This window comes from Grampus griseus, assembly GCF_964374135.1.
Source record: "Grampus griseus genome assembly, chromosome: 20".
Classification (NCBI taxonomy): Eukaryota; Metazoa; Chordata; class Mammalia; order Artiodactyla; family Delphinidae; genus Grampus; species Grampus griseus.
In genome coordinates this window covers 50965728-51238486 of record NC_139014.1, presented here as the reverse complement: position 1 = coordinate 51238486, position 272759 = coordinate 50965728, and the positions used below count along the sequence as shown (strand labels likewise).

The window sequence follows — 272759 nt, the reverse complement described above, 5'->3', positions numbered from 1 at the left end:
ATGTCTTTAGAAATGGTGTCTGGTGTCCACAGAACCGATTTCAACTGGCCAGTCCTGGCAGGGACAAAATTCTTGCCTGCACTCTTTTTTTTTTTTTTTTTTTTTTTTGACCTTCAATGCCCAGAAAATGCTAAGCGAGATTATCTTGGGACAGGCAGACGTAACAGGGAAGCCAGAAGTTCACCAGCTATTCGGATTACTTCACAGTTGCCTTTCAAAGATGATTCCCAAGGCCAGCGGAATCCCTGTAATCAGCTGAAAAGTACCTGCCTGGCTCTTCCAATCCCCTCTGGGGATATCGATACAGAGAATGCTGGGCGATAAGAGTGATACAGAGGAAAAGCTGTGTACATTCTTTGTCCCCTAAGAATGTTTATCACTTAATCTGAGAGCTCTGGTGGCCTCTGCTCAGCAACAAATAGAATTTGCATAATCGCTGGTGCGATCCTGCTTGGGGTAATTCTTCAACACGTGAGAAATTAAGAACAGCTTCTCAACATAACTTCCCTTTACTTCTGGGGCCATGAAAAGCATTTACTAAGTAGGCTGCAACTTTCAGGAGCACCAGGTGAAGTGGTGGAGAGAAACTCCAGCTTCTGCTTGGTTGCTTTGTGCTGATGGAAAAGGAAGGCCCTTCTCAAGCAGAGGGGAAGCGCACCACCTGCTAAAGAGACCGCATTCCACGGAATTCTTCACTAAAGTCCTGAGATTGGCCTGGGGCAGCCGCGGAAGCGCTTTAGCAGGCAAATGGAAAAATGGCCAGTGTTGTGTAAAGAAAACATGAGTGCACACACAGAGACACCCCCCTCCCCCAGCCTCATACCCACTCCCTGCTGCAGCCCTGGCACTGCTCTCAACGGATCCCAAGTGTCGGCCCCTCGGCTGGCTGGCTTGCTCAGTCGTCAGAGAAGGGCGCTAATGGGCCTTATGGTCCCCGTGGATTAAGCCCTTGGCCAGAGTTGCAGCCCAGCTACTGTCTGGCATGCAAATAATACCTGATTGTGAGCAGGCCCGAGAGATCCAGGCCATTCCATGCTATTGGGTGGGGAGGGAACTGAGTATTTACTGCCTCCTGGATAGTTAAGAGACCTCATTGGATCAAAACCCCTGTTAAGTGGGTAGGATTTTATGGATGTGGACCTGGAAGCCTGGGGGGCAAATGATGTGCCCAAGGCTATATAGCTCGTGTGTGGTAGAGCCAGGATTGGTGTCATCCATGCTCTTTGCACTTCACAAGTGGTTTTCAAATTTATGAGACCCAACTTTACATGGGACTCTCACTCTACGAATAGATAAAAGTATTTTATTAATACATTTTGTGAGTTCAAGTATCTTTCAAAGCAAGTCAGTGAGAACACTGAAACTGTTTCAGTTAAATAGAAAGCATTGCAAAGCTAAGGTTATGGGTGGCAGTCGATATGTACCAATGCCAGCATCCAGTTTATTTCTGTGTTTTGCTTTGCTTGCATAGAATAGAGAAATCTTGACTTAATCCAGCTAAGAATTTGCAAACAGCATCAGTTTTGTTTTAAACAAGCCCTCCTCCCAATCCCAGATACTCTTTGGTTACCCAGATGTGACAAGGACTCTTTATCCTGAGGTCTACGTGGACAGAACAGCCCTGACAGTGCAGGTTAACACACCAAGGATCTGTAAAATCTTGTATTTGCACCAATAACACATTCGCATGTTATGTTATTACTTTCGAATGTTCAGTTTTTAGAATGAGCTTAAAGTATGCATCCTTAAAGGGAGGTTAGAATCAAAGCCTTGTGGAGCTCCTTTGCCCCCTAAAACATCTCAAGAATTCCAGGTTCCCCAGAAGCCAGTTTGGAAGCTGCTGTCCTCATCAGCGGCTGCTGCTCGAGGGGCGGGGGTGTCTGGCGGTGTCACCTTTGTACAGGAGACAGCAGCTTTTCATCTGAGGTCCACATCCCTGAACTGTCACCCAAATCCTGTCCGAGTCACGCTGGAGGCCACCTTCTGGGTTGAGCCTTGCCGCCTTTAGAAAGAGGACATCAGAGGGCAAGGACCACCGCCGACCCCCCGACCCTGTGCGAGGCAGCTCTTTTCTAAGAACAAAACTGTGCAACCGGAACTGGGGGAGGGGGCTTGGGCAACATTTGCAAGGAAGCCCATCCTTCTCTCAAAATCCTGACAAGCCCCAAATCTTAACGCCTGAGGCCTCACACGTCTGTCTGTGTACATGCAAAGCTTCCCAACCTTTTCAGGACTTGAAGCATAGAAATGATGACCTTTGTGCTCCCTTGGCATCACACTGGGGCAAACCAGTTGAAGAGGCTGCCGGGGCCATATTCATGGGCCTGGGGACTGTGGCTGCTTCAGGGGACCGCACCCACCCCCGGCCAACCGGGCTGAGGGGATCCACGTGGGCATTTGCTGTGCACTCCGGCCACGACCCAGCTCTGTAGTTGGGAAGCTCTGAATTGGAGCATCAGCGTTGGGTGGTATGTGGGTTTATTTGTTTTTAGAGCTTTGTTCAAACTTCCTCATTTATCGTTGGGAAACTGAGACCTCGAGAGTTCCAGTCGTGAACTTGCCCTTCACTGTGGAGAGGACTGGCAAAGTCCAAGCCACCTCTGTGTATCCCACTTGCCACTCACCGCTCCACCCTCCCTGGCTGGCCTTCCCTGGAGTCCCACCCCTCCCTTCCTGCCCCCTCCTCCACTCCCACCAAGTTTCTCAGAGCTCGTCCCCTTTTCCGTTCTGCCTGAAGAAGTGAACCAGGGCTTCCATGCTTTCTTTGATCTCCCACCACCCTCCCAGGCCCCCGTGCTACTTCTCTTGTGGCCTTCGTTACCATTTCCAACAAAAGGTTACGGCCATCACGTCCAGCCCCTAAGTGCATTCCCTCTTGTTCAGCATCCATCTCAACTACCTTCCAGAAACTTCTCTGGAAGGATGGGCTTCTTGCCACACTTTCATCCTCTTTGCACTCTCCATGGATTTGGTGAGTCCTCCCTGCCCCTGGGAATTCTCCCTTCACTCCCTCGATGCCTTGCTTTCCTGCTTCCTTAACGTCTTGGTCTCTGTCACTGATGCTCTTTTCCTTTTGAACCTTGACTCTGGTCAAGCCCCAAGGTTTTAGGCCTCCTGTGGTTTTCACTCCAGACTCTTTCAGAGGACTTTTCTGCCCATCACAAGTATAAACACCAGCTATGCCTTCTGAGGTTTCTCAGATTTTTAGCCCTTGTCCGTCCCCTTCAGCTGACCCCAGTCCGCTTGCAGGTCCCATCATCGACTTGGGTGGAGCATCTCCAGGTACACTCGGCTCCCTTCCTGAAATTCCCCGTCTCTAAAGGGCACCACCTTCCTTTGCCTAGTTCCTCAGTCTCAAGGCCTTAGAGTAAGGCACCCTTGCCAACTCTCTTTGTCAACCAATATGGTTAGTTAATCGTAAAACATTTTCTTAATGATTGTACAAACACCAGTCACAGAAACCAAGAGAAAAATCTAAGTTGCCCCAGCAAATCAAGGCTCTCAGTCCCGGTCAGGCCTGGCAGGTGGGGTTTCCTCGTGGGGTAGCCCTTCTCCGTGGTTTCCCAGCCGGGCCCACGGCGTTCCTCTCTGCTCTGAGGGCTTCTGCGAAGAAGCTGGCGTAAGGCTCGCTCCACTGACCTCCTCTCATGACTGCTAACCCCAATGATTGTGTTTCTGCACTGCTGTTTCCATTTTCTTCACCTTATAAAATATTGCAATAATAATACTCATTTTTAAAGTACACAGTATTCATGTTAATAAGTTTAAACAATATAGAAATATATCAGAAGTGCTACACTCCTCTTCCAGACATTCTGTCTTACACTGTGGGGGGAGGGCGCTTTGCAAACAAAATTCATATTAAGCATATCTGCATATTTTTCTACAGCTAAACAAGAAATTTTGGATCTCTTTTCCCTCAGCATACACAGAGCCACTCATTCTTTTTAAGGCTACACGGTGTTTTATAGTTGAGATAGACCACTGTTTACTTAGCCAGTCTCCTCTCAGTATACAAATAGGTTTCTGTTTTTTGGCAGTGAGAAACACATCGCCAGTGAAAACCTTTCTGTAAATATCTTTGCTTACTTGTGCCCACCTTTTTGTAGGCTACTCTCCTAAAATCGTTCAATTCCCATTTTAAAAGGTTAAAGGGCACGCACATTTGAAATGTTGCTAGTTCTCGCCAAAGTGTCCTCTGCAGAGGTTATGCTGCACACTGCCATCGACCGTGTGTACGTGTGTACGCTCTCCTCCACATCCTCACTTGCCCTATATGTTCTTTCCTGCTTCTTGACTGAGAGGATGTAGTTGCAGCTCTATCTGTAGAAACCCAGTAAGCAGAAGTTCCCCCTTTGGCTTTCACTGCACAAAACCAAATGTGACCCAACCAGCGCTGTGTCTTGCTGCAAGAAAACTTTCTGAGCAAAAGCCCCGTGGCTTCCCTCATGGTCAGGGCTCCTAGAGGACATGCTTTGTTGGTTCGCTCATGAAAGCAGCGGTCGTCCTTTGTATTTGTAGAGTTTGATATTCAGTTGAGCATCCCTTCTGTTCTTTATCTCTGCCCTTTCCCCAGACTCCATCAGCAGACCGGGCTCCCTATCATGCACTGTCTTCTGGCAGTGATGCTATGGAGATAACAGCTTAACTTCTTAGTTTCTGAACTCCTGTAGAGACTTTGTGATTCTATAGTAGAGAAGAAAGCCTTGAAAGCCGCGAGAGTTACAAGAATTGTTGGAATGGCGTTTTGCTTTGTTTTTGTCCTTTATTCTAAAAGTTACCCTTTACATTTTAAGAGCCAAAATGCTGGAGGACTTTGCACACAGCCAGCACGATCAGCAGAGGGACAGTGCATCTTGACATAAACATTTTTTTCCATAGAAAAAAGAGGTGGCGGGGGAGGGGGAATTTTGACCAGCAGGTATCAATAGAAGAGGAAGAACTAGAGGGGATATGACTTGGTTTTGAGGCTGGAAGGTCATGGAGAAGAAATCCAGAACCCTACCGCACTGGGCTGAGCCCCAGTATAAGCGAAACCCCCATAAGTTTGAGGGAAACCCTGATCTAGAAACCATTGCCTGGCTTCCAGCAATTAACCTGGGAGACTGCAGTCCCCGTAGAGAAGTGAGGTGTTCAACAAGGCACCTGAGGAGGAGAGAGAGTGTCTGAGAGTGTTGTCCGGCCAGGTGGGCCCAAGGGCGGGCATACCTCAGAGTCCCTCACACCCCATCATGGGGAGGTGATGGCTTCCAAGCTCCCTGAGCTCCCAGAAGTAATGAAAGGGCCAGCTCATTGGAAGGGACTTCAGGCTGGGACAACTAGGGTACAGATCAAGTGGCATATGGACATGAAAAGCAGAGGGTGGGTCTTCCCTGGTGGCGCAGTGGTTAAGAATCTGCCTGCCAATGCAGGGGACACAGGTTCGAGCCGTGGTCCTGGAGGATCCCACCTGCCACGGAACAACTAAGCCTGTGAGCCACAACTACTGAGCCTGCGCTCTAGACCCCGTGCTCCGCAACGGAAGAAGCCACCGCAATGAGAAGCCCGCGCACCGCAACGAGGAGTGGACCCCCGGTCACCGCAACTATAGAAAGCCCGTGCGCAGCAACCAAGACCCAATGCAGCCAAAAATAAATAAAAAAGCAAAACAGAACAAAAAACTACGTTGTAGAGGCACAAATGCCAACCAGTGCCATTAAAAAAAAAAAAAAAAGCAGAGGGTGGCATTCCTTGGCCAAGCAGAGCAAATTTCTCCTCTGTAGAGGCCGGAGAGATAGGAAGACGACCACGGACCAGGCACTCACCACCAGCCACCCCATCCTTGCTGCCGTGATGTTACGGAAGCCTCCCCAGATGCCACCCAGGCGAAAGGGAAGGATGAGAGTAGTATTTACCCAAGAGCCACTAGTCATTTTCCAGAAGAACTATACTGTGAGCAGGACACTTCCAGTCTAGAGAGAAACGGGGGGTTTACGAGCTAAACTGAGCTCAGTTTAAAAAAATAAAAAGAGAATTAACCTTTTGGATGCCAGAGTACAGTCACAAAACAATACCCGTGACAAGTGCAAAAGGAAAAGTAACAGATTGCTCCAGTGTCCTCGCCATGGCATTTCCAGGAGCACAGCTGGACTAAACCAGCCACCCTAACTCTTGCTTCCCTCTGTCACCAGTGCAACATCTTTGCAGGATGCACGTCCGGGAATGGAGCTAATTGACTCCAGAGGCAATGAACTTGGGGCACTTGTCAAGTCTGCAATGCTCTCCGCTCAGTGAATCTAAGCCAGGGGAGAAGGATGACCAGATCTTCAGAGACCTCATGGCAGAGCTTTGGCCATCATCTCCTCCTCCCTTCTTTGCTGCCTGTTCCTTATTTGCTGCTTTAGTATCAGCACAGGTGTCACTCCCTCCGGAAATCTTCCCCCAATCTTCACCTCCCTCTCTCCACCAGGCTGGTGAGGCTCTCTTTGTGCTCTCACACTCTGTCTCGCACAAAGTAGGCCCTTGGTAGGTGCTGATTGAATGAATGGGTCTAGCAGGAGAGCACACACGAACCCCAAAATCTCTCACCCAGAGCAGAGCAGAGCTCTCAGCCTTGGGAGTAGAGGTGAAATGGATTCTGGGGAACAAGAACAGGGTATCTGCTGATAAACAGTCTTTCAAGAGGAACACAAAGCCCAGATTCCTTAATGTCCATGTGTGATGGAAGGCCCGGGCTGCACTCGTATTAACTGCTCTTTTTATTACAAGCGTGGAGAATAGGTAGGCATTGTGCCCTGTCTTGGGGTTTGTAAGATGATGATATCTGACATTCTAGAAGCTTCTGCTTCCAACACAGCCTGCTAACAGCAGAAGGTCCTTTCTCAGATGGCAGACAGCCTTGATGCTAAAAAAGGCATCCCTGGAAATAGCAGAGTCTACCTTTCAGTCTTTGAAAAGCAAGGTGTTGAGATGGGAGTTGGGTGATATTTGATGGGTGTCTGATGGGGCAGGGGGCCCAGCTGGGACTGAAGTCGAGTATCCCTGTCATTCTCAGGTCCAGACGTGCTCTTTGCACGCAGGACCTGGAAGCCTCTTAGAGAAATCCCAAGAGAACGGCCCAGAAGGGTAAGCCTGGCTCAGGGGAGAGGGATTTGGAATTCAAAGGGGTTTTTTGCTTGCTTGTTTTATTATTTGTCTCTTGGCCCAGCCCTGCACGGTTCAAGGTGAATCCTAGGGTGGGAAGCAGGCATAAAGGAAGCCACACTGCATCAGGACCACCCTGTAAACGCAACCAGAAGGGGCGAGAGGCACTTAGCTGCGGACCACAGCACAGCTCCGGCACCTCCAAGCTACGTGGCCCTCCCCCCGCACCAGCACCGGCAACGGCACCCGGGGCTTTGGTACCCACAGCGGTGGCGTGGCTGCAGCCCCTCTCTAAGTGCCTGGTGGAGCTGGTGGTGGTCTCTGCAAGGGCAGCCTGTTGGAGGGCCGCCGTGTGGTTCACTGTCACCCAACTTAGCAGAACCAAAGGCTGGGGCAGTGGGTGCAGGAAAAGGAAATTAATGGCAGGCATCCTCTGCATATAACCAGATTTATTTATGAGCATATGAGAGGCAGAGACTTCCAGAAATACTTGTCATTGGTTGGGGTCATCCTGCAGAAGTACAAGGCAAGAGTCAATAAAATTCCAGTTAACCCCCAGCTGATGCGACCTGGGAAAACATGAGACTCATGGAATTTTTCATTGGTACCTCTTCTCTCACCTCAAGTTCCTACCCCACCCCTGGCTAATTTTCCTCAAAACTGAAAAACATTTCTTCAAAGGCATGTAAATGTCTTCGGCAAGTCTCAGGAGCTCCCAACAGTACATAGCTGCAAACCACAGCCGCCTCCCGCTGCGGGGTATTCTGCTTTGAATTTGAGGGAGGAGAGGAATGCACTTAGGGACACCGGCTCCAGGAGGACAGCAGAGCCAATTGGCCGCCCCCAGGCTCCCACTCTCCACCCTTTCCCACGCAGCCTACAGACCGAAATCCCCCGAGGGTCCTGGAGGCTGCCTTTGGAGAGGGCTGTGCAGACTGGCCAACTGTTGCCTGCACACCCTTCTATCACGCCCTTCAACCAAGGAGCCAAGGGTCTTAACTTCAGTTGCTCAACTAAGGGCTATTTTTCTGGGCTGCAAGTCCTTGTCTGGTGTGAATACGCAGAACGGAGCCAGGAGTGCAAGTGTATTGATGTCATTCCAACGAGGCCGTGAGCCCCAGCTCTTTGCAAAATCCCATCTGGGTTTTATTTTGCAGATGCCACGGCCCTTTTTCTGTGTAACTAGGGAGCATTTGGGAGAACAGCTCTCAGCTTACACATAGGAGGCCCCAAGGGTGGAGCCTGTATTTGGGGTCCTCAGGTTCCCCACACAGGGGTCACTGGCCTGACTCCACCCCAAGCTTCATTCGGTGTCTGGGTGAGCGTCGCCACTGAGGCTGGGCCAGATCCCACCTCTCCACCTGACCTGGTGGTCTCCCAGGTGAGAGGTCAGAAGAGGAGCCTGGGTGCTTCCCTGGTGGTGCAGTGGTTAAGAATCTGCCTGCCAGTGCATGGGACAGGGGTTCAAGCCCTGGTCCAGGAAGATCCCACATGCCGCAGAGCAACTAAGCCCATGCGCCACGACTACTGAGCCTGCGCTCTAGAGCCTGCAAGCCACAACTACTGAGCCCGTGTGCCACAACTACTGAAGCCTGCGTGCCTAGAGTCCGTGCTCCGCAACAAGAGAAGCCACTGCAATGAGAAGCCCGTGCACCACAACTGAGAGTAGCCCCTGCTCACTGCAACTAGAAAAAGCCCGCGCACAGCAACAAAGACCCAACCCAGCCAAAAATAAATAAATAAATTTTACAAATAAATAAATATTTTTTTAAAAAAAAGAAAGAAAGAAAAGGAGCCTGTTCCCTCAGGCCCATTTTGCTCTGAAATGGCCAGCCTTTGGTGTCCCTGGCCTCTGGTTCAGGCTACCTTTGTGAGTCCCGGGAGCACAGAGGTATGAACCAAGCTCACCAACTCATGTGTGCACAGACTCCTGTGGGCTGGGCCGTGTCAGTACATCTTTTTTTTTTTTTTTCTGCAGTACACGGGCCTCTCACTGTTGTGGCCTCTCCCGTTGCGCTCCGGACGCGCAGGCTCAGCGGCCATGGCTCACGGGCCCAGCCGCTCCGCGGCATGTGGGATCCTCCCGGACCGGGGCACGAACCCGTGTCGCCTGCATCGGCAGGCGGACTCTGAACCACTGCGCCACCAGGGAAGCCCCAGTACATCTTTTTAATGCAGTTTCTTTCTTTATCGAATATGGCAGTTCCCTTTCCATGCTCTTTGAAACCAATAACCTTAATCTTAAGACACATAAGGAAACAAAGTCCTATTTTTTTAAGCATTTTGGTTGACATGGGTGTATATGAACGCAAGGGGGGACCTGGTTTAATACTAAGGCCAAGCCACTGCCTCGTGGTTCCCGGAGCCCGGAGACCCAGGGGGCTGAGACCGCAAGGTACCTGGGGCCCTGGGCCCACGCCAGCGCGCTGGAGCCCACAGTGCTTTTAATCCGCTGTCTGGCTGGGTTTACTGAAAACAAGCTACTCCAAAAACAATACGTAGCCGCGCTGTGGGGGGTCCCGCCCTGCTCTTGACTGACTCAACTCCTGTTTGGGCATCAGCTTAATTTAGTGGAGAAAAAGGGAAAATGCAGGATTGGCATTCATTGTGACGCAGCTTTGTTCCTCAGACCCTGCTGGGAGAGGCCTCAGGGCCAGAAGCCAAGTCCTATGAGGACACCAGTCTCTGTGATCCAGGCAGGGGATGATGGCCGCTTGGAAAGGACCGCTTTGAGGAGAGGCCACTCTTTCGGCAGGGTCCGTGGTCTCGTTTTTGTGCAACTCACCCCTGGTTTCTAGGTGCAACCCAGATGCTCCTCAAAAGAAGGCCTGTCTTCGAAGCCAGACCAGGAGGGGGTCAAGTGGAATCCGTTGTCTTTCCCAAGCCTTGGTTAGAGTTTTTTGTTTTTTTTTTTTTAAGAAACGTCCTTTGGAAAACAATCTGGCAGAAGATGTAGGACAATGATGAGCCCAGGGCATGGGGCTCTTCCCAAGGACTATAGCAGATATGCATTGCGGACTCACGGCTCAGGGCTGACGAAACACAGCTGTCTTCCAGGGTCTGTGCCGCATGGCTCCCATGAGGTTACAAAGGAAGTCCCTCTGCTCTCCCACCCAGGGGCACTCATGGGCAGGCTGAAGTCAGATGGTTCCTGTTGTAAGAACCCCTCTGCTCATCTCCAGCAGGACTGCCACGAGTTCATGGAGATGCAAGTGCAGGCAGGACACCTGGGCCTGGCTGGGCATGCCCTGCACGTTCTCCTCTGAACCCGAGCAGCTTCCAGTCAGCTCCAGCTTATCTCTGAGCTCTTTGAAGACAGTCTGGACAGGAGAGGACAAACCTGGGGTCCCAGGTGTCTGCTGATTGGCTCAGCAGGGTTCTGGGAACCATGGAGGGGAAGACTTCGATGCAGCTTCTCCGTCAGCGTCAGGTCCCCGGGCTGAATTCCTCTTCAGGCCCCTCCAGTTTCCTTTGTGTGTATCAGCGCTGGCCTCCTCTGTAAGGAAGGAGGCCAGGGTATGCAATCATTTCACGCTTTGGGAGCTCCTTGGCAATTGTCCTGAGGCCTGAGGATGTCCTGATCTCTATTAAAGCCAAGATGTTCTTCTGGGTTGGGGAGAGGTTATGTTGGGGATCAGACAGAACTGTCATAGGCTGGAGCTCAGGACATAGATGCTTCCTGGGTACAGTTTGATGGCTGAGATGCCCACGTGAAGTCCTGGGCCACCTGCTTGATGACCCCAGTGCCAAGGAGGAAGGGGTGCCTCGAAGGTGTCCCCTTGATCTGCCTGGACCCTCCGAAGCTGGCAGCTTCACACTCCCTTGCTCTCTTCGGCGGCTGTGATGTCTCTGTGGATCTCTGTGAGAATGTGAGTAATCTAAGCCCTTCAGAATTCCCCTGAGAAGGTGGCAATTCAGGGCTCCCCCTAGATTCCATGTTTTAGCGGGTCCAGGGGGCGATCCCTCCCAAGACAGTCCACAACGATCCAGTCTTTGGTGGAGACAGTGGCTGCACTGGCCTAGCATGATGACCTTCCTCAGCCTCATCCTCCTCTTCCAGACTGATGACCTTGGAAGAGGGAGCAATTGCCACCTTCCTGGACACCTTTTCCCAGCTGGCCAAGCCGGGAAAGAGTTCTCAGGATCTACATGGGAATGCTGGTGGGCAAACTCCCTCTAGGGCGCCGAGTCCTGCCACGGCCAGCAGACCGCCTTTCCACACCCCCAGGAAGCTCTTAGATTCCTCCCGTGATGCCCCGGGTTGGGGTGTGCAGGTGGTGAGGTCAACAGGGGTAGGGAATTGTAGCCACACAGTTGGCCCAATCTCTAAGACCCACTGCTTACAGTACTTCCTTGCAGGAACCATCGATCCAGGACTGTGCACGCTTGATTTTATAATCTGTTCCCACAGGTCCTGAATGAATGACCTCCAGCACACAGGCACGTACCCGTTTTATTCTCTATGGAGGGGATGATCCTGGGCTTTCTGGTCACAGCAAGCTGCGTTGTACCAGCTGTGTGACTTGGGGCAAGTCAAATTCCTTCTCCGTTTCCTTACCTAAAAGTGATGAGTGAGGAGGGTAGGAGGGCTGAACTTTCCCAGCAAATCTCGAACATCTACCTGCTCGAAATTTGGACATCACCAGGTCCCAAGCAGGACAAGGATCCTTTGTTTTCTCAAGGACACAGACTGGCCCGCTATGGTGGGGCGTGCAGCACGCCCACCTCTCATCTAGCCAGGGAAGTCCCTAGTCCACGGCACTGCTCCTCTCCAGAGCTGGCACCTGTGGGCTAGGTCTGGGCAAGCTCCAGCTTGAGGCCCTAGTTGGGCACCCATCAGAAACCCCCAGGGTACAGTGGCTGGTGGGAGGTGGGGACTTCCTATACTTACTGATAATCAGGGAGGTCTCTGTTAGAAACAGTACTCGAACTTTCTAGTACTTTTAGATTTGAGAACAGCCCAGTTCTACAGCTTGCAGCTACTGCAACAAGTTCCCACTCAGATAGGGCTTCTCTGTCTAAAGAGGAAGAAGTCCCCCGTCTGAAAAGCTGTGACCCCCACCAGGGAGCCCCTGGCACTTCAGACAGCCGGTGGGCAGCCTGCTGAGCCCGTCCATCTGGTTCGAGGTCCAGTCCACGCAGAATTTTCCTGCCATGTGTGGCCACGGCCTGTTCTGCTGAGCACCCAGGCCAGGGGGTGATGCGCTCCTCCCAGCTCCGCCCCCACCCCCCAGCCCCTGAGCCCCCTGAGGAGAAACGGAGTAGGCGCTCTTTTCCTCCGGGGCAGAAATGAGAGCCAAACACAAACTAAGAGCCCGCCCGGCTGAGCCAAGAGGCGGCTGGAACCATACGAAGCACATTAACTATTAATAATTTCCAGTTGTTTGCTCGCTGGGTTCAGCCGGCTCCCCCGGCCTCTCCGGGCCCGGGCTCTACGCTGCCTCCCGCGCGACGCCAGGGCTCGAGATATGAGCGCCTGCCGGCCTGGCTGGGCCAGAGCGAGGGGACAAGGCGCCCTCGGGCCCGGCGCGAGAGGGGTACAGGGTCGGCTTGCTGCGGGGCGGGTGGCCGAGCGGAGCGGGGGCCCGGGCCGGCGCCCCCCGTTCCTGTGATCGGCCGCTCGGAGCTGGCTGAGCGGCCGGGCGGAGCGCAGCGTGGGCTGCGCGCGGCGGGAGCGCAGCGGCCCCTGGCGCCCGGCCTGGCGGCTCCGCCACTGCGGGCGGGCGGGGCGGGCGGGGCGGGCCCCGGGCGGGGCGGGGCAGGGGGCGGGCCCGGGAGCGCGGAGACCGGCGGACCCGGACGGCGCGCGGGCGGCGGGCAGGGAGGGCGGCCGGCGGGCAGCGGCCCCGGCCCCGCCGCGCGCACCGCCATGGTGGGCCGGCTGAGCCTGCAGGATGTGCCCGAGCTCGTGGACGCGAAGAAGAAGGGCGACGGCGTCCTGGACAGTCCGGACTCGGGGCTGCCCCCTAGCCCGAGCCCCAGCCACTGGGCGCTCGCGGCGGCCGGGGGCGGCGGTGGCGGGGAGCGGGCGCCGGCCCCCGGGGCGCTGGAGCCCGACGCGGCGGCCACCCCCGCGGCCCCGGTGAGTGACCCCGCCTCGGCCCCTCCCCCCATCCTCTGTATTCCCCCGCGCCCGGGCACCGGAGACCCCCAGGCGGTCGTGTCGGCCCTACCGGGGCACGCTGTCCCCGCCGCCGCCCGCCCGTCGGCCAGCGCTGGGAGCCCGCCCGTGGCCAGCGCTGGGAGCCCGGGGCGGGAGGCGCGGCGAAAGCCCGGCCAGCTGGAGCCGGTGGCTGGAAAATTGTCATCGCCTGGGAGGCCCGGGAGCCCCGGGAAAGGCGACCACCGCCTCCTCCCTTCGGGGTGATGGCCCCCGGGGCTGCCAGGCTGCGGCTCGTCCACATTCCTGACCCTGCCGGGCTGGAGGGGTCCGGGAACACCGAGAGCAAACTTCCCCCAGGCACCTCCGGGCTTTGCCCTCGCCCCCGGTGGCTCCAACGGGCCTGCTTCCCCTCCCGGTGGGTGTTGGGGAGAGGGGTGTACTCGGGCTCCCCGATTCAGAGAGCAAAGGGGGCCAGCTTTGGGGGACTGTTAGTGGCCTTGGAGGGGACCTTTTCAGATCCGTGGCCCCTCTTGTCCCGTCACCTAACCCGTGTCTGGCCCATGATGGGTGGGAGGCCTTTAGGTGGACAGGAGAATCTGCCTTGTTGTATATATCATCCCCACCAACAGCAGTCGCTGGGTTAACACTCTCCCCCATTCTATTGGGCACCTTTTTCAGAAAGAGGAAACAGGCTTGGAAGTTAAGTAACTTGGAAACTTTCAAAAATGAGTCCTTTTACTTTAATTTAAAATTTTTATTTAAAGAAAAAACACCAGGTCCCTTTTACCTTAGAAATGGCTCACATGGTGGTGTTTATTGCCTTTAACTAGAGCCCAGGGGACCCACATCCTGCCTACAGTCAAGCTAAAAGTGGGACTCTGAGGCCACCCCTCCCCCTTGGGGATGGGTGTTTGCAGCCTTCTCCCCTGGGTGAAGTAGTCAGTGGCAGCTGCTGCTCCTCGGGGACCCACCCACTTTGATGGTACGTGGAATTCTTGACCAATGATCCTGTCTCTCGGTGGACATCAGTGCATCCTCTCATTTCCATTTAGAAGGCAGCACTTGCTTCATCTTGGCCTTCAGAACCCTCGCCACCTGGCCCTTTTTAGCCTCATCTTCCACATCCCCTGACCACAGGCAGATACACACATCGGTGCCTCTGATGCTACTCGTCCCCCGGTGTGCCTTTTCCCTCCCAGCCATCCCCTTCTACCTCTCCCAGCACCCAGCTGGCTTTTCCACCTGTCAAACCCTTGCCAGCCCTGCAGTGCCCAACTTGTCACCTCCTCTGGGAAGTCTTCCTGGATGCTTCCCAGAGCCATGCCAAAGACTGTGACTTCGTCCCCTTTCCCTGGTAAGCCCCTTGTTCATGCGTAGAACCCCTGCTGCCCCGCCCCACTCCCAGCCTGCCCTGGAGCAGGCTGGGTGCTCAGGGAGCTTGGGTGGCAGGGATGAGGGAGCAGAGGAAGCAGGAGCAAGAGAACCGAGTGCTTGTCTGGATACCTGTGAGTGCTGGGTGGCGCCTACCTCCTCTTGGTGGCTGCATTGTCCTGCAGCCCCCAGGACTCCCGGAAGGCACCCCCAGGTTGGGGAGTGCCCAGCAGCTAGAGAGCTTGGGGCAGCGCAGGGCCCCCTGTCACTGCTGGGGGCTGTTTCCTAAAGCTCTGCAGTAGCTGGTGCCCGCACCTTACCCCCTCCCCCAGCTGGGTTCTCAAGCCCCAGTGGGGGCTTATTAAGCTCTCCCCCCACCAAGTTCAGGGCTGGACCCTGGGGTCCCCCTGCCTCTCCCTGACCTACCTGGTCCCCTTTGGCTTTTGCATGTCCACCCTATGCCCCCACTTGACACCTTGTCCTGGTAACATAAGAGTCTTAGAGTCAACCTTCTAGAAACGTCTGCTTCCTGGAAGACATGGGGGTGGGGCTGCCACCGCCATACCCTGGCCCAAGTGTAGGTTCTTCTCTCAAATCAGGCAAAGAAAATGACAGCCCCCAGTTAGCCCAGGAACCCAAAGGGCTGCTCTCTGTTGCTCGCTTAACACAGAAGCCCTGATTCCAGTCAGGTCAGGTGAAAACCCAGCAGCTGTGTGGAGGATGGTCCCATCTCTTACTCAGGCTGCTTGCTGAATCAGAAAGCCCCATGCTCTGACCAGGCTGGAAGGCGGTGAACCCCTGGGATGCTGTGCTCTGGCTCTTTGAGTTTTCTGGATAGTGGAAGATGACATAGACAACTTTGTGGTGTTCATCTTCCCAGTGAGTTTGCAGATTCCTCCATCTTGGCTGGGTATTGATCTGGTGGCCTCAGAGGCAGAGGACATGGGGGAAGTTGGACTGAATCTTCAGTGTAAAAAAAAAAAAATCCCTTGTAGCATTTCTCTTTGTTGGTTTTGGCCTTTTCTGAAGAGTTGCTGAGACAATGCCAGGGTTGGGGGCACATAATTGAAGGTTCTGGTTAGTGAAGTCCCAGTTCGTGTCGGTTTTCTCACCGCCTTGCTGCGGGATGATGCAGCAGCCCCGGGGTCTGGCCGCGGTCACGACGCTGAGCTGTAATTTGTTTCCTCTTTTCCTCCTTCCACAAAACCTCATCGATGGAAAGGGACACCCCCTGGGTGTGCAAATAAGGTCACAGGGCATATGCTGTGACTCTGCTGAGAGCACACGTTCATGATAGGCCTGGGATTCGAGCAGACCTCTTGGCATCCTCTGTGCCCTGTCCGGTGGTCTTCCCGTGCTGTGGGTCAGCCCTTCGCTGGCATTATTCCCTGGAGGGTGACACAAATCTCAGTTGGGCCCATCAGCTGGAGGCTAGAGCCAGGACCTTCTGCGGGGAACGCATCGGATGGGGCTGTGAACTAACTGCGTTTTCTGTTGTTGCAGAATCCAGCTTCTCTCCCCAACGCCCTGGGCTCCGGCTGCTCGCCAAGGTTATGCCCCCTGTCGTTCGGTGAAGGAGTGGAGTTTGACCCCTTACCACCAACTGAAGTAAGGTAAATATAGCAGTCCCTGATTTCGTTTTATTTCTATTTTCAATTTTTTGTTCCAGTAATTAACGCTTGTTATTAAAAAAAAAAAAAGTCAATGACAAAAGTGTGCCAAAGACTCGTATAGTTTGGTGGGTACTCTTTCGGATGTTTTTTCTGTGCTCTAACCATTTGAATATAGATACACTTATTAAAATAAAAACGAGATCGTGTTATACATAAAGTCCTGCAACTTGCTTTTTGCACTTCACTTATCATGGCCATCAGATGTTTAAAAATTTGTAATAAAGTAAGTCCCCTTTCCAGAAGCTTCTTTCCACATCTCCCCACCCCCACCCCAGTGTCAAGGTGCTGTGACCTTGCCTCAGGTTCTGATTTCACTGGGCAAGTACCGTTCTTCTTCCTCGGGGAATTTATCATCCAGGCTCATCTGGGGGCAGAGATCCATTGAGAGGCTCCATTAAAGGTATGTCTTTTTAGAGAACGGAATTTTACTTTTGGTAGCTGGTGGCTTTAGAGATGGAGTTCCGTTGCACGAATACAAAGGGCCCTTTGACACAGAACAAAGGAGGCTCACCAGTTTGGAGGTGAGCAGTTCAGCCTTTTATTCCTGAGGAGCTTGCATTTTGAACAGAATGGGGACATGACTTCATGACATGAGCTTCCCAGCCTTTTAACCTACTTGCCCAAGGCGAAGAGATGTTTCCACTGGACTCATTTTAAAAAAAGAGTGCCGGTTCTTACTCCCTGACCAGTGGGTAGGGGCTGGCGAGGGCAGTGCTGTTCAGTTTGTCTGTGTGTGATGCTTGTGCATACTTTTTATTTTATTTTTTATTTTTAAAATTTCTTGGCCACGCCTCGCAGCATGCGGGATCTTAGTTCCCTGACCAGGGATCGAACCCTCACCCCCTGCAGCAGAATCGTCGCGTCCTAACCACTGGACTGCCAGGGAGGTCCCGCTTGTGCATATTTTAGTATCTATGAAGATGCCATAATTAGGAAGTAATATGAATTCATGCTTTGCTTCCAAAAAAAAAAAAAAGAAATTCCCAAATTGCCCAAGATGGACTTTAAAAAAATTATAAAGTAGCTGCTGAGGAACGTGGATGTTAATTTATTTTATGGAAAACAAGACTGTAATTGGCTGTGATGGATAAGGTCAGATCTCGGTTCCCTGGGTTTGAGGGAGTCTCCAAGCCAAAGGCAGAGGTGGCCCCAGTACTAGGATTTGGTATCACCAAGCTTTCAGAACCAGCATTCAGGATGTCTGGGTTCCCTTCTCCTCTCATTAAAGAGCTGATTGTTCACTTCAGGGGATAGAGAAACCACTCATCCCCCGTGGACAGGAGAATCTGCCTTGTTGTATATATCATCCCCACCAACAGCAGTCGCTGGGTTAACACTCTCCCCCATTCTATTGGGCACCTTTTTCAGAAAGAGGAAACAGGCTTGGAAGTTAAGTAACTTGGCCAAAGTCTCAAAGCTTAAGTCAGTGGGAGCCGACTCCAGGGGCTGCCGCCTGCAGTGAGGAACAGTGAGTGCGGGTTGAACTTGGGAATCCTGCATTTCTGCACTGAAACCCCAGCTCTACCGCTCCCTCCCACTGTGACCTTAACCTCTGCACCCCGATTTCTTCTCCCAGGGTTGTTGGGAAGATTAAATTACATCCTGGAAGTAAAGCGCTAGGACAGGAGCACACAGTGAGCACGTTATAAACTCCGTGCGGCTTCTCCCTAGAGTCTCAAGGTTCAAGGTCACGGTAGGGATCCCCGCGCCCCCAGCTCAGAGGAGCGGCTTCACGCTGCCTTATGTCTCCCGCTCAGGTACACATCCTCCATCAAGTACGACTCAGAGCGACACTTCATCGACGACGTCCACCTGCCCCTGGGCCTGGCGGTGGCCTCCTGCAGCCAGACCATCACCTGCATCCCCAGTTGCACGTGGCGCAACTACAAGGCTGAGGTGCGCTTTGAGCCACGCCACAAGCCCGCCCGCTTTCTCAGCACCACCATCGTCTACCCCAAGTACCCCAAGACCGTCTACACCACCACTCTGGATTACAACTGCCGCAAGACACTGAGGAGGTTCCTGTCCAGCGTGGAGCTCGAAGCCATTGAGCTCGTGGGCGGTGATTACCTGTCGGAGGAGAGCTGACTGCAGCAGGCTGGGGGCCTGGCCCGGCTCTCCTGCCCAGGTTGGGTTGGGCCAGGCTGCCCTTGTGTGTCATTCCAGCCCCAGAAGAGTCTAACCCAGAGATACCTCTAAGCCCAGCCTGGGGAATAAAAAAAAAAAAAAGTCACAACATCTTCTAATTATTGAAAGAATTTGATTTTTTACAATTTTTTCCAATTGTTTTGAAAAGGAGTGTGTTTTCCTAGTTTGCTGCTACATAGCTTCCCCGAAGTCTCGATTTGATGAGAAAATAAAAGGATGGCTAGAGCAAAAGGAAAATGGCCACACTTTGAAATAGGGAAGAGGGGAGCGCCCTTCCTCCAGCGGTCAGTTTGTCTGAGGAGGAGCGTGGAAAAAGTCTCTGAGATGGAAAAAGTGAGTTGGAAGAACTTTCTGCCCCGGTGTCTTCACTGCTACAAAAGTGGTGCTAATTCAGTGAGCTGTGACACCCATATGGGTTCAATCTGTGGAGAGTTGAGTTCCATTCTGGTTTTTTAAATTTCCATTTGTATTTCCTGTTAACCAAAACTCTTGGAATTCTCTAAATCTTTTTTTGTGATATCAAAAAACCCCAAACCACAATATAAGATGCCTTTCAAAAAAAAAGCAAGAGAGGAAGGGAAAGGCAGGCAGGAAGGAAGGCGTTCACCCTGTTCTTGCCTCTAGAGTGGGGTCAGATCAACTGGTGGCTGAGTCCGGGGGCAACGGCTTGGTTCTGGTTCCTTCCACGGGTGGGTTCCAAGCTCGGGCTCTGGCGAAGCGCCTGGAACCCCTGGCATCTGGTAATGTCTCCACAGGCTTGTGTAACTCTCCTGATATGTATTTTGGGGTTTCCAAATACTTTCCTAGTTTTTTCATAAGGTGAAACATAGCAGAGGGTCCTTTGGAGAGAAATGGCGTCTTGAAAGAATGCTTAGGGAAAGCACTTTTGGCGGAGTCCACAGGGGGCGTTTCACTCACAGTGGGAGCCGACACTCACACCTAGGACTTGATACCCCCAGGGAGGAGGTGGACACAGATGTTTCTGGTGATCTGGTTCATCAGGGTGGGCGTCCTTTCCAGTGACTTTGGGTCAACACCGCGGAGGAATTCTGCTGGTGCCCGAGGTCTAAGCGAAAAAGCAAGGAAATCCACCTCCCTACCTCCAGCCAAGGGAAGCAAAGGAGAATTGAGCATAGGGAATGATGCCACATGTCAGGCTCCCAAACCTGGGCGCTGGGGTGACCGTACACGTCTAAGCGTTCGTTTTAGTGTGACAATCATGGCGTTGCATGTGAATGGAAGAAACTGTGTGAATTCAGCTGAACGGGCCACAGAAGCGGGGACACAGGCTGGGCCAGGTCAGGAGGGCGTGGAGGCCAGGCTGCCTCTGGCCTTCAGCCTCCTGCCCGCCCTGCCTCACCCGGCCCGTACTTCTTTCTCCAGCCGATCCCTGTGGATTTTGAGTAAAGAAAGTGGCAGAGGACTTTTGCTCTTCTGATATCGGAGAGAACAAAACCGTGGGTATTTCCTTTCAATGCATCCAAGTTATGTCAAGTTCTTGGGGCTTGCAGAGTCCTGGAAGCTCGGACTCCCGCTGTATCTCCGGGTTTGTGCTGATGGCTTGCAGCTGTCCTGAAAGCAGAATTGAGAGTTCTCTGGGTACCCTGGAGCCACAGCAGGGACTTTTGTACTGAGGAGAGCAGGTGTGATGATAATCACTGTCATTTAAAGTCATCAGAGGCCTAGAGGGCCAAATGGTCTGCTGTCCTCTTCAGGTTGAATAGTGTTTAGTCTGTCGTGCACCTGGTTGGAAGCATCCCTTCCGTGGAGCCTGCGATCAGCTCCATGGTCCCGAGTTTGCCAGCGTGAAGCTCAGCAGGGACCCCTCGAGGGGTCACTCCAAGACCCCGTAGTCTCCTGTCTTCATGCAGAGCAGCCTCCTGCGTTTGGAAGAGTAAATCACACAGCATTTATTGATTAAAAATGGGTTTTTCTCTCTGATTTCATGATCTTGTCATTTAAGACAAGTGGTAAGTGTGATTTTTAAACTATGGTAAGAGAATTCCCAAGGTTTTGCTCTGGCCCAATGGAGACACTTGACGAGCCCAGGACAATGCCATGGGCAGCTCGGCCAGAGAGACGAGGGGTAGAGAACGCGGCCTCTAAACAGCCCCGTGCTGAGATGCATGTATGAGATTTTTTGATATGAAATATATCAGTAAAGTAAGTAGAAGTGAGCGACTGTACGTGTGTCATGTGAGTGGAAAAGCAGATTTTGTTTTAAGTTATTCACTAGGGACCAAACTAGTTCTCTCAAATCCTTTCTTTTTCTCCAAATCTGCGTTGCTGAAAGTTGCAGAAGAGGAAGCATGTGAAGACGTAAGGGGACACATCAGGGTGGATAGCATGTTGTCGATCCATGGTGGATTCATGTTCGTTTGCAAGGTGGAAGCGATGATCTTTAAAACCCACTGATTAAAAACAAGCATTCCTAAGGGAGTCTGGGAAATACCATTTACTTATGAGTTAAAAAGTCTTTTTTCTCAGACTCTTAAATGATGTCTTTTATGTAATAAAGATGATTTGTATTTTCAGAGAAAAGTTTTCTTTTGAAATCACAGACCTTTGAAAAAGAGTAAGTACCTTTTCATCTGATGCATTTCCTGTTTCTCACTTTAGGAATAGTATTTGATGAAAACGACTTTGTAAATTTATCTTCGACATCTGTCTCACTTCATTTTGTTTTATGACTTCTTCATTTCATAATAAATTATCCTTTAAAAACACTTGGAGATGTTTCCTTTTTTTAAAAGAAACTCATAATGCCTGGTTAAGAAAAGTGAGACAAACGGTTCCTCCTCTTAAAAAATTTTAAGACGTGATTATGAAGTAATAGAAGTAATAGTACAATACTTCTGACTGGGGTGTGCGTTCTCCTGGGGGTATAAGAAGATTTTCCAAGGGGTTCCTGGGCACAGGAATTTTAAGGAATTTGTTCCCAGATTTGATGTGTACTCTTTCCCAAAGCCAATCTGCTCTGAGATGCACCTGTGAATGATGTTGTCAGGCCAGCCCCTTCCCACCTTCCCTTTCAAATCGCCTTCCTCCCACTTTGCAGAAGAAATACACACCTTAGTCCACCGAGCCTGAATATTATTGTGGTATTTTGCTCTGGGCTGGAAAAACCTGTAGGCAGGACAAAGGGACAGATAGAAACATGGTGTCTGGGCACCAGGATCCACTGTAGGTTTTGTGCATGCCTGCAGCAAGCGTCCTGCACAGAAATCGTCATGGTGGTGGAAGCAAGGCGGGCCCGCGTTGGGAGTTCTCATTTGCAACGTCTCGTACAGTTGAGGCAGTCAGAATGATGACACTCCTTATGACCACCCGTATCTCTTCAATCTCAGACTATTGTCTTCCCTGAGGAAAAGTCCCTTTGGGCAAAGCAAAAGAGAGGGTCGGTAAGAGCTACTGAAAGTGAAGGCATCTTATTTCACTCCAGCCTCAAATTCATGGCGAGGCTCTGTGCCTCATCCATTAGCCTTTGAGTTGCGACTCAGAAATAAACATGTCCCAGGAATACATATTACCATTCTTACAAATACATTTTCAAAGCCAGTCTCTTTTTAATAGACATTAAGTCTAACTTGGCCGATTGGGACGACAATGAGGGCTAATTTTGCCTTTTAGGTTATACGGTGTAAATTTTCCATAAAATGAATGAGCTAATCAGCAGTTCCAAGGTTTTGATAGAAAAATATTTAAAGCCTGTAGGATTAAAGCTATAATTTGTGTGTGTGTGTGCGTGTGTGCATGCGTGTGTGGCAAGAGAGAGAGAGAGGCGAAAGTGTGTTGAAGCTAATAATGTTTCAAATGTTCAGCCTTTTGAAGTGTATCAGACTAAGCTGGTGCCCTGGAGAAGCAGCAGTAGGTGGAATTAATAGTAACGTGATAACTCTCAGAAAGCCCTTTTGGTATACTTCCCAGAAATTGAAGAAATGAATAACCCTATTGATCAGGCAATGACTCCTATTGTGTGGGACGCCTCTTGTCAAAATTAAATTCTCATAATTTTATTTTGGCATATAATCATTATCAAGTGGTTTGTATATGTCACTATTTCCTAGAGTGCTTTCTGTGGAGTAAAATAAGGTTCTGTGATCAAATAAGTTCGGGGAAATGAAAAGTTGAACAATGCTAAACATGCTTATCGAAGGCTTCTCGGAACCCGTGTATTAATCAGCTCTTGCTGTATAATACCGCCCACAGAATCACAGTGATACGATAGGGCGTTTCTGCCCAAGGCTAGGTGTCGAGTTCAAGTTTGTTCCCCTTGTCTCTGGAGTAGGCTGGGAAGGTTGCATTCTTCTCATGGAAGAGGTCAAAAGCTCCCAGAGGAGCAAGTAGAAACATACAATACCTCTTAAGGTCTACACTAGGAACCGGCACCCTGGTACTTCCACCCGCTTTCTACCGGCCAAAGCAAGGTGCATGGCCAAAGCTCACATCAGTGGGTCAGGGAACCATACTTCCACCATGGATGTGAGAAGGAGTGAGGTTTTGCTGTAGAATAATCTACCTTAGCCTTTAATGTGGTAACATGCATTGATAATCTTCAAAAGGCAAGGTCTAGTATGTAACATTTTCCGAACTCATTAGATCAAAGAGCCTACGTGCATTTCATAGGACTAGTGTTCTTTGGAATGCACTTTAAGAAATGCTAGTTCGTATGTATAACAGTCAGAGTCCAGTCTGGAAAACTAAACCCATACAAGATATTTCCAACAAAGGGGATTTCATACAGAGAGTTGACCACACAGATGTTGGAAGGCTAAAAGAATAAGGGGACGTAATCCCAATTGTTAGTAACTGTAGGAAGCAGCTCCCACCCCTAACGCCCCCTTCTGGCAATTTCTGCCTTAAGACGCTAGAAAAAGATGAGCAAATTAAACCCAAAGTCAGAGGAAGAAAGGAAATAATAAAGATTCTTACTGATGAAATAGAAATGGACAAACAATTGTGAAAATTTTAAAAACGAAAATTTGAGTCTTTGAAAACATTGATAAATCTCACCTAGATTGATTAAGAAATAGAAAGCATAAATTACCGATATCATGACTGAATAGAGATCCTACAGGCACCAAGAGCGTAATAAGATAATATTAGGAACAACTGTAGGCCAACAAATTTGACAACATAGGCAAAAAGGAAAAATTCCTTTAAAAAACTTTATCTGACCCAACTGACATGAGATGAAATAGAAAATCTGAAAAGAAAAGTAAACTGTTTATTTAATTAATTAATTAATTTATTTATTTCTGTCTTCAAAGACTCCGTTAAGAAAATATTGAATAAAAAATAGGCCATGCAGTGAAAAAACAATTCACATCTGACAAAGGACTTATATCCAGACTATATAAAGAGCTCTTACAAGTCAACATAAGAATGACAACCCTGTTAAAAATGGAAAAGAGACTTGAACAAATACTTCATAAAGGAAGATATATAGATGGAAAATAAGCACATGAAAAAGTGTTCCACATCATTAGCTAGCAGTGAAATGCAAATTAAAATCACAATGAAATGCCATTAGATACTTACCCAAGAGAAATGAATGCAGGTCCATAAAATATATAATGTTCACGACAGTTTTGTTCACAACAGTCATATGTTGAAGGAACTGAAATGTCCATCCATCAGTAAGAGAACTGATCCACCTTGGTGTATATTCCTACAATGCAATACCAGTTAGCAGTAAAAGGACTACGTTACTACTACATGAAACATTATGGATGAATCTCATAGACATAATGCTGACAGGCACCAAAGAATATATACTGTATGATTTCATATACAGGACATTCTAGAACAGGCAAAACTAAGTTGTAAAAAATAATAGTGATTGCCTAGGTGTATGTGGTTTGGATGACTGGGAAGAGAAGTGAGGGAACTTTCTTTAGGAATGGAAATGTTTTATACCATGATGGGAGTACGTTGCATGGGTATATACTTTGTCAAGATTATACAATTTAGATCTATGCATTCTAATGTAATTTTTTACCCAAAGAAAAGAGAACCATAAAAGGTGAGAGGGGTGGGGAATGGATGGGGATATAGATGAAACAAGAATGGTAGAAGATGAAAATTCTAGAAACTGGGTGATGGGTACATGGGGTTTCATTATGCTATGTCTGCTTTGTTTATATTTGAAATTTTCCATACTAAAATACTGGGAAAAGTATATCTTAAATAATGTTTCTACGACACAACTGATAAGTGATCGTTTTTTAAAATTGGAAAATACATATTAGAGAAAATAAAAATCACTCCTATTTCCCTGATAAACCATTACTGATTCTGGAGAACCGTAGCTTTTGATGGTGGTTTGAATGGACCAATCTAAGAGACAACATTGCTTTTAGTCATCAGAGCATAAAGGGGTTTGTTTGTTTGTTTTGCCTCACTGTGCGGCATACAGGATCTTAGCTCCCCAACCAGCGATCCAGCCCAGTCCCCCAGCAGTGAAAGTGTGGAGTCCTAACCGCTGGACTGCCAGGCAATTCCCAGGAGGTTTCTATTCTTTACGTTTGCTGGTTTCTTTTTCAGAATGAGAATGCAGGAGAAGGCAGGGGTCTTGGGTGTGTCAAACCAATTGCTGGTAATTACAAATTACTGCTTTTCTCCAAAAGCACTGGGGCTTAGGGCAGGTAATTAAGCTGGCGAGCACAAATAACAGGATGTTCTGAATGCCAGCGCCACTGTTTCCAACCTGGAGAAGTTCTTACAAAGCAATAAGGGTCCAAAAAGTTAGTTGAAATGAGTTCTTTTTTTTTTTTTTTTTTTTTTGCGGTACGCGGGGCTCTCACTGTTGTGGTCTCTCCCGTTGCGGAGCACAGGCTCCGGACGCGCAGGCTCAGCGGCCATGGCTCACGGGCCCAGCCGCTCCGCGGCACGTGGGATCTTCCCGGACCGGGGCACGAACCCGTGTCCCCTGCATCGGCAGGCGGACTCTCAACCACTGCGCCACCAGGGAAGCCCCGATGTTAATATTTTTTACGTGCACGGGGTTGTCACAGAAGTGAAAAGCCAAAGAAATTAGACTCAGGAGCTTATATACCATTTTAACAAAGGGTCATAAATTGAGAAGTCATTAGAAAAAGGAAAGGGAGTTTGGGCCTAGGGCCAATAAACTGTGGGAAAGTGACTAGGAAATAATTGGGGAAATTAATGGAAGATAAGAGTTATTTAACAAGACCTGTTTATGCAGATTCATCTCGGTGCCTCTCTGTCTCTGGTGACAAGAGTTACTGTCCTCATCATGGTATAGGAGGTGCAGGAGCAATCTATCCCAGCTTCACAAAGGGAAATTGGTGCCCTGCTTTTAGGCAGACAAGGGGAAAGCAAAGAACTTTTCCTACATCTGTTGATTCTTAATTGCCTTCAGCTCAAAATAATCTTTATGCCAAAGTGGCATATTTTGGAGTGGCATATTCTAGACCTCTTCACCAGACCACCTGGATTCAAATCCCAGCTCCATCGTTTATTAGCTGTGTGACCTTAGCAAGTCCCTTAAGCTTTCTGTAAAATGAGGATAAGAAGGGTCTTTCCTCACAGACAGCTTGTGAAGATTAAATGAGTTCATACATGCAGAGTGCTTAGAACAGTACCTGCCATGAGTTAAAAGCCATACAAGTGTTTCTTGTTTTAATTCTCTTTTGGCTTGTAATTTCACTTCCAAGAATGTACCCAAAGCACTGGACAATTGCACTAAAATGTGCCTGTAAGGATGTTCTTTGCAAAATTGTTCAGAATCGCCAAAAAGTAGGAAACCAAGTAAATGTCCACAAAGAGGGATTGAATAAATAGTCTATACAATAAAATACCAGGCCAGCTTTACAAAGGCCGATGTGGATGTCAATTTAGTGACTTGGAAAGATGTTCATGCTATATTTTTAAGAGGATCATTAGAAGACAACACATGTATTATTAACCCATTAATTTTGTTTTCCTGTATGTAGATGCTTGAATAGAAAAAGGCTGGAAGGATGGATACGAAACAGATGAGGCTCAGTTTCTCTGAATGGTGAGACTATTGGGTGTTTTTAAAACATTTTTTTGCTTATGTGTAATTTCTAATTTGTCTGTAATGTATATGCATTTCCTGTGTAATTGGAGAAGTAAAACCCGCGTGTAGAACATGGTACAGCTTTGTGATCTGAGTGAAGAGAAACCAGAGAGTTAAATGGTCAGTGTGTTAAGAACTGTGTAGGGCCTTAGCTTTTACACTATTTGCAAGCTAACACATTAGCCTCCACGCTTTCATGGATGTTGGCTAAAGACATGAGACTCTTGGGTCAGAGACAAAGGATGATTTATGAGTCACAGCAATAGCTAGAGGGTCAGCATTTGTTTGTTGGTTTCCAGAGCCTCAGTTCCCACGGAATGATGCAGAGGGGGCCAGGTGGCACTGGGATATAAAGGGTGTTTGACGGGAGAGGGACTCTGAGCTTAGGAACTGGAATCGAGACCCTGTCTATCTTCCAAGGCCGTTGGTCACCCCAACATCCTTCAAAGAGCAAAGGCAAAAAAAAAGAAAAAGAAAAGGGACTTTTCTGGCGGTCCAGTGGTTAAGACTCTGTGCTTCCACTGTAGGGGGTGCAGGTTGGATCCCTGGTCTGGGAACTAAGATCCGCATACTGCGCGGTGCAGCCCAAAAAAAAAAGGAAAAACAAAAGGCAGTCGGAGACTCCTTACAAGATGCGCAACACGTGAGAGATCTGGGGAAACTGTCTCCCAAGCAGCAGAGCTGCTCAAACATCAACGTGCTCAAGTCACCTGGGGAGCTTGTTGAACTATAGGCTCTGATTCGGGAAGTCTGGCCTGGGGCCGGAGAGTTTCTAACAAGCTCCAGGCCCTGTGGGTGCTGCTGGTCCCAGGCCCCTGTTTTGACAGTGAGGCCTTGGCACCATCCTCAACGCCAAGGCGTGGCCGGTAAGTGGCCCCAGGTGGGCATGAGGGCCTGGGTGAGGTGGGAGAGAGGATGCTTCCTAAGCCCTTCCCAGTGATGATCAGAAGGGAGTGTGTCAGGAGTTTCAAAGGCCAGATTTGACCATGAACAAGTACACAGCATGTCCACGAGGCCCCAGAGAGTGTTTTCCCATCACCCTGGGGCCCTCTGGAGCCCTGTGGGTGTGGATTTCTACCTCCCCAGGCCTCTTCTTCCCAGCAAGCTGCCCTGCCAGCCACAGTTCCCGGGAAGGACTCCCTCCTTTCAACTACACCCCAGCCGGCTTCAGCCACCGGCCCTGCCGACGAGCCCCCATTCTGTCTTCCTCTGCCTCTTTCCATGGCGGTCGAACTCCAGGAGGGAGTGTAGCTTGGCTCCCCGCTGCTTTGGGAGCCCATCTGAGGCACCACAGCACAGTGATTAAGAGCTGGACCTTTGGAACGAACCAGACTTGGGTGTGACATCCCAGCTCCTCCCCTCCTCATGTAGGCAGGTCACTTTCCTTTTCTGCGCCCATTTCCTCGTGTGTGATTGGGATCACAACACCTCGCATCTCAGAGATGGTTGTGGAGATGGAATCGTGTTATGTTGGGTATGTGATGCCTACACCGCTCCTGGGCACCGCTCCTGGGCACCACCGCTCCTGGGCACCGCTCCTGGGCACCACCGCTCCTGGGCAGGGAGGAGCCTGATCCATGAGATGGTTATTCCCAGTATCCTGGCAGCAATTAGCAGAGAACTGCAGACTGAGTAGTGACTTGATAAACATTTTCTAAAAGACCATTGGAGACCTTGGAGCCCATCTCTTACAAGTTGTGTGACTTGAGCAATTCACCTCTTCTCTTTAAGCCTAAACTGTACCGTGGAGATAATAGTTCCCACCACTCAGAGGACATCTTGACTGAGGAACAAATGAGATAGAAGAACCTATAAACTAGAAAGTGACCTAAGATATTATAATTACAAGGTGCGGGGCAGGATGCAAAACACAGACCACAAAAATATAAATAGCTGTCGACAGCTCCAGGTGTGAGCGTAACGGGTGGAAGCCATTCAGTCTTACCTATCCCTTAACTCACCCAGCAGCCCCCCTCAACCCTGCAGGGCACAGCATTGCTTCTGGGTATAAACTTAGGCCTCCTCGGAGCACCAGCGGTGGGAGTCCGTGGTGCCCGATAATACGTGGCTTTTAGGAGAAGGTTGGGTTTCGGGTTTTCCACCCTCAGGTCGAGGGGGACGCAGCTTGCTGAGAAGCACAGCTGACGGTGAGGGAAGAAGCCAACTGCATTCGTAACAAAATCAGCCCCAGATTGAGTGGCTTCAAACAACTTTATTATCTCGCAGTCTCTGTGGTGTCGCTCAGCTGGATGCCTCTGGTTTCCAGTCTCACAGGCTGTAATCCACCGAGTCACTCAGGGCGTGGTCACCTCAAGGCTTAACGGGGGTAGAACCTGCTTCTGAGCTCACACGTGGGGCTGTGGGCTGTTAGCTGGGGGCGTGGATTCCTTGCCACGTGAACCTCCCCCCGACCCCCGCCAGTTTCCCCAATTGTTAACGTCTTGCATGAGTTCGTACGTTTGTTATAATTGATGAGCCCACATTGATACATTATTATTAACTAAAGTCCATAGTTTAGGAGTCCGTCTTGGTGTTATACTTTCTATGGGTTTGGACAAATGTGTAATGACATGTGTCCACCACTGCAGTTTCCTATAGAATAGTTTCACAGCCCTGTTCATGCTTCCCTCCTTCCTGCAAACACATTCTCTTTTTGTTAACCTCATCTCGGAAGAGACATTCCATCACTTTTGCCGTATCTACCACGCCAAGCCGCACCGCAGTCGTAACCTCCCTGGAATTTTCCTGCAGCGTCCACAGTGGATGTTCACGGGGCTCAAACTGTAGCGCTTTGTTCCCGAGTCTCCAACCACTACTAGTGTGGAGACCCAGGGGCTACTTAGGGTGGGAGTGTCTTAGAGTGAGCTGGTCATGTAGGCACATTCTAGCTACCTGACCTTAAGGCTAGCTTCTAGCCTTAAATGTTGAAATCCACCCCCTAGGCACCACCAAAACCAGGTGCAAATCATAAACCCAATTATTACCAAACTGTGCTGACCGGCTGATAACATTCTGCTCCAAAACAGCTCAGGGACCCATGGTTACACAGTCTTGTTCATCTTTAGTTAATAGATTCCCTAGTGTTGGGCAAGGGTCAGTAGTTCTGGAGATGAGTGTGCAGCCAATCTGGGTCCTTGAGATTAACTCACGCTATGCAATCCACCCCCATGACCCTTCCTCAAGTTCTTTTAAAAATGAATCATTCGGGCTTCCCTGGTGGCGCAGTGGTTGAGAGTCCGCCTGCCAATGCAGGGGATATGGGTTTGTGCCGCGGAGCGGCTGGGCCCGCGAGCCATGGCCGCTGGGCCTGCACGTCCAGAGCCTGTGCTCTGTGGCGGGAGAGGCCGCAACAGTGAGAGGCCCGTGTACCGCAAAAAAAAAAAAAAAAGAATCATTCTCCACCTGGAGGGTAATGGACAAATCTACTTGGCATCTCTCTAGGGAGTCAGTCTGTATTCTATGTAGGTTTTATATAAATTCTATGACAATCTGTTCAGTACATGTGTCCAGTGGGGTTGACTGCCTCCGCCACGTCCCCACCGTACACTAGGTCTCTGCAGCAAATACTCCATTTCCTTGACCACTGTGATTAGTCCATTGATGGGCATATGACCTGTGCCAGGCCAGAGATCTTCTCTGGGGTTGATATGAATACAGGAGTGACTCTCTTTTCTTCGATGAACTATAAGGCTGTCAGTGGCCATTTTTGCAATCCTGTTATGAGAACCTGCCTGAATGTGAAGCTAATCAGGGAGGCAGAGGCAAGATGTGGAGAAAGAGACAAATTCTGATGACACAGTATGACCTCCTGGATCCAGCCATGCCTGAAGCCATATCCAACCCTGGACTGTTGGCCTTATAAATCAGTCTCTCTGTTTTGTCAGTAAGCCGGTTTTCATTGGGTAGAGTCCTCACTGAAACAGGCTGGATATGAGAAAGATACTTAAAACTTCTAACCCAGCGTGGTTTGAGTTGGAGCCTCTTCTGTGCTTGTGGAAGAGTTAATCCCCACCTGCTTCTTCTGTTCAGATCTTGAGCACAGACTCCCCTTTAGTTCCAGGCTACAAGTAGGCACGTTCTTGTTTGGCTCAAAGCCCCCTCCCCAGAACACTGGACTTTGAGACCCTCGGTTCATTCCTCCTACATTCCTCTTGCTCCAGACCCCTGTAATTTGTTTGGCGGTTTGTTTGAATTCTATCAGCCAGTCGCTGAAGCCACGTTTCTTTGTGAAGCTCACCCTTTGATGAGGTGGCTGTGTAGCCACCCCACCTAAAACATCATTGCTCAAAGCTCCTACAATAGATTGAGCGCTTCCTAGGGGCCAGGCGCTATGCTAAATGCTTTATGTAATTACTGCATTTGATTCTCACAACACTGAGATGGGTATTTGCATCCCCGTTTCCAGATGTGGTAACTAAGGCTCAGAGAGGTTAAGCAATTTGTCTGAGGTCACACAGCTAGCACGTGGTGGGAAAGAGAAAAATGCAGCTCTGAGGTCAAAGTGCGTCATTTTCACCATTATCCCAGAATATCTCATGGCAGAAAGGCGGCCACAGGCCACCCCCATCCCCACCCCCCATGGAAGACGATACCAGGAGACCAAGGTACTCTGAGGCAGGTGTGCCCTCAGACTCATACGTGCACCGCACCCCCAGCCACCATGGTAGAGCCAGAGGGCACAGGAAGTGCCAACTGAACTGCCCCACCCTCTGCTATCTTTACCTTAAACCCAGATCATTGGCTGAGGTCTGAGTATTAGTATATTTCCCATCTCCTCCTCCCCACGGAGCTGTGCCTGAGCCCTCAGTGCCCTTTGCTCGATTCCATGGGCGCGTCCCAACCTGGCAGCAGGGGACAGGCCTAGCCTCGGCACAGGGAGAGCCCCTGCCAGGCCCGGCTGCTAACCTCCTCTCCAGGGGAGGAGAGGGCTCTTCTGAAAGCCCCTCAGTATATCTTGCCAGGGTGTGGTGGCCGATGTGAAACCTGTCACGGTCCTTTTAAGGAAGGGGTAGGGGGCTGCTCTGTCAGCTGGGGGCTAGCGGAGACCAAGAGGACCACTTTCGCTTGACTTTCAAATAGGCATTCTGTGATGTTTTGTGTTGGCTTTCAACTTCTCCTGTGTACACTGTACGTCTTTACCTCCTTGGAAGGCAGGAACCTCATCCTAAGTGTCCACTCTGTCCCCCTCGGGGCCTGCACTGTGCTGGACACAGGTGTCCGATGCTACCCAGAGACCGCCTCTATCTCTTGGAACTTTCAGGCTGCTGCTTTGTGCCTGAGGGCGATTTCCTCCCCCACCCCCCACCCGAGCTGAGGTTGCTCTCTGGTCTGGGTGTGGCAGGCTTGAAATGCCAGGAACCCAACCCCCCCAGGACCCATCAGCCAATGCCTCTGGGGAGTGTAACACCCCAGCTCCCTCCCCATCTGCGGGGATAATCCTGACAGTGTTTCCTTGTGGGATTGAGGCCCTGTTGCCCAGTATGGAAGCTGTTTTCATAGTGTCCCTGGGTTGGCCCTCTCCCCTTCCCTGCATCCTCTCCATTGAGATAATCTACTTGCAGTGCAGTCTTCCTCTGCTTCTGGAAGAACCTAAACTAAGGCAGTACATGGCCCTCACTCAATATTTGTGGAAAGGAAGAATATTAACTTAGACCAAGTAGTGTTGTGGGGCCCTTTTAATGCTCCAGAACTTGGCTTGAAATGCTGTCTTGGGGGATTAGAGGAGGCCCGTATTGATGTGAGAAGCAATGTTCCTTTTGAGACTTTCCGTGATAACCTCCCAAAGATGATGTTCTGGAACTCACTTATTTTGAAGGCCACATAGGGCAGGGAGTATATTTAATTTTTTAAAAAAAAAGGCTTTAGGGAATTCGGGGCATTTTCCTTGGGCTTCTGAAAGCATGCTGTGTGAGGATTTTTACCCATGAAATTAATTTAAAATTAGAATTGATATAATCTACACACTTTCTCTTTTTTTGTGGGCGGGGGGATGATACATATCTAACTGTGATGGGAAATTAAATAACAAAGAGATGCCAGATTATTTGGGAAAAAAGGATATTCGGAAAAGAATTTTATTCATTGACTTGCTTACTCTCTTAAGGAAGGAGCTGTGGCTTCCGGGGCCTCGAGCGGCGTTTTGGTGGAAGGTGAGTTGAGCTCATCGACACACCAGACACGTGCTTCCTTCAGAGGTAGGTCTGATTTCCTTTTATTTTTATTCTTTTTTTTTTTTTAACACATAAATGTGTGGTAAGGATAAACGATAAGCTTGTCCGTGTCGCAGGTGGGCTTTCACTCAGATGGAGCTGCTACTCTGGGATAAGGTTTCCTTTAAAGCAGTGATTGGGGCTGTCGGTTGTCAGCAAGGGCTGCTGGCCGCCGCTGCCGCCGTCTGCTCAGAGAGGTAGGCTGGGTTCTCTGGGGCCTCCCCGTCACTGGGGCCAGAGTGGAAGCCCCTCAGGGCCCAAACCTGGTACCGCTTCCTCCGGTTCTGCTTGTAAATGCGAATCCTTTCCTTTTCTGCCTCTGGGTCGGCGAGAACGCCATCCCAACGCAGACTTTCGTTGATCTGGTTGGAAAGGGTCTCTTCTATTTTGGCAAAGCAGGGGAGACATACGGCAGAGGAGTAAGAGGGGGTGAGCTTGCTTTCATCCCTGTCCTGTCTGTACTCTGGCCCCGGGCCATGATCTTTGCTGGGACTTAAGATGTCATGGAAGGATGGAGACAGCTCCTGAGTCTTCAGGCCTCCACTCTGATGTTTATCTGCTGAGCACATGGGTGGTGTTAGTGTTTGTGATGCCTGCCCTCAGCCTGCTTGGGGGTGATGCCCAAACCACTAAAGATGTGAGGGGGGACCTGGAGGCCCCTCCTCACATGGGGCCTCAGGTGGCCAAGCCCACCAGCCCCGTACACATCCACTGCCTACATGCTTTGGGCTGTCATTTTGGGGAAGGAGGAACCATTTATTGAGCATGTACTATGAGCCAGGTCCTCTGGGTAAAGGCTGTCAGCCTTTACCAGGTGAGGAAACAGACTCCCAGGTGAGGAAACAGACTCCCAAAGTTTCAGTCGGTTGCCGATGTCACAAAGCAGGTGGCAGAGCCGGGATTTGAACACACACCCGATTGCCAGGGCCCTGTCCTTTCCACACTGCCCCCCACCTCACCTACCCACGTGCTCACCAAGGTACTGCCCAGTTCTGGGAGCCTGTGACTTACCCCTATTCTAGACACTTTATGATGGAAGAAATGAAGAACAGCAGAAAAGCTTCCTAAATCTGACTGTGGAAAGCATTCTGCCAAGCCAGGAAATACTTTTTCTGTGTGGCTTATACTGATTTTTAAAAATATTAACAGCCCTTCTGAATTATATAACATGCATATACAGTACTACAACATGCGATTCTTTAAACAGCTCATCCTATTTCTTTGGGATAGAGGAATCTCCCTCCCCCCACCAAAAAAAAAAGAGAGAGAGAGAAGAAAATAAGAAAAAAATCCTCTCTTGGCATTCCTATACCTTCCTACTCCCTGAGAATTATTTGGTGTCCCCTGCTGACAGTATGAGGTCCGTGCCACTGTAATCTCTAGAGGCAGAAGCTAAGCTAAAAAGATAATAAATTTCCTCATCTGGTTTGGCAGATACACGTGGAGTTTATTGACCTAAACTCCAGAATTGCTTTCTTGCCTCTTTCTTACGATCCCAACTGGAGAAGTAATTATCATCTGCCCGTCGCGCCTTCTGCCTTCAGCTTGTCAGGGGAGCTCGTTCTGCATAAAGAGGGCTGGGACCCAGAAACGTGAACCCAGGACTAGTGGTGCTGGAGGTCAGGGCAGCTGTGCCAGGGTCGGCGAGAGCCACCTCCCTGACAGACAAGAGCCACCATGAACCACACAAGGACGGTGGAGACTCACAGCACCCCTGGACAGGTGCGCTCGACGTCACTGTTGCACTCTCTCCACCAATGGGTGCTCAGGGGCTTTGTCGAGCTCCCGGGGTGTTCTATGAGAACGGAGGGCTCTGTGCTTTTGTGGCAGCTGTTAGTGGGTGTACGTCTGTGAAGTGTCCGCAGGAGGGCCTGGAGTGAGAACCCCACGTGTATGGTCATACGTGTACTGGAGAGGTCTAGGCATGTGAGTATGTAGCGGAGTGTGTGCTTGTGCGTGCAGACTGTGAATGCGCGTGCCTGCTGGGGTATCTGTACTTTAGCTTTATTTGGCGATTATATTGATAGAAGGGGGTGTTGTTGAGGGTGTCCGGGATTATAAGAGTGTGTAGCAGTGACTGGTGTGATGGTGTTTGTGTGCAGTCGAAGGGTGGCCTCCGTAGATGAGGGAAAAGGAAGGGCGGTCTGTACAGGGAGCATACTTTATATGAATGTCCTGGGTGTCTACACAGAGGCAACCAGAGGCAGGTGCCCCGAACAAATGAGGGTGAAAGGAGGGTGTCCAGGCGGAAGGCAGGAGCCTGTGATTCTGTGTATGAGTGAGAGCATCTGTCACTAGTGCCTTAGTGGCTGTGCATGGGGACAGTCTCTGTGTGAGGATGGGGGCATCTCTGTAGGAGGGCTTGAGATTTCTGTGGGGAAGGAATAGATGTTCAGGATTTTAAGCTTGGACTGAGGGAGGAGGAAGATGAGTGAGTGTCTGTGTAAAGCTAGGAGTCACAGTGTGGGGCTGGGAGGCTCTGTGGCGTGTCTCTGTGTGGGGCTGAAGGTCTCCATTGATGCTGAGAATTCTCGACGCAGGATTTGGGGTCTCTGCGGACATGGATGGTCTTTGTGCGGAGGGCTGGATCATCATCGTGCGGAGAGAGGGAGGACCTCTGATTGGGGCTGGCGAGTTTCTGTTTCTGGGCTTAACTTCCCCAAGTAGGTGGGGGTCTCTGAGGGGTGGGGTGGGTGTCCTCGGAGAAGAGTCTCAGGTATGGGAGCGAGGCGGACGCGTTAGCTGCTCCTCTTACCGTGCCCCTTCCCAGACCCCTTGGTCTTTCTCTTCTTTTTCTTCTTCACCTTCCGTTTGGTCAGTTCTGAGGCGCAGCCCGAGATGCGGGGCAGTCTGGACCCCTGCGAGGCCGCCATGCAGCCCTCTCTCTCCTCCTCCTCCGACACCCCATCCCCACCGCCGCAGTCCATTCGCCCGCGGGGCCGCCCCCCGCGCCTGGGGCAGCAGAGACCCGCTGCGGCTGAGCCGGAGGCTCCGGCGGCGAGGGCCAGGCTAGGGCCAGGCTAGGGCCACGCGTCTCCACGGCGACCGCCGCACACTGCGCGCGCGCAATCCGCAGGCTGCTGCCTAGGAGCCGCTGGCGGAGGAGATGTGCGCATGCGCATTTCATCCTGTGCGCTTGCTTGGTCGGCGGTGATAAGAGGAAGAGTGGGTACCGTGATTGTGAATGCTTGGGTTGACACTCATTTTCCACTCCTGTGCCCTTTTATTATTTATTTATTTTTAAAGCATTTATTTATCTGTCTATATTTATTTATTTATTTAGGCTGCCTCCCGTCTTAGTTGTGGCAAGCAGGGGCTTCGTTGAGGCATGCGGGCTCTTCATTGCGGCACGAGGGCTTCTCTCTAGTTGTAGCGCGCGGGTTCCAGAGCGTGTGGGCCCTGTAGTTTGCAGCACGTAGGCTCTCTAGTTGAGGCACGCGAGCTCAATAGTTGTGGCCCGTGGGCTTAGTTGCATCCCCGTGGCATGTGGGATCTTAGTTCCCTGACCAGGGATCGAACCCGCGTCACCTGAATTGTAAGGTGGATTCTTTACCCCTGGACCACCAGGGAAGTCCCCTGTGCCCTTTTAAATGCTGTGTGTTCTCTCCTAAATTTTTATCTCCTGAGTTCCAATCTCATATGTCTATCCTGGCCTTTTAAGCCCACTGTGTCCAAACTCATTTCTCTATTATTCTTCATCTCTGTGAACAAAAACAGCTGGTCAGTCCAGAGCCCTGGCAGTCTTCCTTACCCCCACTCTCTCCCTGTACCCTCACCTAGGCTGGGGCTGACCACCGTGTCTGGGACGTGAGCTTCTGCACTCCCTTCCTAAATGGTCTCTGCTTCCAAATCCACATAGCTGCTAGGAGGAACTTTTCTTTTTTAATAATTTTATTTATTTATTTTTGGCTGCATTGGGTCTTTGTTGCTGCATGCGGGCTTTCTCTAGTTGCGATGAGCAGGGGCTACTCTTTGTTGCGGTGCACGGGCTTCTCATTGCGGTGTCTTCTCTTGTTGCGGAGCACGAGCTCTAGGGCGCGCGGGCTTCGGTAGTTGTGGCTCGCGGGCTTTGTTGCTTGGCGGCATGTGGGATCTTCCCAGGCCAGGGCTCGAACCCGTGTCCCCGGCATTGGCAGATGGATTCTTAACCACTGCACCACCAGGGAAGCCCAGAACTTTTTAAGATGATGAACAATTTCACTCTCTTGCTTAAAACCCTCCGGGGGGGTGGTGGGGAGTGGGCCATCACACGACTGAACTTTAGTGTGGCTTACAAGGCCTGGTATGATCTGTCAGCTTTTCTTTCCAGGTTAATCCGCCACAGATTGTATTTTCCCAAAATGGCTGCAGTAACAACTTTTATTCCCCAGGCTCTTCTAGAATCTTGCCACTCCCACATCAAGAGACACAGTCTAACTCCTCCCCTTCAATCGGGGTGGCTCGGTGGGGCCACATGTAGCCAGTAGAATATGGTGAAAGTGACACCGTGTGACTTCTTAGGCCAGGTCATAAAAGGTACGGCACATCCACCTTGTTAGGCGAAGACTTGCTCCTGGAGACCTGAGCCTCCTGCTAAGACATCTGATGTCTGGGTACCCTGAGGCCACCATGCTGTGAGGAAGCCCAAGCTAGACCACATGGAGAGACCCCCAGACTATGTAAAAGGAGAGAGAGAGAGATGCCCCAGCTGCTCCAGCCCCCACTTTTCCACCTCCAGCCATAGTCCGACTATAACAGCGGGAGAGACTCCCAAGCCAGCCCCACCAAGCCAAGCCCTTCCTGAATCCCCGACTCAAAGAAACTGAGAAATAATAAAATGATTGTAACTGTTTAAGTTACTAAGTTTTGGGGTGATAAGTTATGGAGCAATAGATAGCTGAAACATCAGTCTTTGATGTTAGCCATTCTAGTGTGTATGAAGTATTTCCCTGTGGTTTTAAGTGCCGTGTCCCTGATGACTAATGACGTTGAGCACTTGTTAAACTACTTATTGGCCATTTGTGTAACATAGTTTGTAAAGTGTCTGTTCAAGTCTTCTCCCATTTTGTCATTGGGATATTTATATTTTTATTGTTGATTTGTAAAAGCTCTTTACATGTCTTGGATATAAATCCTTTGTCACATATATTGCTGCAGAGATTTTTTTTTTCCAGGTCTGTAGCTTGTCAATTCATTTTCTTAGTGGTGTCTTATGGTAAGCAGAATTTTTCTATTCTGATGAAGCCATTTTATACGTTTTTTTCTTTTTGTATACTGACCAAGGAATCTTTCCCTACTCTGAGATCACAAAAGTACTCTTCTGTTTTCTTCAAGAAGCTTTATGGTTCTGGGTTAGGTCCACCATCCATCTCAAACTCATCTTGTGAATAAAGTCTGATAGGGATCGAGATTCATTTTTTTTCCAAATGGATTTCCAGTTGTTCTAGAAATTTTCATTGAAAAGACATTTGTCGTGGTCCGAATGCAGGTTGGAAAAGAATTTCCAGGCACAAGGCAGAATGTAAAGAAGATAGAATTTATTAGAGGGAAGGGTCGCTGCCACAACAATGGGCCGACTTCCTAGTAGTCTGGTAGCGTCAAGCCTGAACATGTGCTATTGATCAGTTTTTATAGCCAGAAAATGAAAGAACGGTCCGAGGTGAAAATTTTGTTTACTGATTGGTCGAGGCACATATACCTTTCTTCTATAGGGTGGGAGTGAGACAGTCCAGATGCCTTTCCTTATTTAGGACAGGTCCCATTGCCCAGGTGGGCGTCACCCAGGTGGGCTCAGGAATTTCGTAACCATCGCAACATGGTGGGGAGGGCGAGTAAGAGTCCGGTAGGGGGTGTAACACCGCCGACACTTTTTCAGGCAGGGTCGTCCTTTGTCGCTGGAGCACCACAACGTTCCTTTCCCACTGACTTGACTTGGCACTTTGGTAGAAAATCAGCTAATTGTTCATGTGTGACTACTTCTGGGCTCTGTTCTGTTCCGTTGATCTATTTGTCTTTCCTTACAGCAGTACTACAGCGCCCTGGTGATTGCAGCTTTATAGTAAGTCTTGATATTAAATAATGTTAAATCCTCCAACTTCGTTCTTTCTGAAGATTGTTTTGACTCCTCTAGAGCCTTTGCTTTTCCATATACATTTTCAAATCATCTTGTCTGTCTCTTCAAAATAGCCGGCCGGGATTTTGCTGGGAATGGCATCAGGTCTATGCATTTCGGCACTCCTAGTACTCAGCGAGGATCGTCATCAGTACTGATCCACACACAGGCGTGAGCGAACACATTGCTCCGTAGAAGACTTTTCTGTTCTTCTATTTTCCTCCGTCTCTCACTTGCTGTCCAGCTCCCTGAAGCATCCCCTACAGCTCTGCACACAGCGAGTGCTTGTGATCTGCCCCTTGACCGTCTGCTTTTGTCCCCAGGAGCTGAGTGAGATGTAAATCACAGAGGTCCTTTGTGCAGGTGACCACCTGCTAATCGAGATGTCTGGGGTTGGCTTGCCAGATACCCTGCCCTGCTGACCCTGGTGCTCGCAGACGGGTGCTTACAAAGACCGGCTGCCCTCCTTTTCCGAGAAAGGCTGGCCTGTCTTCCCTCTCAGCTGGTCCTCTTTGCCTCGATGCTTATCTGGTAGGAGGCAGCTAGGCCACTTCTCTTCCCGATTTTTGTGAAGGTTGCATCGAGGTTATGTTGAACCAGCCAATCAGCTCGAGAGACAAAATTCACATCCAGCAAAGGAATACATTTTTTGGAATAATCACAAAAATCCCTTGCAAGTAGGGAGAGAGAGGGCGAGTATATACCTGTTTGATAGATGAGGAAACAGAGAGATGCAGAGTGACTTGCTCACCTCTCAGTGCTAATGAGCCTCCCAGCTGGGCCTGGAGTCCACCTTCCCAGTTTTTTTTGTTTTTGTTTTAAATTTTTTTTTTATTTTTTGCGGTACGCGGGCCTCTCACTGTTGCGGCCTCTCCCGTTGCGGAGCACAGGCTCCGGACGCGCAGGCCCAGCGGCCATGGCTCACGGGCCCAGCCGCTCCGCGGCACGTGGGATCCTCCCAGACCGGGGCACGAACCTGTGTCCCCTGCACCGACAGGCGGACTCTCAACCACTGCGCCACCAGGGAAGCCCTACCTTCCCAGTTTTACACATTAGCATCTTGCAGGAAAACAGTTGACTTTACAAAGGTGTTCACTGCCCAACAGGAGAGATGATAGTGTTTTCATTGTTTGTTTCAGCTTCCTTGTTTGTACTTCTCTTTGTGGTTTCAGTGGCTGTGATAGTTATGAGCCGGTAGGAGCTGAGGTTTCCTTCTCTGCAAGGCTCAGGTTGTCCCCTTTGGCCAGTGCTGACGTAGGCATGCTTGGGTGGGGCTTGCGGCTTTGTCCCTCCCTGAGGCCTGCTCAGCCTTGGTCCCAGCTGGCTGGGCTGCTGGTTCCAGCTCTTTGCTCTTTCCGGCCTACTTTCTCCATGCTGTCAGCTCCTTCCCCAAGGTAGACAGGCAGTGTCCACTCTTTAGCAGCACCAGCCTTAGACTTGGGCAAGTGGGGTCCCTACCCTGGGCCTTGCGCTTCACAGGACACTGCTCTGACTCTCCCCCCACGACTATCCTTCCCTAAGGGACAGGAAGTCTGTGGCATCAAGGGATCCTTCCCACCCAGCACCTCACATTCCTCCTCCAACTTGTGGCCCACAGTCTGAGTACCTGGCACCTTGGACTTTCTTGCCCAAATGACCCCTGCCTGCTTGTAGGGTGTATCTGGGCCTCACTCCTGAGTCCATCCTCCTGAGTAGCCCTAGGCCAAGGGCAGCATAGGTGGAAACTCAATAGGCAGGCTGAGGTGTCCAGACCTGTGTATTCAAGGGCCTTCTCAGTGCAGGATGGAGCTGGGTGTCGGAAGAGAAGGGGGCAGGCCGTGGGCTGCGTGCAGAGCCCCAAAGAGCCAGAAATTCTAAATTTAAATCTGGCCTTCCAGACCGGTATGAAGGTCTAGTTGTCAAGGTAGAAAGATAGTATTTATTTTATTTAACAGTATGTCAATTTATTTTACCACTTTTAATATTTAGACATATGGTATGTGGGCCTCCATCTACTTTTGCCCCAACAGGGCTTTGCAACTGTTGAGAGCAGGCTTGCTCTTTATTTTTCCTCCTTTCATAAGCCACTCCAACTGCTTCCTGATTTTCGCTTCGTACCTCATGGTACCTTAAAAAAAAAGGAAAAGAAAAATCCTACAACCTATTAAGTAAATCGCATTATAGCCATATGGCAGCCTACTTGGGAGTTTCTAAAACAGAATGAGGCAGGCTGGTTTAGGCTGATTTGGGACAAAGGCAAAGAGAGTGTCCTTGGAGAAGAAGTAGAGCAGTGTGAAGGGGTTGCTAACACCTGCTACCCTCTCCTCACTCCCCTCCAGCCACACTGACCCACTGACCGCCTAGCTGTTTCTCCTACATGTCCACGTCTCAGCCCAGGTCTCTGACTTCCTGTTCCCTCCCCCTGAGCACTCTTGCTCTAGATGTCCCGCCTCCATCCTGAAGGGTAGAAGGATATGTCACCCCCAAATATGCCTCTTTACACAGGGTCTGGGTGCTTTTCAGATGTGATGGTCTGTTCCTCACGTCTGGGCTGCTCTGCCTGCCTCTTCATATGACAAACCCCAGGGAGCTGGGACCTACACAGGCAGTTCTGTTTGTACAGCCCCTTCCCCACGCCGTCTGTAGTTAAGCGCTACGCTGATGAGGATGCTGGAGCCTCTCTTGGGGCTTTAGTTTCCTTCAGAACGTTCGTTGATTGTTCTACATCTTGGCACCCAGTCTGTTTCCGGAACTCAAAGATCTCAATCGCTGCCCCCATGTTTGCCTTTGTGGGCTGCTGTTTAACTCCGAGTCCTGGACGCCTGTTGGTTCCGAGGTGATGAGGGAGCCCCAAGGCTCCGACTCACCAGGAACATTTCTAGAAAGTGTTAAAGGAAAACAAAGCTGGATAATAGTTAATGGCGGTAAAGACAGATTTTATTCGGTACTACTGCAGCGGGGGAAAGAGACTTCTTTAGAATAGAACCGAGTTTGGTTCCGATCTATGTAGAAGGCACTTGGCCTTTAAAGGGAGAGTAAGGGAGTAGGGAAGGGGAGTGAGTGAGGCATCAAGCATAGTCAAGACAGTGAAAAATTACAAAAAGCAAGTAAGTGGTCAGTGTCAGTATGATTAGGCCATCTTAGTCTGGCCTAATCACTCAACCAAGATACCTGCCTAAAGAGATTGAGACACAGGGGCCCCGTCGTCCCTCATGGTTATATTTCAGAGGAATAGCTCCCAGGTCCACGAGAAAGACACTCCTGGGTTCCAGGAGGTATACATACATCTCAAAGGCACAGAGAAAGGATTTACAACAATAAGTTTCCAAAATAAATGCTCTAAGGAAATGGAGGCCAGGAGCCTGTCAGCAGGCGTCGGCTGGAACAAATGGTAAATTCCCTTGGCAGTCGAGGTTTCTCAGACAGAAACTCAAGAGGGAGGGAGGGACTGGGTCACTGCAGGGACACCGTGGCCTTAGACTGCTAGAAGCCAGGCTAGATTTTTTTTTTTTTTTCAAGTCTCTGTGTGTGGGAGCGTGGACAAAATCATTTGTGTTGGGAGTTGCAGTTCTCACAGGCCAAGGCTGAGGCCTAGTTGAGAAGTGGGCTCAGAGGTACCTGATGGAAGTTTGGTCAAGGAAAGAGCCTTTGTCAAATGGAAGGTGGAAGTCAATGACGTCATCCCTGTAGTTTGGGAAGCCAAGAGTGAGGGTTTCCGGGTCTTCCACCGGATTAGGTGGCCAGAGGGTGCCAGCCAATGTGGTCCTGGATCACTACAGACACCCAGAACCCCTCGGGCTCTGGCACCCACTTCGTTGCGATGCACAGGCTTCTCATTGCAGGCGTGTCCTGCCACCTAACATGTCCACACTGCCTGCTCCCCGTCCCCAATCTTCTGAAAGTGTCATCGGAGACATACAGAAGGGCTGTGGTTTACGGGACCAAAAGAACACCACATGCCTTGAAGTAAGAGGAGAGTTTGAGATTTAATCACTAATTTGTGCCAGTGTGTCTCTGGGCACATAAATGAGCACGTCTATAACCTGAGGACATGAATGCCTATGCCACAGATTATTACATCAATCAGTGGCACTTGGAAATATATAAAACTCTATAATGAGGATGTATTTTATTCATAAAGTCTTCCATTAGCAAGCAGTCCCATCTGTGGGAGTGAATCTGTGTAAGCCAATATCTATTTACCTTTGTCTCTTAGACTCAATAGAAAAGAGGCATGTCTTCTTTACACACACACACAGATAGATTGCTGATTCTCTGTACTTCTTGATGGTGCCTCAGAATTCAAGGATATGAGGCTGGAAATGATTGGCCAGCTGTAATCCACATCCTTGGCCAGGGGCCCGGGACCCTTCTCCCACTGGTCCCCACCTACCACTCTGGGCTCATTTTCTGCTCTCCCTCACTATTCACCACTCCCAACCTTTCAACATCCCCTTTCTTGCCTTCTCTGTGCCTTTGCACCTGCTGTTCCTTCTACCTGCAATGTCCTTCCCTATCTGGCCCACCTGGCAAACTCCTAATCCTTTGGGAGGCTGAACAAGGGTTTCCTCTGAAAAGCCGGACCTGAGCCCTGCCACACTGTAGTTCACTCCTCTGTGTTTCTTTTGTGTCTTATGTAGCCACAGGGGTAAGCTGGCATAATGGCCCTGCTACTACCTGCTGTATGACCTTGGGAACATTCCTTAAGGTGTTTATGTCTCAACTATCATAGCAGTAAAATGGAGATAAACAATGTCCTACTTCCATGGCACCTGTCTACCATGAGATCAGCACACAATAGGCAGCATGTTACAGCCTGCACGCCATTGTCCAGAGATGATTTTTTTAAAATTTATTTATTTATTTTTGGCTGCGTTGGGTCTTCACTGCTGCGCACAGGCTTTCTCTAGTTGCAGCGAGTGGGGGCTACTCTTCGTTGTGGTGCACAGGCTTCTCACTGCAGTGGCTTCTCTTGTTGTGGAGCACGGGCTCTAGGCGTGCAGGCTTCAGTAGTTGCGGCACGCAGGCTCAGTAGTTGTGGCTCGCGGGCTGCAGAGCACAGGCTCAGTAGTTGTGCTGCACGGGCTTAGTTGCTCTGCGGCATGTGGGATCTCCCTGGACCAGGGCTCAAACCCGTGTCCCCTGCATTGGCAGGCAGATTCTTAACCACTGCGCCACCAGGGAAGTCCCAGAGATGATTTCTTTATGTTTCTGTTTTCCCAATTGAACTATGAGGTTCTTGAAGACCCAGTATTTTACCCATCTTCCTCACGTAGCAGATTTCAATGCTCCTCCAAGTCACACACCTGCTGTGGTTGCAGGAACACTGGGCCCTTTTGGCAGCACAGGGGCGGGGGCGGAATTTGCCAAAGCAACCAAAGAAAATTTGGGAAAGAACTCTTAATAACTAGGATGTCAGCTGGGGCTCCTCCAAGCCTGCTTTGAAATCAAAGCAGGACCCATCCCTGATGTGAAGCACTTACTCTCTTAAGGCTCCCTGCCTTGGGCCCTGTCCTTGCTGTTGTGCAAGGACACTTTCTTTAAAAATCTCAACACTTTCCTTGAGTTGTTCACCAAAATCAACTCACACAAAAATGTCAGCAAGTTAAGTAGACTTCACTGAGGGTTTTGTAGGGGAGCGACCCATCTTTTCTTCTGCAATGTCTAATCTGCCATTAATCCTATTCAGTGTATTTTTCATCTCAGACATTGTAGTTTTCACGTCCAGAAGTTCAATTTGGGTCTTTTTTTTTTAAAAAAAAAAAACCTTCCATATCTGTACCTAATATATTCAAGCCTTCCTCTAGCTTCTGGAACATATAACTGTTTCGGTGCCTTTGCCTACTGATTCTATCATCTGTGTCATGTCTGAGTCAGTTTCAATTAATTGAGTTTGTTCCTCTGTATGAGTTGTGATTTCCTTCTTTCTTGTGTTCTGGTAACTTTTTGTTGGATGCCAGACACTGTGAATTTTACCTTGTTATATTTCTGAATTCCTGTAAACATTCTTGAACTTGATTGTGGCAGTTAAGTTACTTGGAAAGAGTTTTATCCTTTCCAATCTTGAATGTAAGCTTTCTTAAGTGGGACCAGAACTGGATTTCTGGATTTAGTCTAAGGTTAATTTTTCTCTAGCCTCAAAGCAAGACCTTTCTTAGTATTCTAACTCGTGGCCCCTGAGATGTTTTCCACTTTGGCTCTTGGGAACAGGCCTTATTCCAGCTTTGTGTGAGCACCAGGCACTGTTCCCACTAATCCTTTCGGGTGGTTCATCCCCCAGCCTCGCATAATTTTCTCACACACATGTGCTGAGCGGTACTCATTGAATACTTGAGGGGGAACTTGTGCAGATCTCTAGATTTCTCTCTCTCTGTGTATCTCTCTCCTCTCTAGTCCTCTGGCCTGAGAATTCGAACTGGTTTCATTTCCCCAGAATCCAGCTCTGTCTCTCCCGTTCAGGTAGATTTCTCCTTCTCTGAACCATGGTCTGGAAACTCTCCAGGCAGTACGTTGAGCAGTGCAGCCTTTACCTTGCTGTTTCCTCTCTCCCAGAGATCACTTCGCTTTGTTGCCTGATGTCCAATGTCTTGAGTATTGTTGTTTCATATGTTTTGTCTGACATTTTAGTGGTTTCAGGCCTGAAGCTAACTCTGGTCCCTGTTACTCCATCTTGAACGAAGCAGAAGTTTGGGTAAAAATATTCTTATTTGATCGTGTAACGAATTTGTTGAACAAATTCAACTTGATGATGTCAATCCAGGAAATAGCCTTGTTTTTCTCAAGGGAGGAAGGAGGAGAGCTCTCTTCTCTCCCTGTCTTTTTCCTGCTTTGATCTCCTCCGGATTAGGGCGTTTGAGGGTTTCTCCAGGAGCCCCTATGTGATGCACTCTCTTGCTCCCCTCTAAGCACCTGCCTCCCAAGCAACATCCTGCAGCCCCCGACAGCTACGGTTCCCTTGTCCCACCAGCCACTTTCTCGGACAGGAACGTCTTCAAGACCAAACACAGCTCTCTTCCACAGTTTCCTCTTGGCCTCTCCCCTGGCCTAATAGTGGAAATGCAGGCCTACGTACCCTATCCTGTTTGTCCCACTACTGCAAACACAGAGCAGTTTCCTGCCCTCCCCTCCATAATTCTCGAGGCTAAAAAGATACACTAGGCTCTGGGTCAGTGGTTCTCAATGATGGGGGGGTGGAAGATACGAGGGTGGACCCCCCCACCCGGGGATAACTGACAAGGTCTGGAGGCATTTTTGTTTGTCATGACCTGGGAGTGGGTGGCTAAGGAGGCACAGGACAGCACCCCCGGCCAACAGCATAGGATTAACTGGCCCAAATGTCAATAGAGCTATGGTTGAGAGACCCTCTTCTAGGTTCATGTCGGCCCCCAAAGTCCAGGAGGCAGAGTCAACTCCCCTAAACTTCTTCTCTCACCATTCTCTGCTCCTGGAGCTACAGAGTCACCAGCTCAGCCAGCATCCTTCTGGGGAGCGAGATGCCCCTCTCATAGGCACCCTTGATTTCTTGAAGGGGTTTTCTGTTTCTGTTGTTCCGTCATCCCGTAAATCCACCTGAAGAAAGAGGAGACGTGAGCTTATTTGGACCAAGTCGCAAAAAGAGAGGAGAGGAGGCCACTCTGAATCTGGCTGCGGAGGTGGTGCAGGTAGGGTGCTCTTCCCCAAGCTGTGGGGAGAGGAGTTGGTCAAAAGAAAGGGCCTCAGCAGCAGACTCCAGCCATGACATTGGAGTGAGAGGCTGTGCAGCAGCTCGTGACTGCTTGAGGGCGGTAGGTACCTGTGTGTGTTGGCGTGTGCGCATGTGTGGAAGCGTGTGTCCCTCTGCAGTGAGCATGACGGACCCAACACCAGGAGGAGGAGGAGGTTATGGTGGAGGGCGTCGGGGGAGGAATGGGCAGGAATGGGCCGGGACCAGTGTACTGCCTCGCGCGGGGCCAAGGGAATAAACACTGGGCCAGGAGAGCAGGAAATGGCTTTTTAAGCGAGCTGGGAGGCTGTGTCTGCTCCCCCCTGTGAGTCATCCCCGGGGCATGGGGCAGGGCCAGACAAATGCTGTTTTGTTACTGTCACTGGGACAATGTGGTGAGGCCTGGGGAAATGAGTGCGAATCCCGTCTAGTCAGAGCCTCCACAGAGCAGAGGACAAGCAGTGCTTTGCTGAAAGCTTTGATACTGAAGGGATGAAGACTAGCGGGGTTCACTTTTTCTGAGCCCCAAAGAGCTACAACTTCAGCCAGGAAGAGGTGCTACAGGGAGGCCACTTCAGGACAGTGTAGAAATCTTTCTCCCATGGTCAGCAGTCCAAAGAGAGGCTAGGTCCCCCCAGAGGTGGTGAGCGCTGCGTCACGGGCTGTGCAAGCGGCGATGTGAGCGGCTCCTGCCTGCAGGGGCGGCTGTGGGGCAGGTAGGCGGCCTAGAGCCTGCAGAATCCCTACAGCCTTGAGGTTTCAGGCTGAGTGAGGTGATGATGGTGGTGAAGATGATGTAATGACCCGACTGAGCCCCTCCAGTGAGCCAGGCCTAGAATCGGGGGCTTCTCCTACCTGATCTCATTCAGTCCTCCCAGCGGGACTATCACGTCCCTTTTGCACATAAAGAAACTGAGGCTTAGCCACTAGCTACACTGGCGAAGGAAAATTTAAACGAAGTAAAATTAAATCTAAAAGTTCATCCCACGTGACCGGTGGCCAGGGGACAGCATGGCAGTATGACATTTCCATAATGGCAGGAAGTTTACTGGACAGTGGCAGCTTAGAGAGATGTGCTCACTTACCCAAGGTCATCTCTCCCATGGGCAAGATCCAGAACCCAAACGGAGGTCTGACCCAGGTACCGGTGGAGGCTGCTGTGTGAGTCTGGAGACCAGGACTTCCAGATGTGGTCATCACTCAGCACCTGATCCTGGAGTTATCTCAGGAAATCAGTTCATAAACAGGTTTGGGGTCGAATCGTTTTCCTGATAGAGAACGGAGGGTAACAGGGCTCTAGCACTGCCCCTCCAAGCTTCGCGCTCCCACCCCACCTGCATACCAAGCCAGGCACCGCGGCTCCGAGTGGGTGGAAGTGGAGAACGTGGCAGACGTTCTTGAAACGGGGGAGCCAAGACACAGGGCTGATGGGTCTTTTTTGTGGCCGTTTCCTTTAGTGACTGAGCCAAGTTGCCACAGCTTGTCCGGTGTCTGTCAGTGGAGCGTTCATTCATTCAACAAATACACGTTGAGCTGCAGGAGGTGCCAGGTGCTGTTTCAGGCCCCAGAAGTCATACCTGCCCTGCTTTTGTACCTTGGGCGGTTAGAATGGCTCATTTGGGGGGTTGGGGACTTGGAGCTGCTTAGGGAACAGACAGTGATGTTCGTTACCCAGAAACAAGAAGGGGCCGTTGAGACTGGTTTGGCGGCGAGGACAGTCACCCAGAGGGGCCCTGGCCTACAGGGTGACCTCAGGCCGGTCCTCCGCCAGAGGCCTCAGGTCCTGGGCCGGGCGTGGTGGGGCAGGGCGGGTCGAGCGCCGGGTTCCCGCGGCCGCCGCCAGAGGGCAGCCAGGGAGCGTGCCGGAGGCCAGCCGGACCCCGGGTGAGTCTGGCGCCCCGGGGGCGGCCCCCCTTTCGGGGCCCGGTCTGCGAGCGCCGGGCCGTGCGTTCGGCTCGGTGGCAGGGACCGCGGGGGCGCGTGGGGCGGCCCTGGAGCGGCGGGTGGGTCCGGGGAGCTGTTGCGCGCGGAGTGGGGACGAGCCTGGGGGCTGCGGGCCGCGCGCAGGGCCCGAGCCGCGTTCCCTCCCGCCGTGCCCGCTGCCCGCCTGGCCTGGAGTCCGGGGCTGGTCTCGAGAGGCTCGGGGCAGCGCCTGGGCCCGGCCCCCGGAGCGCTTGGTGCTCAGCGTCCGGCCCTTAGCCTGTCTGGGGCCCTCGGGGGGTGGGGGGCGTCGTGCGCCCGCGTTGGGGGGCCGCGGGGAGCGAGTGGGCGGCCGAGAGCGGCGGCGGACTGCGGGCGGCGCTGGGGAGAGCGCTCCGGGCGAGCGCGTCAACAAGCGCAGTGTTTACCCACCACCCGCGGGGCGCGCAGGTGCGCGGGAGGGGCCCCGCGAGGACGGCGCGCCCCCCCTCTCCGCGCTCGGCCTGGCCTTCGGTGAGGATCCCACGCTCCAGATGGTGGGCCTGGGCCCTGGCCGTCGGGGCTTTCGCCCCCAGTTAGGTGGTCAGGAGTGGGAATCGAATAGCACTTGGTGCCAGGGAGGGTGTGAGGAGGGCGGGATGGAGGTAGCTCTCACTGGCCAGGCAGGATTCCTCACCCTGAGCACCTCTTTTCAGCCTGAGAATCCTGCCCCGGGTTTGTTTTCCAGTCTTCCCAAAACCCTGCTCCCAGCAGTCGGGCCAAGCTCTGTTTTCCTCAGCCGCGGGTTTGGAGGAAGTGTAGAAATCATCCAGGGGGGCTCCGTGCATTCAGGATGAAGACTCTGGGCTCACGGTGGTGCCTGTGACACCTGCGCTGTGGGTGTGGAAGCCCCCTTGCTCGGGCTGCAGCGAGGGCTCTGCTGGGAAGTCTGGGAATTTTGACCCCTGCTTGGGGCTCGGAAGGCTGAGGACCTGATTTTCCTACCTGCGTGGTCTGTGACATGCCCACCGCTGGAGGTGGCCCTGGGGAGAGGTGTGATGTGGGGGGTGGGCACCCATCCTCCGTGAGTTTAGGGCTGGGGGTGGGGGGTGATGAGGCTCCATCTGTGCAGCCGCGTGAGAACCTTTGATCCCCCAGCATTTGGAGGTCTGGGGGAGTCAGAGTGTCCTGGGACACCCTGGTAAGAGCATTGGCCGAGCCGGGGCTGCAGTCTAGTTTCTGCCCCCCCACACACACACACCTTGAGCGATTGTGCCCGTCTCCGGGTGCCCCTCCATCCTCCTTCCTCTGATGTTCACTTGGCCTCCCATCTCTTGGGGGGAGAAATCCATGCACTGGAGCAGCAAGCTTCGTTTCCTCTTTTCTCACTGCCACATTTTCCCGGCAAGGGCTCTGCACCTGCCGCCTGCCTCCTGGCTGCACGCCTCCCCTCTTACTCCTGCGCAGCCTGGGCTGCTGTCCCCACCACGTTGCGAAACTGCTTCCCTGAAAGTCAGCTTGTTTCCAAACACCGATTTTTTTTTTGTCGGCCTCATCCTGCTGCCAAGTCCTTCTGCCCAGGAAGCAGGCCCCTCTTTGCAGCCTTCTCTGCTGCGATTTCTCTCCTCATTTTGTTCTTGTTTCTCCATCATTCCTTCTCCTCTTCTGATGCCCCTTCCCTCTTTTCTGGGATGTTGTGTGAGGCCCCGTGTTTATCTTCTCAGAGAACTTGCTTCAGGATCCCTCAGGGAACTCCCCCCCCCCCGCCATTCTAGCTCTAGTCCTGGCTCCTTGGATGCCCAGTGACACCCCAAACTCACCATGTCCTCCTTACTCCCCAGCAGTGGGTTTCCTTCCCTTCTGTCACACTGACTTTTCCCTGAAGCGTCTCGCCTCTCCCTGTCCCTTTGTGACCAGGCTGCTGTTCCAGGCCTTGAATGTCTCAGGCAGGAGGTCAGAGGCCCCTTCGCTGGCCTGATGCCAGAATCCCTTCCAGCTCCCACAGTCCAGCTGGCATGTCGCCTCTAGACCAACTGTCTCTGGATGACAACTGCTTTTACCCTGTTGCTGAGCCCTCTCGCCTAGGAAGTCTTCAGAGGCTCCTGGTCTCCTCCCACACAAAGCTCAGCTCTGCCACCTCCTGTAGCCCCTCAGTCGTGTGGCCTCACCCTCCAGAGCCACTTTCCAGTCCCGAGATTTCTTCCCTCCCTACCATGGTCAACCCTCTTGGCCTTAGTCTTAGAGACCCAGCCCAGAGCTGTCTCCCTGGGAAAGCTTTGCTTCTCCCAGCTGCCCTGGGGGCCTCTTTCCTGGCCTTCCCACTCCACCGTGCCCTCAGGACCACGGCTGTCTGTCTGCTGATCGCAGCCCCTTTGTGTCCTCTTCCTTTCCTCCCAGATCTCCAGGACTGGGTATCCTGTTGGCTCTCGATAAAGGAATTCCTCCCCTTACCCTCCAAGAACACCTCTGGCCATCCTTCAGAGTCTGGTTCAAATCCCACCTCCCTCCTGGACTGTTCCAGTCCCAGATTCCCAGTGGCCTGCACTTCTGGGCTCATGGATGGATTCATTACCGTTTGTGCCACCCAACTTAATACTTTGTTCTCTGCTATTAGCCTCCAGTTGTATCATGGGTATGAGAGATGCTTTTCCGGTTCTTAATCATAGCAGCTGTTTATTGAGTGGTCGGTATGTGCTGGGTGTGTGCTGATCTCTCCGAGCAATCCCTCGTGTGTGTTATTCGCACAGCCCCCAGAGGGGTAGGAGCTAGGAGTCTTGTTTCATTCTCCCCATGAGGACATAAACCCCGTGAGGTCCAAGGACCTGCCTAAACCACACAGCTTGTAGGTGGGCGGAACAGAGGTTGCAACTCAAGTCTGTCTGACTCCTGAGACTGTTTATTGATAGTAGGGGTTGCCGTTTGTCCAGGAAAGCGTACGCTTCAGTCCAGGGAGTGTGTTACAGGTCCTCTTAGCACCTGGCCCAGATGTGCAGGATGTCCTGGTGGTGTGGTCATCTGGTTGCTTGGGACCCCACTGGACTCCAGGAAAGGACTTTGTAACAGAACAGATGCTTAATGGTGGGACCAGTGACGGGGAGGCTGTGACAGCTGCCCCAGAGGCCTTCGAAAACAGGCCGTGCATATGTGTGCAAATGTGTGTATGTGTGTCTTAAGTAAGAGTTGTGGAACAGAGAACCCCGAGGAGCCCTCAGGTCATTTCTGTCCCTTAGGATACTTTTTTTTTTTTTTAGTAAGTGCTTTTAATTTATTTTATTTTTGGTTGCACCGAGTCTTTTTTTTAAATAAATTTATTTATTTTTATTTATTTTATCTTTGGCTGTGTTGGGTCTTCGTTGCTGTGTGCGGGCTTTCTCTAGTTTTGGCGAGCGGGGGCTACTCTTCGTTGCGGTGCATGGGCTTCTCATCGTGGTGGCTTCTCTTGTTGTGGAGCACAGGCTCTAGGCACGCGGACTTCAGTAGTTGTGGCACGCGGGCTTCAGTAGTTGTGGCTCGCGGGGTCTAGAGCCCAGGCTCAGTAGTTGTGGTGCACGGGCTTAGTTGTTCCGCAGCATATGGGATCTTCCCAGGCCAGGGCTCGAACCCGTGTCCCCTACATTGGCAGATGGATTCTTAACCACTGCGCCACCAGGGAAGCCCCTGTACCGGGTCTTAGTTGTGGCAGGCGGGCTCCTTAGTTGCGGTTCACTGGCTCCTTAGTTGTGGCATGCAAACTCTCAGTAGAGGCATGCAAGTAAGATCTAGTTTCCTGACCAGGGATCGAACCCACGTCCGCTGCATTGGAAGGCGGATTCTTAACCACTGTGCTACCAGGGAAGTCCCCCTTAAGGCACTTTTAAAGGCTTTTTTTTGTAAACAAAATCAACGCTATCCCCAAACAGTACCACCTTCAACTAAGTTTCCTTAGGAGCTATACTCCCCTTCCCTCCACAGGTCACTATCATATGAAAATGAGTTCCTGATGTGAAATTCAGTTGCCACGGCAACCACTAATGCGAGGCCTGGAGTCTTGCTCCTAGGTCTCTGCACCGTGTGCTTCTAGGGGCTTTTTCCATCTTTGTCGCCTAAAAAAACGAGATACTCCATTTGACTCTCCTTTTGCCGGGACATTTAAAACATTTGTTTTTTTCAGGCAGCAATTTCTAGGCACTGTTAACACCCCAGCAGCTTGTCACCATTAATAATGACCCCGAATGGTGCCTCTGGTTTAGGTCACATTTCGAATGAAATCCAGTGCCCTGTGGGTAAAAGGACAGTAGCTGCAGCCTCCACGCAGCCTTGATGGCTAGAAAGACAGAGGGAAAGAGCATGGTCTGGTGTAACAGAGAACCCCGAGAACAGAGAACGGAAAAAAAAAAAGGCATTTTAGAACAGTTGTGTTGTTTTTTTTGTTTGTTTGTTTGTTTTAATTTATTTATTTTTGGCTGTGTTGGGTCTTCGTTTCTGCGCAAGGGCTTTCTCTAGTTGTGGCAAGCGGGGGCCACTCTTCATCGCGGTGCGCGGGCCTCTCACTGTCGCGGCCTCTCTTGTTGCGGAGCACAGGCTCCAGACGCGCAGGCTCAGTAGTTGTGGCTCACAGGCCTAGTTGCTCTGCGTCATGTGGGATCTTCCCAGACCAGGGCTCGAACCCGTGTCCCCTGCATTGGCAGGCAGATTCTCAGCCACTGCGCCTCCAGGGAAGCCCCATGTTGTTTTCTTTTTTGGCTGCACCACGCGGCATGTGGGATCTTAGTTCCTCGACCAGGGATCGAACCTGTGCCCCCTGCAGTGGAAGCGTGGAGTCCTAACCACTGCACCGCCAGGGAGTTATGGAGGGCTTTTTGGTACAGCTTCGTTCCAGTTGGAGGCGGTGAAATTGTTTGTCTTTAGTTGCTGTCTCCTCCTGTGTGAGACCCTTGCTCAGCTATCCTGGCAGAGGCCACCCAGAACAGGGTGCCTCAAGGGTGAGAGAGACGGGGTACCTCTGGCCATAATCAGAGCTACTAACTTTGATGGGTGCTGATTTTGCGCAGCCCTTATTCCTTTATTTAATCCTCAACCAAATGAAGGTAGAAATACTATTGTTTTCCCAATTTTACAGGTAAGGAAAATGATGCGCAGAGAGGTTAAGTGCTTGCCCGAGGGCACAGAACAAGTAGGTGGTAGAGTTGGGCTTTAGTACTAGGAAGTCTGACTCCTGTGGCCAACGCTCTTTACTTGGTACCACGTGGATAGTGGAAAGACTGCGTTTAAAGAATGAGAGGGTGAATTGGAGAGATAGAGCAAGTTGGCTTTCTCAAGATTTGATTTAAAGCAGTCGTTTTCAACTTTTTATATCTTATGAGAGGCAAAAGGCTGCCGTGAAAAGGCATGTACGAGAGCGTTCACGGCAGCACTGTTTTTAATAGCCACAAAACTGAAAATCACCCAGCATCCTTTGGCAGTAGCATGGACAGATACAGTGGAGTGAATACATACAATAGAACGCTCTGCCACAGAAGAGTCCGCAGCCACATGGAACATCATGGAGGAATCACACAGACACTGTTGAGCAAAGGAGCCAGACGGAAAAGAGCATGTACCGTAGGATTCCATTTATATAACGTGCAAAACAGGCAGAATGAATATAAGGTGTTAGAAGTCAGAGTAGTAGTTCCCAGAGGCACAAGGAAGGCTTCTGGGAGGCTGGTAATGTGCGATTTTTCTATCTGGGTGTTGGTCACATACGTGTGCTCATATTTTCAAAATTCACCAGTTTTAGTGTGTGCACTTGTGTGTGTGTGATACTTCAATAAAATTTACTGAAACAGAGCAAAAGGCAGCAGTGACCCTCAACCCAGGACATGAATACTGATGCTCCACTCCCTCATAGGGGCCACACACTTGGCACTATACTCGGAATCTTAGATTTCTTGTGAGAGGTGGGAGGTGACATGAGGGTAGGCACCCAGGTTCTGGGGCAGACGGCTCTGGGGATGTGGGAGCAGGGCCAGGGCCAGCTCTGGTTTTCTCCCGTCCCCATCTACTCTGTGGGACTTGGGGAGAGCTTGCTAATAAGCTCAGAGGCGGCTGGTGGGGTTCTGCCCATGAAGCAGCCCTTTTCTCCCCGCCCTGAGGCCTGGGGGTAAGGAGGTGACGTGGACCGCCTGCTGCTGGTCGGCGGGGTGTCAACTTGGCCTGGAGAAACTGCGGAATATGGATGGTGCCGCCGCCCTCTGCACAGACATCCTCACCCCTCCAACAGCAGGACTGCGCCCGCCTGGAAAGTGAGCGGCATTCGTTGGGAGATCAGCTCCTCCTTCCACGTGGCAGTTGTGTGCTGCTAAAAATACTGGCGCACCTTCTGTAAGACCACAGTTCCGTAGTTAGCACCTTGTGTATAAGCACTTAGCGTTACCGCAGACAATTAATCGGTCAGGCGTTTCGGTGACCCCGGTGGGCATCATCACAGAGTTGGCGGTTGGCTTGCCCGGTGAGGAGGGTGAACGGTCGTCAGTATCCAGGCCTGCCTGACTCACTCGGCTGCGCTCACACCTAATTTACGTGTTGATGCTTTTTTTTTTTTTTCCCCAATGTGTTGATTGCATTTTCCTCTTTAGGCCCAGCCTGTCCAAGCAGTTGAGTTGATGCCGGGGTTTGTACAGTTTCTTCTTGCTCAGCCCTCATCCCCTTCTCATTTACTGGTAGAGCATCTTCTGATTCACAGAAGCTTAGAAGGGCCTCCTCCCCATTCAAGAGGTCCCCTCCGTGAGTGGCCGGGAGGGTGGCCATTGGCTTGAGTGCCGCCAGTGACCAGGGCAGCCCATCTCATGGTTGGACGATGATTTGAATAGTTATGGAGAGCAATGGAACAAAGCCGAGGTGCAGGATGTGCCAGGTAGGTTGAAACGCTGAGCTGAAACTGACAAGAAGACATTTCACAGGGATCAGGTTTTTAAAGCCGTGGGATCTGAGGCTAGGACAGCAGTTTGGCAGGACCTGTCAAATTAAAAAGCACCTGCCCTACATCACGAGGATTCTACTTCCCAGGGTCTGCCCTAAAGGAAACGTGGCATGTGTGCACAGGTGGAAAGTCCTGGGACAGCCTTTGTGGCAGTTTGCCGTCCACGGTGAAGAACTCTACACAGTTTGAACGTCTGCTGGTGGTGGAATAGGACCCGCTACATCAGCTCACATTTTCACACCTGGGAGTCCTGTGCAGCTTTGAGAAAGAATTAGTTGGATCTCTCTATAACAATAATGATGAATCTCTCAGATTATAAGGTGAAGAAAAGCAAGTTTCCAAGTGATGAATACATTATGATGCCTTTCACAGAAACGTTTTCACATAGTCCTTCATACTTTATATGAATACAAATATAAGTGACACATACCTACATGTAAAAGAATATAAACAGGTCTAGATAAAGGCATTCCAAACTTATAATAGCTGTTATCTCCAGGGCCTCAGGGCATCAGGATTGTGTGTGTGTGGGAGGGGGATCAAAGAGAAATTTAGCCTTCTCTGTGATATTTAAACTTTTAAAAATAATTTCATTGATGTGTTTAAAATTTTTAAAAGGAAAAGTAATTACATAATTAAAAATTAATGTCTAATTTAACCCCCTTCCTCATACAAGAAGCCTTCTTCCATCAATGCCTGAGTCATGGAGGGACCGTGACGTGAAGCTCACTGTATGGTGTTTTGCATTCAGGGGCAGCTCAGAGAGGTAGAAATTATTCCCTCTTTTGAGCTGAGATCTTGAGATCTGTCTCTTTGTCACTTTGCTTCTGGGTCTGTCCCTTTCAAGCCATCTCAAATAAGTCTGTTTTCCACGGGGCAGGATTTTCGCTGGGGCAAGATCCCCATCATGCCCGCCTCTTCCAGGGAGAAGGACTTGCCTCTTTCAGGGGCTCCTGGTAGAGTCTATAGGGAGATATGGAGCACACTCCAGGCCGTGCTGGGCACCTGGCCCATCAAACATCCTCCTAAAGTTTTGCAGAACTGGACCCTATGGCCGCGATGTTGCTTGAACATAACACTTTTAAAAAATAATGGTAATTTTTTTGAATCTTAAAAGTAATTCATATCCATTATGGAAAATTTAGAAAATACACAAAAACACAAAGGAGAAAGTAAACATCTGTGATTCTCAGCCTCCAGAGATAACCATGTTTAATGTTTAAAAATTGAGATCATTCTATATGAATGATTTTATTTATTTATTTTTTTAAAGTAAAAATTTATTGAATTTGTTACAATACTGCTTCTGTTTTATGTTTTGGGGTTTTTTTTGTTTTTTTTTTTTTGGTTACAAGGCATGTGGGATCTTAGCTCTCTGACCAGGGATCGAACCTGCACCCCCTGCACTGGAAGGTGAAGTCTTAACTACTGGACTGCCAGGGAAGTCCCTGAATGATTTTTTTTTTTTTTTTGCGGTACGTGGGCCTCTCACTGTTGTGGTCTCTCCCATTGCAGAGCACAGGCTCCGGACGCGCAGGCTCAGCGGCCATGGCTCACGGGCCCAGCCGCTCCGCGGCATGTGTGATCTTCCCGGACCGGGGCACGAACCCGTGTCCCCTGCATCGGCAGGCGGACTCTCAACCACTGCACCACCAGGGAAGCCCCCTGAATGATTTTATAACCTATATTTTATTTAACATTTATTTATCCATAAGAATAGTGACTGACATATATGTAATACATTTTTTCTCAGATCAGTGTTTTTCTATTATTTTTAAACATAGAGAAGTTTCTAATGTTTATGTGGTGTTGTGGACTGAATGTTTGTGTTCTCCTGAATGCATGTGTTGAAGCCCTAATTCCAAGAGTTGGATAATATTTGGAGGTGGAATGTTTGGGAGGTATTTAGGGTTAGATGAGGCCCTGAGGGTGGGGCCCGCATGATGGGATTCGTGCCCTTATAAGAAGAGATGGCCGAGAGCTCTCTCTCTCTCTTTCTCTTTCCGTCCTCACACATGCACTGAGGAAAGGCCATGTGGACACACAGCAAGAAGGCTGCTGTCTACAAGCCAGGAAGAGAGCCCTCACCAGGAACTGAATTGACTGATACCTTGATCTTGAACTTCCAGCTTCCAGAACTGAGAGGAATAAATTTCTGTTTTTTAAGCCTCCTAGTCTATGGTATTTTGTTTTCGCAGCCCCAGCAGACTGATCCATGTGGTTAAGTCTATCAGTCCTTTCATTTTGTGATTTCTTCCTTTTCTTTTGGGTTTGAAAGGTCTTCCCCCCCAAGTTCAGATAAATATTCACCTATATTTTCTTCTCGTTCTTTATTTGGTGTCAGCTTTTCCACTCAGCTCTCTCTTTTACATTCAACTCTCATCCTATCAAAATTTATTTTAGTTTATGGTATAAGATTAGAGCCTGATTTTATTTCTTCTCAGATTGTCCGCCAGTTCTTTTAGTTCAATTTCTTTTCCTACCAACTACATTTGAAATTGAAATTTAATTTTTTTGGACTATTCAGTTGACCCTTGAACAACACGGGTTTGAACTCTGTGGGTCTACTTATACATGGATTTTTTTCACTAAATAAGTACTACAGGTCTACACAATCTGTTGTTAGTTGAATCTGAGGATGTGGAACCACGGATATGGAGGGCTGACTGTAAAGTTATACGGGAATTTTCAATTACGAGGGGGTTGATGCCCTTGACTCTCCCCCACCGTGTTTAGGGTCAACTGTACATTACAACCATGTTGCTCAAAATTCAAAAAGGCAAAACATGAGAGTCTCCCTCCCCCCCTCCCTTAGCCTCCCAGGTCCAGTAACCTGTGTTACTAGGTTAATAGATTTTGGTCTTGGACTAGATTTCCTTCCCCCTTCCCCCGACTGACTCTAAATGTTAGCTTTATTATCGTGCACAAACATATGAGCTTCCAGGTTTTCTCTTTTTTCATTAACTGATCTCTTTTTCTTCCACTATCACATGTTTTAAATTATGACTTTATAAATTTAACCCCTGGCCATGCAGATTCTTTCTCAGCTTTTCTTTGGTTATGCTTGCCTATTTAGTCATTCTTCTCTATGATATTTATGGTTATTTTATAGCTCTTCTGCACTTATCATTAGAATCTAATTTGGAATGACAATAAATTTCTAAAATAATAACAATATTGAGTTTTCCTCTCTAGAAATGTGGTCTATCCCTTACTGATTCGTGTCTTCCTTCCCGTCATTCTCTTTTTTTATAGCACCCACTTAAGTTTCATAGATTTCTTTATGGGGGTTGTGAACATTTCTTGTTTGTTCCTAGGTGTTTTATGTTTTTTGTTGCTAGGGAATAGGATAATTTCCCCCCAGTCTTATCTTTAACTGGATATTGTTGGAATATAAGAAAGTATTTGATTAAAAAATTATTGTGAAATAGATATATATGCATATAAAACAAATATGTACAGTTTAAAGAAGAGTAATAAAGTAGACATATGCCCAGCCAAATGAAGAAACAGTATCAAAAGCCCTTTAGAAATTGTTTTTATGCCTCTCCTTAGGTGGGTTTTCCTCTCTCCTCATCCCCAGGGGATACGCTAAGCTGAATTCTGTTATCATTATTAGCCTGCTCTTCTCTATAACTTTACCATGTAGGTTTATGTCTTTAAACAATCTGTTTTAAAATTTTGTATACTTTTGAACTTTTATAAATGGAGTCACACTGTATTCCATTTTTTAATAGATCCATTTGTGTTTGTGGGGTTTTTTTTGGCTGCGTTGGGTCTTAGTTGTGGCACACGAGATCTTTGTTGTGGTGTGTGGGCTTCTCTCTAGTTGTGGCACGTGGGCTCCAGAGCGCGTGGGCTCTGTAGTTAGCGACACTCGGGCTCTCTAGTTGAGGCCGGAGGGCTTAGTTGCCCCGCAGCACGTGGGATGTTAGTTCCCCTACGAACCAGCGTCCCCTGCATTGGCAGGTGGATTCTTAACCACTGCCCCACCAGCAAAGTCCCATTCCCCCTAACTTTATATTTAGTTCCCAGTTTTGAAACAATTTTCTCTCGGTCCCCAGTGGAAAGTTAATGGCTTAAGTAACTGGCTTAATTTAGAAGGTGGAATGTCGGAGTCTATATTATTTTCCAGACTTCATTTTTGGAAACCAGGTTTATTTCTCTTCGATGTAGAGCACAGGGGGGTTGGATGAGGGGGTGTTTGGTGCCATGATCAGAAAACAAGGGTTAGACCCCAAGTTCTTTCGCGCCATCCCTCAGGGACCCTTTGCCTAAGAAGGCTCAACGTTGAAATTGGTCTGCTGTAAGTGGGGCCTCACTTACAAGTAAAAAAAGAAATGAATTCTCTTCTGGTTTCTTTTTTAATGTCATTGAATCACACGAGTTAGTGACGGGAAACGACCCAATTTCAACTGGTCTCAGCACTGTCAGCTCTTGTCCTCATTAATGTCAGGGTCTGGGCAGGTGTTTGATCAGGGGTCGGTGCCCTGGGTGAGGCACACCAAGAAGAGGTCAGAGATGACTGTGAAATTCTTTCTAACCCCAAATGGTAGTGATCAGCCCGGGCCGTGTCTTGGAGCAGCCACGGAGCTCCTTTCCGTGTTTCCCAGGTCTCATTCCTTGGCTTTTCTCGAGAGTCTGTTCCTGTGGGGACCTTCTCTACCTGCCAGTTCTAATCCTGCCGGCGGTTCTCCTCATTTGCAGAAGCCACTGCTTGGGGGCCGATGACCCCAGCCTGGACACGAAGACCTTTCTCCCATTCCTGGGGCTTGTTAGGACCTTCCACTTTTAACGTGAGCGCAGCGGAAAGTGGGCGTGATTCTTGACCACGTGGTCTCCGCGTCTGCAGGGTTCTGCGGAGCAGGAAACTAGCTGCTTTGAGTATCTTGCTTGGCCAGCGCTGCCATGGCTGGGGACGCAGCAGGTCTGCCAAAGTCATTTTTGCGGGTTGGGAGCCACACGAGGGCACGGCACGGAAGAGGCTTTCCATTGTGGTTTATGACGGCGATTTTCTCACACGTGGCTGTGAAGCATCTTGTTTTAGCATTATCAGTTTATGACAGCGATTTTCCAACAGGTGGAAGAGACACGCCTCCACCAAGGGTTGCCTCTTCTCACTTCATGTAAAAGGGCCTCATGGGCTGGGACGGCCTCAGATATCCCCAAACCCATCTGCAGGTTTGGGTGTCGTGAGGTGAACTGGGTCACCCCTGACAGGGTGAAGGGGGATAATTTAGCAAAGCGGGTAACTCAGGAGTGAGAGTTCCCTGTTTGGAATCTAAAATGCCTTTACAGAATTGAGACTTTGCATCCAGGACACTCTGAGGTCAGGGCAGAGAGGACAGGCCCGGGGGCAGGCAGGACCCAACTGTGGGCTGGCCTCTCTTGGTACAGACCTGGTGTCCGGAGCGTGGGCTCACACGGTAGCTAGTCAGGGGCTGAAGGCTTGCACTTCAGGGGTCATGGCCTTAGAGGACGTTCACTGTACATCACTCTCAATGGTGGGCTCTGCTGACAGATGTAGAACGTGGACTCTTAGAGTTTGTGTTGGAATATGGAACAGGCATGTGGATAGATAGCAAATTGTGGCAGGTCGGAGGAGCTGAAGTTGATACACTTTGGGGAGGGCTGGGTGGCAAGGGGTATGTTCTGGGAGTGCAGGTCTAGGTGGGAAGGGAGATAAGGCACATCTCCAGAGGGTGGCAGGTGGGAACTGAGGCAGGCCATCTGCAGGGTCTTACCAGGAGGTAATGGGGTCCTGACAAACAGGCTAGGCTAGCGACAGATCTTCAGAAGCGTGGGGGATAAGGCCTCAACAGGGAAGAAGGTCGGCCTACAACCAACTCAGAGCCAGAGGTCTCCGGGTTGTGGCTGGGCCCAGCGTGAGCAAAGCAGAAGCTGACTTGCTTAGTGGTTAAGGGTTCTGGGCTCAGACTTGCAGGCTTTCATCCTGGCTCTGCCACTCCCTCACCCTGTGCCCCTGATAAGTTGCTTTGCCTCTGTTTGCTCATCTGTAAAATGGAGATAGTAATATTATCTGTCTCATTGTTCAGAGGACTCCGTGAGAAGTCATGTACAAAGCACTTAGAACAGTGTTTGGTGGTTATTATTGTTAGTATTGAGGTCTCCCCCTTTGGCCTCAGAGTTGCCTGCGAATGGGGTTCACACCCAGGCTTGAGGGCTGCTGCTTTCATTATATTGAATTTTGTAGCCCACTTGCTTGTCTTGTTTCTACAGCTGCTGGAAATTGCAGAGTCCCATGTATTGCATCAGATTTCTGGTGCCACCTCCTCTTTCTGCTCTCTGCCTGGCCTCTGTTCTCTTTGAGCCTCAAGTTGTTTATTTTTTATTGTGTTCAGCCCCTAAGCTGCCTCAAGCCCTCCTTGAAACAGGCAGTTATAAATTTCCAATGAATAAATATAATTTTAGATCATACATGGAATCAGAGTTACAGTGTAAGGAGGTATGCTCTACCTGCCCACATCCCTGTCTCCTCGTCTTACCTGAGTCTGGGGGATCAGTTGGCAACAAGAAGGGGCAACCCCTGGGACAGGTTAGGGTGCACAGCAGAGAAGAGGCTGCAGATATTCTGGCTGTGAAGGTCACTCTCAGGCCCGGGGGTGGAATGGATGAGAAGGTGGAGGAGGTGGAGGAGGACGAAGACTAACTCTTATCAAGTACCCACCCTGCACCTATCACTGTGTAGGTGCTGAACACACTTTGGGCTGCTCCAGGAGGCTGGTAGATGAGTATCCCCATTGTGGGACTGTAGAATTTGGGGAAGTTTAGTCTGTACGTTAGAGACGGGATGTGCATCCAATTATTGTAGAGTCAACCCAGACCCAACTGTGGGCCATATGAAGGGTCAGGTGCGAGACCTTCCCCAGGACTTCCTCCCACTCTTCAGACTTGCCAGGGCATATGTCTCAGTCATCTTTTGCCACAATATTGCTGTGAAACAGACCAACCCCCAAACCCACTGGCATTTGGCAATAAGTGTTTATTCATCCCTCATGTATCTGTGGGTTGGGTGGCGTTTGGCTGACCTAGGCTGCTCTCAGTGGGACTAGGTTGGCTTTAAGCTGTGAGTTGGGTTTAGGCCTGTTTCATGTGTCTCTTATCCCACTTGGTCCAATGACCACCAAGGCATGTTTGTGTCAGAGTTGCAGGCAGGAGTGCAAGAGTGCAAGCTCAGCTGCACAAGCACATTTCAAGCCTCTGCTTACATCATCACCACTGGCATCATTTGGCCAAAGCAAGTCACATGGCCAATCTTAAGCCAAGGGGCAGGGAATCACCCTGCCTACCATTGAGCCATGGCAGAGTGTGGCTATCTCATACTCTTACAGAGAGAAGAATTGACACCAATGATTCAGCCTACTTTAGGATGAGTTTCATGTATTTGCTCAGTAAATGTTTTTTTGAAAGGCTGCAGTATGACTGGTACTGTGTTGCCTCTGGGGATAGAGTGGCAATGCAAGCCACTGAAAAATGCAAGCTTGGTCCTTGCCTTACAGAACTTACAGTCTAGTGATAGAAACAAACTGGAGAGCTACTTCTATCATTAATTATTTAATTACAGTTGTGATCATCTCTACAGGGGACAAGTACAGAGCACTGGGCATGTACCAAAGGGCCTGACCTGGTCCAGGGAGGAAGAGATGGTTGAGCCCAGAATTGAAGGGTAAAACTAATTAGGCAAAGGATCCTTAATAAGATTAACAATTGACTTCTCACCTGAAACCGTGGAAGCCAGAAGGCAATGGAATGAAAGTCAAAGTGCTGAGACAAAAAGACCACCAATCAAATCTATATCTGGAAAAAACGTCCTTTAAAAATGAAGGAGACAGGCTCCCTGACTTCAGACTATACTACAAAGCTACAGTAATCAAGACAGTATGGTACTGGCACAAAAATAGAAATATAGATCAATGGAACAGGATAGAAAGCCCAGAGATAAACCCATGCACATATGGTCACCTTATCTTTGATAAAGGATACAAGAATATACAATGGAGAAAAGACAGCCTCTTCAGTAAGTGGTGCTGGGAAAACTGGACAGCTACATGTAAAAGAATAAAATTAGAACACTCCCTAACACTGTATACAAAAATAAACTCAAAATGGATTAAAGACCTAAATGTAAGGCCAGACACTATAAACTCTTAGAGGAAAACATAGGCAGAACACTCTATGACACAAATCACAGCAAGATCCTTTTTGACCCACCTCCTAGAGAAATGGAAATGAAAACAAAAATAAACAAATTGGACCTAATGAAACTTAAAAGCTTTTGCACAGCAAAGGAAACCATAAACAAGATGAAAAGACAACCCTCAGAATGGGAGAAGATATTTGTAAACGAAGCAACTGACAAAGCATTAATCTCCAAAATATACAAGCAGCTCATGCAGCTCAATATCAAAAAAACAAACAACCCAATCCAAAAATGGGCAGAAGACCATAACAGACATTTCTCCAAAGAAGATACACAGACTGCCAACAAACACATGAAAGGATGCTCAGCATCACTAATCATTAGAGAAATGCAAATCAAAACTGCAATGAGATATCATCTCACACCAGTCAGAATGGCCATCATCAAAAAATCTAGAAACAATAAATGCTGGAGAGGGTGTGGAGAAAAGGGAACCCTCTTGCACTGCTGGTGGGAATGTAAATTAATACAGCCACTATGGAGAACAGTATGGAGGTTCCTTAAAAAACTAAAACTAGAACTACCATATGACCCAGCAATCCCACTACTGGGCATACACCCTGAGAAAACCATAATTCAAAAAGAGACATGTATCACAATGTTCATTGCAGCACTATTTACAATAGCCAGGACATGGAAGCAACCTAAGTGTCCATCGATAGATGAATGGATAAAGAAGATGTGGCACATATATACAATGGAATATTACTCAGCCATGAAAAGAAATGAAATTGGAGTATTTCTAGTGAGGTGGGTGGACCTATAGAGTCTGTCATACAGAGTGAAGTAAGTCAGAAAAACAAATATCGTATGCTAACACATATATATGGAATCTAAAAAAAAAAAGTTTCTGACAAACCTGGGGGTAGGACAGGAATAAAGATGCAGACGTAGAGAATGGACTTGAGGACACGGGGAGGGGGAAGGGTAAGCTGGGATGAAGTGAGAGAGTAGCATTGACATATATACACTGTCAAATGTAAAACAGGTAGCTAGTGGGAAGCAGCTGCATAGCACAGGGAGATCATCTTGGTGCTTTGTGACCACCTAGAAAGGTGGGATAGGGAGGGTGGGAGGGAGATGCAAGAGGGAGGGGATATGGGGATATATGTATACATATAGCTGATTCACTTTGTTACACAGCAAAAACTAACACAACATTGTAAAGCAATTATACTCCACTAAAGATGTTAAAAAAAAATGAAGGAGAAATCAAGACATCCTGTATAAATAAACCTGAATTTGTTGCTATCAGACCTGCCCTACAAGAAATACTATAGAGAGCCCTTCAGGCTGAAATGAAAGGACACTAGACTGTGACTAAAGTTCACAAGAAGAAATAAGGAGCATCTTTAAAGGTGTAAATTTATTTTGTTGTAACTCTTTTCTTCTCCTATCTGCATAAAGCAATAATTATGAAACTGTGTTGACAGACTTATAATGTACAAAGATGTAATTCGTATAATAATAATAGCATAAAAGAAGGGGGAAGAAACAGCTATATTAGAGCAAAGTTTTTGTATATATTGAAATTAGGTTGGAATAATCAGAACTAGATTTTTTTAAGTTAAAATGTTAGTTGTAACCTCCAGGGCAACTGTTAAGAAAATAACTAAAAAATATGTAATAAAAGAGAATTAAGGGCTTCCCTGATGGCACAGTGGTTAAGAATCTGCCTGCCAATGCAGGGGACATGGGTTCGAGCCCTGCAGGAAGATCCCACATTCTGCAGAGCAACAAAGTCCATGCGCCACAGCTACTGAAGCCCGCGAGCCATAACTACTGAAGCCCGTTCACCTAGAGCCTGTGCTCCTCAACAAGAGAAGCTACCTCAGTGAGTAACCCCCGCTCGCCACAACTAGAGAAAGCCCACGTGCAGCAACAAAGACCCAACGCAACCAAAAATAAATAAAATAAAGTTAAAAAAAAAGAATTAAAATGGTATGCTAGAAAATACCTATTTAACAGGAAAGAAGGCAGTAAGGGAAGAGTATAGGAACAAAAAGACATAAGACTATATAGAAAACAAATAGAAAAATGACATAAATCCTATCTTATCAGTAATTATATTAAATGCAAATGGAATAAACACTCCAATAAAAAGACAGTGATTGACAGAATAAGTTAAAAACCCCAGTTCTGTGCTATCTACAAAACACTTTAGATTCAAAAATACACATTGGTGGAAAGTAAAAAGATAAAGATATACCATGCAAGCGGTAACTAATAGAAATCTGACGTGGCCACACTCATATTAGACAAAATAGATTTACTACAGACAAACAGGATATTTTGTAATGATAAAAGAGTCAATTTATCAGGAAAACATACCAATTATAAACATGATGCACCTAACAACAGGCCCCCAAAATACATGAGGCACAAACTAAGAGAAATGAAGGGAGAAATAATAATAGTTGGAGACTTCAAGGTTCCACTGTCAGTAATGGACAGAACTGGTAGGCAGAGGAGCAGTAGGGAAATAGAAGACCTGAAGAACACTATAAACCAAGTAGACCTACCGGATATTTATAGAACACTCCACCTAACAACAGCAGAATACACATTCTTTAAATGTGCACATGAGAGAACATATATTACGTCATAAAACAAGCCTCAATGCATTTAAAAGGATTGAAATCATACAGAGTATGTTCTCTGACTACAGTGGAATGGAATTAGAAACCAATAACAAAAAGGCAATTTGGGAAATTCACAAATATGTGGAAAGTAAAAACATTCCTAAATAACCAGTGGGTCAGAGAAGAAATCATAAGAGAAATTAGAAAATACTTTGAGATGTATGAAAAAGAAAACACAACGTACCAAAACTTATGGGATGCAGCTAAAGCAGTGCTCAGGAGGAAATTTATAGCTGTAACTGCCTATATTAAAAAAGAAGAGAGGGCTTCCCTGGTGGCGCAATGGTTGAGAGTCCACCTGCCGATGCAGGGGACACAGGTTCGTGCCCCGGTCCGGGAAGATCCCACATGCCGCGGAGCGGCTGGGCCCGTGAGCCATGGCCGCTGAGCCTGCACGTCCGGAGCCTGTGCTCCGCAACGGGAGAGGCCACAACAGTGAGAGGCCCGCGTACCGCAAAAAAAAAAAAAAGAGAGACTTCAAATCACTAGCCTTCTTCCACCTTAAAGTAGAAAAAGAAGAGCAAACTAAATCCAAAGCAAGCAGAAGGAAAGAAGTAATAAAGATTAGAGCACAAAAAGGGAAATAGAGAATAGAAAAGACCACCGATTGTGTGATTCCATTTATATGAAATGTCCAGAATATGCAAATCCATAGAAACAGAAAGATTAGTGGTTTCTGGGGGCTGGGGAGAGGGGGGAATGGGGAGTGACTGCTAATGGGTACAGAGTTTCTTTTGGGGGAGATGAAAATGTTCTGGAATGAGAGTGCTGGTGGCTGCATAACTGTGAATATACTAAAACCACTGAATTGTACATTTTAATAGGGTGAATTTTATAGTACCTAAATTAAATCTCAAAATAGTGTTAGTTAAAAAAAAAAAATCAAAGTGGGTAACTAGGCAAAGGAGGTTGGGAGGAGTAGAGTTGGGGAAGCATGCCCCAGGGAGGAGTATCAGGGTGTCTCCAGGCCCCAAGGGGAAAGAGTGTGGTGTGTTACCAGAGGCCCCAGGTGGGCTGGGCTGGGCTGGGCTGGGCTGGGCTGGGCTGGGCTGGGCTGCCTTTGGTTTTATCATTAGAGCAGTAGAAAGTCACTGGAGGATTTCTGTAGGTGGCTCCGTTGCAGGGCTGGCATTTTGAAGAGCTCGTTGTGACTTTTTTTTTTTTTAAATAAATTTATTTTATTTATTTATTTTTGGCTGAGTTGGGTCTTCATTGCTGCGCGCGGGCTTTCTCTCGTTGCGGTGAGCGGGGGCTACTCTTCGTTGTGGTGCGTGGGCTTCTCATTGCAGTGGCTTCTCTTGTTGTGGAGCACGGGCTCTAGGTGTGCAGGCTTCAGTAGTTGCGGCACGCAGGCTCAGTAGTTGTGGCTCACGGGCTCTAGAGCACAGGCTCGGTAGTTGTGGCGCACGGGCTTAGTTGCTCTGTGGCATGTGGGATCTTCCCGGAACAGGGATCGAACCTGTGGTCCCTGCATTGGCAGGTGGATTCTCAACCACTGTGCCACCAGAGAAGCCCTGGTGAACAGATTGGAAAGGGCCAGGAGTGGACTTGGGGAGGCGTCAGCGGTAGCCCAGGTGAGAGAGAAACCTACCTGTCAGGGAGGTTATTGTTTAAGGTCACCCCACTAGATGGAGCCAGACCTGGGTCCCTCTGGCAATGCAACCTCTGCTCTCCACAGGCCACTGATTTGCATCCTCCCAGGTATTCCTGATCAACCCAGAGAGTGGCTGAGATCTCTGTGCTTAATGAGAGAGGGGGAGGGAAATGGACATCATATTAATCAGGCTAAGTAGGATTTGTGGCTAACTAGGGCCGCCTCGCTGCAAACAGTACACATTAAACTGTAGAGGGGCTTCCCTGGTGGCGCAGTGGTTGAGAGTCCGCCTGCCGATGCAGGGGACACGGGTTCGTGCCCCGGTCCGGGAAGATCCCACATGCCGCGGAGCGGCTGGGCCCGTGAGCCATGGCCGCTGGGCCTGCGCGTCCGGAGCCTGTGCTCCGCAATGGGAGAGGCCACAACAGTGAGAGGCCCGCGTACCGCAAAATAAATAAATAAATAAACTGTAGAAATGGGGATTTATTGCCAGGACACTGGAGCATGTCACAGAAGCCCAGGCCATCCTCTATTTCGGCTCTTCTCTCTTTTCTCTCACCGCAGACCACCTTTCTCTTTCCTGGGCGTTCCCACCTGGGGAAAATGCCCCCTCCATCAGCTCCTAAATTTGCATCTTATTATTCCAGAGAGCAGTTGAGTTAAAACTGAAGTCTCTTAGCCCATTTCCTAGATTCTCAAGGAAGGGACCTCAACACGCCAGCTTGGGCTGAGTGCACCCCTGGAAGAGTCAGCTGGGCCTGAGGAGGCTGGTCCCAGTGTAAACTGGAGGCTTCTGGAGCCCACGCCTGAAGGCAGCTGGGCAGCTGGTGAGACCAGAGAGAAGAAGGGGCGTCCAATGGGATGCAAGCGTCCTTGTGTCAAGGGTCCCTCCCCCACCACTCTGGAGAACTCACTGCCTAAGATGGGTCTGTCCCTAGGGATAAACCACAGGGGACTTTATTTTATAACTTGAACTGGCTTATAAACAGCCCTCTGACTATCCATCTCCCCTCCCCTTTGGGCCTCCACTTTCAGCCCTTAACTGGGCAGGGAACATTCCAGAATTTAGAATGAGTCTTACTACCTTTGTGAATTCTGTCCATTTTCCCAGAAAAGCAAGGTCTAGCTCATGCCCTGCTGAAAAACTTGTTGAAAAGGACCCCAGTTACTGTCATTGTCTCATTTTCACCTGCTGTTTGAAACTCAGTGGCGCTGAATCGGATGCCTGGAGGCCCTGGTGGTTGCGGAATAAATGGGCCTCTGACTGGGGACAGGAGGGGACAGGAGGTGTCTGTGAGGTCCAGTGGGGGGCATGTGTGAGGGTCAGCCGCCAGTCACGTCCCCAGCCCCACCGTTTCCAGCCTCAGCTCATTGGTTTCAGCAGACCTGCCGGTAAGGCGTGCTATGCCGCCCGCCCTTTGTGCAGGGAATGCTGTGGAAGGGAGACCGCTGGGGGTGGGGAGACACAGGGAGCCCCAGGCCCTTCACCCCACAGCCATTTCCAGTGCTAAGGAGGGGGATTCATCCTGGACGGGGCTTTTTCTCTCGCTGTGAGAAGCAGGGAATTGAAATCCTTTAGGCAGATACTCTCTCAGACATCAGAGAGGGGGGACAAGGAAGGACACTGCATGCAGATGTGAGTTCCAAAGGCCCATTTCTCTTTGAATTCCTGCAGCATTTATAGGAGGCTGAGCTGTTTGGCGGCTTCTTTACAGCCGTGTGCTGGTTGCCTGGAATGTTGTTTCCAATACTAATAACGATGCTGGTGGCATGCACGCAGCTGGTGCCTTACCTCTGATTAGCAGTCACAAACCTCTGCATTTAATTTCTCTTATAACCTAGTAAAGGAAGTAGGGCAGATTGTTTTATATGCATTTAATAGCTGATAAACCCTCAGGTTGCCTGGGCATGGGATGGAGGGGGTGTGTCAGTAATTGTTTACCCTTCACAGCCACACAGCTGGTCAGAGCTGGGACTAAAAGCCTGCCTTCTGATTTCGGATCCCGGACTCTGTTCACAACAGAGCGGAACGATCTTCGGAATTCTCTCAGGCACAGTCTGTAGCTTATTCTTCCTGGTTTTCCTGTCTGTCATCCATCCATCCCTCCATTTATGCCTCCGTCTTGTTCTGCAAAGGCATTGAGATACTAACCAGAACAGGTATTTCTCTATATATCTTGACTATATAAGAAATTAGAGAAAAGTGTATTTATAATAAAAAGGTATAAAGTAGATACTTAATGCCAGAGCTATGTATAGATATTTTTTAGATATGCTTGTATATGTGTGTGTGTATGTGATCAAATAGAAACCCATAAAAATAAGATCAGGGAAAACATAGATTAACTGGAAGGTCACAAGCAGGGAGAGAGTTAAGACACATATTCAGGCCACAGAGCTAGGCCCACTTTACTATGGTTGAACCGCAGATTTAGCTCTGAGCTAATGAGTGATCAAAGCAGGAAAAAAAATGTATTATTTACACGGTTCATGGGGTCCATAAGAAGCCGGAGGCCAGACGCTGAGTGCTTTTCCAGGCAATTAGATCTGAAGGGAATTTCTTGCCTGGGTGGTCATCCACGAGACCCTGAGGGGCAAGGGAAATACGTGGCACATGTGCCACTGCTCTCTGTTCCTCCTCCCATGCTAGACATCACTAATCGATCACAGTCCTTTCACACTGAGGCCAGAGAGAGCCTTGCAGAGTCCTTCAAGCATGGTGTTCCAGGCGGCTATTACCAACAGTGTGGAGTCGGCATACGGGACAAAACCACTTGCTTGCTATTCCAGCTCTGGGGGTGATGGTGGTATTGGGAGTCATGAGGGAATTCTGAGTGGAGAGCCACAGGAAGCCGTGGCAAGCACCTCTGCAGGGGTGACATGAGTGGACACCATGTCCTGTTGTCCATAGGAGGTGTGTTTGCTGTAAACCGCCTCTAGGTGCCAGTTGGAGGGACCCATCAGGGTGATGACGGGTCGTAAGTATGTCTGGAGGGACACAGGGGACATACTAGGAATTTCTGACTCATTACAGTCATTTACTTGTTCCACAGAGATTTAGAAAACACCTATTATGTGCCTAGAAAGAGTGCCTGACCCACTGTGCTCACCTGCCTCATCCCAGTTTAACATTGCTTTTTCCGAGATGCTTTCCTGACTCTTCTCTACATCAGAGCTCACAGATCACACCCCCTTGCACCTTTCTCTCAGGGCCTGTATCACAGCACATATGGATATATTTATTTATGTTTGTTTGTTTAGTGTTTCCCCCACTGAGATGTGAGTTCCAAGGTGGCAGGGACAGTATCTGTCTTGTTCATCATGGTATCCCCAGCCCTAGCACAGGGTCCAGCACATGGTAGGTGCTCAGTACATATTTGTGGAATGAATGACTGAAAGAATAAAGAGAATGCAGAGGCGAAGCGGTTGCAGACTGCCCAGTAGAAGATAGAACATAAATATAAGGTGTCAAATGCTCAGTGCTACAGGGAGGGGACAGGCAAGGGGCTAAGGGACTTCAGGGGAGGAGAGGTTGCTACCAGAGGGAAGGGGAAAGCAAGGCAGGCTCCATGGTGTAGCAGGACCCTTTGCTGGGTCTGGAAGGATGAGGTGGAGGCGGGGACATCTGGGGCCCTGGGGGCAGCAGGAACCGAGGCAGAGAGGTAGATCTGGAGGAGAGAAGAGCCAGAATGACTTTGGGGTGCTTTTAGAGCAGTGGCAGGGAGCACACCAGGAAAGGAGAGTCCGAGCCAGCTGCTGGAGCTTTGCCCACAGGCTTGATTTGGGCAGCAGATTTGTGAGTGGAGCAGGGATGGGGTGGGAGGGGCCCCAGGCAGGCAGGGGCAGGCTGGTGGGAGAGCTGGGGAAATCAGGGAGGCCCCAGTTTGGCCTGGGGGTGGTGGAGATAGTGCCTGGGCTCCCTGGACTTTGTTTCCTTCCTTCCTCTCCTGTGCCTGTTGACCCTTGGGGACCACGCTCTTCAGGTTCTGGCCCCAGGACTCAGCCCCAGCCATGCTCTGCCCTCCCCCGCCCCCAGCCTGGCCCAGCTCTCTAGGGGCTCTGTGTAGCTGATTTACCCAATAGCACTGTGGCCAACATATTTCTCATTTTAAACAGAACGTGCGTTGATCACACGTAGCATATTATCTTTTGTTTTTAATTAATTTATTTTTGGCTGTGTTGGGTCTTCATTGCTGCGCGCGGGCTTTCTCTAGTTGTGGCGAGCGGGGACTACTCTTCGTCGCGGTGCGCGGGCTTCTCATCACGGTGGCTTCTCTTGTTGCGGAGCACAGGCTCTAGGCGCTCGGGCTTCAGTAGTTGTGGCTCGCGGGCTCTAGAGCGCAGGCTCAGTAGTTGTGGCACACGGGCTTAGTTGCTCTGCGGCATGTGGGATCTTCCCGGACCAGGGCTCGAACCCGTGTCCCCTGCATCGGCAGGCAGACTCTCAACCACTGCGCCACCAGGGAAGCCCTTATGTGTGGATTTGTTAAGCAGTTTGGCGCCTGCTTTCACTGTTCAGGCCCACCCGGTGAGGTTTTGCCTGGAGAGTGAGGAGATGCAATGGCAATGGGACCTTTTTGCTTGTGATTCCTGGATCCTAGGATGAGGCAGGGTGGAGAGATGCTAACGGATACACACGCTCCTCACATGTTGGTGCTGAAGGCTCTCGAGCCAGCACGCGAGGCCTCCTTTCCACGTTCGTTCTGGTTGCATTAGCCCAGAAGACCGGCCAACCTGGGGTGGCCAGAGGTGGACAATGGAGCCTGAACTTGGAACCTGGGAGATGAGCCAAGGGTCTGGGATGACCCAGGGCAGCTTCCTGTGTCCCTGGAGGTGTGAACAAGCACGTCAACTTCCTGCAGTGGTCTGGTGGATGCTGAGACAGAGGAGGCTGCCACATCATCTAGGGACCGTGGAAGCAGGCCCCAGTGGAGGGGCTCTCTGTGGACCACGTGACTGCTGCAGAGAAACCAAAGGAAGCCTAGGAATGAGCACTGGGCGCTTCAGAGGAAAGCAACTGCCGCCCTAACATCCCTGAGCCGGGCAGCTGCTGGCACAGGCTCCAAAGCGGTAGTTGGCATGGGGGCAGGAAGCTTACTTCCAGGGCTCCTGTCATTTCTGTTAAGACATCAGGCTCACTCAGGTTAGTACATGTGGTGCATTCTTATCCCTTCCCGCTCCTGGATAGGTGACATACCCAGGACACTTGATGTGCAAGTTTGGAACCAAAAGAGTGGTTCAGGCATGGCTGGATCCAGCAGTTGATTATGTCCATCTCTCAACTCTGCTTGGCTTTATTCTCAGGCTGTTTCCAAGTGGCAGCAAGATGGCCATTGGCCATCTCAGGCCAACATTGCTCTCATAGCTTGCTGTCACAGAGAAAGAGGGTACTTCTCAGTAACTCTGGTGAGAGCCCAGGGAAGCTGGGCCCCGGTCAGTCACTGTGCCCAGCGGGTGGGGATATTCTAGTCAGCCAGCCCCAGTCACATTCACCCTGAGGAAGAGGAAGGAAGGGCCTGTTTCTCCCACCCAGAAGAACTGGGCATGATTTCCTTGGCCCTGAGGGGGAGTCGTTCTCAAAGAGAGGGATGCTGGGCAGACAGAATGTACGTCCATCGTGAAAGGCCAGCAGAGGCCCCGGCCGTCTGGAGGCAGCTTTCAGGGCGCCAACTGCATAGCAGGGCAGCAGCACACCCGCTGTTCTCTGTTGAGTGAGCGTGTACACTCGGGCCTCTTCACATCCTCAGGTCTGGTCCATCCTGGACCTTCAAACAGAGTCAGCCTTTCTGTGGAGCAAGCTGCCGGGAGCACGTGGAAACCAACCTCTCTCCACCTTGTGTGTCCCAGAGGCCGCCTCCAGCCACTGACACCACTTTTCACTTCTCTTTGGCCTTTGGTCCCTGGATCCACAAATCCGCCTCTAATGTCTGCATTGGGCCCCCGTCGCTATGGAGTCTCTTATCTGGACGTTTGACTCAGCTCAAGGCTTGGCCTGATTGTGCCTGCAGTGTCCAGCCTGTGGTCCTGCCAGGAGAAGGGCAGAGTGGCCAGGCTGGACCTGTCGCTTCTCCTAAAGTCAGAGCACCCACTCAGGATGAAGGACCAGTGGGTTCCCGGCACACCTGGGTATGTGGCGACCACTTTCCACAGACTCAGAGAGACTCACATCACTCCTACGTGATACAACCGGGATCACTCATTAGCACTTCTCAACGTTTTTAGCCACAGCATCTTCTCTTCAAAGGCTGTCTTCCCTGAAACTCCAGTAGAGGAAGCTGACAAGAGCAGCGTTGCCCTGGGCTAGGTTGGAATACATCCCCTTTACCCACCTCCCCCGCATTAATCAGCAGCCCCAATGAGGTACATGGCATCCAGTTTGAGAACCTCTTCATGATTACGTCCATCCATCCCTCTTTGTAGCACCTGATTTTGTCCCCCATGAGGGATAGTTGCTAGATGTGGTGTTTTTCTCACCACCACATTTTTTTCTGTCATTAGCTTGTTCGCACTATGAAAAGGGCAAGAAGGGGATCCTCGTCACCTTCCTTCTCCCTGCAGGCAGGTGTCAGGCTGTCCCTTCATGACCCTTGTCCTCCTCGAGCTGCATGTGGGAGGCCACTCCATTTGCGGCATTCGTCACATTGTCTGGGCCTCGGTAAACCTTCTTCCTGGGGAGCTACACCCAGGTTGTTGCCTCGCCCCCAGCAGCTGAAGTTTCAGGAAGTCATGAGATGCTGACACCTCACGTATGACCACTGCCTGGAATGAATGGCTTTGATACCTTTCCATAAAATGTGCCCTTTTTAGAAACAACAACAAAAAATAAAATGATAACCAAAAAATAAATAGATAAAATAACAACAGCAAAATCCTTAAAACTTTTACGTAAAAGTGGCAAGACTTTAAAAAAAAAAAAAAAACAAAAAGAATGCAAACGTTCCCAAGGGAGGTCTCCCGCTAATAGAGAGTGTCCCTTATCTGTTCAGTTTTAGAAGATGTCATTGGGGGGACTTGGTCACCCGTGATTGGCCGAGGGCGGGCTTCAGCTGGGCTTCCCTCCACCGTCCACCGAGGAGAATCCAGGCCTTGGTTTGGCTCCAGCTGGGCCTACCCGCAGCTGCCGCTTATTGACTTAAGTCCCAGTGATTCCTCTTCATCAGGGTCGCCCCTGGCAACACGTGGTGGGCGGGAGCCGGACCTCCTCTGCCTGGGGTGCCAGCAGGGCCAGGCCCAGGCCAGGTCCCCTCGGTTCCCGGTAGGTGTTTCGGGGTCTTTGGCAACGAGGTGACGGGAAGATTTTGTATTTTGTGGAGCCAGGAGTTTTCCCAGAACTTTGCTAACACTCGGGAAGGGTGTGTCTGTGCTGGGAGAGTGTCGTTAATGGTTGACTTGTTTTTCCGGGTTACCCCAGGGCCTGCTGCTTCCCAGGAAGAGGTGGCAGGGGTCGGAGAATGGGGGGAGCCCCCCAGCCCCTCCCTGACAGTTGCCACACTCGCTGTACCATCCTCTGAGAGACCCCAGTGGACAGGGCTGGGTTTAGGGGTGGCTGGAGGAGGGGATGTGTATTTTGGAAAGTTGAGAGGCGGATCGGCGCAGGGCCAGGTGGAGAAAGGGGCCGTGTTACTATAACTGAGCAAATGGAACTTTCGTTAAATATTTTTATTGCACGTCACGCTGTGTGTAGGCACTGGAAGAGGGGCTGCAGCCCCCCAAGTGCTGTTGTTTGGGGTCAACTAGGATAAGACTGTGACAAGTCCTCAGAAAACTGTGGGACAGGACCAGAAAAACCAAGGGCCAGAAGGAGGCAAAAATAAAGAAATGCCAAGGCGGCGTTTCTTAGAGTGTGAGAGGATTTTTAAGTATATTATACAGTAATATTAAGTATATTCTACAGACGAGCACTTAAAACATTTTAATGACTATGTATTTTCATGTGCATTAGAACGTAACTTTTTAAAGTTCCCTTCTATTTATAGCAAATGATACGGTTTGCTGTTTATGGTGGAGATATAAAGTTTCCTTTGAAAATAAATTTAAGTAAAAGAGTGTGTTGATTTAAAGGAAAATATTAAGTAAAGAGTAGTACGGATGGCAGGTGGCATGGGAACGCCTGAGGTGTGGGAAGAGCGTGCTGGAGAAATTCACAGGCTTGGAGAGGAAAGGGCTCCTGGAGGAGTAAGCAGGGGTGGGGGAGGGGTAGGATCCAGCTAGGTGGAGGCGGGAGAGGGTGCAACGGAACTGGCAAGCGTGCAAGTGGGTGTGTGCGAATCTTGGTATAATCCATTTTGGTTGCGACGTATGAGTCGTGTCGAGACTGGAGGGTGGGTTTGGGCTGTATCGTGGAGGGTCTCGAATCCCAGGATACAGACTCCAAACTGGATTCAGGGAGAAGTGGGAGCCATTGAAGGTGCTTGAGGTGGGGAGTGCTTCATGACTATCTGAAGAGACTCGTTTATCTGTAGTGGGTACCAGGACTGCAGGCAGGAGGTCCAGGCAGGGGCCTAAGGAAAGAGAGCGTAAAGTGGCCAAACTGGAGCCGTGGCTGAGGACCAGTGGCTCAGCCCCCCGGCCTGTCTCCAGCGGGCTCTGGCTGGCTGCCTAGAGACGTTGGAGAGAGGCAGGTCTGGGGCAGAGGTCTCTCTGTAGGGAAGCGGTGGGAGCCGGGCAGGGGTGCGGCTCAGAGGTTGTGCATAGAGGCCTGGAAGGGAGGTGCGTGCCTCTCCGGGCTGGGCCCAGTGGCCTGTTCCTGGGGTCTCCTGGCTGAGTGTAGAATGTTCTGGGGGAAGCGGGTGGGTTTGGCTGAAGGAAGCTCCTCTCTGGGTCAGAGCGCTGATTCCTGCCCTGGGCCAAGATTTCATTCATCAACTGGGCCCGTGGTCATCTGGGTTACAGATTGTTGTTGTTTGTTTAATTCTCCCAGACAGGCTTGGTTTAAAAAAAAAACAGGGTTGTTTTTGTTTTTCTTCCCTTTGAAGGCCTACTGTGTGCCAGGCACTGTGTTTGGAACTTTTACTGTGTTCACCCTGGACAAAACCTGCATTGTACGGAGAACGAAGCAGGGTGTGGGGAAATAGGACGTGTCCCAAACTATACAGTCGGTTCACTGCAGCGCCTGATTCCAAACTCACACACTTGTGTCGTTGTAGGAATGAGACTGTGGGCCAGATATGCCACCTGGGAGAGAGATTCACTGTCTGTGCCCCCCTGTCTGGCGTGGGGCTGCTCCATGCAGTGTGCTGGGGTGTGTCTGTAAAATAGGGGTACTGGCATCCACCAGTGTTGTTGCAGGGATTGCATGAGTTATGATATAGCTAAGGTGCTGTGTAAGCGTTACCTGCTCTCACTGCTGTGAGACAGAAAGCTAGAGTTGCAATCCTGAACATCGGTTTTACTGGGAGACATTTTTGGGAGGATATCAGAGTCGGGGAGAAGCATTGTTTTGATTTTAAAATAATTAATACATATGGCTTAGGATGGGAAGATTTGACCTTGGAGACATTGTGCCTTTGGCCTGCCTGTTTCTGGCCACACTCCCCGTCCCTGGATGTCAGGGGATGTGCATGTAGAGAGAAGGGGAAATCTGTGTGCTTTTTCCTCTGTTGTTAGCCTTACTTAGGTGAAAGCTTGAGAATAAAGGTGCACCTTGTTGTTTCCCCTGGCTCCAAGGAGGCCCCAGGTCTATGATCTCACCTGCCCTAAATTACTGCCCAAAAGCTGTGTCCTAATTCCCTATGACCTTAACTAGCCATTCTCTGAGTCAGTTTCCAGCTCTAACATTCAGACAAGCTTCTTCCTTTCCAGCAGTTCTACCAGGATGTCTGTCTTCCTGGAATGCCTGCCTAATGCCTGCCAAGGCCTTACTTTTTCCTTTCAGCTCTCTGCCAGACTCTCCTCCACTTGGAAGCCCTCTGGGATTGCCACAGAGAGAAATCCTGAGACTGCTCTTTGCTCCCACTGTTCTTTGTGCAACCCCAGCGTCTATTAGAGCCATTGTCTGATTCATTCAGAATTCATCTCGCTCATGTATAGTCCACACTGGGTATTCACAGCCAACAAAACAGAGGTGGCCCCTCTCCAGAGATTAACAAGTAAACCAAGAAATAGATGCACACATTCAAATTGTGATACATGCAATGAAGACCTATCCATCTTCAGCACTAGGCTGTGTCCCCCACCCATGAGGGCCACGTGGTGTGGACAGACAAGACGTTTGTGGACTAAAGGCCCGAACAGCATGCACTTTCCTTGTTTGCAGACGGGATGAGATCAAATTGTTAGTCAACACAAAAACAATTTGAAAGGTATGACACGTTATACAAATCTAACTGTAATAATATTAATATCTCAAGATTCTTTCCCATGGATGAAGATGAGGGCAATATTTTTTTTTCTCTGTAGAAGAAAATTAAAAAAATTTTTTTCCATTGTATTGGTAGCCTTTGACTTTAAAAAAAAGTTTTACGTTTACAGAAAAAAATTGAAACGTACAGAGTTCCCATGTACCCCCTACTTACCCCAATTTCTCATTATTAACATCTTGCATTGATGTGGTACATTTGTTACAGGTGATGAGCTGATAGCGATACATTATTATTAACTAAAGCCCATGGATTTCAGTAAGGGGTCACTATTGGTGTTGTACGTTCTGTGGGTTTTGACAAATGTATAATGACACGTATCCACCATGACAGCATCATACAGAATAATAGTTTCACTGCCCTAAAAATCCCCTGCGCCCCACCTATTCATCCTTCCCTCTCTCCCCCGAACCTCTGATCTTTTTGCTGCCGCCGTAATTTTGTCTTTCTTAGAATGTCATACAGTATGTATGTATGGATTGCTTCTTTCATTTAGCAATATGCATTTAAGGTTCTTCCATGTCTTTTCATGGTTTGGTAGCTCATTTTCATTTTCTTATTTATTAATTTCTTTTTGGTGGCTGATTTTTATTGCTGAATTTTATTCCGTTGTCTGGATGTACCACAGTTTATTTATCCAGTCACCTATTGAAGGACATCTTGGTTGCTTCCAAGTTTTGGCAATGATGAATAAAACTGGCATAAGTATTAGTGTGCCATTTTGTGTGTGTGTGTGTGTGTGTGTGTGTGTGTGTATGTAGGTTTTCAGTCCTCTGGGTAAACACCAAGGAATGTAATTGCTGGATCATATGGTAAGAGTATGTTTCGTTTTGTAAGGTACTGCCTTCCACAGTAGCTGGACCATTTTGTAATGAATGAGAGTTCCCGTTGCTCCGCATCCTTGGCAGCATTTGGTGGTGTTAGTGTTCTGGACTTTGGCCATGTAATAGGCTTGTAGTGGTATTTCATTGCTATCTTAATTTGCAGTTCCTTAATGACATATGACGTTGAGCATCTTTATGCTTATTTGCCATCTGTATATCTTCTTTGGTGAGGTCTCTGTTCAGGTCTCTTGCCCATTTTTAACTGGGTTGTTTGTTTTCTTATTTTTTGAAAAATAGTGTTTTCCCTGTTTAGAATCTTGTTCATTGTCTCTGACTTAGCTGAAGGGATAAGGAAAGATTGTGTGGGTAAGTGGGGGTGACTGGCATGGGACAAGGCCCCCAAACACACATAGTTCTGTTTAGTGCCAAGAAGTTGGGATACCCTTGAAATTAAGAGCTTGAGATTGGAGTTCAAATTCTGGGCGTTGTCACCTACTAACTCACTTCCTATGGCTTTGGGTACGTCATTCACCTCTCTGAGCCTCAGTTTGCTCCCCTGTGAAATGGAGCTGTTAAAACCTACTGTGAAAAATGAAGGTGATTCTATAGAGCACTTGGCACCAAGCTTGACGAATAGTAAATGCTCAGTAAACGGGGGGTCTTCTCATAGATAATTAGCAGACATACTTTTTGCTTCTCCTATGTGACATTTTGGGTTTCCCTTGTGTCCTAGTCTTTGAGACCCCAGAACCCACTAGAATTCCATTTGTGCTTACAGTGAACAGTTGGGGGGGGGTGCATGTGGGGAGCCTGCCATGTCCCAGCAGGTACCCACTTCTCAGCCTCAGCCCTTCCCCAGCCTCCTCTCATTTCCCTATCGGGAGCCCCAGATGTGTTCCACTCATCTCTTCTTGGTCGCTCCTTCTATCCACCCTGTCCCCTGGGCTCCTGCTTCTCCAAGGCTGGCTATAAGTGTAGGCACCCCAGCTACTACCCATTTTGACTTGTCTGAGGATGAACCCTAGGCCCAGTAGGGATCCTGCTGGTGGCAGTGAGGAAGAGGGAGACAGGCAGGAAAATGACCAGGTTGGTGGGGTCCTCCCAGCCGTGGCTCTAGACTGGCCGGCTCCTGGCTCCTTTAGAGATGGGCCTTGGAGTTGATTTCTGAGGTGGCCTCACCAACATGTCCCCCACCCCTCTCCAGAAAGCCACATGGCCTTTCCCCTCATGCTGGCTTCTCTTCCCAGTCGACACGCATTCTGCTCACCAGGCATCTGCCCTGCCCAGAAATGACCTTGTCTGGGCATTTCCCACAGTACTGAATGGAAGGCTCGGAAACCATCCACATTCCCTGCAGGCTGCTGGGAGACAGGACCGTGCCTTCTAAGGTTCTTTGCAGAGCAGTCAGGCAAGCGGCAGGACTGGCCACAGGCAGAGGGTGAACTCTGCAAAGCCACTGCTCCCTCCCATCAGGGAAATAGCAGTTCAGTGGTTATGATCATAGTGGAGAGTAATAACAGAACATTATTATAATATGTTATTCTGTTATGAACTGACCTCCTTGGTCACTGAGAGAGTAAAATGAATTAATACACGTCAAATGCTTAGAACAGAACTCACACACATTCAGTGTTAAATAAGGATGTCGGGTGGTATTGCCATCATCTGCTCGGACCCTTTCCCCAGGGCACCGCCACTCCCCTTACCCATCTCACAGCTCCTACATGCTTCAGTTCCCTCAGGTGAGCTTAGGGCAGGGGTCCTCAACCTCCAGGATCTAATGCCTGATGATCTGAGGTGGAGCTGATGCATAATAATAGAAATAAACTGCACAATAAATATAATGTGCTTCAATCATCCCGAAACCATCACCCCACCCCCGGTCCATGGAAAAATTGTCTTCCATGAAACCGGTCCCTGGTGCCAAAAAGGTTGGGGACCACTGGCTTAGGGGATTGAAGGGACATTTTGGGATGTCCTTAGCTCAAAGGAATGACCTGTTTTTTCAGTTTAGTAAAACGCTGTCATTGATGCTCCCTACCTGTGCTCTGCTGGGTACTGGGAGTTCCAGGCTAATAATACTGATGGTGGTGGTGGTGATGATGATAACAGTGATGATGGTGATGATGATGGTGGTGGTGACGATGATGACAATAACAGTGATGATGGTGATGATGATGATGGTGGTGACGATGATGACGATAACAGTGATGATGGTGATGATGATGATGGTGGTGACAATGATGACGATAACAGTGATGATGGTGATGATGGTGGTGGTGGTGGTGGTGGTGATGATGATGATGATTGCAGCCCTGCACCGAGAGCGCACAGTGTTAGAGGTCCTGTGCTAGGTGGATTACCTGTACCATTTAAATCAGGGTTTTTCTAACTTGGCGCTTTGACGTTTTCAGCTGGATAATTCTACGTTGTTGGGGGCTGTGCTGTGCATTGTAGGATGTTTAACAGCATCCTGGCCTCTACCCACTGGCTTGTAGCCAGTGGCACCCCTGCCCCCGAGATGTCTCCAGACACTGCCACATGTCTCGTGGGGGAACAAAATCACCCTGATTCAGAACCATTGATCTAATTTATTCTTCCCAGCAGGCTGGGAGGCTGCTACTCATTTTACAGGTGAGGCAGCCGAGGCTTAGAGAACTGAAGGAAGCTGCCCAAGGTCACTGAGCTACTAATTCACACAGAGCGAGAATGTAGATCCAAGATACCTGCCCCGAGGAACAGACTCAGAAGGAACCATCTCCCTTTATCTTTCGGCAGAAGAAGAGAATTCATCAGCCATTGGCAGGGCCACGTAGGGTCCGTGACCAGGTTGGGACCTGCTTGGTCAGCCCGGCCTCCATTGCCAAATTCATTCAGAGCTAACGAAACCTGTGGCTGCTACCCATTTTCTGACTTGGTTTGAACCCAAGGAGCTGAATGTATTTATGTGGAGACTGTGTCTACAGGCCTCCAGCCTTGGCCATGACAGGGACATCCCACTGCTTCTCCTTCCTTCAGACACAGCCCTGTTGCCTGCAGATGCCTGCGGGGAGAAGGAACAGGTGTGCACGTATGTTTCTGCAAATGGAGCCTCCTAGGCGCATCCTCCCACTGAGGCTGTGAATCTGGGTTTACAGTTTGTATGCCCAAAATACTCATTTGTAATTTTACTTTTTTTTTTTTTTTTGGCTGTACGCGGGCCTCTCACTGTTGTGGCCTCTCCCGTTGCGGAGCACAGGCTCTGGACGCGCAGGCTCAGTGGCCATGGCTCACGGGCCCAGCCGCTCCACGGCATGTGGGATCTTCCCGGACCGGGGCACGAACCCGTGTCCCCTGCATCGGCAGGCAGACTCCCAACCACTGTGCCACCAGGGAAGCCCTTACTTTTTTTTTTAACACTGGTTTATTATGAAAAATTTAAAATATAAAGCGAAGTTGAAAGAAGTTTGCAGTGTACACCTGTATGCCCACCACTTTAAATTCTACTATTAACATTTTATCACACTTCTGTTTTCCTTGTCTGGACCCCAGTTCAGTGTCATCTCTGGCTGGTGGGTCAGTGAACACACTGTAAATTCTCCATGAGGAGAAACACATTCATAACGTAGACAGTGGTAATCAGACAATATGGTCTTCATTAACCAGGTTAATAGGGGAGGTAAAGGATCGTGGATGACCCTACTCACTGTTAAAGCAAAACTAGTGAAAACAAGTTAGTAAGTAGATTGGAAAGTTATTTAGTTAAAAATGTCTAGTATTTAATCCAGGCCATCTGAAAGTATAGAAATACTGCAAGTGCAATAATTTCAAACAATAAAAGTCATACAAATTGTCACACACAAAGAAGGCCACGTGCGTGAAATTCTAGATGACGTCCTCTTTCCCTTTTGTGGAGTCATCCTTTGTCTCAGAAATAAGCAAAGACCTTGGCAGATACTCTCTCCCCTTCCTCCACCAACCCCTGCTCCCTCCAGCCCAGATCCCCTGCGGGGAAGTGGGGGCCCTCACAGTCACCCCTTCAGTCCCCTCTCACCTTCCCCGGGTGGGCCTCAGCTTCTGCTTTGGGCAGGGAGGGGATGTTACCCCAGTTGGCACCGTCCTGTGAGACCACAGCACATCGTGTACTGCTTGGTACGTGTGATTCCAAACAACAGACACCTGGCATCAAAACTGCTGCGTTTTAATTATGAAAACTTTTTCAAGCTTTTTATTGTGGAATTATTTTAGGCTTCCATGAAAGTTGCAAGAATAGTTCAGAGAGTTCCTGCATACCCCTCACCCTACTTGCCCTGTTAACATCTCATATAAGAATATAACCGTTCTCAGTTTTTCCTTATTGTTCGTGACCTTCATGTTTCTGTAGAGTCCTGGTCAGTTGTTTTATAGCATGTCCCTCTGTTTGGATTCGTCTGGTATTTTCTCATGATTAGACTGCAGTTAGCATTTCGGGCAAGAATACCACCCAAACGATGTTATGTCTTTCTCAGTACATTGTTTCAGGAGGGACGTGATGTCCGTATATCTTATCCCTGGTGATATTAGTCTTGATCACTTGGTTAAGGTCGTGTCTGCCAGCTTTCTGCCCTGTAAAGTTACTGGTTTTTTATTTTGTAATTAATAAATATCCAAGAGAGATACCTTGAGACTATGTAAGTGTCCTGTTTCTCCCCAGACTTTTGCTTACTAATCTTAGTGTCCATCCATGTCCATCCATGGACACTGCAACAGTTATTACTGGGGTGTTTTAATGCTGATTCTTCTGTCCCTTCATTCCTTCTGTCCAAGACAGACTGCAGATATATTGCAGGTTCAGTTCCAGACCACTGGGATAAAGCAAATGTCGAAATAAAGTGAGTCACACATTTTTTGGTTTCCCAGTACACATGAAAGTTATGTTTACATGATACTGTAGTCTGTTAAGTGTGCAATAGCATTTTGTCTTAAAAAAAAACAATGTACCTACCTCAATTAAAAAATACTTTATTGCTAAAAGAAGCAAACTATCACCCGAGCCTTCAGCAAGTTGTAATCTTTTTGCAGTAGTAACATCAAAGGTCACTGATCACAGATCACCATGACAGATATCATAGTCATGAAACAGTCTGAAATATTGTGAGAATCACCAAATGTAGCACAGAGACACAGTGAGCAAATGCTGTTGGAAAAATGGCCCCGATAGACGTGCTAGTTGCAGGGTTGCCACAAACCTTCAATTTGTTAAGAAACGCGGTATCTGCAAAGCGCAGTAAAGTGAAGCGCAGCGAAACGAGGGGTGCCTGTATTTATTCATTGGTGCCCTTCTGTAAGAGAGAGTTGGCCCCTTTCCCTATTAATTTATATATTTATTCAATTATTTATATCATAAAGACTCACAGATATTTATTTTATCTTATGGGTTATAATCCAATACTACTGTTATTTTTTTTTGTTGTGCAAAGTGTTCCACCTTTAGCCTTTGAGAGCTCATTATGGAAGTTTTACTGTGAAAGTTTGCAACCCTTACAGAAAAGCTGGACAAACAGTATAAAGAAATCCCTCCACCTAGATTCAGTCATTCTTAGCATTTGACCATGTTTACTTTCTCTCTCTCTTTCTCTCCCCTGCCCCTCTCCCGCAGTGTTTTCACAAATGCACCATCTGTTGTTTTTTATTATTGAGGTTAATTTGCAGTTAATCTGTCCCCAGGCCACCAGAGGGTGACGGTAAAATGTAAGTGGCCAGTTCCTTGTCCCCTGGAGACTGTGTAGCTGGTTGCCCTGTCCAGACCCCTGATTCATTCTTCACTGTGCCCCACACTTTGTTTTTTAACAGCTTTATTGAGGTATAATTCACATACCACAGAGGTTACCCGTGTAAAGTATACAATTTGGTGGGTTTTGGTATATTCGCAGATGGGAGCAGACATCACCACAGCCAGTTTTAGAACATTTTCATCTCCACAAAGAGAAACCCCGTATCCTTTAGCTATTACCTGTCTTCCTCCCCATTAAGCCCTAGGCAACTACTAATCTATTTTCTGTCTCTACAGATTCGCCTATGCTAGACATTTCATATAAATGGAGTCATGTGCTGTGTTGTCTTTTGCAGCCAGCTTCTTTTAGTGTAATGTATTTGAGCTTCATAGATGTTGTAGCATGAATCAGCACTTTTTTATGGCCAAATAATATTCCATTGTTGGTTATACCGCATTTTGTTTATCTGTTCACCAGTTGATGGACGTTTGGGTTGTTTCTACCTTTTGGCTAGTGTGAATAGTGCTGCTATGAACGTTTGTGTACAAGTTTTTGTTTGAAAACCTGTTTTCAGTTCTTTTGGGTATCTACCTGTGATTAGAATTGCTGGGTCGTGTTGTAATTCTATATTTAAATTTTTGAGGAAGTGTCGAACTGTTTTCCACAGTGGCGACACCACTTTACGTTCACACCAGCAATGAATGAGGGTTCCCATTTCTCTACATCCTTGCTAACACATGTTATTTTCCATTCTTAAAACTATAGGGGCTTCCCAGGTGGCGCAGTGGTTGAGAGTCCGCCTGCCGATGCAGGGGACACGGGTTCGTGCCCCGGTCCGGGAGGATCGCACATGCCGCGGAGCGGCTGGGCCCATGAGCCATGGCCTTTGAGCCTGCGCGTCCGCAGCCTGTGCTCCACGACGGGAGAGGCCACAACAGTGAGAGGCCCGCGTACCGCAAAAAAAAAAAAAAAAAAGTATAGCCGTCCTAGTGGATGTGAAGTGGTATCTCACTGTGGTTTGGGCTTGATGGTCTGTTCATGTGCTTTTAGGCGTGTGTGTATCTCCTTTGGAGAAATGTCTATTCAAGTCCTTTACCCATTTTTTAACCAAGTTGTCTTTTTATTGTTGAGCTGTAGGAGTTCTTTATATTTTCTGGATACTAGCCCTTTATCAGATATGTGATTTGCAAATATTTTTTTTCTGTTCTGAGTTATCTTTTCACCTTCTTTTTTTTCCATTTTATGAGTCATTTCTAGTGCACTCTACGTGGCCATTTGAAACGATTCCTGTTTGGGTGCATTAAGGACAATTTAACTACAAACATACTCATACATATCTTTTGTTGCACAAGTGAACACATTTTGAGGGGTGAAAACATTTCCAAGACCAGAGTGGCAGCTTTTTTAGCATCCATACCTTCCAGGGTTACGTAGTCACATACTCAACTTTAAAGATTCACACCCATGAGAAGAAGGTGGGCTGTGCTGGCCGTATGGGCCTGGGTAGCAAAGTACCGGCAACGAAGCCACCCATTTTGTTCAAAATCTTGAAAGGCAACGTTTATTAATAGACATTTGTATTTATCTCTCAAACACCTGAGACAGACCCGAGCTATAAAAATCAGGACAATAATTTGAATCAGGTTTACAGAAGTAGGGAAGTTATAAGAAGTAAGAGATGGAAAGCAATAAGAATTCTGCTGTTTATGAAATTTAATAAAAGGTGTGTATGGTGAGCCTTTGTTCTTTTAATATTTTTCTGTAAATATACCATGAAAATATTGAAATAGACGTATGTTCAGGAAAACATTTAGGATTAGCATTAGTTCTTTGGTGCACAAAATTTTTGAATGTCGACGACATCCACTTTACTTTTTTTCTTCTGTTGCTTATGCTTTTGGTGTGTGAAGGGGTATCCCATTGTGGTTTGGGTTTGCATTCTCATATCTAAGAACCCACTGCCACGTCTGAGGTCGTGAAGATTTGCCCCTCTATTAACTTCTAAGCGCTTTATAGTTTTAGCTCTTACTTTACAGTTGTAGCTCTTACTTTATAGTTGTAGCTCTTACTTTATAGTTGTAGCTCTTACTAGCTCTTTGATCCATTTAGAGTCCATTTTGTAAATGGTGTGATGTAAGGGTCTAAGTTCATTCTCTTGCATGTGGTTGCCCAGTTTTCATAGCACCGTTTGTGGAAAAGACTCTTCTTTCTTCCCTGAGTGGTCTTGACACTCTTGTTGAAAACTCAGTTGATCACAGATGTATGGGTTTAGTTCTGGACTCTCAGTTCTATTCTGGTGCACGTGTTTTGAGTGTCGTCTGGGCACGAGGTGCGTCCTGCTCTCAGGGAGTGTTTGGTCCCGAAGGTGAGGTCAGACGCTTTTGTAAACCACCCAGAACTGGGAAGTGCTGGGAAGAGGTAAAAAGTGTTCGTGGAGATGCCGAGGAGGGAGTCATTGCTTCAGGCTGGGGCAATGGGTGTGGACTGGGGAGCAGCAGGGGGGCTGCCTGGAGGAGGCCTGGGCTTAGTTACAGGATATGATGCCAAGTGTTTCTGTTGGTCTGGAGATAAATTTGGCAAGGTGGCGTAGAGCCTGTGGATGGCTGTGCACTCCCACGTGAGGACATTGGGCTTGATTTGGAAGTGTCTGAGCAGAGCCGGGCCTTTGCAGGGCCCCTCTGGTGGTGGGGAAGGCTGGGTCGGGGTTGGGGGGTAGCTAGGTTGCAGGGGAACCACTTAGGATCATAGGGTGACTGAGCTCTGCGTGAGCTCCTGGGTCAGGCAGTGGGAATGGTGGGGAACAAGGGGCTGTCAGAGACCTGTGGCTTCAAGCCGCTCTGCCCTGTGGGCATAGGTGGGGCACAGCAGCGCTTGAGCACCTGCTGCCCATCTCCCAGGCCTCGCACCTCTAATCCCAGCCACTGGCTGCCTGCTCTGGGAAACCCACGCCAGCCTGCATCCTCTGCGGTACCTCCAGCTCTGCTCCAGCCCAGGTAACTCTGAGCCTTCTCAGAACTCCTCTTCGTCTAGTTCCTGCAGGTCTCGGTTTCTGTGAATTCCTGGCACATTCCTGAGTGCTGGGAGCATGGGAGAGGCTTGGAGAATGCGCCCTGGCTTATTGCTTTCATGAGGTGCCACACGCTGCAGCCAGGGCTCCTTGGGGGCAGAGAGGGTGACAGAAAGTACCAGGAGCCAGCTGCGTGGCCTTGAGCGAGTGGCTGCACCTCTCGAGCATCAGGTCTCGAGCCTCTTCTCTGGAAGGGGATGACGGCATGCCATCCCCTTGGGGTTGTGATGAGTTTCACTCGGTCAGCCTGTGGCCAGCACCTGGCAGGTAGGCAGTACCCTGTAAAGTCGGCTGCCTTCCCTTCCCAGTTAGGCAGCTCAGGGCCAGGCTGAGCATGTGCAGCGAATTTTGATTTGCGGCCTCCTTCTACAAGCCTCCAAAACTACCTGCAAAATGCCGGTGGTCCTGTTTGGCCTCTTCCCCACTCACCTTCTCTGTACCAAGCCACATTCTGGGGGTGGTCCCCGCTCTCACTCTCAGATGGCCCTCCGCCTGGCTTGAGTCTTTGGCAGTCCTCACCGTGGTCGTTCGTGATGGACACCCCCAGTTCTTTGGGGTCTTCACCTCTGCCAGAGGAACAGGGCGTGTGCAGAGAAGTTGACAGCTGGCACCTGGGCAGCACGTACTTAACCTTGGAGCTGGAACAGGGAACCGCCTGTTTTTGTTTCCATGAACGAGAGAGGACAGCTGGCCACAGATAGCAGCGAGGTCAGCAGGGGTTGCCTTGCCTCCTGGCTTTATGCAAACAGCCAGGGCCAGGGTCCCCGCCCCGGCTCCGGGGAAGTAGGCGGAAGAAGTGGGCTGAAGGACCTAGCAGAGCCTGAGAAGAGCCGCCTAGAGCTGGTATCCGGGCAGGGCTGTCAGAGGCCGCTGCTCCCGGGACCTGAGCACACAGAGGACTACCCTGTCGTCACACCTGAGGCTTGGGTGAGAAGGGGTGGGCCTCTTTTCCTTCCAGAGGCTTCTCTGCTTCATGGAGAGGTTTCTCTTGGGCTCCTCCAATAAGCAGCTGTCAGGTGTGAGCTGAAATCAGATTTCCTTTGCAAAAACTCTGTCTGCTTGGGACTTTCCACACAAATTGCTAAGATGGAAACAGGCTTATATTTCTGCGTGAAAAGACAGATAGCCTTCACACCCCTCGGTGTGCACCCCAAGCCAGGTGCCTGGCAGCCCCTGGGATGGACGACTTGGGCATTTTCTGAGCAGAGTCCCCCGAGCCACGGACACCTGCTCACCCTGAAGGCTCGATTTTATTCTGGTAACCTATGAGCTGAGTTTCAATTCCATCTCCTGTTCTTTATTTTTTGTGCCATCGACTTCTTTTTTTTTTATTTTTTAAAAAAATATTTATTTATCTTTGGCTGCATTGGGTCTTCGTTGCTGCACTCGGGCTTTCTCTAGTTGCAGCGAGCGGGGGCTACTCATCGTTGCGGTGTGTGGGCTTCTCATCGCGGTGGCTCCTCTTGTTGCGGAGCACGGGGCTCTAGGCGGGCAGGCTTCAGTAGTTATGACACATGGGCTCAGTAGTTGTGGCGCATGGGCTTTGTTGCTGCACGGCATGTGGGATCTTCCTGGACCAGGGCTCAAACCCGTGTTCCCTGAATTGGTAGGCGGATTCTTAACCATTGCGCCACCAGGGAAGCCCGCCATAGACTTCTTTTTTGACAGTCTGATGAATGCTATGAAATGTTTCTCAGAATAATGGCTCTAAATGCACAAACAGGATTACAGAGAATGCCAATTATATTGACTTATCATTATCAGAATTTTTTTTAAAAAAACAAGCTTTTGATACAGTAACCTATGTACTTCTTTTCTTTCATTTTATTTTATTTATTTTGGCTGCACCAGGTCTTAGTTGCGGCATGCGGGATCCTTTAGTGGCAACATGCAGGCTCATAGTTGCGGCATTGCGGACTTCTGAGTTGTGGCATGCGGACTCTTAGTTGCAGCATGCATGTGGGATCTAGTTCCCTGACCAGGGATTGAACCCAGGCCCCCTGATTGGGAGCGTGTAGTCTTACCCGCTGGACCACCAGGGAAGTCCCTGTGCTTCTTTTTTGAATCATTAAGTAAACAGCCTTGCAGTAGGTCTAATAACTATTGTAATTTTAAAGTAGTGGTGAGCATGAATAATATTTCGAGGTGTCTGCAGGTCAGTATTGTGGTATGAAAATATCTGTGATTCCACCAATGACTAAGACACAGGTACTTTTAGAATGACTGTGGTGTGTCGCCTATATTTATAATGAAAGGAAATAGGTGATTTCAGTTATAGGTTAATGAAAATGAAGATACAGTTTGTTCCCATCCAAGTTCATGGCTCCCTTGTTAAGAACTCCCAAGACAAGCAATGACCAAAGGAGATTGTTTTCCTGAATCCACTTTTTGCATCAACCATGACAACTCCCTGTTTTAGATGTAAACCCCTCTCCTGGTCCTGAGGACCCCAGGAACTCCAGGGGGCATTTTAGACCAGCTTAAACACCTATGTGTAGGGGACATGTTGAAGGGGGACATGTTGAAGTCCTAATGCCCAGAACCTCAGAATGTGACCTTATTTGGAAATGGGGGCATTGCCGATGTAATTAGTTAAGATGAGGTCATATCGGAATCTCCTTTGGTCTTAATCCAACATGATAGAAACACAGGGAGACGGCCACGTGGAGACACAGAGGGAAGAATGCCATGTGAAGATGAAGACAGAGACTGGCGCAAAGCAGCCATGAGCCAAGGAGCACCCAGCATTGCCAGCAGACAGCAGAAGCTAAGGGAGGTGCTTCTCTAGACAGATTCTTCTCTGGATCCTGCAGAGAGAGCTTGGCTTTGCCCACATCTCGGTTTTGGACTTCCAGACTCTAAGACTGTTGTAAGCCTCCCAGCTCGTGGCACCTGGTTGCAGCGGCTGTCGGAGACTAATACCACGTGGTCCAGCGGGGACTGGAGCACTGCTTTGGGCGCGGCAGCCAGCCTACGAGACTTCCCTCCTTCCCGTGTGTTCAAGGGTGAGTCCTGCCTGAGGAGTCTGGTTGCCCCGGAGCTGGCCGCCGTCAACTCTGTGATCGTCTTGATCTGGGACCCCCACCTGCTCTGTTTCAGGCCTTTTAGAAATGACAGAAGTGAGCTGTGCCTCTGGGCACACGTAGGCAGAGCTTGCGGCTGTTAAAATCGGAGGGCTGGCACCTGAAGTGAGAGGGGTAAGAAGTGGGATGCTTTGCATCTCACTTCGGTTGGAGGCTGCAAGTACTGTTGCAGCCTGGAAGTGAGAAGACAGTTTCAGGGAGACAAAGAGACGGGCAGGGATTTGGGTCCACTGGAGTGGGCATTTGGGGTGAGGATTTACTTCCCCGGGGAGAAGACCCCTGCAGCGGTATGTGGGGCTCCTAGCTGTGCACCTTGTGGGGCCTTCTAGGGGGTACAGGGAGCTGTCCCGGCTCGCCCTGCAGTCGGCCGAGGTGTGGCACGTGCCTGGTGCAGAGTCAACACTCAGAGCTTGTTTGTTGAATGAATGAATGAGGGCAACGAAGACAAAAGCAGTGCCACTTGTCTTTCTGAGGCCAGCAGCCCACTCGGCCCTGTGCCTCAGTGGGGATGTGCCCTGGGGCGTCTAGGATGGACTGCTTTTTGCAGAGCACAGACAGGAAAGGCTGCAGGAATCTGAGCTAGGGCTGAGGGGTCTTAGAGAGCCCCACCCGAGAGGAGGAACCTGAGTGGGCCATGAGGACAGGTAGGGTGCCCTCACTTGTCTGACTCTTCCTAAGTCACCCTTAGAAAAATGCTCCAGAAGTAAATTCACCTGTAAGCCCAAACCCTGCTCTCTGACACACGAACTCTGCATTTTCCTTGTGGGCCCATGACTGTTATATTGTGTGTCTATGATGTGGTCTACACGTCTTGCACTTACTCTTGTGTAAACCCTTTTCCAGATCATTTGTCATTTTTAACATTGACTGTGACATTGTACCAGATGGGCTACTGTTGACCATTCAAGAGTTAGAGCCCTTTGGGGATTTCCAGCTTTTTTTTTTTTTTAATATGTATTTATTTATTTGGCTGTGTCGGGTCTTAGTTGCCGCACGCAGGATCTAGTTGCGGCATGCAGGCGGGATCTTAATTCCCTGAGCAGGGATCGAACCCGGGCCCCCTGCATTGGGAGTGTGGAGCCTTGCCCACTGGACCACCAGGGAAGTCCCTTCCCACAGTTTTAGCTGGTATAAACTGCTTTGCAGAGTGGGCCTGAGGCAGGATGGGTGAGACCTGCTCAGTGCAGGGGCCTGCGTGTGGCTGGGAGGAAGGTTAAGGGGCGGGGGGAGGTCACAGTGCCCAGCCTTTAATTCTAGTCTAGGGAGGCTGGGCTTTATTCCATGGGCTGTGGTAAACTCTCGAAGGTCAGTGTTCCTTCTGTAAAGGGGGACCTGCATCCTGTGTCCTGAGAGCTGCCTTCTTCGTGGGGTTAACAGAAATAAAGACCCACCCGCTCTGGGACACAGAGTGGAGTGAAATGCTGAGGGGAGACAAAGGGGGTCCATTCCGAGTTGGGGTTCGGTGGGGAGGAGAATCCCCAGAGGGTCGGTGCTGGGCCTCTGCAGGTAGACAGTGTACAGGGAAGGCGGGTCACGGGAGAACTTCCAGAAACAGAGCCGAGCAGCCGGAACACATCCAGGCTCCCAGCGATGAGAGTGGAGACCCTGCGGAGGGATGTGGTGGCAGGTGAGACCGGAAGGATGGTTTGGGCCAGATCATGGACGGCCTTCGCGCAGCTTGGGTTTTTCCCTTCGGCACTGAGGAGCCATCGAAGGTTTAGAGCAAGGGAATGGCATGGTCTGACCTACACTTTAAGGGTGATCTCTCTGGCTACAAGTGAAGGGGGTGAGGTGAGCCTCAGGAGGTCCAAAGGCCAAGTGGGAAGTTTTTGCCAAAGTCTGGGCAAAGATAGGGGGAGAATCGAATGGGGAGGGGGAGAGAAGTCACCCAAGGAAGCACATCTGGCACGGTGCCCGCTGATAGGGTGACTCCTAGGGACGTTTGTCAGGCAGTAGCTTCCCCGGGACTCCTGTCTCATCTCCTGAATCCTCTCCAGCCTTGCTTCGTGCATAATTAGCCCAAGAGAGGTTCCCTCGGATTTCAGACAGGCCTTCGATGCTTCCTGTCTGAATCTTTCATCCTCCGAGTGCACTGTGACAGGTGGAGGAAACATTGATGTCTCCACTCACCGTATCTTGCTGCTATTATCATGTTTCCCGAATCATAGTAACGGAGCAGATGTCAGGGCCTGTTGCTAAGGGTTCCCTGGAATATTAATACCCTGGGTGTAGAACTGCAGGCTCTTAGACGGTGTCTTTGAGGCCTCGGGAAGCACGGGCTGGGTGGCCAGTATGCTTTTATATTCGTCCCTGCTTTTTCTCCCTCCTTTAGCCCCTCTTTTCCTCCCCCTGACCACCCCCCACCCCGCCACCCCTGCCCAGGCACAGTTGGTTGTCCAAATAGCAAACCCAGCAGCAGCAGTGAATGGGCAGCCACCATCCCCTCCCACACTCGGGGCAGGCATGACTAAAGGATCACAGTGTTCTTTCCAGAGGCTGATGCAGGCTCCAGCTCCTTTCCTGTGTGACTCTCCAGGCATCGGCTCAGATTTGGCACTGGGAGGACACCCCTTTTCCGGCCCTGTACAGGCCACCCAAAATGGCTCCCGGGCCCTCCCCCAGACCCCTCTCCTCTGAGCTTATCCTCTGGCATGTGGGTGGGGAGCAGAATGGGTTTTACTTGCTTCTTGTGCCTCCTGTTTTGCCTCCCTCATCTGGCCTTTTGGCTTTTCCACTGCTCACAGTTTGCAGATCAAACTCTAAACAGCTCTGGGAGGTTGGACGCAGCAGGATATTGAGACCAGGGTTGGGATTTTGTCTACCAAATGCCATTTGTATCAGTTATCTATTGCCATGGTAATGCCACGTAACATCCATTCCCTAACTGGGTGGCTTATGACATTTCTTTATTGCTTCTGAGTCTGTGGGATGGCTGCTGCTCTTGCCTGGGCCTCATGTCTCCTTCATCCTGGTTCAGCCACTCCCAGAAGACCCACCTGCACCTGTGTGGAAAGATGCACTTTTGTTCTCTCTCAGTGGCTGTTTGGACCCGGCGTCCTGCACTTGTTGGTGATTTGTGTTTGCCTTTGCACGTGGTGTCCCCTCCTAGACCCTGCGGCTCCTTTCAGCCCTTCCATCCCCCCTGCCTCTTTCTTGCTGTCCTCCCTGTATCATCTCTGCTCTTCCCACAAGGTCAGACCCTACGCTCCATGAACGCTCTTCCATTCACATCCCAGCCTGGGGCGTCAGACATGGCTCAGTTGTATGTACCAGTGAAAGTTTCCCTGAAATAAAATCAAGGAGGTGAAAACACCAGGGTCTGAAGGTGAAAAGAGAACCCCACCAGGAGCGGGTGCGGGCGATGAGGAGCTGTCCTTGCTTGGTAGTTGCCTTTGTCCCCGTGGTCCTGTAGGCAGGGCAGAGCCTCCGTGGGTAGGTGTGATCCTCTCGAGGGGCAGGTTGTTTTGCCCTCCGGTATCTTTTTCAGAATCTGGTACATCTCAGAGACAGCTGCAGGCTGGGAACGTTTTCCAGGCTGTGTTCAAGAGACTGTAAGATTTGGAAGGTTGGGTCAAACGGCAGTGTTTTCCTGGGTTAGTAATGATGTGAGCTGTTCTTTGGAGTTTACAGGCTCGTGTTTTCATTTCGTCTTCTCTGAGGGCCTGTGCGGAGGTGGAGACCCCAGCCCTCTGTAGAGAGAACTCGGCTGGCGAGGTGTTACCTGACCACCGGCTCACCGGGCTCTCAGGCCGGTGTGGCTTCACCGGATTGTAAGCCCACGAAGTCCATTAAGAGGGAGAAGCCTTCTTTTAAGTAGACTTGAATGTTTGCAGAGAAGAGGTCTTCTTTTTTTTTTTTTTTTTTAGTGATTAGGACTGTACACATTATTAAAAGCAACTTGTTGGAGATTTACAGACAGATTCTTCCATCTCTGAGTTCTGAGTTTGAAAATACAAAAGTCCACATGAGGCGGACGGGACACAGCTGCCTGCAGCAGAACTTTTTGTAGTGAATGATTCTAGATGCTCTTTGGAGGTGCAGTTCAAAAAAAAATACACTTCCTTTCCCTTTGGGGAATTTATCCTAAGGAAATAATCAGAAGTGGGCACAAAGATTTATCTCCCGGGATATCCATTGTAGGGCTGAAGATAATAGAATAAAATTGGAAACAATCTGTGTGCCTCCCCCAGGAGGCAAATGATGAAATATATCCAGGATACGAAGTTGCAATTAAGAATCATGTTTTTGAGGACTTTTAATAAGGTGAGAAAGTGCGGTATGATAAGGAAGCAGGGCAAACAGCGTGTGTAGTAAGAACCCAATTTTATTCAAAATCTGTGTACAGACACCTAGGAAACCATGGGAAGATCTTCCACGAAGACGGTGAGTCTTCATCTGGGGGTGGGTGCTGAGTGCGTTTAGGGTGCATGTTCGGCCGTGCCCGGGAGAGCCCACGGGAGCTTGCATTTTGACTTGCCCAGTGGAGTCGGCTGTGACTCCGTCATTTGCCTGCAGCAGCTAATGCCATGGTGACACGCTTTTGGCTTTAAGGAGCGGAGAGTTGATCTCCCTGTAAGAAGGTTCGTTTTCATAGATCTGCCTTGGAAGTTTCCTGGGGCTCACAAACCTCTACCCCCTAGGAATCTTCTCAGGAAACCAGCACCAGGCAAGTTGTGATTCTGGCCCCCCACGGGTCCCCTGAGCCCTTGTGCTGCAGGGTTTAGAAGCGCTGGGGAGGGTGCTGCTCAGCTTGTCTCACCCAGCGGGGTGCAGGCGGCACCCGGAGGCCCTGGTGGGCCCCTCTGCAGGGAGGTGGCTCAGACAGAGCACCTGGGTGCTCACTACCACGTGGGGAATCCTGAGGAGCAGACTGCCTGGGAGTGACCACGCCACAGGGCATAGTGAGAGCCCAGCCCTGCTCCGAGCATGTCTGGCTTGTTGTCTGAGTTCCTGCTTGTCTGGGAAAGGCCATTTGTCTGAGGAAATCAGCTCCACTGCAGTTTATTCACTAAACACCTACTTTGTAGCCGGCCCTGTGCAGGGATGGAGAGAGGATGCAGGCCCCCCAGGGAGCCCACGAACACGTGCACACACACACACACACACACACACCCATCAGCCTCTTCCCTCACAGCTGGAAGGACCTCCGAGACAGGCCGGGCCCCAGGTGCCGCTCCTCTCCTCGTTTAGAGCAAGGCCAGAGCCCCCATGCAGCCCTCTGCCTGCAGACCCTGCTGCCTCTGCTCCCCTCCAGGCTCTGGGCCATTTCCACTTGTGAATGTGTGGGTTCGCCTTCCTGCTTTTTACTTACCTTCTTTAAGCCCCTGTTTTGGTCCCTCATCATTTGATTTTTTTTTCCAAGTTGGATCTATACTTCTCTTATGCAAAAATCCCATTCTTTTTTTTTAAATTTCTTTCTTTATTTGGTCGCTCCGGGTCTTAGTTGCGGCTTGCCAGCTCCTCTGTTGTGGCATGCGAACTCTTAGTTGCAGCATGCATGTGGGATCTAGTTCCCTGACCAGGGATTGAACCCGGGCCCCCTGCATTGGGAGTGCAGAGTCTTACCCACTGTGCCACCAGGGAAGTCACCTCATCATCTGATTTTTGTCCAGGACAGATCGAAGTGTGTCAGTACAAGGGTGCGGTCCGTATTCAGTTCACAGGCACTGCCCTTTGGAAGTCTGAAGGACCCAGCTCTTAAGAGGGCCTGGACCTTGGGAAGGGCACCTCCTGCCCTGCTCCTCCTCGAGGCCCCGGCCAGAGGCGGAGCAGAGCCCAGGAGGTGTGTTGGGTGGTTGTGAGCACACAGCTTGGCAGAAGAGGGGGTGCGGGAAGCCGGGGACAGGGGCCGGCTGGCGGCCGAGGAGCTGGCAGCCAGCTCAGACTGCAGAGGTTTGGGGAACCTAAGCTGACTCTGTCGGCGGTTTCCTAAGACATGTTTCCCCAAGCTGCCCTTCCCCTCCCCCCACCTGTCCCGAGATCGCTCCGCGTGGGCGAGGGACAGCTGTGCCTTCCGAGGTGCCAGCCACAGCCCGGGGCAGGCCCCTCAGTCCCTGGACGAGGCGTGAGTTCTTGCTCGGAGCCACGGCTGTGGACATGCTCAGCCGCGAGCTTACCGTCGTCGAAGACCCTGCCACCAGGGCCCAAGGCCCCAGGCCCCGGCAGGGGACGTCTCTCTCATCTCCCTGCACCTCTCTGAGGTGTTGGGCTCCGTGGGCTCATCTTCCTCAAAGCTCCGGAAGCGAGAAGGGTGGGGGACCCAGGATGCCTCCTCCTCCCTGCCCCGGGGACCAGGCTGGGGTGGGGACTCAGATCCCCCCACCAGGTTGGAGCAGCGACCAACCTCCCACCCCAGGATCCTTCTCCAGTCCCCCGCCTGCTATCCCTGCATCCCTCCTGCAACTCAGCGGGTGGGAATCTGTTGGAATTGCCCAGGGCAATCCCTCCAGCCTGTCTGTCTCAGCTCAGTCGGGTACTGATGGGGAAACTGAGGCCCAGGGAAAATAACTGATTGTTCCTGGTCTTCCAGTAAGTTTGCATAAAAGCCAGACTCTCCAGGTCTTTTCTCTCCCAGTTGAGTCATCCTCACTGCCACGAAACCTTTCCCTTCATACTTACAGCACAAGGTGGCCCGGTGCAGAAGAAGTAGTATTGGTTAAGGGTTAGCAGACCTGCATAGGTGTGACCTTTTCTCAGTCTCTCATCCTCATTCTTCTGTCTTCTGGCCAACAAAAAATAATTAGATTGAGGAAGAACAGAACAGAGCCTGTGGGTGGTTGCAGAGTCATTTTGGCTCAAGTTAAACAAAGCAGGGCTTCCCTGGTGGTGCAGTGGTTGAGAGTCCACCTGCCGATGCAGGGGACGTGGGTTCGTGCCCCGGTCCGGGAAGATCCCACATGCTGCGGAGCGGCTGGGCCCGTGAGTCATGGCCGCTGAGCCTGCGCGCCCGGAGCCTGTGCTCCGCGACGGGAGAGGCCACAGCAGTGAGAGGCCCACGTACCACCAAAAAAAAAAAAAAAAAAAAAAAACCCAAAGAAAAGGAATAGACCTCAGATGGGTCAGAGGACAGATAAATGTTAGTTCTCTTGTCAGTGATCCCAAAACTCTGGCCCCCTAAAAAGTGACCCAGGGACTTCCCTGGAGGTCCAGTGTTTAAGACTTCGCTTTCCAATGCAGGGCATATGGGTTTGAACCTGGTCGGGGAGCTAAAATCCCACATACCTTGCGGCCAAAAACCAAGACATAAAACAGAAGCAATATTGTAACAAATTCAATAAAGACTTTTAAAATGGTCCACATCAAAAAAATAATAAAAAAGAAGTGACCCAAAGGGGACAAAAGAAGTTCATTCTTTAGAGGTTCATTTGGGGGCAATGTGTTTGGGGCAGTGAGGAGCTGCTGCCTCTCCACCTGTGTTTGCTGCTGTCTCCTGGACGTCCCTACCTGTCCCGCTGTAAAGGAGGTGAAGGTTCGAGCATGAGAGCACAGGGTCCCTTCTTTCTTCCCACCTCCTCCCCTGGCTCAGGTCCACTCCCTTTTGGTTCAGAAGCTTCTGCAGATGATGGAATTCCCACCCTGAGATTCCCCGGCTTGCCCCTCCCTCTGGGTCACCACTGGTGCATCCCTGCTTTTGTGAGGGTGCCTGGCAGAGCAGAGGGGCCACCTGCATACTCACTGCACCCAGCTACAGCAGGGTGGGCAGGAAGGCTCAGGGCCTTCTAGTGCTGGGAGCAGTGGCCCAGACACGGTGCCCCCTGCAGGCCACGGCAGGAATGGCAGTGCCTATGAGGTGATGGACACCTAGTTAACCCTGGGCACAGCCTGTCCCTGTTAGGGACATCCCATCACTTCCATTTCTTGAAGCTCCCAGAATATTTTTTAAAATAATAAGGAAACAGGGTTACTGAGATGAGTGTGTTTTAAATGTTTACTTGGAACAGAGTAACGCTTTTCACACCCATGCAGCAGTGTGACTGCGCTATTCACAAGATAGCAGAACTTATTTAAAAAAACAACAAAACAATCATGAGAGATTACTACAAGCAACTCTATGCCAATAAAATGGACAACCTGGAAGAAATGGACAACTTCTTAGAAATGCACAACCTGCCAAGACTGAATCAGGAAGAATTAGAAAATATGAACAGACCAATCACAAGCACTGAAATTGAAACTGTGATTAAAAATCTTCCAACAAACAAAAGCCCAAGACCAGATGGCTTCACAGACGAATTCTAGCAAACATTTAGAGAAGAGCTAACACCTATCCTTCTCAAACTCTTCCAAAATATAGCAGAGGGAGGAACACTCCCAAACTCATTCTACGAGGCCACCATCACCCTGATACCAAAATCAGACAAGGATGTCACAAAGAAAGAAAACTACAGGCCAGTATCACTGATGAACATAGATGCAAAAATCCTCAACAAAATCCAACAGCACATTAAAAGGATCATACACCATGATCAAGTGGGGTTTATCCCAGGAATGCAAGGATTCTTCAATATATGCAAATCAATCAATGTGATACACCATATTAACAAATTGAAGGAGAAAAACCATATGATCATCTCAGTAGATGCAGAGAAAGCTTTTGACAAAATTCAACACTGATTTATGATAAAAACCCTCCAGAAAGTAGGCATAGAGGGAACTTTCCTCAACATAATAAAGGCCATATATGACAAACCCACAGCCAACATCATCCTCAATGGTGAAAAACTGAAAGCATTTCCGCTAAGATCAGGAACAAGACAAGGTTGCCCACTCTCACCACTCTTATTCAACATAGTTGTGGAAATTTTAGCCACAGCAATCAGAGAAGAAAAGGAAGTGAAAGGAATCCAAATCAGAAAAGAAGAAGTAAAGCTGTCACTGTTTGCAGATGACATGATACTATACGTAGAGAATCCTAAAGATGCTACCAGAAAACTACTAGAGCTAATCAATGAATTTGGTAAAGTAGCAGGATACAAAATTAATGCACAGAAATCTCTGGCATTCCTATACACTAATGATGAAAAATCTGAAAGTGAAATCAAGAAAACACTCCCATTTACCATTGCAACAAAAAGAATAAAATATCTAGGAATAAACCTACCTAAGGAGACAAAAGACCTGTATGCAGAAAATTATAAGACACTGATGAAAGAAATTAAAGATGATACAAATAGATGGAGAGGTATACCATGTTCTTGGATTGGAAGAATCAACATTGTGAAAATGACTCTACTACCCAAAGCAATGTACAGATTCAATGCAATCCCTATCAGACTACCACTGGCATTTTTCACAGAACTAGAACAAAAAATTTCACAATTTGTATGGAAACACAAAAGACCCCGAACAGCCAAAGCAATCTTGAGAATGAAAAACGGAGCTGGAGGAATCAGGCTCCCTGACTTCAGACTATACTACAAAGCTACAGTAATCAAGACAGTATGGTACTGGCACAAAAACAGAAATATAGATCAATGGAACAGGATAGAAAGCCCAGAGATAAACCCACGCACATATGGTCACCTTATCTTTGATAAAGGAGGCAGGAATGTACAATGGAGAAAAGACAGCCTCCTCAATAAGTGGTGCTGGGAAAACTGGACAGCTACATGTAAAAGAATGAAATTAGAACACTCCCTAACACCATACACAAAAATAAGCTCAAAATGGATTAAAGACCTAAATGTAAGGCCAGAAACTATCAAACTCTTAGAGGAAAACATAAGCAGAACACTCTATGACATAAATCACAGCAAGATCCTTTTTGACCCACCTCCTAGAGAAATGGAAATAAAAACAAATGGGACCTAATGAAACTTCAAAGCTTTTACACAGCAAAGGAAACCATAACAAGACCAAAAGACAACCCTCAGAATGGGAGAAAATATTTGCAAATGAAGCAACTGACAAAGGCTTCATCTCCAAAATTTACAAGCAGCTCATGCAGCTCAATAACAAAAAAACAAACAACCCAATCCAAAAATGGGCAGAAGACCTAAATAGACATTTCTCCAAAGAAGATATACAGAGTGCCAACAAACACATGAAAGGATGCTCAACATCACTAATCATTAGAGAAATGCAAATCAAAACTACAATGAGATATCATCTCACACCAGTCAGAATGGCCATCATCAAAAAATCTAGAAACAATAAATGCTGGAGAGGGTGTGGAGAAAAGGGAACCCTCTTGCACTGTTGGTGGGAATGTGAATTGGTACAGCCACTGTGGAGAACAGTATGGAGGTTCCTTAAAAAGCTACAAATAGAACTACCATATGACCCAGCAATCCCACTACTGGGCATATACCCTGAGCAAACCATAATTCAAAAAGAGTCATGTACCAAAATGTTCATTGCAGCCCTATTTACAATAGCCAGGAGATGGAAACAACCTAAGTGTCCATCATCAGATGAATGGATAAAGAAGATGTGGCACATATATACAATGGAATATTACTCAGCCATAAAAAGAAACGAAATTGAGCTATTTGTAATGAGGTGGATGGACCTAGAGTCTGTCATACAGAGTGAAGTATGTCAGAAGGAGAAAGACATATACCGTATGCTAACACATATATATGGAATTTAAGGGGGAAAAAAAAACATCATGAAGAACCTAGGGGTAAGAAAGGAATAAAGACACAGACCTACTAGAGAATGGACTTAAGGATATGGGGAGGGGGAAGGGTAAGTTGTGACAAAGTGAGAGAGTGTCATGGACATATATACACTACCAAACGTAAAATAGGTAGCTAGTGGGAAGCAGCCGCATAGCACAGGGAGATCAGCTCGGTGCTTTGTGACCACCTGGAGGGGTGGGATAGGAAGGGTGGGAGGGAGGGAGACGCAAGAGGGAAGAGATATGGGAACATATGTATATGTATAACTGATTCACTTTGTTATAAAGCAGAAACTAACACACCATTGTAAGGCAATTATACTCCAATAAAGATGTAAAAAAAAAAAAAAAGACACGTAGGCAAAGAGTCATAATCTAAAAAAAAAACCAAATCGTAGCTGAAATGGGACTGGTTTAAAGTTGTTTGATGAGCGTGTCATTTTTGAGCCCACCTTTTCTTTTTCCTGGACTGGATGTGAGTCTCCTTTGGGAGAAGGTCAAGTCTTTAAATGTGGGGAGGCCTTTGGTGACGGTGGCACCAGCAGCCCTCCCAGCACTGGGCCTGGCCATGGGGACTCCACATGCGACTCTTTGGCCTGGGTTAACTCAGGTCTTGCTCTCAAGGTGGCTGACAGTGGGGAGTGGGTGCCTGGATCAGCTGAGTGGAACAGAGAGCCCACTGTGGTCAAGGTAGTGGGCTTGGTCCCTGAGTGGGTCAGTTAGCTGCAGTCTGCACGCTTCCCCCTGCTGGTCATCACAGAAATAGGTGACATTGGTCTAGAACAACAGTTCTCAAACTACAGTCCAGGGATCTCTGGGGGTTCCCAACGCCTTTCAGGGGGTCCACAAAGTAAAAGCTATTTTAATAATAATAATAATACACTTGGTCAAGTTCTCTCACAAATATACAGGTGAAAAGTTCATTGGCATGAATGCCACATTGGAACTAATCTTTAAGAAACTACCATCTGTTGAGTTTGGGTACAGTATGAAAGAATGTCCACAGTTATCTGGGAAGGCTATTAAAATACTCCACCCTTTCCCAGCTATAGCATGTAGCTGTGAGAGTCTGGATGTCCTTCACGTACTTTAACAAATCTACGTATTACAAAAGATTGAATGAAATGTCAGATATGAAGCTGACTTTTGTTTAGCCAAACATTACATAGATTTGTAAAAATGCAAAACAATACCATTATTCTCACTAACTGTTTTTGTTTTGAAAATACAGTTTTTCAATAAACTATGTGAGCATCTCATGGGTTTATTATTTTTTGATGAATTGACAATTAAAATTTTTTCTCAGTGTTAATTTCTAATATGGTAAATATCAGTAGATATGGCCCATATCCTTTGGAGTTCTCAAGAGTTTTTTATAACAGTTTAATGAGATGTGGTTCACGTACCATAAAATTCAGACATTTAAAGGATACAGTGCAGTGGTTTCAGTGAATTCACAAAGTTATGCAACCGTCACCACTATCTAATTCCAGAACATTTTCATCATCCAAAAAAGAAACCCTGAGCCCGTTAGCAGTCACTCCCATTCCTTCCTCCCCTCTACCCCCAGCCCCTGGCAACCACTAATCTACCTTCTGTCTCTGGATCGGCCCAGTCTGGACATTTTATAGAAATAGAACCATACACTCTGTGGTCTTTTGTAACCGGCTTCTTTCGCTTAGCGTGTTTTCAAGGTTCATGCATGTTGTGTAGCCTGTGTCAGCACTCCATTCCCTTTTATGACCAAACAGTATTCCATTGTACTCATTTTATCCGTTCATCAGTTAGTGGACATTTGAATTGTTTCCACTTTTTGGCTGTTATGAATAATGGCTGCTCTGAATATTCATGTACAATTTCATACGTGGACATACGTTTTCTGTTCTCCTGTGTTTATACTTCAGAGTCCTTTCTGGGTCTTACGGTAACTCTGTGTAACATTTAAGGAACTGCCAGACTAATTTCCAGCCTCAGTGATTTTTAAGAGTGTAAAGGAGTCCTGTGTTTGAGAACCACTGGTCTGGAGGGGATTAGACCAGAGGAGTGTGGATAACTCAGTACTACCCCTCGTCTTTGCTCTGGGACTGGGATTCCCTCAAACTCATCCCTCTCTCTTCCCCTCCTTACTCTCCCCACCAGCACACATCCTTGGTGGCAAGGAGAAAGCCAGCTAAGCTAGGCTGCACAAGTTAAGCCCCCAGCAAGCTCTGGAGCAGGGTCTCCTCCCTGCAGGATTCCCAGGGGGGCCATTTTCATCGTGGTCCCCATGAAGCAAAGCAGCGGTGGTACTTGGAGGGTGCAGGGATCAAACGCCCTTGGGGCTTGCCCGCTACGTTGAAAACTGCTGAGGTGTGCCTCTTTTCTCCTTCCGATTCTGTCCCTTTGACATCCTGCCGGTCAAGTCCAACCTTGTCACTTAGCTGCGTGATCCACCTAGTTACCCCTCCCAGAATCACGAGTCTTTTGAAAGAGGAGCTTTGAGGGAATAGCATTTAGCTGGAGGAGTGATTCTGCTGGTGAGATTCCAGACATCCTCGGGGACGGGGTGGGGATGGGGCAGGGGCCGGCAACGGACAGGGATAGGTTAGAAGTACCGGTTTTGGGTGTCTGAGGGACCCTGTCTGCCGTCTGTACCCCAGCCAATGACGTGCCCTTTCTTCTTCCCTCTTCTCCCCTCAGATGTGACTCCACACCCCGGCTGGGTGTTCCAAGTCATGGCCGACACCATCTTCGGCAGCGGGAATGATCAGTGGGTTTGCCCCAATGATCGGCAGCTTGCCCTGCGAGCCAAGTGAGTACCTCTAGGGCTTGGCCGGGCCCTGCCTTCCCTCCCCGCTCCTAGTTCCTCTCCTTTCTTTGACAAGATTCAATCCCAGGCCCCCAGAAAGAGCAGTTTGGAGACAAGTGCCCGTCTAATACACACCACACTCCTGGCGCTGAGCTGGGCACCTCACAGCCATTCACTCATTTAACTGCCGTATGGAATGTATTCCCATTTCTCAGATGAGGACAGTGAGGCTGAGGTCCTCACCCAAGTCACCCACCTTGTCAGTGGCAGGGCTGGGACTCCCCTGGGTCCATCTGACCCCACACCTATGTTCCTTCGATCACAATAGGCTCCAGGGAGCCAGGCCACTTCCTTTACCTTCTCTGTTAAGAGTATAAATCCCCCATCACTGAGCCTTCAGTCCCTGAGTCCCTGGCAGCGGGGAGCCTTTGATCTCTGGGTGCCCACTTCATAGTTGAGTTGACAGACCAAAGGCTTGTCTAATTTATGAAGAGCTGCCCTCTGGGCTGAAACACACAACCAGCCTTGAAGCATCCCAGGTCTCTGCCATGCTCGTGTCAGGGTCTCTCTTGTTCTGGTTTGCCCCCAGTTTTCCTGTTATCTCTCAGCTTGGTGACCCCTCGGCTGTAGTTAGATCAGCCCATCTCCACCCACTGCCCCCCTCCGTGGCTGGAGACCAGGGGCTCCCAGATGCCTCTCCAGCCTTCCAGTCTCTTCCTGTCCCTCCAGGGAGTTGGGGGTCCCTGGGGTCAAATAAGCCCAAGAGTGCCTCTTCATCTGTCAAGTCGTGCTGGGTACAGGAGCCAGCATTTCCCAAATGGAACCAAGTTCAAGAGATTTGCAATTAAACATTGTGAGCCTGCAGGGGACAGAGCTGAAACATCAAAAGAGGATAGAAAAATTAATCTGAAATGCCCAAGAAGAGTGGAGTCCTGCGTGATTTGCAGGACTCTTTGCACCACAGTTAATTTGTCTCACTCACTGGGATGGCTCGGCTCTTTTAGCCCCCATGTGGCCCCTGTGGGGGAGAGACCAGGGGTGAAACCGTCCTCTCTCCCTCTCTCCTCTGACACCAGGCGAGATGATGCGTCCTCCGTGGCTGGATGTGAGGAGCTGGCGAGAGCTGTGCTCTTGTAGGAGGGCCCGGTGTGACCCCTGGTGACCCCGCCGGCATTCCCTTTGGCTCTCTGTGACCTGGTCTTGCGCTCAGCAGCAGCCAGAAACTGTTGTAGCACCTTTTATCTATTTATTTATTTTTGGCTGCATTGGGTCTTCGATGCTGCACGCGGGCTTTCTCTAGTTGCGGCGAGCGGGGGCTATGCTTCGTTGCGGTGTGCGGGCTTTTCATTGCAGTGGCTTCTCTTGTTGCGGAGGACGGGCTCTAGGTGCGTGGGATTCAGTAGTTGCGGTACGCGGGCTCAGTAATTGTGGCGCACGTGCTTAGTTGCTCCGCGGCTCGTGGGATCTTCCCGGACCAGGGCTCGAGCCCGTGTCCCCTGCATTGGCAGGCGGATTCTTAACCACTGCGCCACTAGGGAAGCCCGTAGCACCTTTTAGAAGAGTAAATGCTTTTATCTCCTCCCCGGGGTGTGCTGCCTTGTAATGCCAGGCTCCTTAAAGGAGAGTGTTACAGATTCCCGCAGCCAGGGACAGGTGAATGTGTACCCCTGCCCACTCCAAGGCCTGGCCTCCCTTCCTGTCCCCACCAGTCCTGCCCCGTTCCCATTCTTTGCTTTCCTCAGGTCTGTGAGGGTCACTTAAAAAAGTATTAGTCTAGGGCAAGGTATTTTTTAAAATTGAAGTATAGTCGATTTACAGTATTATATTAGTTTCAGGTGTACAACATAGTGATTCAATATTTTATAGATTATACTCCATTTGAAGTTATTGTAAAAATTATTGGCTCTATTCCCTGTGCTGTACACTATATCCTTGTAGCTTATTTATTTGATCCATAGTAGTTTGTACCAAGGCATTTTTTTAAATTGGAGAAATAGGCAGTCTAGAAGTCTGGACCTCTCCAATGCAGCACATTACTTTATGCCTTCGTGCCTTTGCATGTTCAGTGTCCTTTGCCTGAATGCCAGCTCCCTGCTTCCATTGGGGGAGCTCCTATTCATCCTGCAAAACCCAGTGCAAATGCTACCTCTTTGGTTAAGCTGTTCCTAATGGTCTCACCCATGATCGTTATAAAAATCATCGCTAACTGCCACTTATTCAGCAACTGGGCATCTGCTATGTACAGAGCACTTTATATTCCCTCCTTATTTCATCTTCCTGACATCCCTTAAAGAGACAGATCAGGAAATCAAGGATGAGCAGCTGTCCAAGTTCTCATACCTGGGAAGGGACAGAGCCATAAGATGAGACCGCCCATTGGACTTCAGAATCTGAGTCCTTCACCTTAACCAGCCTGGGATGGCTTTCTCTCTACTCACAGAGAAAGGACATGCTTTTTAGCTCTCCCAATTTATACAGTGTCGGCAGTGCTTGGATGCAAGAGCTGGACTGGGTGGTGACGTGAGACCACCAGTGTCCATCCGTTTCAGGGAACCACTAGGAAGGCATCCACACCCTCATCTTCCTGCCCTGTATCCTGTGTCACAATCTCTTGCCTGCTGCCGCTTCTCTAGGGGAGCCCTTCTAGAGCTGCTCCCCTGCCTGGGTCAGTTCCCCTTATTTGTACATCCTCCTCACGACCACCCGCGTGGCCTGCCCAGTGGCTCGTCCCAGCACCTAGCGAGCCTGGCATCACAGTGGATCCTCAATAAATAGGTATTGAATGAATGGCTCTCCGAATTTTTCAGTAAATAAATATTTTTGTAACTGATCGGGCATCCGTCTCCCCCAGAATATTGTAGTTCTGGAGGGCAGTGACCTTGCCACCTTGTCCGTCTCTGTGTTCCCACCACCTGGCGCAGAAAGTCTGGGAGAAGCTGGGCCCCAGGGCAGGGAGTTGGGGCTCGGTCCACTGCTGCCACTCTCACCAGCCAGAAAAATAGAAAGGGCTAGAGTTCTTCCCCTCAGTCCTGGGGCTCTGGGCCGGGCCCCAGCCCCGCCTCGCCACACTGGCCGGCCCTCCCGCTCCTCCAGGGTAACCTCCTGCCCTGGATCCCTCTAGTTTTCAGAATGCTGCGTGAATATCCTTTTATCCTCAGCGCTTGTTTTTAACCTAATTACCAGTCTTTCCTGTCCCATAGTAAACGCCATCTCACTTTCTTGTACAACTCAGATCCGGGTGTTCATTCTTCTCTTGGTCATCTTCTATGCTGTTCCCTTGAAACCGCTCATGCTGTGGCCGTGGCCTTCTGTGCATTCCATGCTCCTGTCTCCCCGCAACCCCCCCCGAGGTGCTAAGGGGGTGCTGCCATCCTTGTGGGAGCCGGGAGCTGGCGGGTGGCAGAGGCAGCGTTTGGAGGCTGGTGTCTGAACCCCTTGCCCCTGACACACAGACTGTGCTCAGGGGACCTTTGTGGATGTGGCGGGGATGCCAGTTTGCACTGGGGTTGCACTTCTGTGTTGTTCTCTCTCAAGGCTGCAGACGGGCTGGTCTGTGCACACCTACCAGACAGAGAAGCAGAGGAAGAGCCAGTGCCTCAGCCCAGCCGAGGTGGAGGCCATCCTGCAGGTCATCCAGAGGGCCGAGCGGCTTGACGTCCTGGAACAGCAGAGAGTCGGGTAAGGGCTGCTCCCAAGATGGGGCAGGAATGAGGCCGTGGACAGGGAAGCAGGGCATTTAGTGCCAGATCAGTGGGCTGGGCGTCTGGCGCCCTGGCTCCTAGTTCCAGCTCTTCACTGGGAGTGAGTCAGCGCTGCCTGAACGCCCCTGGCGTGCAGATTCCTAACCCAGCCTGTCCAAGCCTCAGTATACCCCTCTGTAAGATGGGGATAGCGGCTGATGTGTGGGCCCCAAGCTGTGGGGAGGATGAATGAGTGCCGTCAAACACGTTAAGGTCTGTTTAGCTCTGCACAAAGGAGGGTCGCTGTGGTTCAGCCGGGGGAGGGATTGACGTGGAGGCTGAACTGTGGGTTCTCCCATCAAAGACCAACAGGAGCCGCTCTCCAGCTTAATCTAAGCTCTTCCGGCCTCCGGCATCCAGAGCCGTCTCCTACATAGTCTTCAGTTTTGTTGTGGCTTTTTTTTTTGTTTAATTACAAAAGCAATTCATACTTCCTAGACAATCTGAAAAACACAGGCAGGCACGAGGAGGAAAACATAAATGCAGGGCACTGGCAGGAATTAATTTGATTCTGGTCTCCTTGTTCTTTTTCTATTTATTTTTTTCTATTAAATAGATGATCATTTTTAAAAAGTCAGACACTATAGAAATGCACAGTTCTAGAAAGCGAAAGCACCGCTGCACAGACCACTGCTGTCCAAACAGTTTGTTGTCTGTGCCTCCGTAATACTGGCATGTTACTACCATTTCATTACAAAAAGGGTTTGTATCTGACAGACTAATTGTCTTTTGCTCTTTTCTCCCCACCACACCTGGCTGGGGCCCCTCCCTCTCTCAGGCCTAGCCCAAGGGTCCTGCAAGGCTCTGCAGGTCTCCGAGGTGCCTGTGCTGATGGCTGATGGGCCAGCACCACATCCCTCGGGCTCCCCCAGGAGGGCGTGCTGGGAGCTGGTGAGGGGTGTCCCCCGTGGGCTCCCCGCAGCCGTGGGAAGCATTTGCGCCCCGCCCCCATCCATCTGGGCTGTCATCTTTGCCTTCCCTGTGCCGCTCACATCGTCTGGCCCTGGCTGTGAGCGCTGGGTTTGGCTGGGGCAAGAATGGCCCAGGAGACAGTGAATCATCTCAGAGGGAGGAGGTGCATCCTGTGTGTTTCCATGAGTGGGAGTCACAGGGCTGTACGGAGAGGGGGTCCCCCAAAAACAAGTGGGTCAGGCCAGGGCCGAACTCGGCTTTGCTCCCGGAAACCTGCAGGTCCCTGGAAGAGGGACGGCGATTCCTGTGGAAGTCAGGAGTGCCAGCTGCAGGGCAGGTGGGCAGAGGCAGCCTCGGCGCCCAGTCCGCCCTCCGTCGGCCCCCAGGCAGGGCCTGATCACCCCAGGGGAGAGGGTGGAGTTGCCGTGAGGCTTGGGGTGGGCTGAGTGTGGCCCTGGCTCTACCTCTGAGGAGCTGTGCGACGCTGGCAAGTGACTTCACGTCTCGGAGCCTCAATCTTCTCACCTTTAAAGTGGGGGGGGAAACAGCATCCTCTGCACTGGGCGGTTGTGAGAGTTACAGGACATAACGTACCCACACCCCGTCTTCCATGCATTCAAGAATTTTCACTGGGAATCCACTGGGCACTGGAGACACAGCGGCCAACGAAACAGAAGCAGAAGTGGCCGTGTTGTGAGGGTGGCAGTGTCGTATGACAGGTTGTCATGAAACGGGTCACGGTGGGCTGGGGGGCCATGGGACTCGAGGAAAGGCACCCATCCTGGGCTCAGTGGGGTTCAAAGAGGACCTCTTTCTCTTTCTCCCTCTAGCTTCTCTGTCCACCCAGGTGTTTAAGCCAAAAGGCTCTACTCCATCCTGGGTCTTTCTCTTACCTCTCCTCCCCCAAATCCATCCATGCTGACTCTGAAATACAGCCCGTCCTGCTCTCCGTCCTCCTTCCCCAGCCCTCCCGCTGCCTGCTGCCGGCTTCCTCACCGGACTCCCCCTGTAATCCCAGCTTCCCACAATAGCTGGAGGGAGCTTTTAGAAATGTCACTTAGATCAGATCACTCTTCTACTTAAAACTCTTCAGTGGACTCGCATTGGTCTTAGAAATCAATCCAAACTTCCAAAACCAATCCAACCTACAAACCCTGTGTAACCTGGCCCCTCCTAACCCCTCCAGCCTCCTTTATCCCAGGCAGTCTAGCCCCCCGGCCTTCTTACCATTCTAATGCGCCAGGGCCTTGCTCTTTGTACTTGCTGTTCCCTCTGCCTGGGATGCGCCCCCAGCTCTTCACACGTTTGGTCCTTGTTATCCTTTACCTCTCAGTTCAAATGTCCTCAGAGAGGCCTTCACTAATCACCATCTAACATGCCCTGCTCCCTCCCAGCCCCACTTATCTTATTTCATAACACTCCCCCCTCTGAAGTCAGTTTGCTTGTTTATGGACTTTCTCCCTTTTTTGAACATAAATTCCATAAGGACAGGGACCGTGTCCATCTCTGGCTTGTTTGCTACAATATTCCCAGTGTCTGGCATGTTGTAGGTGCCCAGTTAACGGTTGATGAGTGAGTGAATGATTAGGAGTTAGCCAGGGGATGGGATGGGGCAGGGAACAGTACCCCAGGTGAGGGAACCAACCCCCAGGAAGTGGTATAGTATTGGGGCCCCATGGCAGCCGCGCCTGGGCAGGGGTCTGGTTGGAGACAGGAAGCACATGCCATCTGACTCTGTGTCCTGTGCTGCAGGCGGCTGGTGGAGCGGCTGGAGACCATGAGGCGCAATGTGATGGGGAACGGCCTCTCCCAGTGTCTGCTCTGTGGGGAGGTGCTGGGCTTCCTGGGCAGCTCATCGGTGTTCTGCAAAGACTGCAGGAAGGTAAGGCCCTGCTCTGGCTTCCCAGCCTGGACCAGCCCTGTTACTCTGTGGCTTTGCATCCTGGCTCCCAGGAGTGTGTGTGTGTGTGTGTGTACATGCGTGCATACATGTGTGCACACATGGTATCCTATGCTTCTTGGCAAGAAGGATTGGGGCCTGAAGGTCAAATGGCCAGGCTTCTAGGGCCAGCTCTGGGGAGTGGACCTCTGGGTCTCACAGGCCTCACAGGGTGTGAGTTCAGCTCTTCCACTAGCTGTATGACCTCAGAAAACTTATTTACTACGTCAAGCATCACCTTCCTCATCTGTAAAATAGGGATGGTGATAATATGTACCTTAGAGAGTTGTGAGGATTAGATATTATATGCAAAGCTCTTAAAACCTTGTTTGGCATATAAGTATTCAGGATATGTTATTAGTTGTCATTAAATAAATACAATTTTCCTCAGGGCCAAACAGTTTGCTAAGATTATACTTCCTATGCTATTGGTCTGCTCTCTTGATCCCTGGCCACTGAAATGAGAATGATCTTTGCAGCAAGACCAAGTGGATTTTCTCCTTTTCTTATACTCCACTGATGGTTCTAAATTATGCCACATATTAATATTGAGTCCAAGACTTCTTCAAATAACTTTGTTTTTCCTGGAGTTTCTAATTGCCTTTCTTTTCTCATTGACCAAAGAATAACGTGCCTTCCAGTCCTCAAGGTTATTTAGCATCTGAACTTTACTCTCTATTGTGTGAAGCCTCCCTTTTTTTCCCTGCCAGAAGCTCTTCTGGACTCCTATTCCTGCTCTAGCCTACAGTAGTTACCGCATAGCTGTCATCACGGGACTTCCCTTTACTGCCCTCCTAGGTTAGAAGCACTGTTCCCAAGACACCATGTCTTTTTCTCTTTGTTTGTTTTTCACTCTAGTTTTACTAGAACCCATTCTCAAGTAACTTCCATGTGCTAGTCATTATTTTAAGCCTGGAGTTATTTTGGTGAACAAGGCAGAGAAAGAACTTTCTCTCTTGAGGGAACCAAAAAAAAGTAATGTAATAGATAATAGTAAATAGTAAAGTAAATAAATAAAGTAAATAGTAAATAAGTAATAGATAAGATTTGAGGAAGAAATAAATTCTGGAAAGAATTAACAGGGAATAGAAGACTGAGGGTGGGGTGGGGCGTTAAGAGTTGAGAGGACTGTAAATTATGGGAACGTCAAAGAAGTAAACATGGACTTGGCAGCAGAGGCCGTTGGCAGCCTTGACAAGGGCATTTTCAGTGATGTTCAAAGTCTGGATGAGAGAACCAAGGTGCAAAGAAGTTAATGTACCAGATGAATAGGTGGGAAAGCCAGGATTTCAGCTAAGGTCCCTTTTCCCCTGTTCTGTCGCATGTGGTGAACTGGGCTGAGGAATGTGGATTAACTGGTGAGGGGTCCCAAGAACAGTGGAGGTGTGGGAGGGGCCTGAGGGTCAGGGAGGGGGTGGGCACTTTGGTGCCGCTCCTCCGCAAGCCTCCATAGGCCTAGACTAGATAGATACCAACGAGGTACTGGGCACAGGGACTCAGGAATGTCTTGCTCCCAGCACCTGGGCAGGTGGGGTTCTAGTATGTGACTCCTGCCTGGGAGAATGAGGCCCAACAGCCTGTTTCCTCCTCTGCCCCTCAACTCCATGACTACTATAAATGTCCGGGTTTGCGGGACCATGAAGAGCCTACCAGAGCCTTGTCTCCTTTCCCTGGAAAAGTTTGGGGCCTCTGCCGCAGAGGCAGGCTGCTGCCCCTGGTTGCTGAAGGGTTAATGCCCGCTGCTCCTTGCAGAGCCGTTTCCTAGGCAACAGTGGGAGTCCCAGGGGAGAACCTCAGTGGATGTGGGGGTGGGGGAATGCTCTTCCAGATACTCTCACCACCCCCACCCCACGGCTTTTCGGGAGGACATTTCCATTTGAAAATGTTCTTATTTCACAGCAGGCTGAAGACTTGGTCCTGGCTTGGATGGTGAGATAAGGAGCCCTCTGAGTTCCTGAGGGGACTTATTCTTGGGTGAGAGTGGGAGGAGAGCGTGTCAATTAGGGCCACAGCTGAACGATGGGCATTTGGGGGGGTTATCTTCATCCATCCTTGAGAAGACTGTGTTATTCATTCAGTCATTCATTTACTCATTATGCAAATAGTAGAGGGTCTACTGTGTGCAGGCCCTGTTCTAGGTTCTGGCGATACCATGAACAAGATAAAGTCCTTGCTCTCATGGAGACTGTTTTCTAGGGGTAGGAGAAGACAGACAATAAACAAATATAAAATAACGGTTAAGTAGACCTAGGGCTCTGTAGTGAATTAAAACAAGGTGCTCAAGTTGAGTCTCTGTGAGCTCAGACCTGACCACAAGCAGGAGCCAGCCCCGGGAAGATCCAGGTGGAGGAGTGTTGCAGGCAGAGGGACCAGCAGGCACCAAGGCCCTGAGGCAGAGATGAGCTGGGCACGTTCAAGGAACTAATGAAGGCTTCTGGGGCAGAGGGAGCGAGCGGTGGGCATAGCCAATCACACAGAGCTTTGTAAGTCAAGGTCAGGAGTTGAGATGTGATTCTAAGTTTCATGGGATGTCAGTGGAGTGTTTTAATCAGGGATGTAATGTGATCTGGTTTGTGTTTTTAAGAGGTGAGCCTAGCTACTGTCTGGCAAGTGCGTGACAGGGGGACATAGAAGGAAAGCAGAAGGTGAGTTAGGTGGCGATGGCTGTCATTGGAAGATGATGAGGTTGGGGACAAGGCAACATAGGGACAAAGGCCATACGCTAAGGGAATCAATCTCTTCAATGTATTCTAAGCAAATAGGGAGGGGTTAGGGGGGTGATTGAGTGTCTTAGGAAGGAAAGCGTGTCCTAGATTCCAAATGGGCCAGGGCTAGAGGTCACTTGGTCCTGCACGGTGAGGGGATGGAGGTCCTCCTGGGTTGGCAGTAAGTGCTGTTCCCATGCAGAGAGACCTGGGTTGTGCTCCAGCTTGGGCACAGTGCAGTGACCTTGTATGAGCCACTTAACCTCTCTGGGCCTCTGTTTCTTCATCTGTAAATGGGGGAATAGAACTACATCATCATTGGGTGGGTGTGAGGAGTAGATGAGCTAATGCAGGGAAGCCCTTAGTGTCGGGTCCATTGCAAACACTCAGTAAAGGATTCCTGTTATCATTATTATCACTATTATTATTAATTCACTTCGAGGTCCTAGCTGTTCAGACTGCCCAGGTGTTACAAAAATAGAACCAACCTCACATACATCTCAGAAGAGGTTTAGTGATATCCCATGGATCAGTCAGCTCAGGCTGCCATAACAAAAGACCACAGACTGGGTGGCTTCAACGACAGAAATTGATTTCTCATAGTTCTGGAGGCTGGGAAGTCCAAGATCAGTGTGCTGGCCAATCTGGTTTCTGATGAGGACTCTCCTCCTAGCTTGCAGACGGCCATCTTCTCACTGTGTCCACACATGGTGGAGAGAGAGCTCTGGTCTCTCTCCTACTTCAGATAAGGTCACTAGTCCGTTTGGATCAGGGCCTCTCCCTTATGACCTCATTTAACCTTAATTACCTACTAAAGACCCTGTCTCCTAATACAGTCACATTGGAGATAAGGGCTTCAACACAAGAATTCTGATGGGACACAATTCAGCTGATAGCAACCTATGTTCTCCTTTTTACAATTCATGTTTTCCCTCCTTCCTCCTTCCTTCCTTCCTTCCTTCCTTCCTTCCTTCCTTCCTTCCTTCCTTCCTTCCTTCCTTCTTTCCATCATCCCTCCCTCCCTCTCTCCCTCCCTCCCTCCCTCCCTTTCTCTCCCTGTCTCTCTCTCTCTCTCTCTCTCTATCTCTCTATCTCTATCTCTATCTCTCTCTCTCTCTCTCTCTCCCCGGGATCTTACTTCCCCCACCAGGGATTGAACCTGGGCCCCGGCAGTGAAACTGCTGAGTCCTAACCACTGAACTGCCATGGAATTCCCTACAATTCATGTTTGCTTGAACTGAAAGTTGGAGTTCACACAGTTAGTCCCAAATTTTTTGTAATTTATATAAAAGCCTCTGGAAGCCTTTGTAGCTCTCCAGGATTGATGTCTTAAGCAGGGAAACCAAACTTAATTTCTGTGCAAGTTCCTCAGGTGAACCTAACACTCAGTCACTTATTCAGCCTGTTCTGGGTTAATTCTGGGTTAGGGGACTCCAAAAGGAGAAGGGTCCAGAACGGCCACTTCCCTCTGGTCCTCATGGTCAAGGTGGGAAGACAGTACCCTCTAGAGTGATGCTGACTATGGCTGGGACCAGGGTTTCCAGGACTGAGAACAATCAGGAGGGCTGCCTGGAGGAGCTGGCTCCTGAAAGTTGGTTAGGCTTCTGAGAGGCTGAAAGCAGAGCCAAGGGCATTCCAGGGATGGGAGAACAGCACAGCATAGGCATACAGCTGGAAATGGGCTGGGCAAGTGCTTGACTATGAGGATTCAGGCCCAGAAGACAGGGAGGACACCCTGGGCCACTCTGCCAGGTGGTGGTCGCTTAGGAGCCAAGTCTCTGGAGAATCAGGAGGGAGGCCCAGACTTAACCTCACAGCCCCCTGCAAAACTTTAGCCCTTGTACAGGGGCTCTCTGCTGTCTGGGAGGGATAGACAATGTCATCTATTCACTCTTTCAACAAATATATGTTGTCATATAAATATGACAATATACTGGTGCAGGCATTGGAGATACACACAGATGCCTGCCCTCTAGGCAGTGGGTGTTAAATGATTATGGGTAATTAATTACAGTTGGGTTTGGGGTTACAGAGGCAGCCCTCGGGGGCTAAGAGAGATCTAACAAGGTAGTGACCAGATTGGGGGTATCAGGAGCCCTCCACTCTGGGCTCACCAATTTCCAGGGCGCCTCCCTATTTATTTCTATCGCTCCTCTCCACCTCCCCACCTTTTGCAATGGCTATAGCACTGGCTCCCAGGAGGTGCGTGGGCAAGGGCAGGCTGCAGAGCAGGGGTGCTGGGGAGCTCTCTGACGTGGGAAGCATCCAGATCCATGTCTGGGGTCAGATCCTCAGGTGCTCCTGGCTGCATGGCGGTGTCCCGAGCAAAAGCCCTGGCAGTGCTCGGCGGCCACAAGCTAACGAGCGCGCGTGCGGGTGGAACCCATGATGCTGGTCCTCGGAGCAGCGTCCCCTCTAATTGGACCTGCATGCCCAGGCTGCCTGCTCTCATTATCAGAAGGCTGTGGTGGGAAGGGAGAGGGGCTGGCTGGTTAATTAGAGAGGCCTGGCACTCCTAATTGCTTAAGATCTGAGTCTGCCAGCTCTCACTTTAATTGAAAGTCTGGCTTCACCAATAATAGGGAGGCTGGGAAGGGCTGCTGGAGAGCCCGCCTGAGCCCAGGATGTCACTGTTACTGTGCGGGGGAAGCAATCAGATTTTTCTCTGGTCTCAGCTAAAATGTGCTCCGCGTGTGGGAGCAGGGGAGCCTGCCCATGAAACGATGGTCTCGGTAATGTGTGCTGAGTCCTGGTGAAAAAGAGTAAGGCAGCCCCGCACGTTGCTCAGAGCCTTCAGGGGACATCCAGCTTGTTGGGCGGGGGTGGGGTGGGGTGGGCAGGCATCCCCCACTGAGGATGGAGGGCCAGTGGAGGAAAGGGGCCAGGCCAGACCCTGATCCCTGTCCCCAACCCTGCTCAAGGCTCTGAGGAGCGGTATCCTGCTGAGGTCATCCCAGACCCACAGCAGGCAGTAACCCTGGAGCCACTAATCCCATCACAGGGGCCGCACCCTCATGACCTCTCATTGAACTCTAATCACCTCCCAAAGGCCCACCTCCAAACACCATCACATGGAGGGTTAGGACTTCAACACACAAATTTTGAGGGGACACAAGTACTTCATCCCTAGCACCTACTGAATAGGAACTCTGCCAGCAGAGGCAGTGTGTTTAACAACAGCACTCCTGGGGATTCTGATCCTCCTTAGGCTGGAAGACCCCTGCTCTGGGAATTCCCTGGAGGTCTAGTGGTTAGGACTCCGTGCGCTCACTGCTGAGGGCCTGGGTTCAATCCCTGGTCAGGGAACTAAGATCCCACAAACTGCATGGCATAGGCCAAAAAAAACAACCCTGCTTTAAGGTCCCAGCCCCAGGCCCGGCTCAGGGTGGTGGTGAAGGACCTCACGTGACCGCCTTCCCTCTGCTTGTCTTGCTCCCCTTGCCCTCCCTATGTTCTCCCCTGCACCACACCCCCAGACCCTCAGCTTAGAGTCTCCTGCATCCTCCCTCTGCTGCATCCTCTTTGCAGGAGCGAGCCATCCTCGCTCTCGCAAACAGTGAACATGGAGGCCACTGTCTCACCTTGTAATGTCCTTTGGAGTTTATAAAGCACTTTCACAAAAGTCATCCTTCTGGGTCCTTAGGGCAAAGCCATAAGGGAATCAGGGTCAGTGAGGCTAGTCCACAGTCACAGATGGAGAACAGGGGCTCAGCTGAGGTGATGTGGGCTGCTCAGGTCACCTGGCCAGATGGTGGGGAGCTGGGTCCCCCAGGGTGAGTTGCTGTGCCATGTTGCCCGTCCACTGCTTCAGACCAAAGCATTCATTATCTCATGCTTTCCCTTCCTTGGAGAAGCAGGGATATCTTATTAAAGAACACAGGAGAAGAAACATCATACTCAATAGTTATTGAAAATTATTCTCCTAAAGTCTGGTATAAGACAAGTTCTATGTATCTTTATCACCACTTCTATCCAACATTGTGCTGGAGGCCTAACCACTGCAATCAGGCAAGAAAAAGAAACGTGTGGCATAAGGATTGGAGAATAGCTAAGACTGTCATTATCATGGAAACATGATTCTATAACTAGAAAATCTTAAAAGCTCTAAATACAGATGGTTGGTATTAGTTGGTGAATTGAGCAAGATGGTTGTATACAAGTTTAATATACGTACAAAAAAATCCGGACAGGCGTACCTCAGAGATACTGTGGGTTTGGTTCCACACCACTGCAGTAAAGGAAATATTGCAATACAGTGACCAATTTTTTGATTTCCCAGTTCATATAAAAGTTATATTTACACTTTAGAGTCTTCCTTTCATGAACAGTTTCCGTGCAGTGTGCGATGCTGTTTGATAGTATTTTACCTATAATAGAACTTCTTTTAAAATTGGAGTCAATCCTTTCAAACCCTGCCACTGCTTTATCAACTAAGTTTATGTGATAGTCTAAATCCCTTGTTGTCATTTCAACAATCTTCACTTCAACAATCTACTCCCTTCCCCGGGAGTAGATTTCGTCTCAAGAAACCACTTTCTTTGCTCATCTATAAGAAACAACTCCTTACCTGTACAAGTTTTATCATGAGACTGCAGCAATTCAGCCACATCCTCAGGCTCCACTTCTAATTCTACTTCTCTTGGTATTTCCACCACATCTACTTCCTCCACAGAAGTCTTGAACCCCTCAAAGTCATCCATGAGGATTGGAATCAACTTCTTCCAAATTCCTGATAATGTTGATATTTTGACCTCTTCCCATGAATCATGAATGTTCTTAGTGGCATCTAGAATGGTGACTACTTTCCAGAAGGTTTTCAATTGACTTTGCCCAGATCCATCAGAGGAATCACTATCGATGACACCTATAGCCTTATGAAATGTATTTCTTAAATAATAAGACTTGAAAGTCAAAATTACTCCCTGATCCATGGGCTGCAGAGTGGATGTTGTGTTAGCAGGCATGAAAACAGCATTAATCTCATTGTACGTCTCCGTCAGAGCCCTTGGGTGACCAGATGCATTGTCAATGAGCAGTCAGATTTTGAACAGAATCTTTTTTTCTCAGAAGAAGGTCTCCACGGTGGGCTTAAAATATTCAGTAAACCATGTTGTACACAGATGTGCTGTCCTCAGCCTTTGTTGTTCCGTTTATAGAGCTCGGGCAGAGTAGATTTGGCATAATTCTTAAGGGCTCAAGGATTTCAGAATGGTAAAAGAGCGTTGTCTTTAACTTAAATCTTCGTTAGCCCCTAATAAGAGAGTCAGCCTGCCCTTTGAAGCTCTGAAGCCGGGCATTGACTTCCTCTCTCTGGCTACGGCATCTCCTTCCAGTAGAGGGCTGTTGCATCTATGTTGAAAATCTGCTGTTGAGTGTAGCCGCCTTCATTGATGATCTTGGCTTGATCGCCTGGATAACTTGCTGCAGCTCCTGCATCAGCACTTGCTGCTTCCCCTTGCTCTTTCCTGTTACGGAGATGAGACGGCTTCTTTCCTTAAACCTCGTGAACCAACCTCAACTAGCTTCAGACTTCTGCAGCTTCCTCACCTCTCTCAGCCTTCATAGAATTGAAGAGAGTTAGGGCCTTGCTCTGGATTAAGCCCTTCCTTAAGGGCATGTTGTGGCTGGTCTAATCTTCTATCCAGACCACTCAAACTTTTTCCGTATTCATAGTAAGGCTGTTTCACTTTCTTATCATTCATGGGTTCACTGGAGTAGCACTTTTTATTTCCTTCAAGAACTTTTGCTTTTTATTCACAACGTGGCTAACTGTTTGGTGCAAGAGACCTAGCTTTAGTCTGGCTTGGCTTTCTTTTCTTTTTTAATATTTATTTATTTGGTTGCACTGGGTCTTAGTTGCGGCAGGTGGGCTCCTTAGTTGCGGAGCACCAACTCCTTAGTTGCAGCATGTGGGCTCCTTAGTTGTGGCTCGCAGTCTCCTTAGTTGTGGCTTGTAGTCTCCTTAGTTGTGGCTCCCAGGCCCCTTAGCTGCAACTTGCCAGCTCCTTAGTTGCAACACACGGGCTCCTTAGTTGTGGCATGCAAACTCTTAGTTGCGGCATGCATGTGGGCTCTAGTTCCGTGACCAGGGATCGAAGCCCGGCCCCCTGCGTTGGGAGCGCAGAGTCCTACCCACTGTGCCACCAGGGAAGTCCCCTGGCTTGGCTTTCGGCATGGCTTCCTCACCAAGCTTAACCATTTCTAGCTTTTGATTTAAAGAGAGAGACATGTGACTCTTCCTTTCAGATGAACACCTAGAGGCCATTGGAAGGTTAGTAAATGGCCTAATTTCAATATTGTTGTGTCTCAGGAAATAGGGTAACATCAAAGATCACTGATCACAGATCACCGTAACAAATATAATAATAATGAAACAATTTGAAATATTGTGAGAATCACCAAAAGGTAATGCAGAGACACAAAGTGAGCAAATGCCGTCGGGAAAATGGCGCCGACAGACTTGCTCAACGTAGGGTTGCCACAAACCTTCAATTTGTAAAGAATGCGATATCTGCCAAGCGCGGTAAGGCAGAGCGCGATAAAATGAGGTGTGCCTGTGTTTCTATACACCTGCTGCAAAAATGAGCGAAAATAAGCGAAAATAAGAATTCCAGTGTATGGCAAAGGAGACACGGATGTGCGGTGGGAAAAGAATGGTCTTTTGGGTAAATGACGCAGGGTCATTTGGATACTATATGGGAAAGACGGATCTTGACTTTTACCTCCCACTAGGCACAGAAGTCAATTCCAGCTTGATTCACATGTAAATGTGAAAGGTAAAATATTTGGGAGGATAAATAAATAAGCAAACAAATAACAAAGAAAGAACACACTTTAAGGCGAAGCAGTGGCAGATTTGAGGACCCCAGGTGCACCCACATGGCCTTGTCTAGAGCCCACCCACCCCCTGTATTCCCTTGATACCAGCAGTGGCCGGCTAGCTGCCCTCACCACCACTGGGGGGAACCAGCTTTTCTACCTACTTTCCTAGGACCTTCAGAAGCAGCCTGAGTGTTCTCAGGATGTTCCCAATGCAAAAGCTAAGCACCTGAGGCTGGGTGGAGCCCACCTCAAGGGGCCCAGGCCTGTGTGGGCAGGAGGATGGAGCAGGCCTCTTGGGGGACTTTCACCTCCTTGGGAGCTGACTCAGCTCCGTAGGCCCATCCTTGAAAATGAAACTGAATTTCATGAAGGTCTTATCTCTCTGCAGAATTTTTTGATTCATTCATTCTTTAAGGTTTTATTGGGTACTGACTATATGGCAGGCCCTGCAGATACCGTGACGAGCAAGGTAGGCCTTGTCCTTGTACCCACCGCTTGTCACAACGAGACCCCTTACTTCTCTCTTCTCAGTACTGTGCAGACTCTGTTCTAAGGGCTTTTCACTTGTTAACTCATTCCTGTCAACCCGACAGTCCTCCTGTCAACCCAGTGGGCTCAGCACCTTTATCATCCCCCCTTTACAGATGGGGAAACTGAGGCTCAGAATGGTTAAGTACTTTTCCCGAGATCACTCAGCCAGTCAGTCGTGGAGCCAGGATTTGATCCCAGGCCGTCTGGTTCCGAGCATCCTTGCCATTACCGCTATACCACATCACCCCCACGGAGTTTATGAGCTAGAAAGGCGAGATGGACAAGAACAAGTAAATACAACAGTTCCAGAAAGTGGGAGGCAGAAACCTAAAAAGTGAAGGTGGGGGGCACTCGAACAGCCAGTGGGGAGGGCGTGGGAAGGCAGCTATTTTATTTTGGACGCGCAGCATGGGCCTCTATGAAGAGGTGACGTCTGAGCTGGGACTGTGATGAGGAAACGCGAGATCTGGCAGAAAGTATCCCAGGCAGGGGGAGCGGCGTGGATGGGGCACTGGGTGGGAAAGAGCACAACGTAAGTGAGGACCAGAAAGGAGGCCAGGGAGGCAAGGGAAGGGGGAGGCCCCACCGATGACCCTTCACATCTCCGTAGCCTGGCCCTTGCTGGGTCTGTGTGGCAGCAGCTGCCCCACCCTGCTCCTTGGTTTAATTTGGGTTCCCCCAAATCAGAGGCAAGTTAAAAAGTTATTTACTTTTTAATTTGTGGTAAAATGTACAAACATAAAATATACCATTTAAATCATTTTTATGTGTACAGTTCAGGGGCGTTAAGTACCTTCACATTGTTGTGTGGCCATCACCACCATCATCTCCAGAGCTTTCTCGTCTTGCAGAACTGAAGTTCTATACCCATTCAATGGTAATTCCCCATCCCCACCCACCCCAGGCCCTGGCACCCCACTTCTTTCTGTCCCTATGTGTTTGACTTCTCTGGGTGCCTCATGTAATCATTCATGCAGTATCTGTCTTCTTGTGAACTGGCTTCTGTCACTTTGCGTAATATCTTCAAGGTCCATCCATGTGGTAGCGTGTGAGAACGTCCTTCCTTTTTAAGGCTAAATAATAATATTGTGTATGTACACGTGATCCCTTCATCTGGCAATGGACACTTGGTTTGCTTCCACGTTTTAGCTCTCGTGAATCGTGCTCCTGTGAATATGGGTGTGCAAATATCTCTTTGAGACTCTGCTTTCAGTTCTTGTGGGTGTATACGCAGAAGTGGAAGTGCTGGATCATGGGGGAATTCTGTTTAATTTTTGGAGGACCCGTCATATGGTTTTCCCCGGCGGGTGTACCATTTTACAATCGCACCAACGGTGAATGAGGGTTGGGAGGGGGCAGTTTTCTGCAGGGCCTCCCTCCCGAATGGGAGGCGCAGTGAAAGTCATCCCTGGCTCCCTGTCCCCTGCTCCCTTTCCAGACCCAGCGCTCAGCATCTCTGTCCCTCAGGTGCGGCCGCCAAAACAGCAAGCTTCTTGAGCAACAGCTGTTTCATCTGAGCTGCCTCCACACTGGCCCTGCAATGTCCTTCTTCCTCCTCGACCTAATTCAGATGTTAGGAGACGTGTGTTTGTGCCTCATTACGAAGATGGATTTTTCATTCAGCTACTGATGTTTCCTAAATTCCCGGAAAACGTCACTTAATTCGTCTGCCCCGAGGGCCCTCTCTGACTGCTTGGCAGGAACTGACTTGGCTGCCGTTGCCGGGATGGGAGGATTGGACCAGACCCCACGCAGCATCTTGGAACATCTGCCTCGGTCAGGAGTCTGACGACCAGAACGTCTCCGTCAAGGCCCCCTTCTTTCTTGCTGCCCTGGTGCCTGCGCCGTGGCTTTTCCTCCCCCAGAGGAGCTTCTTTCTTTCCACTTTGTGCAGTTCAGAGCCCTTCTCATAGCCCGGTCTGACATTGACCTCCAGCTCAGGGTCATCAGGACAAATGCAGCGGAGGAGCTGCTGAGAGCCAGGCTGGGCTCCCGGTGGCAAGGCCCCGAGTGTCCTGGAGAGAGACCAGCGCCATGGTCATTGGCCATCTGGAGACCCTGCCCACTTAGCTCACCTTCCAGCCAAGCCCTGCCCTCTAGGAACTCACCTGGTGACAGATAATGCAGCTCGGTGTGACAAGTGCTGTAGATGCAGATGGCACGGAGTGAGCCCAGCGTGGAGGGGCGGGGGTGGCTGGCCCCTGAGAGGTACGGGAGGCTGCAGCGTGGAGCTCACTTTGAGCTGAGCCTGGAAGGGTGGATACCCAGGGGGCAGGGGTGGTGCATTTCAGGAGGAAGTGCAGGGACCGGTGGGCGTTTGGCAGAGCTGGTGGACGTCGGGGAGGGAGGGAGAAGGAGGGGGTGATGGCGAGAGGCGGGCTGAGGGAGGGAGAGAATGAAGCGAGGATCTGGCGGCAGAACCATCAAAGGGTGCTAAGCAGGTGATGGCTGTCAGGTGTGTCTCTGGGGAGTTTAAGTCCAGAGGTGGATTTGGAGGAGGGAACGTGTAGTGGGTTGTAGAGAGCCTGTCGGATGCTGGATTATCCAATTAGCAATAATGAAGGCCTGAATTCAGGCAAGAACAACCAGGATGGGGACTTCAAAGATGGTGAAGAGTTAGAAATAAAAGCTGCCAGTGATGGAGAGCTCACTCCGGGCCAGGCCCCTGCCGAGTTATCAGGCACCCTTCCCTTCCCTGTAACTCCTTCTTTTCCAGGCTGCTCACACACCCTTCGGGGGCAGGACTGGGCTGGGGACACTGGGCCTGGGCCCGCCTTCTCTTGCTCCAGACGCCCTTCATCCTGCCCCTGTCAGGCCTGGCCTCTCCCCTCGTCGGCATCTCTCCCAGGGCCGCAGACCTCTGCACTTCGACTTCTGCTGCCTGCCTTTGCTCAGCACTCTCCCCCGATACACACATCCTACCCGTGTCTGAAGTCCAATTGAGGGCGCGGGTCCCTGTGTATGTCAGAGGATGGACATAGCTGGTGGGGTGGGATAGGGGCGGAGCCGGTGTTGCCTAAACTCATACTGACTGCTATACCTGCACCTGTGCTGAGTGGACCGGGCGTCAGGAGTGCAGGAGAGCTCTGCCCTGGGCTCCCCCCACCACCCCCCGCCCCCGTGACCTCCGGTTAAAATCCCTTCCCGCTCTGGGCCTCTCGAGCTCCCTGTGAAAGGAAGCAGTTGGAGGGGTTGGAGGAGAGGGTCTCTTGGGCTGTCCAGCAGTTTCCTCCTGTGAAGCTCAGGTCAGCCCAGTCCCTGCAGGATCACCACCCCAGAACCTGCTCCCCAGGGGCCTGCACAGATCAGTGAGCTAAAGCTCATTTCTCTGCATCTCCGGAACACAGCTCGGTTTGTTGTTATTTTAAAGCCATGGCAGGTTTGCTTCCCACTTGGCTTTGGCTCAGGCTGTGATTGCGTCTGTGTCCTCTCAGCAGGAGGAAGCCAGGGTGGGGGTCGGCATGTGCTTCTTAAAGCCGCCTCTGCCCCTAATGTTCCTGTGATGCCATAAGTCCCTCAGAGCCCCCTGGAGGTCAGTAGGCAAAAGGCGGTGATTATACCCATTTTCCAGATGGAGAAACTGAGGCTCAGAGGGATAACTTGCTCCTCGTGGCACAGCCAGGGCCTTGTAGTTCTTCCTACCTCTTGGTTCAGAACTTTGCCCACATGCCCTCTGGGAAGTAAAGAGAGCTGAAGACACGCAGGAGACCCCCAAAGGAGGGTGTTGTCTGGTGCCAGCTTGTCCATGGAGTGCAGAGGTCATTGGCTAAGTGCCTGCAACACTGGGGAAGGGACGGTCGCCCCAACACTAGGGCTCACCATAGTCGGGGGTGGCACCCTGAGCACCCCTGAGGCAGGACCCTGCCCCCCAGAGTTTGTCACACCCCTAAGGTGGCTGAGCAGCAGCTGAACACACATGGGGTGTCTGTAGTTGTTGAGTCATGGACTGGTCAGTGTGAGGCCAGCCCCTCACTGAGTGGGCAGAGTGTCTGTAGGCTTGGGCTTGGGTTGGGTTTGGGGACACCAGCCGGGCTTCCCCACTGAGACATCCATCCGTCTGGCACCCCCTTGGGCCCCTCGCTACCCCCCTCAGTGGCTCTTCTCCCAGGGTCTGGTCCGTGTAGCGAGCCCGCCGGCAGCAGGAAGCCGTGTTGGCAAATCTGTTTAGCGGCTGTTACCAGGAACAGTAATTTTGTGCAGCCTCTTGTCCTCTGTTGCGGTAAATAACAGATAATGACATTTCCAGTCCGAGCTGTGGCCAGCGCCGCCCACGTGGCCCTCGCCTCAACAGCTGCACCCCGCAAGCTGCCACCCTTCGCAGGCCCTGCGATTCTTCATCGCTCTCAAATTGCCCCTGTTTTTCCTGCTGCGTTGCTTCCCGCACAGCTGTTTGCTGTTCACTGACCTTAACTGGAGGTGGGTTTAGCCTGTCCTTCTGTTGCCCCGCAGGGAAACCAGGATGCCGCTCTTGTGGATAGAGGGAGCAGAGGGGAGCATGGGAGCCGGCTCCTCACCTAGGCACCCTTTAGCCCGGGCCTCCAAACCAGGAAAGAGCCGGGCCTTTCTCAGAGGGGACTTTTTTTGTGTGCGCGGTACACAGGGCTCTCACTGTCGTGGCCTCTCCCACTGCGGAGCACAGGCTCCGGACGCGCAGGCTCAGCGGCCATGGCTCACAGGCCCGGCCGCTCCGCGGCATGTGGGATCTTCCCGGACCGGGGCACGAACCCGTGTCCCCTGCATCGGCAGGCGGACTCTCAACCACTGCGCCACCAGGGAAGCCCTCAGAGGGGACTTTTGAGCTCTCTCCTTCCAAACCCTTTCCTCGCCCTTGTCATCCTGCCTTCCAGAGGAGGGATGACTCTCCCAGGTTACAGATGCAGAAACGGAGGCTGAGAGGGGTTACGATCTGCCAAGCCTTCCAGAGACCCCTCTGCCCAAGAACCACATCTGCCTTGCCGAGTTTCCAGGCGCAGACAGGAGTGTAGTCTGGGCCCCCCAGGGAGTGAGGCCCGAGCACCTGGCTGCCACTGCGGGGCCTCCCCACCCGGCTCCTGACTGCCTGCAGTGGAGTATCATCCGCTTTCTAGCTCATTCTCTGCTTCTCTGCTTCTTCGTCTTGCTCAAGTGTGGCTTTTTCCCTCCGGCTGAAGTCTTCAGTGGCAGTCTACTGCCACTCTGTTCTGCTGCCTAGAATAGAGCCTAACCGCCGCCACTTGGTATCCAGGGCCCTCAGTCCATTCGTGGCCTGAGCACGAGCTGCTGACCGTAGCAGCATAAACTGCATACGGGGCTGGGAGTCCCGAGGCCTGAGGGTCAGACCTGACTCTACCTGGCCCAGACCTGTCACCGCGCTTCCCGGACCTCTGCTCCTGCGCATAGCCAGGGTCCTTCGCTGATCACTAGTGCTGTTGCTCCTGGGACGCTAAGAAGCCCTAGGGTGTTTGTCGAGTCCGCTGTATTTTTCAAATTAAAAAAAAATCAGTTCCAGTGATAGGTACTTACTGGCTTTGAGGACGTTTACTGTGTCTAGGCACTGGAGTGGGCACAGAGAAGGGAGAGGGTATTTTCACATAAACTGACGTTTTGAGAGTTAGGATAACCCTGGAAAGTCAGAGAAGACGGTGCTGACCCTGGGACAGGTGAGGCTGCCGGGGAGCTGAATGTCCACACTGGGCTGGCGGGGGGAATCTGTGCTAACTTGGCTTCCTGTGGACCCTGGATTGGCCTTCGCTAGTCTCCTCAAGCCCTCCCCACTCCCCACCCTGATCTCTTTGGCCCAGCAGCTTGAATTTGTTGTCTGGCCGAACTGTCTGCATCCAGCCCCGCTCCTCTGGCTCTGCGCTGGGGCCCCTCTGCTCCCCCAGGTCCTGGCCCCACCCCCACAGAGGCCCCTCCCCCTTCTTATGCCCTCCCCCTCCACCAGCTCCATCAGAGCCCAAATGCTCATATCTCCTTCAGCCTAAACAGACATTTATTGAGCACCTACAGTGTGCCAAGCACCAGTCCAGGTTCCAGAGTGACCTCAGGGTCGGGCCAAGCCTCGGCCCCTCCTGAAGCACCTGTTCTAAGGGTGGTGAAACTGACAGTAGCTGCACTCAGACCAATATCGAAAGTTCCCCCATCTACACGGCCTCTCACTTGCCTTGCGTTCCCAAGCTTCAGGCGGCGCCGTGTGCGGGCCCTCCTTCGTCTCTGTCCCCTGCCTTCCTCCCAAGCTCTGGACCTGGCCCCACCTCCCAACTCTTCCAAGGAGTCCACTCGCACTGCAAGTATCCATGTGTCCAAAGCCGAATATTTTGCCGGCCGCTCGTCCCCACTCTGTCAACATGACCACCGTCCATCCTGTTGGCCAGCTGGCAGCCTCTAGAATGAACCGGAGTCCTTCCTTTTCCTCACCTTCCATACCCAGCTAGGATTGGAATTCCATAGGTATCTGGGAATGTTCTGGAAAAAGAGCCTCTGCTGAGAATACAGAGGACACATTGACCAGGAGTGACTGAATCTGTATTTTCAGCAAAGGTGCTTTTTCTGAAACTCAGATCTGATCGTGCCCCTCCCCTCCTTAAAAACCACCATCGGCCCCCAGATGTCTGCAGAATCCCAACCCCACAGCCCATGATGCTTGTCAATCAGCCCCTCCCTTCCTTCCTAGCCAACTACATGCCAGACGCCTGCTAAACTTGGGGATTTAAACAAGAACAACAATGTCCCTTTTCTAGAGGGAGCATACTCACAGGATAGACAATTTCAACATGATGCAATTAACACTCCTCTAGAGATGTTGACCCATATTGGGAGCGCACAGGAGGGAGTAACTAGTGCTTCCCCTGGGGGGAAATCAAGGAAGGAGTCACAGAGGAGGAGACGTTTGAGTTGTTCCTGAAGGATGCGTAGGAGTTTGCTAGTCATGAGGCAAAGGCTGGGTGAAAGCATAGAGGCAGGGAAGTACCTAGAGTGTTGGGAACGGGCAGTGAGGCGTTTGGGGCTGGCATGGTGGGCTTGGTGAGGCTGGAGAGTTAGGCGGGGGCCGAGGAGGAAGGCTCTCACATATGTGTGCATCCAGCTTCTTGTTTCTGTGCCCTCAGCCTGTGAGCCTCGCCGTGTTCTCCACCTAGTCCAGGGCCTGGTAGCAGCAGGGCCTTAGGAAGTGTTTGCTGAATGCTCTTGACGTCATTGGCCCAACCTGCAGCTAAAGTTGCTGCCCACCGAATTCTAGGGGGAGGGACGGTGAAGGTCCCCCGGAGACCCCCACCTGGCCTTCCCGTGGAGATTTCAAGCGTTCCCAAAGCAGGGCTGCGACTTCAGTATCTTTGGGGATCCGTCCCACAGGCTGATCGCACAGCCTAGAGCCATAGAATTTCAGAGCTAGGATCTGCTGAGCACACCTGGCCAGGGGCTCCTTGCCTGGCCCTCCCTCCAAGTTATGGCTTTGCGGCAGCCCCAGTGGAGCCAGGCTCCCTTGTAGCCTTAGCTGGGAGGCTGCTGATAGGGGCAGGGTGTTTTTAGGATGCTGGTTGTGAGGACAGAAAACCAAAATGATCCAGCCTTTCCCTTGGCTGTGCTCTTGTAACAGAGCCTGGGCCAGGTGGCTACCAGGTGGCTACCAGGTGGCAGGCACGCCTCTGGGTGAGAGATTATCTGTGGGAGGCCCCAGCCCAGTGCTGAGTTTGGTTATGCAACCATGGCCTGGCCGAGGGAGGCTGGAGCTGGCTGTGTCTGGGGCCTTTAATTCCCTGAGTTCATGTTCCCGGGATGGCCAGTGTCTGTCTTGGCCATGTGTCTTCAGACCACCACTGTCCACTGGAGAACCCCATCCACTTCCTCCCTCTCAGGACATCCGTTCCCTGGCCCCATCGGCATCCTTCTCAACTAGGGTGGGGTTCATAGCGGGCATGGGTGAGAGGCAAGACAGGGAGTGTGACCCAAGTCTGGCCCTCCACTTACTCTCCTTGGGTGGCCCCAAACAAGTTACCTGGGCTGTCTGCCCCAGTGCCGTCATCTGAGTGACTAATCTGTGTGAAGCGCTCCTGCTGTGCCCAGCAACTCAGTACGTGTTATATAAGCTCTTGCTTTTTACGATTATGAACCTGGGTCCCCATCCTGGCTCTGCCACCTCCTGGTGACATGAACTTAGCCAAGCCACCCAAGATCTCTGAGGATGAGGATGCCTTCCTCATCCAAGGCATCCGGATCATCAAAACTCCCTCACAGGGCTGTTGTGAACATAAACGGGATTAAATGTGATAATGTGTGTTGAGCGCTGAGCTGGGCGCCAGGCGTGGAGTAAGTGCTCAGTAAACGGTGACTGTTAATCATTATTGTGAGTTGTAACTCTAAGTAACCACCTGGCAGGGAGCAAGAGGATGTGAGCCCGCTCCCTCCACCACCTGGGCCGTCCTCTGCCCTGACTCCCTCCCGGCCAGAGTGGGGCGGGAGAGCTGCAGGCCGCCGTGTGACGCGGTGGTCCCGGGAGACCGCTGGGCCAGGGATTTGGATGGAGCCACGTGGACCCGCGGCCGAGAGGCCAGAGGACTTGACGAGCTCAGCCATGGCCCAGGCCCCGTCAGTCCCAGGAGCAAGGGGTTTCTTCCTTTAGGGCTGGAAGGAGCTAGTGAGGCTTCCAGGAGTGGTCCCCGAAGGACCGGCAGGACCCAATCGGGAGGAGCCGGCCATGTTCAGAGCTTCAGGAAAGCTCAGTGTGGGTCAGGGAGTCCCCGCGTGCACTGGACTCCATCTACCCCAGAGTATTCCCCCTCGGCAGGTTGGCCCAGGGACGGGGGGCCCTAGGGTGCACTTCAGGCCTGGGAGACCTTAGGAGGGTTGTGCCCGAGAACCCCTTAGAGAACCATTCACTGATTACTTTTTTTTTTAATTGAAGTATAGCTTATTTACAGTGTTTCAGGTGTACAGCAAAGTGATTCAGCTATATAGAGAGAGATATATTCTTTTTCGGATTCTTTTCCATTTAGGTTATTATAAGACATCAAATATAGTTTCCTGTGCTATACAGTAGGTCCTTGGTTTTTTTTTTTAATTTTAATTTTATTTTAGAGTATAGTTGATTTACAATGTTGTGTTAGTTTCAGGTGTACAGCAAAGTGATTCAGTTATATATACACATATTATATATGCATATAACACATATAGATATACTCTTTTTCAGATTGTTTTCCGTTATAGGTTATTACAAGATATTAAGTAGAGTTCTCTGTGCTATACAGTAGGTCCTTGTTGTTTATCTGTTTTCTACATAGTAGTGTATGTCTGTTAACCTCTAACTCCTAATTTATCCCTTCCCGCCCCCTTCCCCTTCCATAACCATAAGTTTTTTTTCTATGTGTGACACCCATTGATTTCCTCCCTCATTCACCCCTGGGGAGAGTCAGTGCTATCGCCTGTCCCCACACAAGGCCCCGTGAGACCCAGGGTCCCCTTAGAGGTTGGGAGGGAGAAGTGCGGAGTCCCCACCTGTCCTTCTTCCCCATCGGGACTTCAGAGCAGTTATTTTAGCCTTTCAAAACCCAGACTCCCTTTAGATAAATGTAGAAACCTTCCACCTTTTTTAATGCTATTTGAAATTTCAAAATAATATTTTATGTTTGAAAAAAGTGAGCATACTGTTGAATGTGCTTTTCCCCCTCCAAGTGCCCTGTCCTCGGCCCTGGAGGGTCTGGCACCCCCTCAGAGGGAAACACCCCAGCCTCGGGGGTCGACATTGGCCCTCGCCTGAGACGCACAGGCTCCCCCGCCATCCCCTCAGCCCTCAGCCCTTCCATGATTTGTGCACTTCCACCAAGTGTTTCTGCCTTGTCACGACTCAGTCTCACCAGGAGTCAGTGCTCCGTCTGCGCAGCCCAGCGTTTGTACGTCTCTTCTCCCCAAGGGGCTGAGTACCCACCGTGCCCCGCACAGACGCTTGCTGAAGGAATGAATGAATTCCTCGAGACCCAGGGCTGTGTGTCATGTGGTCCCGTTTTGATCGTACGTTATTAGATTTGCTGGTCTTTAAAACCTCCCTCTCAGCTTCATACTGAATAACCCGTCTCCACTCCTTTGCCCAAACTCTCACCTGCAGCCGTGGTGCAACCACTGACCCTCCTGTCACCCACCGTGCGTGCCCCCAGGGCCCGTCGAGACAGCTCAAATCTTTGCTTCCCACGTTTGCCTGGGAAAGAGGCAAAAACCCAGCATGGAGTCTCCATTTTTTTGTTTTTATTTTTTGCGGTACGCGGGCTTCTCACTGTTGTGGCCTCTCCCGTTGTGGAGCACAGGCTCTGGACGCGCAGGCTCAGCAGCCATGGCTCACGGGCCCAGCCGCTCCACGGCATGTGGGATCTTCCCAGACCGGGGCACGAACCCGCGTCCCCTACATCGGCAGGCGGACTCTCAACCACTGCGCCACCAGGGAAGCCCTAGGCATGCCTTTTTAGTATGCGCTTATGAATGTTCATCTCGAGCTCCTTCCATTGCCTTTTTAACCCTCCTGTCTGCTCAGGATGCGGGGCTGACGGTAGCGAGTGGCAGGAGATGGAAGGCAGTGCTTTGGAAGCTAGTCCTGAAATCTGCAGTGCTGCCTTTCAGCTGGGAGAGGTGGCTGGGGGCTGCCCAGGACTGGGGTCTGCAGGTGGTCCCCACGTAGCATCAGTGGCTCATCTGGTGGGGAGCTGGGGAGGGCTCACTCAAAGGAGGCGGTGCAGCCTTCCAGAGACTGATGTGAAGAGTGGCCCTGCGTGGGGTAGTACACCTGCGACCCGCAGCCGGGGCACGGGAAGGCTGGCGTTTCCCCAGCATGGCACCAGTGTTGGAAGCACAGAGAGACTTGTCTTCCTTCTGAAATTCTTCTCCGGGTGCCTCCTGGCTTCTGTCTCAGGCCAAGCAGCAGGTGGCTGGCATTCTTAAGGCTGTGCGTCTTTGGGTGACTCAGTATTTGCAGTGGTCAGGGCTCAGGTCAGCATGCCCTCAGCCCTGCTGGCCCCCAGGCTGTGTCCTAATGAACAGAGGAGAGCCCTGGCTGTGCCCTCCCCCACTTGAGGCTTGACCGAGTCTGATGTTCTGGAAGGGGAGCCGGGGCCCAGGGAGCCAGCTCTGCCTTCACCTGAGCCCCCGGTGGAGAAGGAAGGCTTGGATGAGTCTCTTGTCTGAGCAGAAACCTGGAGCTCAAACAGCGCAAGGTCCGCATCCCAGCTCCTCGTGGTCAGGTTACTTAGCCTCAGGCCTCAGATCCTGAGTTGATAAAATAGGGACCGTAATACCCACTTCTTAGTGCGATTATGAAAATTAAGTGAGATTCTACATAAAGCACCTACCCTGATGCCTGGTGTAGCACCAGGGCTCGAGAAAGTATATCAGTATTTATAATATGTACATCAATAGCTAAAGTATATAAATATTTTAATATGTGCATCAGTATCTAAAGTATATCAATATTTATAATATGTGCATCAGTATCTAACATATATAAATATTTATAATATGTGCAGCAATATCTAACGTATATCAATATTATAATATGTGCATCGGTACCTAACGTACTGAAAGTCACTTGGCAGCAGAACCTGGCTTCCAGATACTGAGTGTGTCTGTAGCAAGGAGGCCATGTCTAGCCCCTGCGCTCCTGGCCCTCCAGGGCTGGTGATGCACCTCCAAGCCTGGCTGATGTCTTGGGGGTGAGCAGGACTGATCCTGTGATCAGAGGGGTCAGTGACCCGTGGACACCACCTGCGGAGGTGGAGGCGGGTGGAGGCAAGGCTGACTATCTACCTTTGAGCCACACTCAACCAGCAAGTCCAGTCTCCCTCCCGTTTGTGCCTATGTCTTCGGCTTCTTTAATCCATCCTGACCCACAAAAATCCAGATAGGGTCAAAAAATGAAGTCGGGGCTAGTGATTTCCCAAAACATTTAGCATAGTCTTCCTTTAAACAGGAATTCTGCTTACCCATTTAAAATAGATTTCGACTTAGCACAATTCAATTTATGTTTTGGCCGGTCTCCTTCCAGATATTTTTCTATGTATATATCTACTTCTAAATGGATATAGGCACATATACATATCTATGTGGTAAAGAATCACACTAGGCTTACTGTTTATAACCTGCTTTTTTAACTTAATTTATTGTGAACATTGCTCCATGTCAGTAAATACACGGTTCCGTCGCGATTGTTTTCATTCTTTCTGTTTACGTCGTCATTTTTTATTGCCGAGTACCTTTCTCCAAAACACAATCGGATTTTTTTCCTTGCTGAAGGTTTGAGTTCTAGCATGGGGAGCACACTGGGTGGCGTGAAATGCACACTCGCGGGCTGATTTCTTCACGTTGTTCGTGCCTGTACTGTGATTGTCTGGACACAGCCATTTCTTTACCCTGCTTTCCTGGGGTGAGGGGTCGGGGGCAGCCCCTCCACGAGCATCATTGCTGCCTGGTTCCTAAGGAGAGACCGTCTCACTGACACACTTCAGTCGGTGAAACTTGAAACTCTTGGGCAAGTCCTTTTCCAGTTTCAGTCTTGAAGCTCTTGGGCAGGTCCTTTTCCAGATGAGTTTTGCTCGTTCATCAAGTCCTCCGCTCGACGGAACCCTCGCTGAGGACAAAGGGCCGTGGCTGGTTCATCCTCATCCTTCCTAGAACAGCACCTTCCATCCAGCATTGAGGAAACGTTTGTTGAATTGAAGCACCAGATGTTTTCAAATTAACCATCTCCATTATTCATTTCTGCAGCACAGCGTACGTTTCTCTGGCCTCCTCGTGTGGGACATTTAAGCACAATTTCGTCTTTCTTCGGTTGGCTGAGTGCCGGGAGCACTGCTTTCTGTGTGATGGATGACGCAGCAGCAGCGAGGCTTCCAGGGCCTGTCACAGAGCGCGGCTGACTCCCGGGTACTAAGCGCCCTGGAGGGGTGCGAGCAGTTCCGTTCCCACCCCCGCGTGGGCCCCACACCTGCTCCCTTCTAGTCGGTGGCAGCTCAGGGACTCCGCCGTGGAGCGTGAAGGCTCCGCGTGGAATGAGTCAGCAGGGGCTCGCGGTGAGGATGGGAAGGCCGGCCTGGGAGTGAGGTGCCCCAGCTCTGTGGTCTCCCGGACCGTGTCGTGCCTCTGACGCTGACCTATAGCGTGGGAAGGTGAAGGTGATGATGTTGGATGGAGAGGTGGGGTTCCAGGGAGTCTTGGGGTGACCGAAGTGGCCTAGGGTATGAGGATGTTCAGGAGGGCGCCTCCACAGACCTTGGAAAGAGTCTGAACACACAGGCAGCCTGCAGGCTGCACCCCTGGGGCGGCGGGCAGGCAGTGGTCACGTGGAGGGCGGGGCACACATCTCTGCCCCCACCCTTAGCAAAGGACCCTCAGTGTCATTTCCTCTGTGGCCAGCCCAGCCTGGATTCATGCCCCGCCCACTGAGAGTGAGGCCCCCCGGGCAGCAGTCCCACCACCCCTGACACCCCACCCCAGAGGAGGCTCTTCCTTGTCTGGTCTCCCGTCGCCTGACCAATCAGCCTCACTCAGTGTGGACGGGGCACCCCCTGCCCCGCTGCTGCCCAGCGAGTGTTTCCTGTTTCTGTGCGTCTCTTCCCCCCAGCAGGTTGGCACATTCCAGGAGGGGCCACATCTTGCCTTCTCAGGTGTAATGTTAAAAGTAGCTCTCATTTGTTTATTCGTTTATTCCACAAAACTTCATCATGCCGGAAACAGGAAGGTGAACAGAAACAGACGCGGCCTCTGCCCTCTGGTTGTTGACAGCCTAGCAGGGGAAGTGCCCGTAGTTACACAGCCACACAAATGAGGGTAAGTCTCAGTGGAGGAGAAGAGGCGAGAGCCTGTTAGGGAAGCTCCAACCGGGTTAAGACGGCAGAGAAGGCTTCCTGAAGAAGTGGTGCTTTTGCTGAGGTCTGAAGGATGCATAGGCTCATGAGGAGAGCGTGTGGTCAAGTACATCCCAGACAGAGAGAGCAGCACATGCCAAGGTCCAGTGGCAGGAAAAGCAGATTGAGGACCAGGGACTGAAGTCAGGCCAACACGGCTGGGGCTTGAGATGGAGAACGAGGCAGTAGAGTAGGGGAGAGGGGTGCAAGCTGAGGTCACAAGGAGGTAGGTCTACCCTGAGCAGGCATCATGCGTCATGTGAAAGGGTGTGGTCTTCATCCAGAGGGCAACAGGAAGTCTCTGGAGGCTCCTAAGCTGGCAAGGACGGTAGACAGGACGTGATGAGATTTGCATCTTGAAAAGATCACGCTGGCTTCCGTGCTGGGAACCAGCTGGAGGCTGGCCAAAGCGGGGTGGGGCCGTGGTGCAGGCGCCGGAGATGGCAGTATGGATAGGGAGGGTCTTGGAGGAGAGTGGACAGTTCTAGTGAGATTTAGAGTTCCTGGAGATGGATTATTTGGATGGGCAGGAGGGAGAGTGGGGGTCAAGGATGACTCTGGGGTTTTGGCTTATATAACTGATGCGTGTGGCATCCTTCACTGAGGCAGCTGTGCAGGACTGTGGTTGCCGCCTGCTCCTTATCGTGGACTGTGCTGAGCACTTTCATCAATCATCTCCTTGACCCTCCTAACTGTGACATGAGCCTGCCTGTTACCACCATCTTCGGGACAAGAAAATGCAGCTCAGAGAAGGCTGGTAACAAGTCCAAGGTTGCATCTAAATGGCAGACGCTGTGCTCCGCTGCCCCAAAGCCTGTGTCCCGTGGGCTACCCCCTGAGCCTTTCCCCATGCGTGTTCTGGGATGGGATGTACATTTGCAAAAGGAATGCATGGAGCGTCTGAGTCAGGCCCAGAAGCTAGACTTGGTTTGTTTAACGCTCAGACACAGTTTGAGGCTGCAGGAAGCATGAGAGAGCCAAGCCCGGGAAGCCAGCGCTCACTCACCCGGGGCAATTCCGCTCAATGGAAACCCACTTGGCAGGGAAGCTGGTGGCCACCCCCAGGCCCGGCTGTCCTTGACACGACTGTGCAGTGTTCCCTTTACACTGAGTTGATGTTGTGGCCGGCTCACACTCTCTCTCTCACTGGCTTTTTAAAATACCACCTGCTTAATTTTCTTTATTGGAACCTGGAACAAAGACCAAGCCCATAAGGGGAAAAGGCTCATTATTCTCTTCTTGGTCGAGATTTAATAGAACAGCAATTATGTATTACTTGAACTGGGGCGTGTTATCTTTTTGCTGGCCCAGATTCCGCAGCTGGAGACACTGGAGCTTGTAAAGAGGCCAAGAGATGGCCGGGACTGACCAGGGGTTCCACTAGTGATGGCTGGTAGCCTGAAAACAGGGCTGCCCGTGGGCCAGGGAGGGTATGCCCTGTCATGTCACCCCCAACTACCTCCAGAACCCCACAGGACAAGGGGAGGAGAGAACACTTGGGACATGCCATCCATCCCTCCCCCACCAGGACTGGGAGCTGACCCAACAGCCTTTGACCCTGCCTCTGGAAGGCGACTGGTCCACACGGCTCCTGCCCCCAGGCCAGGTGGTTCCGTGTGCTGTGTTCTCTGGGTAGAAGACAGGACACAGCTTTCAAGCACTCTCTCCTAGCTTCTTTCCCTGCCGCCCAACAGCACAGATGATCAGTCAGTCAATCAGATGCTATTTATCGAGGGCACGTGCACGCCCATCCTTCAAACCCTGCTTAAATGTCACTCCTCCAAGGCAGCCAGACATACCCTTTGGCCTGGCAGGCAGGCCGACCTGGGACTGAGCGTTGGGTGCCTCACCGGGCCCCACCCTCCCAACACAGGGCTGTGCTCCACGCGGTGCTCAGCTCTCCTAAGGTCCAGTAGAGGGGAGCTTCCCAAATCCTGACTGTCGCTACCTAACTGTGGGACTGCGGGCAGCCTTCAACATCTCTGAGCCTCATTTCCTTCACCCGTATGATGGACATCATGACACCCACCTCCTTCACGCTCTGTTGCCAGGGTGGCAGGGGCTGGTGTTCCATAATGGGAGGAACTGGTCTTCTCTCCCGATTCCCAGCAGCATCGTCTGATTCAGCAACCTTGGGAGGGGGTTAGGGCACACTGCGTGCTTGGAGGACGAGCTGTCATTGAACCGTACAAGCATGTAGAAAACACAAGAGGGAAATCTCCCCTCTCTGAGACGGCTCCACTGATTTTCCCACGTGTGCCTTCTATACGGGATCATGGGAATGAGCAGGAAAAACAGCCCGCCGGCTGCAGCGCCTCCTCCCTCTCTTCACCCCAGGAAGGAGGGGCCCGGGTGTGTTTCTTTTTTTTTGCGGTACGTGGGCCTGTCACCGTTGCGGCCTCTCCCGTTGCGGAGCACAGGCTCCGGACGCGCAGGCTCAGCGGCCATGGCTCACGGGCCCAGCCGCTCCGCGGCATGTGGGATCTTCCCGGACCGGGGCACGAACCCGTGTCCCCTGCATCAGCAGGCGTACTCTCAACCACTGTGCCACCAGGGAAGCCCCCATGTGTGTTTCTTGAGTCCCATCTTATGGGCTTATGGGGGCCCCTGTCCTAGAGGTCGAAGGGTTGGGGTGAGCATTGGAAGGGGTAGCAAGAGGCAGCTCTAGTGGGGAAGGGGGAGTCTCCAGACTGGTGGCTCGGGGCTCCAGGGGGACAGGCTGCTGGCCCCCAGAGAGGGGGCACCCCAGCCTGGCACAGATCCCAAACCCAGGCCTGACACAGAAGTGGCCAGGCCCCTTCCCCCTCTGAGGGATGTGGGAGCTCAGAGGGGGAACAGCACAGCAGTGAGCAGTCCGGCAGCACCCAGGGGACCCTTCCCAGACGTACTGCGCCACCAAAGACCCCAAGCCTGGGACCTTCGCGAGAGCGGAGCCCAAACAGACTGGGATGGACTTTCCTGCCAACCCAGAGGGACAGGAGCTTGGAGCAGATTACAATTTATTTGGAGAAATAAAAGAAAAATGACATTTCTTGTACCTGCGGGTCTGATGGAAGCGAATGCATACCCCCCGCGAATGTATCATAGCTTTCCTTCTGCCACGAGCTGATTCCTCACCTCCTGTGGCCCCACTGCCCAATCAGGCGGTGACAACATGCTCTGAAAAGCCAAGTTGGTGACATTTCCCTCTCCGTGGAGAGGTGTGCTCCTTGCTCAGTTGGCAGCCCGCAGAAAAGGCCAAGCCGCAGATACAGCCTTCCCTCGACAGGAGAGAGGAGAGAGCCCCTAGCCCCGCAGGGACCGGGCAGCTTCCACGCAGCGGCAGAAAGATGCATTGATTAGCTGGTGTGACTGTTCTCTGAGGAGGACACGCTGTCCCTGAATCAGACTCTGCCTGGGTTAGCCCAGAAGAGGTCTCAGCCCCACCAAGCGCCCCTCTGCCTCCTGGTGCCTTTCATCTGGCTTTTTCCCACCAGGGCTTGTGGCTGTGCATCTCGGGGAAGCAAAATATGTACCGAGAAGTTATGTGATCGTCAGCAACTCTGTAGAAGGAGAAGCGCTGCAGAGACTAGGTTCTGGCGGCCCACGTGTCCGGGGGCGGTTATATAGCAGCTCTAGAGGCAGACCTGAGTCTGTTACTTACTTGCTGCATGAACTTGAGCAATTCTCAAACTACTGCCTGTAAAATGGGCCTAATTCTTATATGACAGGGGTCCTGGGATCGTTAAATGAAGGGCCTTGGCATGAAGGAAGTGCCCAAGCGGTCACTGGTATTTGTCACCATATCATTGTCTTACCTTGTCAGGCACACAAGTGAATGTTTTGCAGGGTTATATACAAATGTCTGTTTTCTTTGCTCCATGTTCTTTTTTTTTTTGTTGTTCCTGGTCTTCCCTTCCTTTCACTATTCCATGCTCTTTTTTTTTTTTTTTTATGTTTTCTTTGTTGAAAAACATCATTTCCTGCCCACATTTCCGGGGACCGACAGTCTGCTGTTAAGGCCGTATCGTATTCAGTTGTGTTTGCCTGGATCGGCCTCTGGTATTGGGCGTTTGGGTTGTTTCCAGTTCCTTGCTATTGAAAATGATGCAGCTGTGACTCTCAGCAAGCTTATTTTTTTTTGACGTGATCCCAACAGGATGTACGTGTGAGGGTGAATTTCTATCACGGAGATCCTTGGATGGGCACACCTATTGTGCCCCAAAGCCGGCTACGGGTCTTAGATGATCTGTATCCTTTGGGTTATCGCCCCTTGGGGCCTGAAGCAAAAGCCATCCCCTCAGAAGGTGCCAGAGGGCTCCTTGGTTATAGTTTTCCCAGCCCCTCAGCTGAGGAGGAAGGAGCTGAGTGTTTACGTTCCCGTGTCCTCTCTCTTGTAGAAAGTCTGCACCAAATGCGGGATCGAGGCCTCCCCCGGCCAGAAGCGGCCCCTGTGGCTGTGTAAGATCTGCAGTGAGCAGAGAGAGGTAGGGTACCCAGGGCAGCGGGGTCTGGGGGGCGCCTGGGCAGGGCCGGGGCGTGCACGAATTCAGGGAAGTTCATGGTTGGTCACGGAGAGGGGCTTCTCAGAAGGCCAAGGAGGGCCTACCAGGGGCAGCCCGGGATGAGGGTGGGGAGGGTAGCCGGCTGGCTTGCCCGTTCCCCAGTGCAGAGGGGGCAATGGACCCTGGTTCTGCTCTGCCTGGGGTCCGTGGTTTCAGTGGGGAGCCCCTCGCACTGCATATAGGTCGCAGGAGGCATTTCATGGGCGTCTATTATTATCATAACAGAAATGGCTGCCCCGGGTTGAAGGTTTACTCTGCGCGTGGCACCGTGCTAAGCTCTTTACGCGAATGAATTCATTTCATCCTTATGCAACCCCACAGGCCAGTGCTGTTATTATCCCCTTTTAATGATGGGGAAGTGGAGACGCAGGAGGTTAAGTATCTTGTGGGCACCGAGCTAGTTAGTGGGTCTGACTGTGGTCTAGCCGTGGTCTGCTGTGATGATGCCGCCCCCAAAGTCCCTCTGGTTCTAAATTTCTGTCATTCTACTTCTGATCCCATTTGAAGGGAAGAAATCAAGGCTCAGCAAGGACTCTGAGGCAGTAGCAGATGGGGGGCTCGAACCTACGTCTCCCAACCCCAAACCCAGGGCTTTCCTCACTGTGCCAGGATCAGGAATGGGGCGAAAACAGTGGAGGACCTTGTCAGGCAGCTCCTGGGAAGGCCACGGGCCAGGGATCTCAGGAACAGGAGTCGGGTAGAGGGAAGATGCCCCAGGTTTTCGACATGTGGATTTATTTTTTTTACTTACCTGCTTGGTGATTAATATGCGCCTTTCATCTGAGGATCCATAAAAGGTCTCTAGTTAGAGAAAATCCTCCGCCATGGTATCCTTGAATATTGCTGCCCTGCCATTCCAAGTCTCCCCTCCTGGAAACCCTGTGGGATACAGTTCTGAGCCTCTCCATCCATTCTCCACAGCTCCCAACTGTGCTTTCTCATTTTTTTTCTTTGCCTTTCTGAGATACTTTAGGGGTGAATTCCTCAGTTCCTTTCCAGCTCGCTAAATCTTTGAGACTCTTTGTTGGTTGTCTCTCTCAGCAACACCTTTCCTTGGGTGTTTTGGAATTGGGGTTCGTCTGCTCATCTTGAGTGGGAGTCCGTCTCTCTCTCTCTTTCTCTCCTTGCTCATCACCTCCACACAGCCCTCCTTGCCGAGTGATTTCAAGTTGCCTCCACCCAGGTCCTGGGTCCCCCGGCGCAGGGCCAGCTGTCTTGGGTTAGTGATGAGCTGCATGTTCACAGCGATCATGGGATTATTCCTGGAGCCAGTCATCAAAGCCATAGGCAGTCTGGCCAGGCCCTGGCTACGTGTGTGCTTCTTCCAGCTTCTATCACTATTCACATTCACAGACAAGCTTTAGTCTTAGGAGGGTGGGGAAACGGTACCTCTGGTTTTTTCAGCTTCCTCCCTCAGATGGAAAGTGCTTTCACCAGCCCCCATTTCAGGGACTGGTCCCCCACCTCCCATGGGAGACTTTTAGTCCCTGTACCCTTGGAAAACCAACCTTCCAGCTCCCTCCACCTGCCTCTGGGTTCTGAGTCAGCAGGCTGTGCCTTCAGCCCCTCAAAATAGTAAATATTTGGAGCTTCTGATCCATCGAGATATATGTCTTACTTCTGAGAACAGTTGAGCTTCCTTGCTGGAATCTTTTCATGGACCACTGTCGTGTCTTTGGAACAGGGAAGATAGTAGGCAGGGCCTCCAAGCGTGAACTAACGTTCTAGTCTGTCTTGCCCAGAGGTCCCTGGTGTCTCATCCTGAAATGGAGACGATAATACCTGTTTCCTGGAGATACCTTGAACATTCAGCAACATCATTACAGTAGACAAAGTGTCCAGCCTAGAATAGGCACTCCATCAATATTAGAAGCCTGCCTCTCTTACCCAGCTGGAACTTCCCCCTCTGAACTTGAGGTCCTTCTGGGCTTCAAGGGGTCCCTTCTAAGATGCAGGCATCCACGAGAGAGGAAAATTCCCCAAAATACTATCTTGTAGGAGATTCCTGAGCAGGATGGCAAGACGCGGCTGAGCTGTGGGGAGGATGGAGATGAAGGAATTGTCAAGGAAAAGGAGGGCGATAAGAGGAAAGACAAAGTTAGCAAACGTCGGGCTTCCCTGGTGGTGCAGTGGTTGAAAGTCCGCCTGCCGATGCAGGGGACACGGGTTCGTGCCCCGGTCCGGGAAGATCCCACATGCCGCAGAACGGCTGGACCCGTGAGCCATGGCCACTGAGCCTGCGCGTCCGGAGCCTGTGCTCCGCAGCGGAAGAGACCACAACAGTGAGGGGCCCACGTACCGCAAAAAAAAAAAAAAAAAATTTAGCAAATGTAATAATTTAGTGGAGGGCTTGGGTAGGGGTCAGCTGGCCCCGTCCAGCCCCACTGTGAGTTACCCTTACGCTCATTAATAGTCCTGAGCTACCGCAGGCAGCGTCCACCACCAGCCCGTCCTAATCTCTGAGCGCTCCGATGCCCAGGAAAGTCTGAAATAGCTTAGGATGAATTTTCTTATCTTTCCTTAAGTAAAGAATATGAGGCTGTGCACTGTGCTATCAGTTTGTCCTTGAATTTCTAGAGGCTGATAAAACTGGGCGAGATCAAGGATGCTGTATTCCCTCTGCAGGACCAGGCAGACTGTGGACGCTTAGGAGGTGTGGATGGGCCCTGAAAGTATGTGTGTCTGTCTGGGTGCCTGTGGAAGCCATACCCAAGCGCTGCATTTTCCTGCCTGCTTTTGGGGCGGGAGAGTGCCAGGGAAATTGGTTTCCTAATGCCTTTTTTTTTTTTCCTGTAGAAAAATATCTAATCGCAACAAAGAGATAGATAAATAGAAAGAGCATTTGAAATGTCATTTTAAGTGCCACACAGAGCTGGTTCTGAGTCTGTGATAAAAATGTGGCGTTCTGTCGTGCAGCAAAAACCAGGTCCTGATGGAAGATCTTGCCTTTTCTGATGGAAACTCTCATATTACTGTGCCCAGACACGCTTATCTTCTTTTTCCATTTGACTCTTCTCTGCTGTCATCTTTGGCTGTAATTACAAGTATTTTTTTCTGGAGTGAGTCGAATGTTGGTTACATGTCCCTGGGACCATCAGGTTGGCACTGCTGCCTGTTTTGTGCGCTTCGGGGATGCAGTGGTGTCCGCTTCGGCCCCTCTGCTCTTCTGGAGCTTACAGCCTCACGCATTTAGTTGTTCGGGCATTCAACGCTTAGTTATTGGGCATCTTCTATGCACCGGGCAAAAGAACTCTTCTCATGGGAGATGGAGACCACAAACGCAATAAAGTAAGTTCTGCCATGTCACCGATGGTGAAAAAGTACTTGGTAAAGGGGACGGGGTGATGGGAACATAGGGGTAGCTGTTATTTTTTACAGGGGTCAGGAAAGGGCTCACTGATAAAATGTCATCTGAGCTGAGGTGTGGAACACACTGTGTGGCTGCGTGGACAGAAAGCATTCCAAGTAAAGGGCACTGCAAGTGTAAAGGCCCTGAGGCAGGTGTGTCCTTAGTAGGTTTGAGGAACAGCAAGTAGAACAGTGTGACTGGAGCAAAGTCAGGTTCAGGAGAGGAGGTCAGAGACGTGGCCGGGGGTCAGATCATGTTGGTCCTTGTAGATCCTTGGAAGGACTTTGGCTTTTACTCTGAGTGAAATGGGGAGCCCTCGAAGGTCTGAAGTAGAGGAGAAGCGTGACCTGAATCCTCCTCCAATTTTTTTTTATTATCTTTTATTTATTTTATTATTTATTATCAATTTTTATTGATATTTTATGATCAATTTTATTATCTTTTAGATAATATTTTTTATTTTTATTATCAATTAGATATTGATATTATCTTTTATTATCAATTAGAAGGTCTTTAGGATTCCCTGGCATGTTTTTTGGGGGGTATTTTGTTTTTTTGTTTTTCTTAATTTATTTATTTTTGCTGTGTTGGGTCTTCGTTTCTGTGTGAGGGCTTTCTCTAATTGTGGCAAGCGGAGGCCACTCTTCATCGCGATGCGCAGGCCTCTCACTATCGCGGCCTCTCTTGTTGCGGAGCACAGGCTCCAGACATGCAGGCTCAGTAGTTGTGGCTCACGGGCCCAGTTGCTCCGTGGCATGTGGGATCTTCCCAGACCAGGGCTCGAACCCGTGTCCCCTGCATCGGCAGGCGGACTCTCAACCACTGCGCCACCAGGGGAGCCCTCCCCCAATTTTTAAAGGATACTCTGGCTACTGTGTTGAGTATAAATTATAGACTATAATGTCAGAGTTAGTACCATGATATTTCATCTTTCTTATTTAGTATTACCCCAGATATTTAAGTTCTTGACTGTTGTTACCCTTAGAAGTTTTCATTTTTTTAAATATTTTATACATTTAACTCTTTACTGATTATAAAATTAATATGGATCATTGATATTCACAATGTATAGAAAGCATAAAGAAGTATACACCCTCCCAAAATCCATGATCTTACCATCCAGAGACAATCACTGTTAGCATTTTGGCGTAATTACTTTCTATCTTTTTTCTGTGTCTGTTTTCTTTATATTGTCGAACCTCTGTTTTAAAATTAACATTTTATCGTAAGCAGTTCTCAGTGTAATCAATAACTCTTTGTAAACATTCTGTCATATGGATATTCTGCTAATTTAAGCCATCTGAGTTATTTCCTTTTTTCCTTCTCATTGCTAATTGCTTTATATATCTGTGTACATAGCTTTTTGACTACATTTGAGATTATGTCCTCAGAATGGATACTTAGAAGGGAAAACTAAACACCAGTGTTTATAGAACCTCATTACCTATACACCCTTGAGTTATTGCTTTTGACTTATAATTAGCTGGCTATGTGATCTTAAATAATGACATGTGGACAGTGTATTTTCTGAGTCTTTTGCTATCTGGTAATAGCTGTTGCCTTTATACAAAAAAGACAGTGACTTGACTGATAATGCAATTGATCATAATCTTTCCCACTCAAAATTCTGTGAGTTTGGCTTCTGTTGTCTAACCGACCACACGTGAAAAGAACCACCATGAGGGAGAGTAGGCAAATGTAACGACTAGGAGAATCAGTGCCCAGGGAACTAGAGATAATAGTGAAACTGTGAAAGAAATATAAATAGGTTTTTTTTTTTTGGCCTCACTGCACGGCATGTGGGATCTTAGCTCCCCGACCAGGGATCGAGCCCGTGCCCCCTGCAGTGGAAGCACGGAGTCCTAACCACTGGACTGCCAGGAAAGTCCAAATAAGTTTTTAAATTAAGTAAAAGAGATAAGAGAAGCAATAGAAGCCCAACTGAACAAATAGGACATTTGAAAAAAGAATGAGCAAATTTGAAAAAGAACCAAATGAACCATTTTCTTTTCTAAAAATGAAAAATGTTATTAAGGAATTCACAAACTCAATCAAATGATACTTCAGTAATTTTTTAGAGCAGTAAACCTTGTCATTCCCATTAACAGACACAGATGGTTCCTTATCATTTGCTTCTTATTCATTGTTTTTTATTTTTGATCCCTGGTTGGCACTCCCAACAGCTTGGAGTCCCCGGCCCCTGATATCCACTGTACTGACTGCCATGAATATGATGTTTTTGTGACCACACGAAACTGCAGTCTTTACCTAATTAAACCAGCTGCTTATATAAGTGTTCGGCCTCCCAGCTCCCTGTCCCACCTCATTTCTATTCCCTCTGTGGATGGGCACGTTCTTTGGTCACTTTCCTGGTTTCCTTGTCAGCAAATTAATAAACTCTGATACAAGTTCGAGATTTAAAGACACAGAAAAGGGACTAAGGGCCTTCCCTGGCAGTCCAGTGGTTAAGACTCCGCCTTCCAAACGCAGGGGGTGCAGGTTCAATCCCACATGCCTCATGGCCAAAAAACCAAAACATAAAACAGAAGCAGTATTGTAACAAATTCAATAAAAGACTTTAAAAATGATCCACATCAAAAAAAAATCTAAAAAAAAAAAAAGAAAGAAAGAAAAGGGAATGAGACATCCCTCAGTGGACTGGTTAAACGGCACATCAGGCACACCTGCAGAACCCCAGGGAAGGACCTTGTGAACCAGAAGACAGTTTCCAGGATGCAGTGTAGGCAACAAGCAGGTGTAGCCCGTGAAGTCAAAACTGAGAACAGGAGAAGGCGGGCTGACCAGATCTGATGCTCAGCATAAAGCAGTTTTGAAGGCGAGAACAGAGACGTGGGGGAGAAGTCTGAAGCCAGGCGTATGCTTTTATCCCCTTTTAAATAACCTGGTGGTATTATTTATGCCTATATTTGGAAGTTAGTAATGTCATCTGGATGCGCCGGGGTCATTTTCACTGATTTTTGTCTAGGACGAACATAGTTGGATCTTCCATCCAGAAAAGCTTTTCAGTTATGCTTTTGCTTATTGCTTTGTTCCTGAACTAGTCTGGGCTCTTCTTGGGAGCACTTGGAATTTGAAGAGTGCATTTCCATTCTCTGCCTTGTGTATTTATCATCTTCTACCAAGTCATTTTCAAGTTCTCTTCATTTTTCCCTCCATTCCGAAAAATCTTAAAACTTTTCTTCCATGTCACTGATTCTTTTTTTCTCTTTTGTCTGACTTTGGTGGCTTCCTGTGTTTGGTCTTGGTGGTTGCACATGTGCCTTTATCCCCCTCCTGATGCTGTGAGAGCTGCAGGCCCAGGGTTTACCGGAAGCAGCTCAAGCACTGCTCACAGCCCCTTTCCTTTGTCTGGGATTCTGCTCCACGGAGGAGATACCCTGATTCTCCTGGGACCTGGCCCTCTGGCCATCAGGACTAGGGAGGAGGCTTCCCTGGTGGCGCAGTGGTTGAGGGTCTGCCTGCCGATGCAGGGAACACGGGTTCGTGCCCCGGTCCGGGAGAATCCCACATGCCGCGGAGCGGCTGGGTCCGTGAGCCATGGCCGCTGAGCGTGCGCGTCCGGAGCCTGTGCTCCGCAACGGGAGAGGCCACAACAGTGAGAGGCCCGCATACTGCAAAAAAAAAAAAGAAAAAACAGAACTAGGGAGGACTTGGAAATCTGTAACCCCTAGTTTGGCTCTCCCCACTCTCCCACGATTGAGCTTTACTTAAGAAAACACACCTTCCCAGATGCAGTTCACTGTTGCCAGCTCCTTCCCACACCTACCTGGTTGTTTGCTGGGAGTCTATCTCCCATCCATAAAGACAGAATTAGAGGAGGGAGGACAGCCCCTGAGCACCACCAGAAACCCGTAATCGTGCCACGCCAGGAAGGCTGCCCAGGGACAGCCCTGACCCTGCACCCTGATCCCTGCTAGGCAGGCAAGGGTGGGTGGACCCGTGACACTCGTCTCATCCATCCCACTCGCCTGTCTTCAGAGGGGAGACTGACTGTAGGTGAAATGTCAGATCCCTCCCGTGCTGGTGTGCGCGTGCCCTTCACTCACGAGCTTTCTTGGGTGTGTTAGTGCGAGCTTGGGAAGGACCTCACCGGCGCTTCTAAACACACGATGTTGCAAAGCCAGAAATTCACGTCATTGATTGTTTAGCCTTTAATCCGATTCATTAAAAAAAAAAAAAAGAGTGACTCACTCAAAGTTATACTGTAATCAGGGGGAAAGTTAATTGGAATTCAGATTGCCCAGGATTCTAGAAACCATTCCTGCAGCCTCTAAAATGTACCTTTGGAGTAGGAAGGCTTCTTTGAGGATGCGGGCATTCTCTGAGGCGGATGAGCTAGAAAGGGGAGAAGGCCAATTTGTAAGTAATTGGAAGCTGATTAATACAATGAGAGCATTCTTCTCCGCTCAGCGTCCGCTGTGCCTTCCCTGTTTCACTCAGCATCCTGATTATAGCTCAGTGGAGACCGGGCTGCACCAACACTTACTGTGTTTCCTGCAGTGCTTTTCATATAAAACGTGTTCGGGAAAGGTTTGCTGATTGAAAGAGACATTTGCAAAAGAGGAAAGCGGGTTCCTTGTTTAGATCACTTTAGAACCTTTTCCCAGCAGGGGGCTTTTGACTTCCCTGTAGTCTTATCACAGATGGCCCTGGCTGGGGCCCTGCGGTGCCCATTGATGCTAGGTCTGTATTCCTGCTTCCGGCCCCTCTCTCCTTGTTGCTTCTTGATTGACTGAAAGGGGAATTTGTGGAGTAGGAAAGTGGCTTCACATGGTGGTTTTTAAATCATCTCAAACACCCTCCCACAGGCTGGCGGGTAACCAGTAGCCCAGTTAGGGCCCCTGGGGAGGGTCCACCTTGGCACAAGCCTGCAGGAGGTTGGGAGAATCAGGGGCCCCCTCGCTCCCAGCTGGAGCCCGTGGGAAGCAGCCATCCAGCCACGCCCAGCATCCTCGTGGCACTTGGCTCCCAGGAGGGCAGCCCGTGCTCACCGCAAGCTGCCATCTGCTTCCCTGCTCTGGTTCTCTTCTGGTCCTGCTGTTACTTGCAGTTTGGATTTTTGCTGCAAACAGCTTTGCCAGAGGGTCGCCCCCGGAGGCACGGGAGTGCGCTGAGGAGTGGGTGGCTTGCGCGCGGGTGGCTGCCTGAGCACCCCGCCATCTGTGTCTGGCTCGCTCCGGGCTGCTGCCACTGCGGCCCCAGGGGACCCGGATGGTCACACTTCCTCAGTGTGTTGGCCACCGCCCACGTGCCCTGCTTTGCCAAGTGGAGCGGCTATCAGCGCAGGCTCCTGGCCTCCCACACAGGCGGAAGCAGCAGGAGGAGGAGGGTCCTGGGGCCCAGCAGCCCCCCTTCCTCCTGTGGGGAGGCAGAGTGGTCTCCCACCCCTCCCTGCCCCTTATTTGGGATGCCTACCTGAGCCTGTGTCCATGCGCTGGAGAAAGAACTTTCCTCTCTCAGGTGCTGCCTCATCCAAGAGGGAACTGACGTTATCACCGTTGCGCTCCAGTCCGCTGAGCCTGGTGTCCTGGCTGGGGAGTCCAGTCTGGCTCTGAGTAGCAGGCATTAACTCAGCACCCACTGTGGGCCAGTCAGTATCTCGCGTCATCCTCACTGGAGCCCAGTGAGGTATTCACTCTTGTCTTCGTGTCACTTGCCCAAAGACACCAGGTAGTAATTGATGGAGCAGGGGTTGAAGTCAGGAGTGTCCGCCTCCAAAACTCCTGACAACTCTACTGTCTATTCATGCATTCATTCATTTATTCATCCGTTCATGTAATAGTCATTGAGTAGTTACTATGGGCTGGGCACGGTCTTAGGCCCTTGGAAAGTAGTGATGAACAAATCAGCCAAATATCTCTGCCTTGAGTTTGCATTTTAGCAGGGACCAGGGGAGGAGAGAAGGAACAGACAATAAACATAACTGCTGCAGGAAGGGGGACCCCTTCCAGGGCCCGAGAGCGGGCTCTTGTCTAACACTTGGAAATGAATTGTCTGAGGAGACATACACGTGCTGACAAAGCAAGAGGCTTAATTGGGAAGGGCGCCCAGGCAGAGAGCAGCAGGGTAAGGGAACCCAGGAGAACTGCTCTGCCACGTGGCTCGCAGACTCGGGTTTTATGGCAATGGGGTTAGTTTCCGGGTTGTCTCTGGCCACTCATTCTGGCTCAGGGTCTTTCCTGGTGGCGCTCGCATCACTCAGCCAAGATGGATTCCAGCGAGAAGGATTCTGGGAGGTTGGTAGGACGTACGGGCGGGCGTTTCCTCTCTCCTTTTGACCTTTCCTGAATTCTTCCGGTTGGTGGTAGCTTGTTAGTTCCCCGTTCCTTACCGGGACCTCCTGTTGTTAAGATAACTCATGCAGATGGCTACTATCTTGCCTGGCCAGGGTGGGCAGTTTCAGTCAGTGGTTCCCCTCACATAACCAAACTAATACATGAGCAAATTATACAGTGCATTAGATGTTCACGGGAAGAGGAGAGCAGAACAGAGCAAAGAGATCAGGAGTGTGGGGTGCAGGGTGGGGAGGGAGGTGGCCGTGTTGAGAGTAGACCAGCCACCATGTGACACCCATTAGGATGGCTAATATTTAAAAAGCAGAAAATAGCAAGTGTTGGTGAGGATGTGGAGAAATTTGAACCCTTGTGCGTTGATGGTGGGAAAGTACAATAGCGCAGCCACTACGGAACACAGTATGACAGCTCCTCAAAAAATTAATGATCTAGCAATTCTCCTTCCGGGTATATACAGCATTCCTTACGGCATTATTCACAACAGCCTAAAGGCAGAAGCAACCCAAGCATCTACCATTGGATGAATGGATAAACAAAATGTGGTCTATGCCTCTTATTATTCATATTATGCAGCCTTAAAACGGAATGGAGGGCTTCCCTGGTGGCGCAGTGGTTGAGAGTCCGCCTGCCGATGCAGGGGGACACGGGTTCGTGCCCCGGTCCGGGAAGATCCCACATGCCGCGGAGCGGCTGGGCCCGTGAGCCATGGCCGCTGAGCCTGCGCGTCCGGAGCCTGTGCTCCGCAACGGGAGAGGCCACAACAGTGAGAGGCCCGCATACCACAAAAAAAAAAAAAAGGAATAGAATTCTGACACATGCTACAACATGGAAGAACCTTAAGGATATTATGCTAAGTGAAATAAGCTAGACACAAAAGGACACATATTGTAGGATTTCCTTTTTTTTTTTAATGTTTATTTATTTGTTTTGGCTGCACCAGGCCTTAGTTGCGGCACGTGTGATCTTCATTGCGGCGTGTTTTAGTTGCAGCATGCGAGATCTAGTTCCTGACCAGGGATCGAACCCGGGCCCCCTGCATTGGGAGTGCAGAGTCTTACCCACTGGACCACCAGGGAAGTCCTCAGGATTTCCATTTATATGAGGTCCCTAGAATAGTCAGATTCATAGAGACAGAAAGTAGAAGGGTGGTTGCCAGGGGCTGGGGGTGGGAGAATGAGAAATTATTGTTTAATGGGCACAGAGTTTCGGTCTGGGAAGATGAAAAAGGTCTGGAGACGGATGGTGGGGACAGTAGCACAGCAGTGTGTGCACTTGATGCCCCTGGACTGTACACCTAAAAATGGTTAGAAAGGTAAATTTTATGTTATGTGTATTTTACCACAGTTAAAAAAAAGGGTGTGGGTGGAGACTGGCCAGGGTAGGCCTCTTTGAGGAGGTGAGATGTGAGTAAAGACTTGAAGGAGGCGTAGCGGGGAGGCCAGTGGCTCTCTGGGGAAGAGCAGCCCAGGATGGGGCCACACCCAGTACCCTGTGTTCACAGGACAGCACGGAGCCAGTGAGGCTCGCCTCCTTCCACGGGAGGGGGTCCTGGGTTCCCCTGAGGCAGGTGGGGGAGGGGGTGGTCCCCGGAGGCTCTTTGGCCACGGGGAGTAGGGAGGGGAGTCGATGTGCTCCAACAGTAAGCCCTTGGCCCACCAGGAGCAGGGCCCACAGGTCCTAGCATTCGGCTATTGCATCACCGGCTGCCCCTCCACCACTTACTCAGCCACCCAGGTGTGCTCAGCGGTCCACGGGCTTGGGAACCCTGTGGTCCCTATGACCGGGCTTGAGAATAACAAGGTGTGGACCAGCTTCACTGACCCTGTGATCAGTTGGTGTGACACTATCCTGACACCACAGCCCGCTTACCCCCCCCCGCTCTCCCCTGTTGGGCCTGTACAACCTGGCTTTCCCTGCTATGATACCCTCTTCTACATGGCCCTGGGGAGGCAGGTGAAAAGCTAGGGAGAAAGCATCTGATTGTGGTCCTTTTCTTGCATTACTTGGAATAAAAATTTGGGTAATCAGCTTTTCCTGCACGTTTTCCAGATGCCAAATGACATTGGCTGGCACGATTGTTCCCCTTCCACTAGCCAGCTGTCTGGCAGATGGGGGCTAGGGAGTAGAGTGAGACTGCATCCTTTAGGAGCTATTTATTAAGCTCCTAGGTGGTGCCCAGCCCTGGAAATACACAACCATCCCCTCTTCTAAGGAAATAACTCAAGACACGTGTCCTCCTGCTGTGCCAGAAAATCCTTCTGTGAAAAAAGGAAGAAGAGGAGAACCAGCCTTTGTTGGGATCCTTGTCTGGGCCAGATGTGGGGCCCTGTGTCCCCACTCCTCCCACCAGATGGAAGCTCTGGGACCTTAAGTGACAGGTCCAAGGTGACACAGCAGGACGTGCAGAACCTGGGCTGTCTAAAAGGCTACAGCCACTAGACCAGCTTCCTCCTGATTTCTACCAAGCTGGTGACCACTGCCTTCAAGAATCAGCCTTCCTATTCCAGGATGGCCCACAGGCTGGAGGGACACGGGAGGTTTCACCCTCAGTAGCCAACGTAGTGATCCCCGACCGTCTGGGGGTCCCCTGGGTCCCTGCCCCGCTTCTCCTTGCCCTGATTTTGTAAGTTATCACATCCCAACCCAGGCTAATGCACCCACAGCTGAAGCCCAGCCTGGCCCTGAGTGTCATCTAACTGCTTACATCCCTGAACCTGGTTTTGGGTCCCAGCACCTGACTGTCCTCTTGACCCTTGAACTCTGCCTGCTGCTCCCTACCCTGCATCAACCCCAGGGTCATTGTCATAGGCTGGCTCCTGAGGCTCCCTGTTTGCAAACTAAACAAGAGGGCCATTCGGTAGGCGCCCCGGCCGGTTCGCCTCCACGTTGCACTTGGCACCTCCTGAGTGGCATCTGTGTATGACGTTCAGCCTCACACGCTGCTCCCAGCTGTACAGCCTGGAGAAACTCTCATACCTGCTTCCCGGGAAACATGACTGAGAATGCACGTAGCAGCATTTGTTGTAATAGCAAAAAACTGGAAACCACCCAAATGACCTTTCATGGTGGAATAGACAGATAAATTTCAAAGGATGAATTAAAAACCCAATGAGCAAAAGGGAAAAAAAGCAAGTCACTCAAGAATACGCAGTGATTTAAAAATACGATGTTCAAAAACAGGTAATAGTAAATGTTTTACTTAGAAATATACATATAAGCAGTTTTTAAAAATAGGAAGAAAAGCAAAGGATTGCTTCACACAACATTCCAGATGGTGGTTACTTTTGGAAGGAAGACAGGGAGGACCTATGGGCCCTTCTCAGATCTGGTCATATTTAATTTCTTTTTTCTTTTTTTTTTTTTTTGCGGTACGCGGTCCTCTCAGTGTTGTGGCCTCTCCCGTTGTGGAGCACAGGCTCCAGACGCGCAGGCCCAGTGGCCATGGCTCACGGGCCCAGCCGCTCCGCGGCACGCGGGATCCTCCCGGATCGGGGCACGAACCCATGTGCCCTGCATCGGCAGGCGGACTCCCAACCACTGCGCCACCAGGGAAGCCCTCTTTTTTTTTTTTAATTTATTTTTATTTTTTTTGGCTGTGTTGGGTCTTCGTTGCTGCGTGTGGGCTTTCTCTAGTTGTGGCAAGCGGGGGCTACTCTTCATTGTGGTGCGCTGGCTTCTCACTGTGGTGGCTTCTCTTGTTGTGGAGCACGGGCTCTAGGTGCACGGGCTTCAGTAGTTTTGGCGTGTGGGCTCAGTAGTTGTGGCTCGTGGGCCCTAGAGCACAGGTTCAGTAGCTGTGGCACATGGGCTTAGTTGCTCCGTGGCATGTGGGATCTTCCCTGACCAGGGCTCGAACCCATGTCCCCTTCATTGGCAGGCAGATTCTTAACCACTGTGCCACCAGGGAAGCCCTTAATTTCTTAAAGAGTTCACAGATGTTTACTTCAGTGTGGTTCTTTGAAACACACTGTGTTTCCATACGGTTTTGTGTGTACGCTAAATTTCACAAGCACACACCCAAAAGGTAACAGGAGATCACCAAAAACCAGACCCAAAAAAGCTTAAATCAGTGATATGGAGAAAAACCTTTAAAATCTCCCAGAATGCAGGGGGAAAAAAAAACCCCAAAGTGCTAAAAACAATAACGGAGACAATGATGAATCTGGAAGACAGAGAAGGCAATGGAGCCTCAGAATTACAGGTTTTCCCCAAGAAGGAGCAAGACCAATAGGAAATGAAGCAGTAATCAAATCCATAACCGAAGAAGGCGTCCATGATTCAAGTCCACACGTCGGAACACCGGAAGACCCACGAGCTCTGCCAAGCAGGGGTCAGCCCAGAAACCATTTCATGTTGGCTTTGGAGTACGTTTCTGAGACTGTGTTTACACAGAGGCATGTTTGTTGTTCTGGGAATTGAATCAAAATCACGAAGCTCCTCTGAAAAGACCTGGCTGGGTATAGCCGGCCTGTCCAGTTTTCTGATTCTAGCCCTATTCATCTGCCATGTGTGGCCCACTCCATCTGGGAACAGAGGCTGGGCAGCCAAACACCACCGCGGCACGCTTGCCCTCTCTCAGGTCTGTGCTGGAGCAGGGAAGATAGTTAAATATTCGGGATTCAAAGGGATTTCATGCTGCATGCAAATAAAGACTAAGAGGTGGCGGGTGTACAGTGTTGATGAAGCAAGTAAATAAGAACAGTAGCGGGGCTTCCCTGGTGGCGCAGTGGTTGAGAGTCCGCCTGCCGATGCAGGGGACACGGGTTCGCGCCCCGGTCCAGGAAGATCCCACATGCCGCGGAGCGGCTGGACCCGTGAGCCATGGCCGCTGAGCCTGCGCTTCCGGAGACTGTGCTCTGCAACGGGCGAGGCCACAACAGTGAGAGGCCCGCGTACCGCAAAAAAAAAAAAAAAAAGAACGGTAGTGAAAGCATCATTCTCCTCCGTGGATTTGTTAAACTTGCAAGACCATTCTAGACAAAGGAGAAGACGGTCTCTCTGGGACCAGAGAGAGAAGGAAGATAGGGGGTCTCTGTTCTCAGTGACTTGTAGGGACCTTTCCATGTCAAGATAATCTGGGAGATGCAAGGGCTAGTGGGGCACCCCTGGAGGCCATGGGAGAGGGTGAGGCCAGAGCTGGAGGTTGGCCCACCCGCCCCAGAAATCCTCTGTGACGCCGGGGCACATGGCTCTCCAGCCATCACGAGCCCTTATTGGATGCCACCTCCCTCTGAAGCTGGCAAACGCTCCTCACCAGTAACTGTGCAGAAACCTCGCCAGAGGAAACCCCTCACCGGGGGTTAACGGAAGCCAAAGCATTTCCTCCGGTTCTGAAATAATCTAACCAAGGGGTTTAAATTATCCAGAAAACAGCACCCTCAGAATATTTCTTCTCACTGCACTTTTTCGTTTCCGCTATGTTAGCCATTGCCTGCCGCCCAGGCTGACCTGGTTGAAATAGAGACACAGATGTAGAGAACAAACGTATGGACACCAAGGGGGGAAAGTGTCTGTGTGTGTGTGCCGGAGGGGGGGTGGATGAATTGGGAGAGTGGGATTGACATATATACACTAAGATGTATAAAAGAGATAACTAATAAGAAAGTAAATAAAGGCAAAAAAAAGAAAAAAACACTTGAAATGAAGGGGAAATTCGCTTAGGCCCAGGGAAGGGCTCTGGCTCCTGGGGGGGGGGGGCAGGGGCGGGCCCTCTTGTCTTTGCTGGGGCTTAATTTCTAGCCCATCTCCTGGTGAGGGTGGGGCCTTGGCCCTGTGTAGGGAGCCTGAAAGCAGCCAGCAATACGGGGAAGGGTGGGGTGAACAGGATGAGCCTGTTGACTCTTGCTGGGGCCTAGGGTGGGTGGGAGGATGGTAGAGACGTTCTCACTGGCTCACCAGCACCACACACACACACACACACACACACACACACACACGTGTGCGCGCCTGATTTTTTTTTTTTTTGTCTTTGTCGGATCCTAGTTGCGGCACGCAGGATCTTTAGTTGCGGCATGCGGGATCTTAGTTCCCCCACCAGGGATCGAACCCGCGTCCCCCTGCAGTGGAAGCATGGAGTCTTAACCACTGGACCACCAGGGAAGCCCTGCCTGATGTGTTTTAAAGTGTTGTCCTTTAAATTACAAATATGCAAATATTCCTGGGAGGAGTCTCATTTAGCTTTCCCCTAACACCTCAATTCTTAGTTAGCACTTTAGAAGGGATTAGTGGAGAGCCAGAACCTGGTGGGTGGCTGGTGGGTGCCTGGGCTGGGAGGGGGGCTCTGCCCGGGATTGCTTACTTGTGCTCTACACCGCAAGATTGAGGATTCCACCCCAGGTGCTGGGGGGATGGATACAGGGAAACCCTCCCGGGATGGAATAGCGCCTGAGGGCAGGCCATGAACACACTCTCACATGGCAGCGGAAAACAGAGTCACAGACCCCAGCCCTTTGTGGATTTAGGTCCTGGGGCCACCCGTCTGCAAGGACATTTGATCTTTTCTCTCCATTGCTCAATCTTAACACGTAGGAGGTACTGAATGAATGCTGTTCGAATGAATGACTATGCAGACTCCCTCTTCAGAAGTTGTTTGTAAGCTTCGCCTTTCTGAGGGAGGGGAAGTAAGCCGTGAGGAAAGACGACCGCTCTAAACTTAATTCCTACCAAAAGAAGAAAAAGGAAAAAAATTTAAAACAAAACAAGAAAGTGAGAGGAAGAGATGAAGGAAAGAAAGAAGAAAAATAAAACTGTCAGAAAATCAAGTATTTCGGTATGAAAAACTCTCTAGTTTTAATTCTGCTAATTGTCTTAGATGGACAGGCAGACAGATAGGTGTATATATGCATATATAGCTTTTTAGTTATTCCAACCAATATTTGTCTAATCACTTACATTACAGTAGAAACAGTGCCTTTTAACTCCACTTGCCCAGAAAGATGAGGAACCCAATGCTTTTTTCCTTTCCAGCCACTTCTTGCTTTTTGTTGAGACAGCCTGAAATTTGGGGACAGATTATTATTGTTACTATTTTTAAGCACCATTTCTTTCACATTTTTACTCTTTTTCAGTTATCTTTACATCAGTTGTCTAGGCTGAATTCTACCTCGCATTTATTTCACCGATGCTGGTGAGTTTTCTGGTACCACTGCGTCCCCCCATTCTGGAGCTTTTTATTTTAATTCATCTGTCTGTCAACTGAGCAATTTTTTAGGAAGACTGGATGCACCTCTGTTTTCAGTTTTTGCTGGTAGGATCCACGCACCTTTGGGGGATGAGGATCACAGCCCTCTTCTGATTACAGAGGCAGGTGGAGGTGTCATCCTAGGCACATAGGACGGCAGGTGATGCCGTCTCCACAGGCTGCCTCTGGTTACACGTGTGTGACACAGGCTTGTGACCTGCTTCTGCCCCGCTCGCTTCTCACCCTAAACAAACCTGCACAGTCACATCCGTGCCACAGTCACACACGTCGTATACATGCCGCATCTGCATCCTGCTTGAATAGGGTAGCAGATAATCCAACTGTCAAGTCGTATGGCCATAATCTGGTTTGACTGGACAGATAGCATGTCTGCCATAAAGTAATGCTGAAAATACATGTGCGCGTTACATTAGCACATCCTGTGTTAACTCGCCTTGCTGAGTATCAGCTTGTTGCCCTCGGCAGTAACCATGGCTTTTCATACTCAGCTTGTCACCACGGAAACCTGGTCACTGAGTACTGCCCAGCAGTCTTGAGAGAAGCGTCTCTTCCAACTAACAGCGTGATGCCCTGGGCCCTTTCTCTTTTCAAAGGGATCCAGCTCTGCCTGCCTTTATGCTGGGAAGCCCTGGTTCCCTTTGAAAAGTTGTCCAGGGTTTTCCCATTGTCAAAATTCTGACTCCTGGAGGTTAGGGGTGGGCAGTGACATCAGAGGGGGAGCTTCTCTTTCTGCAGGGGCAGAAATGTCCGTGTTGTGAACTCGTGCTGGTGTTTTCAAACTAACCATCACTTGACTAAGCCTTTCCTATCTTGCTCCACTACAAAAAATTTAATTACTGCTTTCTTTTCCTTCCCTACCAGCACATCCAGATTCAACATACCAGCCACAGACCGTTCCAACACCATGTGTCAACCTGCCAAGCAGTGCAGGGATTTAATAACATTGACATCCAATTACCAACCTGTTATACTTCAATTTAAATCAAAGTAACACATGCATGTGCTTTTAAGAAAACATCCAGTTGCTCTGAAGAGCTTATGCTGGAGGATGGCAGTCACCTGTCCCGCCCCTCCCTCACCCCGCCCATCACATATGGACTGCTTGCTTTAGTTCACATGCTGACTCCTGCCCTGACTTTTTTTTTTTTAATCTTTATTGGAGTATAATTGCTTCACAATACGGTGTTAGTTTCTGTTGCACAACAAAGCGAATCAGCCATATGCATACGTATATCCCCATATCTCCTCCCTCTTGCATCTCCCTCCCACCCTCCCTGTCCCACCCCTCTAGGTGGTCACAAAGCACCGAGCTGATCTCCCTGTGCTATGTGGCTGCTTCCCACTAGCTATCTAATTTACATTTGGTAGTGTATATATGTCCATGCCACTCTCTCACTTCGTCCCAGCTTAGCCTTCCCCCTCCCTGTGTCCTCAAGTCCATTCTCTACGTCTGCGTCTTTATTCCTGTCCTGCCCCTAGGTTCTTCAGAACCGTTTTTTTTTTTTTTTTAGATTCCATATATATGTGTTAGCATACGGTATTTGTTTTTCTCTTTCTGACTTACTTCACTCTGTATGACTGACTCTAGGTCCATCCACCTCACTACAAATAACTCAATATCGTTTCTTTTTATGAATGAGTAATATTGCATTGTATATATGTGCCACATCTTCTTCATCCATTCATCTGTCGATGGACATTTAGGTTGGTTCTGTGTCCTGGCTATTGTAAATAGTGCTGCAGTGAACATTGTGGTACATGTCTCTTTCTGAATTATGGTTTTCTCAGGGTATATGCCAGTAGCGGGATTGCTGGGTCATATAGAGCTACCATATGACCCAGCAATGCCCTGACTTTCTTGCTTTATCAACGTTAGGTACTCTCTATCGACTCGACTCCATGCTCTGAAAGATAAGGAGCTGGCTAGCTTGGACTACTCTGCTTCCCCTCTCTCCTCCTAATTTTTGATACTGTTATTATTATTATTATTTTTTTTTTTTTTTGCGGTACGCGGGCCTCTCACTGCTGTGGCCTCTCCCGTTGAGGAGCACAGGCTCCGGACGCGCAGGCTCAGCGGTCATGGCTCACAGGCCCAGCCCTTCCGCGGCATGTGGGATCTTCCCAGACCGGGACACAAACCCGTGTCCCCTGCATCGGCAGGCGGACTCTCAACCACTGCGCCACCAGGGAAGCCCCTGTTATTATTTTTTAACTCTTTGATTACATTTGTAACTTTCTATACTATTTGCCTCTTTCTTCTTCCATCAACTTTAACATTCACACCTCCACTCCTTCTGCATGAGTTGTGGGTACGAATGCCTCTATTCTTCCCTCCCCTACTCTCACCTCCCTCCTTTTCTAGGTGACACCCTTACTAATAGATTGCCAGGATTGTACGTTTAGATTGTTCTGTTGCTGTAGTTAATTCTTTCGTGCTTTGTGATTTATGCCTCAATCTTAGTTTACAAAGGTGACTGAGTGATGACAGGAAGAGGCTAATGCCATTGAAGGAAGAATTTATTGCTTACAGTTCCCAAAAGAAGGGGGCATCCCACGCCACTCAGGGCCACATGGGGAAGCACCAGAGGCAGAAAGGAGTGAAGGGAAAGCATGCGCCACAGCCTTTAATGGGGTTTCTACGGGAAAGGCAGAGCAGCGCAGAGTAAGTATCTTAGGGTGGGCTAGGTTGAATAGTTTCAGCGGCCGCTGGGGCATAGAGGCTGGCCCTGGCTGCCTGGTATCTGGCCCTGGGTTGAGTTAGGGTAGGGGGACTATTGGCTTGGTGAGTGAGAGTTAGGTAAAGGGGGTGGTTAGAGTGTGGACTCAGGATCGGTTGGAGGGTTTGTAATATGACTTTCACATACCTGCAAAAGCTGCATCACAGGGGAGATGTAAACAGCTTTGGCCGTTGGTTTGGCCCTGTGATGAATGGATGCCAAGTAGACAAATACAGAATCTAAGAAAACAGCACTTTGTCTCTAGGTTAATTAATTCTAAGAGCTGAAAATCAATAAATAGCATTTAATTTCACAAACCTGTATATGATTTTGTAAGAGGGTGAAAAGGGCAGGTTCAGGAGCTATACTGCCTGGGGTCCTGTATTTATTTTGTTCTTCCCTGTTTGTGTCACGTGTTCTCTCTGTGCCTGATTTCCTCATCTGTAAAATAGAACTGTTAATACCACCCACCTCATCGGATTTTTGTGAGAGTTAAATAAGTTATATATAAAATTCTTGGAATGGTGCCTGACACATACAAAGTGCTCAATAATTATGAGGGATTTAAATTTTTTTATCATTTTGTAAACATTAAACACCTCAGGGTGGGCTTCCCTGGTGGCGCAGTGGTTGAGAGTCCGCCTGCTGATGCAGGCGACACGGGTTCGTGCCCCGGTCTGGGAAGATCCCACATGCCATGCAGCCTGCACGTCCGGAGCCTGTGCTCCAGAATGGGAGAGGCCACAACAGTGAGAGGCCCACGTACCGAAAAAAAAAAAAAAAAAACACCTCAGGGTCAAATGATATGTGAAGATCACATTTTGGTAATTTGTGACACCTCGACCCCTGGACCATCCAAAGGAAAACATTCCTAGTATCATGATCAAATGGATTTCTTTTTAACTCTTTATATCTTAAACCACGTCACAGTTTAAGTTCCCTAATATTTGGACCATGACTTTCTGGTATGATTTTAGTTTTCCCTTGGAGTGTTTTATTGCCCTTTGTTCTCATTGACAAAAAATAATGAAACTCTATGTCCTTTTATGCAGCTCCTTGATTTTACGTTCTATTGCGTGGAGCCTTCTCTTTTCCTGTCAGAAACCCCTGCAGACCCTTTTCCGGCTCTATCCTGCACTACTTACTGAAAGCCGTCTTCATGGCATTTCCCTTTGACTCACCTGCTGAGTTGGAGACACTGTTTCTAGGATCTTGTCTTTCTTGTTTTTCACCTCTGTTTTGTTGGAGCTCATCCTGAAGTAACTTCTTAAAAAGAGACCATATATAGGAAAATTGGAGTCCTTGCAAGTCTAAAAATGTCTCTATTCTCTGGTTTCATTGACAGTTTGGTAGAATTCTAGATGCAAAGTCTTTTAGTATCCAGTGTGCCGATGATAAGTCTGATGCTGTTCTAATTCTGGTTTCCTTGTAAGAGACCTATTTTTTCTTTCTGGAAGCTTCTAGGATCTTTTTATATTTATAACTAAGTGATTTTATGAGTATGTATTTTACTTTCCTTTTTTTCTGCCTTAAATTCAATTAAAAACCTTTTAATCTGAAGTCTCATGTCCTCTTTCAGCTCCTGGAAATGTTTTTCTATTGCTCTGTTTCTGAGGAGTCTATTATTAGGAATTTGACCCCTCAGGTTGAGCATTTTTGACTTCATCATTTCTTCCACTTTTTTCTGTTTCTTCATCTTTGTGCTCCAGCCTTCCAAATTTTCTCATTTTTATCTTCCGGCCTTTATTTTACATTTTTATATTTCTGCATTATAGTTTTAGTTTCTAGGGGCCTTTTCTTATTCTCCAATTGTTCCTTTTTTGTAGCATGTTGTTCATATTTGATGAATGAGCCTATATATATTTTAAGTCCCTGAATTTAACTTTCCTACTTTATTCAGTTAATTACCAACCTATCCGATTGTTTCCTTTTTCTAGAAGTGTGTAGAGGTTGGATGTCCTATCAGAGGTGTGGAGGCTTAAATGCCTTGAAAAAGCAATCATTTATTTGCTCATCTGCAGCTTGGGCTGGGCTCATCAGGGTGATTCTTTTGCTGGTGTCTCCTGGTGTCATTCATGGACCGTAGTCATCTGACAGTTTGACTGAGGTCAGGGTCCAAGAAGCCTCACTCCTCTGCAGCCGCTGCTGGCTGTTGGCTGGGGTGTCTTGGTTCTTCTCCGTGTGGCCTTTTGTCCTTCGTACACTGGACTAGGCTCTCTCGTGATGGCAGCAGTGTTCCAAACTGGTCAGAAGTTTTCACATGTTACTTCTGCCACATTTTACGTGTCAAAGCAAATCACAAGCTAGACCAGATTCAAGAGATGGGGAAAATAGACTCCACCTCTTGATGGGAAAAGAGGAAAATAATTTGGGACCATGTTTAACCTACTACAACCTCCCAGGCAATGTCTCCCTCTGTCTTAACTCGGGCTGCCATAACAAAATAACATACACAAGGGGCTTAATAGGAGTTTATTTCTCACCGTTCTGGAGGCTGGAAGTTCCAGATCAGGGTGCCAGCACATTTAGTTCCCAGTGAGGGCTCTCTTCCTGGCTTGCAGACTGCCATCTCACTGTGTCCTTACACAGAGGAGAGAAAGGCAAGCTCTCCGGTATCTCTTCCTATAAGGACGTTAATCCCATCGTGAGGGCCCCACCCTTATGACCTCATCTAAACCTAATTACCTCCGAAAGACCCCCATCTCCAAATACCATCACGCTGGGGTTTATGGCTTCGATATATGAATTTGGGGATGGGGCACAGTTCAGTCCATAGCACCCTCTAAGAGCCAGTGTTTCCGTTAAGTAAGCTGAGTTGAAAGCCTTGAAATCTGGATATGTGTTCAGTAATCTCAGCTGATGGGTATTTGTCAGGCATCTAGCTTGTGCTAGCAGGTGCCGGGGGGCCTGGGGGGCTCCTGCTGTCATGGTGCTTTCAACCTGGTGCAAGAAACAGACATGTAAATAGGCCTTCATAACAATGTGTGTGCACTGAAGTGGGAGACCTGCATGGTTCTGTGGAAGCTTCTGGATAAAAGTAATTTCCTAAAGGCTGGATTTCATTCTCCCAGCCCAGGGAAGGAAGAAGAATCGGCGTGTACAAAGGCCTGGGGGCGTGGACAGCTTAGTGTGGTCCTGGAGTGGGAGTGGCTATGTTGGGTGATCCCCTGGGCTGGGGAGAGAGGCAGGAGCTGGCGGAGCCCTGGGGTCTTATTTGACACGTTGTGGAGTCTAGCTTGCCTGTCAGAGCTCCTAGGAAGCCAGCACTGTGTGTGTGTTTGTGTGTGTGTGTGTGCGTGTAGATGTATGTGTGTGTGTGTTCAGGTAATGGGGTAGGGAGAGCTATGCTGTCTCCCTGCCAGGGTGGGTGGACCCTTTAAGAGACATTCAGTAACAGGCCATTTCCCACGGCTTTTCAAGACTGGAGCATGTTAAGCAAACAGAATGTGGTCCCCTGAAGGCAGAGTCCCACGCTCTGTCCCCGGGGACAGTTCCTTTGTTTTGCCAACTTGGTTTGTTCATTCAGTCACTCAGTCAGCAACATTCCTGCCACGTACAGCCTCCTAGCTGGGTCCTGGGAATACAGGGATGGCTCCGGCACAGCCCTGCCCTGGAAGAGCTCACAGCTTCTTAGCTGGGTGAGGGTCTGGGGCAGCAGAGCTGCTCTGATTATGCATAAAGTGGCACTGAAGGCTTCCTAGGGGAAGTGTCCCTGCCTCATGGAGCCAAGGGTGAAGGGCACTCCAGGTGCAAGGAACAGCATGTGCGAAGGCCAGACTGTCCCCCCACTCCCACCCCTGGGGTGAGGAGCGGAGAGCGTGGTCGCCTCCCCTGAGTTGACGCAGGTGTACTCCTGTGTCGCGTGGGAGGTGGGGAGAGGTGGTAACACACGGAAGGCAGAGCGGGGAGCAGGGGCAGAGGTCTTAGGCCGCCCCTCCCACATCCTCCCTGGAGGCCAGTGCCCTAGACCTGCCCTTCTGTCCAACAGGCTCTGCCAATTACCACCTTCTCCAGCCACAGCCGTTCAGGAAATGCCGATGATTAGCGATTGTTATCATGGTAATTAAAATTCCCAGGGAACAGCTTGGCTAATATCCATCAGTATCTGCTGTCAGGTTGGCAGCGAGGTGAAATTGGAATGAAAACCTCGAGGCAGAGGAGCACCAGCGCGCGAGGCGGAGCAACGCACGCGCGCGCGAGGCGGTGCGAGGGGAGGATTTAAGGCTGAAGCCACCCCACACCCTGGCCTCCCGCAAGTGTCATGGGGGCTGTGTGGGTTTTTTCTCATTAAATGGCATTTTCAAGGTTAGCTGCTTTGCCGGCCTTATCACAGGGAACCACTCGTGGGGAGCAGAGCGTGGCTTTGCAGAATCACACGGCTTCTCCAAAAAGCAAACGTTTTCCCCATCCGCGGCCCTAGACAGGATGGTTGGGGGTTAATTTCCACGGAGGGCTTTTCCCACCGCTGTTCTTGGGGAGCGAGTCAAGCGTTAATGCCAGGCTGTGGGTGATAGGCTTGGATGCCCACAGCAGAAATCACGTGATTAAAAGCTACTGCATTTTACAGGGTGGCGGCAGGCAGCAAGGCGGGAGAAGGTCTGAGGACATGCCGGGACTGGTGTGGGGGGAGGGGAGATGACTGCTCAGAACTGGGAGTCCCTCACCCCTCGCCTCACCAGTTGGACTCTCCCACGTGGAAGGCATTTTCCAAAACACCCGACAGTGTCTTCAATGCACCCCTACACGGTGTGCCCCCCATACCTAGTGATGCACCTGTGTGCTCTCGTCCCTCTGCCTTGGGGACTCAGAAGATGCTGCTCCCCCAGCTGGTCCGGGATCACCAGCCAGTCTGGTCTGGTCTCTGCCCATCACAGCAGTAGCCGGCCTTCCACCTGAACTGCAGCGCCAGCACGAGAGAAACGGACAGACCAAGGCCCCGGTACAATGAACTCACCTGCCTCCTAGACCCCAGGGAGGCGCTGCACGCCTGGCAGACTCGTGGGGCCATGGCCCCTGCTGCGCATAAATATCGGGGTGAATTGTATGAAACTGACAGGGGTTTTTATAGGTCAAAAATGGTTGAACACACACACACACACACACACACACACACACACACACACAAAGGCTGAATATCAGTAGTTTCATGCAATTCAACCTAATACTTTGGGTCTTGTGCTCTTTATCCCGTTTTCCAAAAGCACTTGACTGATCAGTTTTTTAAGTGGGTGGTAGGGGTGGAGGTGGATCGTTGCAACAGGAAATGAAGCTGATGGCATGGGGCCCGCTGTCTGGGATATGCCAGGGTGGGCAGGGGCAGCCGGGGCTGTGGGTCTCACTGGTGCTTGAGGAAAGACTGGGAGCACGTGGCTGCCTTGTGCCCTGAAGTTCAAGGTCAGGGATGTGCACCTTGGCACGCCCTGCTAGGCACTCCCTCTTTATCCCCCTTTTAATCTGAAGTGGTAAATCCATTTGATTAATTACAAGAACTTGGGTGAAACCCTCCGGCCACTTCCCCAGGAAGGCGACAGACTATATGGATTGGGTCACGCTCCAGCAAACAAGCCACGGCTGCCAATTCAGTCGTTCAGCCGGTGTTTACAGAGCCCCTACTGTGTGTCAGGCGTGTGCTAGGAGCTTAAAGATCCAGTGTTGAGCAGAGACGCCCTGGGCCTCCCTCCCGGCTGGTAGATTCTGGTGGGAGAGACAGACAAAAATAAAGGACCAGCCAAAAGGTGGAAGCAACCCAGTGTCCATCAACGGATGAGTGGATAAAGAAAATGTGGTGTACACATAAAACGGAATATTATTCAGCCTCGAAAAAGGAAGAAAGTTCTGACACATGTTGATGAACCTTAAGGACATTATGCTCAGTGAAATAACGAATGCTGTATGTACGTCAAAAAGGCAAGTACTCTATGAGTCCACTTAATTCGTAGATAGAAAGTAGAACAGTGGTCACCAGGGTTTGGGGGAGATGGGCCTGGGGACTTGTTTAATGGGCAAAGTTTCAGTTTTACAAGATTAAGAATTCTGGAAATGGGCTACCCAACAATGTGAATGTACTTAACATACTGAACTGTACACTTAGAAAGGGTTATGATGGTAAATTTTATAGTGTGTGTATTTTAACACAATTGAGAGTATAATGTGGGGTCCCTGCCCTGAAGTCACTTAGTGCCCCGCTGGGGATTTGACTTTGCTTCCTGAGGGCAGTCTGACGATATACGTCATCACCTATGTACGCTATACGTCATCATCTATATATATATATATCCCTTGACCCGGCAGCTTCACTCCTGGGATATTTCCTAAGGCAGTAACCGACAGCCGTCTGATGATGGGTGTGCCACAATGATGTTTGCAGCACTGTTCAGAAGAGTGAAAAATTGGAAACAATTTAAACTCCCATCAGTGGCGGGTTGATTTAATTAAGTTTAATAAATCCAAACTGTAGAACCATAGTTTCATGTGGAGACCGTTACTTATGAACACAGTACAACTGCTGTGATATATAGTTAAGTATCATATAATAGCATCTACATGACCCTATTCTTCCAAAAAGGAAGGAAGGAAAGGAAGGAGGGAGGGAGGGAGGGAGGAAAACTGAATTGTATATATGCCCAGAAAAGGGTGTAAGAAAATTCACAGCACAGTGTTAAGCAGGGCTCTATCTGTGTGACCTTCCTCATTTTGCTTTTTTGTTATTGTCCTAATTTTGCACGATGTGTATGTATTTCTCAGGGGAAAAAAGGCAAAGCAACGTCCATGGTGGGGGTCAGAGAGGCAGTGCAATGCGGGTCCTAAGCCCACCCAGACCCCACCATGCCCAGATGGCTTTCGAGGGCTTGCTTCACTTGGTCCCCCCGAGGCCCAGACATGTTGGGGGCAGGAGGCTGGCACGCCCAGGGGAGGGCAGGCAAAGCCAGCACCGATGGATGCCCAGGCCTTCGCTTAGCAGAGGGAGGCCAAGTGAGCCCCTCACCAGCCCCCCATGGCCCTGGGCTTGGACACCTGGTCTCGGGAGCCACACAGCAGCTCTACAAGGACAGGGTAGCCTTGGTGGCGGCTGTTTGTATTTGTTTCCTCTCCCTATATGACACCTCCCTGCCCTCTAGGCATCTAGACACTTAGCATCCATGATGGTGATGTCTGACCCGCTGAGGATTTACCCCCTGCTCAACCACAATTTAGCAAGCCCCTACTTCACATCTGTAGACTGTTGGGATGAGACTCTGGGAACCTTCAGTGTGGAGTAGAGGCCAATAGAATGGTAGGCTGGCCTTGGGCAAGTTGCTTAACTTGTCCGAGCCTCAGTTTTCCCATCTGGAAAGTGGGAATAATAGTAGAGCTTCCTCAAGGAACCGTTATCACCAGATGCCTCTGGGAATGGGAAAGGAGACTTTTTAATTTCACACTTTGTGAATTTTAGATCATGTGCATGTATTACTGATTGGAAGAAATATCTACATATCGTAGGAGGGCTGTGAGAGGATCAGAAAGGATTTTCCAAGGCGGCTCCAAGAAGCATTCATCTCTACGTTATTCGAGAGCCACACGCAAAAGCGGGCCCTTCTGCACAGGGAAGCTGGGAGGGAGGGCTGAGTGACTCGTGCCCAGGACAGTGTTTGGACTCAGTGGTCCAGTGCCTGGCACTCTGGAGCATAAGGAGGTGACTGCCGTCTACTTGGAGAAATAGATACACCTCACTCCACGAGGGAACAGTAAGTGCTACAGTTAAGGTTCTGCAGACCCATTACTAGGGTTGAGGTCCTCTAGGAAAACTTGCTGGGTAGGTTCCAGGTGGGAAGAACCGTCTGTCCTTTTGCTGTGTTGGAGAGCCCTGTGCACATTGGTATATTAAAGGCTCTGAGAAGTCCTGCAGCAACAGAGCTTGGTTTAACTTGATGCTTCTTGATGGACATGATGGAGAACTCTTTTTTCTTTTCTTTCTTTCTTTTTTTTTTTTTTTGGCTTGGTCCCTGCTAACAGCCCACAGATCCAGTTGGTGTAGAGGAGTTGGGGAGTGGGAAACACTGTCCTCTAGAGAATCAGGGCAGACTCTGGCCTTTTGATTTGATTTGGGTTTTTTAACATCTTTATTGGAGTATAATTGCTTTACAATGGTGTGTCAGTTTCTGCTTTATAACAAAGTGAATCAGCTATACATATACATATATCCCCATATCTCCTCCCTCTTTCGTCTCCCTCCCACCCTCCCTATCCCACCCCTCTGGGTGGTCACAAAGCACCGAGCTGATCTCCCTGTGCTATGCGGCTGCTTCCCACTAGCTATCTATTTTACGTTTGGTAGTGTATATATGTCCATGCCACTCTCTCACTTCATCCCAGCTTACCCTTCCCCCTGCCCGTGTCCTCAAGTCCATTCTCTACGTCTGTGTCTTTATTCCCGTCCGTGTCTTTATTCCTGTCCTGCCCCTAGGTTCTTCAGACCCTTTTTTTTTTTTTTTTTTGAGATTCCATGTGTATGTGTTGGCATACGGTATTTATTTTTCTCTTTCTGACTTACTTCACTCTGTATGACAGACTCTAGGTCCATCTACCTCACTACAAATGACTCAGTTTCGTTTCTTTTCATGGCTGAGTAATATTCCATTGTATATATGTGCCACACCTTCTTTATCCATTCATCTGTCGATGGACACTTAGGTTGCTTCCATGTCCTGGCTATTGTAAATAGAGCTGCAATGAACATTTTGGTACATGACTCTTTCTGAATTATGGTTTTCTCAGGGTATATGCCCAGTAGTGGGATTGCTGGGTCATACGGTAGTTCTATTTGTAGTTTTTTAAGGAAAGTCCATACTGTTCTCCACAGTGGCTGTATCAATTTACATTCCCACCAGCAGTGCAAGAGGGTTCCCTTTTCTCCACCCTCTGCAGCATTTATTGTTTGTAGATTTTTTGATGATTGGCCTTTTGATTTTAAATTGTCCCTTTCGAGTAGGAGACTTTGTCCCCTGGTTGTAAAGCTGTGCACGTTTGTCAGATGACAGGAGGAGGGTGACAGTGACGCTAGTGGGCACCACGTCTGCCGAGTGGCTGCTCTGCGCCTGGCACCAGTCTATGGGAATTTACATTCACTTGCAAGCCTGACCCTCATGGCCATCCTGGGAGCTGGCACTGTTCCTGCCTTCCACCTACCGATGATAAAACTGAGGGTCACGAAGGTTGATGCGTCCAGATCTCCCGGCTGCGGGATGACAGATCCAGGATTCAAACCCACACATCTGCTCTGAGCCGCCAAGGCTTCCTCTTCTCAGAAAAGGTCACCTCCTTCCTTCATACGCTCCCACTCTTCTTATAAATACCCTGAACACATTTCCTTCATCAGGAAAGAGATTACAGAGCACTTGGCGTTTTCTGAAGCAGGCGTTAAGGGTTCGGGAACCTTATTGCACTCGCTGCTCTGAATTCTAATCTGTGGCTCTCTCTAAACTCCGGGGGCCCGTCTGTGCCCCGCACAGAGATAATCACATCCCGAGAAGCTCTCCAAGACCATGGTCAGTGCCAGGCCGTGGCCAGCCCAGCTCGTCCCCTGACCTCTCATCGCTCTGCCCAGAGTCTCGAGGGGAAGGGGCAGCCCGGAGGAATGCAGTGGCCTCTTGAGCGCCTTCTGGGAGGCGGGGCCGGCTGGGAGCAGGGTACAGGGAGGACTGCTCTGCATCCTGTGCTCTGAGCAGGTGTCTCCCCCTCCAGGTCTGGAAGAGGTCGGGGGCCTGGTTCTACAGAGGGATCCCCAAGTACATCCTGCCCCTGAAGACCCCCGGCCAGGCCGATCGCCCCCACTTCCGACCATTGCCCACGGAGCCAGCAGAGCAAGAGCCCAGAAGTACTGAGAGCAGCCGCGTCTACACGTGGGCCCGAGAGAGAGGTAAGTCCCCACCGCGCCCTCTCCGGGATGGCAACCCACATCTGAGCCATCGGCAAACCAAGCCGCATGCACCAGGCCAGGGCCCGCCACCCCTCCACCTGGCTCACACTGGGCCTTGTCCCTCTCTGTGCCCTTGGCTCCCCGCCTGCACCACGTGGGTGGCTGATCCTCAGCAGGGTGCTTGCTTGCATCAGGAGGGTCCCCCGGGGGCCGTTTCACCAGTAAGCACTAATTAGGGGGCAGCAATGCCATGGACAGCACTGTGGATCTGTGCAGAAACGTGATGCCAGTTGAGGTTTTTTGCAAAGCATGAAAATGCGTCTTTCTAAGGCAAGTCTGTACCACCTCTTTTCAGTGCTTGTCTATGTCTCAGGAAGGGGGACTCCTGGCTTCCCTGGTCTAAACAAGCAAAGTGACGGTGTGCCCAGGGCCCCTTGGTGTTTGTGGTGACTGCACTGATGTGGCTGTGTCCTAAGTGGCCACCATCAGAAGGGGAACGCGCCCCATGGGTCATGATAACGGTGCTTGGGGTGGTGGACGGCTCTCCACTGCTTGCATGATGCTTTAGCGCTTGTGATTTTATCTTCAAAGTTCCTGGTCTCACAACAGACTCTGGAGGTGGACAGAACAGGTATTTTGTAGCCCCATTTTATAGATGAGTAGCCTGAGGCCCAGAGAAGAGGAGGGATTTCCTCAGTTCGGTGTGGCAGAGCTGGAACCAAAAGGTGGGGTCCTGCCCTTGCGGCTTTGACTCCTTCTGCCCTGAAATGTCGGAGTTTCAGCCCAAGACTCAGGGTCTGAGGGTCCTACATGAGACGTGGCAGCCAGAGGGATGAGGGCTTATCGTGTTCCTGGGGACGATGGACCCAAGAGAATAGACATGGCATCTGCTTCTGAGGGGCTCTCGAACATCTCCATGTTTGGATTATGACCTGGCATTTATCTTCTTGTCATTTGGACTTTGGTTTTCTTGTTACAAAAGTAAGGCATGTTTATTAATACAGTTTTGAAAGTTGTCAAATGATATAGTTTCGAGGTAAAAATCCCCTGTGGGTCAGCCCTTCCAGACATAACTGGCATTAGCAGCTTGGTGTCTGTTCTCCAGATACTTTTTCTCAGCATCACTCGGGGTTTTGCAGCCAGCCTTCCTGCCTAATTCTCCTGGGCTCTGTTTGCCCTTCTAATTCCCGTGAGTCCACCTTCCCTGCCATCACTGCCACAGAGCAGCCTCGGTGGGGACCACGGCAAGTGCAGGTGCAACCTGGGCAGTCAGGGGGCAGCGGACGGCCAGGGGGGAGCCCCTTTTCCACCTTCAGCGCCGGGGCTTTCTCCTGCCCCAGCCTGGTCGGGGTGCATCTGTGTCCCTCAGACCGAGGGAAGAGATACGGCTGCGGAGGCTGAAGCTGGGGGACACTGGTGGGTCTAGAATGTTGTTTCCCATAGATTGAGGAGGAGAGACCTTGAGGCCTCACCCCGAGGGGCCTCAGTGCCCTGTCTGCTCCAGCACCAGTGCGGCACACATGAGCACACATGCGTGCACACACACACACACACGCACACGCGCGCACACACACACACACACGCACACACACATCCCTAGGGAAGGGCAGGACCTTCTCTTGTCTCCTCGTCAGCCACGTAGACACACAGATGCCCTTCTAATTATGTGGGCAAGGAGGCCAGCGGCCCACACACTTGGAGTTGGCACCGTTATTAACTGACTTTGCAGTGAGGCCGGGCCAGGCAACGTGGAGGTCCCCCCGACCCCGGTGTGAACTCGGTCTCCCTCCGCAGACTGGGTTGGAAGCCCCCCAGGCCCCCAGAGCACGAGGCCGCTGGAAAGTGGCTTCGCCTCGCCATCTGCAGCCCCGTTATCAGTGGTGCGGGGTGTCAGGCAGGAGGCTGGGGTCAGAGCTGCAGTCTGTGGTCCGGATCAGAGCCTGTGTGCTAAGCCTGGCCCTCGTAGCACCCCATTCAGCCCCAACTGAGCTTGGGCCAGACAGAAACAGAGTGACCAGCACTGGGGTGTGGGCTCCCCCAACCACGCTGGAAGCTGTCTGCAGGCAGGGCCGTGTCTGTCCTGAACAGGCCGATTCCTCAGCACGTAGCCTGGGAGAGGCACGAGGTAGATGCTTATTAGGTGATTGAGTGGAAGAATGAAGGAATGAACTACCCACCTGCTCCGGGATGTTTGAAAGGCCTATGGAGGGATTTTCATTAGGACCTCAGGCTCCCCTGGGTCAGGGGTCTGGTGGACAGCCCAGGAGGCTGTGAAAACCACCTTGCTCTCCTGAGGCAGCTCTCCTCCCGCATCCCTGTCTCCAGGGCTAGCCCCACAGTCCCTGCTCCCTTATGTGGAAGCTGATCCTGACACCAGCTCCCTCTCTCTGACCACCACCCCCGTCACCGGCCCCTGCCACACTCTCTCCTCCGTCTTTCACTCTCTCTCCCTCCCTCCCTCTTGGGCAGGTACATCTGTGTCTCCCAGCTTCTCCCCACCATCCCAGCTCACTTCACTTGGAAGAGGAAGGGGAATCAATAGATAGAAGCCAAGAGGTTTGCAGGCCACAGAGCAATCAAGTGAAATGTATTGATGTTTTTGAGGCAGGTCCCTTTTCTTCCTCCTTTAAATTGTCTTGGTTAATTTTTAATTACATGAGCGTACCTGATAAATTTTTAGCAAGTTAAACAATTCAAAAGTCTATGAAGAATTAAAATCTCTCCTGCCATCATCTCCAAACCCCTTTCTCCCTATTCCTACCAACATATACTTGATACAGGGTTATGTTTTCTTTCGTTTTTATTTTAACAACAAAAATAGCCTCTTACCCATAACTCTGCATGTTGCTTTTTTCACTTAACAGAATATCATGGGCATCCCTCCAGGTCAATAGACACATAGATTTTACTTTATTCTTTTTAATGACTGAGTAAAATCCCATCATATCATATATTGTGATTTAATTATTCACCTATTGATGGACATTCAAATGATTTCTGGCTTTTTGCCACTGCAGGCAGTACTGAAACATCCTTATATGTGTATGATGCTTCTATTTCCGTAGGGCAGGTTTCCAAAAACGGGTTGTGTGTTTTAAATGTCAATAGACATTACCAAACTATATTCTGAAAATGTTACAGTTTTTTTTTGTTTTTGTTTTTGTTTTTTTTTGGCGGTACACGGGCCTCTCACTGTTGTGGCCTCTCCCATTGCGGAGCACAGGCTCCGGACGCGCAGGCTCAGCGGCCATGGCTCACGGGTCCAGCCGCTCCGCGGCATGTGGGATCCTCCTGGACCGGGGCACAAACCCGTGTCCCCTGCATCGGCAGGCAGACTCTCAACCACTGTGCCACCAGGGAAGCCCTGTTATAGTTTTTTATACTCACCTATACCTGCATCCTTGCCTGCCATGAATATTTTTGGTGTTTATCATTTTGGCCAGTAGGCTAGAAGAAAAATGATATTTCATTTTTCTGATTTGTACATTTGAACGTGTCTTCATGTCTTATTATTTATTGATTATTTAAGCTTCCTCTTTTAAAACTTGCCTGTTTAACCTCATCGCTCATTTTTTATTATGTTGTTTATTTTCTCTTACTGATTTGTAGATGCCCCTTAGGGGTATTAAATGGGTTGCAAACCTTTTTCTCCTTGACTTTATATTTTGTTTGACTTTAGTGTTTACTTATAGTATTTCGCCAGTTAACAATTTCTTTTCATTTTTGTGAAGTCAAGTATGTCTTTCTTTTGCTTTGTGGCTCATAGGTTTCCTATCTTGCTTTGAAATGTCTTCTTCTACAAGGTTAAAAAAAATCTGTTAAATAAAAAGTTTAAGTAGTATGAGAATAAAAGGAAATACTTAAATATGATAAAATTACTCAAAAAGCAGAAATGTAACACCAAATATCATATTAACTGATAACGCACTGAAGCCATGTTCTATCAAAAGACAAGTCAAGGGCTTCCCTGGTGGCACAGTGGTTGAGAGTCCGCCTGCCGATGCAGGGGACACGGGTTCGTGCCCTGGTCCGGGAAGATCCCACATGCCGCGGAGCGGCTGGGCCCGTGAGCCATGGCCACTGAGCCTGCGCGTCCAGAGCCTGTGCTCCGCAACGGGAGAGGCCACAACAGTAAGAGGCCCGTGTACCACAAAAAAAAAAAAAAAAAAAAAAGACAAGTCAAGAATACCTCCATCACCATCATTCAACAGTATACTGTAGTATTTAACTAATGTAACAAGGCAAGAAAATAAAATAATCTGTCACTATTGGAAAAGAAAAAATTCTCTTATTTGCAGGTGATGTAATTGTATACCAAGAAAACCCAAGAGGGTCTATTAAAACAACCCACCAGGATTAATAAGAGAATTTGGGAAGTGACAGGACACAGAGTAAATCAATAGTTTACACCAAAAAATCAACAGTTTTACTCTATACTGACTAATTAGAACTGGAAAAATCCATTCATAATTGCAACAAAAATTGTAAAATGCCCAGAAACAAATTTTAAAAAAGAATTATAGGTAAAACATGGAGAAAATTATAGAATCTTATCAAAGGACACACAGTGGAATATTACTCAGCCATAAAAAAGAATGAAATCATGCCATTTGCAGCAACATGGATGGACTTAGAGGTTATCATACTAAGTGAAGTAAGTCAAACAAAGATAAATATCATATGATGTCACTTATATGTGGAATCTTAAAAAATGATACAAATGAACTTATTTACAAAACAGAAAGAGACTCACAGACATAGAAAACAAACTTACAGTTGCCAAAGGGGAAAAGGAGGGGAGGGATAAATTGGGGATTTGGGTTTAACAAATACACACTGCTGTATGTAAACTAGATAAACAAGGACCTACTGTATAGCATAGGGAACTATATTCGATATCTTGTAATAACCTATAATGGAGAAGAATCTGAAAAAGAGTGTGTGTGTGTGTGTGTGTGTGTGTGTGTGTGTGTGTATAACTAAATCACTTTGCTGTACACCTAAAACATTGTAAATCGACTGTACTTCAATTTTTTTTAAAGTTACTATAGTCAAGAGAAACAGTGTAGTGTTGTCACCAGAATAAATAGAATATTTATATAGATAAGTGGAACAGAAGAGAAGAATAATAGACCTAAGGATGTAGGGAAGCTAAACATAGGTAGCTTTTCAGTTCAACGGGAAAATAACTGGTTTATTTATCAACCAGGGCTAGCATAATTAGATTTCCATCCCATTCCGTCTATATCCAGAAACACATTGCAGACAGATTAAAGATCTAAATGTTAGAAATAACACAGTGAATGTATTAGAGAAAGATTAGAAGTGTTTCTTTCCTCTGTGTCAAACTCAGAGATACTCTGGCGCCTACAGGACAGGTAGGCTGACTACCTGAGTTGGCTATGCTCTCCCTCCTGTGGACACTGGGTGTTGATTTTGGTCCAGGATTTGCGTGCAGACCCCTTGGTGAGCCCCCAGCGAGCTTGCTCATAGCAGGACAGTCATTCTTTCTCCAGGATGGGGTAGGGAAACAGTGTGACCTGAGTTCCTCCTGTGACTGGCCCTGGGTCCGACCTGGCTGCCTCTGGGGAAAGGGCTCCCCCCTCCCAGCCAATCAATCCAACGGGACTGTGTGCTCCACGCTGCTTTCCCTTGGCAGGTCGTCGCTCCAAGTTTATGGCAGCAATAAATATAGTCAGTTTTTGTGTACTCCCAGGCCTCTTTGTTCCCTTGAGAAATATAAGGTGTAAATAGTGGAACCAGTACTGTGGGCTCTTAGGTCTTAATCTCTTTCGAGTTGGACCCACCCCTTCTGCAGGCATCTTTCCTCTCAGCTGGATTCCCACCCTCGGGCAGTGTGTGGAAAGATATTTGCTGGGTGTAGGGATATTAATCTGGCATATTTGGGTAATAAGAGATTACATTTTTTTTTCTCACATGCTTTTCTTTTTTTTTTTTTTTTTTTTTTTGGCTGTGTTGGGTCTTTGTTGCTGCGCGGGGGCTTCTAGTTGCAGCCAGTGGGGGCTACTCTTCATTGCTGTGCACAGGCTTCTCGTCGCAGTGGCTTCCCTTGTTGTGGAGCACGGGCTCTAGGCACGTGGGCTTCAGTAGTTGTGGCTCGTGGGCTCTAGAGCGCAGGCTCAGTAGTTGTGGCGCACGGACTTAGTTGCTCCACAGCATGTGGGATCTTCTCAGACCAGGGCTCGAACCCACGTCCCCTGCATTGGCAGGCAGATTCTTAACCACTGCGCCACCAGGGAAGCCCTTCTCATATACTTGAAAGCTTAGAGGAGGCAACTGCAGCTTTGGTTCAGCAGCTCAGTGACGTCAGGACAGATGTCTTGATATTTCTTGCTCTTTCCCTCACGGTCACAAGATGATTGCTACAGTTCCAGCCATCACTATAAGGAAAAGAAGAAAGATTAAAGAGGAGGCTGGAACATTAAGCTTTTCCCTTCTGCAGCCTTGCATTATAGTAGAAGCAGGCTGGTACTTGCGCTGGAGGAGCCTGATGCCCTGTTGATGGAGAGCTGAACTGATCTGACTGAAGTCGTTATGTGTGGCAGCTTTTCTCAGATAGGATTTTGTGCTTCTCTGGCTCCAAGGCCGAGGACACTTAACATGATGGTGCTTATTTTCTTCAGCCCCCAGTGCTGTGACTGGGAGACAGCACTGCCCTGGGTCTGCTCTGTGCCTGGCCTGCCCCGCCTTTCCCAGCTGTGGCTGTACACCTGTGATGGGGTGGGGGCAGCGCTGAAGCCCCAAGTCTCGGGTCCATACAGTGCTCCGGGGGTATTTTAGGATGTGTGTCCTTTTCTCAGATGGGAGCCAGAGAGTTGGGGTTCCTGGGAGACCGACTCCTGGATCTGTGAGGCTTTGCTATATTCACCTCTCTTAGGGAGCCTGGGGCCAGGCAGGGGTTGGGGGCCGGGGGCCCATCGCCATCTAAAGCTTTCGTCACTGCCCTGTGGACTGGCCGGACTGGGGAGGTCTTTCCATTCTGCCCGCCCCGCTAGACCCCAAAAAGCCCCAGCTGAACACAGGCAGGTGCCCTGAGCGCCCAGTAGCCACGAGGCAAACTCCCTTTTCCCTCCCCACTGAGGCCCGGGTGCAATCCCTCCCCAGGACCCTCCGCAGGAACCCTCCCTCCTCCCACCCTCCGTCATCCCCCTGAGCAGAGCACAGGCTTCCTGGGTGGAACTGAACAGAACGACACACTGGTCACTTCAAGGTCTGTTCTGGAAAAGTACTTCGAGGTTTTGGATTTTTTCCAGCTGGGTAGATTTAAGAAAAATCAGAGTTTCATTATCACTTTATTGGTTCACTAGGTTTTAAACAAAATTTTTTTTAAAATCCCGAACTGTGGTTCTGTTTGCAGTCCAGTGAAAGCAAGCTTCGAGGTTGTTTGGGTTAAGCAGACTAGTTCAGCTCAGCTGCAAATGTTTTCCTGGGGCCGCCCTTCCTGAATGAACCCTCAGCCAGCCTTCCCGCCCCTGCGCCGCCATCTCCTGTCCCCCTGGAGAAGCCGAGTCATTGGTACTGCATTGGCCTCAGCCAGAGCTCCTTGACTCACAGCCATTATCTCATCTGATGCTCAGAACAGCCTATGGGGCAGCTAAGGACGTGAAATTGGCTCTAAGTGATGGAGGACAAGTGGGGTGTCTGCCCAAGGTCACATAGGCTGCCGCTAAGAGGGCCTGGGATGCAGGCTTCTGCATCCCAGCCCACTCTCCTCCCCTCTGAGAGTAGCTCGGAGTAAAGCTGTTACCCAAATCGCCACACACACTGGCTTTCCCCTTTCGGACTTGATTCAAGAGTTTCTGGTTGCCAGGCTGCTGAGGAAGTTCTCCCAGAAGCAGGGATGGAGAGGTAGGCTTTCTAGGCCTGTGGGGATGGGGGGATATGGCAGCATCTTCTTCTGCTTCTCAGGGAACTCTCGGATCAGCTCCGTTCCCCAGCCTCTGCCCGTCCAGCAGCTGGTACTCAGCTGCGAGTCTGCATGCCCTTCAGTCTCAGCCTCTGCCCCCACTCTCAGGACCCATGTCCACACTTGGGGAGGACACGATTGGCCCAACTCCCTCCTGCTCAGGATGCCCTTTTATGCATCAAGCCTGTAACCTGTCAGACATTATAGATGGTGTGGCCCATTACGCCCAATTGAGGCTGCTTTCCCCAAAAGCAGAGCTGGGACAGAGCAGGGAGAAATTTGTATCTCTTGCTCAATAGCCATTGAATCACAGAATTGGGTGTTTTGTATCCTACAGGGCAGTGAGCTCCCCGTCACTGGGAGCATTCAAGCAGAGGCTGGATATTATAGTAAGGATACTATGGCTCAGAAACTGGGGGAAGCTTACTATGGGGCTTGTTACTATGTATCCAGAGTTATGACCCCATGTTGTGATCAGGGCTGGGGGGATGGGGACACAGTCTATGGCCCAAGATTGAGAAAGCCACATGGCTTTGAACCCGAGACCTCTGTCTCCTTAGCACAGAGCTGCAGCCGACTGAGCTAATAAGCAGTTTCGCGGCAGCCGTTTTTCCATCAAACGCATATGCTGTTTCCTGACTTCTTAAGGCAGCACGCTATTTATACCAGTAGATCCATTCATTCTTAATGAGCCACGGTTGTGGATTGTAAAATGTTTTATTTTCAGACAGGATTGCTCACTGCCCAGAGCCAGTTGTTGCTATGCCGCCTTCCTTCTTTCTCTGTTCCTGAGAAATGAGTGTTTTGGAAGCTCCTCGGGGGCTCAGCTGCCCTCTCCCCCACTCCCTACTCACCCCCAGTGTTTCCCCAGCAGACTCAGAACTTGCCGTTTCTATCACACCAGGCTGAACGTGGTACATGAACTCCCTGCAGCCTTCAGAGCAGCTGGGAGTGTGTGTTGTAGGGGGCAGGCGGCGGGCAGGCTGGCCGAGGCTTGGAGAAGGAGGCAGAGTAGAGCAGGAGGTCTTCGTCGTTTGGAGGTGGGATGCCATCTGTCCTGGGTGGGTTGGACATTTGCCAGCGTCACAGGTCACTAAGTGATGGAACAGTGACTCGATCCGACTCACTGCTTTAAATTCATTGACAGCTTTTTTAAAGGTAGAGAATGTTCATTAAAAAGAATATGGAATTCTGGCTTCATTTTTGAAAATCAGAAGGTCTGGCATACTGCCCCTCCCTGGAAGAATTGGGCAGGCTAAGTGGCAGCTTCCCCCTTCACACAGGCCTTGTAGTCTCTGGTTTGCTGCAGTCCCCACCCCTCCCTATTGTCTCTCACGCTCTTTGATCATCACCCTTGCTGGGTTATTAAGGAGAAAGTGAAATAGTTCTAGTTTCCACATCCCAGTGAAAGAGAGAGACTAGAAGTTAGACCAACAGGGACACCTCTTGCAAAAACAGTGGGCGCACGTCTCTGTGGAAGTGAAGGCTTCTCATATCCAGCCCACCTCACTCACTGACCCTTCACCTGACCAGTGGGAGACAGGAGCCTGACCATGGCACATCTGGGCGTCCTTTCTCCTACCCTGACCCCACAAATCCCGCCCACGGTGGTTCTGCGCCTTCTGTGGAGGTGACCCACCGCTGTCGCCCCCAGGGCCTCGCTAATAAGGGCTTAAGAGGTCAGGCCTTGCAGAGCTCCTGTGTTTTAATAGGGGATCCCCGGGCAGGAAAACTTTAGTTTTGTAAAGTCCTTCTTCCTCTCTGGGCCTTGGTTTCCCCATGAGGAGGATGGGGGTGATGGGGACTGAGACAGAGAGTCCGTTCTCGTCCAGCTTTCATATCTCATGGTTCCAAATCCAAGGGGATGAGACTTTATGGAGGAATTTCTAACAGGTGGTAAAGCAGCTCCCAGACCGTACATTGAGGCTGTGTCTACCGGAAAAACCAGCCCCATCTCAGCAGTGGCCCCGTCTCACTCACTCACACACACACACACACACACACACACACACACTCACTCACACACACACACACACACACTCACACACACTCCGGGTATGTGCTGCCAGTGAAATCCCATCCCCCTTCCCCCACCCCGTGCCCTGTGTTTGTGGTAAACAGTCACTAAGTGCTTATGAAGTTCCGGAATCTTCCTTTCACGGTCCTGCCCCCGGGATTGTCTCTACTGCTTCACTATCACCTTCCCCACCTCAGTTCGTCTTACACCCTGCATGGGTTCTAGAGTCCTGGGCAGCTGGAAGTACCTGGGCTTTTTTAGTGTATAAATATAATAGAAACCACCAAACACACACAGATGTGAGGCAGAAAGGACTGCTCAGAGGGGAGGGAAGAGAGGCTGCTTTTGAACCACCTGAGGAGGGTGCTGTGTGTCCAGCCCGGCACCCGGAAAGCCACTGACCCCAGTCTTCATGGTGTAGGTCTGCTGTTTGGGTCCAAAAAATAAATAAACAAAAACAAGTCATAGCTGCACAGTCCTGGCTGTGGCTCCCACTAGCCGTTTAGGGATGGGAACGCCGTCCATCCCACCGGGGGCAGGAGACGGGGTGGTGGTGCTGAGTTGCCCGAGCCCACTGTGAGCCCCGCTTGGGCGAACACTGACAGTCTTCTGTGCGGCCACCGTTCTTCCAGGCTCAGCTGAGGGCCTGGGTGCCACGTGCCTGTTGGTCTGGGCAGGTGAAAGAGGCAGGTCTCAGCCCTCAGCTGCCGTGGACCACAGCCCACGCCAGGCGTTGTGCATTTGTGTAATCCCCTGACACCTGTGCTGGGGGGACTACTGTTGTCCCATTTTATAGAAGAGGAAACTAAGGCAGATAATTTACATTGTAATCTCGGCGTGGGCAGAACAAGAAATCCCCATGGTGTTCGGGAAACTTTGCCCTTTTCCCAAGTCTCAGGGAAACAGAGGCCTGGCCATGTCTTGCGTGGCTGTGTTTTGAAAGAGAAGCCCGTGCGTTACTAATTTGTCTTGACCTTCAGAGCCCTTGGTGAAGCCAAACGCTAGCTCGGTGCTGGCGTGTGTGAATGGAGGGGACCACCCCCAGAATAGAAGCCCTGAGCTTCCAGGAGCCACCGTTGTCCCGACCGCTGCACCCCACCCCTGCCCCCTGCGGCCCTGTTGCCTGTCCTGGGCATCTTCGCTGGCCTGGGGGTTGATTTTCCAAGAGCAGGAGGCCCTCATTAGCCACACCACAGAGGTCAGGGGCATGGCTGTCGCTGCTAATTTGTCCCAACCCGATGGCACCCTCAGCTGATTGGATGACTCCAGCTGCAAGGTAAGGTCTTGGGACTCCTTGCCCCCGCCACCCCTGCAATCCCCAACTGAGCTGAACTGGGGAAACAGGCCCCACCCCCAGGCAGCCCGGCTGCAGCTGAGCAGATGACCGCAGAACTCTCGCCAAGTGCAATACAGCACACCCCTCTCCAGCCGCTCACCTGCCTCGCCGTGTGGACCTGCAGCTTAATTCCGCCCACTCTAGATTTCTCGGCCTTTGGGGACCTGGTGAAGTGAATACATCTGGGCCCGCCTGCCCTGTCTGACTCCAATAAGCCCTCGGAGGTAACAGTGCTGATTCCACTCGGCTCAGCAGTCCTCTCCCCAGGCCTCTTGTCCATCACAGGGTGGAGGCCAGCCCCACGGATGGGGCCAGGATGCTTTCCGCTCGCTGGTCCAGGAGTGGCGGCAGAGGCTGGGAGAAGCTGTCTGTCCGGTGATCTCCATACAGGAAGGAGGGGCCGGGCCGCCCCTGTCTCAGTTGCTCCTGGGGTCCACATGGAGTCCGGGCAAAGCTGGCAGCCCAGCTCCCCACCTAGGCTCTGAGATCAGATGCCATGGACTGAGCAGGGACTGAGATTCCAGCCCCGGTGAGGGAACCTGAGGGATACACCCTGAGGCCAGACCCTGAGGGGACGTGATAGACAGAGGCGGAGACCCAGAGACGGAGGGACAGACATGTGCAGAGACTGGAGAGTGAGAGAAACCAACCAAAACAGAAATAGGGATCAAGAGACAAACCCAAGGGCTTCCCTGGTGGCGCAGTGGTTGGGAGTCCGCCTGCCGATGCAGGGGACGCAGGTTCGTGCCCCGGTCCGGGAGGATCCCACGTGCTGCGGAGCGGCTGGGCCCGTGAGCCATGGCCACTGAGCCTGCATGTCCAGAGCCTGTGCTCCGTGGCCGGAGAGGCCACAACAGTGAGAGGCCTGAGTACCGGGGAAAAAAAAAAAAAAAGAGACAAACCCAAGAAGACTCAAAACACACGGGGACACAAAGACACACAAGAGAGGGAAAGAAAGACAAGAGAAGCAAAGGCAGAGAGAGAGCTTTTTTTCAAACCATCAACAAGAGAGGCACAAAGAGATGAGGTCAAAGGCGCAGAGACCTAAAGGAGGACAGACAGACAGCACTGACGTCATGGAGTGGATGAAGATGCGTTTTGCATCCCAGCAAAGGAACTGTCAGGAGGTATGCACCCACTTTGCTTCATCTCTGCCACAAATCAGAAGCAATAACCTGCCAGAGAGAAATAGTGCAGAGCACATCCAAGCCAGACCAGCCCCTCGGCCCCTAGGTGCCTGAGTCCAGAGCCTTCCTTTTGAGCCTATCCTGGCTCTGGAGAAGCCCACCACCTGGCCATTGTGTTTCCTGTTCTCTGTCAGGGATGCCTGGCACACCCCAGTCCCAGCATTTCTATCTGCCAAAATCATGCCCATCTTTAAATTCCACCTCTTCCAGGAAGTCCTTCCTGACTTCTCCTTTCCCTGAACACTTTCCACCTCCCCTGCAGAGTATCATGTTCTCCCTGGAAGGAGCTGTTCTTATCTTCCATCCGTCCATCTCCCATTCTATCTGGAGCTCCTCCAGCCAGGGCAGGACCACAGGATTTCAGTGCTGGCGACCACATCACTATTGATCTGAGGATTCATCTTTGTTATCTGGTACCTCCTGTCTGTCTGCAGGCCCCAAGGAAGGAGTTAATTAAAATCAGTGGCAAATGAGTAAGCAAGCACAGGAAACCCTCCACTCCCCAACTCTCAATTTCTGGCCTGGTCTGTGCTGTCCCTGCTGAGGTCCCAGGTGGCAGCCTGGAAGGGGGACCAAGGAGGGAGAGCTCCAGGGTCCCACTCCCTCACCCCTCCTTCTATGGTGGTCCTGTGACTATCCCCACCTCAGAGATGAGGAAATGAGGCCCAGGGTGATCAGGCAGCTGGACAGGGAGGGTCATCCGGATCTCCTGACTCTGAGTCCAGGAGGGAGGGAGGGAGGAAGGCTCTGAGCCTCTCTCGCTCCACCCAGCCTATCCCTATGAGGACAGGCCCCCTGGCCTTGGGACTACCTTTCTTATTGTCCAGACCCTGACTCTCTGGGACCCTGGAGGGAGTTTCCAAAACAAAGGAAGAGCCCATCCTGGGGCCTGGGGTTTGGAAGAAGAGAAGGTTTTGCATGAACAGTGCACTTCTCTCCCCAGAGCCCACTCATCCCGTGTCCATGGCAACCAGCCTCCGACAGCCCCTCCCCTCATTAGTCTGTGCCTAGCTCAGGCTGAGGCCACCATTGCCTGGCTCGCTCATCCCACTTGAGTGTCCTTTGGGAGAGGCTGCAAGGAGGCGCCTGCCTGGTGGAAAGCCCAGCCCGAGCTGGCTCGCCACCACCTTGCTGACCACCATCAGTCCTGCTGTCTCTGCACAGTGCCGCATTCTCTCCTGCTGCGTGCCTGCTTGGCCCAAGGCCCAGTGATGGGGGCTGAGGGAAGGAGCCAGACACCAATTAAGACGTGACCGTGCCCTGAAGGGGCTCCTGGTACAGTTGGGGAAGTCGAGGCAGGTGTTTGTAGGAAAAGAAATGCAATGCCAGGGGTTGTCTGAGAGGGGCCAGAAGAGCTGCCCCAGCAGTTGTGGGGAGAGTGAAGGAGGGCCTGTCTTCCATACTTGGGCTGGAGAAATTTTCCAACAGAGGCACGGTTTGGATGGGTTCCTGGAGGATGAATTGGAATCTAATTTTCAAAAATATGTATAGGCTCGTATAGCTTTTTAGACTTGCAATGCTTTTTGTCCTACTTGATCTCTTGATCTTATTTTATTGGTAGTTGTTATTGTGTCCATTTTATAGATGAGAAGACTGAGGTTCAGAGAGATGTAGGTATTTGTCCAGGAGTGTCCAAAGCAGAGCTAGAATTCAACCCTAGATGTTGGGAGTGAACTAGACGTTTTTCTCACACACATGGCAGCCCCTGCCTCTGGCGGGAAAAGGCATGTTGAGGAGACAGAGGATGAACTGACCTGCCTGCAGGGAACCAGAGCCCTTGGGGTGAGGCCAGACCATGGGGTGCCCTGCATCCTGGGTGAGGAGGAAAGCGCAGAGATTCCTACAATAGTTAGGCCTGGGTTCAAATCCCAGCTCGGCCTCCAAACAGCCTCTGAAGGCACCTAGTGCCTCCAATGTCTTATGAAACACAACTTGGAAATCTAAGCTCCCCGGAAAAAGTGAGTCCACCCCTGTGAGGTTGGCCCGGGCACCGAACATGGTGAGTGCAGAGGCCAGCTCTGTGCCAGATGGTGTGGGCCGTGAGTTCAGGATGCACCCGCCCCCATCAAATAAAATAGCTCCCATTCATCAGGCACCTACCATGTGCCAGACACTGCCTGTGTTATCTCTATTAACACTCACAACAACCCAGGAAAGGATCCGTCATTACCCCATTTCATAGGTGGGCCTGCTGAGCACAGAGAGGTGAAGACACCGACCCGAAGTCCCACAGCTGGGAAGTGGCAGAGCCAGGACACTGTGTGACTCAGAGCCTCTCCCACCCCTGCACCTCGCTCCTGCTGCCACCAAACAGAGCCCCAGACTTGGGAGGCATCTTGGTGGGATTTCAGGCTGCAAGCCTGGCCCTGCTCCCAGGTGGGGCAGCCCTCACCTGTCCCCACGCGGACAGCTCTGTGACTCTTCTCTGCAGCTGTGCCCGCCTGGTGGGCTGGGTAAGGCTAACTGGGGACGTCTCTGCATTCCACAGGGCCTTATCTTTCCTTTACATTAAAAAAAAAATTTTTTTTTTGCTTTTAGTATGCAAAATTTTCCACCATCTGCGTTGCCTTTGGCAGAATATTTGCTGAAAATATCTCTCTTCCTCTCTAATTCCCGTAATTTCTTGGGGCTGTGGGAGCCTCCAAGCAGAGCCGCAGATGCTCACAAGGGCCTCCCGAGCTTACAGGCTGCTGGCTGTCCTTGTGCCAGGCAGGCAGATGTTGTGCGGCCCAAAAGTCACATCTCCCCGCCTCTCAACCAGAGTGGGGCACTGGGGTCTCTCCACTGATGGAACAAACCTGACCTGAAGTTGAATCCTAGGATTCAGACCCAGAGTGGCTGTCTAGGTTGGCCTCTTTTTGTGTGTGATGAAGCCCTGAGAGGTGTCCCCAGGGTCACAAAGAGAGATGGTGGCAGAGCAGAGGCAGGAAGCAGGTCCCCCAAATCCCGGTGCAGTGCTGTGAGGTCCAGTGGCCAGCATCCTGCCTGTCCCCTGGACCGTCCCAGGCAAGGTATCTCCACAAGCCAGCAGCTGCCACATGTTCTTTGAGGCAGTCAGGAAAGACTTTCCAAAAGGGAAGACTTCCCCCCACCTTCATATACCAAAACTCTTGAGTTTCCATGGTGACAGTCAAATTGCAAATCCATCCAAGAGTGAGCCAGGGGGAAAAAAAAAAAAAAGCTGGCCTCTCCCCAGAGAAGCAGGCATGGCTGGTGCCGGGGCTGTCCGCTTCTGAGGATGAGAGCTGGGCAGAGTGGGGCAGCCCTGCTGCGGCATGATGGGAAAATCTCAGGGACGCCAGGTCCCCAAGCAAGTGGTCCGGGGGCTCAAGCCACTGCAGAGGGGGAGGCGCCCCTCCTCCCTGCCTGCTGGCAGAGCCCGGGTGAATCCACTTAGTGACACCTCCTTCTTGGGGAAGCTATCGGGACAGTCTTCTCCCTGGTGTTTTCCCATTTTCAATCTGAAAATCAGACGTGGGCAGAATACAAGCGCTCGTCACTGACGGAACCATCCTAGACTCAGCCTCTGGGGAATTAGAGGAAAAACCTCAGCCTCCAGACACACAGAGTGTTTTCTTGAGGATGGAAGGGCAAGAGTCAAAAGATTTATGAGCCTAAAAGCTTTGTTAATAGACCTGGAAGATTTACGATTGCAGCTGCCGTGCAGGGGAAAAGGTGGCAGCGCAATCGAATGGCAAATTAGCCAAGGTTCGGGTTTTAACAGCAACATTTGGAGGGGGAGGAAGAAGAAAAACTTCTTCCCTTGCTGCCGGAGGAGTATTTGGGTAAACAGCATTTGCACTGGGCTGTGTCCAGGGATGTTCTCCGCAGTGTCTCCTTGGTGCGTTTCTTTCCCACTGACATAAGTGCCGAGGCCAGGTGTCAACACTGCCGACTTCCTTGGGTTTATTCCTTTCGAGTGGGGTTTATTAGAGTGGACTAGAAATGGGATTGAGTTTGCACCACAGAGACCTCTAAGCTGAGGCTTGGCCCCCTGCTTGAAATCGCAGACACAGTGAGCAAGGATGCTTGAGCTGAGGGAGACGAACCCAAAAGGGATGAGTCGTTGGCTGGCTGCTTCTCTGCTCTGTGATGTCTTTGTGAGCTCAGTTGTCATCTGGGGCTGTTCCCCCCCCTTCCATGGCTGTGGCCCTTGTCTATAAAAGGAAACAAAAAAACAAGACAGCTGACTGTCACTTGGGGAGGTTTATTTTTTCTAAACCTTGCACAGCATAGGCACCAAGTGGGAACTAGGCAATGTGGCCCCCGAACCCCACCTCCAGCGTTGGTGCTTGGACGACACATACCCCTCCCAACAAAACATGCTCTCGCAACATAGCATAGCAGTCTTCTTGCGGCTTAAGCCCACTCCTAGCTCAACACTGTGCCCATGTACCACAGATGACAGAACAGGGAGCAGAGTGAAGAAATAGGGTGAATGAGTAGCCACCATAACCCGAGTCCTGGGATGTCCTTTCCCATCGTCTCCTTTCAAGCTCTTGATGTGCTGTGCCCTGTGGTATCTGCTCATCAGCACCAAAGAATCCAGGCATTATTTCCATACCATGGAGCCCCGTGTCATGTCCCCTACCCCCCACTGCCTCAGCCTCATATTCTCCACCCTGCCCCAGAATTTTGAAGGTCCTGCATATCAAACATGGGGGAGACGGAACATTCCAAGTCAGGAAAAAGGAATAAATTATCCGTTAAGCGTCTCTGCCAAAGAGATGGGGAAACCAATGTGGAGAACGGTAACCGTGTTCCCCTCAGGGATTTCCCACTGCTTAACAGGCTGCTGGACACCCCCTCCTCCTGCTGCGGGAGGGGGCAGAATCCTCCCCAGTTCCTTTGCATCTGCCCCTAGGGAGACCTGGGGAGCTTCTTGCCACCTCCTGCCACCTCCCACTCCCTTTGTCTGAGGACCCACAGAGTTGGCATTTAGTCAGTCAGTGAATGAGCCAAAAATACGTAAATGCTTATAAAACCGATGCCCATAAAATCGGGTCTCGGTGGATTCATAATCAAAGAAACCCAGTCTGGGACCTAAAACGCGATTGCAAGATAAGCCAGGCCTTTACTTGCGTTTCTCAAATATTGTAAAGGGGGCATGTGGACCACAACCCCCCCATCCCCATCTCTTTTTGATTCTACGTCACAAGAGCCCAGAAAGCCAAAGCAGAACTCTTCCTTGAGGGCAAGAAGGGAAAGAAACAGCAGAAGAGGCAAAATCCTTGAGCAGACAGAAGAAAGGCAAAGCTGGAAGCAATCCTGTTAGCATCGTTCTTGCCCCACCCCCACGGATCAGGCTCTGCAGGAGAAGCACGCCAGCCTTGACTGTGGTGCAATTTGTCCCCTGCCCTCCAGGAACCTCTCGGTCTGCTGGGGGAAACACACACAGAACACTTAAAGCGGGAAGTAGCTGCTGCAGGTGTAGCAGAACACACAAGGCGTTCAGCCAGACAGGTGGGAGCCATAGGGAAGGCTTCCTGGAGGAGGTGGTACCCGAACTAAGCCAGAAGAAGAGAGGTGGGCAGGGCATTCTGGGTAGAGGGAAGCCAGTCCCTGCGGGAGGTGCTGACCGGCAGTTTGGCAGGAGCTCCAGGCCGCGTGGAGCCAGAGGAGCCCCAGATAGGAGAGCCAGTGAAACTGGCAAGATGTGGGGATGAGGGAGGGAGAAGAACCAATTAGTCATTAAAGCTTTCGAAGCACGGCTGCCCTGCTGTGGAAGCACAGGGTCAAGGATCTCTTAGGCTGAAGTGGTCAGCCAGCTCCAGCCCCTCTGGTTGCTTGGTTCTATGACTTGTGACTTTCTTAGCTGAAAGGTGACACAGGCTGAAGGCATGAAAACTTTCCAGAAGGCTCTAGATCCAGGTGGAAGCTACATGGCCTAGGTCCTGCCATTTCCCTTCCTGGAACCACTGTGGGCTTCCCTAACTGACCAGACTCTCTCCCTGCTGGGCCTTAATGCAATTTCAGGATTCTCCTCTGCACGCTGCTCCAGAGGGGCCTAGAGCATCAGATGAAACCTATTAGCCGCCCTTGATATAGATTGATTTTGTTTCCAGTATCATCTCCCACCAAACATGTCTCTATGGCTCAGGTTTGTTCTACAGATCAAGTAAGATAATGCTTCCCAGGTGCCTAGCACAGTGCCTGGCAGAAAGCACTCAACTCCCTCCGTAACCAGCATATTGCATTCCTGGGGAAGACACGCTGACGCTTACCCCACCCGCTGAGTTAGTCACCTATGCGAGCTGGTTACCTGTGATCCCAAACCTTTCTGTGCGGTTATACTTGCTATTATAATTACATTATTTAATTAAATGTTATATAAATTGATGAAAAAAGTCAGAAAAGACACAGAGTCGTTTCATTAAAACCAAGACTTTGGAAAGACTTGGTAGAAGTCACTTGCTTAAAAAGGCTATTGAATTAGGTGTAGGCAGCACAACTGTAAAAAAAAAAAAAATGGGGGAAAGAAACGGAAAAATAGAGGATTCCTGCTTGCCCATGTCTTCAAGATCTGCTCCAATTTAAAGAAACTGAACCTGAGAATCACAATGCAATATAGATGCAGTTTAGACACAAAAGACCATGTGGGTCGATCTCAAAGAAGCACCCAAGCCCTCCATCAAAAGATTGGCGAATGGGGCTTCCCTGGTGGCGCAGTGGTTGAGAGTCCGCCTGCCGATGCAGGGGACACGGGTTCGTGCCCCGGTCCGGGAAGATCCCACATGCCCCGGAGCGGCTGGGCCCGTGAGCCATGGCCGCTGAGCCTGCGCGTCCGGAGCCTGTGCTCCGCAACGGGAGAGGCCACAACAGTGAGAGGCCCGCGTACCGCAAAAAAAAAAAAAAAAAAAAGGTTGGCGAATGGATGTACATTTCTATGCTTAAAATTAAAATGGAGTTTAGTGTATGAATAGATCCTGTATTATGACTCCCACTGTTGACTAACCAGCCAAATATGGTTGCATTTAGTCCAGAAAAGAGGGTTTCCACCACAGCAGGTGCTCACTGTGGGAGCTCCCCCTCCCCTTCCCTTCCCTCTCCTGGGGTTCCAGCCCCACCAGCCATGCTCCTTCTGCATTCACAAGACCCCACTGGCAGTTGCTGGATGAGCTGGGATGAGAGCCCAGGCCTGCTGGCTCCCAGTTCAGTTCTTCTGGTGGAATCAGAGTGGTTACAAACACAGGCTGTGGAGCCAGCCCGCCAGAGTAAGAATCCCACTGTGGGCAAGGGCCTCGGTTTCCTTGCCTGTGAAATGGGGACAATGCTATTTCCTATTTTGCAGGGTTGTTCTGAAGCTTCCTTGAGTTAGTGTATGTCAGGGGCCTGGAGCCCTCCATCAGGGTCAGCGAGGACTGGAATTATCCCTGCAGAGCATGGCCGGGCACCTTTAAATGTTGCCAGGTGCAGTTGGGCCTGCACCAAAGGGGGTAATCAGCTCCTCCCAGCAAGAGGGTTCTGATTCACCCACAGGGAGGGGGTGATGGGCGGAGATGGCTGCCTGAGGACTGAGCCCTCCCTGCCGGTGCTGGTCATACTGGGCACCGCACCCCTGAGTCCCCGCCTCCTCGCACCGGGACTCACCTCTTTGACAGGAGTACCCTGCCATCCCTATCCCCGGACCACTGTCCCCATGCCCCAAACACCAGGGCCGGCGGAGGTCCTATGCCACTTTGTCCTGGAAGGAAGAGGCCTGCCCTGGTCCCCTCTGTCTGACACGCCTGCCTGTGGTGGCCAGTGGGGGTGACCTCCTGTGCTGGTATCTCTTTTCCAGTGGTTTCCAGCGACAGTGACAGTGACTCAGATCTCAGCTCCTCCAGTCTGGAGGACAGACTCCCACCCACTGGGGTCAGGGACCGGAAAAGCGGCAGACCCTGGGGGGAATCAGGTAAGTGTGGGAAGCAGCCCTGTTTGTTTCCCAAGCCCCCGGGGCAGTGGCTTTGCTGCTTCCACAGGCTACCGCTCCCTAGTGGCTCCCCAGTGGCTGGGTCTGTGGACTTGTTCTAGATCCGGGAGGCAAAATGGGCCATCAGCTGGGAGGGCTAGGAGCTAAAGTGTTAGCACCACTCAAGAGCAGATAGAAAGGGGAGTTCCCTGCCGGCCTATGGTTAGGATTCCGGCTTTCACTGCCATGGGCCGGGTTCAATCCCTGGTCAGGGAACTGATCCCACAAGCTGTGTAGAGCAGCCAAAAAAAAAAAAAAAACATATAGAAGGGAAGCTCAGGTATATATGCAGAGAAAGCCTGGGGACACATTTTCCATTCCTTATCTTTAGACACATGAAGGACCTTCCCAGGAAAAGGACCAGCTTCATTCAGAGTCACTCCAAAGGTTAGAACTGGGATACTTGCGTGACATTTCAGGCTGAATTTAATACCTAAGAAGAAAGCTTTTCAGTAACTGCCTCAAACTGGAAGGAAATGGAAGGCTGGGTGATCTTCTGCCAGAACTGATACGGAAGGAATTCCTGCCGGGGGTGGCAGTCTGGACTAGGTCAGAGATGCCGATGCCTGGCACTCCTGTGCCCATGGCAGACATTACCAGTTGATCCCGGCACTCTCTCCCACAGAGCCTGACATGGCTTCGGAATCCTCCTCCATGCAGTTTTCCCAGGGACCAGTATCAGTAGGCGGGGATGCTGCATGAGGTGAAAACTGTCCCTGGACTAGATGATCTCTTAGGCCCCTTCAGGCTGCAGATTCTCTCTTAGGAAAGCGTGGAGGACACTTACCTGCCAGCCTTGGTTGCTAGGGCAGGTTTTATACTCCTCACCTCCCACTACCGTAGCTCGTGTCCCCTCTCTTCACACCGGCTCTCAGCTGCGGCCAAGCGGGTCAGGAGATGGAAAGATGGAGTGCAGTCTGCAGGCCCCACCGCTGCTCTCTGGGCCGGGCAGGGGCTAACAGCCGTGTCTGAGTGAGGATTCTTTAGTCTGCAGAGGCAGCCGTGAATGTCCCTCTTATTGGGTTCACAGAAATTTACACGCTTCTCCACGACACCCTCCTTCTCCGAGGGCAGGACAGACTCGTCCTCACTGCCAGTTTTCATGTGGGTAACTACTTGTTCCTTAGTGAAATGACCTCAGGGCCCATTCGATTGCCTTTGTAGGTTGTGGGCCAGTCGGCAGTGGCCAGAGGGTGGGGTCCCGCTAGAACATGGCAGCCACGTGGATGGGGAAAGGGGGTGGCGGTTCCCAGGGGAAGGGGCTCTGGCAGACGGTTCCATCGATACAGGTCACAATTCCAAAGGAGGAGACTTCAGATCAGCTCCTTGTCAGGCTGAGATGGTCCCTGTCTCGGTTCAAGGCCCAAAGGACGCAGCCTTGAACCATTCATGGTTTCTTGCAGGTGGCAGCGTGGAGTCATCAAAGATGGGGCCTCCCCGCCCACCCAGCCACCTCTCAGGGAGCGAGCGCAGCCTGGCCATCGAGACGGGACCGGCTCTGCAGACCCACAGTGGGGGGCCCACCCAGGCCGGACCCAAAAGGCCACAGTGAGTACCAAGCTCCTCCTTCCATCGTACCCACCTCCTCTCTATCTGCGCCCCCCGGGGGGGTGTTTTCAGTTCTCTGCATTTTTGAGCCCTGTGCCAGGTGCCCGTCGAACAGAGGCAAGCCAGACCCATCCGTGCCCACAATGAACAGAAAGAGGGACCCAAAAGGACAGTGGTGACTGTCCCTATCCGTTCTCAGTAACTGTAACAATGGCCGTTTCCATCCTCTGCTTTATGAAATGTGTAATCTTTCAGAGCATTTCCCTTCCTGCCTAACAGTCACAGTAACTCTATTTTCAGAGCACCTGCTATTCTCCAGGCAGTGCATGCCCAGCCTGGGCCGGGTGCGGTGGGGGACAGTCCCTGACCTCCAGAAACCTACTGCATAGCTGAGGAAGGCAAATCAGCTCACCCAAAACAGAGCCCAGGCCAGGGCAGGCCCAAATCCTAAGAGGGAGGATTCAGGACCCCTAGAGCTGACGGCATGGAGGCCGGCCTGTCCTTGCACTTCCAAGGTCAACTTTCGTTCTCTTGGCCAAATAGACAGGAGGCTCAGTATCCCCATGTGATGGATGTGGAAGCCAAGGGCAAGAGTCCAAGCTCCCACCGGCCCCGGCCAACCTGAGGTCACCATGCACTTGGGGGACAGGGGAGTCCTCGCACTCAAGCGGGAGAAAATTGTGCAGGTGCACGATCGGCGCCCAGCCTCCTTCCAGAAAGAAGCCCCAGCTGGACTTAGTGCGTCTACAACCAGAGGACCCATGGTGCACACTGCATGGGTCAGCGCAGCAGCTGGTGCCCCTGCCGCGCACGGGGACGGCTGCAGGCCTGCTGGGCTGGGGAGTACCCCCCAGGAAACCCTGTGGGAGCGCCCCTCCCCTCCCCTTTCCCCTCCCCTCCCTCCTCCTCCCTCATTTCCCCTCTCGATGGTCATGAGGGACAGAGACAGACTGTGACGCTGAGTGGGCAGGTCTCAGGGAGGGAGGCACCGTGGGCGTGCACCCTCTCCCCCCTACCCTCGCCTCCTGCAATCCCCCCAGGGAGGGCGGTTTGGAATCAAGCAGGCCCAAGCTCCAGTCCCAGCCCTGCCATCCATACCCATGGGAACTTGGGCAAACCATCAGGTCGAACCACATGAAATTGCATTTTTGTAGATCAAAAACAGTTAAATATTGGCAAATCCGTAAGATTCAACCTAATATTTGATCTCTCAGTGCCCAGTTCCATTATCGCTGAAATGGGGACCACATCGTGTCCCTTGCAGGTTGCAGGGAGGGTAAGATCCAGGGTCCATGTAGGGTACCTACCTGAGTGGGTCTTCAGGAACTGTCCAGTAATCACGGGGCAGGCTGTGTGGCCTAGCACATAGACAGGGTTCCAGGGCTTAAGTTGTTACTTGGAAAGGACTGGCCTAGAGGCAGGTTGTATGTTCCCATGGCCATTTGCTCCTGCTGGCGCCCCAAGATCACCTGTGTTGACTAGCCCAGGTATCGATGGCCACACTGAAGCCCAGGGACTGGGCGACCTGCCTGCAATGACACAGCACAGCGGAGCAGGGCTGGGCCCAGCATGCAGGTGCCCCCTGCCCAGCACTCAGCCGCCGGCCCTCCCGGGCAGCCCCCTGCTTAGTTTCAGACGGGGCAGCCGCTTCAGGCGCAGGCCGCTTCAGCAAGGAGTCAGCCTTCCCTGCATTTCATTCCCAAAGCTCACACTGTCACTGGGGTGGGACTCTGCCTCTGCTCCCCCTATAGTGGCCTTTTTTTCTCTCCCCCAAAGGTAGAAGGCACACCTGGGCGAGCCCCTGCTGCTGACGTGGGCTCCGACGGTCCCCTCTGCCTGCCCTGAGCAGAGGCGTGCTTGGTGCGTGGGGCAGACTTTCCAGTGGAAGAGCTTGAGAGAGAGAGAAAGCGCTGGAGCCAGACCCTACCCGGCTCCTTCCTGACCAGTCCCAGGGCCCTCCACCGCCAGCCCTGTCGGACGTGACCTCTGACTCGACAAACCAGTGTTTGCAAGGCTGAGTCTGCTTCCCCCAACCCAGTGCCTTTCTGCACCCCTTCTCTCCTGGGAGCCCCCCTCTCCACCGCCACCCCAGTCACTCCCCTCAGCTGTGACCTTTATTTATTGCCCCCAGCCCCACCCCCAGTCTACCCCTATGTTCATTTTAAGTTTGCTCTCGTCTTAGTTGGACTGCAAGGGCCTTCAGACCCACCTTCTGGGGCCTTCCCCTATGCACTGCAATTTCAGAGGGTGCCAGGTAGGGCTTTCTCCATATTTGTATTCATGGAAAAAGAAATCAGAGCCTGAGCGTGACCCTTCACACCTGAGCGTGGCCCCCGGAGAGGAACCCAGAGCAGGTGGGATGAGAGATCCACCCATCCTCCCCCTTCCCCTGCAGCTCTGAACGTGGATGCGGCCTCCTCCCTCCCCGCCCAGGAGCTGCTGTTGAACCTGGCTCTCGGTTACGTTTCTTGGAAGCCCTCCTTGGCCTCCCCGAGGGCTGCTGGAGCTGGAAAGGGTTCTGGTGAACACTGTGAATTCACTCACTGGAGAGCAAGCAGCCTTCAGCTGAGCCCCCTGCTGGGCGTGAAGCTCCCTAAGCCATTAATCCACTCCCCTTCAGTAGGTTCAGTTAGGCAGAAAAACACTTAATTCAAAGTGTGGGCAGATGCTTCTGGAAAGCCTTTCCTGGAGGAGAGAGAATGCGTGATTCTGTGTGTATGGCGTCCACACCCCCCCTCCTGACCACCCTGGGCCTGGTCCTCGAAGGGCCTTCTTCTCCAGGCTCTCAGGCCCCCACCATTAGCCCCTTTGCCCTAGTCGCTGGCAGACAGTTAAAAAAAAAAAAAAGTAATAAAAACACTGTTTCCCTGTGACAAGTTATGCTTCAGAATAAAAACAATAAAGATTAGAATTTGCATTGAGCCAGCGTGTTGATCAAAAGGCCACAATCACTTGTGTTTCTGAGATGCATCAGTAGAGAAATGGATGGAAAAAATGTGGTACGTTGGTTGCTGGAACACTTGCTAAGCCGCAGTAAAAGGAATGAGCTAGATCTGCGTGGGTTAGAAGGGCTCACAAGCCTAACGTTGAATGGGAAAAACAAGGCCATCTAAGTAGAAATAAAAAGTACAGATAATCAAAATGAGTCATATGAACTTACATGTAAATGTGTCAAAACGCGTGTAAAATGGGCAAGGATTTGTGGTTAAACACTGTGGACTGAACACATCTGTATTTCCTCTGTCTCCCCAAACCCCACCAAAATGACATAAAGGAATGAAAATGGCATGAACTGCAAAGATGGCAGCAGGTAAGAGAGGTCTGAAAACTTTGGAAGCTGGAAGAGTATAACTTGTTTAGTGCCAGCTTCCCCCACTCCCCAAAGTGTCTAAGAGAGCTGGCAACGCTTAACAAGCCCATTTTCTCTGCAGAATCCCCCACATGCTCAGAACATGGAGGGACCGGGTATCCCTAAGGCAGGAGTTCAAGATGGTGTGAAAATAGTATTGGTTGGAAGAAGTGGTTAGACCCGAGCCCAGATTGCACGTGACTGCCCTTCTCTGATCCTGGTAGAAGACAGGTGTACAGCTGGCCAAGGTTGAACTAGAAGGATTCTGGATTGGGAACCCCAAGACCAGCCAAAGGCTGGGGTGAAGCGATGGTTAATGGGGAGACCCTCAGCCCCCTTCCTCTGCTGACAGCTGGGCCTGTTCCCATCCAGCCACCCCAAGGCAGGACATTATTGAATTTCTCTCTGGGAAACTGAGCAAAGAGAAAAGACTGACAGATCCTGAAATTGACAATTCCCCAGTCTCTACCCAGTCACCACTATGAGGCCCCCATTCCCAAGCCCTACCCACATGTACAGAGCTTCCTGTTAGCTTTGTTGTGTTACAGTCATAGTGGCAACAGCCAGGGGCACCAGCAGTTGACCAAAACCAACAGCTCCAGTACACAGAAGAAAGGGGTCAGAGAACAGTCCTCTGAAGATATTTGCCCATGAAACAGGAAGAGAGTGTCATTTTTAAAAGGAAGTGTTAAAGCTCTTGAAAATTTTTTTAAAATATATAATAGCAGAAATTTTTAAAGGCATTAGAAGGGATGGAAGATGTGAGAAAATCTCCCAGAAGGTAAAACACCGAAACAAAGAAAAGTCAGGACCATTGGACAACCAAAACATCAGATCCATGCAGAAGGTCTAACCTCCAACTAATAGGAATTTCAAGCCAAGAAACAGAAAAGAGAGGAGAGAAAATTGTAGAAGAAATGATACAAGAATATCTCCTAGGACTGAAGGAAAGGAGCTTTCACAGAGCAAGAACCCACCAAGTGCCGAGCACAGTGACATAAAACCACAGCCGTGCGGTGGGCCACCACCATCGTGAGCTGCCATGTGGCAATACCTGTAGATGAAGACGCACCTGGCCTGCAGGTGCCGTGCAATCACCTGAAATCTTGCTAAAACAGATTCTCACCCACCGAGTCTGGGCCAGGGGCTGAGCATGTACGTCTATCAAGTTCCCAGATGAGGCTGCTGGCTAGAGGACCACATACCCTGAGGAATACTGGTCCAGAGCAGTGGTGGTCACCACTGACAGCTCATTGGAATCACTTGGCCAGCTTTACACACACTCATGCTGGATGCACCCCTAGAGATTCTGCTTTAATCAATTTGGGGCCCAGCCTTGACTCTAGGATTTTGTAAAGCTCCCCGGATGACTCCACGTGCTGGCAGAACCAAGAACCATTTCCCTACAGAAACTCTTCTATGTGTGCTCCAGAAGATGTGCACAGGATGTTTAGAGCACTACCTTTTTATTAGCTAAAAACTGGGGACAACCTGAATACCATCGACAGAAGACGAGATCCATAAATTGTGATATAATCAGGCCACGCTTAGTATAGATGACTCTCACAAACAATGCTGAGGAAAGAAACAGATGGCAGAAAAAATAAATATGTTATGACACCATCTATATAGAGATTTTAAAACATGCAAAAATGTTATATATTAACATATATTTTATGCAGTGGAAGAATAAAGAAATGCATAGGAAGGATAAACAACAGCTTTCAAGATACATCTTGAGAAGAAGAGGCACAAGGAACGGTTTCAACTTTACTGATAATGTTTCATTAATCTCAGCGATGGATAGATGGGTTTGTAATATTTATAATATTTCATTATATGTCATATTTGAATTATTTTTATATGTCTGAAATCTTTCAGAATAAAAATTTAGGGAACTATAGCAAGGCTTATCATGAAATTTCAGGACACCAGGATAAAAATCCTAAAGAAAAAAAATCCTAAGACCTTCCAAAGAGAACAAAATTTTTTGAAACATGTCATATACCAAGGGTCGGGGGTTAACATGGCTTTGAAATTCTCAAAGCAAATTTTGAAGCCAGAACACAGTGAAGAAGTATCTTCCAAATTCTGGCAGGAAATGATTTCTAATCTGGGTTTATATCCACCCAGATCTTAGTGACAGTAGAATGAAGATATTTTCAGACTTGTGAAGTTTTGTTTTGTTTTGTTTTAATTTACCTCCCATACATTCTTTCTCAGGCAGCTACTACAGGATGTGCTCCAGCCAAACAAGGGAGAAAACCAGGACACAGGAACACAGGAAACTGAGGATGCAACAGAGGAGAGGGGCAAAGACAGGCCCCAGGATGTTGGCAGTGGCTGTGTGTGTGGGCTAGAGGCCAAGGCCAGCCAGCCCAGATTGGAGCATGAGGGCAGGAGAGATACCCAAGGATGTACAAACAGGATAAGAAGCATACCTGTGTTGGAGAGATTGAATATGATATCATGATATTCTATATCATGACATATAATATATAAAACTGAAAAATCAAGAAGTAGAATCAGCATGAGATTTCAGTACAAAGGTAAACACCAGCAGACATGCCTGAGTTCTAAGTGTTGCCTAGAGAGGGACTTGGGTTGGGGATGGGGGGGGCAGGAGATTGCTGCCCTATGTTATAAACTTTATAGTACAGTTTTTAACTTTGTACCAAATTATATTTCTAACAATGGAATTTTTTGTGGAAAAATATGTATCAAACAGGATAAACTCGTGGGATGTGGGTGAGAGCCCCGGAGCCATAGCAGGAAAGTAAGATAAAGAGGCGATGAGGACCTGCCTGGCAGAGAAAATGCAGCTCCAGAGGTCCCTGTATCCAAATGCCCAGCCTGTAAGGGGCTGTTGCCTCTGCCTCCCGGCTCTCAGGAACCTCTGTGCTGGGACCGACACCCCCTTTAGACTCCTCAGACCTGATGTAGCACAAGCCACCACACTCGCTCCCACTAGAACCCCGTGCCTGGACCAGACCTAGTTTAGGAGAAGGACCCAATCCTTACAGCCTCCAGGGGGAATTCCAAGTGTGTTTCCTAGAGATGTGTCCCAGGGTTGATGGGGCTCTGAAGCAGTTTCATCATGTGTTAACCCCGGAAGCTTTCAGCTTTAGGGCACAGATGGGATGCAGATACCCCCACCGGGGTCTGGGAGCTGCCAGGAGTCAAGGGTTCTTGGTGGCGGTTCTGGGAACCAAGAAATCCTTGCTTTCTGAGTCTCAAGCATCCAACTTACCAATTAACTTTTGAACCTGAGACTCTCGCAGTTAGGGATGGAGGATGTTCTGTGTCATCTGTAAAAATCATGGAGTGCAGAAACGACTTGATTTGTCCCACATGTTGGATAACCCAAGTAGTCCCTAAAAGAGACCACATGAACTTTGGATACCTGATTTTGAATCCCAGCTCTACTACTTAGCTCCTGAAATGATGGGTACTTCTCTGTCTCAGCTTCCTCATCTGTAAAATGGGGATAATACTTCCTTCACAGGATTGTTGTGGAAATTAAAAACTCGAAAGCACCTGTAAAACTCCTACCACTGCTATTAGTCATGACTCCCATAGGATTCAGACGTGGCCCTTGCCTCAAGAGTTGTTTAGATGACGTAAGAAGGTAAGTGCAGTGGCTGCATGGAGCCTGGGACACAGCAGATGGTCATGCGCTTCCCCTCGGGGAATAATGGTTCATCTATCCAGTGTTGACTGGGCAGCTGCTGAAGTGTCAAGTGCAGTGCTAGAGGCTGAGGTTCCGTAGTGGCCCCCACCCTTCTGCAGCATCGAAGTCACCCGGTGGGCTTGTTCAGACACAGGTCACTGGGCCTCACCCCAGAGCTTCTGGCTCAGAGGTCCGGGGGGGGCTGAGAACATGCATTTCAAGTTCCCAGGCGATGCTGATGCTCCCCATCGGGAGACCAACTTTTTTTTCTTTTTTGGCTGCATTGGGTCTTCGTTGCTGTGCGCGGGCTTTCTCTAGTTGCAGCGAGCGGGAGCCACTCTTTGTTGTGGTGTGCGGGCTTCTCATTGCAGTGGCTTCTCTTGTTGCAGAGCACGGGCTCTAGGCGCACGGGCTTCAGTAGTTGTGGCACGCAGGCTCAGTAGTTGTGGCTCGTGGGCTCTAGAGTGCAGGCTCAGTAGTTGCGGCTCACGGGCTTAGTTGCTTCGCAACACGTGGGATCTTCCCAGACCAGGGATTGAATCCATGTCCCCTGCATTGGCAGGCAGATTATTATCATTATTATTTTAATTTCTTTGGTTGCGTTGGGTCTTCGTTGCTGCATGCGGGCTTCCTCTAGTTGCATTGAGCGGTGGCTTCTCTTATTGCGGATCACAGGCTCTAGACGAGCGGGCCTCAGTAGTTGCAGCACATGAGCTCAGTAGTTGTGGCTCGCGGGCTCTAGAGCGCAGGCTCAGTAGTTGTGGCGCACGGGCTTAGTTGCTCCGCAGCATGTGGGATCTTCCCGGACCAGGGCTCAAACCCGTGTCCCCTGCACTGGCAGGCGGATTCTTGACCACTGCACCACCAGGGAAGTGCAGGAGACCAACTTTGAAGACCCATGGATCTAGTGGAACCAGTTTACCTGTGTCTCCCTGGACTGACACCCCTAGACCGACCCAGGCAGGGGAGCGGCGGGCGGGTGATGAGGACCGGGCTGGCGGAGAAAACACAGCGCCCCACTGGACGAGGAGACAAGCCTGGGACCGAGTCCTGCTGCCACACGCCACCCCTGGACAGAGGCCCCGCCCCCGGCTGTTCCTTAGCCCTGAAGCAAAGAGCGTCCACAGGCCCAGCAGGTGAGAGTCACTTCCACCCACAAAGAAGGGGGCTGGCACCTTTCCCGAAGGAGAAAACGCCCACTTTCTGGCATCACATCCCTAGGTTCCCAGAAGCCTGAAATCTCTATCTCTTCCTGTTCCTGCCTTTCCGGTGAACTGTCTCTGACGTGTTCTCCCCGAGTGCCGAGCCGGGGAGCAGCAGGCAGTGGAGAGGAGAGCTGCCCGGCTGGAGGCCCATCAAGGACCCCAGGCGGTGCCCTCCCTCGGTTCCCTCACAGCTCCCGCCTCCTCACGCCACTTTGTTTGCCGACAACAAACAGAGCCCTCAATTCCACTGAGCCAGGGCCCGGGAGAGATGAAGCATTTTGCTGTGTAATAATCGTCACGGCCAACATCTGTTGAGTCAGGCACCTGCTGCATGCTTTAGGGCTCCTCACCCACCTGTGCAGCAGATACTTCTAATGTGCCCATTTTACAGAAGAGGAAACTGAGGCCCAGGGAGGTCAAGAGTGCCTGTATTTGAATGTAGAGCAGTCAGATGCCAAAGACCATGCTGGGTTGAGCAGGGGGGGCGGTCTGGTGAGAACAAATCAGGATTCAGTGCGGCGATGGAGGTATGTGCAGGCAGAGAAAGACGCAGATCATAATGTCTAGATGAGTAGGATAAAGTCAGCCCCTTGTCCCACTGGGGTATTTTCCTTCTGCCAATTAACACATGAGAATAAAGTTCAGTCGCTACACAGAGATTTTGCCCCCATGTTGGACGCTGTCTCATGCCCCGCGAGGCTGAGCACACGCCATGCTCTCCTGAGTCCTCCCTTATCGGGAGACCCAGGGTAGGCTCAGGGAAGCAGTTGTCTTTTCAGGCCTGTATGAGCAGGAGGATTTGCCTTAGAGGGTTTCCAGGAGCTTCCATCAATCAAATAGCCTCTCAGCGCCTTTGGAGCCAGAGCCTGTCTCTGGACTGACCTGCAACTCCTCCCAGGGCTGTGGGAGCCGCACCCGAACATGACCCCTGAACTCCAGGACTGGGAGCTGCAATCCCACAGTCCCCAACCCATCTCAGCTGTCAAACCTCCACACCTGTCTTGTCTTCCCACGCCACCTGCCCCTCTTTCCTTTATTCTCTTTATTTTTTTTATTGTGGTAAAATACACGTAACATACATTTTAACCATTTTTAAGTGTACGGCTCAGTGACATTAAATCCATTCACTTTGTCGTGCAGCCATGACCACCATCATCCCCAGAGCGTTCTCATCGTCCCGGAGTGAACCCTGTGCCCGTTAAACACTAACTCCCCATTCCTCCCTCCCCACCCCCAGGCAGGCCCGCTCTACTTTCTGTCTCTATAACTTAACTACTCTAGGTACCTCATGTAAGGGGACTCATACAGTGTTTGTTCTTTTGTGTCTGACTTATTTCACTTAGCTTAGTGTTCCCAAGGTCCATCCATGTTGTAGCCTGTGTCAGAATTTCATTCCATTTTATGGCCGAATAATATTCCACTGGGTAGATCACATGGTTTCTCCACTCATCTGTTGATGGTCATTTGTGTTTTTTCCACCTTTTGGCTATTGTAAGACTGTTATGAACATTGATACACAAGTATCTGTTCGAGACCCTGCTTTTAATTCTTTTGGGTGTATTGCTGGATTACGTGGCATTGCTAGATTAGGTGGTAGTTCTACACTTAACTTTTTAAGGAATCACCACTGTTTTCCACGGCCGCTGCACCATTTTCTATTCCCACCAGCAGCGCATGAGGCTCTGCCTTTCCTTCTAATGCAGGATGCTGTCCTGCATCTCTCTGCCCCCTGTGGCTCATGGCATGGGGAACAGCAGTCACCCAGGGACCTCAGCAGCTCCCTCGATGGCTGGAGCCTGACTGGCCTCAGTGCTGGCCTCACGGGCACATGCACAACCTGTACAGTCACACAGGGCCTCACACTCAGTTTCAGGCTCTGCTGTCACTGTCTCGAAATTCTCAATCACGTTGAACAGGGGGCCCCACGTTTTCATTTTGCACTGGGCCCCACAAATTGTGTAGCTGGTCCTGGCCGGCCTGGCTGTTCTTTCTGTGTGCAGACCCAGATGCACAGTCAGGGCCTGACGGGGAGGATCCTCACACGGTCTGCTGAGGGGCGGCCTGGGGGCACCGGTTGTCTGGCCCTGCTGCCAGCCCATCTATGAGATGAGACAACTGGACTAAATAGTTTTCTAATTTTGTTCTCCAGAGGTCCCTTGGGAGGGGGTGGAGAGATGGGAAGTCCCAGGGGCAGGGGTGGGACCCATCCCCACCCCTACTGCCAACAGAGGGGCTCCCTTTGACCTGATCTCTCTATGTGGTTCTGCAGCAGGAAGGAAGCCTCTGGAAACTGACCAAGCTGTCTGGATCCTCCACCCCAGGCCGCCCCAGCCCTGTGCTCTGCCCCCAGGGAGGGAGAGAAGCCTCCGGCATAAGGAGACCAGGTGGAGAGCCCCGCAGTGGGAGAGGTGGCCCAGGCACCAGCCAGAAATGCACTGGGAGGGGCCCTTGCCAGGGGAGATGGACAGCACGCACACGCACACGCACACACACACAGAAAGATCCGACCGTTTACAAAACGTGTGACAAGTCGGTTCAAAGGCTGTCCCCTGCAGTGAAGGGCCTCGGTGCTCTAGTGTCCTCGTCCCCGTCCCTTCACCCCCAGCTGACCAGGGATCCGACCTGCATGCGCCCAGCCCCGCCCCCCAGGTTGCCTTGTACAGAAAGCCAGGGAGAGCCTGGCGGCTCGTCAGTACCAGGAGATGGGGAGGGGAGAGGCGGTGGGAGCTGGAAGAACCCTGGGAGACCTGGACAAGATGCCCCCAAGGCCTCACCGAGACAGGCCGAGCTCTGAGCTCTTTGATGCAGACCGCAGGATGTCTGCAGCTGCTTCAGTGCCAATTACTGGAGAAATAATTCAGCGTGCTCACCCCCTGCCTCTCAGCAGACACTCTTTGGGGACATTTTAAATCTGACTGGACCTGCTGAGCAGCTTCTCCACCTCTCTGCCCAGGGGAAAAGGGAACCTAAAGCTGGGTTTGTCATCCCTGCCCCCTGCCCGAGGCAGAGCCTGCTCAGATCAGCACCCTGCGTGCCTGCCGCCTGGGCGCTGCCTCTAGATGAGTTGCAGCTGAGCTGGGTTCCCTAGAGTCCGTCCCCCCACCCCTACCCCCACCCCCATCTCCTTAAAGGCAGGGTCATGGCTTATGCATCTTTGAGTCCCTTGTTATCTGTCAAGAAATATTGCTGGGTGGAGAGATGGGTAAACGGGGAGGGAGGTGGATAAGTGGGCGGACAGGGTGGAGGGAGGGAGGCAGGGAGAGAGGAAGGGAAGGATGGAGGGAGGAAGGGGGAGAGAGGGTGGGACGGGGGAGGAAGGGAAGGATGGAGGGAGGGAGGGAGGCAGGGAGAGAGGAAGGGAAGGATGGAGGGAGGAAGGGAAGGATGGAGGGGGGGTGGATGGGTGGAGTGTTGGGCAGATGGATGGAAAGATAAGTGAATGATTGTTGTGTGTGGACCAGTGTACTGAAAGACAAGAGAGGATGGACAGAAGGATGGACTGCTGTCCTGAGGGAGGACGGATGGATGGATGGATAGAAACACTCCCAAGTCCAGGGCCCGTCTGTTCTCCCTCCCTAGGGAAAGGCCAGCAGATCAGGAGCCTACACTTTCCACAAGCTGTGGGGTCCCCTGCCTGGGGCTCACTCAGTTCCAAGCAGCTGCTAGGCTCCCAGGGAAGAGCCGATGTTGAGACAAACCCGGGCTGCTGAGGACCCGGCCTTTGGAGCCTCCATTAGTACCCTGCCCGGGCGCCAGGCCTCCAGGCCCCAAAGCAGCTGCTGCCTGGGGTGTGGCAGGAGCAAGTCCGGCTGCCCATCTGGCTGCACCCCTCTCCTCACTGTCCTGACTCTGCTGCCTCCAGAGCGTGTGGGTACAGACAGGTTGCCTTTGCCAGCAGGAGCCTCGGTTTCCCCATTAAATAAAAGGTTGAACCAGCTGTGCTCCAGGGTCTTCTGGCCCTGAAGGTGGTGACTTTGTAGCTCCGGGGTGAGAGCCAGCCTGGGGCAGGTGTCACCTGGGAAGGAGGGCTCCCTCAATGGTAGCAGCTCCGCTACAGGGGCCAGAGCGCCAGGAGGGAAATCAGGGGGAGCCCAGGAGCATTGTCTCTGAAAGAGCCAGGGAAGGGAGCCCTGCACAGCCAGAACAGATCCGCAGTGTGGCCTTTCCCCACTCTGAGGTCCTTCCCAGTCTAAACAGATCATTCAACACAGTTCATGTGCAACAACCTGCTTTTATCTGAATGGTTGGCCCCACCATTCTTGGGGAAGGAACTGTCTTTGTTTAGGAAAATACTCTTTTTTTTTTTTTTGCAGTATGTGGGCCTCTCACTGTTGTGGCCTCTCCCGTTGCGGAGCACAGGCTCCGGACGCGCAGGCTCAGCGGCCATGGCTCACGGACCCGGCCGCTCCGCGTCATGTGGGATCCTCCCGGACCGGGGCACGAACCCGTGTCCCCTGCATCGGCAGGCGGACTCTCAACCACTGCGCCACCAGGGAAGCCCGGAAAATACTTTTTAAGGCTGATTGTGGATGATCCTGAGAACATAGTCTAACCGGGGCCCAAGTCCCCAGAAGAGATAGAAATGAACAGGAATTTAGAGGAAAGAACAGAGGTCAGAGAGTGATGCCAGAGAGAGAGGGTGAGGCTGGGGATCCCTGAGTGAAGCCGCCCCTGCCCCCCCACATGGCCACACGCCCCCAAGGGGGCCGAAGGACTGGCCTGTCTTGTTCCCTGTGATGCTGTTTGCTCTGCAGTGATATAAGCCACTCCCACCCCACCTGAAACATTCACAGTGTCACCTGCACACCCACGTACCTTGTGGAAACGGATTTGGGGGAAGAAGGGACTGAATTTCACATCTGAGTCTCTGTGGTTCAGAATCTTAGTATGGAAATGATATCCAGTCCGCAATACGGAGTCAACCCGGCCAAAGCAAAACCCCTGAGCCAGAGGTGATGCAAACACCCCAGGTTTTGCAGAAACCTTAGCAAAGGCTTCGGCCTTTCCCAGAGCACCTAAGTGGACTTTGAAGGCTCCGCCGCTGGATCTGAGGAGCATCGAGACCGCAGCCGGGATGACCGCCCGTCCCAGTGTCCCCGCACCTAAGGGATTTCCCAGGATGCAGGACTTTTGGTGTCAAAGCCTGGAAAGGTCCCAGGCACACTGGGAAGGGTTGCTCACCGTAAACAGCTGACATCTGGGTCCCACGGGCCACACTGGATGCTAGACTAAGCCCCTCACACGCTTCACCCCCATTAGTCCTGACGACAGTGGGAGGCAGACATATTCCTCCCACTTCTCAGATGAGAAAACCGAGGCTGGGAAAGGTTAAGCCACTTGCACGAGATAACACAGCTAGCACGTGGCAGGGCGAGGATTCGAAGCCCAGCCCCCTACTCTGAAGCTCGTGCTCATCTACGTGGTCCCCTGAGGATTCTCCACTTGTCGAAAACTGCACTCAGCATCCTCGAGCAGCCTTACTCTGTGCCCTGGTCCGGGGCATGGGTCTAGAGCCCTCTAGTTTTCTGGAACCACCCGCCTTCCTGCCAATGGCTTTGCCTTCCTTGGGCCCCCTGGCTGTGGGTCCCAGCAGGCCTCTGCCGTCCACACCCATCAGCCCAGCAGAGCCCTGTGGAACTCCACCACACACCCTCCTCTGGAGTCAGAAGAAACAAAAATGCCCCCTCCTTCCTGCCCTGGTTTTTATCAGCCCCCCTCCCCACTGTGTTCCTTTCCCTGCCCCCCATCTGCTGGCAGTACCTCCCTCATCCGCTCCTAGGAGGGAAGCAGTATTTCCCGCCCAGCCCAGGGATTTCCAAGCTGGGAATTCAAACAGTGCAGCGTGGAACAGGCTCAAACAGAGTCAGCTAATGGAAATAACAAGATGAAAAATTATTCCAGGGAAAGAGCGATTTTCCTTATACCCTGCTTGACTCAGAAGACACTGTGATTGCAGTAGAAATTGGAGGTGTCAGAGCTGGTATCTGGGGAAAGAGAAGTGAAAGCATTCTGCTTGCCACCGTCCGCGCAGCCCCAGGGGTGAGAGAGAATGTGAGGTTAATCCCAGGCCTGGCGCACAGCCGGGCCCAAGCAGGGGTGTCCTCCCTAGAAGCCCCAGGTGGCAGGACTTGCCACCAGCTGGCTGAAGAGTCAAGGGCAGAAAGCCCAGGCCCTGGAGTCAGACAAAGCTGTGTTCTTTTTCCAGCTCTGGCATCCACTGGCTGTGTGACCTTAGGCAAGTAACTTAACCTCTCTGAGACTCCGTCGCCTGAAGGTAACAGTAGAGGGGATTACACAAAGTAATGCATGACACCTGCTCGGACTGGTGCCTCAGTCATGATAACAGCGGTAAATGCCCTGCCTCGCCTGCTCTCTCTGGCTGCGCTCACTCCACATGGTCAGTGGGGGGACAGAAGAGCTCCCAGTCTCCGGGTGCAAGCACCAGCAGGGGAGGCTGGGAAATGCAGTTGGACACATGACCCTGGGACCATCTGAGGTACCAGGCCCGTGCCAGGAGGCAGCTCCCCCAGGTAAGCTCCGGCCCCTGCACAGCACTGCTAATTTGGCAGGGGGAGGGGGAGGGCTGTCTGACCCCACCTCCCACCCAGCCCAGGCACGCACCCTGTAGTGTTCTCCACTCTCTCGGAAGCTTCCAGACAGCTGAAGTTTATCCTTTCCCTTGTCTGTTTGGTTTCGGTTTTGTGCTTGCCTTTTAGCCACATTCGTGGAAATCTTTCTGAGGCGTATTAGGAGCACCCCTTTTTCTTCCAGGTCAACATATAGTGTCTTGTAAACTTTGCTTGACTACTCAGGGTGCTGTGGACGTGAGGAGATCCCTTGGCCCCCGGTACTAAATGGCCCCAGTATACTGAGCCGCTGCCTTGCCCTAAACAGACCTGCCCCAGACAGCCCTGCCGGCCTCCTTTCCAACCTCCTGCCCGCTGCCCCGGGGGCACCACGGTAGCTGGTGGAAGGGAGGTACCGGGGGCACCACAGTAGCTGGTGGAAGGGAGGTAAACAAGCTTTACCAAACCATTGTTCTTAAGTTCCATTAAGGCCAAAGCTTGGACTTCAAGCTGAGCTCTGTTCTAAAGACATTTTTTTTTTTTACTGCTCAGAGGTCTTTGATTCTTCACTTCCCAGGAACTGGCCAAGTTCCCAGGTTGAAGTTGCCTTGAAGTTTGACGACTAAAGAAGAGAAAAGTTTTCCTCTATTTTGTTGTTAGCTCGATCCAGAGTTTGAGCTGGTAGCGTCAAGATTTTAAACATCCTGGACAGGACTTCCTCAACTAGAGTGTTCTGGCAAATGCAAATATGAAACTGGAGAGGACTGTCACAGGAGAAGTCCCAGCTCCAGGCTGAGGTGGGCCGAGCGGTGGGTACCCTGAAGAGGCCCAAACTTTCGGGGCTCCATCAACCAGAAACCTAAACCTCCCCCAGATTTGGGGGCTGGCAGGCAGCTGCTCACATTTTTATCTAGCCAAATAAGAATATAAAATCATAACCATCCTATGAGAAAACTCTCATTTCAGAAAAGAAAGGAAAAAGAATCAAGAAAGACCATCTTTTTTGAATTAAGGGAATTTAACGTGAAAAAGTAACTACATTATCCTCTGTTTTTGCCGTTTTGCCACAGCTGGGTAAAAACCTCATCACAAACCTGTCAGCTTACCAGCTTTTGCAAGTCACCAGGCAGGACCGAGGCCTGGGGGCTGGATGCCAGAACTCACTGTGCTGTTGCATGGGTTGGGGGGCTGGGTATTCCCCGTGCCAGGTGGAGCAGACACACAGCAGCCCGGGTTTGCATCCAGAGCCCACCTCTTGTTAGCAATGGGGTCCTGCAGAAGGCCCCCAGTGCCTGGGTTTCCCCATGTTTGAAATGGCAGTGGTCGCCGTGCACGCCTCACAGACCTGCGTCGAGGCCCTATGTCTGGCACACAGCGCGTGCTCACTCAGTGTTTGTCTCGCTTTTTCAGCGGGGCTCCCATGCCCCTCGCGTGTCTGTGTAGGTTCAAATGAGTCCAGGGACAGGAACGATCTTTGGGGACAGGAAGCATCTAGGCCAGTGAGCAGAGACACGGTGGATTCGGCTCCTGGCAGCACAGGAGCCGGGCGGGCCCTGTGGCTCCAGCAGCTCCGTGAAGTCCCCGGAGATCACGCCCAGCTCCGTTTCCCTGGAGCTGAGACTTTATTTAGCAAAGACCCTCAGCAGACACCGGGGACAGGAGAGGGGGCTGTGGGAACGGAGGCCCAGCCCCCCCGCAGGGAGGGGCCCTGCCCCTGATGGAGCGTTTCCCAGGTCTGGACCCTGACACAGGGGCCACCGAGGGACCCGGCAAGGCTGAATCCCCCACTCCACGCGCGCACACACACACACACACACACACACACACACACACTCTGACATTCTCTTCACTTTGAGCACAAGGGGCCTCTGAACACTGACTCTGGTCAGTGAGTGTGTGTGCAGCTGTGCGTATGCACCTGGGTGGATGTGCACCCGTACAGGTGTGTGCAGCACTCTGTGCACATGTGCGGCTGTGTCAGTGTGTTTGTGGGTACATGCACGAATTTAGAAGTCGGTTCTGACATCTCTCTCTCCTTTTCCACCCAGCCTCCCCCTCCTTTCCCTCCCTTTTCCCTTTTCTGTAATGAAAAGAGAAAAGCAGCAGAGGGGACCAGAAAAGGGGGAGCCTGGGAGTCACACAGACCTGGATCCGAATCCCAGCTCTGCCAGTTCCCACCCCGGGAATATCGAGCAAGTCACTTGGCCCCTCTGAGCTGCAGTATCTCATCTGTGTGATGAAAGTGTTCGCCCAACGTAGCTTATAGTAGGAAAAACGCGGAATTCAGAGCACCGGGGAACGGAACTGCTCTGCAGCCTCTGGGCTCAGATGGCTGGGTTCCTGGCCCGTTCCATCGGTTTCTCACAGAGGGACCTTGGGTGGTTCCTCACCCTCTCTGAACTCATTTTACAGAGGTTCTGCAAGGGTTAAATGAGTAACATAGGTAACGCTCTTAGAACACATGGCACGTAGTAGGAGATTTATAGAGGGCAGATATTAAAATGTGTATCAAAAAGCATTTAGAGGGCTTCCCTGGTGGCACAGTGGTTAAGAATCCGCCTGCCAATGCAGGGGACACGGGTTCAAGCCCTGGTCCGGGAAGATCCCACATGCCGCGGAGCAACTAAGCCCATGAGCCACATCTATTGAGCCCACGTGCCGCAATTACTGAAGCCCGCATGCCTGGAGCCCATGCTCCACAACAAGAGAAGCCACCTGAGCGCCAAAACGAAGAGTAGCCCCCACTCGCCGCAACTAGAGAAAGCCCGCGTGCAGCAACGAAGACCCCAACACAGCCAAAAATGAAAACAAACAAATAAATTTATTTTTTTTTAAAGCGTTTAGAGGAAAAGAGAGAAAACAAGAAAGCATTTAGACTTTTTTGGAGGGATGGAAACCTTCTGAAATTGGACTGTGCAGATGGTTGCGCAACTCTGTAAATTTACTCAAAACCATTAAATCGTACACTTGAAACAGTTGAATTTTATGGTATATAAATTATACCTCCATAAAGTTGTTTTTTGGTAAAGCATTTAGAGATGAGTGCAGAAGCAAGTTGCAGAATAATACACCCAGTATCGATGCCACTTGCGAAAAGTTTTAAACTATATAAAACGGTGTTTCTCTAATACGAGTATGCATAGGAAGAACATCAGAGCCTGGAACGATGTGTCATAACTATGCTCGCCCGCTGAGTGGATGGGACTCAGGAAGGGAAATTTTTGTCTGTAGTGTTTTATTGTATTTATATATTTAAAAGACCAGGAAACCTAGGCAATGGTGTAGTAAAAATCAGAATTTGTAGGGGGCAAGGGAAGCGTGGAATGAGAGAGACACAGCATGGGCAGCTCGGGCAGGGGCGGATCGTAACTCCCTGCTTCATGACTTCTGTGATGAAATGGTGGTGATTACACTGGTGTTTGCTTTAGAACTATTCATTACACTGTGCATCTGCGCTTTATGCAATTTTCTGTTATAGTTCACATTTTTTAAGCTAAAAAAAGTCTCTCAGAAAAGAGGAACATGTTGATTTTTGGTGGGTATGTTTTGGGATTTGATATGGCAACCTCTATACTCTTGCATATTGCAATTCAAAATAAGTCAAACAAAATAATGACCTGCCTGGCAGGATGGGGTGAAGGTTGTATAAGGTCATTGGCCATACTCTGAGGTGCCTGGGGGTACAGGGAGAGGGAGGGCATTGTCCTCCTTCCTCAGTCAGGGTGTCCCTGGGGTTGCCTTGGCTGTCCGCGTCCCCATAGGAGCTGGGCTGAAGCAGCCCGTCCGCCTGCCCACCAGGCTCCCAGACGTCCAGAGCATCAGGCAGACATTTGGTGGAGGAGCCTCAGACAGCCTCCCTGATTTATCAGGCTCTCCACGTCTCTGGCTGATGGATGACCCTCTGCTCTCCCTCCCTCCTCCCTCTGGACGCTGCTGTCTCCAAGGCCACCGCCCGCCCAGGATGGGAGCTTGTGCCGGCAGGGAGAAGCCGGGCAGGCTGGCGAGGCCTCTGCTGGCCTGGCCTCCCTCCTTCCACAGCTGCCCTGCCTGTAACCCCAAGGTTCTCCCCAACAACCTCGGCTGGTTCTGGTTGGCCCGGCTGCCAAAGTGCTTGATTCTTTCCTTCAGCCACTGTGAATTGAGCGCCTGCCGGCTATGGGCCAGGCACTGTGCTGGGTCCCTACCTCCAATGAGCTCACCCACAATGAACAGTAAACAGGACCGGAACTCAGCTGGCTTGTTCGGGTCGTCAGGCCTCTCGAGGAGATGGCCTTGTGCTGAAATCTAAGAGGTGGGAATGAGCCCCCCGTGAGATGATGTGGTACAAGGATATTTTGGAGGAGTTGCTGGCTAGTGCAAAGGCCCTGAGGCAGACCTAGGCTTGCATCAATGGACCTGGGCAGAGGAGGATAAGATGAAGGAAAGGAAATGGATTCTTCTTGAGGACTAAGTGTCCTCTGCCACAGCCTTGTGGGAAGGGGTCAAGTTCCAGTCACCACCAGGGCCACCAGAACCCAGGCAGGGCCCAGGGAGCAGGAAGACCCCACCGGCGTATCTGGGATGTGCTTCAAGTCCCGAGCGGGAGGCTGCGCCCAAAGGATCCCGCGTGGCAGGAGAGGGTAAAAACACCCTCTGTGTCCCCAGGACAGTGGCTGGCACAGAGCCACGAGCCCTGGCTTGCCTCGGAGTTACTGAGCAACCTTGGACAGGTCAGGTCACCTCTCTGGGCCTAGGTTTCCATGTTAACAAACATTGGCTGTGTTGTGGAAGGCTGCCTGCCCCCCGGCTTCTGAACTCTGGGACCCTGGGCGATTCCCGGCCCGCCCTGGGCCTGCAGCCTGGGCTCCCGGGGGTGAGTCCTGGGAAAGCCCCCAGGGCTCCGAAGGCATGTCAACTCTGAGCGTACAGCTTGAGGGTCACAAAGACGGAGCCGTCCCTCGAGGCCCTCAAGAAACTGGGGGGGAGACAGACGCTGGAACAAGTCACGGAAAGTGAGATGAGCGCTGTAATGAGGCACAGACCCAGCCACGAGGGGGCGTCGTGAAAAGAATTCCTGGCCTCGGAGGAACAACACCTGAGCGTCGGGGCAGCGCAGGTATGTGCGGTGGGGGGGGGACGGGGGAGGGCAGCGCAGGTATGTGCGGTGGGGGGGGGACGGGGGGGGCAGCAAGCAGAGGTGGAGCAGCCCGGCTGGGCGATGGGTGTGTTTGGGCACCGGGCTGGCAGTGCGAGGGGAGGCTGGAGGAGCTGCGAGGACCCTGCACCGTCCTGGAGTCTTTGACTCTAAATGAGGACGCAGCGAAGTGCTCACACACTCGCCCAGGAGGCAGGGGAGCCCTCGGGAAGCAGCCCCCCGGGAGGGGGGCGGTGTAAGGCTCAGCAGGGCCATCAGGCCTCCACCCCCGGCCCCTGTAGGGCCCCGCTTCACAGCCCGAGCTGCAGCCTGCGCAACCGCCAGCCGTTCTGCCGGGACCCCTTCCTCCTCCATCCGCCCCCTTTGCTGACCTAACTCTCAGCCTTCACGTTTCAGGACTGAGGCCAAGGCCTTGCCTCCTGCGCGGGCCGGCCGGTCGCTGGGGATCTAGAGCTGGGGGCAGGGCGGGTAGGGCTGCCACGCTGCTAACCTGACTCAGACCCTGGGCTCTCCAGTGAGGTAGACGGTGAACACCAAGGCCTGGCCCCGTGGGAGCGTAGGCCCCTGGGCCGTTGCCCTGTGTGTGTGTGTGGGTGCGGGGGGACGAGCCAGCCCAGAGCTGGCAGGTGCCACGAGGATGCCAAGCAAACCTCAGACAGGCTCGCCCCGCCCTGCAACGCACCTGCGCAGAGCTGTGTTCTGTCATCTTCGGCTTCAACGTGTAGCAGACTTGGCTGGTTGATGGGGGCTGGGAGAACCGTGATGTCAGCCACGTGTTAGCTCTGCCTCTTTCTGGTTGTGAGACCCTGGGCAATTGACTTAACCTTATTTACTTAATGAAAACAATTTTATTGTAATAATTATATGTTTATTTCAATGTGCAGTAGAGAAGTATAAACAGTGCGTCAATTCCCATCCCAGATATTATGGTTAGGACAGAGCTCACCTGGGTATTTAAAGCGTTTTTTAATGCACGCTGATTTAAAGTAAATAATAACTCAGGTCCCAGTTGAGAAGCTGGTGCATAAGTGACCGAGGTTGGGGAACGCCAGGTTGCGGGGTGTCCTCTCTTTGGCTGTGCTTTGGGCTTTTGCTGGGGGCTTGGGACCCTCAGAGGTTTTCAGGTGGAAATGCAGGGACCAGCAGGCGAGGGTGTCTGCAGCAGCCGGGAGACTAAAGGAAGCTGCTCCGCCCCGTGAACCAGGTCTTCCTTCTCTGGTGTCTGATCCCCCCACCCTGCCTGGGCTGCAGACGTGATTTAGGAAGTAGCGCGGCGACACAGGGCACGGCAGGGCCCAGGGTGTGGCCATGGGAAGTGGTGGCTGACGTGAAGCCCTTGGGAGGGAGGTTGCTGGTGGAGGGGTACCGAGCCGGGCTGTCGTGTTGAGGGGAGAATGGCACGGAGTGGGTGGGCGCCAGGGCACAACACGTTGGCAGAACATTAGAAGGATCTGGGGAGACTCCAGTGCCAAGGCATGGAGGAGGGCCAAGCTGGGCGAAATGGTGGGAGAGGCCCAGGTCATCAGAGGTCTTGTTTACAGAGAAGCAGGGATCTGCGAGCCACGGGGACAGGGCTGAGAGGCAAGCAGCAGTGGAAGGAAGTGTGGGGCTGGGGAACCTCAGAGCTGCATGGGACACCCAGGCCACCAAGTTCATGGGACCAGAGTCTTGATGGGGAGTTAGGCAGTGCTCAGCCAAGGTGAGGCCTCAGGAGCTGGCGTCTCTGGCTTCTGGGGGACTCTGGAAGTCTCAACTCCCGTCCGGTGGAGACCCCTGCCCGCTAGGTCCAGGTCCTGGCTCCCAGCTCCCACCATTTCCGCTGTGGAGCCAGGATTAGGACTTCTCTTCAGCGGCCGGAGATTCAGAAAGGAACAAAATTTTAAATAATTATTGTTTTTAAAGGGTACAATTAAAATCTTTTTTCATCATGGGCTTATTCTTTTCCTACTTTCCTTTCAACATCTTTTCCTACTTTTTTTTTTTTTTTTTTTTTTTGGTTAAAATGGTAAATTTTATGTTGTGTACATTTCACTGCAATAAGAAACCACATGAAGCATGAAGAAAAATAATGTCCAAGTAGCTGCTGAAATTTCTGCTCCCTTCTTTGCACGAGCAGCTCTGCTCCAGCCCTATTAGATGAAGGTTGCCGGTTTCCAATCTTGCAGGCAGATGTCACAGCAGATGCTTTTCAGTGGATGTCATCATCGGAGGGATGCAGAATCTGCTCTGACCTTCCTACTTGCCTCACCAGTTCTGATGCCTGCTCCTCTTGAGGGTTCTGCGTGTGACTCCATTCATATAAAATTCCAGAGTAGGCAAAATAATGATAGAAAGCATATCAGTGATTGCCTGGGACCCAAGATGCAGGGAGGTTGGCCCTCAAAATAAAATGGCTCTTAGCATATCTCCCCTCTCCTTTCACACTTCTCACTTTGGGAAGTACTGCTGACTGAAAATATCCGATTATATTCCTTTGAAGAAAGTCTTTTGATAAACTACGCAAGTCTATTCGGGGTAAGTTTGGGAACTGCACGGAAAGTCAAGGGTCTGCATTCTCCTTTCGTTAAAATCCCAACGTGGCCATCTTTAAGACTTAAGCAGCTAGTAATCCCTGGTGGTCTATGGGGGGCCTCTCACTGGAGACGATGTGGCCCTCGGCGGCTGGGATGCCGACTCGAGCTCGCACAGCGCGGAAGTTGCGCAGCTCCAAGTCAGCGTCGACCTGGAGGGGAAAGGTCACCTGGAGGGGAAAGGTCACCTCGAGGAGGTCCATCCGCACACAGTACACGGTGAGCGGCACGGCCCGGACCCGACCCAGCTCGGCTCAGCGTGGCCTCGGCGCGGGGCGGCAGGGCGGCGCGGGGCCTGACTGGTGCTTCAAGCGGAGGGCGCCGGCCGCCCGCTCGCCCGCCCGCTCGCCCGCCCGCCCGCTCGCCCCTTCCTTTTCCTACTTTTTTATAGTGGCAAATATAGATAACGTAAATATGCCACTTTAACCACATTTAAGTGTATGATTCAGTGGGTTACGTACGTTCACAATGTTGTACAACCGTCACCACTATCCATTCCCAGACCTTTCTCATCATCCCAAAGAGAAACTGTACTTATTAAATAATGACCCCCCACTCTCCATCCCCAAGCCTCTGGTAACCTCTATTCTACCTTCTGTCTCTATGAGTTTCTTGTTTAACGGGTAATACATATGTGTCGTGTAAATGCACGAGCAAAACATTTCCCTGACCCTACGTACAGTTCCCTTCACAGATGAACTGTTTTTACTAATTTCCTGTTTGTTCTTTCAGAGGTGTCTTATGCATATATAAATGCATGTGTATATATATCTTTATATACAAAGAGAACACACTGTTTTATGCCTCTTCCTTTTTTTATTAGACAATATATCTGTGACGAAAAGACTTTTAGTGCATCAGAATATCAGTATATCCTCCATATTAGTGCACACAGAGCTGGCTTGTCCTTTTTAATGGTTACATCATAATATTCCATTGTAAAGGTGAGTCACACTGTATTTAACCTACCCCTTATCAATAGAAATGCTTCAATTTTCAATTTGCTACATTTATCTATTGTCAGCTCACACCCACTCTTAGTGGGGAAAAAAATGCAACAGCACCTAGTTAGCAAGAAGAACAAATTAAACATGATGAGATGCCCTTTCACACCAATTAGACCAGCAAAAATTCAAAAGTCGGGCGACATCAAGTGTGGATGGGGCTGTGGAGGAAGTGGAACCCTCAGACACAGCTGGTAGGAATGAAAGGGTCATAATCACGGTGGAGAGCACTTGGCATTATCTGGTCAAGCTAAAGATACATATATCCTTCAGCCCAGCAATTCCCTATCCAGGAAGTTACAAAGAAACCCTCCCGTGTGGGCCAGGAGATAGGACTACCCATGGCAACAGGTTTGCAATAGCAAAGTGTGGGAGTCAACCTAAATGTCCGATGATGGGACTAAGGAGAAATAAATTGTGGTGTAGTCACAGAGTGGAATGTTATACAGCAATGAAAACAAACTATAGTGTACGCATCAGCAGGAGTAAATCTCACACACCATGGGAAGTGAAAAAATCAGTTGAATGAGGATGTGTACAGTGTGATACCGTTTATATGAAGTTTTAAGATGTGCAAGACAATATCATATATTGTTTATGGATGCATACATATTTAGTAACGTAAAAATGAATGCATGAAATGATAATTATGGAATTCAAGACAGTGATGGCCCCTGGGGAGAGCAGTGGGATGGAGGAGGAATATTAGGGGATTTCAAATGCATCTGTAATTTTTTAAATTGTGGTGAAATATATATAAAACACAAAATTTGCCATTTTAATCATTTTTAGGTGTAGCATTCAGTGGCATTAATTACATTCACAATATTGTGCAACTATCACTGCTATTTCTAAAACTTCCTTCGTTGCCCCAAGCAGAAGCTCTGTGCCCATTAAGCTCCCCATTCCCCTCACCCCAGACCCTGGTAACCTCTAATCTACTTTCTGTCTTTATAAATTTGCCTATTCTAGACATTTCCTATAAGGAAAGTCATATAATTGTTGTGCTTTTGTGTCTATCTTCTTTCACGTAACATGTTTTCAACTTTCATCCAGGTTGTAGCATGAGCAGAACTCATTACTTTTCAGGGCTGAATAATATCCCATCGTATGGATATGCCACATTTTGTTTCTCCATTCATCTCTTGGTAGACATGTGAGTTGTTTCCCTTTTGGCTGTTGTGAATGATGCTGCAATGAACATTAGTGTACAAGTATCTGTTTGAGTCCCTGCTTTCAGTTCTTTTGGGTGTGTACCTAGGAGCGGAATTGCTGGGTCATATGGTAATTCTATGTTTAGCTTTTTGAGAAACCTGAAATGTTTTGGTTTTAGGCTGGCTTGTGGGTCTTTATGTTATACTCTAGACCTTTTCTCTATGACTGAAATATTTTATAAATTTCAAAAGTAGAATGAATTGGGCTTCCCTGGTGGCGCAGTGGTTAAGAATCACCTGCCAATGCAGGGGACAAGGGTTCGAGCCCTGGTCCGGGAAGATCCCGCATGCCGCGGATCAACTAAGCCTGTGCGCCACAACTACTGAGCCTGAGCTCTAGAGCCCACGTGCCACAACTACTGAAGTCCGCGCGCCTAGAGCCCGTGCTCCACAACAAGAGAAGCCACTGCAATGAGAAGCCCACGCACCGCAACGAAGAGTAGCCCCCGCTCGCCGCAACTAGAGAAAAGCCCGCACACAGCAACAAAGACCCAACGCAGCCAAAAATTAAATAACTAAATAAATAAAGTAGAATGAGTTAAAATTGGAAGCCACCATTTGCATTGTTAATATCTTCTGAACTGCATCATAATTCAAAGCTCTTTGAGGGACCATACGTGGCTATTGGCTCTCAGTTTCAAAACGGCCAGTTAGAGCTCCTGCCCATTCTAGCCCATTCATACTGCTGAAACATTCACACCACTCTAGAAGACGCTCGAGCCAGTCCCTGGGCTCCAGCAGCCCCCAGGCCTCTTAGGGTGGGGGCAGAGGGCGCTGCCTCATCCTTGCTGTCATCGAAGCCTCAGGCTGCACACCTGTCCTTCAGCAGGTTACTTCTGGAGCTTCCCCTAAGCATTCAGCATTATCCCTCCCTGGCATCTGATCTCCAGCCAGAGGCAGCCTGATCCTGGGCTAAGCCCCTCCTGCCAGGTGAGCTTCTCACCTCGACCTCTTTCCAGTCCCGCAGCCCAGACCATGGCCTGTGTGGAGAGGGAGAGAGAGCCGTAGTCCCTCCACTCAGCCTCAGGGTGTAAGTCCTGGGTCAGCCTCCCGTGACCTTGGGCCAGGTCCTCCATCTCCAGGCCTCAGAAAGTGGGAGTTGTGGGTGCTGACAGACCTGTGGTCTGCAAACCACTGAACAGGTGTCCCAGGAGGAAAAGGAGACAAGCATCTCTTTGAGCCATTTAGCCCATCACGACAGCTCCAAGAACATTTGACATCTGTGAAATAACATCATTAGGTAAGTGTTAACTTTTCCCCACTGGTAGGCCCAGTGCTAGTAAATGTACTGTGACGAGTGTAATGTGTTTATGAAATGTGTATAATAAATTATCAGAAAGAGCTACATTTTTAATATCGCTTAATATATCCAGTTTGCCTGTCAGCAGCCACAGGCTATATGGCAGCCGCTTCCATCGACTCATTGTGCAGCAGCTTACACGCTTCCAGGCTGAGGCCCCGGCATGGGCTGAGGAGGAGGCAGGGGGCAGCCAGAGTGGATGGCTCCCCTGTCCCTTCCTGATTTGCTCCCTGTCATCTGGAATCGAAAGAAAAATGGGGCTTTGTTCACCATCAGGCCCCCTGCAGGACGCAGCCTGGAGCCTGTCACAGGGTAGGTGCTCAATAAATACTTGTTACGGTGTGGATTCTTAGAGAAATGAATGGACAAGGGCCCCCAGAAGGCCCCTCTCCATCAAACAGGAAGTGCTTGGAATTTTTCCATCAGCCTCCGGTTTGGGTTAAAATTTCCTATCAATACAGAGAAACTTCTATCAGCACAGCAAGCCCAGAGCTCCTCCAGTAATCAGGGAAGGGTGGAGACTGGGGGTACATGTTAGACCAGGGCTAGGGAGGGTCCTTCCTCCCAGGGCACACGGACACCAGCCAGAGATGCCAGCCAAGGACGTCCGGCCAAGCGCAGGGTAGAGGTCATTTCCTCTAAATGCCTCTCACCTACTGGTCGCTCTCAGCCAGGAAAGAAGTCACAATGCCTGATGTGGGGTGTTTCAGACTCCCTGTTGGGTGTTGGCCTCAGATACGCCACGTGTTTCTCCAGTGGTCATCCTGACATTCACTGACTGGATGCTTTGAGGCTGGGCCCACCACTCCCACTTCTTCCAGACCCTCCCCAGAGCCAGCACCTGCAGAGCCAAGAGCCGGGGGCTGATCTTCCAGAAAGCCAGACCCACAGAAAGTCAGGAAGCCAGGAGGAAGTGATCAGCCCCCTCTGTCCCCACTCCCAGTGAACTCACGGGTAGAGCCTTGCCATCAAAGGGGCACAGGGTCAGGATATCCAGGCTCTCATTCCCAGTCACTATACCTCCCGAAGCTTCAGTTTCCCCATCTGTAAGAGGGTGACAACACTCTCGTGCTCCTCAAGTGAATGAATTAGGAAATGATGGTTCAATGCCTGTGTCATTACGTAATCGCTTTGTGGTGCAGCCACCTCTAGCACAGATGTCACTCTGTGCCTATTTAAGGACTAATCCCCTTAACCATTCCTGGAAATGGGATACCCACTCACTGTGTTAGGCTTCCAGGCGCTCCTGTCCCTCCCTTGGCCTTTGACTCTTAGGCTGAATTTCTCTCCTACCAGGATCCCAGATGGTCCTTAGGGAGCCCCCAGGCTGGTTCATTCATACTGTAACCCCTAAGACCCTTGGCCCCCCTCTCTGTTCCTCCTCAGTTTGGGCTCGAGAAGCCTAAAGGAGAGCTCTGGGGAGCAAGATTTTACCTGTGTTTCCAGCTCTGCTCTCTCGGGGTGAGAAGGGAGAGGCGGGGATGGGGGCAGTGGAAGCCCCCAAAAAGTCAGGACCCCAGCTCTGCCACCAGCCAGCAGTCACCTGGGCAAGTCACTGTGTCTGAGCTTTAATTTCCTCACCTGCAAAATGGGAACATTGTACCCTGCCTACATCGTGGGGTGATAAAAGGAATCAGTGAGATAACAGCTGTTGAAGGCTCCCGACAGAGTATACCGTAGGTTTCAAGGGTGGGTGGTCACCTTCACCACCCATTTCAGGACTTGTCGTGAAACAACATGTGGATCTCCACCACGTCTCACCAATGAGTCTCATCTCCCGAAGGGAAGGGTGAAGAGAAGGCCGACGCTGGTGAGCACCTCTTACCTGCCATGCTCTGCTAGATGCGGCCTCCCCACAATGCTGTGAGGTTGGCAGTAGCCCCACTTCACAGCTGAGGAAACTGAGGTTCAGGGAGAGCCAATGGTCTGCCAGAATGATGCAACTGGAAGTGATGACGGCGAGGCCTCCTCTCTCTTCTCTCTGCTCTCCACACCTCCACAGGGGTTATGGTGGGTAGAGGGGCACAGGCTTGGGGTCCTGCGTTCAGTTTTCCTGGAAGGGACCCAGCCAAGAAGATAAGCATTTCTGACGTTCAGTGGGAACCAGAGAGTGAACAGGATTCTGTCTGTGCCCAGGGCTTTCTGGGGACACACCTGTATAAGCAGCAGCCGTTCCCAACGGAGCATTGTTCCTGGGAAAGCAGGACAACAGCCAGGGCTGGGCATTTGTTTGGTTATCCGATCATGTGGGAAGCCTGAGCCTGTGGGCTGGCCACACCCTGCCGTTCCACCTCTGCCTCGCTCATCATTCCCTGGGGATGCCCAGCCCTGCCTGCCCTCATCCTCTCCTGACCACGGCTTATGGTCAAGGTCCTCACCCACCCTGTCCCCATGGGGGGCGGGCGGGGGCTGGGTCACTCAACCTACTCAAGGACCAAGTGAGAGACTGACTCCTGGTTACAGAGAGTGTGTTTGTATGGGACCTGAGAGGAAGGGTGAACAGACTGTGCCAGTAGTGACCTTGTACAGCTGTGGATGTCTTGCTCGTGTGTGAGCACCCTGTCCGGCACTCCTAGAGTGTGGCCGTGTGTCCTGCTAGATTGGGGGTTGGGAGGTGCCTTGAGTCCCCTGATCACTTTTTGGGTGTGTTCGTATGTCCTGTTAGGTGTGCTGGGGACAGGGGTGCCCTGGGTCCCCTGACCACCTCGACGAGTGCTGTTTGTGTGTACTGTTAGGGATGTGTATGTACTGGGGGATATACGGTGCCACCGCAGCCTCAGGCAACTCTGTACAGGTACGTGTGTCCTGCAGGTGGGAGCAGTGGGAGCTTCCGCCCAGTTCTGCACACGTTTCTGTGCGCTGGTAGTGTCCTTGCACACCGGTATGTGTCCTGTGTGAACGGAGCCCAGAAAGTGCGGGCACGCGCGGGAAGGTGCGGGGCCCTGCTCAGCTCCCCGCCGGTCCTGCGGTGCGTGAGTGGAAGGCGCCCGGTGGCCCTGCCCGCCGGGTGTGCGCGCGCGGGGTCCCGGGCCGGCGTGCGCGCCGGTGTGAGTGCGAGTGAGTGCGGCGCCGCTCAGCTCGCTCCGCGCCGCGCCGCCCTCGCCGCCCGCACTCTCGCACTGCTCGGCGGCTGCCGGTGACGCGGGCTGGGCCCGCCCCCTGCCTGCCGGCCCCTGGCACTCACTCGCGCCGGCCGCCGCCGAGCAGGCAGCAGCCGCGTCAGGGCCGTCCGGGGGCGCTGCCGGCGATGCCCGCAGCCCCCGCCGCTCCCAGCCGGGCCTGCTGAGCCGCCCCCGGGCCGGGGCCGCGCCGAGTCTGGCCGGGCCGCGCCCGGGCGGGGCCGCGCTGCCTGCATGACCCTCCGGCGGCGCGGGGAGAAGGCGACCATCAGCATCCAGGAGCATATGGCCATCGACGTGTGCCCCGGCCCCATCCGGCCCATCAAACAGATCTCCGACTACTTCCCCCGCTTCCCGCGGGGCCTGCCGCCGGACGCCGGGCCCCGCTCCGCTGCACCCCCGGACGCCCCCGCGCGCCCGGCCGCGGCCAGCGCGGGCCGCCGCAGCCCCTCCGACGGCGCCCGCGACGACGACGAGGATGTGGACCAGCTGTTTGGAGCCTACGGCGCCAGCCCCGGCCCCGGCCGCAGCACGGCGCGACCGCCTGCCAAGCTGCCCGAGGACGAGCCGGACGCCGACGGCTACGAGTCCGACGACTGCAGTAAGTTTCCCACCCGCCGGCTTCTCGCCCCCGCCCCTGCGCGGCTGCTCTCGCTCCCGACCTCGCCCGCCCTCGGATCCCCTGCGGTCTCGGTTCCCCCGGCACACCCCTCGCTGTGTCGCTGCCCCCGGCCGCTGTGCGCTCTCCGCGCGCCCGGCACACACAGCCCCGACACCGCCCCCGAGCAGATCGGAGAGGTGGGAAGTTTGGGGGCCCCCTGGGGGTGTCCCATTTCCGGGGCCCAGCTCCCCGGAGCCCGCGCCGCGCCCCCTCTCGGCCCTCCCGCCGGGAGCCCCGGCGCGGGCGGCGGCTTTTGTTCCCAGGCAGGGCGGAACTGCGCCCCGGGGAGACACCAGTTGCTGCTGGCCGCGTGGTCGCTCCCCTCTCCGGAGCCCGCGGCGGATCGGCCCCTCGGCCGAGGGTCGGGCTGGGCGAGAGGCAGAGGGCGCCCGGGGCCCGGGCCGGACGGCCTCCCTGGTGGGGCCGGCGGCCGCAGAGCGCGGCGGCTTGGCTGGCGTGGGGGGCCGAGGACCAGGGGACCGCGGGGCCGCTTGTCCTTTGGAGAAACCTTGGTGATTCCTCCTCCCGCGTCCGTTGGTCTCGCCGCTGCGCTCGACCGGGCCGCCGACCTTCGCCCACCTGTTACACCCGCTTCCCCGGTCGGGAAGGGTCCCCCACCCCAGCCCGCGCCTCCTCCTCCGGGGCTGAGCCCCGAGCCCCAGGGATTAGGCAAGCGCCAGGGCTCCCGGGGCCTCCGGGGCCGAGGCCCGGCCGGCTGGCGCTCCTGGCTCCTTTCTAGGCTCTGAGGGTGCCCGCGCCGGGACTGGAGGGGAAACGGAGAACGAAGAGGTCGCCGGGCGGTGCGGGATGGGTTTACGCGGGATTGGGGTGGGGATGGGCGCAGCGCTGCTCGCCAGGCCCCCAGCCCAGCTGTAGCCCCAGCCGCGTGACTCTCAGAGCTGGAAAACCCGAGTCAGACGCCGGCCCTGCCTGGGAGGTGGACCTTTCCCGGGGCAGGGGTCGCTCGCCGACTTCCCCCAGGCTCGCCGGGTCCCATCCCCCGCGCAGCGCAGCGAGGGTGGCTGCGTCTGGCTTGAATGCCCACACGGGCCTCAGGCTGGGGGTCTGGAGTTTCCCCCAGAATAAAATGTGCCTCTGGAAGCTGACAGTGGGGGTGACCACTGCGGGAAGAGGTGGGGCCCGACCTCTCATCACCCTACCTAGGGAGGCCCAGGAGGTGCAAGTGGGAGGAGGCCTGTCAGACAGTGGGTCGCTCGGAGCCGGGCCTGTGCTGGGAAGCTGCCTGCTCTGCACTTTCTCGGGCCTGGACCACAGCCCTCTGGCTGAAGTCTGGCGTCCCTCCACTTTCCTGCCAGCCTGGGGAAACGGTCGGGAGAGCTTATTGCCCTCCAGGCTGTGCCCTTAATCTTCACCCCCCCCAGCTCCTGGCACCCTGGGCAAGGTGCACCCCCTCACTTGCTGTGTCTTTGGGCAGGCCCTAACTGAGACCCAGGTCACCCCTTTGCATGCCTTGAATCTTCAGCCAGCTCCAGAAGAAGGGGTGAGGAACTTGTTCCCATTTCCAGCCTCTTTCCTGCTATGCCAAGGGAGCAAGCGAGCAGGGCAGGGCTTCTGCCTGGGCTTCAGGCCCTCCTGGTGCCACCCAGGGCCCTCTGATGACATACGGCTAGGAGGTGAGAAATCTGGTGGTTTCTTTTGGCTGTCCCTGAACCCACAGGCAAGGAGGGGACCCGAAAGTGCCCCATCTTCAGTCCATCGACTCAGCAGTCCTTCACAGAACACTCTCCTAGCAGCACAGAGGGAACAGGGCTGGGGCCCCGGACCCAGAGAGCTCACTGTCCTTCCAGGAGACAGACGCACTTGAGGTCAGCGGTACAAGGTCTGACACAGCCTCGCCAGCCTGAACCGTGGGCTGGCCACACCCATGTCACCAGGGCAGTCTGCTGAAAAGAGCCAAGGAGGACGGTGTGTGGCTGGCACCAGGGCCAGCTTGGCCCCCTCGTTCCCTTCAAGGGGCAGCCACCGTGGGCTTAGACCCCCTCAGCGGCCGAACAAACATCCCACCATGGGAGCACAGAAATCTTGGCTCCTGCCCATGGGGGGACCAGGTTCCGGGGTGGAACCGCTCTCTGCCCGATACTCCAGGCTTTAGCCCCGTCCCAGCTCTGACAACCAGATCCCTCCAATAAGCCTAAATGATTCAAGCCAGATGGTTCATTACAGCTTTAGCCAGGGTTATGCTATTTGCTGCCCTAATTATTGGATTATGTCTGTTCTAACAAAAAGAAATTAGGACGGTTGCTCTGTTGTCCAAGGCGGAGAGTGAAGTGCTGTTTATTTATTCGGCCTTTTTTTCCTTCTCTTTAAAGCCCATCACCTCAAGGCATAAGCACAAAATTGACAGGCTCCAAATTGATCTAATAGAGGAGCGCTGATGGGGAGAAGATGCAGAAACGTTATAATTGGAAGTGTCCCCCCAGTGCCCTTCCCCTCCCAGTGGTCCACAGTGCAGCCTGGCTAACCTGGACTCCGCTGCTTGCTGCCCTCCCAATGGGTCCTATGTCCCACCCTCCGTGTGCTGCTCCCCTGCCTGAGATGCCCTCCCACCCAATCTCCACCTGTGGAAACAGTCCATTCTTCAAAGCTGTAACGACTAGGATATTTGGGGGTTGTAGGTGACAGAAAAAAATTCAGAGTGCCTTAAACAGTGAGGGGTGTCGAGGTCATGGGGCGCTGGGGTAGATTCATGCAGCCGCTCGTCAGCAGCATCAGTGGTGATGGTTCTGTCTTTCCACATGGCCATGCCCTTTTCCTCTTAGGCTGACCTCCCTCATGGTTCAAGGTGGCTGCTGCAGGTCCAGACATCACATGTAACAGTAAGATCCTAAATTTGATAAGGATCAGTTTCCTCTCCCATGTCTCAGTTTAAAAGTGAGGGAGCCTCTCCCAGAAGTCCCCAGGAGATCTGTCCTTCTGCCTCGTTGGCCAGAATTACATCTCTTGCCCATGCTTACACCTGCATGATTCAGCCTGGGCTAGGTCAGGACTGATCCCCACAGAGGCCTGGAGCAAGGATGGAGGGGAGGAATCGCTGTTAGGCCTGCCCAGAAGTCCCTCGGCTCGAATAATTTCCCCGTACCCACTGGCTGCGATTCCCTTTCCTGAGAGCCAAGTCATATGCTACCTGGACCGTATTTCTATGCACTTAACCTTATAAGACCAACTAGGTGTCGGGCACTATGCTGAGTGTGGAGGTTCCAGAATGCCTGAGACACGATCTCTGCCATCAGGGAGTTCATGGAAACCGTGACACACAAGTAGCCCAGCAGTGAGGACAGGGAGTCAGGAGCCCAGATGGGAAGCACCGGCTCGCGCAGAGTTCCCCCACAGAGAGGGCGCTCTGAGGCTGGGAGGAGGGGGGACGCAGCCTGGCTTAGTGCAAGGAGGAAGAGTCGAGTGGCTGGAGCAAGGGGAAAAGGCCTCTGATGGTGAGGCCGAAGCGGTCATATCACAGAGGGCCTTGAATGCCACACCGAGGAGGTTGAACTGAGTCCAGGTGGCAGTGGAAAATTTTTGAACAATGTAAAGCAGGGAAATGAATAGGTTTCTAAAAGTCCTAACCCTCTGCCTCTGAGCTCCCGAGAAGCAGGGCTATATGATGTGTGGCTCATTCCTCTTTGTACCACCTGCAGCGCCTGGTCAGTGCCTCAGTTTCCCCAACTATGAAATGCTTTCGACGCAGGCTTGATCATTTTCTGTGGTTCTTGCCGTGGTTTTTGTTGTTGTTGTTGTTGTCTTTAAACTATTTCAGAGGCTGACATTTTTCTTAAAAAAACAAAACCAGGGCTGGTTTCCTACTCCCAAGGGTGTACGGGCGAGGAAGGTCCAGGTGCAAACGAAGGTCAAAATGATGCTGTCAGTCTCCGTCAGCAGAGCAGAGGGATGTGCTGCCTTAGAGGAACTGATGGGGCTGGAGCTTGATTTTCTCTGAATTAGCCCCATTAAAGCTCTATAATTATCAACAAGCTGGTGACAAGTCTCAAAGGCCCATTAGTGACCAAGCCTCATTATTTATCCAAGGATGTTAACTTCAGCCAGGAGGTGTGATTTGAGTGGCTGGAGGACAGGACCCCGTGGCTCGCGCAGACAAGCACCTTCACCTGCCCTCAGGGCCCGCCTGGCCTGCACAAGCCCAGGGGGGTTTTCAACTCAGAGGCTCCTCCAGGGTGGAGGCTGAGCCCTTCCGGCTCCCCACACCCCGAGAGCAATTCTGTTATTCTCTCTTTTGTTTCTCCTTTCCACCCTCTCAAGAGTTCAGCTAAACAAAGCGGCAGAAAAAAATGTTCAGAAGCCACTAAGCTTTAAGGCGGGAGCTCTCAGGATGGAAGTGAAGAGGCTTGGATTCTGCTTCCAGCTCTGCTGTGCCACCCTGACCAAATCACCTCCCCTCTCTGAGCCTCATTTCTCCAAATGGGGAATAAAGACTTTGGGCGATGAGCTCTCTCAGAGAGCTCCACCACCGGCAAGTCTCTAAAAATGGTGACTGAGCTTCTATTTATAGACTATTATTTCTTACAAAACTTGCATTTGGAGTTCAAAGCAATTCATCAATCCCATCCTGGGGCAGCACTGGGCTTGCTCTTCCTTCCTGGGAAGTGAATACCGGTGTGGGTTTCACTGGGCAGCTTCGGGCCTTCCTTAAACACGTGTGTCTGTAGAGCCAGTGGAAGGGACCCCTCTCCCCGCCTGGAGCTGAATTTCCCAGTGGGGACTCTGTCTGCCGGCTTGTCCTTCTCTGGAATTGGGAACCGGGCAGAAATTGTGGACTGTGTTGTTTTAATAGATGAGCATCACACGTCTGCTCCCGTGAGAAGCTGGAGAATGAGTTGGTTTGGATGGACTGGCCGTGTGGATTGAACATCTACTCTTTGCTGGTGTCAGAAGTGTGGCCGAGGCATGGTCCCTGCCCTCGGGAGGCAAATGTCTGGGGGGCACAAGCCACAGGTTAGGTCTGAAGGGAACAGCAGACTGATTTAATGTCGTGCAAAGCCAAGAGCTTTAGAGACTATTATTACAAAAGCCTGGGCCTGGAGAAGCTCGGGCCCATGGCTGTTAGTTGTTACAGACGTGTTGATAGATCACTCCCTTACAGCACCTCACCTGCTTACCCGCACAGAGGGGAGCTAGGATACAGGCAGCAAAAGGCCGGATACACCTGGACTAAAGCATGCATGCTCTGCTCAGGGAAAAGGACTTTAGGTTCCACTCAAGGCCTATTGACATTTTTTTTTTTTTGGCTGCGTTGGGTCTTCGTTGCTGCACGCGGGCTTTCTCTAGTTGCGGTGAGCGGGGGCTACTCTTCATTGCGGTGCGCAGGCTTCTCATTTCGGTGGCCTCTCATTGCAGAGCACGGGCTCTAGGTGTGTGGGCTTCAGTGGTTGTGGTGTGCGGGCTCAGTAGTTGTGGCTCACGGGCTCTAGAGCGCAGGCTCCGTAGTTGTCGTGCACAGGCTTAGCTGCTCCGCGGCATGTGGGATCTTCCCGGACCAGGGATCGAACCCGTGTCCCCTGCACTGGCAGGCTGATTCTTAACCACTGCACCACCAGGGAAGTCCTATGGCCTATTGACTTTTAGTTTAGACACAATTTTAACAAGTATTCTCACCTGGTTTCATAGAAGAGCCAAGTAACTAGTGAATAGGAGAGAGAGCTGTTTGTGCTACCAGAGGCAAGTACTCTAACAGGAGTTTCAAGCTGACGGCAAGGGAGGAGGCGGAAAAAATGAAGAAAACCTCAAAACAGAGTGGCCACCTGGGATCCCTCGGTGGAGGAATCATCTCACATGCCCTTCTGTGTCTGGGCTGGGACTCTGACACACAGAACAGTAACCGTAGTCATAGCAATGATTCAGGTTATTCCGAAAAGTGTAAGTGACCATTTGTGTATTCTACTCACGAAGGCTGGGAGGGGAGTGATCCAATTCGGAATGAGTTCATTCCAGAAAGTGTCTCAGAGGGGCAAGTACAGTTATCTAGAAAAATCACCTAAATGGATACGCTCCTTCTATAATTATCTACTGAGTACTTTCTGTACCCCAGGCGCGGTGTTAAAGCACAATGCCATGAGGTGGATGCTGTTGTGTCTCCACTTTGCAGATGAGGAAACTGAGGCACACTGAGGCCAGATACACTGTCTAAGGTCACACAGCAAGGAAGTGCAGAGCCAGGATATGAACCCAGGGTCAGACGTCAGAGGGCAGGTCTCGCACCCTACGGGTGTCCCCGCGAGACAACAACAGAGACACTGAGCTGTGTGCCTGACCCTGTGTTAGGAGCTGGGGTGCAAGACAAGCAGTGGCTGGACTCAGCCAGCAGGCTGTGGTTTGCTCTAGACCCACACTGGGCACCCCTGGCCTCTCCCCGAGCATCACTCCAACCACTCCGCGCCCCCACCCTCTGGGTTGGCCTGTGGTTGGAATGCCCCTTCCCCCGGCCCCAAGGTGCACTGGCCAAGCCCTACTCGTCTTGCATGGCTCAGGTGAAGTGTCGCTTCCTCCAGGAAGCCTTTCCTGATAGGCCCAGTTCACATCCAGGCCAGGCGTCCCCCCTGAACCCTCCATCAGTCCTGGCCCACTAGACTTTGTTTTGACCAATCCTTTTCATCTGTTCCTCCCGTTAAGCTGTGCTTTCCTCGGGGCAGGAACCCTGTCTTATTGATATCTTCGATCCTGGAGTCTGGCAGATTGTAAACACTTGGGAAAGAAAGAAAGAAAGAATGAATGAATGAATGAATTAGATGCCTGTTGACCAGCCCAGCAGCCTGCAAGGAGCATCTGGGCTTCTAAAGACATCCTGTGAATGTGTACCTCTCGGGGGAGAGATTTGCCCCTGAGGTCTGCTCCCACCCACAATCCCAGCCTTCAGGCCGGGAACCATGTCCGTGAGAAAAGCCACAGCTGCCGCCTGTGATCACGCCCGAGGGCGGCAGCTGCATCCAATCACTGCCGCACCCTCTGCCCAGCCCTTGGGAATCACTCGCTGCCTTTTAGAGGCTGGGGGTAGCAGCACGCGGGCCCAGCTCTCTCCTCACACCCTGCGCAGCGCTCCAGAGGGCCCGGGGAGACCAGGGAGCCGCAGCCCCAAGTGCTGCTGGGGGACGGTGAGTGGGCCAGCCAGTCGGCCGGGCTGGGTCCTGCGGTGCTGCAGAGTCTGACACCTCTGCCGTCTCGCACACTCCTGGGGCAGTTAAGAGGCAGGGGGAGCTGAGGTGTAGAGCCCTGGCCAGTGGTTGCACCAGGAGGACAGGAACCCCTTTAGCTGAGTGTGTAGCACATGTGGCCCCACCCTGGACCAGCCACGGGCCACAAGGCACGGCGTAGGGGTCAGGGGCCCACTGCCTGGCTTTGACTCTCAGTTCGCCGCTCGTGGTGTCTGGAGGAGACGGGCCCCTGAGCCTCCTTCCCAGGGGTGGGGGGGGTCGGTACGCAGCAGGCGCTCTGCTGGTGGCAGTCAGCGCGGTCACCGTGGCACCTCGTCCGGCCGCGCAGGGGTGGCTGACGCTTCTCCACCGTGTGGGCCCGGCATGACCTGAGCCCTCCCTGTCTGCAGCCGCCCTGGGCACGCTGGACTTCAGCCTGCTCTACGACCAGGAGAACAACGCTCTCCACTGCACCATCAGCAAGGCCAAGGTAGGCCCCACCTGTGCGCAAAGGGCGAGGAGGGAGTTCTTGCTTCAGTCATCTCAGCTGCTCCTGAGATGCAGCTGCCTCCCCTACAGCGAGGTTTTCAGGGGAAAGAGTAGAACAGAGAAGCCAGAGAGAATGCGGGTGGGGGGCAGCTTTCAGGAGACAGAGGCCCCAGAGCTGGGGAGCTGTCAAAGGAGGGAAGGGCGGGCAGGGAGGTGACAGGCCTGTCCTGCAGGCCAAGAGGAAGGGTTGGACTTGGGTGCCTCCGGACTCCCCGAGGAGGCTCTGGATGCTGACGCCACGCCAGGCGGGGCATTAGTCTCTGGTCGCACCGGCCTGAGCTTGCTCTCTGGGTGGAGGCGTGGGCGTCTGTGAACCCCACGCGGGTCCTGCCTCGGGCTGGCACCGTCAGCTGTGTTCTCAGCCACGCTGTTCCCTTCGTCCCCACACCGCGACGCGCCCCCTGGGAGGAAGGTGCCCAAGTTGATGTTCTCCCGCAAGGTAAGGGCAGCCGTGCGGCCTGGTAGACCTCCCGGTAGAGCCGTGGAAGGGCCTGGGGCCGGCTCAGAGCAAGGAGCTTCCGGCATCGCTGCCCGTGCCCAGCCCCGCACCACCAGCACCCCAACCTGCGAGCTCCTCTGCCCCTCCTCCCGCCCTGCCCGTGGCTCTGCTCACCCAGAGGGGCAGGGTGCCTGGTTCGGCCCCGTCTGTGCCCCACCCGGCCTGGGCCGCCATGGCTGGGCCACCGGGGCAGGGGTGAGCAGTGTCCCTGTTGGGCCAGCACCGCCCCCGCCCCCTCCTCTGGGAGCTGCTCGGGCTGTGACGCAGGGCACGCCCTGCCCTCCTCGAAAGGGCTCTAGACCTGCCCTAGGCACAGAGCTGGGAATCTGATAACCCCCGGCTGTGCTGAGGTGGAAGGCAGGGTGCACGCCCCGGCAGATCCCTTCCCCTCTCCCTCCACCCAGCTGTGTAGAGGTTGTCCAGGCCTGGGGACTGGGAATGGGCACTGGCTGCCAGGCTGCTCTGGCCAGAGCCGTCCCTTCTCCTCCCCACCCAGACTCCAGGCCCCTCCTGTGCTGTGTACCCCGCCTTCCCTACCCAGGCTCTAGAGGGGCTACGTGGGTGAACTGGTGGGGGGGGTATGTGTGTGCACATGCGTGTGTCCACTTGGGTTTGTATCACTCAAGGCATTGGAGATGGGGGATGGGAGGACCCCGAGCCATGGTCGCTCCCACATTCTCCAGTTCATCCTCTGCTTAGAACCAGTTCTGCAGGGGAAGGGGCGGTGCAGGCATGGGAGGAGCTGGGGCTGGGCTGGGGTGTGGGGAGGAGCCGCAGGGGGTAGGAAGACTGAGGCTGACAGGCAGAGCCCCTCGGGGGCCCCTGGGAGGATGCCAGATGCCCCAGTGCTGGACCCTAGATTGGCCTCCCTCCCTCTAGGTAAGCAGAGCTGCCTCAGTTTGCTCATCTGTAAAATAGGGTTAATCACCCCCACCTATGTGGTGGCTGTGAGCATTTAATGAGTGAGTGCTCAGTACCTAATGCTGTCCTGCAGCACAGGGCCTGGCAGCAGACCCCCCCCACCCCACCCCCCCCCCACACACACACACACGTACGTACGTACGTACGGGCACTCATATCCACAGCAGAACTGGAAAGTTCCACCTTCGTGTGAAAGGGTGAGAGGCCTGTGTTGGGAAGGTCTGCCTCTCTGCCACAGTGCATGCAGGGCCGCCCGGCCAAGCCTCGTCCTGGAGCCAGCCCCACGGAGCAGGGCAGAGCTGGAGCCCAGGCAGCTCCCAGCACAGCTCAGATGCCTCCGCCCTCAGCAGCTTCTCCAGCATCTTCCAAGGGGCCCGGCATTTAGGGGAAGGGGGGAGCAAATGCCCCACCAGCAGGCCCCGCATCAGCATTGCCTCCTCAACTCCCCCAACAACCTTGAGACGTGGGGACTATTAACCCATTTTACAGATGATAAAGCTGAGGCTCAGGAGGCAGATGAAGTCATCCACTTACCCAGCTGATAAGTGCAGGAGCTGAGACCTGAACCCCGGCCAGCCTGGCTCTAAAACCCGTGGGCCCCTTCCCAGTAGCCGAGCAGTGCTGGTTGGAAGGTGGAAGACCCCACCTCAGATCTCAGCCCCTACCTGGGAGCTCCTCCGAACCAAGGTGGGGACGGGGGAGAAGAGCCTCAGCTCCCCTGGGAGGTGGGGGAGGTGGGCTGGTCATGAGCAGCCAACTTGCAGCTCATCTTTGCCTGTCTTTTTCCTTTTTTTTTTTTTTTTTTTTTTGCGGTACGCGGGCCTCTCACTGTTGTGGCCTCTCCCGTTGCAGAGCACAGGCTCCGGATGCGCAGGCTCAGTGGCCATGGCTCACGGGCCCAGCCGCTCCGCGGCATGTGGGATCTTCCCGGACCGGGGCGCGAACCCGTGTCCCATGCATCGGCAGGTGGACTCTCAACCACTGCGCCACCAGGGAAGCCCTGCAGCTCATCTTTGAATGAGGCTGTGGGGTTGCCAGCTCTACCCCACACATGCCCCAGCTGCCTTCCTCCATCCCCGTGTGCCATCCCAGAAGCAGAATAGACGATTAGCACAAGCAGGAGCGAGCGTGAGGTCACCTAGGCCCCTGTTTATGGTTCCGTGAGTTCCTTGGCTGTGCACACTTGACTGGTGGTTGAGAGTGAGTGAGGGGGGGCTTCCCTGGTGGCGCAGTGGTTGAGAGTCCGCCTGCCGATGCAGGGGACGTGGGTTTGTGCCCCGGTCCGGGAAGATCCCACATGCCACGGAGCGGCTGGGCCCATAAGCCATGGCCGCTGAGCCTGCATGTCCGGAGCTTGTGCTCCGCAACGGGAGAAGCTGCAACAGTGAGAGGCCCACATACTGCCAAAAAAAAAAAAAAAAAGGGGAGTGAGTGAGGGTTGCCATCTTGTGGAGGGACCCTCCCTGGCCAGCCAGCTTGTGTGGCCTCTGGGGACACAGACTGGCAGGGGGCTGTGGCAAAGCCAGAGAGAACTTGAGCCTGGTCTCCAGGACACAGAATGTTTTCCCACGGCCTCAGGGAAGCGTGTGGATGAGCAGACAGAGGGTCACAAGGACCCTCGGGTCTGTGAGGGAAGTCGCAGTGCACGGGGAGCAGGGAGAAGGGGGATCGGGAAGAAGGAAAGGCCTGACCACAGCAGGAGAACGAGGGCCTCATTCAGAGAAAGTGAGCCACCTGGCCTCCAAGATAAGGAAAACAGAAAGAGTCCGATCTGACAAAGGCACCCCGTGTCGCCTGCCCAGGGCCAGACGTTTGGGGCGGCGGTGGGGGGGAGATCGCACCAGCACGGAGCCTTCCTCGCCGCCCCCATTCTGGGGGTGTGGGGCAGGATTGCTTCTGTGAAGAGGGTCATGAATGGACCCAGCCAGGAGGCCCAGGGGGCAGGGATGCCTGCTGACCCAGGTGCCTGGGGGCCTTGGCGGCTCTGTCCCCAAGCCCCCAGTTACACCCTTCGCCATTCTCCTCTGCTCAGGGCCTGAAGCCGATGGACCACAATGGGCTGGCAGACCCCTACGTCAAGCTGCACCTGCTGCCGGGAGCCAGTAAGGTAAGGGGCCCTCCTGCCGCGACTGGGGTCCAGGCTGGGCTTGGGGCACCCAGGGAGGCCCACAGCTCCCACACCCACTCAGAGCCCAAGCAAGTTGAGGGGTTCACTCCACCTCCACCCAGAGCACCCAGTCACCCCCACACCCTCTAGGCCTCCCAGGGAACTTGAGTCAGCACCACCTGTCCGCTGAGTTGGGGAAACTCCCGGGGAGAATTTCTAGGCCAGCGTTTTAAAAGAAACACTCTCAGCTGGACGTTAATACTGTGCGCAAACAAAGGGTTCTGTGGCCAGATAACACTGGGAAACATTGTTAAACAGGTTTCTTTACTGCAGGATTTACCAGAGCCTTTAATGTGTTGATGCGCTGCTCTGTGATGCCCCACAAGAGGGATGGAGTAGTCAGCAACTGCCCAAATTATTTGACTACAGAACCCTTGTTCCTGCACCGGATGACCTGACAAGCAGACCAGCCCAACAGGTGCATCTATGAAAGGAGAGGGAAAAAACCATTTTTTAAATTCTCTACGAAAAGCATCAAGGTGGCCTTCAGCACTAGAAGATCAGAACGTGATGAGACTTCCTTTCGTACGTCTTACAGTTCAGTGTAGTTTTATTTGTAATGTCATGGGAGGGAAGGTCACATCTTTTCAGAATTGGGTCCTTCCCTAGCCCACAGATATCTCAAGGGCTGAGTCGGGCAGACCCCATGCCAGGGGGGACTCAACTGGAGTCCAGCAGCTTTGTTTCCAGGTAGAGACCAGGGTGGAGGCAGAGGGACAGGGGACACAGGACACAGAAGCATGAGCAGCAGAGCCCAGTGGCTGGTGTTCTAGTCCTGGCCTCCTTCTTAGAAGCCAAAGTTGGGGGAGTTCCTTCCTGGCCCTCGAGTGACCTGATAGAGAGGAAGAGTCAGCAGTGGGGGCACCCCCCTGGGCAGAGGGCCTCCCCAACACTGCTCAGGACAATTGCAGACCAACTGGGGGGTCCCACCCCCAGGTGGCCACCCCAGGCTGAGGAGCCACAGGCTGCTGGGGCCTGAGTTAACTTTGGGGCCTGGGCTGCCCCTGGTCCGGGGGCGCCATCCCAGAAGGGAAGGCAGGGCTGCGGGAGAAAGGGCAGTGGACCTCCCACTACACCTGGAGGAGCAGGCTCCCCACTCCAGGCCTCTCTGTCCTCATGCTGCAGGGAGGACCCCCAGGGCTGTGAAGGCCACGCGACCAGGGGAAGGGGCCCAACTCGGGGGCTCAGTGACCGTGCGTCTCTAGACTCCTGGGACCTCGAGTCGGCAGTACCTGGCTGCTGAATCCTAGGGACCCCCCCCCCCATAGGATAGATTCCCTCGTAGGGCAGAGTTTCACAGAGCACCTTATAGAGAAGGTCCTACAAACCAGGCTGAGAGAGACGTGGTGTTACACCCTGGAGCCTGACCCTCAGAAAGGGTCAGTAACCCACTGGGCTCCACAGAGCTTATGTAAGTGGTGGAGCTGGGATTTGAACCCAGGGCTGTCTGACCTCAAAGCCTGGGCCGGTTTGTGGACATCAGAGGGAATCGGCTACGGAAGTCAGGGTCTGAAGGGGGCAAGGCAGGTAAGGAGTCTAAGAACCACGATCTCTGGAAGCACTGAGGAAGGAGGGGAGGCAGCCCCCAGGCGTCCTCCAGGAGAGGTGCCTTCCCGGCAGAGGCCAGCCTGAGCGAAGGCAAGGAGGCTGAGGGAGAGAATCTAGGTCCAAGCCAGGCTTCCCAGCCGCCCAGACCACGCCTCCTGCAGACACCCTGCCCCCCCCCGCCACACACCTGGGCACGCACCTGGGAGGCAGGATTCTCCTGTTGTAGTTTCCTAGGGCTGCGCTAACAAATGACCACCAACTGGGTGGGTTACGACACCACAAATCTCACACCTTCCAGTTCTGCAGGGTGCGAATCCGACATAGGTCCCACTGCGCTACCATCACGTGTCAGCAGGGCTGCGTTCCATTCTGGAGGCTCGAGGGGAGAAGCTATTTCCCCTTCCTTTCCAGCTTCTAGAGGCCCCCCCTTTGCTTGGCTCGTGGCCCCTTCCTCCATCTTCAAAGCCGGTGTCGCCTCTCTGACTTTCTCCCCTTGTCACGCTCCTTCGGACTCTTCTCTCGCCTCCCTCTTCTACTTTTAAGGGCCCTGTGATGACGTGGGACATGGCCCATCCACATCATCTGGATAAACCCCCTGTATTGGAAGTGCAGCGTCTTAACCACTGGATCGCCAGGGAAGTCCCCAATCGGCCTATTTTAAAGTCAGCTGATTAACAACAGCGTTAATCCCCCTTTGCCAGGGAAGAGCACTTATGCACGGGATCTGGGGGATTGGGATGTGTTTGGGGCCATTACATTGCCCATCACCCTCTTTGACACTCAGAGGATCCTTTTTGCTCTCTCCAGGCAAATAAGCTCAGAACAAAAACTCTCCGAAACACTCTGAACCCCACGTGGAATGAGACCCTCACTTACTACGGGATCACAGACGAAGACATGATCCGAAAGACCCTGCGGTGGGTGAGACCCCGGGCCGCCGGCTCCCCCACCCCACCCAGCCTTGTCCACAGGGCAGGCCCTCCCCACATCCCCCGGCCCACCGCCTGCAAATCTGCACTGACTTTGGCAGCAAATTGAGAGGCCCCTTGCCCTCCAGGATCTCAGTGTGTGATGAGGACAAATTCCGCCACAACGAGTTCATAGGGGAGACGCGGGTGCCCCTCAAGAAGCTGAAGCCCAACCACACCAAGACGTTCAGCATCTGCCTGGAGAAGCAGCTGCCGGTGAGTGGGCCACGACCTCCGGTCTTGGGCTCCGCAGCCGTCCAGGGCCCACCCTGCCGTGAGCACAGGGCCAGGAGCATTTATTGGGCACCTACTATGTGCCTGGCACAATTGCAGATGCTGGGGAGACAGATAAATCTCCCTGCCCTCATGAAGTTTGGGTGGAAGACAGACAAAAAATGAAATAAACGACCCAAACAGATAGTCTGTTCAGCAGGGATCAGGGCCGAGAAAAAAAGCATGAGAGGAGTCAATGGGTTAGACGGGTGCTCTGGGAGGGCTCACCCAGCGAGCAGGGAATATTCCAGGCAGAGGGAACAGCAGGTGCAAAGCCCTGTATGGAAAAGCGCCCAGCATGTGGGAGGCACAGGCGAGAGGTCAAATGAGAGGGGCAGAGAGAGTGAGGGGAGGGGGTCCTGGGAGCTGAGAGCAGAGGTTGGGGGTTGGGGATGCTGGGAGGACTCTGGCCTTATCCCTGAGTGAGACGGGCCACAGGAGGGTGCTAGGCAGGGGCCAAGGCCTCTGAGGACTTAACAGGCTCCTCAGAATGGGAGGGAGTGGAGGGCCAGGGCGGGGAGACCAGCAGGGCGGAGGGAGGAGCAGGACCCAGGCCTAGGCGGGGCAGCAGTGGAGGCAGGAGAAGGGCTGAAGATCGGTATCAGGCCTGGGGCCCGAGCACCTGGGAGGATGAAGGGTCATTAACTGGGATGCGGAGGACCATGGGAGGAGCAGCTGGGGATGCTCGGAGCACAACTGGAACATGTTAGGCGTGAGGTGCCTGTGAGATACCCAGAGGAGACAGAAAATCATTCTTTCCTAGAAATTGCAATTGTTTGAAAACGTCAAAACCAATTTTGCCCCCGGGTCGGGTCGTCTGCAGCAGCTGAGCCCTCCCAGAGTCTCTGAGCAATTTTCCCCTCCCCCTTCTCCTCCCCGTTCCTTCCCCTCCCCAGGCCTGCCTTCACCCAGTTCAAAAGGGCCAGGAGGCGTTGGCCAAGAGGTCCAAGGCCCGGGACCCTAAGAAACCTATGCCTTCAGGGACTGCATGGTGTTCAGGGCACAGTCCCCTCCCCAGGACAGTTCCCTACCAGAGGTCTGGGCAATGGGAAAGCTCAAGAGGACAGTCCAGCAGCTGTCCCCCGAGGGCCTGTACCCCTCCCCCATAGGGCCCCGAGACACATGCTTAGCAGCCTGGCCTGGAACAAGTGACCTGAGGTCAGACCTCCCTCCCAGAAACCCAGCTCTGTCTTTTTGCATAAGTTGAGCAAATTGTATTCCATTGTCACGTTCTCTCCCACTCATAGATATTTGTGTGATGGAGACAACCCTTCTAATTTTATTATTAGTCACTAACCATAGGTGACCCAGTTTCTCCAAATAATATATGTCACTTATAAAAGGCAACACCAACTCCTGCTGGAGTTGTGTTTCTGAGTTTTGATCCCTGACATAAACAAACACCTGTGTGGTGTGTGAATTGTGTGTGAGCAGTGTGTGAGCGCGTGGAATGCATGTGTGAGCACCTGTTTCATGCACGGGGCGGGGGGTGCGTGAAAGCATGCATGCTTGTGCAGCAGGTGTGATCAGGGACTTGCTCAGCCTTGCTTGAATTTGCTAGGATCTCACTGGTCCAGTTCAGGGGCCCACAATGACAAGGGTACCGTTCAGAAAAATCAATCGGCAGTGAAGTTTCATTTTGATACCTTTCAGATTTTACATAGCCTCGTAAACCTTACTCGTTCTCCGTAAATACTGAACGATGCCCAGTTCAATGGTCTGCACGTGAAACAATCCAAAGTATATCCTACCCTAAAAAAACAGCTGAAAATATCCCGGCTCATTTATACTGTTTAATTTTCACACATCACAGCTGCCACAAGAGCCATGGTTTAGTGAGGCTGTCATACACAAAGCGCTAGGCCCGAGTGGCAGGTAGTTAAATCTCACCCGCCTCCTCTGAGCCACGGGTACAGGCTGCCTGAGCACTGTGTTGAGGAGATACTGAGGCTGCATTTGAGCTCCGGGTGAATTCAGTCATCAGCTAGCCATGTCTGCTCTGGGTGTGGGAGTTGGGGAAGATAGTCGTTCTTCACCTAACAGGAGCCCCGTCTACAGAGAGGTGCAAGCATGGCCCCTGCCCAGGAGGGGCCACGTAAGCTGCCCTTTTAGTGCCAGGCAGTGAACAGTCCAGAGCAGAGGGACCGAGTGCAAGAGGAGCCTGGCAGAGAAACCTAGGAGGGGCCTTGGGGGGTCATAGGGCTCAGGCTGGGTGGACCGAGGGTAAAGGAAAGGGGTTCCAGGTGAGTAGCAGCTGGAAGGTAGAAACAGGTGGTCTCAGGAGGGTGAGGAATGGTCTCAGTGGGCTGGCTGGGGTGGGGAGGCCACACAGTGAGGCCTGGAGTTGAGGTCTGATCCGAGGCAGGCGCTAGGCAGGGCAGGCCTAGGCCACACCCCACCTGCCTCCTAGCTCCCCCTGGGGTTGGGAATGTGCCTAAGACGCTCCAAGAAGCACCTTCCAGGGGGCCAGGGCCAGGGTGACCCCTCACCACCCAGCGGGCTCCGTTTGGCCTGGGCCTGTGGCTGCAGGAGAGGTGGGAGCAGGCAAGGACAGCTGAGTGACCACCCACCTGCCCCACAGGTGGACAAGACAGAAGACAAGTCCCTGGAGGAGCGGGGCCGCATTCTCATCTCCCTCAAGTACAGTTCGCAGAAGCAGGGCCTGCTGGTCGGCATCGTGCGCTGCGCACACCTGGCTGCCATGGACGCCAACGGCTACTCAGACCCCTACGTGAAAACGTGAGTGTGCAGCCCAGGCCAGCCGCCTCCTTCCCCACTTCCTCACCTCCAGGGACTAGGGAGGTCCATGCGTCGAGATCAGTAGTCCGTGTGGCAAGTAGTTGTGTGAAGCACAGGGGGTGCTGTGCCCACGAGGTCATGCTCTTCTGCGCTCTTTGGGCAACTCTGTGGGTTGAGTCTGGCCAAACCCATTTCTCAGATGAGGAAACCGACGTCCATAGCAGTTGAGTGGCAGCCCAGTCACACAGCTAGAGAGCAGTTATCTCCTGATGTTTGGATCAGGTCTCTCTGTGGTCACGGGGCCCAGGAAAGGCTGTGAGCAGGTTGGAGGAGGGGACAGGAGGCCAGGAGATCCAGTGAAGGGACTCCATCAGGACTTAGGGCTGGGCACGTGTGGGCAGTGCTCTACGGTACCACAGACACAGACAGGGGTCCACCAGACCCTGACAGGTGGGGCTTCTGGTAGCACTGGGGAGAGACTTAACTCAGGGGCCCCAGAGCTGTGAACCTGGGTCAGGACAAGCTGTGATCCTAGCTCAGGCAGGAGCTGGTGGCCATTTGGAGAGGGATAAAGCCTGTGTTTTGGTGACCACCGTCTGTGCTTCAGTGCGCTCCACAAACAAAAGATGGACGTAGCGAGGTTGTCTTGAAGGGTAGGACTTGGGGAGGAATTTGGCTCAGCAGAAAGGAGGTGTTTCTGCTCAGGGAAAGGGACAGAGGATTTAAGATAGTTCAGAAGGAGGGATGGTTCTGGCCTCAGGAGACAGTAAGGAGGCCCAGGTGACAGAGGCCATCACAAGGACTACTGGTTTTCTGCTCAAAAAACAATGTTGGGACCCAACTTCAACCATTAGCAAGACAGTGATTTCCAGTGGATCAGAGACCACTGGGAACGGAAATGCTGTAATAGCTCAGAAGACAATTAGACTCTTTAAAGTGGAGGCAAAGTAAGTGATACTCGGTAACCTAGAAAGATGCGTACGCCCTGTGGCCGCATCATTTCCCTTCCAGGTCTGCGTCCTAGAGACCCAGGCCCTGGCATAAAGCTGCTTTTGCAGCATTGCTTGATAGCAATAAGATGGAAATAGCCTAGTGTTCATTAGCAGATTAATAAAATGTGGCATCTGTGTACAGTGGAGTACTATGCAGTTGAAGTGAATAAATGAGGGAGGTGAATGAACGTGGACAGAGCTATGCTGAGCCCAAAGCAAACTGTAGTGGGGGGGGGCACCAGTGTGATACTGTAGTGATTGTCTCTGGGGAGGGAGGACGGTGCCTCCACCTGTAACTGTGATGCTAGAGGGTTTTTTTCTAATTTTTATTTATTTTTGGCTGCGTTGGGTCTTCGTTGCTGCGTGCTGGGCTTTCTCTAGTTGTGGCGAGCGGGGGCTACTCTTTGTTGCAGTGCACAGGCTTCTCATTGCGGTGGCTTCTCTTGTTGTGGAGCACGGGCTCTAGGTGTGCACGCTCAGTAGTTGTGGCTCACGGGCTCTAGGGCACAGGCTCAGTAGTTGCGGCGCACGGGCTTAGTTGCTCTGCGGCATGTGGGAGCTTCCTAGACCAGGGCTCGAAGCCGTGTCCCCTGCTTTGGCAGGCGGATTCTTACCACTGTGCCACTAGGGAAGGCTGGTGTGAAATTTCTAAATTGGGCTCAGTTCCCACCTGCCAAGTTGATAGGAATTCCAGGGTCTCATGCTGTGTTATCCAGAAAATAGGGTCTCACCTCGTACAACAGAGGGTCCAGCCACCTCCCACAGCCAGGGAGAGGTAGCCCTGGTGGGGCCTGTCCACCATGCCTGGGGCTCCCCCGCCACAGGTGTGGTAGTTGCTGGGCCCACCCTCCAGCCATGGGCCGGGTCAGCGTGGCCTTTCAGACAGGCAGCTCTGTGCGTGGCCCCGTGTATCAGAGGGAGGCCCCCAGCAGCCTCGAAACCCGTACATCTGATTGAAATTCCCTGGGTGAGCTGCAGGGGCTGCTGCTCAGGCCTCCTCAGGGCTCCATATCTCTGAAAGGCCCCTTCATGGACCGTGGGCCTTCTCCTTGCTAAAAGTAGGGGAAATAAAGGCACAGGTGAGATTCCGAGCGGAGCATCTGGGGCCCTGAGAAGAGAGCTACATGGAAGTGCCCGGTGGAGGTGGAGGATGCTGAGGGGCAAAGCTAGATGGGCCAAGGCCTTTTGTCGGCACCCTTATTTTTATAAACCTCACCCCAGATGACAGCTACCTCAGTTTCCCCAGGCTGGAAGCTGACCCCAAATCCAGTTCTTCAGGGTCTGCTGATAGTTAACAAACAATCATCAGTAACACATACCGAGTAATTGCTGGGTGCCAGGGCTGTGCTAGGCCTCTTTGAAGCCCCCCAGCAGCCCTGTGCAGTACTTACCGTCTCCATCTCACACCCAGGGGCACTGAGAAAGCTCAAAGCAACTTGCTGTGCTGCCCTGGGCAACCCCTTCCTTCGCCAGCCCTCTGCTGTCTTCTAGGAGCCTCACGTGAGCAGCAGTTGCTGTGCAGAAGGGACCAGCGGTGGCACTGGTAGGGAGGCTCCCTGAACCCTGGTGGCCAAGGCAGGAGGGAGTGCTGATAGGGAGGGTGAGCAGCCATGGGCGGGCCCCTGGAGCGTGGCCAGGGTGCACTTCTCGCCCACAGAGGCCACGCTCCCTCAGGAAGCTCCCCTGCATGCAGTGGTGAGGTGAGGCGAGAAGGGACTCCAGGCAGGGAGACAGCATAGACAAAGGCCTGGGGGCAGGACAGGGGATGACCCCTAGCTGGGGCCTCGTGAGGATCACTAGACGGACACTGGCCGTGCAGCGCTGAGGGAGCCTGGGATAGCTTCCCTTCAGGGCCTTCCGGAGGCAGGGCTGGGAGACACTCCCCCTGTGCAGGACCGCCCCCATCCCTCCTCCTCGCCCCCAAAGTAAAACAGGCAAAGACGAGTCAAGAAGTGCGTGGAAGCTTGTAAGGAACGCAGAAATTCACCATCTCTGGGTAAGGGTTTAAGGGAACCCCCAACCTATTTAAAAAGTCATCTTTATTGAGGTATAATTTACATCCAGTAGATTTCTCCCCTTTTGAAATGTGACTGACTGAAGTATACAATCTTGTCACCACCACCATGGTTAAGATCCAGATACCATCACCCCAGAAAGGTCCCCGGGCCCCAGTCGACCATTTGACTTGTTTTCTGTCGCGACAGTTTTGCCTTTTCCAGACTGACTTATAAAGGCAACTCCTACATAACCTAATGCTCTGGGGAGCCAGCCACGTGGTGCCTGAGCCCAGAGTTCGGTCTGTAGGTCTGCATTGCCAAGTGGTCGTCCGTCAGGTCACTTCCTGTTGAAGTGCGTGGGGGCTGGTCCCAATTTCTGATGGCTGTACAAAGCTGCTAAGGAACAGGCTTTTGTGCAGACCTGTGTATTCATTTCTTTCTCCAACCCCAACTTCTGTTAATACATATTTTCTAGTGTTTCTATAACGAACCAGTATTTCTTATGTAATAACAATCACAACTTTTTAAAAAAGTGCACAGAAAAGCAATAATAAGGTACCACTTTCTATGTTCACGGATCCCACCCAGTGCCAGGCATCAATTTGGGTACCAGGAAGCTGGTGGTGGGTGAGACAGATGTGGTCCTGTCAGCAGGAGCAGGGCAATTGTCACTAGTGTCCATGCAAGGACAGGGTAAGAAGCTTTGCAAAGGACAGGGCCTGGCTTCTGAGCACCATCCCTGTGCGGAGCAACTGTGTGACCCTGGGTGAGTCCCTCCACCTTTCTGAGCCCCAGATGAAGACTGCTGTTCTGCATCAAAGTCTAAGGAGCTGATGCCCGTGGAGGGAGCTGGCCCGCAAGCAGGGCTTCCCTCCTTCCCTTCAGGAAGCACTGCTGTCACTGCCCAAAAGACCTTTTTTCCTTCCTCAAAGCTCCAGTGAGGTAGTGGCAATGGTTGTACAACTCAGCTACTATGCTAAAAACCGCTGCGTTATACACTTGAGAAAGATGAATTTTATAGCGTGTGAATTCTATCTCCATAATCTGCTATTACAAAAAGAAGAGCTCTAGCAAGGGACCAACTTTGCTAAAAATGTTTTTCTGGTGGGAAATGAGAGCTGTGAAAATTAGACTTCCAGAAATAAAGAAAATTCTCTTTCCTAGGGGATGGAGGGGCTCAGTGATGTCAGGAATGGGCTGTGAACAGAGGTCCAGGTGATGAAGGACCCACTTGCTTCTCCCACTGCACTGACTGCTCACCTTTGTCACAGAGTAGTGCTGGGGACATCCGAGGGTTAGGATGAACGGGAGGCCTGGGAATCTCTCTTCCAAGCCCTGCTGGCTCCATGTGTGCTCAGTATCTTCTCACTCTCTGCCTATTGATTGGTTATAATTCCAGATACCTGAAGCCAGATGTGGACAAGAAATCCAAACATAAGACAGCGGTAAAGAAGAAAACCCTAAACCCAGAGTTCAACGAGGTACGAGAGGCTGGGGAAGCCATGAGCCACTCTCTCTCCCTCAGGACAGGGGACCCCGGAGGGACTGGGTTTTTCAAGGGTCACTGTGGGAGCTGGAGGTTGGAGAGGGACTGACAGGAGAGCCCCCAGCCGTGAGGTAGGAGGACTGGTGGGAGAAGTGAGGCCAGGCTGAACCAGGCCAAGGTGGTGCAGACAGAAGTGAGGAGCGGCCTGGAAAACTCTTCGGAGGATTGAATTGATGGGATTGTAGCCATGTTAGATGTGGAGGGGGTGGTGTGAGGATGTGAGCGGCCCCAGGAAGGTGGGGGCAGATAGATACCCAGGTCCTCAGCCCAGGGGGTGGGTGCAGCCAGAGAGGAGCTCCAAGGAACGAGATGAGGGAGGGGAGCCTCTGACAGAGCCTGAGTGACTCGGGTGCAGGCAGAGAAGGCCGAGGAGGTGCTGCCAGGGAGCGAGGGGGACACCAGATGTTGAAGGATCCTGGAAACTGGTGGGAGAGGGTTCCACAAAGAAGGGAGTGGTCAGCAGAATCAGACCCAAGAGAGATCAAGCATGCCAAGGCCGCCAAGTGTGCGCTGACTTGCAGTAAGGAGACTCTTGAGGATCCTGAGAAAAGCAGCTTCAGTGACAAAGGGGCAGGTGGGTCAGAGGGAAGGGGACCCTGAGGATCTCAGCTGGGCTCTCAGATGGAAGTGGGTGAGATGGGCGAGAATCCATTATCATCCACTGCTGTGCACTGCCCACCCTCCTGGCCACCAGCCGACTTACAGGCCGTGTGGCATTGGTCCTGACACTCCCCTTCTGGCCACCAGGAATTCTGTTATGAGATTAAGCACGGGGACCTGGCCAAGAAGACCCTGGAGATCACCGTTTGGGATTATGACATTGGAAAATCCAACGATTTCATCGGTGAGAGGACACGATGGGAATGCTCTTTAGCAACATGCCCATCCTGGGTTCAGCAAAGGGCAGGGGCCCTGAATCAGGCCACAGTCCTGCCTTCCTGGCCTGTGGGGAAAGTTGGGGCCATAGACATGATCCAGCCTGACCCCATGTGACAGAGAAAGAGGCCCAGAGAGGGAAAGAGGCCTGGCCAAGTCACACAGCAGTCTGTGGTGGAGCAGGGGTAAGAGGTGATGATGGTCAGCCCCTCAGGCTGGACTCTGAGCCCTTGTGGCCCCACATTTGTGGTGGGCTTGGTGGCTGTGCAGTGGAGCTGCCCTGGCACCAATACAGCCACTGTGCTGCCCCGCAGGTACTGCTCTGGTCCTGGGTAAAGGAAGAGCAGGATCCCTGGGCCCTGACTGGGGGAGTGGGGGCTCCACGGTCCACCCTCAGAGCAGGTGGGCAGGGAAGAGAGTCTGGCCGTGGAGCACAAAGTCTGGGAGGGGTGCCAGGGGGTACTGGCTCCAGAGAGACCCTGAGAGTCAGAAGTCACCGTGTCCTGGCTGCCTCTCGGCTCCCCTCTGCAGGCGGCGTGGTTCTGGGCATCAATGCCAAGGGCGAGCGCCTGAAGCACTGGTTTGATTGCCTGAAGAACAAGGACAAGCGGATCGAGCGCTGGCACACGCTCACCAACGAGCTCCCGGGGGCCGTGCTCAGCGACTGACCCACCCCACCTGCCCGCTGCACCCACCCCTGCCCGGCCCAGCACAGGCCTGGCCCAGCACAGGCCTGGCCCTGGGCTTCCTCAGCTGCCACTAAGGGCCTCGCCCCCATGTTTGGGGAGATCCAGGACGCCTGCTTGGACACAGAGCCACTGCAGCCCCCGCTTAGAGGCCATGAAGGCCCAGCCCCTCCGAGGGACAGCGAGGGGCAGAGAGCTGGGCCTGCTTTCGCCCCCCTGGGGCCTGAGAGGGCCAGAGGTGGAAGAAGAGGACCCTGGCCTCAGCACCCACCCGGAGGAAGCAGATGGGGCTGTCCAGAAGACAAGGACCCTACTAGAGGTCAGCAGTGAGTCGCAGGGGCCTCCAGGGTGAGAGAGCGGGGGTACCATCAGGGAGAGGGGCAGTAAGAGAAGAAGACTTTGGGCAGGGGCAAGACAGGACGCTGAAGAAAGTTCATTCCCAAGAGGAGGTTCTGACTACATCTGCTCATCTCTGGCATGACCGGGTGGCGGGGGGGGGGGGGGGGGGGGAGTTGGCCTGAGAGCCAGGAGTCTGGTAAAGATCCTGGAGCTCCCAGTGAACGTGGGCACAGGCCAAGCGCTTCACTCAATGATCCCACAGGCCCCTGGGGATGAATGAGACCCTGGGCCTGCCCTCAGGGAGGTCCCCATCTAGTCAGGGAGCTAGAAACAAACCATTACAATGGGGTTGTGAGGAATGCCAAGGCCAGCCTGACCCACCTGCACGTTCTGTGGACTCTGCTGACTCGGCTGGGAGAGCAGGGAGGGGTTCCTGGAGGAAGTGATGCTTTAGCAAGGCCTTGAAGGGTGAGTGGCGTTTCTAGGCAGACAAAGGGGAAAGAGCAGTGTAAGCAGTGGGAACCATATACAAGGCCTGGAGGGGAAAGGTGATTTGGGCCAGGGGCACTGCTCTGGGAGAGGGAGCAGGGCTTGTCAGGGGCAACAGCACTCAGTCCTGCTCCCACCCCACCCCTAGCTGCCAGGCCAACTGGGCTTGTAGACATAGGGGGAGTGGCTTAAACTGATGTTGTTGCACGGTCAAGTTCAGTTCTCAGACCCAGCTCTCCTACCTTTGATCTTTCTCCTCCTGAGGAAGCTGGAGGATGGATCCTGCCTCTCACTCCAAGCTTAAGCATCAGGTCAGCTGCAGTCAAGAAGAGAGTGAGTCTGTTTTTCTTTGCATGAAAAGAACCAAAAAGTCCTCCTTGTCCTTACCCTCCTCTCCCCTTCCCCCACCCCCCCACCCAGGGCCCTTCTGGGTTCAGGGTTGGGAAGTGGGGAGCCCCAGGTGGCTGCCCCTGCATCCTAGCCCTACTGAGATCCCTTTCAGGAGTACTCAGCAGCAGTCCAGGGCCTTGTTTCTGGGAAGGGCTGGTTCTGTCTTCCAGAAGCTAAGAGAGAGCCCCCTGCACCCTGGGTGAAGGTCTCCAGGAAGGGGTTGAGGGCATCAGAATCTTGGGCCCAGGCTTGAAGCCCCAAACTTTTCCTGCCAACTAAGGGGCCTTCAGGAACGCTGGATGAACAAATGCAGAACCCAGGAATTTCTGTGCTCAACCCATCACTGCACTGATGGGAAACAAAGCCCAGAGAGGGAAAGTGATCTACCTGAGGCCTTCCAGCCCTACCACAGCTGGGGCAGACCAGGTTCCATGGCCCCTGCCCCACCACCTCCAGCCCAGAGCTCTGGACACCACACCCACACCAACGCTTGTACAGGGCTCACAGGGGCACTGGGGCTAGACCTTATGCTGCAGACAGGCTCACAGGGGCACTGGGGCTAGATCTTATGCTGCAGACACAAAGCACATTACCATCTGAGGCCTGGGGTGATGATGTGAATCCCACCAAGTGCCCATCAGCCTTTTTCCATTTTGCAGGGGAAACAGGACTCCAGCGCCCATACAGTACCTGGCAAACTTCGCTGGTCAGGCAGTCCTGGTTTTCCCTAAGGAGGCTTTGTGTGTGGTAAGGGTTTACAACCACTGTCGTCTTGATGAATCTTCACAGCCCCGTGAGATGGGTCTAACTGCCATCTGACGGGTGAGGAAGGGGAGTCAGAGAGGAGGAAGGGGAGTCAGAGAGGAGGAAGGGGAGTCAGAGAGGAGGAAGGGGAGTCAGAGAGGCTGAGTCTATTTACGAGGAACCTCGTGTCTGGGTGAACGCTGGGTTATCGTCTTAGCTTTGCCTTTTGGGTGGGGGGCAGGTTTCTCATTCAGAGAGGAGCTTCACAAATTCCCTGTAAACACACGGAAATGCTGAATGGCCAAGTTAGAAGTACACCTAGAGCCTCACCTAGTACAACTTCCTTGTTAGACACAGGGGGAAACTAAGGCCACTTAGCGCCACTTACTCGCGCCACAGAAGTAGCAAGCAGAAGGGGCCTACACAGGACCCAGTGGGGATAAGAACCCAGGACACCTGGCACCTAGTCCAAGGCCTTCTACTGCCCTAGACTGTGCAAGAGCAGATTTGGTCCTTAACCATGGTCCCAGCTGACCACAGGGACAGTCAGCTGGGAGGTGGGGCTCCTGGACAGCTAGCCCGAGTGGAGGATGGGGCACTGGGTAGAAGACCTCCCAGGGAGAACCTTCACTAGGACCCTGGCACTGTTCTGGACCCCTTGCAGGTTCTATCTCTGTTTGTTAGAGAAAAAGGCACTTTGAGAAGCTGCAGTGTGAGCTCTCCCTTTGACCCCAAGCTGGCATCTTTCCTCTGGTCCCTCAGCCCCACAAAGACGGTGAATTTGACGCCAAACAAAACAAAGTCATTCCAAAGTCAGATGTCAATAACCAGGGGGTCACCAGGTGTGGCATCCACCGCCACCCCCACCCCCCTGCCTAGTCTCAGCACCCACCGCCACCACTAGCCGATCCCCCACGGGCCCGTCTTCCAACCCTGAAGCAGTAACCTCCTGACCTCTAGTGGCGAGAGCGAGGAACTGCATCTCCTGGCCCGAGCATGTCCTCCCTTTGTTCGTTCTCCAACCGAGAGAACCTCCCGATGCATGGACTCTGGCTGTCTTCGACGCAGACTCGTGCACTGCTTACCACCGTTTTGCTATCATGTGACGGCTGCAGAAACAGTCCTGAAACTGCAGCCCCACACACAATTTTTGTACTTTTGTCTGACCTACCCGAAGGTGTCCTTTTTAAGTCTTATTTGTTAATATTTATAATGACATATAATCCAAAGTAAATGGAAACGTTCATTGTGATCATATGGGCTTGGGAGACTCATCTTAATAGATTTGAATGGGTGAAGAGGAAAGAACGAGAGCCCAGCAACCAGGGCTTATTCTGCACATTGTCTCGTTTACTCTTCACCAAGAATCCATTTGAGGTAGGTGCCCATGTTACAGATGGGTAAAATATTTGTGCAGAATCACAGCTGGTTAATGACAGACCAGGATTCAACTTATGCCTCAAGACATTTTATGCCATGTTATCATCTACACATCCAACCAACAGCTGTGGAGTGTTAACTCCAAGGCCACCCACTGGTCTAGGCACCTGGGGCAGATTCATCAGCAAGACAGTTAATGAACATAAACATAACATGTTAAAAGATGACAAGGGAAAAAAAAGGCATAAAGGAATCCTGTGGGCAGGGGAGGCTGGGCTTCAATAGGGAGATGTGGTGGGCCTCCAGAGAAGGTGACTTTTGAGCTTAGACTTGGAGGAGGTCAAGGGGGGAGTTCTGGGGAGACTTGAAGTGCTCCAAGTGGAGGGAACAGCCAGTGCCCCTAGAGGTGGGGGCAGGCTTGGTGTGACAGGAACTGCAAGGAGAGCGATGTGGGTGGAGCAGGTTGGGGCGAGGAAACAAGGGTAGATGGGAACGGGGGACCGGATCAAGGACGACATTATAAAGTCTGTGGCTTTCACTCTGTGTGAGATGGGAGCAACCCCAGCTTACCTGTGAACAACCTGTGGTCTGCGGTAATCAGGCCCAGCTTGGAGGTCCCTCTGGTGGTGGTGTGCCTGTGGGTCCGGGGTTCGAGGTCAGTATCCAGAGCAGAGGTGGCTGGGTCCTAACGAGAAACAGCTGTAGCATGATTTTGGTCAGTGTTCTGGCCAACCTCCCTTAGCAACCGCCTCTGTGCTGGCCTAATTTTCCAGGCCTTCCGCCCATTCTCTGAAGTACCCAGTACCCTTCCAGTGCATTCCTTTTCTGCTTACGTTAACTAGAGTCGGATCCTGTTATTTTCAACAGAGGAACCTGCCTGGTGATCTGGTGCAGTCTGATCATCTAGGTCTCGAGCGTCACCTCTTTGTGAGGCCTGTCTTGACAACCTCAGTCACTTTCTCCCGCATCAGCCTGCTTTCTTTTCTTCACGGCACTTACCATCAAAATCACCTGGTGTATTTGCTCATTCCTTTCTCCCCTCACTAACCTTCATGAGAGTAAGGGCCACACCTGTCTTGTTTACCACAGTAACCCCAGACCAGGACTGAGCGTAGGGCAGGCCTCGAGTAAGTATTTGTTGAATGAATGGATGAAAGCTGCCAATGTGGACATTGTTTGAAAGGAGCTAAGTCCATGAGTCTGGAGCATGTGGTTATGAAGATGACGGGTCCAAGCCCAGGTGAGTATACACAAAACTCCTGTTAGCTCCGAAGACTTCTGGGGTACAGATGAGAAATGACCCCAAGTACCACAGAGTTCCCTGAGTAGGGAAAGGGAGAGAATGAGAGGAGGAAAGGAGAGAGAAAGAGAGTGGGAGGGTGATCAAGATGGCAGAGTAAGAGGATGTAGAGCTCACCTCCCCCCCCACAAATCAAAAAATACATCTACATGTAGAACAATTCTCACCAAAAACTACGTGGAAACTGGCAGAAGGACTCCTCTACAACCAAGGCTGCAAGGAAGATTCCCCCATAATCCCATCCCAGGTAGGATGGGAAGAAAAGCACCGGGTCGAGACCTGTGCCCCCAGGAGGGAACTAAGAGGTACAGGGAGATGATACAGGTGGACAGTCACCCTGGGGAGTGAGCAGGTTGAGAGACAGACTGGGCATTCTAGTCCTGCGGTCTTATACAGAGGAGGCAAGGCCCTTTGGCTGCCTGGAGAACAGCTGTGACACACAGAAAGGCTGGAGAAGCCTAGACTGCACTGGCGAGGAGTACGCAGTGCTGGCCTGCCACCAAACAGGGCGGAGAGAGGTCTGCCCTAGCAGCTGTCACCTTGCCACTCTCTGACCCAAACTGAGTGAACCCCCGGCCCCACTCACTCCACACCACAGCCTGGCGCTGAATCTAGGGCAGCCACATCCTGGGGAAAGACTCGATCTAGGGACACAGAGGTGACCCACGGGCCTGGGGTACGGTACAGGCTGAGTGACGGCCATTGCTGGCGCTTACTCAGCGCCACAGAAGTAGCCCAGACTTCTCAGGACAGTGCAGCCACTTCGATTCCTGCAACCACAATGCCATGATCCCCAAGCAAATGCTCCAGCCCCACCCACTCCGTGCCACAACCTTACATTAGAGCTGAGACCACCGCAATAGGGGAAAAGACAACCCTGATCTGGTTCTGAGCGTGACTGCAGATACCTACACAAGCAGCACATTGGACATCTCTAAGCACACAAACCCTGCTTATTTCAGCACTCCCCTCCTTCGGGGCAAAGGTTCCAGTGTGGGGAGAAGGAAAAACACACACTTGAAGGGAACAGAGCCAGCTCCAGCCCGACCCTCAGGGCTTCCACTCCAGCAGCTTGGGAGCAGACCCCACCCAACAGGGCGGCTGTGGCCAGTGAGGAGACAGGAAGTCTCGCCTCACACCCTGCACAGTCTTTGGCTCCTCCAACGCCAGCCGCACCCCCCTATCAAGGTGGTAGTTGTCATCACATCCTGAGGAAAGTAGTGGGCTGGCATCCACATCAAATTCAACCCACACACCAAAGATGTTAGGCGCACACAGTCTACACAGGGATGTTCCCACATAAAAACACCCCTTCAAGACCATAACAGATAACTGTTGCACCTAAATTCACAGACAGAGAAAGTTAAGTAAAATGAAAACGCAGAGGAACTACTCTCAACTCAAAGAGCAAGAGAAAACCCCTGGAAATAAATAATGAAAAAGAGATACTCAATAGACAATGAATTCGAAAAGTTGGTAATAAAAATGCTAACTGAATTAAGACAGTAGAGGTAAGCACAGATCATTCTACCAAGGAACTAGAAATTTAAAAGACCCAATCAAAAATTGATAATTCAATCTCTGAGATAAAAAGCACTCCAGAAGCAATGAATAGCAGACTAAATGACACAGAAGAATGCATAAGTGATCTGGAGGATAGAATAACAGAAATCACCCAATAAGAACAGAAGAAAGAAGAAAGCGGGGGGGAGGGAGGGAGGGAGAAAACAACATACAAGATCTATGGAATATAAAATGTGCCAATATTCACATTATAGGGGTTCCAGAAAAAGAAGAGAGAAAGGGATCAAAAATGTACTTGAAGAAATTATGGCTGGAAACGTCCCAAACCTAAAGAGGGAAACATATCCAATTTCAGGAAGCAGAGAGAGTGCCAAACAAGATGAGCCCAAACTGGCCCACACCAAGACATATCATAATTAAAATGGCAAAATTAAAGATATAAAGAGAGAATTCTAAAGGCAGCAGGAGAAAAACAGAGAGTCATATACAAGGGAATCCCCACAAGGCTATCAGCTCATTTCTCTGGAGAAACTTTGCAGGGCAGAAGGAAGTGGCATAATACATTCAAAGCCCTAAAAGGGAAAATCCTGCAACCTAGGATACTCTATCCAGCAAGATTGTCATTTAGAAGAGAAGAAAAGAATTTCTCCGACAAGCAGAAACTAAAAGAATTCAGCAATACTAAACCTACCTATCCTAAAAGAAATGTTGAGGGCTTCCCTGGTGGCGCAGTGGTTGAGAATCCGCCTGCCAATGCAGGGGACGCGGGTTTGTGCCCCGGTCCGGGAAGATCCCACATGCCACAGAGCAGCTGGGCCCGTGAGCCATGGCCACTGAGCCTGTGCATCCGGAGCCTGTGCTCCGCAACGGGAGAGGCCACAACAGTGAGAGGCCCGCGTACTGCAAAAAAAAAAAAAAAAAGAAACGTTAAAGGGTCTACTCTAAATGGAAAAGAATCTATAGGAGAGGGAAAATCCCAATAGGCAAGGCAAATATATAGTAAGGATTAAACATCACTTAAATAAGCCAGTACTTAGATTTTTTTTTAATTTTAAAAAGCAACTACAATAAACAGTAAAGGGATAAGCACAAAGGTATAAAATGATATCAAAAACTCAAAATGTGGGGGAGAGGAGTAAAATATGTAGATTTTTTAGAATGTTTAAACTTAAATGATTATCAGTTTAAAACAATTAGATATAATTACGGGTCAATATATATGAACCCCATGGTAACCACAAGTCATAAACCTACAATAAGGGGCTTCCCTGGTGGCGCAGTGATTAAGAATCTTGCCTGTCAATGCAGGGGACACGGGTTCAAGCCTTGGTCTGGGAAGATCCCACATGCCATGGAGCAACTAAGCCCGTACACCACAACTACTGAGCCTGCACTCTAGAGCCTGCAAGCCACAACTACTGAAGCCAGTGCACCTAGAGCCCGTGCTCCGCACAAGAGAAGCCACCGCAATGAGAAGCCCGCACTGCAATGAAGAGTAGCCCCGACTCGCTGCAACTAAGAGAAAGCCTGTGCGTAGCAACAAAGACCCAATGCAGCCAAAAATAAGAATAAATAAATAAATAAATAATTTTTAAAAAAGAAAAAAAAATCTGCCTTCCAATGCAGGGGACGCTGGTTCTATCCCTGGTCAGGGAACTAAGATCCCACATGCCACAGGGCAACTAAGCCCGCACACCACAACTACTGAGCCCACACGCCGCAACTAGAGAAGCCCACGTGCAGCAAGAAAAGATCCTGCGTGCCGCAGTGAAGATCCCACGTGCCACAACTAAGACCCAACGCAGCCAAATAAATTAAAAAAAAAAAAAAAGACAAAGTGAGGGGATGCAAAAAGATATTTCATGCAAATAGAAACAACAAAAAAGCAGGGGTAGTGACACTCATATCAGACAAAATAGACTTTAAAACAAAGGCTACGGACTTCCCTGGTGGCGCAGTGGTTAAGAATCCGCTTGCCAATGCAGGAGACATCGGTTCAAGCCCTGGTCTGGGAAGATCCCACGTGCTGTGGAGCAACTAAACCCATGCGCCACAACTACTGAGCCTGCGCTCAAGAGCCCGTGAGCCACAACCACTGAGCCCACGTGCCACAACTACTAACGCCCACGCACCTAGAGCCCATGCCCCGCAACGAGAAGCCACCACAATGAGAAGCACGCACACCACAACGAAGAGTAGCCCCTGCTCGCCACAACTAGAGAAAGCCCCCGTGCATCACCAAAGACCCAATGCAGCCAAAAAAATAAGTAAAATAAATTTTAAAAAATAAAAAAATAATTTTTTTAAAAAGGCTATAACAAAAGACAAAGAAGAGCATTATATAATGAAAAAGGGATGAATACAAGAAGAGGATATTATACTCATTAACATATAGGTACCCAATACAGGAACACCTAACTATATAAAGCAAATACTAACAGACACAAAGGGAGAAATTGACAGTAATAGTAGGAGATTTTAACACCCTACTGACATCAATGGACAGATCATGCAGACAAAAAACAAAATAAGGCAACAGAGGTCTTAAATGATACAACAGACCACTCTGAAAAACTAGAGGAAAAACTTAGAGGAAAGCATTTCCTCTAAATTCAGGAACAAGACAACGATGCCCACTCTCACTGCTTCTTTTAGCATAGTATTAGAAGTCTTAGCCACAGCAATCAGACAAGAAAAAGAAATAAAAGGTATCAAAGTTGTAAGGAAAGAGGCAAAACTGTCACTATTTGCACATGACATGATACTTTATATAAGGAACTCTAAAGTCTCCACCTAAAAATAAACTATTAGAATTAATAAATGAATTCAGCAAGGTTGCAGGATATAAGAGTAATATACAGAAATCTGTTGTGTTTCTACACACAAATAATGAAACATCAGAAAGAAAGTTTTTCAAAATCTCACTTAAAATCACATCAAAAATAAATAAAATACCTAGGAATAAATTTAACCAAGGGTGTGAAAGATCTATACTCTGAAAACTATAAAACACTGATGAAAGAAATTGAAAATGATTCAAAGAAATGGAAATTTATCCTGTGCTCCTGTATTGGAAGAATTAATATAATTAAAATGACCATACTACCCAAAGCAATCTACAGATTCAATGCAATCCCCATCAAAATACCCATGACATTTTTCACAGAACTAGAACAAACAATCCTAAAATTTATATGGAACCACACAAGACCCCCAATTGCCAAAGCAATCCTGAGATAAAAGAACAAAACCGGAGACTTCAGACTATACTTACAAAGCTCCAGTAATCAAAGCATCATGGTATTGACACAAAAACAGACACAGTTCAATGGAGCAGAATAGAGAGGCCAGAAATAAACCCCCATACCTACAGTCAATTAATCTACAATAAAGGAGGCAAGAATATATAATGGAGAAAGGACAGTTTCTTCAACAAGTGGTGCAGAGAAACCTGGAGAGCTGCATGTAAAACAATGATATTAGAACATTCTCCCATACCATATACAAAAATAAACTCAAAATGGTTTACAGACCTAAATGTAAGACCTGAAACTATAAGACTCCTAGAAGAGAACATGGGCAGAACTCTCTGACATAAATCGTAGCAATATTTTCTTGGATCAGTCTCCGACAGCAAAAGACATAAAAGCAAAAATAAACAAATGAGACCTAATTAAACTTAAAAATTTTTGCACAGCAAAGGAAACCATCATCAAAATGAAAAGACAATCTACAGAATGGGAGAAAATATTTTCAAATGATGCAACTGACAAGAGGTTATATCCAACATAAAGACAACTCATACAACTCAATATCAAAAAGAACAATCTGATCAAAACATGGGCAGAAGGTACTTCCCTGATGGGAAATAAAAACAACTAAAAAACTAAAAACAGATCCAGCAATTCCACTCCTGGGTATATATCCATAAAAAATGAAAACATTAATTCGAAAAGATCACCCCAATGTTCACAGCAGCACCATTTATAATAGCCAAGACATGGAAGCAACCCAAGTGTCCATCAATGGATGACTGGATTAAGAAGATGTGGTGTATATATATATATACACCGTATATATATGGAATATTACTCAGCCATAAAAAGAATAAAATACCGCCATTTGCAGCAACATGGATGGACCTAGAGAATATTATGCTTAGTGAAATAAGTCAGACAGAGAAAGGTAAATACTACAGGATATAACTTATATGTGGAATCTAAAAAATAATACAAATGGGGACTTCCCTGCAGTCCAGTGGTTAAGACTCCACACTTCCACTGCAAGGGGCGTGGGTTCGATCCCTAGTTAGGGAACTAAGATCCTACATGCTGTGTGGCGCAACAAAAAATAATGATAATAATACAAATGAATGTATATGCAAAACAGAAACAGACTCACAGAGAAAACTTGTGGTTACCAAGGGGGAGGGGGAAGGGGGAGGGACAAATTAGGAGTATGGGATTAACAGATACAAACTGCAATATATAAAATAAAGACGCAACAAGGATATACTGTACAGCTCAGGGAATTATAAGCATTATCTTGCAATAACCTATGATGTAATATAATCTGCAAAAATACTAAGGTACGATGCTGTACACCTGAAACAAACACAATATTGTATATCAACTATACTTCAATTAAAAAACAGAAAAAGAAAAGAAGAGTGAAAGGAGGAAGAGAAAGGAAGAGGGCTAAGGGGGACTAAGGAGGAAAAGAAGGGAATGGTTGCAGAAATGGGCCTGGGAAGGGCCGAGAAAACAGGCAGGGGTGAGGAAGGCCAGCTCCACTGCACACTCAGAGCCCCAGGGGAGGTGGCAGCCCAGGATGGGCAGAAGATATGGCTTTCCTTATTATCCAGTGGTGGGGGAGAGTGCTCCAGGCAAGGACTGAAGGGGGATCTAGAAACAAATCACACCAGGAGGGTCATGTCCCCACATCCATGGCCAGCAGCAATGGGCACAAGGAAGCAGACTCATGGTCCCGTGCAGCCAGGGTTGTAGTGAACATCCTGATCACTAAGATTCATTGGGGCATGAACAGGCAATGTGTTAGGCTCTTTATGGGACTGTTAGAACAGATCATCTCCTGGTCAGGAAAACTGTACAGAACAAGTCTGGAGATGGAGGTGCGGCACTGGTGGCAAAACTAACATAAGGCGCAGAGGCTGTGAAAGGTCCCTGGGATGCATGAGACAGGGACAGGTGACAGTTGGAACGTGGGCAGACGTGCTCTTCTGGGAGTGGGACCACCCTCCATGGACACTGAGGCCTGGTCAGGGCATTGTTTCCTCAAAAGGGCACCCTGGACAGCCCCCAAATCTCCAGGGTGCTCCAGCACCAGCAGAGGCTATGGTGGACTCTGCTCTCCCCCTAAATATTCCACCACACTAAAGGCAGCAACCCCACACATCTGCCCCTACAAGCACAAGAGGAGGGAAAAGGAGAAGGACTATTTGGGGGCAGGCAATTTGTTCCTGTGCGACTTCAATGTGAAGGGAATCCTTGGGACCTCCCTGGTGGTCCAGTGGTTAAGACTCCACGCTTCCACTGAAGGGGGCTCAGGTTCGATCTCTGGTCAGGGAAGTAAGATCCCATATGCCGAGTGGCTCGGCCAAAAACAAAGGAGTCCTTAAGGACACGAAGAAAATAACTGACCAGACAGGAGGTGCCAGAATTGCAATATCAGCAGCAATAACACCCATATATAGAGTGCATATCTACACACAGCATATCTATATACTGCATATCTCAGTAAGATATGCTGACTGCTCTACATGTTATACTCATCTAATCCTCATAATTATATCTCAATCCCCATTTTACAGATGGGAAAACTGAGGAACAGTGGAGGATGCCCAAGGATAATTAAGGGGTAGAACTGGTATTTGAAGACTTGTAGCTCCACAGTCCATACCCTATTTCTATACTATGCAGCTAGATGAGGGAGATGGTGTTGCCAGACCTGGCAGAAGACTCTCAGGCCCCACCAGGTCCCTTGCAGGTTAGGTCCCACTCACCACCAAACTCCAAAAACTAGCAGGGTCTCACTCTGCTGAGGAAGATTATCCAGGGCTCCCCCTCATGGCCCTTGCTGTCAGTCTCGACCGAATGCAGCACTCATCTTTGCCCAATGGATACCCATCTGTCACAAGCCCCAATTCCCCTCTGTGGGTTTCCCGGCCACAGCCAGGTGAGATCTCTTATCTGGAGAAGATGTGGAACTAACTGGGGAACACTTGTGTGGCTTCCCAGGAGCTGTGAGCCAATGTGAATTTACTGCATTATGGGAAACAGAAAACTGAGAAACCAAGATCTCTCAAAGCCTCCTCTCCACTACTCTGCACTCTCCTCCATCCTACTGCCTTTCCCAGCACACTCACTTTCTCAGATGATTCAACAACACATAAATCATCCAAAATAGTAGCCTAGCACCAGGTTGGAGTGGCTTTCAACTTGGGTCTCCATAGGTACCAAAGAATGTTTTCTGACTCTTAGTTTAGCTTCTCTGGACAGAAACAACTTAGTCCAGGTTATGACTCACCTCCTTGGGTCAGAGAGCCCAAGGGTGAGGTCACAGGATAAAACCATGCCTGTGGGCAAGGCACACAGGGTCAAATGTGTCTTTCACAAGAAGTCCCTGAGCCAGTGGGAAATGAGGAAGGAGAGGTGCCAGCTCAGGGAAAGAAAGGAAGCCAAAGAGCAGTGCCAAAGTATCCTAGGACAGCAACCATTCAAACAGAAAAAGCTAGTATAAACAGCCAAGAGCAAACACTAAAAAAACAAGAAAATGACCTAAGTGATCAACAAAGAGTGAATAAATTCCATTATGGTCCATCTGAAGGCTAAAATATCACGCAGCTGTTCCCATTTTTAATTATGAACACAGGTATCATGGAAATGTGTGACAGAAAGTGAAGGGAACAAAGGATTAAAATTTAGTGCAGATGCAATCCTTTTCATTGTCAATGTTTTCATTGTGGTAAAATATACATAAAATCTATCATTTTAACTATTTATAAGTTTACAATTCAGTGCCATTAAGTATATTACGATGTAGTGCAACCATCAACACTATTTCCAGAACTTTTTCATCATCCCAAACGGAAACTCTGTATCCATTAAACAGTAACTTCCCATTTCCCCCTTACCCCAGCTCTTGGTATCCTCTATTTCACTTTCTGTCTCTGTGAAATTGCCTATTCTAGGTACCTCATATAATTGGCATCACATAATATGTCATTTTATGTCTGGTTTATTTCAGGATATTTCTAAGTTTCCTCCATGATGTATCATGTATGAGAACTTTGTTCCTTTTTATGGCTGAATAACATTACATTGTATTAATATATCACATTATGGTTATCCATTCATCTTTTGATGAACACTTGGGTTGATTCCACCTTTTGGCTATTGTGAGTAATGCTGCTAGAAACACTTTTATTCAAATATCTGAGTCCAGTTTTCAATTCTTTTGGGTATATACCTTAAGAGAATTGTTAAAACATATGGTAAAGCTACGTTTAACTTTTTGAGGAATCAAAACTGTTTTCCATATAGCAGCTACAACATAATACACTTCTACCAGCAATGCAGAAGGGTTCCATTTTCTCCACATCTTCACCAAAACTTCTTGTTTTCTGTTATCATAATAGCCATCCTAACGGGTGTGGAGTGGTATCTCATTGCAGTTTTTTTGTTTTTGTTTTTGTTTTTTTTTTGTGGTACGCGGGCCTCTTACTGTTGTGGCCTCTCCCATTGCGGAGCACAGGCTCCGGACGCGCAGGCTCCGCGGCATGTGGGATCTTCCTGGACCGGGGCACGAACCAGTGTCCCCTGCATCGGCAGGCAGACTCTCAACCACTGCGCCACCAGGGAAGCCCCTCATTGCAGTTTTGATTTGCATTTCCCTCATGACTGGTTATGTTGAGTGAGCATCTTTTCATCTGCTTATTGGTCATTTGTATACCTTCTTTGGAGAAATGTCCATTCAACTCCTTGGCTCATTTCTGAATTGAGTTGTTTTTCTGTTGAGTTGTAGGGGTTCTTTATATGTTCTGGATATCGATCCTTTATCAGATATATTATTTACAAATAGTTTCTCCCATTCCATTACTTGTTTTTTTACTCTCTTGATAGTGTCCTTCGATGTGCAAAAGTTCTTATTTTGATGAAGAGCAATTTATTTTTTCTTTTGTTCCTGTACTTTTGCTGTCATACCTAAGATATCATTGCCAAATTCAATGTCATGGTTTTCGCCTATGTTTTCTTCTAAGAGTTTTATAGTTTTAGCTCTTAAGTTTATGATTTTCATTCGTTTTGGATTAATTTCTCTGTATAATATGTGGTAAAGTTCCAACTTCATTCTTTTGCATGGGGATATCCAGTTTTCCCAGCAACATTTGTTGAAAAGATTGTCCTTTTCCCACTGAACTGTCTGGCACCCTTTTTGAAAACCAACTGACCATACCTGTGAAGGCTTATTTCTGGGCTCTCTATTCTATTCCATGGGTCTATATAGGGCTGTCCTTATGCCAGCAGCATAGTGTTTTGATTACTGTAGCTTTGTATTAAATTTTGAAATCAGGGATTCTTGATTTCTCCAAGTTTTTCTTCTTTTTCAGAATTGTTATGGCTATTCCGAGTCCCCTGAGATTCCATATGGATTTTAGAATGGGTTTTTCTACTTATACAGAAAAAAAAAAAAAAGACACTGGAATATTAACAGGGATTGGATTGTATCTGGAAATCACCTTGGATAATATTGACTCTATAACATTAAGTCTTCCAATCCATGAAAAGGAGATGTCTTCCATTTATTTGTCTTCAATTTCTTTCAGCAATATTTATAGTTTTCAGTGTACAAGTCTTTCACACTTTTTTTTTTTTTGTCTGCGTTGGGTCTTCGTTGCTGTGCACGGGCTTTCTCTAGTTGCGGCGAGCGGGGGCTACTCTTGGGGGCTACTCTTTGTTGCGGTGCACGGGCTTCTCATTGAGGTGGCTTCTTTTGTTACGGAGCACAGGCTCTAGGCACGTGAGCTTCAGTAATTGCAGCATGCAGGCTCAGTAGTTGCGGCACACTGGCTCTAGGGCTCAAGGGCTCTAGAGCACAGGCTCAGTAGTTGTGGCTCATGGACTTAGTTGCTCTGCGGTATGTGGGAGCTTCCCAGACCAGGGATCGAACCCATGTCCCCTGCATTGGCAGGCAGATTCTTAACCACTGGCCACCAGGGAAGTCCCTCACACTCTTCTTAAACTTATTCCTAAGTACTTGATTCTCTTTTATGCAATTGTAAGTGGAACTGTCTTCTTAATTTCCTTGTCAGATTGTTCATTGCTACTTTATAGGAATGCAACTTATTTTTGTATGTTGATTTTGTAACATGCAGCTTTGGTGAATTGGTTTATTAGCTCTCACAATTTTTTGTGGAATTTTTAGGGCTTTCCAATATAAGATCATGTCATCTGCCATTGTAAATCAACTTTTTATACTCCAATAAAAATTTTTTTAAAAAGATCATGTCATCTGTACACAGAGGTAATTTTATTTCTCCTTTCCAAATTAGATGCCTTTTATTTCATTTTTCTTGACTAACTGCTCTGGCTAAAACTTCCAATACACTTGTCTTCCAGTGTTGAACAGAAATGGCAAAAAAACAGGGACTTCCCTGGTGGTCCAGTGGTTAAGACTTTGCCTTCCAGTGCAGGGGGTGCAGGTTCAATCCCTGGTCTGGGAACTAAGATTTCCACATGCCACGTGGCTTTAAAAAAAAAAAAAAAAAAAAAAAAAAAAAAAGGAAGAAAGAAAGAAATGGCAAAAAAGGGCATCCTTGTCTTGTTCCTGACCTCAGGGGAAAAGTTTTTAGTCTTTCACCTTTGCTCTTATTATGTTGTAGTTTCCTTCCATTCCTATTTTACTGATTTTTTTCTTTTTTATCATTAAAGAGTGTTAAATGTTGTCAACTGCTTTGTCTCCATCAACCGAAGGTATTTTTCCTTCATCCTGTGAGTGTGGAGTATTATACTGATTGATTTTCTTTGTGATTTTTTAAATAGAAGTATAGTTGATGTACAATATTATATATTTTACAAGTGTATAATATTGTGATTCACAAATTTTAAAGGTTATGCTCCATTTATAGTTATAAAATATTGGCTATATTCCCTGTGTTGTATGATATATCCTTGTAAGTTATTTTATACATAACGGTTTGTACCTCTTAATCCCCTGCCCCTATATTGCCTTTCCTGCCTTCCCTCTCCCCACTGGTAACCACTAATTTGTTCTCTGTATCTGTAAGTCTCTTTTTCTTTTTTTTTTTTTAATTTACTTATTTTTGGCTGCATTGGGTCTTCATTGTTGTGTGTGGGCTTTCTCTAGTTGCAGCGAGTGGGGGATACTCTTCGTCACAGTGTGCAGGCTTCTCATTGCAGTGGGTTCTCTTGTTGTGGAGCATGGGATCTAGCTACACGGGCTTCAGTAGTTGAGGCTCACAGGCTCTAGAGCGCAGGCTCCGTAGTTGTGGCGCATGGGTTTAGTTGCTCCGCAGCATGTGGGATCTTCCCAGACTGGGGCTCAAACCCATGTCCCCTGCACTGGCAGGTGGATTCTTAACTACTGCGCCACCAGAGAAGCCCTGTGTTTTTGTTATATTCACTAGTTTGTTGTATTTTTTAGATTCCACAGATAAGTGATATCATACAATATTTGTCTTTCTCTGACTTACTTCATTTGGCATAATACCCTCCAAGTCCATCCATGTTGTTGCAAGTGGCAAAATTATATTCTTTTCTATGGCTGAGTAGTATTCCATTGCGTGTGTGTGCGTGTGTGTACCACATTTTCTTTATCCATCATCTGCTGATGGACATTTAGGATACCTCCATATCTTGGCATTTGTAAATAATACTCCTATGAACATAAGGGTTTCAAATTAGTGTTTTTGCTTCTTTCGGATATATACCCAGGAGTAGAATTGCTGGATAATATGGTAATTCTACTTTTAGCTTTTTGAGAAACCTCCATACCATTTTCCACAGTGGTTGCACCAATTTACATTTCCAACTACAGTTTAAGAGGGTTCCCTTTTCTCAAAATCGTCTCCAACACTTGTGTTCTTTTGATGATAGCCATTCTGACAGATGTAAGGTGATGTCTCATTGTGGTTTTGACTTGCATTTCCCTGATGATTAGCACATTGAGCATCTTTTCATGTGCCTGTTGGCCATATGCATACCCTCTTTGGAAAAACATTGATTCGGGTCTTCTGACCATTTTTTAATTGGGTTATTTGGGGTTTTGTATATAACTGATTTTCATGTGCTGAGCCACCTTTGTATTCCAGGAAAAAACCTAACTTGTCATGGTGTATAATCGGTTTATTGTGAGGTTCAAATTAGTATGCTAGTATTTTCCTAAGGATTATTACATCAATATTCATAAGAAATATTATCTGTAGTTTTTAGTTTCTTTGTCTGGATTTGGTACCAGAGTAATACTGTCCTCATAGAATGAATTAGGAAGTATTCCCTCCCCTTCAATTTTATGGAAGAGTTTGAGAAAGACTAGTGTTAATTCTTCTTTAAATCTTTGGTAAAATACACCAGTGAAACAATGTGGTCCAGGGCTTTTTTTGTTGTTGTTAGGAAATTTTTAATTACTGATTCAATTTCCTTACAAGTTATAAGTCTATTCAGATTTTCTATTTCTTCATGAATCAGCCTTGGTAGGTTGTATGTTTCTAAGAATTTGGCCATTTCATCTAGATTATCCAAGTTGATGGTGTACAGTTGTCCACAGTACCCTCATAGTCCTTTTTATTTCTGTAAAATTGGTAATGTCCTCCTTCATTTCTGATTTTAGTTATTAGAGTCTTCTTTTTCTTAGTCAATGTAGGTAAAGGTTTGTCAATTTTTTTAATCTTTTTGAAGAAGCAATTCATGGTGTCATCTTTTTTTTTTAACGTATGCATTTACAGCGATAAATTCCCTTCATAGCACTGCAGTTCCTTCATTTCTTACATTTTGGTATGTTGTCTTTTCATTTTCATTCATCTCAAGGTGTATTCTATTTTCCCTTGTGATTTCTTCTTTGACCCATTGGTTGCATAATAGTGTTAAAATCCACATGCCTGTGAATTTTCCAGTTTTCCTTCTGTTATTGATTTCTAGTTTCATTCCATTGTGCTTAAAGGTTATTGGTATGATTGAAATCTTGTTAAATTTCTTAAGGCTTTCTTACCTAATATATGGTCTATCCCATGAGTTCCATATGTACTTTAGAAGAACGTGTATTCTCCTGTGGTTGGTTGGTTAGGTCTAATAGGTTTATAGTGTTGTTCCAATTCTCTATTTCCTTATTGATCTTCCTGGTTCTACTATCTATTACTGAAAGGGGGTATTGAAGTCTCCATCTATTACTGTAAAACTGTCTATTTCCCATCAATTCTATTTTTACTTCATATATTTTGGGGCTCATTTGTTAGGTGCATGTGTTTATAAATGTTATATCTTCTAGTTATATTGAAACTTTTATCAACATATAATGTCCTTTGTCTCTTGTAATCTTTTTATATTTAAGTTCTATTTATTCTGACAATAATGTAGCCATCCCAATTCTCTTATGGTTACTATCTGCAGGGATTATCTTTTTCCATCCTTTTATTTTATTTTCATTCTCTTTTGTGTCCTTATACCTAAAGTGAGTCTTCTATAGGTGGCACATATATGGGTCCTACTGGATTTTTTAATCCAATCTGTCAATCTCTGCCTTTTAATAGAAGAGTTAAATCCACTTTCATTTATGGGAATTCCCTGGCAGTCCAGTGGTTACGACTCTGCACTTTCACTGCAGAGGGCCTGGGTTCAACCCCTGGTCAGGGAACTAAGATCCCACAAGCTGTGCGGTGCAGCAAAAAAAAGAAAAAAGAATCCGCATATATTTAATGTGATTATTGATATAGGATTTACTTCTATTTGCTTTCTATTTATCTTATATGGTTTTCGTTCCTCAATTTCACCATTACTGCTTTTTCAAATGTATATGTAATCTTTTGTAGTGTACCATTTTGATTCCCTTCTTTCCTTTCCTATATATTTTTAAGTTATTTTTATAGTGGTTACCTTGAGGGTTACTAACAACCTACTTTGAATAACACCAACTTAGTTTCAGAAATACACATTTTAATCAAAAACCTCTGCCCCTCCCCTTTATACTGTTTTTGGTACAGATGACATTTCTTGTACATTGAATGCCTATTTGCATGTATTCATAATTATTGTTTTATGTTTTTGCCTATTAAATCATATAAAAGGAAGAGAACTTACAAACCATATCTAAAGTACAATAGCACTAACTTTTATATTTACCTACTAGTTACCTTTTCCAGTGTTCTTTATTTTCTTGTGTGGCTGTGAATTACCGTCCTTTCACTTCAGTCTGAAGACCTCCCTTTAGCTCTTCCTGTAGGGCAGGTCTACTGGTGATAAATTCCCTGTTTTTGTTTATCTAGGAATGTCTTAATTTCTCCTTCCTTCTTGAAGAACAGTTTTGCCAGAGAGAGATTTCTTGCTTGACAGTTTTTTCTTTCAGGACTTTAAATATGTCATCCCATTGACTTCTTGCCTCTATGGTTCCTAAAGAAAAATCAGCTGCTAATCTTATTGAGGATCCCTTACACTGATGAATCAGTTCTCTCTTCCTATTTCAAATTCTCTTGGTCTTCGGATTTCAGCAATTTGATCTCTTGGGGTTTAACCTGCTTGGAGTTCACTGAGCTTCTTGCACATGTATATTCATGTCTTTCCTCAGATTTTTAAAGCTTGAGACCATTATTTCTTCAAATGATTTTTCTGGCCCTTTCCCTTTTTCCTCTTCTTCTGGGATTCCAATATACATATGTTGGTATGTCTGATGGTATCCCACATGTCCCTCAAGCTCTACTAATTTTTCTTCATTCTTTTTTCTATATGCTAAGACTGAATTTTTTTTAATATATAAATTTATTTTTTTATGGCTGCATTGGGTCTTCGTTGCTGCACACGGGCTTTCTCTAGTTGCAGCGAGTGGGGGCTACTCTTTGTTGCTGTGTGCAGGCTTCTCATTGCAGTGGCTTCTCTTGTTGCGAAGCACGGGCTCTAGGTGCGTAGGCTTCAGTAGTTGTAGTACGCGGGCTTAGTAGTTGTGGTGCACAGGCTTAGCTGCTCCACAGCGTGTGGGATCTTCCCGGGCCAGGGCTCGAACCCATGTCCCCTGCATTGGTAGATAGATTCTTAACCACTGCACCACCAGGGAAGTAAAGACTAAATAATTTTAATTGCCTTATCTTCAAAAGTTCATTGTTTCTTCTGCCTGCTCAAACCTTCTGTTGAACCCCTCCAGTGTATCAGTTCTTGTACTTACGCTATTGGTGTCATATTTATTACAGCTACACGCTATTAACCCCAAAGTACAATGTTACAATTTTTGCTTTCAACAGTCATATGCTCTCTTAAAGAAGTAATATTTCTATATTACTCTTTTAAACACTCACTCCTTAAATATCTTCACTTCTGATATCATCTCCTCTCAGCCTGAAGAACTTTATTCAGCATTCCCTACTGTTAAAATCTGCTCCCAAATAATTTTTAGTTTTCTTTTATCTGAAAATATCTTTATTTCACTTTCATTCTTGACAGATGTTTTCAGCAGTATAGAATTCTGGGCTGGCTTTTTGCTTCTTTGAGCACTTTAATATTGCTGTTCTCTGGCTTCTGTTATTTCGAATGAAAAGTCAGTGATTTGAAGTGATACTCGCTTGTATATGATTTGTCCATTTGTCAACATACATGCATGCTGTTTTCAATGTTTTTCGATTTTTCAGCAGTGTGATTATAATGTGAGCAAGTATTCATTTTCTTTGTATTTTTCTTATTTTCACTGGACTTGTTATATATTTGTCTTCCACAAAATGTGAAAAAATTTTAGTCATTCTTTGCATACTTTTCCCATCCCATTTTTTTTTTTCTTGTTTTTTTTTGGCCACACCATGCAGCCTGTGGGATTTTAGTTCCCCGACCAGGAAACAAACCTTGGCCCTTGGCAGTGAGAACGCACAGTCCAAACCACTGGACAACCAAGGAATTCCCTCCCATCCCATTTTTTTCTCTTCTCTCCTTCTGGAACTACATTTACACACATGCGAGACCTTACGATGTGTATACTATCTCACAGGTTCCCCTGAGGCTGTACTCTTTTTTTTTAATCTTTTGCTTTCTACTGAGTTAACTTCAGGTTCACGAATCCTTCTGTTATTTTCCTTATTCTGCTGTGAAGCCCATCCAGTGAATTTTTATTTCAGATATTGTATTTTTTAACTTTCTTTTTTTTTTTTTTGGCTGCACTGTGCAGCTTGTGGGATCTTAGTTCCCTGACCAGGAATTGAACCTGGGCCCCAAGCAGTGGAAGCGCTGATTCCTAACTACTGGACCACCAGGGAATTCCCTTTTAACTTTTATTTTTTCCCAGACATTGTATTTTTTAAAGTTCCAAAACGTCCACTTGGTTCTTTATTATAATTACAGTATTTCTACTGAAATTTCCTCTTCTAATTTGCACAAACATATTTTCCCTTTCATCCTTGAACACAGTTACACTAGAAGCTTTAAAATTCTTATCTGCTATGGTGGAAGAACAACAGTAAGACTTTGCTAACTTACTTATCTGGGTCTTCTCAGGGATAATCTCTATTGATTTTCTCGAGTATGGGTCATGTTTACCTGTTTTTTCACGTGCTGAGTAGTTTTGGATTGTATCCGTGTTATAAAGAATGGGACTCTAGATTGTCATGTTCCTCTAAAGACTATTAACTTTTATCAGGCAGTTACCCAACTGAAATCAAATTGCAAATTGTCTCACTAGCAATGGGTGGCAGCCGAAATGTCAGTTCAGTCAGCAAAGAGACTTTTAAATGAGAAAATTATTGGGTTTTTTTGTGTGTGTGTGGTACGCGGGCCTCTCACTGCTGTGGCCTCTCCCGTTGCGGAGCACAGGCTCTGGACGCACAGGCTCAGCGGCCATGGCTCACGGGCCCAGCCGCTCCGCGGCATGTGGGATCTTCCCGACCAGGGCACGAACCCACGTCCCCTCCATCGGCAGGCGGACTCTCAACCACTGCGCCACCAGGGAAGCCCTGGGCATATTTTTAAAAGCTGACTTTAACATTTCAAGCACAACATAATATAATCTGCAGAACAATTCTGTGAATTCCTCAGAAGATTCATTTCCAAATGTCAACACTGCTGAGAATTTTCCAGCCATTAAAAACAAAAAACAAACAAAAAAAACACCTAATACAAGTTCCCAAATCTCAAAATTAAGTCTTACTGAGCTTCCAACCTCTCCCTGAGAGAAGATTTGGGAGCACAACTGCTCTTGTCCTCTCCTGCTTTCTTTTGGATTAAATAATTTTTAGAATTCCATCTTTGTTATCTACTGACTTTTAGCTATACCTCTTTGCATTATTTCTATATAGTGCTTGCCCTAAGTATTACCATATATATTCTCAACCTCTCAAGGTCTTCTGAGAATTCATATTGTATCACTTCAAGTAAAATATAAGAAATTTACAATAAAATGTATCCATTTACCATCCCTTGGCTGCCTCTTAATGCTATAGTTACCATATGTATGATGCGCCTACATAATCAATCCCACAATATAGTTATAATTTTGCTTTAAACACTTGTAAGATTTTCAAAGAAAGTGAGAAATAAGTCTTTTATAACGTACCTTCGATATTACCATTTCAAGTGTTCTTCCATTCCTTCTTGAAGATCTATTAGGACCATCCATCTCTTCTATTTTGTCCTTAATGCCACAGAGGAAAAACTTTTGGTGCTATTTACATTTCATCACTCCAGAACTTTCAGGCTCATGAACATAAATGCAAAAAAAAAAATTTAAACAAAATTTTAGCGATGCAAATCCAAAAATATTTTTAAAGGACAATACATAACAACTGGGGTTTATACCAGGAATGCAGGGTTTGTTCAGTATTTAAAAAGCAATCATTGTAATTCATTATATGCATTATAGTTCTTTATACTAAACTAAAAAAGAAAACACACATGCTCTTCTCAATAAATGAAGAAAAGGCATCTGACAAATCCAACATCCATCCATTCCTGATAAAAACTCTCAGCAAACGAGGAACAGAAATGAACTCCTCAACCTAATAAAGAACACATATGAAAAACTTACAGCTAACATCATATTTAATGGTGACAGAATGTTTTTCTCCGTAAGATCAGAAACAATACAAATATGTCTGCTCTTACCATTTCTATATAACATTGTGCTGGAGGTTCCAGCCAGTGCAATTGGGCAAGATAAACAAATAAGAGCAGGAGAAGAAAAGAAGTTAAAACTTTATATTAACAGAAAATATAATTGTCTATGAAGAAAATCTGATGACATCTACAAAAACAACAAAACACGACTACTAAAACTAAATGAGTTTAGCAAGGCTGCAGGGTACGAGATCATTACACAAATATCAATGTTATTTCTATACACTAGCAATGAGCAATCAAAAATTGAATTTTAAAAAGTATACAAAAACAAAGATTATGAAATACTTAGGGACAAATATGACAAAAGAAGTGAAAGACCTGTACACTGAACAGTATAAAACACTACTGGAATTTTAAAAGGCCTAAACTATTAGAGAGATATACCTTATTCATGGATCAGAAGACTCAATATTGTTATTAGAATAGACACCTCACTAAAGAAAATATACAGATGGCAGATAAGCATGTAAAAAGATGCTCAACATCATTAGTCATTAGGAAAATACAAATAAAAAAACACCTACTAGAATGGAAAAATTAAAAAGACTAAGCCAGCTCTACAGTACAATGGATAGTGTGTTGGATTTGCAAAAAGACTAACTATACCAAGTGCTGCAGAGGATGTGGAGGAACAGGAGATTTCAGACACTGCTGGTGGAGATGTAAAATGGTGCAATCATTTTGTAAAACAGTTTGGCAGTTTCTTAAGGAACGAAATACACACGTACCATACTATCCGACCATTCCATTCCTATTTATCCACAGAAAAAAGGAAATGTATGCCCACATAAAGACTTGTCACATTCATAGCAGCTTTATTAGTAACACACAAAAACTGGAAACAACCCAAATGTCCATCAACAGGTGAATAAACAAACTGTGGTATGTCGTAACAGTGGAATACTTCCCAGCAATAAAAGGAATAAACTACTGACACATGCAACATGGATGAATCTCAAAACAATTATGCTGAAAGAAGCCAGACCATCTCCCCCCTAAAAAAAAAGAGTACATGAATTATATGATTCCATTTATATAAAACTCTAGAAAATGCAAACTAATGTAAAATAACAAAAAGCAGATTAGTGGTTGCTTGGGGATGAAAGAAAGGGGAAACAGGAGGGAGGAAATTACAGAGTACAACAAGGAAACTTTTGAGGTTGAAGGCTATATTGACTACCTTCATTATGATGATGGTTTTACAAGTGCATACATATCCCAAAACTTCTCAAACTGTATAGTTTACATATATGACTTTTTAAGTCAAATAAAACTGTTTTATGAAAAGAAGTTGTATCTTTCAGAAATTTCCTAAAGACAGGCTAATACACATACAGAATATTTTCCTGTTTTATACATATAAGATTATGCAATGTTATGTATCTTACTATTCTCATCTAACATTGTATGCAAACAATTTACAACATTAGTAGAAATGTTTTAGCCTCATTTTTTTAAAACAGCAACATAGTATACATAGTAAGGGTGAACCAAAATTGATGGGCATTTAGGTTATTTCTAATTTGCTATTATAATGCCAAAGTGAACGTATTTTACATTTATTTGTAAGCATACACACACAAGCAAAGGGTGCATTCATTTAAAACTTTCATTTATATTGTCCTGTCTCAGGATCTACATGGAACTATTAGAATTAATAAGTTAATTTAGCAAGGTCATGGAAAACAAGGTCAGTATATAGTATTACTATAAGTAGCAACAACCGGAAAATGAAAAAAAATACTATTTAAAATAACACACACAAAAAAATCAAATAACTAGAAATTTGTCCAATAAAAAGTACCAGACCTCTACATAGAAAACCACAAAACACAGGAATTCCCTGGTGGTCCAGTGGTTAGGATTTGGTTCTTTCACTGCTGCGGGCTGGGTTGGATCCCTGGTCGGGGAACTAAGATCCCGCAAGCCACACAGCACGGCCACAAAAAAAAAAAAGAAAAAGAAAAAAACATTATTGGAAACAATTAAAGATCTAAATAAATGGAAGAATATACTATGTTCATGGATTAAAAGAACATAATTGTGTAAAGACTGTTAATACTCCTAAATTTACTTATAGATTCAGTAAAATCCTAATCAAAATCCCAGCAGGTTTTTGTTGTTGCTGTTCTATTACTGAAATTAACAAGCTGATTCTAAGGTGTATATGGAAATGCAAAGAGCCAAGAATAATCAGTACAATCGTGAACAACAAAAAAACTGGAGGACTTACATTACCAGATATTGAATATTGAATTATTTTATTCCTACAGTGTTGCATTGGCACTAGGACAAATAGACCAATGGAACAATAAATGTTGCTGGGTTGATTGAATATCCATATGGAAAAATGTTATTTTTAACGTCTCCCTATTACCATGCACAAAATATATTCTAGATGACTCTAGATCTAGATATGATAGGTCAAACAATGCTTCTAGAAAAACAAAAGATTAACAATCTTGGGGTAGACAAACATTTCTTAAATAGCATACATAAAGCACTTACCTTAAAGGAAAATACAGATATATTGGACTATATTAAAATTAAGAACTCCTGCTCATCAAAAGACATCATTAATAAAAAAGCAGGACAGAATGGGAGAAGATAATTGCAATAACTACAAAGACACACTCTATTCTTAAATATATTAAGATGTCCTACAAATCAGTAAAATGACAACCTACAGAAAAACAGGCAAAAGAAGCTATCCAAATGTCCATAAACATATTAAAAAGTACTGTCTCCTTAGTCATCAGGAAAACACAAATTAAATCCAGAATGAGATATCAGTACACACCCACCAGAAGGCTACAACTAAAAACAGTGACCATACCAAATGCTAGTGAGGATGTAGAGCAACTGGGATTCTAATACACTGCTGGTAGGACTGTAAAACAGTACAACCACTTTGGAAAACTGTTTTGCAGTATCTACTAAGCTGAACACATGTATTCCCTATGACCCAGCAATTCCATTCTTAGATATATATGCAACATTAATTCATACATGTATATACCAAAAGACATGTAAAAGAATGGCCACAGCAACATTATTTGTAACATCCAAAATTTGAAAATAATCCAATGTCCATCCATAGAACAAGTAGTGGTATACTAATGCAACAGAATACTACACAGCCATAAAAATACACTATTATTACAGGCAATAATACAGACTAATCCCACAAACCTAATGTTAAGAGGAAAAATAAACAAGCCATTTATGTGTATGTGCCATTTACATCAAGTTCAAAAACTAAGCAAAATTAATCAATGGCAATATCAAGATACTGGTTCCAGTTGTAGGGGTAAGGGGGTAAGTTAATGAAGAGGGCATGGAGTGCTCTACGATGTTGGTCCTGTTCTATTTCTTGATATGAGTGGTGGTTAAATGGTGTGTTCCCTTTGTAAAAATTCTAAGATGTACACCTTTGATGTATTTTTTATACTTGAATAAAAACTTTACTTAAAAAAAATACCAACAATAGTCTTATGTATTTCTCTACATCCTCACCACAACAAAGTATTCTATAAATCTAATCACTGCTAACTATAATTATAATCTTAGACAAGGTGAAATTAGCATCTCTTGTTTTGGCTTACATAACCTCAATGACGAATGAGGTTAAGTGAAAAAAAAAAGTTTTTAAACGTTTATTACTTGAACTCTGCTGAAAGCAAATTCTGAGGAGTTCAGCAGTTATTGTGGCCTGTTAATGCTACAAATGTACCACTAATTAATGGGAAAGAAGCCTTAGGTGCTGAAATAAGCCCTACCACAACCCTATATCTCCAGAATTCTAAATGGAAAAGGGTCTTCATGGAAGACTCAGAAACAAGCTATATGGGATGGAAGCATGAGTTCCAAGACTTTTCAGCACAACTGAAAAAAATGGTCAATGATAGCTTTAGCCAGAGGAAGAAAGCTCCTGGACATGACTCATACTGCATGGGTTGTGCAAGTACACATTCTTAACATCAATTATGTGAGAAACAAATGTCCAAAACCCAAGAACTTTTTAAGAACAGTAAGACTTAGGTTATCTGGAAAACTCAAGTCACAGCACTGCAGCAACTTGACAATCCATAATCACTGGTTATCTATTTGGATTATAGCTCTACTTGTCCAAGCTAAACTGTTTTAAATTGGAAGAATTGCTCCACCTGTTAAAAAAAAAACCTTATTTTAAAATTTCTAAATTAAGCTACAGATTAAGAAACAAACTGCCAAAAAAATTAATCTAGGTAGTAATCCTCTTTTTAGACAGCAGCCACTGAAGAGCCCTAAATATTTTTATCATTTATATTCTATTTCCTCAATTCTAATATGAATTATTTATACTTCAGCTTAATGTCTACTATAGCTTTTCAAAAAGGCATATATCGATTGTAAACCATATACTGATCTCAGAAATGTTAAAATGTATTTTTTAGATGATCACTTTAGGGTAGAGAAAATATATTTCAATAAAACACTAACAGCCTAAAAGAAAGAATGCTTAATGGTTAAGAGCATGGGCTCTTCAGTCATACAAACCCAACTCTGAATCCTGTTTGAATACTACTAGCTTTGTGGCTTTGGACAAGTACCTCAACTTCTCCCATCCCAGTTTTCCTATTTAAAAAACGCAGATGGAAAACTTACCTAATTATCGAGTACCTATGTGCTAGACACTGCCTAATGAGCACAGTGCCTGGTACATAGCTGATACTCAATGTTAGCTATTAGTTGTCAATACCAATCACAAGTCTAGGAACTCAAAGAAATGAGAGCTATGTCTTATCTTGTTGGACGATTTAATTTTGCTGATCTAGGTTGGATCCAGTATCACCACTTCCTCTAAAAGCTCGCAATTCCTTTTCAGTAGGCAGAGGAAGGGGGAAGGGGCATGATACAGGTAGGGAATTAAGAGGTAAACTATACATATAGCCAACATTTTAACTATAAATGGAGTATAACCTTTAAAAACTGTTGTACACCTGAAACTCATTAACATTGCAAATCAACTATACCTCAATTTTTTAAAAAATTTCGAGGGGGAAAATAAAACTTTAAATCCAAATCAAAGAAGGAAAAACAATTATTTTAATGAAGCACCCCAGAATTTTACCAGGGATCCCTGTGAACTTGTTAAAAATTTCAAAACAAAGCAAGATTCATCTTTATGCAATTTTTTCAGCATGACCACTCTTCTACTGTCCTAGGATCAACAGCATAGCAACTAATATGGGATTTTGTTTTGTAAAACTCTCAAGTGGCATTCGTCTGGAGCAGGAGTCACTGTTTATATTAGTCCATCAACACGCCCTTACTATGATCTAACTTACAATTCTTGTCTTCCTAGAAAGCAGCAAAATATAATTTTGGAGATCTTCCTTTCTGGCCACCCATCACAGAACCCAAGTATGGGTATAAACCCATTTATTGCTGCTCCTAACATTTTAGAAAACCTTTGAATTTAAAACCTTTTTCAAAGCAATTACCAAAAAATCAAAACAACTGCATTCAAGTTGTAATGGTAACTCAAGTTTCTATCAAAATCAACTGATCCTCACAGATGACTAAACCAGGAGCTGAAACAAACACTCCACCTCCCAGACAACAGATACAGGAAGTGAAGTAACACTGTCCTCACAGGGCTGTCACCTTTCTGCAGTCTTCGCTCGCTGTCTTCCAATCTTTGATAGGGATCTTTCTAAAGACCTGTACTAATCACCACTGTCCTTCCTAAGTGCCTTCATTAATTTCTTTGGATGGCAAGTTCTTTTTTCTCCATACCAAAATTGCCACACCACTGAAAATGCTCATGGCCTCCTGAATTTGC

The 272759-nt window shown here is 50.2% G+C and overlaps 4 protein-coding genes across 5 annotated transcripts; 3 read left to right on the top strand and 1 right to left on the bottom strand.

The window, feature by feature from the left end:
• Positions 1–12931: 12931 nt before the first annotated feature.
• RFLNB (refilin B) lies at positions 12932–21143 on the top strand. The gene is made up of 3 exons (XM_082679414.1): positions 12932–13204; positions 16100–16209; positions 18027–21143. Exons 1-3 carry the CDS (start codon positions 12992–12994, stop codon positions 18355–18357), a joined length of 654 nt encoding a protein of 217 aa, XP_082535540.1. The 5' UTR covers positions 12932–12991; the 3' UTR covers positions 18358–21143.
• An 11700-nt stretch (positions 21144–32843) lies between these two features.
• On the bottom strand, positions 32844–35618 carry LIAT1 (ligand of ATE1; the record flags this gene model as incomplete). The annotated part of the gene is made up of 2 exons (XM_082679469.1): positions 32844–33247; positions 35447–35618. The coding sequence occupies 2 exons, from the start codon at positions 35616–35618 to the stop codon at positions 32844–32846; spliced, it is 576 nt and encodes a 191-aa protein (XP_082535595.1).
• A 39311-nt stretch (positions 35619–74929) lies between these two features.
• Positions 74930–193821, top strand: RPH3AL (rabphilin 3A like (without C2 domains)). 2 transcript variants are annotated; one of them, XM_082678339.1, is made up of 9 exons: positions 74930–75014; positions 104124–104235; positions 107767–107910; positions 110637–110766; positions 139117–139203; positions 168583–168757; positions 189005–189118; positions 190579–190723; positions 192500–193821. In XM_082678339.1, the coding sequence occupies exons 2-9, from the start codon at positions 104159–104161 to the stop codon at positions 192501–192503; spliced, it is 876 nt and encodes a 291-aa protein (XP_082534465.1). In that variant the 5' UTR covers positions 74930–75014; positions 104124–104158; the 3' UTR covers positions 192504–193821. The 2 variants fall into 2 exon arrangements, with proteins under 2 accessions (XP_082534465.1, XP_082534466.1); XM_082678340.1 differs by lacking the exon at positions 139117–139203.
• A 26267-nt stretch (positions 193822–220088) lies between these two features.
• Positions 220089–243433, top strand: DOC2B (double C2 domain beta; the record flags this gene model as incomplete). The annotated part of the gene is made up of 9 exons (XM_082679894.1): positions 220089–220455; positions 228083–228162; positions 231674–231748; positions 234164–234273; positions 234414–234540; positions 237179–237336; positions 241725–241806; positions 242619–242715; positions 243279–243433. 9 exons carry the CDS (start codon positions 220089–220091, stop codon positions 243413–243415), a joined length of 1233 nt encoding a protein of 410 aa, XP_082536020.1. The 3' UTR covers positions 243416–243433.
• Between the last annotated feature and the right edge of the window lie 29326 nt (positions 243434–272759).

Excerpts from the sequence above, each read along its gene's own strand:
- RFLNB (XM_082679414.1), top strand. The coding sequence starts at position 12,992 with ATGGTGGGCCGGCTGAGCCTGCAGGATGTGCCCGAGCTCGTGGACGCG. Across the intron at positions 13,205-16,099 it reads CGGCCACCCCCGCGGCCCCG|AATCCAGCTTCTCTCCCCAA; the intron begins GTGAGTGACCCC and ends CTGTTGTTGCAG. Across the intron at positions 16,210-18,026 it reads TTACCACCAACTGAAGTAAG|GTACACATCCTCCATCAAGT; the intron begins GTAAATATAGCA and ends TCTCCCGCTCAG.
- RPH3AL (XM_082678339.1), top strand. The coding sequence starts at position 104,159 with ATGGCCGACACCATCTTCGGCAGCGGGAATGATCAGTGGGTTTGCCCC. Across the intron at positions 107,911-110,636 it reads CTGGAACAGCAGAGAGTCGG|GCGGCTGGTGGAGCGGCTGG; the intron begins GTAAGGGCTGCT and ends CCTGTGCTGCAG. Across the intron at positions 168,758-189,004 it reads CACGTGGGCCCGAGAGAGAG|TGGTTTCCAGCGACAGTGAC; the intron begins GTAAGTCCCCAC and ends TCTCTTTTCCAG.